The 288,358-nt window shown below is 37.7% G+C and overlaps 9 protein-coding genes, 1 long non-coding RNA gene and 1 pseudogene across 18 annotated transcripts; 4 read left to right on the forward strand and 7 right to left on the reverse strand.

Moving 5' to 3' along the window:
* Positions 1 to 5,254: 5,254 nt before the first annotated feature.
* On the reverse strand, positions 5,255 to 7,144 carry LOC134791495 (malate dehydrogenase, cytoplasmic). Of its 2 annotated transcripts, none has more exons than XM_063762551.1 (2): positions 6,970 to 7,144; positions 5,255 to 6,375 (listed from the first exon to the last, which is right to left on the reverse strand). In XM_063762551.1, the coding sequence occupies exons 1-2, from the start codon at positions 6,970 to 6,972 to the stop codon at positions 5,383 to 5,385; spliced, it is 996 nt and encodes a 331-aa protein (XP_063618621.1). In that variant the 5' UTR covers positions 6,973 to 7,144; the 3' UTR covers positions 5,255 to 5,382. The 2 variants fall into 2 exon arrangements, with proteins under 2 accessions (XP_063618621.1, XP_063618613.1); XM_063762543.1 differs by lacking the exon at positions 6,970 to 7,144 and adding an exon at positions 6,546 to 6,635.
* Positions 7,145 to 7,634: 490 nt separating this feature from the next.
* Positions 7,635 to 15,614, forward strand: LOC134791486 (leucine-rich PPR motif-containing protein, mitochondrial). Its single transcript, XM_063762532.1, has 9 exons — positions 7,635 to 7,894; positions 8,322 to 8,509; positions 9,129 to 9,327; positions 9,464 to 9,782; positions 10,270 to 11,811; positions 12,189 to 12,425; positions 13,671 to 13,817; positions 14,113 to 14,830; positions 15,039 to 15,614. Exons 1-9 carry the CDS (start codon positions 7,761 to 7,763, stop codon positions 15,467 to 15,469), a joined length of 3,915 nt encoding a protein of 1,304 aa, XP_063618602.1. The 5' UTR covers positions 7,635 to 7,760; the 3' UTR covers positions 15,470 to 15,614.
* Positions 15,615 to 17,231: 1,617 nt separating this feature from the next.
* LOC134798192 (titin-like) lies at positions 17,232 to 28,177 on the forward strand. Its single transcript, XM_063770548.1, has 16 exons — positions 17,232 to 17,362; positions 17,489 to 17,616; positions 17,940 to 17,988; positions 18,198 to 18,318; positions 18,758 to 18,838; positions 19,251 to 19,476; positions 20,019 to 20,057; positions 20,520 to 20,574; positions 21,101 to 21,242; positions 21,452 to 21,583; positions 23,097 to 23,255; positions 23,889 to 24,173; positions 24,537 to 24,612; positions 24,689 to 25,010; positions 25,526 to 25,680; positions 28,083 to 28,177. The coding sequence occupies exons 1-16, from the start codon at positions 17,232 to 17,234 to the stop codon at positions 28,175 to 28,177; spliced, it is 2,196 nt and encodes a 731-aa protein (XP_063626618.1).
* A 374-nt stretch (positions 28,178 to 28,551) lies between these two features.
* Positions 28,552 to 113,334, reverse strand: LOC134798196 (uncharacterized). Its single transcript, XM_063770561.1, has 6 exons — positions 112,942 to 113,334; positions 39,994 to 40,122; positions 37,533 to 38,216; positions 34,960 to 35,058; positions 33,116 to 33,613; positions 28,552 to 30,414 (listed from the first exon to the last, which is right to left on the reverse strand). Exons 1-6 carry the CDS (start codon positions 113,005 to 113,007, stop codon positions 29,980 to 29,982), a joined length of 1,911 nt encoding a protein of 636 aa, XP_063626631.1. The 5' UTR covers positions 113,008 to 113,334; the 3' UTR covers positions 28,552 to 29,979.
* Positions 113,335 to 117,594: 4,260 nt separating this feature from the next.
* Positions 117,595 to 140,881, reverse strand: LOC134791513 (WW domain-containing oxidoreductase). The gene is made up of 7 exons (XM_063762562.1): positions 140,732 to 140,881; positions 140,220 to 140,457; positions 139,871 to 140,139; positions 139,541 to 139,720; positions 138,318 to 138,432; positions 118,224 to 118,364; positions 117,595 to 117,970 (listed from the first exon to the last, which is right to left on the reverse strand). Exons 1-7 carry the CDS (start codon positions 140,818 to 140,820, stop codon positions 117,716 to 117,718), a joined length of 1,287 nt encoding a protein of 428 aa, XP_063618632.1. The 5' UTR covers positions 140,821 to 140,881; the 3' UTR covers positions 117,595 to 117,715.
* On the forward strand, positions 124,910 to 125,587 carry LOC134800491 (uncharacterized). The gene is made up of 2 exons (XR_010145546.1): positions 124,910 to 125,399; positions 125,522 to 125,587. It is a non-coding gene; the product is annotated as an uncharacterized LOC134800491 (long non-coding RNA).
* A 3,543-nt stretch (positions 140,882 to 144,424) lies between the features above and the next one.
* LOC134791620 (synaptic vesicle glycoprotein 2A-like) lies at positions 144,425 to 171,485 on the reverse strand. Of its 2 annotated transcripts, XM_063762678.1 has the most exons (12): positions 164,790 to 164,924; positions 163,598 to 163,699; positions 162,900 to 162,955; positions 162,244 to 162,405; positions 157,899 to 158,061; positions 151,475 to 151,596; positions 149,108 to 149,346; positions 148,642 to 148,787; positions 147,824 to 147,929; positions 146,772 to 147,067; positions 144,973 to 145,100; positions 144,425 to 144,617 (listed from the first exon to the last, which is right to left on the reverse strand). In XM_063762678.1, the coding sequence occupies exons 2-12, from the start codon at positions 163,639 to 163,641 to the stop codon at positions 144,559 to 144,561; spliced, it is 1,521 nt and encodes a 506-aa protein (XP_063618748.1). In that variant the 5' UTR covers positions 163,642 to 163,699; positions 164,790 to 164,924; the 3' UTR covers positions 144,425 to 144,558. The 2 variants fall into 2 exon arrangements, with proteins under 2 accessions (XP_063618748.1, XP_063618740.1); XM_063762670.1 differs by lacking the exons at positions 144,425 to 144,617; positions 144,973 to 145,100; positions 146,772 to 147,067; ... (5 more) ...; positions 162,244 to 162,405; positions 162,900 to 162,955 and adding exons at positions 165,585 to 169,634; positions 170,259 to 170,384; positions 170,721 to 170,906; positions 171,135 to 171,485 and having other exon boundaries at positions 163,602 to 163,699; positions 164,790 to 165,025.
* Positions 171,486 to 172,911: 1,426 nt separating this feature from the next.
* On the reverse strand, positions 172,912 to 176,027 carry LOC134791994 (uncharacterized; annotated as a pseudogene).
* Positions 176,028 to 194,112: 18,085 nt separating this feature from the next.
* Positions 194,113 to 212,435, reverse strand: LOC134791522 (alpha-protein kinase 1). 7 transcript variants are annotated; one of them, XM_063762613.1, is made up of 11 exons: positions 212,088 to 212,435; positions 208,604 to 208,765; positions 199,281 to 199,589; positions 198,606 to 198,740; positions 197,768 to 197,979; positions 197,135 to 197,298; positions 196,513 to 196,605; positions 196,281 to 196,418; positions 195,848 to 196,077; positions 195,418 to 195,606; positions 194,113 to 194,785 (listed from the first exon to the last, which is right to left on the reverse strand). In XM_063762613.1, the coding sequence occupies exons 1-11, from the start codon at positions 212,280 to 212,282 to the stop codon at positions 194,429 to 194,431; spliced, it is 2,184 nt and encodes a 727-aa protein (XP_063618683.1). In that variant the 5' UTR covers positions 212,283 to 212,435; the 3' UTR covers positions 194,113 to 194,428. The 7 variants fall into 7 exon arrangements, with proteins under 7 accessions (XP_063618683.1, XP_063618677.1, XP_063618670.1 ...); XM_063762607.1 differs by lacking the exons at positions 208,604 to 208,765; positions 212,088 to 212,435 and adding an exon at positions 207,804 to 207,923 and having other exon boundaries at positions 198,606 to 198,719; XM_063762600.1 differs by lacking the exons at positions 208,604 to 208,765; positions 212,088 to 212,435 and adding an exon at positions 207,804 to 207,923 and having other exon boundaries at positions 198,606 to 198,722.
* A 1,953-nt stretch (positions 212,436 to 214,388) lies between these two features.
* Positions 214,389 to 226,047, forward strand: LOC134791571 (nucleoside diphosphate kinase homolog 5-like). The gene is made up of 4 exons (XM_063762624.1): positions 214,389 to 214,673; positions 224,034 to 224,206; positions 224,579 to 224,724; positions 225,128 to 226,047. Exons 1-4 carry the CDS (start codon positions 214,533 to 214,535, stop codon positions 225,361 to 225,363), a joined length of 696 nt encoding a protein of 231 aa, XP_063618694.1. The 5' UTR covers positions 214,389 to 214,532; the 3' UTR covers positions 225,364 to 226,047.
* LOC134791582 (uncharacterized) lies at positions 225,682 to 257,842 on the reverse strand. The gene is made up of 22 exons (XM_063762633.1): positions 257,622 to 257,842; positions 254,779 to 254,848; positions 253,274 to 253,418; positions 252,686 to 252,874; positions 251,948 to 251,975; positions 251,029 to 251,089; positions 249,328 to 249,475; positions 242,951 to 243,148; positions 240,788 to 240,901; positions 240,118 to 240,311; positions 238,904 to 239,001; positions 238,366 to 238,624; positions 238,096 to 238,111; positions 235,216 to 235,386; positions 232,098 to 232,232; positions 231,466 to 231,603; positions 230,693 to 230,984; positions 229,758 to 229,888; positions 229,103 to 229,292; positions 227,598 to 227,737; positions 226,824 to 226,966; positions 225,682 to 226,200 (listed from the first exon to the last, which is right to left on the reverse strand). Exons 1-21 carry the CDS (start codon positions 257,671 to 257,673, stop codon positions 226,826 to 226,828), a joined length of 2,910 nt encoding a protein of 969 aa, XP_063618703.1. The 5' UTR covers positions 257,674 to 257,842; the 3' UTR covers positions 225,682 to 226,200; positions 226,824 to 226,825.
* Positions 257,843 to 288,358: the final 30,516 nt, after the last annotated feature.

Here is a 288,358-nt window from a genome sequence, read left to right on the forward strand (position 1 = left end):
GTTCGGGCACGAACACACTCTCGCCATCGATTCCGGTCCATCGCTTTCCTCACCACGTCATAGAATTTCTGAGATGGTTCCTCGCCTTTGAGTTGGTCAGTCCATCGTGCTGGTGAACGGCCCCGTGACCTTTTGCCATCAGTATTACCAACAACGATTAACCTATCCAAACTTTCGTCTCCCCTTCTCATTATATGGCCAAAGTAACTTAGGAAGCGTTGTTCACAGATTGTGGACAATCGCACTTTCACGTCGAGTTCCAACAGTATGGAGTGATTCGTGCGCTTAGCTGTCCATGGTATTCTCAGCATACGCCTCCAACACCACATCTCAAAGGCATCGATCCGTTGTTTCTCTCTGCTTTTGATTGTCCACGTTTCGGCTCCATACATAAATATTGGAAATACAAGGGCTCGTACAAGTCTTATTTTAGTGTTTCTGGATATTCCCCGTTTACGCCATATTTACGTCCTGATAGAGACCCCAAATACACGTCAGTGAAACGTCAACTTTGTGACTAAAATGGTACGTCCTGATAGTGACCGCAAATAGACGTCAGTAAAACGTCGTAATCGTGACCAAAAAGGCAGGTCCTGATAGTGACCCAAAATTAACGTTAGTGAGACGTCATGTTTGTAACCAAAAAGGTACGTCCTGATAGTGACCCCAAATAGACGTCAGTGGAACGTCATGTTTGTGACCAAAACGGTACGTCCTGATAGTGACCCCAAATAGACGTCAGTGAAACGTCACCTTTGTGACTAAAATAGTACGTGCTGATAGTGACCCTAAATAGACGTCAGTAAAACGTCCACTCTCGGCGAATAAATGACCGACCTTATTATGACCTATAAATGACGTCGCCTGTGCGTCGCTGAGGTACGTCCAGATAGTGACCCCAAATAGACGTTAGTGAAACGTCATGTTTGTGACCTAAAAGGTACGTCCTGATAGTGACCCCAAATAGACGTCAGTGAAACGTCAACTTTGTGACTTAAATAGTACGTCCTGATAGTGACTCTAAATAGACGTCATTAAAACGTCATTTTTGTGACTAAAAGGTACGTCCTGATAGTGACCCAAAATAGACGTCAGTGAAACGTCAACTTTGTGACTAAAATAGTACGTCCTGATAGTGACCCTAAATAGACGTCATTAAAACGTCAAATTTGTAACTAAAGGGTACGTCCTGATAGTGACCCCAAATAGACGTCAGTGAAACGTCAACTTTGTGACTAAAATAGTACGTCCTGAACGTGAGCCTAAATAGACGTCATTAAAACGTCAATTTTGTCACTAAAAGGTACGTCCTGATAGTGACCCCAAATAGACGTCAGTGAAACGTCAACTTTGTGACTAAAATAGTACGTCCTGGTAGTGACCCTAAATAGACGTCATTAAAACGTCAATTTTGTGACTAAAAGGTACGTCCTGATATTGACCCCAAATAGACGTCAGTTAAACGTCTACTCTGGACGAATAAATGACCGACCTTATTATGACCTATAAATGACGTCGCCTGTGCGTCGCTGACGTCAGTTTGCTACCTGGGTACCTATTTAATATTATCTACATACCTAACAACAAGAAGGTACTAAAAAACCTAAGTCGTATCCTGTAACGTGAAACGAATGCAGATTTTGAAAATGACTCGGTATAAGTACATTTACTATATATATTATGTTACTTACATGAATTTTAGGTTAGTAATTTTCGGATATTCGCATCCAATTATGGTACTTAAACCATTTGTGACGTAGGTAAGACTGAAGCACCTGAAGTGCCGTGTGAAATTGTGTGATATTCATGTACCTACCTACCTACTTAAGTAAGGAGATAGAAAAACACCAAAAAAACAGTAAGTTTTTTTGGTGCCGGCTCTAAAGGTGGGATCAGACGGTTCATTTTTTGTTCATTTTCTAGTTTCATTATTGATCTTTCACTCAAAGTGACACGTCTGAACACAAAATGAACCAAAATGAAAAATGAATTCATTAGTGAAAGAATCCAACAATGTTGGATATTTTCATTCGGCATATTTCACTCGCACTCCGAATGAACAAAAAATGAACAGTGTGAACACAGAAATGAACGTTCATTCGGATTATGCATATTTTTCTCGAATCCTGTGGGTATACTATACCTACTATCTAGCTAGACAAAGATAACGTAAAAGCAATAAAATGGTGTGCAAGTGGAACGAACAAAGTAGGATATATGGTATTTCTAGGTACTCTGTATAAATATCCCAGAGTTCCAAAACAATCACCAGTAGCAAGGTATCGCAGTACAATTTGGAGTTTTATTCGGCTAGGTATACTGTATCTCATTAAAGTGTTTTCTTTCGCTATTAACGGACCTATTAGTAATAATAGAAGTTCTACAAAATTACTTGAAGTCATCCGCAAATGATTGTAATACGATTTCGGATCTTCATCGGCTAGTTCTCTCAGCAATGTATTCGAGGCTCCAAATAAATTTCTTCTTGCGATCCAAGGTCGCAGCCACTACCGACGACGCTTTCTTTGCATCTTGTTTATTAAAATCTTTATTAAATGATCACAAATTAAACTTATACCTACCAAGGCGCACAACTTCATTCGACGCCATAGTGAAAGAAAAGAAAAAATTAAAATCTTTCCAGCAGCCGTGTGAACGTGAAATGAAAGGAAAATGAAACATTCACTCGAGTGAACATTCATTCGAGTGAACCGTCTGATCCCACCTTAAAGCGACTTAACTAGGAGTCTCCAAACTACGGTTAGATGCGTGTACGTAAAGGAAGCAGGAAAGCCGAAATCAAAAGCCTGGCCTTGGCTCTCGGGCCAAAAAAGTTTGGATACCCGTGCTCTAAGACATACCTTCATACCTTGGTAAATCAATGGTGAAAAGTTTTGGCATTTAGCGAACCTATTGTATATTTTTAGGTTACAAATGTTACAATACATAAGGGTGGTACTTATTCCACCTATCCAATTTCTTTGTCCAATGTGTATGTATTGCGTCTCACGTTTTGCTTTAATGAGAGAGTGTGACGCACTGACATTGGACAAAAAAATTGGACAGGTGGATACCATCCTAAGCTATTGTCGATAATTTAAGTGGTGATATACTTACAGAAAAATATACCCAACTGATGATGTGTGTGTTTATAATAAACTACGTATCTACCTCAATACTGCCTTTTAATTTAAAAATAGGTACCTTGAATACAATGTGTAAACCCGAAGTTTTTATATGAGGTAGGTAGATCCTGTACTCCTAATATTTTAGTAATTTCATATTTTTGCCCACGGTCCAAGAAAGGGGGTGGGACTGGGACTGGACTTTTGGAGCGACGATTTCATTTTAGCAAAAAAATGGTACCTAGGTTTTCAAGACCACAACGGCGACAACATAGGATTGAAACGAAAAAAATCCCCAATGTACTTACCTACGGACGATGTTACCCTAAAAAAATCCTAGTTCTATAAAATAATTACGGTACCCAAATGTAATAGTAGCTTACTAATGATCAGGATCACTGAGCTGACCCGAACACGGACAGAGACGGACATGAAGAAACTACATATGAAGTTTCCTACTTGACTAATGACTACAGAACCCTAAAAAAACCGGCCAGATGGGAGTCGGACTCGCCCACCGAGGGTTCCGTATCAAACAAATTTTACTATTTTTTTATTTTATTTTACAGTACAGTATATGATGCTACGTTACCGCACTAGTGCGATAACAAGCACATTACCTTATTATGTCGAAAATTTAAATGGCCATATGTGACGTTCCACGGCAAAAGGTACCTTATGGCGGCTGGCGCTTACGTCGCATAGCGCCTCAATAATATTGGAGCGAGGTTAACAATAGCGTAAGTGCCAACCGCCGTAAGGTACCTTTACCCGTGGGAGGTCATAAATATGTACTGTCTTCTCTCGCGCATGAGAGGAGGCCTGTGCCCAGCAGTGGGACGTATATAGGCTGAGTTATTTATATGTACTGTAAAACGTTGTACGATAGGTACATGTACGAATAGGTAATTCGCAACTCGTGTCAATTTAATTAATTGTACAATTTAATAATCCACTCGTTCGAATTTTGACTTGTATCGTAATGTAGGTACTTATCTACTAATACGGCCGTAAGTATTTTTTTTTTTACGTTAACTTAGAAATTTGATTTTTTCACAGCTTCAAGGGACCATAGATAGATATGGTTTAAATTTCAGCTTGATACCTCCACGCGATCCCGAGATAAAAGGGTCTTGACAGACGGACGGACATCAAAGTGATTCTATAAGGGTTCCCTTTTTTCCTTTTGAGGTACGGAACCCTAAAAACGAACTACTCATAACAAAACAATGACGTACCTAGTTTCATTATTACACGCTAGACGTTACGTAAGTACTGCCCATAACATTAATTGCTAATTACACTGGAAAAGTATTATCTGCTGAGGAATGTAGATAACACAGGTAGATAGGCACATACTCATGGACAAATTTAGAAGAACGCAAAAAAAAGGTTTAGTTACTGGATTACAGCACCTAAAATAATTTCAAAATTAGTAATTAAACTTTTTTTTGCGTTCCTCTAAATTTGTCCATCCATTTTTTTTCTGTATCATACGTATTTTTGTATTTTTTCTGTATTTTTAATAGATAAAACTCAACGCTTTCAATCATTCTATGTACTTACTTCATATGCTAGAATCATTAACACAGATCGAGTAATATTTTTCTAACAGGTGTTCCAAATAACCTCGTGGTTGGGACTTTATGGAAATCTCAAATCAGAATTTTGAAGCTTGTGTTGATTAAAACTTGACTAGTAAAGTAGGCTAGTATGTAATATTTAACACGCCTTAAAAACGACCGCCTAAGGAATTAAGAAACAGTTTTTTTTAATTAATCACTTAAGTGAAAAATAACACTAAGTTACGTATTGAGAATCTTAAGCTTCCTTAAGCTTCGAATGTACCTACATGCTCCAAGTAATAAATCATTAAATTTTACTTTCATTGCATTAGTTTTTTACTTTTCAGAAAACAATCTATTTTCTCTTATTGTACCTAGTGACATTAAAATCTGCCAAGTGTAAGAATATAATTATACTGTTTATTGCAGTTCTGACTCACATGCAGACATCTATATCTATAAAGTCGAGATAACAGTAGTTAATATTACGGACGTAAAGAGAAGTCTTGACCTGCTAGTTAGTAAGTACATTACATAACATAGATATTTGAAGGACACAAAACATTTTAGTTTATATCAACAACTTTATTATTGCCAATAACATTTTCTAATAAAAGCATTAGGTGTATACCCTATACAAATATGTGTAATGCTATTAAATACATCGATTTTCAATCTTAAACTTTACTCAGTCAATCTTTGCACACATCCAGCGCATCCTGTTTCTCCTCAGCCAGCTCTTTGCCTGTGTTGTCCAACATTTTGCGTGCAAAGTCAGAGATTGTGAGACCTTCAACAATCTTCCATTTACCATTGTTAACGGTGACGGGGAATGAGAAGACAACATCCTTGGGTGTGCCATAAGATCCATCAGACACAACACCCATACTCACCCATCGGTCACCTGTGCCAAGGAACCAATCCCTCATATGATCAGAAGCAGCCTTAGCTGCAGACAAGGCAGACGACATTTTCCTTGCAGCAATGACAGCAGCGCCTCGTTTTTGTACAGTGGACACGAAGGTGTTTGTTAGGTATTCATTATCATTTATGACAGCTGGGACTGGTTTCTGGGCACCTCCGACAGTCACCACAGCATTAGAGGCATCAGGGAACTGAGTGGAAGAGTGGTTACCCCAGATGACAACATTCTTTACATCCTTCACTGGTACTCCAAGTTTAGCTGCCAATTGTGACTGGGCACGGTTTTGATCCAGACGAGTCATTGCTGTGAAGTTTTCCTTGGGAATAGAAGGAGCATATTTAGAGCAGATGAAGGCATTAGTATTGGCAGGGTTGCCAACAACAAGAACTTTGATGTCTTTGCGAGCAACTTTATCAATCGCCTGTCCCTGCTCTTTGAAAATGCGAACATTGGCAGAGAGAAGATCTTTTCTTTCCATGCCTTCTTTCCTGGGCATAGCACCAACAAGGAAGGCGGCAGCAACATCCTTAAATGCCTCCTCGGGGCTAGCTGTGGGTAGGACACCAACAAGAAGAGGTAGTGCACAGTCAGCCAGTTCCATTACCACACCTTCCAAGACGCCCATCATAGGGGCGATATCTAGAAGGTGGAGGTAGACAGGCTGCTCAGGGCCAAACACTGCCCCAGACGCGATTTGGTACAGCAAGGAGTAGGCGATTTGACCCGCCGCTCCGGTAACGACCACCTTAATTGGTGCAGCCTGAAAAAAACAGAACAAAATAGGTTTATACAATAATCATTCTAAAATTCTAATAAGATTCTTGTTACAATGACAATATGCAACATCAGCATTTGTGCACAACTTTTTTTACGAAATTACAGTAAGAATAAGAATACATAATTTTATTCTATGAGATCCCAATTAATTACCATGGCAACTAGTTTAGGTTCTATGATAGTGGTTTCTAAAGAATCTTCAGTTTTGGATCCCCAACAGCACGCCATGTCTCAACCCGATCAAATAAATAGCATAAAATTAAAAACTAAAACTTTTTTTCTACCTATTAATGATTAGATTAATTTACTTATCATAATCATGATAAGGATAGTGCAAAGTACCTAGAACACCAGCAACCGGTTACTTGACTGGGCGGTAAAAAACATAGTGCAGTCATTCATATTAGCTAAATTGCTAATTAAGGATACAGAATTTAAACAACCTTTAAAGGTAAACTACGAGTAAGAAGTAACCTACAAATTTTAAAGTTATTCAAGATAAAAAAAAAATCAAACTACAATAAAGGTCAAACTAAAGTCAATGGAATAATACTAGTAAACAAATTCCATGTCTTACCATGTCTTCGGTCTCAATGGATTATTTCACAAAAATAACCAAAAAGACGTCGCGTTTATCAAACAATAAAAGCGTGAAGGTCGAGATATCGCCAACCGCCAACTGCACACGACACGACCTCTATCTTTTTTATTAGCTTGAATCTTGAGTTGAGTGCAAATTAAAACTATATTTTTATCACTCCCAACTAAGTGAATGGCACAGACTGTGAATGGATTTCCTGATAACACTGATTTCCGTCTCATCGATCGACCATTCATTCGCTCTTCCTGAGGGGCTACCGCGAAAACCGAAATTCGCAAATTGCGGGGATCTTACTCTTTTACTCCAATGAAGGCGTAATTAGAGTGACAGAGAAAAATGCCCGCAATTGACGATTTTCGGTATTGGCGGTAGCCCTACTGTTCTACCCAATAACCATAGACCAAAGACAAAGAGTATTCAGAGGGGCTACCGCGAAAACCGAAATTCGCAAATTGCGGCGATCTTTCTCTTTTACTCCAATAAAGGCGTAATTAGAGTGACAGAGAAAGATGCCCGCAATTTGCGAACTTCGATTTTCGCGGTTATAGCTCAGGTTGGAGTTGTACTAGAAATATCGGCAGCTTTTCGGTTTACTCAAACAGCCGCGATTTAAAGTGACAGATGACATAACAAAATAACCTCAATTTCTTTTAATGTGGAAGATTTTCTTATAGACGATACTAACGCATAAAATTTCTAATAAAACGCCTCATTTTAGGTATTCTTTACTAAAATATTGATTTTCAAGGGAAAAGCACGACATCAAAATGTCGTCGCTTTTACGTTCCACTAAATTTGTGCGATACTTCACGGGTGCGGCAAGAACGCTGATATTGAACTCCGCTAAGACTGCAGAATCTAATTTATTGGTCAATCCTATTGCACTGTGTTCCGCTAACAAGTAAGTATGATTTATATTTAAGTAAGTAAGAATTATGAAAAAATGTTTCTTAATAATATACATAACTACTTAATTTATTATTTATGAATTACTCAATTAAACCGTATTAGGCTGTATGTATCTATTACATTAGTTATTTAGTGATTCTATGTGACTACATAGGTTTATTGTGTGCCAAGCAGACAGCACAAACAATCTATGGATGCTAGTTTATAGAAGTGTCACATGCATGTTGCTGGCCCTGTTAATATAAAACAGGAGAAACTATGTGTTGACTGCTTAAAGTATAAATGCACACTTGCACAGCTATTGCCATCAAGGCATTGTGTGTTTAATTTATAACAATTATTATAAGACAATCTTATACAAATCAACCTGGTTCTACAGTATTGTATAACAGAATGATATATAATTATAATTTTTTCAGTGTACTTTTGCGCGATTATGCCACTTCCAAAAAAGCAGAAAGTCTTGAACCTTTGCTACAAAAATTGGATTCAGAAGCAAGAAGATTTGGCCGCATTACCAAGAAAGACATTGATGAGGTTTTTGATGAGATAAGATCAAAGAATGACATCACTAGTTCCCAGTCGTTGCTTGTAATACGGTGTTGTGGTAAGAAAGTCAATAACTCTTGAAAATATTTGAAGTATGTATTAGTAAATGAGCCCACATAATACATATCGTCGTTGCGCTTACCAAATCTGATATGTGCGAGATTTTAATCAAATGAAATAATACCTTGTGTATTTTGTTGCTAGGTGACTATTTGTCAATCAAAAATCGAGCACATATCAGCTTTGGAAAGCGCAACGACGATATTATAAATGTACTTATTGTAAAAAAATTAACAAATAAAATAAAAGTCTCGTTGTCCCAGCCTTATGCAGCCTTTCAATGAATGTTATGCATTAAAAGTAAACTTGCATATCAGGCGGTCTAGCATAAGTTGCGTTCTCGCGCGCGAGTTCATACTTGAAGTCGTGCTAGATGTATGGAGGCGCGCGCGAGAACACAACTCATGTTAGACTGACTGAATGATATTCCAATAATGTCATGTAGTTATTGTGCATTTCGCTTGTACTTGTCCATACATGTATTGATGTCGGTGTATGTTCAAATTGGCCTGATAGTGTAAATATATAATATGGGCAGACATAACAAACCACTTGCTATGACTAGGCTACATGACATAAAATTATTACAACAACATTCATTCTCATGTATTTTATAGGTGAACTTGTACCAGAAGAATTACCAGAACAAAGGACACTCTTAGTCCAAAAGATATGGAGTGTACTTACAGAACGGGGTATCCCTATGGACATTTCTCACTACAATGCTCTACTGAGGGTCTACATAGAAAATGAGCACCCGTTTTCACCAGCCCAGTTCCTTGAAGAACTGGAGAAGAAAGGACTGCAGCCTAACAGGTTTGGCAACAACATTTTATGAAACTGCTAAGCTGTGCATTGCTTAGAAGTTATCCACCCCCAGCATTACCATAAAAATAGATATCTTTTAAGAACTTTTACAAACAAAACACCATAAATATTATCAACATTGCAGGGTGACTTACCAAAGGCTTATGTGGCGTTATTGTCAAGAAGGAGATGTTGAGGGTGCAACAAAAGTTTTAGAAAAAATGAGAGAGCTTAGCATGCCAGTGTCAGAACCAGTTCTAAATGCCCTGGTCATGGGCCATGCATTCCACGGAGACACAGATGGTGCCAAGGCAGTGCTTGAGACAATGGCTGGAGCAGGCCTGCAGCCGACTAACCGTACCTATACTCTTCTTGCCTGTGGGTATGCTAAGCAAGGAGATATTGCAGGTGTTGAAAGTGTCATCAAAACTGCAACTGACAAGGATGCTTACTTGACTGATAAGGTATGTTCTAATCAGGTTGTTTTTATTAATTTATGATTGTCTCTGGTCTCACTTATAGTGTGTAGCTTTCAAATAGAACTCGACGCTAATCCTATTGTCTATTGTTAAGTAAAACCGCACGTGCTACTTACCTGCAAAAAAGGGTCTTAATTATTCTATTTGGCACCCGAGTCCAATGCTCAAAAAACCAGTGTAGGTGCGCTCTCCGATAACGCGCCTTTGTTACGCATCTCGATGACACAATTTAGACTGGTTCTGTAGCGTTCGACTCGCCGGCACTCAGTAACCGAAGTACGTATTTTTATGCAGGTGGTTGTAGCACGTGGCACGAGCGGTTTTACTTAACAATAGACAATAGGATTAGCCGTCGAGCTCTATTTGAAAGCTACACACTATACTTAAGTATATTTATATGCGGACTAGCAAAAACAAGAATAAATACATACTCTAAAACTAAGTTATATTTGATTTAAACACTTTCTTCCAGGATATTTTGGATATCATTGAACATCTAGCAACTGGAGGTTACAGTGACAAAATGGAAAGTCTCTTCCAACATCTTCAGAAGGGCATGGGCTACAATCAAGACGTTTGCAATGTTATCCTACGGTTGCTCAACAAAGGGCAACTGGATGCGGCCAAAAAGATCATGAAGACCATGCCAAAGACTACCAACAATGATGACACGCCGTTCAAAGGGGCATTCTTTATTAAACAGCTTTTAAGAGTTAAAAAGTCGCCTGAGGACATAATCAAGGCTTGCTGGGAACTTAAAGAAGAAGGACTAGTTCCTAATTCCATCTATATAGCTACTGAGTCAGCATTACAGCAGGGACACGTTGAACTGTCTCAAAGTTTGTTCAAAGAGCTCCAAAAGGAAGGACACGAAATTCGCCAGCACTATTACTGGCCACTGCTCGCACAGAAAGGTCGGGAGGGTGATGAGGAAGGCCTTTTGCAACTCATCCGTGACATGGTGAAAGGAGGTAACATTCCCAGCGGAGAGGCTTTGAGGGACTATGTCATACCACACCTGATCAAAAAAGACACCCCTCTGAACATAATACTAAAACTCCAAATTGCGAATGTGCCAGTTGCACATGCGGCAAGAAACCTCATGATCGAGCTCTTACAAGCCGGCAAACTTAAACAAGCGGCCGAGGTTGCTTTAAAATATAGACCTAGAGGCCAATACTCTTTGATCACGAGACCGCTAATTATTGCACTGAGCAAAACTAAAGATATTAATGCATTTTCGACTATTTTGCACGTTATTTGCAGCTCACAAGGCCAAGTAACACAAACTGACGATGATACCCATGATGACGGTCAACAAGAGATTGAGGTTGGTCGAATTGTTCTATCGGCTTTGAAAAACCTAGGCAATGTTGACGCAGCTAAACAACTACTGCAAGCTATTCATGCAAAAGGTTTAAGAATTAGCTCTGAATCTGCAGATGCCATTCAACAGTATCTAGGAAAGAACTTGACAACCGAACTTTCGGAATTACTGTCTCAGCTTACGTCACCTGATCTTGAAATTGCGCCATTAGAAGTACAGAGAGGTTATAACAACGAACCGCGAAGCTCAGCTCATTTAGAGAAACTGCTGGCTCAAGGCAAGCCTGACAGTGAAAAGCGCTTACAGAGACAACTCATTTCAGCTTACATTAAAGAGAACAATGTTGAAAAGCTTAATAAACTTTTGGCCGACTTGAAAGCTTCAAATTTTGAACTATCTAACTTGGTTCTTTCTCAGTTGTTCGAATTTTATTGTGTGAATGATGATTTAGAGAAAGCTAAGCAAATCCATTCCGAAATACTACAAAAGGATCCTGAATTTGTGTTGAATAAGTTTAAGCTTGTTCAGATGTCATATGCTTTAGTGAGAGCAGGTAAAGTGGAAGAAGCCATCCAGTTTTTGAAGGACAATAGACACGAGCCAGAGTCGGATAAAGGAAGTTTCATGCTCAACTCCAAATGCTGGCAAATGCTGAATAGCTTAGCTGAAAAAAAAGAAGATGCTAAAGTAAGTATTATTATTCAGAGCCCACTGTGTCCCAATGCTGGGCAAAGGCCTCCCCCCTCTTTTTCCACTCGTCTCTATTTAGTGCTGTATCTGGCCAGCCTCTCAAAAAGGAGTCCAATGTGTATTGTTCTCAGGCAGGAGTCCGTCTTAACATTTTTTTATGTTTTACCGAAACAGTCAATATTAGAAATTGCCTTCATTAACAGCTCATAAATTGGTAGTAATGATGGATGCCATAAAAATTTGCTGTTTATTATGATTTCTTGCTCATTTATATCCCTAGACCTAGACAATCACATAAAATTCAACATGTATCAAAAACCCAACATTTATCCAATTGTAACTATTACTAAAGCGTTATCCGCAACCTTCAACAGGTAATAGAAATGACAACGGTACTCCTAGACAACAACTACATTGAGCCATCCAACGTGATCTTCGGGCCCGGCATCAAAGTGTTCTTACTGAAAGGCGACGTGGAAGCCGCGCTGAAGCAGTTCGAGGACTGCTGCAAGCAGTACAGGTGCACGCCGTGGAAGGGAGAGCTGATGAAGGTGCTCATCGCCAAGGAAGACGCCAGTAGGCTGCAGTGGTTGGCGGATCTCAGCACCCAGGTTTGCTTTTAGTTTGATAATATATGTACTTATTTAGGTTCATTGGGGCGGTTGCTTTTTAATGAAGGATAAGTTGTAGGGTAACTTGCATATTATCTACAATGAGATTCATAAGTATACAGTCGACGTCAAAGATATGTTTACATTTTTCGCCTTAGTATAAGGGCAAGGTGCAAGAGTGTAAACATATCTTTGACGACTGTACCTATGTTGATAAAGGTTGACTTTGATCAAATGTCATATTGTGTTCCAAAAATTCAACCTGGAAAACTTCATATTTGTGCCGCTTTTTAAAGTTATATTCGTCGCCACCTACATATATGTATATAATGACCAATGGGTGCGTTTCGCTGTATATAACAACTATGGATATATTATTGGTCGATATAACGATAACATACACATACGAATCACATATTTTTATCAGATATATCTCTTTCTACTTTATAATAAAGGGTTCGATATAACATTAATTGGCTATTATGTATTATAGACATATTTTTTATATTGGATTATCGTATCAAGTATGGTATAGGTTAAACAAATAGACAGGTATCCCCATGTCTAAAGAGGAAGGCGGCTCGGGGGGCTCGCATAACAAATAAGAGCATGTACAAGTTGTACAGTACAACCGCAATTTCAGGTTGGGTTAGGTTAGGTTCGTTAGTTACCTTTTATCCCTCAGAGCCGAAAATAGAAGCCCCGCTTTGCGGGGCTTCGTCGATTTGTCACCAAGTCGTACGTTAAAACCTATATTAGTATGACAATTTTTCATAGATGTTATGATTTCTAAATGTAAGCCTAGCTCTCTCCGCATTAATTTCATTTTATGGATTGATCCTAATATAATTTCACACACGATAAACTAATATAATAAAGGTACATTTTTCAGTCATTTACAAATGTTGGGTGATTCAATTTTAGGGACGAAATATTTAATGTATATTATTTTACAAGTACAGCTAGAAATTATGTCATTTATACCTTATATTGGGTACTCGTTATATTAAATTTATTTTATATCTACCCTTAACTATACTATATAAAAATATTCCTCTTGTTGGTATACACACGGTTGATTATATTACCTTAGTGATATCTTTCAAAATTATACCATATGTATAGCGAATGAAAATATATCATTTATTATTATAGCGATAATTACACACCCAATCACTAATATAGGGCTGGACCCTTCTATAATATAGAGTCAGACTGCTGAAAGACCCTATCACACGTCCCCAGATCCACGGCGAAGTGAACGTGCTCCACGACCTGGTGCTCGCGTTCGTGGAGTGCGGCCGCCTGCGCCAGGCGCGCCGCATCCTCGAGACGCCGGGGCTGCAGGCGCGCCACCAGCGGCTCAACGACGCCTGCGAGAGATACGTCGAGGTAATAGAGTACACACTAAAGTTTCATTCTATAGAACTTGCTAACTATGTAAACAAAAGTCACTAGTAAATTGACATTTAGAGACAATTTTAATATGGCGGTTTGTTTACATAGTTAGCAAGTTCCATAGAATGACACTTTACACACAAACCTGCATCACGTCGCAGATATCCGGTAATCTAATCTACGGCACATGCTCTTGTGTAATTCAAGTATTATTACCTACTGGATTAGATCCCGACGACGTGCGGTAACTTGCAGATTTTTAAACATCATTCTTATTTTGTGATTACAGGAAGGCAAATCCGAATATCTCGAGGGCCTGCTCGAGGCTACTAAACAACTGTCGCACATCGATCGCTCCAACATTTTCTACCACCTCCTCGTCACCTACTGCAAAGCCGACGAGACTGACAAAGCTCTCGGCCTCTGGACTATCCTGCAGGAAGACGGCGAAATCCCGAGCGATCAATTCCTCGCTTACCTTGGCAAACACCTGAAAGCAAAGAAAAGGCCAGTACCATTCATCATTCCTGAAGAACAGGGCACAAACAAGCAAGTGAAAAGAGAACAGCAGACTAAAAAAGTACAGACGAAACCTAATCAACCAAAACTTTTGAAGCAAGATGTAACAGCTAAGATTGAGAATTTGATTCACGACGGAAAAATTACCGAAGCACTGGACTACGCCGTTAAGACATTAGACGAAGGGACGATAGCAAAGCCTAACATACTAAAGTATCTGCTGAAGAAACTCGCTGAGCAAGGAGAGGTCGAAAAGATACAAGAGCTAGGCAAGCGCCTGACGGAGCCCATGAAACGTAATGTCACCTACGACGATAAACTAACCCTGGCCATTTTCACGACGGGCGCGGGCCCGCAGCACATCGACAGTCTTTACGACGGCGTCAATAACGCCAAGTCCGACGAAGAGTTAGCAAAAGCCCTGGTAAAGTTCCCGCGAAGCAATGCTCTTGCTTCGGTCATACAGGATGATGTTTTCGTTGAGAAGTGTGAGTTGTTATGTTATAATCCTAGTTATAAGGAATCTAGGGTCTATGCAAAATACAAACGAACTACTTATACTTTTACTGGCAATGAAATTTCATATTTTCAGATGTAAAATGATTTCAAGTGGCGTTTAAAAATATTAAGAATTGTTCGGGAGGTTTAATTTGTTAAGATAACAATGGTAAATAATGACCATTTAATATATTTCAGGTCGCAAAGTAGCCGAACTAGCAGCTTCCAGAGGACAACACATGCCAGCAAATCTCCTCTGGATGGAGTATGTACTAGCAGGAAAAGACCAGCAAGCTGACTCTCTCTGGGACAAATGCTTGAACAGTGTCCAGAGCGTAGTCTTCAGACGACTACTGCAGGAGAGCCACATCAGGAAACAACCAGAGTTAATAGAAAAACTTATAGCGGCGATGCAGAAAAACAAAAACATAACGCCAGGGTCGCATGCCAATGCATACTCTAGATTAATCAATTTGCATTTACTTGAAAATAAAGTTGATGAAGCGCAAGCTGTTTTAGAAAAAGCAGTGAAACTCGGCGTGCCCATCGACCAATTTAACAAGAATTCTCTAAGTAAGTTGAAAGAAGCCGTAGAAGCTACAGGACAAGGTTTCAAATATGCTGTTTAGATCTAGTTCATTGTGATTTGTTTCAGTAGTGTGATCATGGGCCTTGTAAATAATATTGTGAAATTAATACAAGTACTGAGTATTCATTATTATAATGTACCTTATTAATATTATATTAGATGTCATTAAATTGTCAGTTAATAAACTCTTTGGTTTAAAAAATTCTTACACCTATGGTTCCCAGTTCTACTCTACAGACTCTTCAAGTAAGAAATAAACCGCCCACAATATTGATATTTTGTGAAACTAGAAATTCACTCTAATCAAGCAATCTACTACGACGAGGCGAGTTGGCTATATGTTTCATAGTCCAGTGACTCCTCGCCTCAGCTCTGACACTGCTGTTGCCCTTGAGCCATCCTATATGTCGCTTTTTGTGGGGCCCATCTTGCGGCGAGTCTAATGTAGCATGGTCAATACATATCATTTACTTCAAATTATTACCACTAAGAACCACAAGCTTACTTCTGCGAATTTCTTTCTAATGCTAAAAAAAACGGACATAGTATTTAGTCCATCGCTTTCACCCAATATCCTAGTTCAATTCTCAATAGTCCTACCCTGGAATAGAGGTACAAACAGCAATACTCTCAACTGTCTCAACATCGATGGACCTTATTACAAAAGGCATCTGGTCCACCGGTGGATAGTGTTGCTGTTTGTACCTCTATTAGGCGCTTTATTTTCGCGGCTCGGGGCCCGGCTTGAGGCTCGCCTCGAGTGCGTAAGCTCGTCGAGCTAATCGATTTTAAACACTAACGGGACGGTATAAGATGAGATTTGTAACCGAATAATAAGCCGAACGCGAGTGTAAATGCAAGCGCGCGTCCCACGCGAGCCCCTTACCTTTGACTCGTGCCCAAAAGACCGCTAATCCGCGAGCCACGAGCCCCGCGCTTACACTCGCGCCTCGTGGCTCGCACGAGAATGTAAACTTCCTATATTATATGCCAGGGTAGGACTATTTAGCCCCCATTAGCACGAGAGGTTTTTCAATGCGCGTTAAAAAAGCGCTTGAATCTGTCCGCACTCTAAATTCGATTTAACGACCAAGGCTTAAAGTCGAAAATCCAACAACGCTTGATAAAGAGCGCCACCGTTGTCGTGTGAATACACATGCACACATGACTACCCATTATAATGGATACCCATTTGTGTCATTCAAACGCTTTTTTAACGCGCGTTGTAAAAGCGCCCGTGGGAATGGGGGCTTAGAGTTGATGTAATTGAAATGATGATCGAACGAGATGCACTTATGGAACTTTCAGTAGGAGTAGCAGAGAAAATGCTATTATTGTTTGGCCTTGTCACAGTCTCACATTTTCAGGAATGTTAAACTTGTTTTTAATTTTGTCGCATTGAGTTATATTCTGTCCCTCACGGGCGCACGCGTTTTCTAGCACATATATATAGATGGTCAAGCAAATGTTGTCAGTAGAAAAAAGCGCGAAATTTAAATTTTCCATGAGACGATATCCCTTCGCGCCTACATTTTTCAAATTTGCCGCCTTTTTCTACTGACAAGATCTGCTTGACCAACTATAATTATCCTACCATTTATGGTGAATTTATTCTCCGTGTTTGTCTATAGATTTAAAAAAAACCTGTAATCGAAATGACTAAAATGAGTGAACGGTGAACGAACGAAACGCAAATTGGCGGGAATGGGAAAAATCGAACGTCTTGTTTTTGCGTGCATGACATGTAAGAAATTAAAGTTTGTAATTTGCATGTAAATTAACTAAAATTTGAAATTATAAAAATGTTTTATCCGGAGAATTCACTGAAAAAAGGGGGCAGATTTCATTTATGTTGGGTGGCGGATTCCTGGCCTGCCTGTTTTGCTTCGATAACCCAACGCCAACTATGGTCTCAAGATATTAGAAAAATTTGGTAAGTTGCGATGACTCGATGAGCATATTCTGTTCGTCCTTTACTTACTCCTCCTTTTAAAATTACCAATGTAAAGATTCTTGATTAAAATATTTGACTTACGTATAAAAGTTAGTTTAATTTCAGCGATGACTTATTACAAGTTATGACCAATGAGTCTGGTCGCCCGTCACACCGATTTTCGCTCCGTCTCAGCTCTCAACTCATGCGGGGACTAGTCCGGCTGTATCAGAAGAAAGTCAACAGCATGATATGTAAGGAAAAGTACTCAATTTAAAGTGTCTTAAAAAATTATAGATGTTTCCATAGGCGGCAGTGCCAGGATGGGAGTTTACTTACATAACCTCCCTACATTGCATAAATATGTATACAGAAATTAAATTATAAAGTTTATAGTAAGTATTATCCTAACTAGCATGTCAATAATACTCCACCAAAGTTGTTCTACATATTATTGGCCAATACTAACTACCACATACATACTACATACTAGTACTCACTAAGATTATTAACATTTTATTAAATACCTAATATGTTTATACCAATATGATCTATGTCACTTTTATTTCTTTTTCAGCTGAGTTATGCATGCTTAATGCAAGAATTATGAAGAACTCAAATAAAAAGTAAGTTATTATTTTTTTGTGTGCATATAATATGTTATGTAGAATGTAGACCAGGTATGTAGGTAGGTATAGGTACTTTAAAATAGTTCTGCTAACCAAGCAGTCATGTACATGTGAAGATTAGTTGTATGTACAAGATAAAAAATAGTATAAAAAAAACATCTTGAATAAAAACAGCATAGGTAACAACATCAACATATGTTAATCAGATACCACATGCAAGATGAAGCAGAAGAGGTACAGAGACATATGGTGCCGATGTTGGAACTGCCAGCTCCGGTGAGGGAACCTGTCCCGGAGCCAGAGGAAAGAGTCGAGGAAATGATACGGGTAAGTAAAAACTAATTACTGTTTTAGTCAAGAATCCAGTTCTTATCACATGAACTTTTATTCCACCAACAATGTGATGTTAGCTCTCTACTATAAGTACACTATTTTATAAGATTCTATCTACTATTTGGAAGGCTTTGTTTTAGTACAGTCAGTAAAACCCCTGTGTGTATGCAGGAGTGCTAAGCTAATAGTTTTGATGACTGTACATTATATACACAAGTACACGTTTTCTTTATATAAGGTAAGGTGGGATAAGACTATCACCGGGGTACGACTATCACTTACTGTATGGAATTCTCATACTGTTGGTCCTGCCCAAGCAACTTACCTTATATATAAGGTACATACATATATAGTAAGTTTGTACAGTACTATGAATAATATTGGATAGGAATTCTGTATGATTTTTTTTGTTTATAAATCTTATTATTTTTAGCAAAGTGGTAATGTTGTGCCCAACATTGAAGTCATCACACTGAAAGAAGCCGCCATTCCCGACTTCCAACTTCCACCAAATGTAAGTACATCTGATGCTGGCATACTAGACTTGTAAGTATTATTGTAACACATAATTTCATAAAGTTTGACGTTTAAAATAGCACTTGCACAGTTTGTGCTATCAAAATCGCTGCAGAGTTAGCTTAGTCTGACTCTATCTCACTGGCGCCGCAACCGGCACTACAGTGTGCAAGCGAGACGTAGCTAGCGACGTGAATAGCGTGGTCTTGCTCGCACACCGTAATACCGTTGTCATATCCAGTAACCGCAGCAGCGCCCATCTGTATTAACGCGGATTTTTCCGGAACGTCTTCGATTTGTCAAAATACAAACCGCTGGTCGCTAGGGACTCGTATATTATGCTGTTCTCATAGATAAAGTTTAATTATTGAAGGCAGTTGGTCAAGGTTGGTCAACCATTATCTGCCCAGGACGGCTTCGGCGAGGAGAACCCCGACCAGGCCCTGCAGCTCCTGCTCCAGGACCGCACGCTGGAGCAGATGCTGGGCGCGTCGCGCGCGCACGCGCACAGCGCGCTCGACGCCGCCGCCCCCGCCCACGCCGACCGCACCGGCCCCGGCGCCAACCACTCCAGGCGAGAGCTGGACAAGACTATGGAACGCATGTCCGACCACGAGACCACTTTATTCAGAAAATGTACGAGATTATCTCAATTACTTACCATTTAATTTCCTTTCGTTCCGATGGACGCTTCAGACCCGAACGGCGCCCTGAATACCGGCGCCGAGCCCGCCGCCGCCGACCGTAGCATCAACGAGTCTAGGGCCCGAACTGGACAAGACCATGGAGCGCATGTTCGACCATGGGACGTACGAGAGTACGTGATTATCTCAGTTACAATTTGACCCGAGAAACTACTAAAGCCTAAAATCTAGAGAAAAAGTCTAGTCGTGAGTCGCATTATTAATGTTTATAACAACACTATACAGCGGCGACGACCGGTTGCCACATTCCTATAATGTAGTATTGTATTAGTCCAGCTAAAAGACCAAAGGCCTATTGTTATTCCCCACTAAAATAGTTATTTCTATATTATTCCTCACGGGATGAAAGGGTTATTTAACTAGTCTGTTCGGTACCACCAAATTGCTACCACTGGTCACTCACAGGGTCACAGCTAAGAAAGTTTCGGTAATATAATGTTATTATGTTACGTCACTCTCTTTTTCTGTTCACAGCTACAGCGCAGGATCTATTGCCTGAGGAATTTGATAAAGGTATGCTATTCAAAGTGGAGCTAATGTACCTATACCTACTTGCGAATCAATTCCTTTACCTACACCTTACCAGTTCCCAGCACATCCTGAAATTTTATGATTTAGTGTTAGGGACAAGTTCATAAAAAATATCATTTTTTGTCGCTAACTTTGGTTAATTATTTTAAGCATAATCCAACATTTTACTTACATTTGTATTACATATTTCAACCGTTTCAATCACCTCACTTCAGTAGACACATTTGTGACTAAAATGCTTTAAATTGTTATATACCTAGAATACCTACTTAGTAGGGTATCCAAGTGTCGTAAAAAAAACTACCGGCCTTCTGCCAATTCTACGAAAATGTTGCACTAAAGTTATTTGGAAAAAGTGTACTAGGTACCTCTTGTATAATATCCCTTAATTCCATTATTTATGAAATTTTTATTTCCTTTTTTTAATGTTTCGTATCCACACAGAGATCCCAATTCCTGAAATCCCGCCTCCGGACCTGCCCGTTCCCACTGAAAAAAAGTTAGTTTCATTTGTTTTTTTTATTTAGCGAAATTAATACATGGTAGATATTGTGACTACCTACAACTACAACGAGAAGAAGCCTGCTAAAGTAGGTTGTCGCTAAGTAAGTCGCTTAAGGCTTTCGTTGGCCGACCGTACCTTAGCATAGAGTGCTCACTCCATACATTTCGTAGTCGCGGCATCTCGCGTCAAGTAGCGGTAGGTACTGATAAATCCGCTACTTGACGCTAGATGTCGACTATGAAAATAACCCGCGTTTTGGTAAGATAACTGATATGTATGGAGTAAACACTGTCAGTAGACAACTTCTTCGGTATTTTACAAAAACGAGGTCGTGGAATTTCATAGTTTTTCATCCTTTTTTTCGCTTCAGCTAGGTACCTATACACCAACATTTAGGTGGGTACTTACAGCAGTATACTTAAAGTAATTACGTATTAGGCACTACTTGTTTTTTTTTCAGGTGGAACATTTTGTTGTTGTTGTTGTTGCATTTGTATTTAATCCTGTCACATACCACTAGGTCTCCGACGCCGGAGCCGGAGCCGGCGGTGGCGCCTGCGCCGGCCGCACCGACCGCGCCGGCCGCGGAGCTCCCCGCGGCCGCGGAGCTCCCCGCGGCCGCGCAGCCCGCGCCGCAAGAGCCGGAGATCGTCACATTAGAGGTTTTTTTTTATTTTATTTCAAATCGTTTCAAATTATACATATTGTATTGTAGTGTATTGACCTGTTTCGATCCGCGACTGCGTAAGTGGATTTTTACAAAATGCTATATAAATTTCATAGTGGACTTCAATCTTTCTTCGTATCTTGTTTTAGATTTCTCCTCATTTAAATCGTTCAGCCTGTATTTAGATTTCGTTTTTAAATGTAGACGCTGGAAGAGGGCGAGCCGCATGCCAAGCGCCGCAGGAAACACAAACTGATCATAGACAAGAACCATCAGCTCTCCAAGAAGTTCCTTCGCGCGAGAATCGAGAACATTCATGTCGACTTGCGCTGTGAGGTGGGTAGTCTTCGAGCAACACCGGCTTCCGACACATCGGAAGGGAGGGGCCCAAGCGATATCTTACCGTACAAATCTTTCTGCCATTTTTCGCGGGGGGAAAGGTGCACACAGTCGCACTTACATACAAAATCCAATCTGTAATGACGACACAAATACATAGAAAATGACACACGTCAAAGACAAATCTTGCAAACCTCGATCTCTTTTTGTGTACGGACGAGTCACAAGTGTCACAACACGCACACTAACACATTTTCGGTGAAGAATTTTATTGTATTCTGAGAGATGAGAAGTCGGATTTATCGCTCGACCAATCCGCAATTTGTACTGGGCGAGCAAAATCGATAAATCCAACAATTGCATGAGACTAAAATATAATAATTGTGTTTAAATGTAATTAAACGTATGATAGGTATGTAAAAAAAATATTACATGTGAAATGTAACACCTTCCTTTTGTAAATTTGATGTCCCCGACCTCTTTTTACAATAAAAAACCGAGCAATTAGGCATTTTTTCTGCTGCTGTGTTCACTCGGTCTAGTGAAAAATCCGAGCGCAACTAGTTTTATTACCCGCGCTAGATCAGTTGATCTTGTACCTAGGCAGAGGGGAAATAGTGCGAATGCCGCATCCCTTCGGTGTTGCTCATTCATATTAATTAAATATGTAAAACAAATATAATGACAATGTTTTGTACTATATTATACGTCTCACAGCTGAACACAGAATTCATCTCATCCCATACACCTTTAAATATCTTCGCGAATGTATGCAGGTTTCCTTCATCGAAAAGCGACTGGTAAAATATCAAACGATAGTGAAATGATATTTGTTACATAAGTTCCCAGTATCGGCAGTACCGGACCCTCCATATTTAAGTTCCAAGAAACGAACCGCCGGAGTTCGAACCCGTGACCTCCGGAATAACACTCGTAATGCATACCATAAATATTATAATTTTTAACACCGATAGGTATCAATAAATAAATGTATGTACAAATCAATTAATGTCCCTAAAGGTCGCGAGCTTAAACTTTATCCGAGGAGGTGAAATTCAATGTTATTTTCAACTACTAATCGCGTCGATATGTTTAAAAGTGGACAGAAAGATCAATGTAGTGAGCGAGCGGTATCTAGCTTACAAAAAACGGTGAAACTACCCTCTTAAGTTTTCGGATGGGCCTAACTCAGATTATAGGTACTAATATTATACGCTCGCTGTTGTCACTTTCTCATTTAAGTTCCATTTTCGTGTCAACCCAGAGCTTTTCTTTGATTCCGGGCCTCCGTATACCGTCGGTCCGTATACCTACGCTTACCCCGCAGCATCGGGTAGGTCGGTCAAGTTAAATGTTGAACTACCGTATAAATTATAATAATAGACGCAGTCAACCCGTTTGAGATATTTCCCTCGGCTTTTAGGTACATTTATTGTCAATACGAGGTAAATTAGTTGACTGTATAATAGCTAACATTAACTGGGCGTATTGGGTTGTTGGGTTGGGTTAGGAGTTTTCTGAAGACATCGTGGACCTGCGCGTGCCGGCGGAGCTGCTGCTGCACCGACCCGCGCGCGCCGGCGCCCGCGTGGCGCGCGCGCTGCTGCGCCTCTTCTCCAGGAACCTGGGCCTGGCTGCTGCCGCACACAAAGACCAGAGAGAAATGGAGGTACGAGACGTTTTTTTTCAAGTTTGAATTCTAGGCTCCTAAGCGAACTTCTATTGTATTTGTTACAAATAACAAATAAAACTCGAAGCACCTACCTATCCAGCCGTAGCAGATGACGCTTGTGTAACTTTTTTTGCGTGCTTACAATATTTATTTTAGATAGGTTTTCTAACCTAATCACCATGCACAATAATATGTAAATTGTTGAGAAAATGAAGACCATGGTATAATAATATACTCCGCCTGGTACTCCATTCCCGTCTTTTCTAGGTCACCTAACTGACACGGGCCTACGTCATCATGCGACAGCGCTATATGATAATATGCGATAGCGCTATATATAGCGGCCATGTTGTTGTGACGTAGGCCCGTGTCACTCTGGGAATGGAAGACCATGTTTTATTAGACTATGATGAAGACTAAGATGCCAGTGACAGATAATTCACATTAGAATAACGAAATCAAACAAACCAAATCGTTGTCTGGAAGAGAACGATAAGACCACCTCATTGGTGGTTGAAAATACCTATTGTTTTATTTTCTGTTTCACCGACTGCGGTCGCCGGTTCTAAAGCTTTGATCTAACGTAGGTATAAAAGCTCAAGTCCATATAATGAAATTAATGAATTGCAGCTCGCTCTTGCTTCACGCGCTCGACGCGCCTCCGTCCCAGTCCTCGAGCCCATCCCCGAAGAACCACCGCAAGTGCAAGAACCGCAGGTGCAGGAGCAAGTGCTTGAACCACAAATATCGGAGCCCCAACTGCCGGTAGAGGAGCAGACCGTTCTGAACCAGTCCACTGCGGTGCCGGACCTTAGCGCTGTCGACGTGGAAAAGGACATTGCCGACTTGCCGACGCAGAAGCTGGCGGCTGCGACTCAGAAGAGGGCCTCGCGGGAGGATCTAAATACGAGTCGAGTAAGTAGTATTCGCAAGCTTTAGTTTCTACTGTTCCTGACTGTCGGTAACAGATACATTCATGTATGTGTGAGATGTTATACATTCCGTAAAATGAAACTTAATTTTACCAAACCGGGACTTTAATATCTCCGATGTTTCCAGTTCGACATTTGCTTTTTTGGTCCTGCAGAAAGGCTATTTAGATTATTCAAGTGAGTTGCGTGATTAAGTCCAATTTAGTAAATTATATAACTGTAGAACTTGTCACACTTGTTATAACAAAGAATAAGTAAAATGTTAATGTGAAGGACTCCATAACCAAATTATTGATCACTGAGACAAGGTATACCTATGTGTTTGACGCCGGCTATTCCTTCACAGACAAAAAAGTCGAAATGCGGATACACATCCTTCAAAGAGAGTCAATCTCAAAACCTTCGGGTCGAGCCAGCAATCGGTAAGCATTTATGGCTACTTTGGAATGATCAAACATACATGACTAGAATATACCTACATTAGCATTCTTCTTTCAGTTGAAAAAGAGAACATCCCGGAAAACTGGCAGACAATACCGCCACATCATGAAGAACAGCTGATCATACCAAACATAGAGATACAACGACCGTCCGATCCGGAACGAGTCCTGACTTCGCTGTTACAAGAGGCGGGTCTGGCCGACGTGCCGCAGCCCTCGCAGGAGCAGCCGCAGGAGGCGAGCAGGGCGGATGAGGAGCCGCCTCGCAAGAGCCGCCGCCGCGGCAGCGATAGCTCGGAGACCATGCTGGGCAGTCTCGACCGCACCAAGGTGTCGCTAGGCGACTCCGACCAGACTACTGACTCTAAGAGATTTATTCGGTACGTACCTAAAGCAAGGACGGCATGAAGTATTTCGTACATTTACCCGGCTGTTCCTATGCCACGCGCGCGTAATTATATTGTTGTCCCGCCCATGATGCCGGCCAATGACACTATGCGAGCGGGTCCGATAGAGATGAGAACAGGCGGGTCAATGTACAAAATTCTTCGTGCTTAGCGTCCTTACTTTATTTGTTGATCAGAACAGGTGGATGAAGTTAGCCGCGTAAACGTCTAATTATTCTAATTAAATCTGATGTAAGGGGTAACATATTCATTGTATTTTTCTATGCAGCATTGTTTAATTATTATCAACACGATAATGTTATTGGCTAACATTGTAAGAAATAAAAAAATGCTAACTTTAAAAAAAAAAAACGAAAAACGCCGGTTCCTTTCGGGTCTCGGCCACAAGAGGGCTTGATCATTTTTTCTTTATGTAATATGACATCTAGGTATTTCAGTTTATTTCACAGATTAAAATGTAGGTATACCATTTTAATGATATTCCGCAGTGATCAATGGGGCACGGAGGGCACGATGGTGAAGATTTTGAAGATGGTTAAAGCGGAGATCCAGCCTCTAAACATGAACTCGCTCATGGCACTCGGGCCTATGGTTCCAGGCTACAAGTGTATTATCGCAGCTCGATGTTTCACTTCAATACTAAGTAAGTACATTTCCATAACATACGTACACTTTATTATAAAAAAAGTATTTAGTAGTACTCGTACAATCATTCGTGCGTCTGTCTGTCCGTCTGTCACGTCCTATTTGCTCTGAAACTACTGGACCAATTAAGTTGAAATTTGGTACTGATGAATATGTAAGTCTGTGACCCAATAACGGACATGTAACGTAAATAAACATAAGGACCCCACTATTGGGGCTAAATGAAAAAAAAAAGGAAAGGTTGCAAAGTAAGCCGTGTTTTAAATCAAATGAAATAGGGCTCATTGTTAGAATTGTTGTTGTTGTAATTTTAAGATACACACTTTAGAAGTTATTCGAGAAAAAAGGCAAATAATTACATATCGGATGACAGTGGGGATACTGGGAATGTTAGTTGTACGATAGAATGCAAACATAATAAATAGCGCCATTTTACAACAGTGATGACGAGCTTATGATGCCCGCGGCAGCGGCACTGTATGATGTATATTTATTTTATTCCTTGCAAAATGTAACAAATAAAACAAACAATAGTTTTTTTTTAAGCCTGACCAGTTATGATCATTGTCAAAAGGGCGCTGTTATGCTCATTTAAATAGTGACAGGTCAGTAAAGTACCTATGAAAAACTTTGTTCTAATGAAATTCCGCAACATGGCGCGTGATCATAAGTGACACGTCACAGTGACACTGGAGGTAGACCAAGCCAAGAGGACCCAAACCAACTTAACATGACCCCAGTAAAAGTAGCACGGTTTTCGAGTTATTGCCAAATTAAGGTTTTTCATGAATTTTGACAGTTTTTAGGGTTCCGTACCCAAAGGGTAAAAACGGGACCCTATTACTAAGACTCCGCTGTCCGTCCGTCCGTCCGTCTGTCACCAGGCTGTATCTCATGAATCGTGATAGTTAGGCAGTTGAAATTTTCACAGATGATGTATTTCTGTTGCCGCTATAACAACAAATACTAAAAAGTACGGAACCCTCGGTGGGCGAGACCGACTCGCACTTGTCCGGTTTTAACATTGTTAGTGCCAGTGTGCACTCGGAAAGGTCTCGAAGTTAGTTTTTTTTATGTGTACGGCATCATGAATAGTTAATTGAGATAACAGAATAGGTATTTTATCGATAAACAATGTAAAATGAAAAAAGTACTGCTTTAATCTTGAATTAAATTCACAGCGAAATATTAATTTCGAATTTGACCACTTGTCGTGAAAAAATTTTACTAAAAAAAGTAATGAGCAAATAACGTCAAAATATTGCGCATATTATGCAGATTCAAAAATGGTATAACACATGTACCTTCCTGCAATAAAATATGAATTATTATCATCTTTCGAAAGCCTCATAAAAAATAAGTTAAAACTTGGAAATCTGCAATCCGTTGCTACTTAGTAAAAATAACGATTTATGTTAAGATATCTCATTCTGGATACAGAAATCGATAAAAATCGCCTATTCAGTATTTGGCGAATGCTTAAAAGAAAGAGATGGAAAATGGTTATGTCCCTTTTTAAGGATATCATTGAGTTGATAAAGGTTCAAAGAAAATAAAATACTGCAGGTTAAAGTTTAATCAATTTTTTAAAGTAATTTTATTTTACACTCGCTCGTTCGCTCGCTCGCACGTGCTCGAATTGTTTTACCCCGGCTCGTATGCACGCACATTATTTATGAGGTTTTCGAAAGATGATAATAATTCCTATTTTATTGCAGGAAGGTACATGTGTTATACCATATTTGAATCTGCATAACATGATCAATATTTTGACGTTATTTTCTCATTACTTTTCTAGTAATTTTCTTTCACGATAGGTGGTCAAAGTCGAAATTAATGTTTCGCTGTGAATTTAATTAAGATTAAAGGAGTACTTTTTTGCATTTTACATTGTTTATCGATAAAATACCTATTCTGTTATCTTAATTAACTATTCATGATGCCGTACACATAAAAAAAACTAACTTCGAGACCTTTCCGAGTGCACACTGGCACTAACAATGTTAAAAACGGTCAAAATTCATGAAAAACCTTAATTTGGCAATAACTCGAAAACCGTGCCACTTTTACTGGGGTCATGTTAAGTTGGTTTGGTTCCTCTTGGCCTGGTCTACCTCCAGTGTCACTGTGACGTGTCACTTATGGGACACCCTGTATATTACAATACGTCTACCATCAGTTTTAACATTGACAACGCCCACGTCTACGTAATTTACTTTCTGAACATCTCGCTTGCACTAATATGCGAGTACGAGCGAGATGCATAGAAAGTAGACGTGAGCGTATATGTCAATGTCAAAACTGATGGTAGACGTAGTCAGGCTTTACCTAACTCGACTTCAAAGTTCGATTTTGTGGAGAAATGGCCAACTGCTAATGGGACTTTATATTTGATTTTAGAACTGAAACAACACGGCTTCATAAAAGTACGTAAGGATCCGGACACTTTGGAGATACTCGACATTTTTTTGGGTCCTAAATTTAATATGTTTTAATCTGTTATGCATTCGTTCATTATATTCAGCTTGACATTAAAATATTTTGTTATTTTTATAGTCTGTTTATTAGGTTAAGACATGACACTTCATGGTATTGTTATTATTGTTGATTTATGTGTCCCTGCTTTGTTTTCTAATTAATGATAATTTATGCCAATTTTTTAACAATTTATGAAAGTTACTTATGCAGCTTGACGTTAGTTTAAGTTGACATGGATTTGTTATTGTTATGATGATCTTTATATTTAGTCTCTGTTAAGTTTATAATGTTGTTTGTCATTTCAATTGTTACATTTGTGTAGATGTGTATACTAATTGATAATTAAACTTTTTCGATTAAGACATGATTTTTATTGAAATAAAAACGACAATTGATATGAACAATTTAATTGAATAATTTGTATATAATGATATGATTTCTGTACAGCTGTACATAAGTCATCAACTAGATTCAAGTCAACTAGATAAATTTATGAGTATCTTAAATTGTAGGTAGGTAGTGGCTTAATAATTTACAAAACCTTAACATCGCCTTTGACATCTGTACAATAAAGAGTTGACTTAAATAATTATCAATAGGTAGTTTATAGGCTACATTTAATCTTATGTTACATAAAATACAGTCATAATATACTACAGAATTGGAATATTTTTTATGTCTAATTCAGTAACACTTATTCACATGTAGGCAATATTTTTACATAGAAACATAAAAGGACAGAGTAAGCATTAATAGGGCTTTATTGAAAGGAAATTCCCTAACTTGGTATACGCTATCACTATTTTTTTAATAATTTATACAAAATCAGTCTCCTACTATTTTGTTACCGAGCGCTGTCGTGTGAAACGTGTCGCACAGTACCCTATAATTGAAACTAACCTCACACTACTGCGCGACGGTAGCCGTGCTATGCGACATTAGGACGTTAACATCTGGACATAATTTTTTTTTAATAACAATAGTACATATAAATAATAAATCGATACTTACACCCAATGCTTACCGTGTGAACCATTTCCGTAACATCTATAATGCTAAGATACCTACCCCCTTACATGAAATGAAACACAACTTCAAGCACACAAATTGTTTCACAGCCTTGCTACAGTCGTTCCAAGCTCTCACTCAATTTATATTTATAGTTACAGTCTGTTCTTATAGCCTTAGGAATGACGTGACATGTAAAATAGCTACCGTTACGGCACAATCGTTTAATTATACAAGGAATTATATCTCAGAGATAAATACAAGCGCTTAATATTTGAATAAGGTATATTAATAGTCACTATGATAGCATTTTAGCAAATAATAGTTGGCAATAATAAATGTGTTTTACTTTTTTTCTCCAGGCATCCCATTACATTATGGAAAGCAAAGCGGAGACAAGGAACCATGTACAATTGCGTAGTATTATTACTTGGAGAGAACTTGTAATATCTAAGAGTTTATATTTAATTTGTTTAATTAAAAATACTTGAATCAAGTCATTGTAAAATGGGTCTCATAATTGTTAGAGGTAACAACAATAAGACTCTCACATTAGTCGAAAAGTTCATTAAAACGCCTGCAAAAACACTACAAAAGTTATCGTCGATGACGGGTTTATAAAACGTGACATATCACAGATCTCTCGAGACGTCTCTAACAGTGCCTTTTACATGGAATGATACATCTGAAAATGGAAATACACTATGGCGTTACAAATGCGAGGCGACCCCAGAGAGTCCGGAGACAGGTTTTACTAACAGAAAGACTCAAAAATTAACTAGGTAGGTACAGTACACTCAGTGTTATATTCTCAAGGTGCTAAAGAATCATTATCGCAATCGGTTTCATTCGTGTTATCATTTTCAGCGTAATTCATGCTCTCGAAATACTGCTGAGGCCTGCCGTTCCAAAGCGAATCCCCAGAACTGACGGACTTGACTGTGGTGTCGATGCGGTCTGCGGATTCGTAGAGGATGGATTTGGTGAGCTCCAGGGCCAGGTTGTGGGGCGAGTCGTAGGCCAGGCGGTAGTCGGGCAGCGCGGCCGGCTGCGGGCGCGAGCGCGGCCGCAGGCGCGAGAACAGCCGCTCGGAGCGCGCCAGGTACTCCGCCACCATGCCCACCCGAGACTCCGCCACCATGCCCACTCGAGACTCCGCCACCATGCCCACCCGAGACTCCGACACGACGAAGTTGAGCGAGTCCGGGTACAACTCCGGCTCGGATTCGCGCGACGCACGCCGAGTCTGTCAACACCCAAAACGGAGTGAATAGTCTGAGCCGACGTCGCCGGAGGAAAGCGATGGGTTTCAGTTTTGTTAAAAACATGCAAAGTCCAAAAATATTCAATTATATTCATACAATAATATTTATTCGTGTTCGTACAGTCACCTGCAATAATATGTTACTCTTCGAAGGTCGCAAAAATATCTGACACGATCATATTTGTAGAGCCATAAGAACGTGTCACATATTTTTGCGGCCTTCGAAGAGTAACATATTATTGCAGGTGACTGTACAAAAATGCTTCGCTTTCTATATGTGATTTTTGCTGTGTTAGGTACTTTAACAAATTAGCGTTTCAAACATTACTTTAATTCCCCTAAATGTGATCGGAAACATCAGTCAGTGCATTAGCCATGTGATAATTAGATCATAATTTATGTAGTGGATTGCCAATAACTGCCATTATGCCACTATGTCTAATGTAATAAAAATAAAAATAACTTAAACCAAAGAACTAAACTGACAAAAAAGTGACCAAACGTGAATCTACTAGTGTATTGTCGAAGGCCGATTTGTGATTATTATGAACTTATTTCACTTACCATTGTGCTTCATAATTATCTAATAATTATCTATAAGTACATCGGTCCAAAGGATTAATAAAATTACAAGCATTGTTTCAACAATTATAATAGATCTATACTACGAATACGTTATAATTTATAATATTTCACTTCACTTGTTTATTCGTAAAATATACAATTTGAACAAACATTAGAGCAACAAGTCGCTAATAAAATGCTAACTTCATGTTTAAAACAAAATAAATATTAACAATGAATCACAATAACTATTAAGAACTATGTGTAATGTCCGATTGAATAGAATCGGTTACAAGTACAACTGTCACAAGGGGTCTACGAAAGGTCCACTACGTGTTTCTATATAATAGCTAGGAATGGTTGGTTGATTCAGGATTTTAGCAGGTTAGCAAAAATCGCTACTCTTGATTTTACAAATGTTACATAATAAAATAGTACAGTAGAGTCCGGTTAGTACGACTTCGCATATAACAACCAACCGCTTATAGCGACGTAATTATAGGCACTTGGTTGGTTTTAGTACAAGCTACTATGAAAGTACAACCGTTTATTACGACTCCGCTTATAACGACCAACAGCTTTTAACGACGGAAATTGACACAAAATCCGTCCGTCAAGTCCGGTTACAACGACGAGCGACGTAGTTTTTACAAATAAATTGTTGGTAAGAAGCTTACTCCGTCCCGCGCACCCAACTCCCTCGCCCCTTTGCCTATACGCAGTAAGATGAAATCGTCATCTGACTTTACGTAATCTTGCAAACTAAATAAAACCCAATTCCCAATATTCAATTGAGCTTAAACCTCACGTACATAATTATGTATGTAAGTTGGATGACAATGCAGTATTTTGGTAACTTCGAGCTGATCTGATGCTGGACACAGGAGGTGGCCATAAGAACTGTGTCTTAAACAGACATCGTACATTTTCCAGCATTTTTGGTGCAGCAGAGTGGTGTTAACGGAATTAGTATAGATCTGAAATGGTAAATTAAGGTTAATATTAACGTAATTAACGCTAATTAATCATTAGGGTTGAAATTATTTATACCAATTCCGTTAACACCACTCCGCTGCACCAAAAATGCTGGAAAATGTACGATCACTGGTCATAAAACAACGCATCCTAATTGAGTTTGGGTTGAAATGTTTGACAAAAAAACTTATTTAATATTTGATTGTCGATGTACGATTGTCATCTTGATTAGATTCCTTTTTATTTTACGGGATTCGAGTAATTTGCGGATGATTGAGTGAGTACGCGTGTGTGTGGCTTCTTCTAAGTCTAACTAAACACACAATTCTATGCATTTAAGACAAAGTGTTGAAATATAAAAGTGTTGTAAATAAATATTTTAATGGAAATGTTTTTTTTTCTTTGATTGTTGCATAAGTATTAATAAATACAAAATTATGTAATTATTTTGATTAAAAAAATATTAATATTGGCAGTTCGTTTAGTACGACGTCCGGTTAGTACGACCTAATATCACCGGTCCCTTGGGCGTCGTTATAACCGGACTCTACTGTAATTACTTCTGTATGGCAACATTAACAATATTAAAAAAATGTATATAAAGTTATATAACACATTAACTCATTAATATTCAGTGACATAAAAATCAATATCATGCATTGTAGAATTAGCGCCACCTACCTATAGGTGCTCGTGCATCAGAACGTTATTGTTACACGTGATTAATATTACATTTAATGCAACATGCTGGGGGTTATCACTTATCAAACCATAACCAATTTCGTTAAAGCATTTAGATATCAAAACCCTGACTCGATTTTAAGCCATCACTTTTACAGAATACGATATCGTTAGTAGCATGCTACTCAGTCTACTCGGGACCGTCACAACTACAACAAAACTAAAATAATAAAACTACAACTTAAAATTTAATGTTAAACCAGGGTCAAACGGAACCGAAGCTAAAGGAAAGAAATGAAAAACAAAAACTTACGATCGACATAATGGCATGTGAGCTACGAAGGGCGAAGCTGCGCCCGCGTCGCCCGGCTCGCCCGCGGCTTGAGAACCAAAACCGAAACATGAGAACGGTCAGGACGCGATATTAGTGAGTCACTGGGTGCACTGTCACACGGTGGGTTTAACACGACACGGTTAGTTTGGGATCGGTAACTTTCGGCCGGAATCTTTGGAATTGGAACATGTATTCCAGGAGGGCGCGCACCTTGTTCTCGCTCGGCGGCTGCGGGCGGCGCTGGGGCGGCGCCGGCTGGGGCGGCAGCGACGGCCGGCCGCGCGAGCCGCCCGAGCGGGCCGACGCGGCCGACGGCGGCCGCGGAGCCGTCCCCTTGTGCGCCGTGTGCAGCGGGATGCGCGACGGCCGCCGCCGCGGCGTGTCCGGCGTGGAGCGCGGCTCCTGCTCCGGCATGGGCAGCGGCTGCATGTCGCGCATGCTGCTGTGCGAGCGCCGCTCCGGGCTGGCGCGCGCGCGGGAGGCGCGGCCGAGGCGGCTGACGGGCGTGGTGGGCGTGGCGGGAGGAGCGGGAGCGGGCGACGGCGGCGTTCTAGAGACCTCCCTCTCCCCCTCTAACTGCCGCACGCGACTTTTTGCACTGTCTAATTCGACGCTCTTTTCTTCTAACTGCAATACAAAAAAACATAAGTAAAATCAATATGTGGCTCATCATTTGATAGGTCTTTAAAAGTAATATTAAGGTTGCTACAAACGTTTTTTGATTAAGTGATATTTTTTGGAAATAATCGCTACGACAGTCAAAAATATCGTGTCCCCTTCTAACTTTTGAACCGTACGTGCAAAAAAATACTGAAAATAATTTTAGAAACTAAAAAAATTAAGCCATTAAAAAGTTTTAACAAAAAAAGATCTTATTGAACTACATAAGTACCGCGAAGATACGTTCTTTTGCTTGTATGTCTTTTTCTTTTGTATGAAGGTACGGAACCCTCCATAATGTACGGCCCGGCACGCACTTGGCTGATTTTTTACACTTAATTTTATGATGAATTACACTTAATTCATCACGCACTTGAAACAAGATGTACACTAACTACTGTCATACTTAGACATCATAAATAATCAATAACGTCTGCAAGTACCTACTCTAATTTAAATAAAAAGCGCTCTTATTTAAGTTTTATCGGGTAGGTGTTTTTACATAGGTTTCAAGGACTTTGTCTATTCAAGCGCATGAATAGAGACGGCAAGGTGAACCTTTGTACGTACTATACCTAAATACTACGAGGCGAGGAGACCTTGAACATATTATACAATCTGAGATTAATCAATTAACTCGCTACAATAATGGAAAAGTAAACAATTACAGTAATATTCAATCCTTATTAATTTTGTTAATTTTAAATGGGCTTCATCTTATTACCTATCTAAACTATCTAAAGTAACTAAACCACATGGAAACTTAAAAAGTTCTAGCAACTCATTAAATATTAACCATCGTTATTGGTCACAATACGTCAGAATCCGAGGCACCCATAACCTAAGTCCGTCTATAACCAGCGCACATCTTTTATTCTGAGCTTGAGGAGGGCAAGCGGAAACAGGGCGGTCAATTCCTCAGGTACACAGATATGCTTAAGCGTCACATAAAAAAATGTGGTGTAGAGCCCTCGCGATGGGAGCAGCAGGCAGCTGTGCGTACGGAATGGCGGGATGCAATAAATACCAAGATATTAAGCGATTTTGAATCTCGGCGGCGCTTAGAGCTTGATGCCAAGCGTGATAGAATAAAAGCCAGATCACCTGCGGCAATACCTTATAACTATGTTAATGGTGTGCTCACATGCCCGCAATGTTCGCGAACTTTTACTAACAAGATCGGCTACATCAGCCACTTGTAGAGAAAGGCCTCAATATTGCAACTCATATTTTTTGGTAACTGTATTATAATCTAAAAAACTGCTGGCTGAACGATTTGCACCATAAGTGAACAAAGATATAAGCTATCTTACCCGAAATTTGAGGTCTTCGTTTAAATCGTGCGCCTGCTCCAGCCGCTCGAGTAATGTCGCGCGCTGCTTCACAGCGCGGCTCATCCATTCACGTAACACCTGGAACATTCATTACAAAATATTTCAAGGGACGTAACATTTTTAATTTATAAATCAATAAATAGCCTGAAGGTTATTGTGAAAAAATTTCGAAGCGCGCGGCATTATAGCCTACAGGCCACACCCGGTATATACCAACCCAGAACCTCACTCAACTCTTTTTAAGACTCAGACTAAACACTAAACAGAGGGCTCATAGTCAACATATGAAAGAGTAGGTAATAGAGGCAGATAACGAAATCTCCATGTTCGCGGTAGGCCCTCTGACGTCGCAATAAGAAGCATTTACGTAGATCTCGGATCTCGAGCTCACCCCACGTAGACGCAATTTTAGCTAAATATTAAGTTCTACAAGTATCCTACACTACTTTGCCTATGATCAACCTTCAGCCTTGTATTATCAATAAGTAACCAAGGAAAGTACATGAATATGGAAAAAACATGCTAGAGGTCAGGCGTGGATAAAATCCCAGCATTTCATTTTAAGATCGTAATATATAAAGTTTACATAAAGATTATTTATTATCTTAGGATAAACGGGGCTTTAAATAGTTTTGTGTAGGTATACTATGGCATTAATGAAATTTAATGCTATATAACGAGGCTATATAGACGAATATTTAAAAAATCAATGAAAGTGTTACGTTAAGTCCGCTAAGAAGAAGCGACTTATTTTATTATTCACCTCAAGGACGAATACGTATAGGTATTGCAAAAAGCCATTACGGTCAACAAAGAGACTAGTTAAATACGAAATTCTTATTCTCTTTTTTCTATACGGTTGGCCTGCCGCCACACTCCATTAGTTCGTTTTTTATTCTTCCGTGTAATTTGCCGAAATCTAATTCTTACGTCATTTGACGGGCCCTCGTTAGCGGCATGACACAAATGCCACAAATTTATGTTGTCCCCACCGCAGCGTTGTCGGTTTACGACTATTTCATCAAGAGTCTATACAAAAATTAGGTGTCCAAAGATCCGTCGCAGTGCGGAAGCTGTGAAATCAGTCAGTACCCTTGACTTCTGTTTCCTGTTCGTGACAGAAGTGCTTAGTCAATGGTAAATTGGCTGGTGTTGGTGCTAGCTACAAACTCATCATAATTCTTTATATTTAGCGTATTTCCGTTTGGGTGCCACAAAAAGAATATTCAAAGATTTTCCGGCTTGGCCTATTACTACAGACATTTAAGTCCTTAAATGGCAATGTTCATATTTTTTGTAAGTAGGGTTTTGAGTTGTTTTGTTTGAAATTGTTTCTTATATTTATTTTTATTTGATTCAAATGTATAGATCATCAAAATATATGAGAATGTATAATCAGCAATAAAAGCGTGTAAAAAATCTGCAACTAGTTAATTTTTCTAACCATTCAACAAACAACTTGAACTGGAAAGGCGATGGTCGCTCAGACGTTCAATCCACAGAGGTGCGGTTTCCAACCCTAGCTCGTACCTACCAGTTAGTACTTATGGGGAACTTATGTACTAATATCATTTTATGACATTTACCACAAGCTTTTCGGTGAAACAACGACCGGTAATGTGCCAGTGGGGTGACACAGAACCTTTCGGGTGCTCTCGGCTCCTTTCGACTGAGCGTTGCAACGACCAATTATTACTTTATTAGGTATGTAATTGTATTACAGTACTAAAGCCACTAAAGGGATAGTGTCTTACCTACATTAGATAGGGACAACATGATTCGTCCCTGAATCGCTGTCAAACTTCGGTTTTGTAGAAATAGGAAGTGTACGCCTACGGTTATTTATTCTGTGCAAGTGGCGCGGAGCAGCGCGACAAACAACACAGTTCGCACGTACTCTGTTACCTCACTACCTAAGTAGTTCTGCAATTAACGAGGTTGGCCGACTTACCGACGAAACCGCCGCTAAATTGACGTTTTTTAACAAAATTACCTATTATGCAAACGCTGAACGTGAAACCTAGAAGCTTGGAGACATTCAGATTTTAGACAGTAAAAAAGATGCCATCATGTGAAACAAGTTACTGTATTTTTGAATGCTTTTATTCTTTTATTGCTGACTGATCATCGAATCCTAAATAAGGTTTTTTACGAAAAAAAAAGACAGGTCAATGTCTATTTTTATACCAAGCGTGTCGTCGTTTTCGAGCTTCTGTTTGGATATTTTATTGAAATTACAGAATACACAATTGCTCTGCATACAGAATTCTCACTCTCATCTACAAAACCGATGTTTCACATCGGAAAGTTACGTATCACGTTGTCCCTCCTAATTAACGCATCTTGTTTCCACGCTCGCAAATCTGCCGTTATTCAATTTATATAGTAGTTTAGGAACATTTTGCGTGTTGCGCGAATACATACTTAATTATGGAGAAGTGAGACTGCGGAAGGAAAATTGAGTTTTCACCAAACGTAAAAGTTATAATATAATACCTACTCATAATCATAAAGCTAAATGCCAAACTACGTAAGAAAGCAGACCTTATTACCTGATTCTGTACAGTGGAGCTAAGGAGTTGTCTTTGAAGTTCCACGGGATTGCTCTCTTGGAGAATCGCCGCGAACTTCTTGGAATCCGGCGTGGGCACACGCGGGGGCCGCGGCGGCGTGTCCAGCGCGCGGTCCAGGCGGCCCAGCGGCGACGAGGCCGCGCGCGGCGGCGTGGCGGCCGCCTCGGCCTCGAGCTGGGCCGCTCTGGAGAGCAACGCATCTCTTTCGCTGCGCAGTCGTCTCACGTCCGAACACTCTCCGCAGCCCGACAGCGCCCTCGCGAACGATTCCTCTGCCGTATCGCCCGAGGGTCTTTCGTCGAGCTCGCCTCGTAGCAACTCCGCTTCGTCCCGTAATCTGACGCCTTTCCTTTGTATGACGTCCAGGAGTGCCCACAGCTCGTCTTCGAGCGGGCGGGATCGGGAGGCGGATGATGATTGAGCGTCTTTCCCGCAGGAGGTCTCGGTGCTGAAGCCGGAATCTTGGACGGAGGGCTGCGGCTTGGTGCGGGTAGCGTCGCCGCCGCCGCCGGCCAGCTTGCGTCGCACGCGCACGCCGGGCTCCCAGTCGCGACGGGTCCCACTGGCGGGAGTCGACGGCGCCATCTTCGACCGAAGATTCGGGAATGTCTCGATGACGAGATCGCGGAACTCGAGCAAAGCTCCGACCTCATTCTGGAGTTCCTGTAACACGAATATTTATTGTACATACACAAATAACTAAATTATCAAAAAATTGCTTCCACTAATTGTTCGAAGTAAGTAAGTAACACTTTATTGTATGGAAGAGAGGAATACAGGTACATCAGATAGAACATAAATATAGTACAAGGGCGAAATTATCCGAAACTCTTCCAGTTAACCTATAGGTTTCATTCATGTTATTAAGTAAATATGAAAGTCCATCCTTCAACATTTGTTTTGGAATTGAGTACAGAGGGAGGGTATGTGATTATATTAAGTAAGTATACTACTCGTATTAGTAGTTGGGATAAGGTTTTTCGAAATTGGTAACATACATTATACCCATTTTTTTTATAAAAAACAACTTTCTCGCCCATACATACGTAGTTTACGAATCCATCATTTCGACGTGTTTAAACAAAAGAAACAATAGCCCTCAATCAGTCTCACGGTCCAAAAATTCTTAGCTATTTAATTTGGATAGCCCTAACGAACAAGAAAGATAAATCATCCGATAATACATCGTCGAATTGTACTTCAAGTGAATAATCATGGGCCATTATATTGTCTATGACCTACTAATTTCCAATATATCTAAATCTCAAACGGAATTTTAGGGCATTTTGAATTTTCCAGGGGGTTCTTGCATATTTAATGCAATCAATTCTAAGTCAAAATTCAAGACGAGCTTAAGGCCAGCGCACACCGGATGCGTGTGCATGGACGTGCACGTCACACAGGCGGTGTGCCGTCTCTCATAAGGATCTGTATATTATAACACATACGTCTACGCACACGCACCCGGTGTGAACCGGCCTTTATATAAATAAAATATAGCTTCCTCGTAAAACGGATTCATAATTTTAATCGTTAATCACTGACTGTGTGCACTGTTGCCAGTGTATTTTTCCTTAGAGAGCTTAAACTACATAATTTCATTTTTGGAACTTCTCACCTCTGCGTGTAGTGAAACCTTTTTCTCATAGCATCTTAATATTCCATATTATAAGTACAAAATGCATCAAATTAATGTGAGTCGTACAAGAGAGTCCATCGAATTCATCGTGAATCAATTGGACTAGGCAGGTGGTCCAAATCGTGCGTCAATTGATAGTTACATTTCAAACGATTCTAGTTTGATTTGCACGAACTGAACTATTGAAATAATCAATTGATAGTGATTGGTCATGGAAATGATCCATAAATACCGCCTTGCAGATGATTATCCCAGGTTCTAATAATGAGACTAACAGCAACGTTGTAGCATTACGTATGTAGGTACCTGATCTTGATTTAACCGAGAGTTTATCCTCTTTCAATGTCCATTGTAAAGCCAAATGTACTCGTATATAATGTATGTATACTATATTAAGTATTGTATGTAAGTATACACTGGGATGACATCAAAAAACGGCTAAGATTTTTGATTGGTAGGCAACTTTGTCAGTAAAAAAGGGCGCAAGATTTTATATGGGAGATCTCTTCGCGTCTATAAATTTTTCAAATTAGGTGCCTTTTTCTACTGACAAAGCTTGCTTGCCCGAGTACAGGAAGGTATCAGTACTAGAGGTAGTAGAGCTTGAATATTATAGAATTTATAGACCCATTTAACATTATATCGCGACCGTAGCGCAAGTGATTGTATAAAATCATGGTAAGAGTACTGTTTAGGTTTCATTTTCGATTCTTCAATTCATCCTACATATACCTATCGGTTCAGTACAAAACTACATAAGAAGCAGATTGTAAACGTGTTATACACCTGAATATAAATTACCTGTAGGGCAACGAGAGACTTAGCCTGCTCCGAGATGAGGTAGTGGAAGGGTTCCGGCTGGGAGCGCAGCTGCATGCACTCCATGCCCGACCCGCCCGAGCCGCCGCTGGCGCTGTCTCCACCGCCCGTCTGGAAACCAAGGAATAATAGTTGAAACAAGTTATCTCAAAACTACGAACCAGGAGCGTTGTATAGATAATTACCAGACTTTAAATAGAATAATAATAAACAAATCGAAAATAGCAGCAGTCTCTCTGGGGGGAATCCCTGTGTTGCTTACCTAATCGTAGAAAACTTAGATTACTACACACACATACGATTGAATGCAAGTTATGCAGGTAGTAGCCATGGAATAATAGTATACTATACTAAATAGTATACTAATATGTATATATACCTAATGCTGAAGAAAGATTATCATGCCGACACCTATATCTCTTCATAGCGTAAACTCGTAAAGCAATCGGTTACAATACGGAAATTGATAATTTCCAAGTAATCAGTCCCCGCTGGTGGTACATGGAGGAAACTCAGCAATGTCGCAGTGTTCCATCCACCATGAAATTGCGTCAAGCCTGAGTGCGCGTGCCCGGACAACCCGCGTTATGTTTTCCTTTACGTTTACGACTATTGTGCTTGTTGTGATTCGATGGTGCAAGCATTGCAAAATCGTAGACGAAACGATATTTGTGTAAAACGTAGATCAGGGTTTTATCATACGTTTACCACGCACGAAGGACGAAGGCTCTTAAAAAGGTCTACATTACATTACATTATTTAATGCGTATGCTTACTAAAACTGGGATAAACAAAGATTATACTTTGATGAAACAGTTTCAAGTGAAATATGACAAGATAAGACTGATAGAGAATCCTCGAAAATATAAATAAGTGGAATAATCCAAAGATAACAATTGTTGTCCGTCTCGAAACATCTTGTTGACATTGTTCAGAAATGTCGAAACGTATTGCAGAAACTATTGTGTTGCGAGTCAATTCTGAAACGCGTAATTCGCTATCTGCGCAAAGAAAAGAACAATACCTTGTTTATATCCCGGGTACACATTTGACACATCACGTTTTTAACTACGCCTTGCAACTTTATTTTATTACACGAAAGTTAACATTTGTGTGATTTGTGAGAGGATGTTATCGAATCGGTCGGCGGCTCATAAATCAGGCACGATTGAGCCATAAAGAGAGACCGGCAATCACCAGCAGTTTCACTTGCAATTTACTAAGTAAATACAGGAGATTAGCGATGTCAATCAAATGCACTTCAAAGATAATAATAACCAGATAAACCTTCGAACACGACTGAAACAACTAAGTTTTCCACAGTGGACTACGTACTTGAATAGAAATTTGCTGTGTATCACTCTTTATCATTATCGATAAAATAATCTTGACGTGACGGAGAAGGTTTAGTTATCAATGAGTTTGATGTCAGGTACAGTCATTGTTCAAATATGTGTCTGCTTTTATCCAGCAGGAGGTAGTTACTAATTAAGACTTCAAAGTACAGTTTGTGTATCAGTACTAACAAAACTATCGGTACTTAAATAATTTTCATTTGCTTGCTACTGCACTGTTTGTTCGGTTATGTGTACTATCACTATACTAACTAACGTATGACGGCGAAAGTTCGTGGAACAAACCGGATGGGCGTGCTTCCTGCATACCAACCATTTGAATTTTCCACAATTGTAATAGAAAATTATAGTTGTCGATAATAGACGGATAATTAGTCAAAAAGTGGTTTGTGCAGCGTGAAAGCAGGTTTCGGTGATTACCGGGTGTTGACAAACTGCGGAACAATCGGATATTTTGTTGTGACGTTTTGGAGGCGATTTCATGGTTTCACTTTCTTCGTTGCGTCAGCAAGGCCGTTGCTAATTGTCGCCGAGCACTAAGTGGTATAAGATCTGCTAATGTAAAGTCACATTAGCTCTCGCGCTATTTCGTCGTAGGCAGGTATTGTTTGTTTTCAAACACGTAACAAAAATATAGGTACCTTTCTTTGTGTACGTGTGGAGTGTGGATGTTACAAAAATGTGCTCGGGGAAACTTAATGATACTTTAATGATTTGTGAGAGCAGTGAGTGACTGTCAAACCCTATGATTTACAAGGAGGGTTATAATAACACAGCTTTAATAATAAAAACAGCTAAGTGCGAGTCCGACTCGCGCACGGAGGGTTCCGTACTGCTAGCATATACCGGGAATTACAGAATCACAAACTGATTATATTCGTATTTTGATATTAACTGTAACTAACTATTTGTATATAGATAATGTAGATATAGCTGAAACATATTCAATGCAAAATAATACGAATAACAATATTTGATAGATGGCCTAGTTGCTCTGTGTTCTGCGCCGGCGCATAAATGACCACCTAACTCCGACATCAAGTTACTCGTACAAGCGTGTACCTACAGTTAGGCACGGAAATAAATCTGTTGTCTGCTGCGCTTAGTTTTGATTCATAATTGTAAAAATATTTGTATAAGTATAAATCCAAATTTTAGCTGAATGCAAAAAAATCGCCGAATCTGGCCGAGGACCGCGAAAACTGCCGCTTACTCCACCGACAAGAGCCATGCTCTAAATATTACCTCAGCATTAATTAAGCATAATAGGCCTGATGACAAATTTTGAAAACCCTTTTAATATCGTCGGTACACTTGTATTAGTTCCGAAAAACACTATATTTCAGTTATAAGATTTAACATAGATAATTGCATTTTATTATAGCTAGTTTAAACTTCGCGCGAAAACGCCTCGCATGCCATTTGTGACGTCATCATTTAGTTGGTGGTAGGGTGGTAGATATTGTTTACATACTTACAGTTACGAATTTCCCTTGAATCCGAATGATATTGTTAATTCAGCACCATATATTACGATTAGGGATAATAAATACATTACAAAAATTTATCACAATAACTCATTTTACACAAAAACTCTCACACGGTTGCAGTTTAAGATGAATTATTTAGATACATGTAAATTTTGAGTGAAAATCACCGAACGCCGGTTTTACTTTTTAATTTTTAATTTTTTTCTAGTTACGACAGCCAACATGGCAATGATAGTTCCATTCAGCCAAATAATTAAAAAAGTTTGTTGTTGAAATATCGTATTATTTAGCATTTTATTTAAATAATAACGAATAGATATCTACTTTATATCGTGTAATAATATTTTTTGGACGTAATAAATGTTTAGTGGCGAAATAACCTTTTTTTTGCACCTTTCGAACTCTTTGGTGCCCACGTATAGATTTCGGTCAATGAGGTTGTCTATGTTGCTCTAAGAAATATGTTATGGATTGATGACGTCACTGTTTGGAACGTTTCTGATTGGCGTTTCAGTAAAAATGGCCGATTGGAGAATTATGCACTTTTATTTTATTGAATATATTAATAATCCTTCAGTTTATACTGATATTGGGCCATTTTTTAGAATCGTATTAACATATATGTTTCGTTGAAACCATTATTTCCATGATTCTTTGTTACTTGCAACAGGCCTATTGTTTTACACGGCGGATAGTGATAATGATAACCTTTAAAAAGGGCATATTAGTCTGTTCGAGAACCTGACAACGGTGAAAAATAGAGATAATACTCCTAAAAATACGTGTGATACCTCATTCGATTCGTCATGATGCCTATAAAAATGTATTCGAAGCGTGTATAATAGCACACAAAATATATCAAAAGTTATAAAAGTTCACGTTGCAAAAGTTAAAACTTTTATAACATGATCTTATTATTCATGTATATGAGAAGGACTCTTAAGAGCGACATAATTTTACGATAGTTATTTATAATTTTTTTTTCGTTATCAATAAAGAAGGAGGTTCGAGAAAATTTTGGTAATTAATAATTGCCTAACTTGTTGAAAAAAATACTTTAAGATAAATTTCTACAAGTAGTACATTTGTTGACATGTTTTAAATACACCATAATTAAAAAAAAATCAATGAATATGTAACACCTTTAAAATTATATTTAATGTTACGTAATCGCTTTTTCAAGCCACACGCGTTTCCCGAAAATGAGGCGCAGAGGGCTGAGCGTCACAGAATAAATAATAGTACTAGGTACAGAAGACTCACTCTCTAACAAAACGCGTCTGTTACGATCAGCACAGATATGGCCGCTAGGTGGCGACAGCGCCACGCGCGGCTTATGGCAAACCCCAAAATTGGGGCCGAACGGATGTACTTTTAGCTACCTGTAGCAAAGTGACGAAATCGCGGAGTGAGCCACGCCTGTCAGCGTTGAATAAAAAGTATAAATAATGGAGATACAGTTCTGCAAGTACCTATGGAATGTTTTATTGGAAATATCCTCCTCTTTTATAATATTAATTTTAGTTTCTTAAATATTAATACTTTTTGAGATATCGGGGAAATAAAAAATAGCTACTTTTCCCCCTTTTTTGTTTATAACTTTTGATATTTTTTGTGTGCTAATACACGCTTCGAATACATTTTTCTAGGCATCATGACGAATCGAATGAGGTATCACACGTATTTTTAGGAGTATTATTATCTCTATTTTTCACCGTTTTCAGGATCTCGAACAGACTATATAAGACATTACAGTCGAAATTCTGACTAATAGTAGGTATACCAACATATCGATATTTACCAGACTTGAAATGTTGATGATACCCACCTACCTATGAAAACACATGATAGAATTAATTAAAAATAGAACTTTAATGACTGCTATATTTTATTGATCTCGCGAGTCTTGATCATTAGTTAAGCGCTGAATGCTAAACTGAAACTTTCTATTTAAATTCAATATTGATTTAAAATAGTTTTACCTTAGTGAATAGCCGCTCTACTGTCTTCAAATAACACTAGATATGCGTCATAACAGTTCTTTAAGCTGCGTGTTAATAAATCGGATGTGTCGGCAACGTGTTCTCCTTTGGTCGTGTAAAAACGTACATACACGCATTATTAAGTAATTACACGGTGTACTTTAGTCCCAATTAGCGTGTGGTACGCAAAGCCACACACGGAGCCGCGTACCTACAGGTATTTATTTTAGTTAAGTGGGATACTAGAAGTCATTGAGTCTGATGAAAATAAGGCTGTTCACACATACGTACTATGACGTGTTTACTTGATATATATACCTACTACACTACAATTAGGTAATGATCCAATTTGTGATTACCAATTTTTTACAACCATTAAGAACTAATTTTAAATGTTGAGCAACCCCAAAAAGACGAATGCACGGACTATAGGACGTATGTGTTTTGAAATAGGCAGGAATTGTACATAATCAACAGCACATTTCACTTGTAGTTTCAATGTCGGGTTTCATTTATGGTAACACCGCAGCTGCACTACTGGTACTGAACGTGTCGGTGTTATTGTCAATTTCCATAGTAAAATGAACGGTAGTGCAGCTGTGGTTGGAAATGGACCTTTAGTTTCTAGCGGCGAGAGAGTCGCACAGCCTTGTATGGGTAAATCTTTCTAATTAGCAGCTTCCACTTGCCATGAATAGCAGTACAAATTGATCGTGTGATGATGGCTTACAATGTCAATATCATTAGTGATTTCGGATTTCACTCACTTATTCTTTGTATAGGAATTATAATGTAAGGTATTGACAGACCACAAAACTGCACCGCATGGAATAATGATTAAGATTACTTAAGAAATGCGTATCAATACGTCTTGGCAGTTATTCGAATCAATTATTTAATTAATAAACAATGATTGAATCACACAGAAAGTTCTTGCTCAGTATATGCTTGGTTTAATTCTGTGGATAGTGCATTTCGCAAGCATTCGCTGTACCTATGTCAAGTTATCATTGCGAAATCGCCCAGACAAATATTACACTTGCGAATTTGATAGTCAGTCTAAACAAACTCTGCACCGACTTTGACAGAACAAACTGTGGAAGTGCATATAAACGTCATTTTTTCATAGAAATTTAACATTTATGATGATGATATTTGCGCACTCTGTCATTCTTGGTCCGACTCTAGTTCGCTGAATCCGACCCATGATTTTAAAGTAATTTATAATGATAATGGTTCAGTTGATCAATCTAGACAATTTTGTGGCTAGGTAAAGTTTGCCTTGCCTTTTAGGCTAGTCTTAATTCTCAATCAATCAATAACAGAATCTAATAGCTTCATTTACAAAAGAGTTCAAACGTTTACAGAACTCGTATGTGTTAACAAAGAGCTCGAGGTTACTAACAACAAACATATGTACAAGACGGTACGTGAGCGTGACGGCTCCAACAACACAGTCTATAAATTGCCGCACAAAAAAAATAGGAAACGTATTATATTCGACCATGCCAATGCAAAAAATCGTGTAATGAAACTTCGAGATTGGGACAAAAAGTGAACTAGTGGAATTACTATACAATTTGAGATATTAACCGGGCGTGGCCGTGGAAAAATCACTTATGATTAGGGGTTAGAGATAAAACTACCCAATCGTTAAAGTGGTTGGCATTTCAAACTTTGGTGTCATAATTTTTCAGATACGATCATGACATGATCAGTCATTATTCCGTCACAGAATGACATCACATAATATATTAAGAAAACAAACGACCGGGCTAAGCATTGAGAAAATAGCAATAGTAAGCAAACCTGATTTGTACGAGCCGACCCTTGTACCAAAGTGAAATTGCAATAAACTTAACCAGGATCCACATAATGGATCCACTCGATGACCTCGCTCTCCCGTTCAATTAAACAAAATAGTATGCTTGACTTCGACTAGGCAAGGTTTAATAATAGTAGATCTACGAGTTTGGAGCTGTAAGGCTGTAATTAAGAAATTTATTCTTCATTCAGTTTCAGGTTTTGTATAAGTATCTGTATAATAATTACCGACGCTGTTCATAAAATTTCAGAATCGGTTGAAAATTGCAACCTGTACCTAGAGTCCTAGAGGAGAACAGCCGGACATAGTTATAAGAGCTTTACTGACTAAGCAAAGACTGAGACGGTTCGAACTCGCTCTGTCAATTACATGTTTTATAAAGAAATCAATGTGTTATGTAAAAACACAAAAAAATACGAGGAACTTGTGTATCGCTGGGAAATCGTTCTATCTCTTTATTCTTAGTACTATGGAATTGTTCGGTCATCTTTTCTTTAGTGAGGTTAGGAGTCTGGATTACTAATTAAAACTAATGAAAATGAAATAATACATACAATGTTTATTTTTGTGAGGGATTAATAATTTTGCAATGTCGTTTGTCTTCATACATTAAAAGTGTCGTCTAATAGTCGATCTGAATGTATAATTTGTTAGTTATTGATAGATATCGGTAATAGTTAACCGAGAAGAAATAAGTAGCGAAACTGTGGTGAAATTGGCGATAATTTGTTGGCAAACAGTTGACACTTGCAAGGCAAAATAAAAGAAGGAGCACCGTGATCCAATCGAGCGTTACGAGCTTTCACTCTCCGTCTTGTCCGCTCGGACAAGGTTCATTTTCAAAACGGATAAAAACAGCAAATAACTAAGTAAGCAGAATATACAGTAATAAGGGAAAGCTTAGATTACAGTTTCGACAAGGCAATGTTGGTATGTCGATCACCAACGACAACCCAATCTACTATGACGACATTAGGTGAACCAATATGTACTTAATACATACATATTACAGTTATTACATATTTCTAAACAGAAATACGAGTAAATAGCTCCCGAGAGTCTTGTGACTACATCTGTTACGCTACCCATAAAAAACAATTTCTTTTTCTACACACGCTCAAGAGCTTTTAAATCGGGCACTTTTTGTATTAAAACTATAATATGGAGGAGTTGGTAAACAACAGCTAACATATAAATAGTTTTATAGACAATAGAAAAGCACGCATTAATCATGCGATGTGTGATAATGAAATATGGATACCGAATACCGTTTGTATACTTCGTTGCAAGTAGCTCACGCATACGGAACAGCGCATACCTGTGAACAGCGGAGCGTGCGCACGCGCTCCACCCAAATAACTATGCATGAAACTAAACCGTATCACAGTACAAATTACACACAGCTGCAAAAGTACATACCCACCTTATGAATGTAATTCATTAATATAGTGGGTATGCACTTTTGCAGCCCGCTGTACATTCAATATAATCTCAACGGTTTGTCGAATATACAATCTTTTCTTATTCTGAATGGTGATTGACTGAGGACTGGCCAAGCAATGTCAATCTAATGTCATTGTTATAACAGAGATGAATTGGTGTCGCAAGTCCATCAGCCATCACCCAATTGTGACTAATCCATGTTATTACAGCCGGTATTCAATTGTCTCAACTTTTCAATGTCGGTTGAGTGCAATGTTTCGACAATCTCTACAACAGCTAGACGTCTAGAATTTCTGAAACGGGCAGAAAGCATTACGAAACTGTATGACAGTATTATAAAGAGGTGTACAAAGTGTAAGTAGGTATTTAAGCAGGTATACTGCGCTTTATTTAGTGCCATAACACTAACCAGCTCCAGCTCAGCGAGCGAGCGAGCTGGAGCGAGGCCAGAAGGGTCGCTGAAGATAGGAAGGAGTGGCGCGAGCTTGTGAAGGCCCTTTGCACCTCTGGGGTGCCATAGGACAAAAACAACAACATAACACTAACAGTTTACGATAAAAGAAAATAATATAGGAATATAAATATTCCTTTACATAAATTATACTCATAAGAAAAAAATGTTACTTTATTATTTAAATCTGTGCAAATCTTTTAAATCGCAATGATGCGCCAACAGACACGTGAAGACTCGTAGTCCATCTTGAACTTCACTTTCCTACTATGTATGTGATATATTACTTTGCAACTTCACATAAATGTATATTACTTTATAGCATAATATACTTTCTTCGGATCAAGTTAGACTATCCATCAACAGTTCCGTTTTAACCCTTTCTGGTGCTTAGCTGAAAGTCACTAGTAACTACTCAGCAGTAACTAGATATAAGATAAGCGGATTGACTCGTAGTCCGTCTCCTAATAAGGCAAGCATTTAGAGGTTCATTGTTTCAACTAAGTGCGTGGGCGACCGATTGTTGCACCCACCATCTGTTCTGTTGATGAATTGCAGCGTGCGAAACGAATTAATCACAATTCTACATGCTTGCTAGCACTATAAACAACAATGGACTAGGATTTGATAATGTGATTAATGTTATGTGTGAGAGATTTTTTTGTTGGGTATTAAATGGCGTTCCGTACCTATCCGTGAAAAAGGATATCTTACACTTTCTCACCAAAATATTCTTCTATCCAATATGCATTAAAGTGGCTAAATATTTCGGAACACATTCTTATTTATATGGTAACCAAGGTGTCGTGTTAGTTACGATACATTTCGCTACTTTGGTCGTCACTATCTGTTTCATGCTGATTGTACAGCTAATTTGTCGTCATCGTGTCATTACAAGCACAAAAACCTATAACATATATAGAATTATTTATCTACATAATATAAGTAAGTATGCAGGCTATTGCATACAATATAGATTTTGAACAGCAAACAATAGTTAAACGGTAATTTTGACGGCGCAAATTGTGAGTCAATTACGCTATAATTCGAGGTCTCGTGCGCATTGGGGCTACGCGACCAACCGGGCATCCGCCTGCCCCGCGCTAGCAGCCTACACAACATAAACAAACATCCTAAGTGAACGACTCAAGGCCCCCTAATACAAAATAAACCAAATCCCATAACCAACCAAACCATACCAACTACGAGTAGAAGAAATCCCTGTGTCTTCAATCGTTTCCAATTTTCAATTTGTCGGTCGGTAGTAGGGTCGGTAGTTGGTACTTACTATGTAGGTACTTAAGTCTCAAGCCTCTCAAGGTACCTCACACAGTATATGCACAGTATAAGAATTCAATATAATTCACTTGTATTTTGTACATACCCTATTATTTTAAAATCAGACGGAAACAATTTAGTTAGTAAAATGTAGACAGCAAGTTTTAAGTTAGTAGACACAACAATGACAGTTAAGAATCTCTGACCGATCCGTCGCGGGTTGGCTTCAGATAAAATATTGACCCAGTGTCAGTCAGTAATGGTCGAGACAGGGCAATTTCGTGGGAGTCGGTCGACCGACGTTCGGTTCCTTATCGGGTTTACCAGATGCTGTTATTTAAATTTATATGTTCCGTGCATGTTTAAATTTAAGTCAATGTTGTTCGGGACGAATAGGGTATTAGGTATACTGTATTCAAAATAAATTATTTTACACCATGCATGAAATAAAGCACCAGATAATTATTAGAAAAACACAGATAGGAGTTATTTTTAACACAAGTTCTATTTAATAAATCGGATAGAAATATAAAAAGTAGGTGAATTGACCGTGACATCACGATGTAATGTTTCATATCAATTCCATATTAGCAAATCGTTTTGACATTTCTAAAAAAGTAACTGATTTGACTAGTAGGAAAATACCCTATTGACCGTGGTGTTTACATTATAGGATATAAACATATAAGGAATATTTCGAAAGATAAAGCAAGAACTTCTTTACATCCTAAAGCAAGATCAAATTTTATTGTTAGCTTGACTACGAAATACGTTCGAGTAATTTATGAGGCGAGGTCGACAAGATTTAGAAATTGTAGTTATTTTTATACAATACTTATATATTATTTATTTATTATTATATTTTTTTATTCAGAGCCCACTGTGTCCCACTGCTGGGCAAAGGCCTCCCCCCTCTTCCTCCACTCGTCTCTATTTAGTGCAATATCTGGCCAGCCTCTCAAGAAGGAGTCCAAGTTATCCCGCCATCGCCGACGAGGCCTGCCGGCTCCCCGGTTAGACTCGTGGGGCTCCCACTCTGTGGTTAACTTGGCCCACAAGTCGTCCGGCATTCGGCAGACATGACCAGCCCAGTCCCATTTTAACCCGGCCGCTTTCCGAGCTACGTCCATTATTCGAGTCTTAGAGCGCAGCGTGGCGTTTCGGACTCGATCCCTTAATTTTACACCTAATATGCTGCGCTCCATAGCTCTCTGGCAAACCCCGAGTTTGGACTTCTGAGCTTCCGTCAATGACCAGGTCTGAGCACCGTAGGTGAGAACTGGAAGTACGCACATGTCCATGAGCCTACGCTTGAGTGATAGAGGTAGGTCTCCCTTCATCAGGTGTTTCATTGACCAATAGCTCTTCCAGGCGTTTTCGGTGCGTCTTTGGACTTCTTTCTCCTGTCGCGCCTGGAAAGAGACTATTTGGCCAAGATAAAGGTATTCTTGGACATATGCGATGTGTGCTCCGTTTATCTCAATCCTACGTTTTGTGCTGTTTGTCATGACCTTGGTCTTTGACATATTCATCTTCAGTCCAATCTCGAGGCTTGCGTTGCTAAGGTCTTCTAGCATATGACGTAACTCGGAGGAAGTTGAGGAAAACAAGACTATATCGTCGGCGAAGCGAAGGTTGGTCAGCCTCCTCTCCCCGACAACCAAGCCCTTCTCTCCCCAACGCGGTGCAAGTTTCTGGAACACGTGCTCTAAAGTGCTGGTGAAGAGCTTCGGCGATAGCGGATCTCCCTGTTTAACTCCTCTTTGTACATCGAAGGACGGGCCAGAAGATTGAAGTTTTATGGCGGCTGTGCTGTTGGAATAAATGGTTTGTAGGAGTTTTATATAGTTCGGTGCTATTTCTTGGTGTTGTAGAGCTTCGAATATGGAATGGTGTGATATACTATCGAATGCCTTCGAGTAATCGACGAAGGCGAGGTAAAGAGGGAGATTGTGCTCTGTGCATTTTTCGATTACTTGATTTAGTGCATGCAGATGGTCAGTGGTAGACAAGCCGGGGCGGAATCCAGCTTGCTCGGGGGGCTGGTGGAGGTCAAGCTGTCCTGAGATGCGGTTCTCTATGATTTTAATGAAAATTTTGTAGAGATGGGATACAAGGCTGATAGGGCGGTAGTTGCCTATATCAGCCTTGTCTCCCTTTTTATGAAGCAGTATTATATTTGAATGGCACATTTGTTTAGGAAATGTGTAGGTTTTTATAATATTATTAAAAAGTGTATGTATATATGGGATGAGTGATTGCTCTCCAACTCTCAAAGCTTCTGTAGTGACGCCATCCTCACCTGCGCTCTTGCTGTACTTCATTTTCTTAAGTGCTAGGTGTACTTCGTGTTCAGTGATGGCTGGGATGGCGTTAAAGCTTTCATCTCTGGTTGGTTGCTCGCGAGTCCGAAAAAGGTCAGAGTATAGAGTTTTGTAGTATTTTGTGGCTATTTGTAAAACTTTTGTTCGACTTCTCTGTTTGATACCTGAGTCATCCCTTAAGCTAGTTATCCAACTTTGCCCTTGTGATGCTCCTTCTTTAGCAGCCTTAAGAGATTTATGGTTTATTAACGCTATCTTTACAAGTCTTGTTTTATAATTCCTGATGTCTGTGCGAATACTTCGTTTGACCTGTTTATCTTTTGCTCTATATTCTTCACTGTTTTTAGCAAGGCTTAATGCCTGCCTTTCTTCTATGAGTTTCAGGGTGTTTTCAGTCAACTTTTTGTGCCTATTTTTAGTTGTTTTTATTCTATTACTGGCTCTTCTGATACTGGTTGTTAAATGGTTGTATTGGGTATCTACATTTTCTTCGTTGTAATTGTCCAAAATATTAAAGTAGTTGCTTATTTCTAAATTGAATTCCTGTTTGTGAACGATGAGGGTATCCTTGTCATGTTTACGTATTTTACTTTTGGAAATTAGCTGTTGGCGATATATTTTATTATTGAATATTAATTTGGCGCGAAGGGGTCTATGGTCGGAGCTAAATTTTATGCTGTTGATTGTTTCTACGTTTCTAATAATATGTTTGTTCGAGGTTATTATGTAATCTATTTCGTTTTTAGTTCGGGTGTTAGGAGATATCCAGGTCCAACGGCGGTGGGGCTTTTTAAAGAAATAAGTGCTTGCGACTTGCATATTCTGCCCAAAGGCAAACTGAATGAGACGTGATCCTCTGTCATTCCGGTTTCCTAGACCATGAGGACCTATAGTTTTGGCTTCATTCATGTTCTGCCTTTTCCCGATCTTGGCATTGAAGTCGCCAAGAACTAGGTTGTACGTGGTACGGTGCTCGTCGCAAGCTTTGTTTAACAAGTCGTAGAAAATTTCAACTTCTTCGTCTGAATGTGTACTTGTTGGTGCATAAATTTGAAACAAACTAAGGTTATGTTTTTCAGTAATCCGGAATTTCAAAACTGCTATCCTGTCTGAGTATGCGATGAATTCAATTATATTATCTTTCCATTTCTTATTCACTAAGAAGCCGACCCCATTTCGACCTCCCGAGTTTCCACAGTAGAATAAAATAGTGTTCTCCCGTTCCACAGCTTCTTCGCCCTCCCTACGTACTTCAGAGAGGCCAACTATATCCCAGTTGATATCTTGAAGGGAATTTTCCAACTCTATTAGTCTCTCTTCTGTACGCAGTGTTCGAGTATTGTATGTTAAAATGTTTAATTTGTTTTCGGAGTCCTTGGGTGCTTTTGCCGAAGTCGTTTGACGGGAATGTGATCGTGATGCCCGGAGATTCTTCGCACCCCGAGTTCTGGACAATTTCCGCCTACCGTCATCGACAGAGTTATCCGAACCGCCGGGCTCTAGGGGCCATTTCTTTATTTGTGTATCCATAATATTAGAGGGGGGGTTTAGACGATTAACCTGCCGCGCTTGTCCAATGCGTGTTGGCAGGTAAGCCGTGAGCCTACTAACTCGGCTCGTGGACGCCGCCGTTGATGGACTAAATCCATTCTTCCGCCGCCGCCCTAAGTCAATATCCTGCTTTAATAGTGACTGCCCAACTAGGCCCTTGCATGCCCTAGTTGGCGTTTCACACCATGTCAAAAAAGGTGCGCGACAGTTTAACGTCGTATCGAGGACGGATGGATGGAGGACGAGGACAATACTTAACTTGTCCGAATTTGCTTCGAAAGTCTAAAAGGTAAGGTTTTAGTTGATCACATCAAACCGATCAAATTCGTGTCAGATAAAAAATCCGATCGATAGAAATACCCGATATCTGTTATCGGGAAGGGAAATTGTATGAGAAATTTGTGTTTTCTTCGATATTGTAGGTAATATACACGCATACAATTAAGACCAAGCTATTTTTATTTAATTATTTGTTATAATTACGACACTGTCTTTCTCTTGCATTCCATGTTTGATTAGTACCGTTAGAATATAAATATAAGCTCTACCCAAATAAAGTATCAGATCCATAAGTAGAAATGTGTGTACCTATATGGAAAGTTCCCTCTCTAATGGCATGTTATGAAAAAGTTGATAATAAAGGATGTTGTCATCGAATCATAAATCATCGCTTCATGCAGTCGCGACGCAATCATTATTGGAAATCTACTGTCTATTGGGACAAAATGCGGCTGAAAAGTTTCGATATAACATCAGGCATCGTACCCAGGAGTATCAGGTACCTAATGTTTCTGTGCGAGTATGATTGTTGTGATGGACTTCATATCAGATGCAGATCATGACGTAGTAAAACGACCAAGACAATTTCTGTCTAAATGACTTATGTTGTTGTAGGAACATTCATTACCACGTCCAAACAGCAACACTCCTAACTGTACATCGGTGGACCTTATTACAGAAGCCATAAGGTCCACCGATGTACAGTTAACAGTGTGGGCGATGGTACGAATGATTCATTCTACGGAAAAAAATACCGAATTTCAAAGATAAAACTATTGCAGAGGGGTTTTCACCTTTGCTACGCTTGGTCTGTATTTTAAAACCTATCTATCCGTACGTCAACACGTCATGGTCAACAGAAGGACATTTAATATCTACCTACCTTAAAATATTTACTACATTTAAATATTCGTATCACTCGTAAAATTTATTTGGCTAACGTGTCTATCACAGAACATGCGATATTTACTCACCCACGGCAAAATACGCAGGTATTTTAGTTTTTCTTCGAAATTTGATATGTTAAATGGTATGTGAGTTTAAATAAGAATAATTTAAGTATTTTTTTTTAATGTTACATTTATAATACATATTAATAAAGAAAAGGTTGTTATGAGGTGAAGTTCGATTTTAACTTTTAATACATCAGTCCCATTATGAAAATCGTGTAAAACTATTCCCTGCCCTCCGGAAATTCTCTTAATATACATAGGTACCTATACCTATATTAGAAAAAGGAAAAAGAGTACTGGTGAATGGGAATAAAAAAAGTCCCGTACATATCATAACATGGGAAGCTCATAAATGACAAAAATGTATATAACCTTTTTGGTAGGAAATGTTGTATGCTTTAGTTTGAACATACACCACTTTCCTATACCAATGACATATTCGGTCGATACTACCCTCAACCGCACTCCGCGCCGACCGAAATTCGAATGTTTATTATCAACGTATAATAGGGTGATTCACTTTTGTATGGAGAAAAAAAAGTTGTAATATTTTTCCTGACTTTGCTCACCAATGGAGTCTCCCCACACTAAAAACTATCTATTTCAATTTTCAAAAGAATCGAATAACGTTTAGAGGTTGCACAAGTTGAAAAGGTAGAGTGAGAACCCCATACATTGCGTGAAAATGAACTATGTTCTAAAATGACAAAATATAATGATCTAATACTAAAATCGAATGAGAAAACTGAATTTTGCGTCTAAAACACGATAAAAGCACTTTTCCTTTGGAAGCAGGTGGAAAAACTGGAAAATCTTAATTAGAACATTTATCGAGTAACCAAAATCCAAGTTTACTACTAATTTTACAATTTATTTATATGTAGAAGGTTCAGTATCACACTACTCTCCGCTTTGATGGTAGCCGCTTAAACCATTTTCTACCCTCTGATGTAGAGTCGTTGGTTATTTGAAAAATCTTTGTTGAAGTTGTGCAACCTCTAAATGTTTACCGATTTTAATTTTTTTTAACGTATAATATTTTCTTATCAGTTAGAACAAGAATTCGAGCAAAGTCAGATGAAAATCGAAAATTCGGAAAAATGAAACACCCTAACGTATAATCGTATATATGTACGACAATTAAATCAAAACTAAAAAAAATATTGTTGTAATGGCTTTTTTTATTAATTAATTTATCAAAATTATATTTAAAAATCATTAATTACCACTGTAGGTGTTTATTAAACCGTTTCATTCTAAATGACACACAATAATAATTATATCTACACTATAACGAATCTACCCGGCCATTTGGGTAGTAGACATGCGTAAATTTCTCGTAATCTCTCTCAATGAAATATCTCGTAATGTCTCTAGCAATGAAAGAACAAATTGAGGGTAATGTTTTTCACGCGGATGTCCGTAATGTGTACGTTACCACCTGCACTTTAACCGATTTGGCACAAACGTGGTGTTGTTGGATTCGCATCAACCTAAAGAGAGATGCAGATATCAGCATCTTAAATTACATCCACGTCAGATAGAAAAAGGACTTGATACTTTTAGGAGCTATTATTTAAAGGAGTTGGTATAAAGTTTAATTAGTTTGGGGTTGGGAGTTAATTTGGAAGCGTTAGAAACTACGCGGCATAGGCACGGTCGCGGTCGGGCGGACGGCATGCGCGCACGCATACGCAATGAGTCTAAGCGGTAATTCGCTGCAATGGCCGCTCTCGCGCGGCAAACGAGGCAACTAAGTTAGCGATATGCCTACGACTCTTTCCTATATTAAATAAATTCAATTTGCGACTTTAACATGGAATTACAAACGCAAGCGAGACCTCACGAATATATGTAAATACTACCTTTACCTTACCTAACGTTAATACCTATTGGTAAAATGTCAGTCTAAAAGCTATTGTAGCTGGGCCCTGTAAAACTACAACGCAATTTAGACAGGTCCAGTGGCAACAATTGAACTCTATCAAGAAATTGAACAGTTCTATAAAGTGATGTTTTCTACTTTTCAATGTTAATGTTTGATGGCCTCCTAGCCTTCTCGTTATAGTGAACCTGCCTATGATGAAGCCTCCCGGGTTCGAATCCTGGTAAGGGCAATTATTTGTGTTTTTATCACGAATATTGTTCCTGGGTTATTGATGTTAGTAATTTGAATATCTCACACCTCTGTCAAACAGAAAGAATATTCTACTTAATTCCCTCTTGTAGCGGCGGTAGGTACATATACATGTACTACTGTATATGTATTTACTTAGTCAGTAATAAATAAATAGTCAACCATAAAAAAAATTAAAAATAAATAAATAATAATGATGTAAAAAGTATAGTAGTATTTTGTATTTGTATTGTATTTATAAACATTATTGAGTGAATCCCCTGCAATCAATTTCCTGCAAAATCAAGTAGGTATCAAGATCAAATTAAAATTATTCAAAATATCCGTCCGTTCCGTCGCCATTTTCAAGGCCCGAATGTCCCGACCGCGATCACAGAGTCGTCCGTCACGCTGCACCGGCCTTGCATTCAGTGCAACCGTCAAACTTCTTGTTTCGAAAACATTATTCACTCACAAACTTATAACCCGCACCCATTAATTATGTTATGCAAAATGTATGCACAATTTGTAAAAATAGCCACAACAACGTAAAGTCAATTACGCCAAGGAAACGGCTACCTAATTTTCCAGAAACACACTTAAACATTATGGACGCAGTTGAGTGTGTAGAGGCAATTATAGATAGTTACATGCTACCTAATTTCATTGTGAAATCCACTCGCAATCATTATTGAACGATGTGGCTACAATGTATTGCTACAGAAAAGTCAGAAACCAAAATATTTCCATGGCAATTTTTTTGTACTTAGTAAGTATTTAACTACGTGATGGCAGGCATGAACTAAATCATCTATATTAGAATAGAAAGTCTAATACAAATCAAGGAAACGATATAAATCTACGTAACATAGTATTACTCAACTAACACAAGTAGATTACGTTGGAAACAGAATGCAGCATCTAGTGTGAAACACGAGTTTATTACACGAACGAATCGCGCCTAGCCGCCGACACGGGCGGAGATAACATCCAATGCAATTGACGTCCAAGACGAAGAGCAGTGCCATCAATGTGAGCGTCAAGCATTAGCTAGTCTGTCCAGTTTACTTAAGATTCTTAACGGCTAAGTTCTCAAGTGGCCATATATAGAAAAGGTGGCGAGTCTACTAGCCTTTAGAAATTAGAATTATGACTCGACATTATTAATTACATTATAATTGTTTTATTTTAATTTTTAATTAGTCTAGTGACATTCATTAAGTTTCGGGTCTTCTCAATTTCCCACATGCTTAAAAAAATACCGTTCAATAGAGCTTATTATTAAATAAAATGAGTCTACTAAGCAACAGCTGATCGTAATAGTCTGAAACAACCATAATCCAGTAACTTTGTCGAATTTTTTAACCTGGCTCTTCTGCGTCAAATCCGGTAGTTCTGATTTTTTGCATACTTATTTATGATGTTGGCCCAATGAATAATACAAGTTTGTGACTTCGAGCGCCCAGGTGCAATCTATGCTATATTTCTTCCTGCTCTTAAGGTGGGATCAGACGGTTCATTTTTTGTTCATTTTCTAGTTTCATTATTCATCTTTCACTCAAAGTGACACGTCTGAACACAAAATGAACCAAAAATGAAAAATGAATTCATTAGTGAAAGAATCCAACAATGTTGGATATTTTCATTCGGCGTCATTCACTCGCACTCCGAATGAACAAAAAATGAACAGTGTCAACACATAAATGAACGTTCATTCGGATTTTGCATATTTTTCTCGAATGCTAGACAAAGAAAACGTAAAAGCAATAAAATGGCGTTCAAGTGGAACGAACAAAATACTCTTTTATTTATGGAGCATTTTAAAAATTACCAATGCCTCTGGAACCACAAAATTGAGGAGTATAGTAGGTATAAAGACAGATCAATTCTATAAAATCTCTAATTAGTGATTTAAACTTAAACTTGTTGGAAAAAGTAGGATATAGTATTTTTAGGTACCTACTGTATAAATATTCCCGAGTTCCAAAACTTACGCCAGTAGCAAGGTATCGCAGTACAATTTGGAGTTTTATTCGGCTAGGTATACTGTCTCATGACTGTCTGTCATTAAAGTGTTTTCTTTGCTTCTTGTTTGTTAAAATTTTTATTATTAAATGATCACAAATTAAACTTACTTATACCAAGACGCACAACTTCATTCGACGCCATAGTGAAAGAAAAGAAAAAATTAATAATCTTTCCAGCAGCCGTGTGAACGTGAAGTGAAAGGAAAATGAAACATTCACTCGACTGAACATTCATCCGAGTGAACCGTCTAATCCCACCTTTAGTAAGTAGGGCAAGTTATATTTCATTTTCATATTATTTAAGGACGAGCACATTATATTCATACTTTTAAAACGCCAAGTTAAGTGTTTTTTTTTTACATTTTTAACCTTTGACTTTGGCCATAATTACATTTCTATGGAAATCGTCAATCAATCCGCTACATATTAAAAAAAAAAATGTATGACTGCCTGCTTTGAACTGATACTTTATAGAATAAGGAATCTCTAAATTATATGAAAATGATATATTACTTGCTCTAGTTGCTAAGAGCGGGAAGAAATAATATATCATATATTGGACCTGGTGATCCGACCCTTGCGCCTCCCTTTTTGGTGGGTAGGCACGGTACGATCTCAAGCTACCTGGCCAAATCAGCTTTGTTTGACCTTAGGAACAATCGTGCCAAGCTGCATCGCCTGAGACAAAAGTGCATACTCACTGCACTTACTTACTTACCCTACGAATACAATTTCAAAAAATTATAAATTTTGAAAGGTTTTATTTCGGAAACTACTAGGTGTACTTACAGAGACAATTCTAGTATTTGTAGTCTCGTGTTGTAGCTAATTTAGTCCACTTTAAAAAAAGGGACTATCAAAAACTAGTCCTTTATGGTAATAATCGCCCAAATCTAAAAGAAAACCGAAATTTTCGCGGGTTTTTCGATATTTGACAAAGTTGCGTTCGGCGCTCGAAGTCACAAACTTGTATTATTATGCATTGGGCCATCATCATAAACACGTCTGCAAAAAATCAGAACTACCGGATTGAAATGTATTACTTACTGTATTACCACTATTACCAGTCCAACAATCCATTTTAAAATTCATCATTACAGCACTAGATACGTGTCAATGTAGCTGGTATGGCACGGTTAACGGAACTAATGAGGCCAACCCTCCATCAAGAGACGTCTCGCACGCCGCTGCCACTAATTTCTGGCGGCATTCCTGTCACTTCAGCCTGGTCCTGTATCTTTCTTTACCATTAGTTATTATCTCTTTGCCTGAGATACAGGATTATATTCCTAGTTCAGGCGCACGTAACAATGTACGTAAAATGTAAAAGTTCACGCATAATGTAACATTAGCAATAAGGTTTTCTTAATAAATTATTCTTATTCTTATTAGGCACCAAGAATCTCTCACCATTGACCTTACTATTACTCAATCAAAAGCGATGAAGAGCTGAAATGTGCTACACAAATACGGTCTAAGGGGCTCTGAGACCACAAAAGATAAACGATATCTCTTTCGGCACTTTCAAGTGGGTCGGGCGGGCGCACACACAGTAAATAACAGAAGTTCGACAACGTTATAGCCTAGAAACTACACTTAAGAGTTTTTAAGTGTAGGCGCGAACAATACAGTGAATCATCGCAGCTGTGAATGAAGCCCGTATCTTTGCCCCGGTGTTCCGAGTCAGAAATAGAATGTGTTGTTGTTCTGCAAAGAGTAAACTGGCTTTGTATCTTTTAACGGTTAGATGCATTATGTACCTATAGGTAACTTGTAGACAATAGTATCCGAACCAAACAAATATAATAACCGTAAATAAATGCATTATTAATAAGGAAGCGCCACCAGAAACAAGCATTTGGGTCAATTATAAACAAGTTTATGGCTCTATACCGTTTTTAGCATAATTCTTGCACCTCCCACAGACGCAGCTAATAACTATTAACTTGGGTTTGTTTAAAGAAAACTATTTATGTTCGTTAACAACGTGCACGTGTGCATTAAACATAACTGTTCCTAAAATGTCAACATGACAGGGCGTACCTATACGTGCACGTGTTAACGATGAAAATAAAGCAGTCCTATTCTAGTTATCCTAGGTACATACTGCGAGTGCTCTTCAGCAACATATCTTTATATGAGACTATAAGAACCGGGTTGCGTTGAAGTGCAAGCTTCTAGGAAGTATGATGGTGAGATATCTATCATACGTCTTGGTGACACTTCAAAGAACGGTAATCGATTGTTCCGTGAGTGGGACACTTTCACTGAAGCCCTCGCTCACGCCTCTTAATTCAACTCCACGAGATCCAGTTCCGTATAGGCACTCGTATTAAAATCTAAGCTGCTCAATAAATTTATTCCGATTCGCATGCACATGTTTCATAAACATAGGCACTTTGATACTTCGACACATCGTTTGCCACCGCTTTCTAATTCTATTTGAAATGATTCAGACTTGAATTACGTTTTGAGCTGGTTTGACTGTTTATGAAAACACAATAACTTTCAATTATGCTTAGTTTACCCAAAAAATCTAATAATGTTATAAGAATCGAAATTACAATTTTTACAATAGTAGGGGTTTATGGTAGAAATTGTAATTACTTACCAGTAACGGCGTGTCAAAAATGTTCACTAGGTAAGCCGAAGTTTATTTGGCTTATTGCTATTTCCTTGGGTTTTCTGATAATCAGATAATAATGTTCTCAGATGTCTTTAAATGGGCAAGCCGGTGGCAATTGAGTTCTATGGACACTCCGCCACTGGTACTTACTAAATCAGTTTATTTCAATACAATACATTAAATAATCACCAAAATTACCAGATTGCATAAAGTTACACAATGGTACGGAAAGCTATTCATACAAATACCTAAATTGAAACGGGACGATAGTAGCATATTACATTACCAGATTGGCACTGCCCTACAGCAAATTATGTATTATAAATGAACATTAATTAATAACGGCTGCTATTTAACTGATCACCAGATTTAGTAAAATTTAATACCAAAAAAATCTATTTTACCACCCTAAAATAATGAATGATCACCAAAATTATAACACCATTTTAATGTGAAATGATTACCAATTTTATTACACTTTACTATCCTTTTAAAGGAAATGACACCAAACTAATCATTATTAACCCAAAAATACTAAATGATTACCAAATTTCAAACCCCATTTTAATGTGAAATGATAACCAAATTTTTATATCTTGTTATCCTATTAAAGAAAATGACACCAAAATAATCATTGTAAACCCAAAAATAGTAAATGACCACCAAAATTAGAACTCCATTTTAATGTAAAATTATAACCAAATTTTTAAATCTTGATATCATATTAAAGCAAATGACTCCAAAATAATCATTGTAAACCCAAAAATAGTAAATGACCACCAAAATTGTAACCACATTTAAATTAAAAATGTGCAAATATTTAATATAATTACCGTTATCCTATTAAATTAATTAATCCACTTCGTCACTTTTTTCTAGTAGCATTTTATTTCTGTAACAGTCGCAGTTCTAACCTAACCTAACCCACTTTTCTAGTAGCATTTCGTTTCTGTAAGGGTCGCAGTTCAAACCTAACCTAACCTAACCCATTTTTCTAGTAGCATTTCTTTTCTGCAAGGGTCGCAGTTCAAACCTAACCTAACCCACTTTTCTAGTAGCATTTCTTTTCTGCAAGGTTTGCAGTTCAAACCTAACCTAACCCACTATTCTAGTAGCATTTCGTTTCTGTATGGGTCGCAGTTCAAACCTAACCTAACCCACTTCTCTAGTAGCAATTTTTTTCTGTAAGGGTCGCAGTTCAAACCTAACCTAACCCACTTTTCTAGTAGCATTCCTTTTTTGTAAGGGTCGCAGTTCAAACCTAACCTAACCCACTTTTCTAGTAGCATTTCTTTTCTGCAAGGGTCGCAGTTCAAACCTAACCTAACCCACTTTTCTAGTAGCATTTCTTTTCTGTAAGGGTCGCAGTTCAAACCTAACCTATCCCACTTTTGTAGTAGCATTTCTTTTCTGTAAGGGTCGCAGTTCAAACCTAACCTAACCTACTTTTCTAGTACCATTTCGTTTCTGTAAGGGTCGCAGTGCTAACCTAACCCACTTAACTGATAGCAGTTTGACTTACTTTTCTAGTAGCATAACGAAATGCTACTAGAAAAGTAGATTAGGTAAGGTAGGTATGCGGTGCGGGGTACGGGGAGTTGAGCGGGAGGGGATAGTAATTTTGGCATCAGTTTACTTTATTTGGTAATATGTATAAATTTTTTGGTAATCATAGTGGTTTATTTAGGTGAAAATATCGCATTAATTTGGTCTTCAAGATTTGGTGATCATTAATGATTTTTGGTGATCATTCAATATATTTGGTATTTGAATACAATTTGAAGTGCAGTCGTAATTAAAATGGTGGTACTTTTGTATTTTTAGGCCTTATTTTTTTGGTGTTCAGTATGTTTTTTTGGTAAGCATGATTTTTTTATTTAGGGTACCAAAGTATTTTTTGGTGGTCATTATATTTGTAGCCATTAATAACTGCAGACAAGGCGAGCAAGCAAGTATTTTCCAACGAACTAATTAAACCACGACGAAACCCGACGCCGCAGTGTCGTGTAGCAAGCAATATGACACACGAAACGACGTCGAACACACCGTGCTCCGGCCAGCTCGCTTCACCAGCTCTGGTTACTTGTGGTTCAATAATGGAGGTTTTGTATTCTATTAGCTTTCTATCTACTTCCTCTTGTCGTATTTCGCATAAAATAATATCTAAAAAAATAGCTAAGCGCTTCCTACCAAAAGATTTTCCGTTTTGGCAAAATGGTTTGGCATCAGCTCAGAAAGTTACGAGTAAACCGAGTAATTTTCTCATTCCAACGATTCCGTGCTTAATGCCGGCTTAGGAATACTTTGCGTACCTGCTCGAGTCCGACGTTAACATACTAAGGCCCACTTGCACGGGGTTATGCGGTTAAACCGTTAACTCAGTGTCAAATTGTACTGGTAACCATGGTAACACCAGGTTTAACCGGTTAACCCCGGGTTAGTGGAATGGTACAAGTAGGCCTAAGACTGTTTCCAGTTAAGACTGCATTCTCAGCATGGCTTAGAATTCTGATTTGGTTTAGTTTTTCTTATTTTGACCTTATTGTCAGGCATTTGTAAATTACGAAATGAAAATTCGATTTAACTGTTGACATAATTTGTGGTAGAAGGCGGATGCGGCGGCGGAAACGACGTCACGGTCCAGGGAGCCCGCAGACCATGGGGTGACGTCACCGAGCACCGCAGACGGATATTCACCATACTGAACCAAACAGGTTCTATTGCACTGCATAGGATTATTAAATGAAATCAGACCGCATCCACGTATTTTTTTTGATATTATAATGCGACTCGTAACATTAAGTAGCAAAAGGTACAATAATTGATTTAACCTGACACATGATTGCACAAACAAGTTTTTGCAAAATGCTGGAAATAACCTACATCGGCTTAAATAGCGAGGATTCTATAGAGTATTTCTTTTAATTAACACATTCACTGCCAAGGACACAGTTGGTGTGTTCATTTTGTATTGGAATTGGAAATGGGGCGCTTGGCATTGAAAGTGATAAGTACTTTATGATCAGTTTCATGACACGCTAAGCTCTGTGTCTTTACTTTATATCCCAGGTATACGTAATTCTCGATATACGTGTACGTGTATGTTAGCATACGCGTACATATATCACATGCAAAGCATGCTGCTGCTGGTGTTAATTAATTATCTATTTGGAGTCGTGCGACTTAATCGCGGCAACCAAGTTGAAAAAAGTAGAAAGTTCGTTGAGAGTGGCATCCGACGCTCGTAGTATCGAATTCAAATCACGAATCCGCCCCGTTAGTGAATGTGTCGCAGCACGCGAACAATGATCTGATCTGTATGATACATCAATTAGAAACACGTAATATATCGTAAAATTTAGAAAATACATTGCACAATATGAAACGTTACTTTCTCAATTAGTTTCCGGACCATTCAACATCAACGCATATACATTGATAATATACCTAGTCATGTAAAAAAAAGTGAGTTTAACTATAGCTATTAGAGCATCTGATTTGATGAATAACCTTGCGTGACCGATAATGTCAATCAATCAGACACTTGAGCAGTTAAATCATGCACTTACGTGTTACCGAGCCTATCGCATACGCATGAGAGAATAGTAAGAGGAATCAGGAAGCAAGCTTTATGTGCCTTGCTTAAACAAAGCAATCGGAACAACAGATCACAGAACGGAAATTGTTGAGCGCTCCAGTTGCTGGAGATTAGAAAATCTTCAATATAGTGTCACACTTCTGAATGGGTCATAAGGCGAATGAATGTAAGTATAATGTGGACATGGAAAGACATTTTCGCCTTCGTGCGTTGTAAGACTTGTCAGGCTAGATACAACGCTGTGACTTACGCCCGCTGTTAACAATAAATATCAGTTACAGTGATAGATAGCTGGTGAATTGAACAACATTGCCCGCTTCCGGCTTGAGTTTGTACTATTTAGAGAACCGACTGTTTTTTTTCGGTATATGTATTTTTAATATGTAGGTATAGGATAAATTTGGCAATTATTTACCTTTCGTGTACCTACTCAAATATTCGAAATCGACAGATAGAAAGAATGCAGCGAATCACAAGATAAAGCCGTTTGTATCGAAATATAACGTTCAATTTATCATGACACTTTAACCTTTTGGACGCCAATGACCGATATATCCGCACCGCAGGTTCAACGCCAAAGACCGATTAATCGGTCACAGACCACAGAGCAACATAGACCTACGTGCATATGCATAAGGTTCAATTTCAGTTTTGACACTTCGGTGACGTGGCGTCCGAGTGACAGCTTTTGTTTGACAAGGCGTCGAAAAGTTTAATTGACCTCTTTATGTTCAAGTTCAAGGCCACCATGAGTGTCCAAGTACAGGGTCAGCAGTCTATACCCATCCAATTGCGCAGAGGAGTGAGACAGGGGGATGTTATATCCCCGAAACTGTTCACAAGCGCGTTGGAAGATATGTTTAAGACGCTGGACTGGAAAGGTAAGGGCATTAACATAAACGGCGACTACATCTCACACCTACGATTCGCAGATGACATAGTCTTAATGGCGGAGTCGCTAGAGGAGCTGAACCGGATGCTGGACGGCCTAGCTGCAGCCTCGCGACGCATCGGTCTTGGCATGAATTTGGATAAAACCAAAGTCATTATCAATGGCCACATTGATCCAATACCGATAGTCGTAAATGGTCACCTTCTTGAAATCGTTTCCGAATACACTTACCTCGGGCAGATTCTGCAGTTAGGTAAAAACAATTTCGAGAAGGAGGCCAAGAGGAGGTCCAGCTGGGCTGGGCAGCGTTTGGGAAACTGCGCCGAGTCTTCTCGTCATCCATACCGCAATGTTTGAAAACAAAAGTTTTCAATCAGTGCGTCCTACCCGTCATGACCTACGGAGCCGAGACATGGACACTCACGGTAGGGTTGGTCCACCAGTTCAAAGTCGCTCAGCGAGCTATGGAGAGAGCTATGCTCGGAGTTTCTCTGAAGGATAGGATTCGTAACGAATACATCCGACAGAGAACCAAAGTTATCGACATAGCTCTAAGAATTAGCAAGCTAAAGTGGCAGTGGGCTGGCCATATCGCACGAAGAACCGACAACCGCTGGGGTAAACGTGTTCTTGAGTGGAGACCGCGACTTGGCAAACGTAGTGTAGGACGCCCTCCGACCAGGTGGGATGACGATCTGCGAAAGACTGCAGGCAGATGCTGGATGCGGCAAGCTGAGGACAGGGCGCTATGGCGCTCTTTAGGGGAGGGCTATGTCCAGCAGTGGACTACTATAGCCTGATGATGATGATGATGATGATGTTCAAGTTAAACGAATAACTCGTGCGTGCATACAAAATATCGTATAGGTATATCTTGGTTACTTCAGGCTGACTGTACATATATTTATGTCGGTAGTTAATCTGAAAATCATGTGGTAAGGTAACATGACGGAGGAAATAAATGTAGTAACCTCATAGATAGAGTAACGTGATAATGACGTACTCGTAGCACATCGTGTAGCGGGGAAGCCGGGCCACTAACCTAACCCGTTTAAGAGCCGTGGGTCGTAATTCAATTACGTACCAGTCTGACGCACGGACAATCCAATCGTAAAACACTTGTGGTGAATATTAGGGGCTCGGCTTTACAAAACAATCAAACTAGGTACCATCGCAATACAATGCCTTACACGTGAATGAGAAGGACACTAGGCACGTGCCCCAACTTAGTTTAAAATTTAAATAGCTCCATCTTCTGTGTATGACGTGACGTTATATAAACGTAACAAGAGTGATATTATTTGTAACTTAAAGAGTAAAAACTTATTGTTCAGTATTTCGAATAACTAAGGAGTTAACTTAATGAAAAATATTGCTATTGCAGGAATTTTGTGCACAAAAACAACTGCCGTATTCGAACTTCAAGATATTTACAAGAGACGACACGTACTAGATCCACTCTAGATACGTTATAGTTTAATAGATATCAACTAGTTCTCTTTTGCAGCGCAATTCGGGCAACCAATGTCACTTTTACGTTAGATAGAGTAAGATATCTATTAGTCGTGAATTGGATCTCTAAGTCATATCCTGTGGAAATCGTTCAAGAGTATCTCCAGAATCGCGCAAATTTTAAATTTGACAGGTTACATAATAATATCGTTATCGTATCTTGGTGATGTCTAAAAGATATCTAATAGATGTCTATTTCAAAATCCGAATCGGGCCCCAAGTCCCTTCAGAAAGACTCAAGAGATTACCAGTTCGCCGGACGATATCAGCCTGTCAGTTGTTCGTAACTGTTAAATTTTTCCCTTTAACTGACATGCTGATATCGTCCGGCGGACTGGCAATCAGTGGGCCCCTTTAAGCTGTTCACAAGTCCAGCTCCAACATTTAATTTGGCAATAAAGACGATTTCTAATTCTAGATTATAGGAAGGCGGCTTATCGACGACAGACAATAATCCCTTTTCTTTCAAACGACCTATTCAAAGATCTGATATGATCTATGTAAGTATATATGTATATTTAAATAATTAGTATTAATGTAGATATGATATACGTATATATTTAAATAATTAGTATTAATGTAGATATGATATATATATATATTTCAATAAATAGTTCCAACCAGTTTCATTCTAATGCATATTTTATTTTCCTCACCAATATTTTTTTTACTACCCATAACTGTGTAGATGCTTACCTGTAAAAGACAAATTACACACATTAGTAATGGAAGTCAGTTGTAACATAATTCGGTATAATAGTAGTAATTTTTGTCATATATAATTTTATTACGTCATGATTTTCTTACTCAATATGTATCACCATTAAGTTAGCTCAAATTAGCACATGTTGAGAACAAGCCATTCCAAAGTAGGTTACGCGGCTTGTCAATGCATTAGTTTTAAGGTAATGTTGAAATTACTGCAGATACTTTATTTTATAATAGATTACTTTTATGTAACTTCAATGCCACCACGCGCAGATCCGGTAGCTGGTAGAGGTTAAAAATTATTTATGTATACCATTATCTCTTTTTTTTAATGCGGCTATAGATATGCATCTGCACCATGCACGAATTAAAGAATTAATTACGTAAAACACTTGCATTGTAAACTATAAAATAAACTCTTAAATCAATATAGCACATCAGATTGGCAATGGTCGCTACTGGCATTACATTTGTACCGAGTATCCGGTCTTTTGGTTGTTAAATATTCGATTCGACGATAGCTGCAAGTGAGTATTCGTTCATGCAGGCGAATATTCGTGTATTTCATAATTATTCAGCGAAAACTATGTTAGACCACTTGAACTAGCTTTTGAGATACTTTTACCTATATAGATACCTTATTAAATTTTTTGTTTTTATTAATTCTGTGGAGGGCTTAAAATTTTTCTGCTTTTGGTAAGTATTAAAACAGATGTATCAACATTAACTTGTTAAAATAATTACCTAATGAGACTTTGCCAAGCAAAGCTATTGTTCGTTCCACCTGAACGGTATCCTCGGTGCATGCAATCAAACGTGACCGCTGCGCGAATGTCCACTCGACCGTCGAGTGGACATTCACGCAGCGGTCGAGTCTCGACGTCCCTTTGCAACGGAAATCGTTTGTTTACATAAAATAATTTGATCTCTACTTTAGTCAAAACTACAGAAATCCGTTGTTACTTGAAGACTACGAAAAGAAGAAAAAAATTTTTATAATAAGTCGACATCTGTTGACTTGGAACCTATCTATAGAACCATCGCAGGTGTATCACACATACTTTACAGAAAACCGCAACTAAATTGGTGGATCCGTTTTCTGGAGATAAATGGGAACATTCATACGTATGAACAAAAAACAGCCTCTTAACCTAAATTAAAAAATGTATCGTCTCCGTCCTGTCGGTTAGTTATAAATAGTTACGGTGAAAGAGGAATAATAAAATACAATATATTAGTAATATCTTTCTAAAATAGCTACCATGTCGCTCTTCTCTTTACAAGTAGGCACTATATAATTTTTAAGTTGCTTTAATTATTAATAGGCAATATACATGAAAATTTTAGAGATTAGTAGAGCGTTCTTTATTTTAGCAAGTATTCAGAGCGCAGATGCACTCATAGACTATTGACGAGGTAAATCGCCTCGTTGTCATGTATTCAGTACACCCCTCGCTGTGAGGCATTTGACACTTTCTATTTCTGTTCAAACGTCAATCAGACGTGACTTGTGCTATACCGAATGACATAATTATACTCGGCGGGTTGAAATTCTCTTCCTATCGATATAATAGCTTCACGATTGTTGTGAAATTTATAGGAAAAGCAGTGTTAATGCGTCGGGTATGCTATTACATACGAGGACGTGACTTATAAAGCATAACAAAATAACGACTAATTTATGTTCAACATTCCTAATGTCCTCGTTTATAGTCACATTAGAGCATTTAGTAACTGGAGATGCCTTCTGTCATTTTCTGTACAAAACAGTCTGCCGATTTTTGCGGGGGAGGAGCACGTCAAATGTATGGCTATTTGTACGTAAAGTACAAATAGCCATGTCAGAGAAACGTCAGTCCATACAAAAGTATGCACATTTGTGCAAGGATTTCGGCAGAGAAGTATTAAGCTCTTAAACCGACTCCGGTTATTAAATGCTGTAAGTCTGCTACCAACGAAACAAATCAGATGTTTTAGAGTCGTTGGCATAAATCTAGGAGGACATCGGGTCGTCGCTCGTTCTCACCGAACGCGCCGTAGATGGCGCACAACCGCAGCCTGCGTGTGCGGTGTCGGTAGCGTTAGTCGGGATGGAAACGGATTCCATGCAACGTGACTACGCGGATTTATAAAAAATATAAGTAATATCGTACTTTAGTTGACAGAGCTATTTAAACTTTTTTATTTTATTTTTAGGTAAATATTCAAGCGCACCCAAGCAAGCACACAAACACGTGCAAGGCAAGCACAAACAACGCGCAAGCGCGTATAAGGGATACATCCCTTTACAGGGTTTAAATAGAACGCAAATCATAAAGTCGCGAAAGTAGAATAACCATTTTTTAAAACGTGTGCCCCTCCCATAGCAATTACGCCCACATAATAAAGTAATCTGCATCAACACAAACATGCCAAAAAGACAACAGGCGGTTTTATCGTCAAAGACTGATCTCGACCAGAAAACTAAAGAAATATGAACCTACTATACACCATAATACAAATATAAATGAGTAGCGCAAAAACAATTGCACATTTAATTTACGTCTTGTTGTAAGTTGTAAGTAAAGCAAAAAGAATTGTATAAGTGTTAAGTGTTGTGTTGTCATTTAATTTACAGTGTCATAATAATATAGTCGAATAACAGTATAGACTATAGACGATGCCAGTCGTGACTGTGAGCTTAACCATAGTCACTTACAATTTCCATTTAACGCAGACAAATCTCTTACAACAATAAATCCTCTATATAACTAAATATTTGATAAGCCGATATTATCAAGAAACATCTAACTTAGTAAGTACTGTAAGTCATTTCATTCGTTTCAAAATAAATATCATTAAGCAAACCAGCCCATCAGTTGCACTTTAGTCTTAACAGTTGAAATTAGTTGTAAAGAGACCAACAAGTCTCTTTACAACTAATTTCAACCGTTTCAGATTTGAACGACCTTTGTGATCGGATTTGCTTTTGCAGCGTTTAATCAGCGGGTCCCTAATCGTGGGCGGAATCGACTACCGACTCCATCGAGCCAAGAGGTGCGGCTGATCTCGAGATAACAGGTAGAAAGCGCCGTTGAAACAACACCAACCGCGTTACGCGCGCTGAGCAAACTCGAAACGGAACGAACAAATATGGCACGGGACGATGAGTGCTTGTGTAACGTTTGACCGTAAAAGCGTACATATAGCTACAGACGCTACAGTTATTACTTTGTATAAGTATACTAGCGTGGATATGATCTACACACACCACCGAGATTCAAAAATCAAATGCTGAAGTTACTAACAATATTTTACTTTACTTTCAATACGTCCGTCATTTTAGGGTTATTCATTACAAAGCTTTTGTTGAACATGTTAATGTAAAATCTACTCGCTTAACTGAGGCTAACTATTATATGCTTATAATAATATTGAGTTAGAGATAATACCTATTATGCCATAGGGACCGATTAGTGGTGCGCTCACGCCAAAAGATCATTGTGGCTGCGCCCGCCGCCGCGCAGAGGTCGTGGAATAAAGCGCGATTCGAAATCGACACGCCCAATGTCAGAGCGCACAAGGTCGCCTCTCACGCTTGCCCGGCTCCACAATAGAGGTAGAAGCATTACAAGCAGTATACGTGGGGTACGATAAAATTTTCAAATTTCATAAAATATATTTATATTCGACATTCTTCTGATCCATTATTATTTATTATCTTCTTCTGAAAATCAAACGTCCCGTTGTTCTTGACTTTTCTTTTTAACAAACTATTCCTGCTCTCCGTGTCCGCCACGGGATTGGGAGGGTTAGATTTGGTTAGCACTTGGAAAAACACCATGTAAAATGTAATAAAACCATCCTGATAGCTATCGATTGTAATAATAGGATCATGATACATAAAATTCTAATAATAAACATTTTCAAATCCCTGATGAAATAATTTGGGTATACAGTCAACTGTAAAAATATGGGTGCACAAATCATCTCAAAAATATGTCCCATAGCTCTTATGTCAGCGAATTAAGAACTATGGGACATATTTTTGAATAAGTTGGCTACACCCATATTTTTACAGTTGACTGTGCCTAACATATTTTAACCAAAAACATTAAATACATTGTTCCTATTAAACAAATGTCAACTGAATGGAACGTAGGTACCTCAAATACTCATAAGATATTTTTAACATTTAGTGCATGATCTCTATAATTGGTCTATTCTGAAAAGCTTAAGTACGTTAGTTTTCTGGCAGTGCAAAACGGTGTTAGTCGATTATCGGTCAAACAAACTTCTGGCGAAGTGTAAATAATCGATCACGTTTAGTGATTTCTTATCGCGATTGGAGCTGCTGGTTTCCACGTGCCAGTCGTGGTTGCTATAGTGGCAGTCTATTGCATAAATTTTACCTAAGGTAAATTACTTAACGCTGTGTAACAACTAGGTATATTGCTTTGAAATACATATATAATAATTTTACGGTTTAGACTCACTTGTTTTTAGTCACTCGCGCAAATTAGCGTAAATTCGAAATACACATACTTGTTATCTCAAAGTGATCGGTGCATGTTCATTAACGTATATATCTATGGACTGGCCTTACGGGCACTAAAAATGGTACTATTAGTTTAACGGTGTGACTCACGAATTCCAGCCAATCGTGCAGTCTAACGCAACTAGTTGCGACCAATAGCGCGCGTGATGCGAACCCATCAACCAATTGCGCGCGTGATGCGAATTCATCAACCAATCGCGTTGTACCGGTGTCACACCGCTGTACTGGCCCCTGTCATGCCTCATTATTATTGTCCGTAAAGCCAGTCCCTAGATATCTATGTAAATGTGCATGTCAGTTAGTCATGTCACTGACGCCCAGGCAAATGCAAAAAAAATCTCTTAGAATTCTTGCTCATACTTTCATGTTGATAATACTTTATGCAAATTATTCTAATAAGACAGTTTGCATTAGATAACAGTAATAGAAAAGTATGCCTAGCGGATAGACTTAGTTACATATTGTAATAAAACACTGATAGAAAAAGCAGATAGACTAGACCCACGACTCGTGATAATCTGTCAAAAACACTTCACTTGAAGACGAAAGATCAAGATGTTTTGACATTTAAAGTGATATACATACATATCAAGCAAGCCAATAAACAATAAAGATATATACGTTTGTATGGAACACCGGATTTCCACTTTCCTCTTATATACTCAAATCGTGATTTAAGAATCAATCATATTTTGACATATCATGTGCCTTTTATTACGCGCAAAAAGTTCTGCTTTCGAAATGACTTTAATATTATGTACGCCTGGTACATTGAAATATTGCTCTTCATGAAATCATCTTTAGACTAATTATGTCAACATTTTGACGTAGCGGGTTTAATCGCGATTTGTGATGTTTCTATTTATTTATAAAGAAATAAAAATTGTCATTCTTACGTCTTACACAAATCGACCTAAATCCCAAACTAAACAAAATTTGTATCTCGGGTACGAGGGGACGATCTACATGTTTTATAGATAAATTAATACGAAGTCGATGGTTTATTTTTGACAAGAAACCACACAAAACATATCATCAAACCAAATAACCGAATAAAGTTAACGAGACATGGTGGAATTTACACTTAAGTACCTAAATTAAACGACAAAACTAGGACAGACGATGATCGTAATAGGTTTAAGGACAAGTTGGTATTTGTAATGAGAATGTTTGGTGGTTAAAGGGTAAGTTCTTATAAGTTCATCGTAGCATAATAAGATAAATAAACACATGTATTACTATTGGCGTCAGGCTAGGCCAAGTACCTAATACAATTTTAAAGTTACAGCTTCGGAACAATGCCTGATTAAAAAAAAATTACTACATTTTATCGTCAAAAGTAGGTACACTGGGTCTACAACCTTGGTTATAATTGGAAATCAAGCTCTACTTTAAATATGAATAAAAAAAAAACACAGAAGTGAAACCTACCCAGCGAGTTATAAATTCGATTTCGGCGTCACGACAGAAGAAATCGCATTAGTCCAGATAGCCGAGTCAACCGAATGCAGACCGAAGCAAATTAAACACCAAAGATCACAAACAAACCACAAGAGGTCAACTTAAATCAATTTGTCGAGAAATGGCGTTGCTAACAAACTAAGAGTGAAAACACAACAAAAAAAATCTGTTATCTCAAGTTTCGTAGGTACGTAAAAACAGATTGATAGTTTACGGTAAACTATTAGAAAACCGGACTCACTTTTAACATCAATATTAATAAATTGGTATATAAAACTGTGTTGATGTAAAGGTCACCAAGTCCTCCTCAGTGACTTACTCCCAATACAAAATACATATTATATGTATTACTCGTATTTTATATAAGTCTTTTTAAACTATGAATGTTATTCTCAGAATCTACCAAGAACGGTGTTCCAACTTTAGGAACGGATTTATTTTAAAACGGACACACCGGAAAATATACATTTCATAGCGTCCACCTGTCACGGAAAGTAAAATAAATGATAAAGGAGTAGCCAGTCGGTTCTGACTGAAATGCCATGATTGCTCATTATACAAATGTAAGTAAGGAAAGGGGTTTTAAACAATATGTTGTTCCTCTTAGTCCATTCATTTGTTGTTAACTCGTTTCTAAACATTTTTTTACTCTCCTGTATCTGCTGTACAATATCTTATCAATCGATATCAGAAATTGAAGATGACAGCTATGCCGATCGGTTTCAATACCTAACTAAAGTTGGAAATGGAACCAAGTAGGTCAAAACGTAGATAAAGTTATATTTAAATTAGCCAAAACTGGGTTGTGTATATCTGGCTTCCTTTTCTTAATTTATTTATTATCTATTCCATACTTTCAAATGTACGAGTATAAAAGGAGTTTAAAACGTTATCTTTTGTCAAGATGATAAGCTTCTTTTCGAGGTACGTACGACGTACGTGACAAGAATGGATTAAAGAGAAATCACTAACGTTTTTAAGTTTAAATTTGTTCCTTTTATCAAAACTGGGTTGGTGTGAAAAAAGAGGCATGATGTTTACCAGATGGCATTGTAGCTGGTAAAGGTGCATCTTCAAATACGACGTATATTAAAAGGTCTTACAACGTACTTGTACAGTGCACCTTGCGCAACCTGAGATAAAAGCAACATCTGGAAAACGAGAATCAATGACACCTGTCGTTGCATTTTACTAAATAATTATTGGAAATCGTTCAAAAAAATACGGCATTGGAATAATGTGAAACCGTTATTCAGAAGACAGGTGCAATTTAAAAATTAAATTGTAATTATGTAGGTACCTATAGATGTTTTTCATAACACCATATTTTAATTGTCTCAGCGTTGTGTCAATTTTGTAAAAAGTGCAATTTCAATTTAGGTAGTGTTTTAGAAGTAAAATGACACTCATGTAAGATTTCGCTAGGTAGAGTTTTTTTCTTGCTGTTTGTGGACTACAGGCACAGAGCCGTATTACTAAAAAAATGGTATGTTTATATTCGAAACTTAGTGATCTTGTATTAAGTAGGCCATCAGAACTAATAACTGTTAAATGACTAGAATGTAACTCGATATGGAATAAGTTTTTGCCAAAAATATCATTGTTGGGATAAGCTTTTATCTCTGACTGCACGTTTTTACCACAGGTTCTAACTACTAATACTCATCGAGACAATTATAAAAACCCCCAAACACAATTAGGTTGCATTGTTTCAACACGGAGTTCCTTACGGCCACCTCCCGTCTTTATCATCAGATCAGTTCGGTACAGTCAGCATCAAATAGATAGTGACGGCCAAAGAGGCCAAATATATCGTAACACACCTTTGTTACCATAGAAATAAGGATGTGTACCGATATATTTGGTCACTTTCGCTGTCACTATCTATTTAATGCTGACTATACCATAATATTGCAGTATGCAAATTTTCAGCACAATCGGAAATCGAGAAGTGGGTCAAATTTAGCTTCCAAGATTTGAATCACACTAACTAACAAACATACAAGTACCTACATACTAACTTGGCAAGTTAAATAAAAGTTTTTTAAAATAGATTTTGGTACGCAATCTGAATAAAATGAGTCATTTAGAATTTTAGATTGTTATTGGCAACCTTATCTTGACATTACGTTTTGCGGTCTAACACTGATAACACGACTTTATTTGCTTATTGTGGAGATAAGATCTTAAGCAACGTTTGCTTACAATTTAGCGTGTGTACGTGACATTGATCAAAATAGAAAATATGTATTATGTTTTGTTCAGTTTAGTTGTACAGAGAACATTGAAGCACTGATGTCATGAAAGTCGAACCACCTCACAATGAATCCTGTCTACGCAAATCAAACGGTTGGCATAGTTACCCAATTAAGGCCAACACCAAAGTTAACATCATGATTACTCTTCACATGAACTCTATTATGCCGATCATAACAAGCAGTAGGTATGTACCTGTTTAGACTGAAATCCAAATCATACTATATATTTACTTTTATATAGCAATTATAGCAGTTTGGCCGGTTTGCAGTATGAATCATTCAATAATTGGTCAGCGTGGTAAATAAGACACTAAGAGCGGTCTCACGAGTAAATGATATGCGATTATTTCCACTGAGTTAACCCTTCACAAGTTGCCTTGAAACCGTGTTTATTAATATGTGACGTTCCACGGGAAAAGGTACCTTATGAGGGTTTCTAGTTTCGGAGATATGAAATGTTTTGTAAAGAGGTGAAAAAATGCTCAATTTTTTTTTATTGTGTGATCTGAAACCTTAATGCGTAACGTTTGTTTACCTGTTTTTATTTTTGTTATAAGTTAGTTATAAGCCTAGTAATGTCGTCTCAAAGTTTAGTAGAAAAGGTACCTTATGGAAAAAAGATTGAAAATTCCCAAAAAAACTAGTCAATACGGGAAAAGAAGTTTGGTAGAGAACTGTATTAGCATTCTGCAAAACTAATTTGATAATTTCAGTTCTGGTTGGGGCGCCTCGCAAATATTATAACCGTACATCGACCGACATTACAAATCCAAGTAGCCTGCTATTATACCAAAGTTACTCTCGTCAAGTCTTTCTTAACTAGAATAATCTTCATTTGGTTTGGTCGCATGCAGTAAATCAGCCATTGGTTGGTGCTGAAAAATGCCAATATCCGACGCATTACCTTATGGAATATCTGAGGTCATTGAACCTCAATGCCGCTTATCTTCAATAGCAACCGAAATATATTATTGATAGGAAATAGACGATTTATACCATCTTAACCCCAAAATATTATTAGTTTATCCTAACTGTTCCATCATCATCATGCCTCATCATGTAACTTAATCACAAGGTACCTTTTCATTACATACAAATTATTGGTCTTTTTTAAGATTATTATGACGAAGAACTAATTAAATTTGGGGCAGTTTAATGTAAATTAATATTTTCTATTCATAAAAGATAAACTGTAATATGATTGATATTTTGTAGTGATGTATTATTAGATTTATTTCCATAAGGTACCTTTTCGTAAATGTATGGAGCAAATACTGTTATTGTTATGTAAGTTTAAAGTGGCATAAGGGGTTTAATATAGTATTTAGTTGCGGTTTTAGGATTTATTTCATTTGAATGACATAATTTCTTTCATATGTGCTCAGAAAAATTGATTGTGTGTCACATTAAAATTAAAAATATTCAATTTTGTGATTTTATATGAAAAAGTCAGAAAATACATTTTCACCTCTAAATCGGTATTGTTTTTTGCTTAAACTGTCTGTCAGTGTCGTTTTCTAATAGATAAAATTTAAATCTTGAGAGCTCATTCCAATCAATCGTGAAAATTAAATAAAACTTTATTTTCAAGAGATTGGTTAGTATACACATAAATCAGTCGATATCAAAAGTTTCTATTTGCATTACAGAACAAGTCGCAATATTTTTTTAATCTCAGATATATAAGGTATTATTATTTGTAGTCAACTATGTAACTTACTTCAGGAACATAGTTTTTTAGGCGGCTAAACTTAAAACTTCTCTATCGTAAAGTTGCTCATTTCACAACATTATTTTCAAAAAATCATATCTCTGTAACTACGCAACCTAGAAGGTTGATCTTTTGTGTTATCGATAGCTTATTTATTGTAGATTACTGGGGTATGCATAACTCCATACCCGCCATAAGGTACCTTTGACCGTGGGACGTCACATATTGTTCAAAGTGTGCATACGTATTGTGTAATTTTCAGGTGTAGATTTTATTTTGTATCGTAAACCTGCTCAACATTGCCTGTATTCACAAAAAAACTATGTAAACCAAAATCTCTACCTAAATACCAAATAAATGTGGTAAAGGTGACCATCACTGGTTTTACAAGCAAAGTAATGATTGAAAGGGTAGTTAGTATACATCATGGTATAATAATATACTCCGCCTGGTACTCTATTCCGAGATTTGCGTATGACCTAACTGACACGGGCCTACGTCATCATGCTGTTTACAGGTTCTCAAACTTTAAAATGTGGGAGAATTTTAACCAACGGTGAAAATTATTTTAACGGCATTAATTTTAAGTTATTCGTGTAGAAACATAGTAAAATAAAACAAATCTAATGTATTAAATTAAACTTTATTTATCTATACAAGACAAACGTTTGAAAAACTAATTCACAGTTACACATTAATTACCAAGCTTACGACGTGAAAAGTTTGGAAAACACTGCGACTGCTGACACTGAGCGAGAAGGAAATAACAATTAACACGCGTTCGACAAGGATGACGGTCAGGGCATGAAGTTATCTAGATCCGAATTGTCAAATGTGACAGCGCTATCCTGTGTTGCCAGTAATGTAAACAGAATTACCCGAACGTCTGAAATTTCTTTCGTGAATCGGAAGATATTGCTAACGAATAATTAAAAATGACGTGTTATTGTAAAATTTAAGATAAAATACATATAAATGAAAATTATAATATTATAAAGAAATATTTTAACTTATTAACCATAGGTATAATGTACCCATGTAACATGTTATGTTGAAATAAAGTGGCAATGTTATTGTGACGTAGGCCCGTGTCACCCTGGGAATAGAAGACCATGTTTTATTAGACCATGGTATACATCGACAAAATTTACGATGATTAGATATTAGTTTCAGTTCTGAAGATTCTAAATTTGTAAGGCGTTTTGTAAGCAATTTTGACTCAATATAATATGATAACTTACAATCTTACACTAACGTATTTCAGACTAGAGCAAAGGATATTGTCATACTTTGAACATACGAAACAAAAGAGTTCCACGTGGTATCAGCGTACTTATATTCTGTATCTTTAGGTACTATTTAAATAAAAGTCAACAATTAATTTGTTAATTTTCGGGTAGTTATAACATTTATTGGTTAACCAACCAAATACAAAACCACCTGGATCAGTCACTGAACGACCTGACTTTAACCTACATTATTTGATCATGTAATGTTTTCATCTACCCTCAACTGGCTTAAGGAGCCATTTGTGGGTAGATTTTGTTTACTTTTATTTAAATACCTAAAGATACAGACTATAGGATAAGATGTATTTAAGGGAAGTTGCGTCGTACGGGCAAGAGCAAGACGGAGGTGCAGTTAACTATAAGCCAAACATAGTACTTACATAATTTGGATATACATACCCCAAATTCGACAGTGATGCCAATACTGCAGAATATTATAGCTGCTACTTATGAAATACAATGACGTGACACTATCTATTATGTTGATGATGTATTATCAACTGATGTATAAACACATTTATTGTCAGTTCTTATAGCAAACTCATTTGTCATGTTTAGACACATGTGTCACTAAAACAAAACACTAAAACAAACTAACGCCACATAACGAGATACATACGTCATTCTAAGGAGTTTCAGCGACAAAACGTCGAAGACCCTTGCTCTCGTATAATACATACGTGTCTTTATGGCGTGCGATTTATTAGTCTTTATGTCCATTTTATATATGTACAGCTTAATTACTTAGGTATATCGAGAAGATTGAGCGCTAATATTTAGCACAGATGCCAACCTCTGGTGCGAGTACCGCCACCGTCTCCGTGGTCGCCGTGTTGCCGGTGTCCGCTGTGGCTAATCCCAACCATGCGGGCCCGCATGTCGCCCGCTCCAGGCACCACACTTGTCCATCAGTCAACGTATCCTCCGGTATTGCAGTATAACACACTTAGGACACTCCAGGCGCGAACCATTAGCCCGTAACACACGCACTCACTCGGAACTACCGCTCCCTAACCGCATAACGATACAGTTATTGCACTGTTTCCTAAGTTGACACTTTGACAACCGTCCAATGTTTTCAAAACAATGGCCACGATAACGATTTGATGTCAACTGTTATCTCTATAAAAAAAACACGTAATGTTTGCTTTCACCACTGTTTCATATCGTCACTGAAACACAAAGTTAGAAAGTTAACATTAAGAATTATTCGTACTAGGACCTGGGACAACATTGACGTGATGAGAACGAAAACAGTGTAACAGTCCGTGTGGTTTGAACGCTTTTACCATACTGGCCAGCGGCAGCTGTGGAAGGCTGAGAAAAAAAGAGAAAGAACTATACTATGACGTAGCGTAGCGGAGGTGTAACCCTTTAACCGGCGATGTAGTCGTAAGTAGACACATACCATAAAATGGTAGCAATAAAGCGCATTTTCCCAGACTTCACTTCACGTGGTACGATACACAGCTGAGTCAGTTTCCTCGAATGTCGAGTGTGGAAATTCAAGTCAAACTGAGCAACAGTCATTGAGTGAGAAAAGGATGGAAGCGGAGCCCGAACGACGGCGACTCCAGCCGATCGTGCACCGAACGCCAAGGCCGGCTCACGTCACGTTTCGCGAAGACTAGACATGCCTGCGTGTGTAACTACGTAAACCACAATATATATATGCATTACTGCAGTTTATTGCACTACTTATATCCTGGATACGCATCTACTTATTATTTTGCGAAATGTTAAAAAAATCGTAGAAATTTAACTACTTATCTATTCTACTTAACATAATTTAAGTTTAATCTACCCTTATGGTAATATGATAAGAATAACACAATATTACCTAAGTACCTAATTACTAACGGCGTAAATAAAAGTCATGCTTAATATGAATAACGAACCGAAAGTAGTACAAATCTGTAGTTACATTTTTCTATATTTATGGGCATAATGTCAGAAACGATTCGTTATCATTGTTATTCTAGGCAGGGTACAGTAATTACAGTACGCGGGATAAGCATAGAGAAACATCGAAAATCTTATTTTCGGAGTAGGTACCTATGTTGATCAGCATGCCAAGTAGGTATTGGCTACAAAAACCGGAGCTAAGTAGTGAGGTTTTCTCCCAGCATCCGTTTAGTGAAGTGTGACGATAGTCGGCTATGTATATGTATACATTGCATAGCGAATGAATGTATTCACACTGCATCAGCAATTACGATTAAATTTTCTCTCGTTCAGTTTTTGTGCTCGTGAATTGACTGGATTCTTATTGTTCTTTACGACGACCACTAGACTTAATATTATAGAATAAGACAATACCTTCTTATAAAACATACTATCCCACTTGAAAAAATTGGATTAATATTAGAGTGGGTAGCTAGCAAGAATATGCCCCATACAAAAAAAAATATCATTAAATTATTTCACCGGAAATGATAAACCTGCTGCTACATAGTCACAACTTAAAATTTTTAAGTGTAAGTAAAATAAAAAAGTAAATGTGATTTTGCATGATCAATAAGGATGCGAAGCGTAGGCGGGCGGGTCAACGCCCGTCCAGGATCGTTTCTTAGGTGTTTTAGGTCCTTTCGCTATGCAGAATAAGGAGCAGACATACAATTCATTTGGGAGCAACCGTCTGGTCGATCGTGAAAACAAGAAATATTATTTGGGGTTTTTAACGCAAAACCGTTATGGTTTAATGTCAAATAGATTTACTATTTCAGGTATTAATTGTCACATATTTTTAACAAAATAGTCAATTTGGCAATAAATACGAATGTGAATCAAAAAGTTCTTGGTAATAGGGTCAAAAACGTAAAAATAAAATGTTTTTATTTTTGTTTTATTCCGTCTGAAATAATGCTTTTTGTTGGGTCTCGAAAAACTGCTCCACAGCCCATGTTATCTTCATTAAATTTAGTTGAACGGATGAGCTCCTTTAATTTTAGTCATCAGTGGAAATTACTCGGAGCTAAGTCTGGGATAGTCGAAAAAGTGTTCAGATCACGCATGATAATTTTGAGGTTTCGCTTTGAAATCTTACCATTTTTACACGATGCCATTGTGATACCTCTCCTGTCGAATGATGGTCCCTATGACATGACAGTTCATATGACAGGTTAATAAAAATTAAACTATCATGAAGAGGTTTTGTAATTATGCTATATCATCTAACAACTTTTTGATGAGCCCTCGTATATTCCCTACAATATGTACTTATACTCGTAGTAATTTTCCTTGATATTTTTCGAGGGTCTCTATTGGTTCCCATAATTTTTTTGCTCCGATTTTTTCAGTTCATAACGTTTTTCATCATAATTTTTATTAGTCATATTGTCAATAGTCATACATTTTAACAATATAAATTGCAGTTCCGATTTTTGCAGGTCATTATTATTGTTAGTCATAAAATCTGTTACTCATAATATTCAAAGTCCAGAAGGTATACCATTACATAATATTGAAGGCAATAAACTTGCTTACAATAATCGTTGTAAGGTTTTTTATCGCAGGTTATAATGATAAATAGGGGCTCTATTGCATTCCCTAAATTTCAAGTTCCGATTTTTTTAGACCATAACGTTTTCCATCATAATTTTTATTAGTCATATTGTCAATAGTTATAAAATTAAACAATACAAATTGCATGCTTACCTGGGGATTATTTTAAATTTGGCTTACTGATTTCCCCTCCATTTCTTATTTTTCATATAGTTTATTAAGCCATTTCGCCCCGCCAACGAGTCGACGGAGCCCCGCGAACGCGGGGCTCCCTTTTTCCGCTCTGAGGGACACGAGGTAACTAACAAACCTACCTGAGGAAACAGATTTATTTTTTCTTTATATGAAGGATGTTATTGATTTGGTTTCTTAGACCTTAGACGTAATTCACTTTAGTCATTTCATTACTCATTAAAAATGGGGGTCCCTTTGTTTGACATAATTATTGAAAGTCATAATGTTTAATATTATAGCTCCTAAATATTAGAATATTAGAGGATATCATTTTCTGACTATCGAAATTCGAAACAGTAAGTTTATGGAAAACAAAGGGTTGACATTGAAACGATATGATTAACGACCATTAGTCCGATAAAATATATGCCTGAAAATATTTCAGAATAATTATTGATATACCTTTGAATGTTATACTCATCAATTTTATAACTTTTGTGATTATAGCGTTTAATATTATAGATGTCTAACATTAGAATTATGAAACGTTATACTTAACAAAAATTATGACTTTTGATGTTTCTGTCCATAAATGATATGGATATCAATTTCTGACTATCGAAATTCGAAACAATAAGTTTATGGGAAACAAAGGGATCCCATTTTTCGAGCATAAATTCGTTCTTTTGTAAAACTTGTAGCAAAACAATCAAAATAAAATGTACATTAAGATGCAGCGTGTATGATGTTGATGTGCCAACAGGTTTCAGGACTCGTATTTGAAAGGTGTCCATAAATAAGTAGTATTAACATACTGTGCACGTTGGTATCTTACTTTCTTTTTTATCCCAAAGGCGACTCGTCCAGTTTGTTAACATAATGTAAATGTCATTGAATGTTGTCCGACCGGTTAAGATGGAAACACTTTTTTTTTCGAATAGGTACTTTCAACATTATGCCCCCTGTTGTTTTTAATAGCTAAATAAATTTTAATTGGTATGCCCAGTTAAAGGATCAGCTTGTGAAGTAGCAAATAAGAGATAATGTACCTAATGAAAAATTTCCCAAGGAATAGTGTGAGCCAAACGAAATTTTCTTAGTTAAACGCTTTTCATGTCACATGAAACTAAGCGAAAGTGAAGGAACGAACAATGCAAGTTCTTTAATGTTCCTTGACACTCTTTCTAAGAACGCGTACTGGCTAATTGCTCATACACATACGCGAGTAACACTGAAAGTTTTTAAAACATTACTCAATTTTCTATCCGATGGACTAACTTTTTATTTTTTATAAAATTCGGTTCGGTTTTGGGTCTCCAGTGATTATTTTACGGATATCATAAAATCATAATGTAAATATACCTACTCACCGAGATAGTTTTCTTACGTAGTCATAAATATTCATGAAGAATTGTGTACTCGTGTTAAATTTACGTTCTTATTTTCTTAGTCTTCATAAATTAACCGCACTTCGATTTAAGTTTGAGACGTCTCTGTAGCAAGGCCACAGAATAAGTAATAGTATTTTCATCACACTCGCTCAGTAAATGTGGAATTGCACGCAGGTTTAGCGGGAGTTATAGAAAAATCGTTCTCCCGAGGGAGTTATGAAGTTTCTAGTGCCATAATTAACAGTTTTTTTGTCTTTATACTTAATTTTTGTATAGTAAGTGTGATGAAAAACATTGTGTGTAACTCGGGGCGTAATAATGTTGCAAACTCGAGTCTATAAATCGCTCCGGCAAGCCGTCGCGATTTAACTTACTCTCGTTTGCAATATTCAACTTACGCCTAGGGTTGCCAACTTTTTTTTGGTGGAATATAGTATTTTCCAGAATAAGGCATCAAAAATATAGAACATTTCAAAAAAATATAGTACTTTTAGATAAAATACTAAACATGAGTGTAATATACGTTTAATCGGAAAATCGGAAATATAGTATTTTAGCGTACTATATATTTTTCCAAAAGTATATAGTACAGAGAGCCAAAATATAGTACAATACTATATAATATAGTACGGTTGGCAACCCTACTTACGCCCCATGTTGCACAATGTACTATATCATGGCAAGGCGTTCTAATTCTCTCCTCTTCCGCTCCTTCAGGATGGAACCAGGAAAGCGTTAACTTTTATTTTAGCAGCAGAAGTGTCATATTTTCAAAAACATTTCTTTTTATTGTACGATCTCTAAGTGGGGTATCTTCTAAAAACTTTTTGTATTACCTATGTAGTTACACAGTTTCTGTTTCTCTATAAGTACATCGAATAACGCAACATACATAAACAATCAGCCATGGACGTACTCACCTATTTACAGTATTTTGCAATTGCACTCTGCAGCCATTTTAGTTTAGAAGCTTAAAACGAATCAGTTCTAACCATCTCAGATTATTTTAGGAAATATGTAATTAATACCGTTTGGCAAAACAGTGATTCGATGATGAAGTTGGTTCTGTGATGCACCCACAGAAGTTATTTTTTTGAATAAAATACAAATACTGTTTTAATTTCAATATATTGCACACAGCAAAAAAAGACGTGCAAAAAAAACAGTTGATTACATAAATACAAAGACAAACAACTACAGGTCTTATCGTTATTTAAAAAGCATCTCACAACGACAACCTTAGTCCATAAAAAAACTATTTATCTCTTGACATTTTTGTTTGTATATGTACACCCCAGGCCAAAAGTATGGAAACATAGTTATTTTTCTTAATTTTTAATATTTCCATTATTATTATTGTGTATTGGTAACGCAAAAATTACTTTAGGCAGTTTTATAAGATTAAAACAGCACCCAAAGTATTAAAACATCCTAATATATGCGAAAAAATATAAATTTGAGAGAACATACAAATCAACCTTCTTAATTGTCTTTCTACGAAAGGTTGAATTTACAGTTTTATTAAACAAAATTATAAGTAATTTACTTTTAAAATGTTCTATTATCATTTTAGTATATTATATATTTTTTTTAATAAATACATTATTTATGTGAAAATTACAGTTTGTTAGTGTCATATAAGTTTGTTTTCATACTTTTGGCCTGGGGTGTACCTTGTATGTAGGTTTAAAAATGATTAAACTACAGTGCTGGCCATGTTTATAGTACATTGTGCAACATGGGGCGTAAGTTGAATATTGCAAACGAGAGTAAGTTAAATCGCGACGGCTTGCCGGAGCGATTTATAGACTCGAGTTTGCAATATTATTACGCCCCGAGTTACACACAATGTTTTTCGTCACACTTGCGATACAAAAATTAAGTATAAAGACAAAAAACTGTTAATTATGGCACTAGAAACTTCATAACTCGCTAGGGAGAACGCTTTTTCTATAACTCCCGCTAAACCTGCGTGCAATTCCACATTTACTGAGCGAGTGTGATGAAAAATACTTTGTTTTTGTCCAGCAACAACTTTTGATAACGATAACGAGTAAATTTTGATATTTGACCACTGAGAGTGAAAGTAAATTTATTTTCGCTGTTGTTTATTAATGTGTGGTATTTATACGAGTATACCACTTCACTCGCCCTCCAACATCTATCGTGGACGCGATATAAATGCCACGAACAGAAAAACAACTCGTGCCATATATTGCTCTATTAAAGCAGTAAAATAAACTTGTTTCAAACGACACGTACATGTACTTATTTTATTGTAACAACGCTCTAGACCGGCGGTCGGCAACCTGCGGCCCGCGGGCCGCATGCGGCTCGTGAAACTGTCACTTGCGGCCTGCGAGCCTCTCTGGCTATGTAATATTGAGAAACGACAATGTCTGATAAAGTCATAAATATTAACAAAGTGCGGCCCGCGTCAACTTACTCATCGTTAGCTACGCTACTAAAACTACGCAAAAAAAAGGTTGCCGACCGCTGCTCTAGACCGCCAAGAGAAAAAGCCAATACTTTTAATTCCTGAATTGCCAATACAGGCGATTGATTCGTTTAAGTCATTCAACTGTTTTCAATTATTTATTTAGCGTAGGTAGTTGCACAGCTGCGGGCGTTCAAATAATTATCCTGGCTTCATGAACGCTTTTGCAAACACCCCACTACATCATTGAAAAAACAAATTATTAAGAATCAGTTTTTTTCACCTTTAGAATAGAATAGAAAATATTTATTTGCTTTGCTTATAGTGTTATTCCACGCAGGCGTAAAGTGCAGCCGTAACTGATATTACTCCCAAGAGAGTAATGGCTCGCTTTAGGTGATAATGCACCCGCGGTTTAAGTTGAAGCTTTGGGGTTAGGCTAGTAATTTAACTAGTGAATTCTGTTACGAGTAGATAAAGAGCTTTGGAAAGTAAAGTGAAAATTATGTGTTGTATTAGAAATCGGTTATAAGTTGCGCAGATTCTACGCACCGCGGGAAACACCGCGACAGGGCGTGAGCTAGCCGCTAATAAATTGTAGAAATTCTGTTTTGTTGTCTAACATAGGGTTCTTTCCTGGCGATTGTACATGGAATTTATCGATAGCTTATCAATAGAATCACAGACGGCTTTGAGAGTTGGACGACGAAGGATGCGGCAAAAGCAATCTACTATAAATAACGCTGCTGGCTATAACCAATATTTAAGCTTATTTCTAACGTAACGTACGTTTTGCATTAGCTTAATTGTGCAGGTTATAAATAAGTACTAAAGAATAAGTATCGGGTGACTTACAAAGGAATTTTCTAAATTAAGTGACCAATTTTGATTGCTTTGGCGGATAAATGTTTGGAAAGAGAATCGGCTGATTTCTGCTTCGTAGACCGATGTCATATTTAAAGTTTACATGCAATCGCTTTGACGTAATTCGTAAACCAATAAAGTCGATAAAGTGCAGTGTTTATTTGATATGAAACGACACTTAATAAATACGATACATCGGTCGCCACTGTCGTCAGTGTTCGGAGCTCGTCGTAAACAGCCAATTGTCTGTTTTCAAAGACCGATGTGCAATATTTATCGCCGGGTACTGTATCACATACACACAATGTTTCATGTGGTATTTTCATTCTTGCCTATTCATTTTAATAAAAACGGTTGATAGATGTTGCTTTCACATATCACATTTCACAATCGCATACCAACACCCAGTTTCCCAGTTAGTTGGTAGGGTCATAACTTCTGAACAGCAGTGGGTCCTCTGTACACCGTGTGACGCGTCCCTGTGCGTGCGTGTTTGCACCAAGCACATACTACATTAAACCCCAGGAACAGACTTAATTGGAATTCAATCGCATCACGAGAGCATGTAACGACGTAACAAACAACTAAAGAGTCGATAAACGACGCAATGAGTTGAATTGACGATGTCCAACACAATTGACAGGCAGCCAGTGACCCGAGGACGGGCAGTCGTTATGCATTAATTTTATGAGCCAAGTTCGAAATATGCAGCCACGCTACTAGGCAAAACTAAGCAGTTAAATGTGTATTTTACTGCTGCTAATGAATTTAAATAATATAAAGAACCCTCTTAATTACATTTCCATGAATTTCACCCGACCTGTACTTGGTTACTCGTTGCATTACGCAATCCATGTAGGTACCTTCTGTGCGACGAGCACGACGTTAATTTGTAATGCAAAACTGCAAACATCCTATAGTTAGACACGGCGACCCATCGTTTGTTAATGGTACCCGAGAGAGTTTGTTAAATATCTATTCGAATATCCGATCCCTGGTCCTCATAGTATACCGAATCGAGCGTGTTTGTTTTATTCGACGTAAGAAAACTGTCATAAGAATCATAAGATGTGAAAATTATGTAAGTCTTAATATTTTTTTTTTGTGTTCCTTGTTATTTAAAACCCTCGCAATACACAAGACTTCGCTTTTTGAACATCAAGTTTGGAACTATCCATTAAACACTTATACATTTCAGGAAGTAACAAAACATATATTTTTACGAATCATTACGTAAATCGTAAATAAAATGGGCGTATCAATGTCCCTATGAGTGAAATCACTAAAACTATATTTTTAGCGTCCATTTCTAAGTTGGAACACAAGCTAAACGTCACTCGGAAATGTCTTTGATGCACAACATTGCTTATTAATAGGCCGTAGTCATAGTCAAGCCCTTTGAGTGCCGGGAAACAGGGCAATAAAACCGACTTTAGTATACTAAATTGGTTTTAGTATGCGCCAATATGTACCAATTGGCTAGGTGCGGATAAGTAAGTGTATAAGAAATGCCACTGGATACAGTTGTAGACTGCAAACAATCGTCAATCAGCATGACACTGAAGCATTTACATTTCCATAGTACCTATTTAGTACAAAAACAAAAACGATGACAAGCAAATTTAATTTCATCACCTGCTAAGTTGAGTGATAGGCGCCTGCACACTCAGGGCGATTCTCAAATTTCTCAATCAACGGTATAAAGTGTAAACGTTGTTCATTTCACGCGTCCAATCAATTAAATCCGTCAAAACTTATTGTGTACCCACTAGTTTCCATTGGCACGTATTTAACCGCTCAACTAATTAATCGAATTTGGGTAGTTTAAAATAATAGAAATGGGTACTAAAATTAATAGTTTGGCAACTAAAACGGAGCCTTAAAATATATCAATATGAGTTGTTGTATTTTAAATATTTTAATGCCGTTACAGCTTTTGTTTATTTTTAATAGGCAGGTACCAAATATTTATTTGGAAACTGAATTATTATATTGGAGACTATTTATGAAGCACATTTTAAAAAACAAGCGCCTGTCTATTAATTTTAAAATGAAGTTCTTTTAAAATATTTTGTTTGGTCACTACACGGTCAACCTAACACGCTCCTCCTCGCTTCGCTCGTCGTCGCACCTATCTTTTGACTCTGGCAGAACACAGTGGTAACTATTGAAATTAGGTGTTTCATAATTAGGAATTTTGACTATAAGTATTGTAAGTATAGTAGGGTAGTATACGTAAAAAAAAATTGTGGTGTTTTGTGGATTAGGAAATTAGTCAATTTAAGGTACTAGGTATCAGTGTTGGCCGAAACGTTAATGCAATTGAAATTCTTGACCATTAACCAGTACAAATTGAACCGTCAACTGTAACCGTCCGTTACCGTTTACGGTTCAATTTGTACTGGTTAATGGTCAATTGCAATTAACGTTCGGCCAACCAGGGCTCGGAACCGGTATTTTTAAAAAACCTTGAAATAGCCCAATATTTAGAATTATTTTATGCCCTGTACGTAGGACTGAATCATGTATTTATGCAACAACTTCGTATTATTAGATTGTTCCATTAAAAATTAAATAATAAACCAAAGAACGAAAACGAACGTAATAATAGCGGTATTTTTGTATGCAGCCAATACCGGTTTCCGACCCCTGCGGCCAACACTGCTAGGTATGCATATGTTTATTTTTTTTTTAAATGGAGTATTTAAAGCTTATGTATATAGGTATCTTAGGTATTCTGTTTATGTACAAAATATATAAACAACCAAATTTTATGATCGCTTTACAATATTAGTTGCCAAATTATTATTTTAGACCTATCCTATCAATTCAAGTTCCCTATAAATTTTTTGGGTGGGATTGATTTTGCTGCCAGTTTTTTAATAATATGATGCTTAAATTTGAGGCTAATATAAATTTATTGGTGCTAAAATATTAATGCACAGCCAAATTATATTATTATATGCCCAGTGAAAGTTCCTGTTTAATATTTTAGTTGCCCGGTTAATAATAAGCCGTTTCCGTTTAGGTTTACCTAAATACAGCAAGGACCGGTATTTTTTAATGTGTACTCTTGTAACTTTTCAGTCAGAGCACATCATGTTTATTTATTGACCGAAGCGAAGCGAAGGTCTACGTTTTGACTCGGGCATTTTGCTTTCGTATGTCCGGATGTTCTCCTCTACAGGTCGCAATTCTTAACCGATTCTCGTGAAATTTTGTGACTGAATTTTATGACTAAATAAAATTTTTTTGTCAATCCGGTTTTTGGAAATTTTTAAAAATGGCGGAGTCGTGATACCTGGCGCCTAAACAAATAGTCGTATCGATATCATAAGACTTTTTTCTTTTTGAGACATGTTTACAGAGTTAATAGCAAAAAATGCAGAAAAAAATTATCGCTGGTTTAGGCGGTATTTAGATATTTAATTTTAACTAATTTTAATTTGAGAAGGAGTAGCTAAATTTCGTCAACCCATCTAAGAACTATTTGGCTCAGTTTGTAAACGTTCGCTTTTTCTGTTTGCACAGAGGGTCTGGGTTCGATCCCCAGTAATTGTATGCTGGGATATTATAACTTTTTGTATTTTTTTACACATAAATTTCGTATTGTTTTTCTTTAATTTACTATACACCGTGTTTTTATTGAATTCCGTTAACTTCAGGGTATAGTTAAGTACGTTTATAAGAACTAAATGGCATAGTTAATTTTCAAAAAAAAAATTTTTTTTGTTTTCTTTTTTGTTTTTTTTTTGTTTAAAAAGTAATTAAATGTAGCATATAGCGTTGTTGTAACACGGGCATTACATTTAACTCAACCAAACAATTGAAATCTGTGACATATCAATGTCATTTCGTACATCAATCGACCGAGATTGTACTTAAGTTTAGTAGCAAATGTATGAACTCATTCTAAACACTAATCAATATGTAAGCCGGCCCTAAGGCAAGTGTACACGCTTGTAGAGGCCTTATAGTAAAAAAATAAATTATGGATTATCTCCGAAATGGACTTAATTAGAACATCGGTGTCTTTGAGAAAGTTACTTGATTTAAGCTCAGGAATGCACCCTTGAAATTAACGGAAATCAAAAAAAACACGGTGTATTTAAAGCTCTTAGCACCATGTTATTTCAAGCTCTGCTCGCGAGGTCTACAGCTCACAGAGCCACTAGTTTATCTATCTATAACATCACGGAGTTTATTGATGGAGCAGACAATCAGCGGTTAAAACGCTGTAACGTATATATTTTTTTAGAATTGCTGCTTACTTACTGTGCGCTGCTGGCTTTGACTGCCACCAACAACGTAACACTTCCAGTCGGCGAGGCGATGAATTGAACGGGATCGTGGGCGGCTCAACAATTAATCAACATTATTTTCATTTTATTTCATGATATCCGAGAACAAACTACAATTACTGAGCCGAGATAAAAGGTTATATCATCAGCAATCATACATTGTGTAATTTGCAGGGAAAGCAATTATGAGCACAACCGCCAAACTACCTACTAAAGTAGCGCACCTTTTGTCGGATTAGAACACCATGTTTCGTAATGCGTATGAGAATTGTACTCATTTACTCCGATCCATCGTTTTTACATGAGAAATGAGAACAGTGCAAAATACGAATAATAACAGCGGTTCGTAATAGACCGATAGTATTTATGCTTTCCAGTCTTTCCATGCACTTGCAGAACATTCCTTCGGCTTACATGCGTCATTAGTTCATTACTGTACATAATAATACGACCATTAATAATAAAACTTAAGCATGTTCCGTTAAAATAAATATAATACGCGTTTTCTCTTGGAAAAACTAACAAGAGTGCATCCCCTTTACCCTCCCATAGAAAATAGACCAGACAAAATGTATGAAACAGCCAAATTTTTTTTCGCGATTTTGTGGTTGGTCCCATAGTAAAAGTTACTCAATATAATTCCAAAACCTCCCTGGCAATGGGAATGCACTTATTTTATAGCCATCCTGTATAATGCTGAAACTCAACAAACAACCTAACGTTATATTATTATGATGGTATTTTTATTATGTATATGTAGTCAACAAATCATTTAAAAAAAGTGCTGCTTGACAATCCTCATTCATTTTAATGATTTACCATATCATGCATGACCAGATTTTTTCGTGTCCATACTGCAATATATTTATAGTTACCTATTGCGGCATCTTTTTTCAAATCTGATCTGCATCGGCGATGGGGCAATTTGCTGATGAGATTTTAACATGGCATGTCGGCATAAAATGCATAACACGAGAGTGAATTAAACAAATCGTAGAGTTTATCCATCAACAGACATTTGCACAGAAGTTATGCTCTAGTTTCGAGTAATTGCATTGCACTTGTTACGCGAAACGCGGCAATAGTTAGCCTCGTCAACCATTTGGTATTAGCCAACGCGTAACACACAATTATGCGTAAATAATTGTATACCTCTGTCCATGCATCGCTGTTAGTACAGAATGCAATAAAATTAGATACGATAATATTTTATGGGTTGCGTAGTACCATTGAGGGTGTCGGCAGGTAGTACAAAACGGTGCCTATAATAAAGACACAGTGCACTCCATCGTCTCCATCGAATTGCTACACTATTTATTACATTCACACAATTACAATAACAGTACGGTATAACGTTTCTAATGGAATGATGGACGTTTCGGCACCTTTGCCCATGGATACGCAACATTAAATGTATTGCTACACAGCTTACTGTAGTTATATTTCTGAGCGATTTGCTTAAACTTGCCGCAAAGTAATCAATATTTTGAAGACAGCAGTCACCAGTGAACCTTATCAGATGGCATTGGGAACTGCGGCGCATCGGTGCCTGCCCCCGACATCACCGCCTACGGATTGAATGTAATATTTTGTGAGTAAATGCCTGTTTAGAAATGATAATTTAACGAACAATTTGCAAAGCATTATGTATTGTATTGGCTGACGTTCTTTGCAATTCGACTTCATATACGCAATGGTTTTTGTGATATACATTTAGTGTTGGTTGCGGTACTTGCGGTGTTTTGAATTTAAAATGTTCTTTTCCAAGTGCATTTATTTACTTGACTGTATGTCAGTTTTGCATATACATAACGGAAGTAGATTTAAATTGAGCAATCAATCAAATCATTCTTCTTCTAATGGCATTGGCTTGAGGCAACTTTAGATAAAAGTGATGCGCGTAGGTATGACCCAACTAAGCAGCTATGCATGAGTCAGAACTTGTTACCAAGTAATTGATAGGTATATATTTTACTTTTGAGGTCAAACAACTTAGGTTAAAATAACTTCCTTGTCTTGTCTATGTCGGAATTTGAATAGTGATATTGGATTTTTTAGGTGCACGTGCAAACTACATTAGCCTCGGACGCGAGGGCGGAGTCACCGACCGACCGCGAAGGTCCAATTACTGCCCTTCAACGGAGTAACAAATCTTCAGCAAACAAGTTACAAAGGCATCAATTGTTAGTATTTGCAAATAAACAGTAACTAGCTATGTGCATAATAAATATGCACAACGCCAGACGACGTGATAATGCGGAACTAAGAACTTTTGGTTCCGCGTGTTTTCGGCTTGTCATATCGCGCCCACCCCGTATCAAGGCAGGTCAACGAGGTTCTTTTGAAAAAGTTTCACTTTCTTTTGGCTTGAGCGTGGGATGGGCGTGACGCGAGCCCGCAGGCCTGTGTCTGAGACTGCGCCCGCACGTCGATTGCACACTTTCCCTGTTTTTATGGGAATCGCATGGGGCGCCAATGATATAACAATATTGTGAAAGCTAGTGAAAATACCTAGCTAACCGACTATGTGCATTTGGCTGCCACTTTCTGTGCCCATATTCATATTTATAGTGTCACATGTAATCTCGTTTGTGTATAGTTTCCTCCTGCCATTTTATGTGGTCCCCCGATGGGTCTGATGCTTATTGTTTACATTCGACTGTCTTCCGAAACTTTAGAACCGACATTCACATTAGATACTTTAATTGCTTTGATGTGGGAACAGATACCATGAATTGCTTCACATTCAATTATAGCAGCGGTCGGCAACAAGCGGCCCGCGAACCTCTCACTTGCGGCCCGCGAGCCTCCCTGGCTATTTTGTATGTAATATTGACAAACGACAATGTCTGATATAGTCATAAATATTAACAAAGTGCGGCCCGCGTCAACTTCGGTAACTACCTACTATTTGGCCCTTGGCTGCTAAAAGGTTGCCGACCGCTGATTTATAGCAATGTACAATGTTTATTTATGGGTCCCAGTTAGTGATCCAAAAGACTCGAGCCTTTGGAGCTCTTTTTTTAGGCCTCGCCTCATCTCTTGAAGCCTAAAAGGCTAAAACTCTTCGGGCTAATAACCTTATTAAGCCCCTAAAAAAAAGCCTATTTAGCTCATTAGCCCCCGAGCCTAGTTCTATTTAAGATCCTAAACTCTTGGGGCTAATAACCTTATTAAGCCCCAAGACTCCCAAGAGTCTAGGCTCTTAAATAGAATTAGGCTCGGGGGCTAAAGAGCTAAATAGCCTTTTAGCCTTTTAGGCGTCAAGAGATGAGGCGAGCCCTAAAAAAAGAGCTAAAAGGCTCGAGTCCTTTGGATCACTAGTCCCATTAGGTAACTATTTGATAGTTGTATTTGATATTTGGGCGAAATTCTAACTAGTTTATCTTTTTATATGTATGCCAGTGACATACATGTATGCCATGCGATAATTAATAATATTTGTGTATAGTACTATTTGTAAACATTACTTTAAACCTCTTAACTTTTACCGTTATTTTTATTACTTTTAACTTTTAGTTAGTATACCATGAGGATTTACACATGACTTTCAGCAATTTATCACACTTTGAAGGTTAGAAATCAATCTTCAGACAGCTTTCAATTATTTGTTTAAGATACCTCCAACCGACCTTCTGCAGTGGGTGGTTTGTATTAGCATTGACATACATGGCCCGCAATTGCAAATGACATTCTCGCCAATTCGGCTGAGAACAATTACAATAATAGCTGGATGTGGAAACTAAACATTTGTCTTGTGCGATCGAGGCGTGCGACTACCCACTCCATACAATGTAGCCACATGTGCAATTTTATTATAGCCAAATGTTTTTCTATTGATTCAGATGTCATTTTCACAGGCAATGAGTACCTACTTTGTTATTCACCATTCTAATGAGACAGATACTGTTTTTTTTAAATAATACAGTTTGGTAGTCTGGTTATATTCACGTTGGCAAGTTGATAATTTTATGTCACAAAGCGCAATTATCATGAAAATTTTAATAGCTTTATCTCTTGAAGAGATTCTCTTCGTCAGATTACCTATATGTGCACGTCACACGGATGTTTTAGAATCATGAACTACAATTAAATGTTTACTGTTTAAATGTTTTTAGTATGTCTAAACTGTCCAAGTAATTTACGAGTAAGTAGCACTATATGTCACAGTGTTACGGTACGGCACACACCCGAAGCCAGTTACGGCGCTGGTGAAGTCTGCACGCAATCCTATTACAACAAGGCCGACTGATGCTACGGAGATACGTGTCCGTTCTGACACCTGATAGTATAATGAGGGTATGAAAGAATGAAATCAATGAAACGCTATCCGCTATGAAACCGCGCGGTGATGGAAGATCGGAAAATGAGTAATCACGTCAATTTAGATGATAGACGCTAATTACGACCAGTTATTCAAATAAAATATTTGCTAATAGTAAATAAGTAAATATGTGCCCTGACACTGCGGGATTGCGAACTGCATCGCAACCATAACGTGATTTTCTAGTGTTTAGTTGTAAAATATATGCTAATTTTTAAGGTATTTATGTATGGGCCACTAGTTGCCTGAAATAAAGATTTTCATTCATTTATAACTCTGCGGGAAGTTGCAAGTGTTAGATAATTAATTCGTGGCAAAACCAACGTGAAATAAAAACAGGATAGATGACTGTTTGTAGAAATTCAAACGTTAAGTTAACCGCCATAAAGTTCCGCCATGTTGTAGTGCGATGCCTACTTTTTGCCTAATGAAGATTAATAAAATCGGTTACCTAATTGGTTTTTCATTAATTTCATTATTGTTGACACAATCAATGCGTTGAAATTACAAATGACCTCCGAACACTAATAAACAGTTTAATGACCGGTATTTTCGACCGTATCCATGATAGTTTGTTTTATAAGTAGTTTACAATTATGATGTAGACCTGGTCTACAGTTACTAATTAATTAAAACCAGTCCTAACCATTATGTAAATGGACATGCGGAAAAAATGGAATGGAAATGCATACTAATCTGCCTATCAAATTCATATATATATATTTTTAAGTTTGATTCAAATACGAATATTTTTATGGCCTCACACACATTATGTATTCTGATTTTGCAACAATACGCAAGTGATTAGCGTGCACTGTCGCACGATAACAACAATAGCAAGCGAAACACACTAATTTATCCATTGTATCAAGAGACAGGCACGTGTATAAAGAGAAATTTCGGCAATGCACTCGCAAAGAAAGTTTACTTTGTGAACTCGTCATTTCGCGATTCAACAAACGAGTTTTTACACTCCAAGGTGATTAAAATCTACTGGTGCAGTCCCAAAATAATAATGTTTTATGTGTTGTGACGCGATAAGTAAATTCTGGTTATACAGACTTACGTTGATTTAATCAAATGCGTATACGTGAGATATATAATGGAGTAGCTATCGGTGGACGAAGAAAGTGACATGCTGACCCGCTTATTACTGCCTTCGAAGAAGCGAGAGTAACTGGATGACGTCCAGCAAATGACGCGCTTGTAGTCGACCTTAGACACCAATTAGAAAATAAAGAAACGATAAAACGCTTCAAATTGAATTATTAATTTGATATCATACCAACACATACAGGCCGTAGATGATCCAATTGACAAAATAAGTAGTAGGCGTAGTCGAAAATAGTCATTAGTCAAATGAATGGCCGGTGGTCACGAAACACTTTTATTTACCAGCCTCTGGCGGTGAAATTTTGCAGTTTTGTCGCTATTCGGCTGTTAAGGGAATTAAGTAAAATAATATATAATTATGTCGGTAGTTAGTTTAATGTGAGGCAAACGCACCTGTCAAATTGAGTGTTATCGTATCATATCTACATGACATGACAATTGTTAATTTAACAGTGATCTAATTTCGCCATGGGGATCTGGACTGACAATGTCCGATTGTGCAAATACCGGTAATGGTAGAGATCACTGCGATACTGAGCAGAGTGATAACGTGCTCGTTTGTCAGCGTGCATAGCCCGTTGACAACTATTGACTAACAGTGTTAAAATAGTATTAATTACTTTCAATACGAAATGACCTATTACTTATTAGTTATAATACAGAACAGATCAGCCAGGTCAGGCTATTACAGCGGCTTTGCTCTTATTATTCCGGTTATTTGACAAAGAGAGTGCAATGATATGATGAATTGCTATGTACTGTACCTAAATTAAGCATATTTTTATGTTGTTAAGTATTTTATTTATTCTGTAGTGAGTGTCTAATGAGTCTAATGACGCAGTGCGACCAACTCGACACGCAACACAAGTACTTTCGCCGATTAAAATCCACTGTCATGTATCAGATATTTTGCTTACGACAATTACACGTAACAAGTATAGATTTAAAGTATTAGTAGAATCATCAGAATTTAGCTTATAACAATACGAAATAACACTTTATAATGAGCCACACTAAAGACGTCGATTTCTCAAATAGTCATATTATAATAGAATATATTAGTTTATTTGGGACGAAATGCATAAATCAGATTACTGTAATATTGAAGATTTTTTTTATACAAGCAAAACAGTTATATCTGTAGAGTGTGATAACGACCATCACCAAGGCTTGTGACAATTGCATTGTATTAGGGCACGTTTTCAGTTTCTGAAATGTATGGTACTACGAAATATGTATTGTTAATAAACAAAAATATTTATATCGAATACGTGGCTTTAATTTTTTTTGTTGCCAATTTTAATACAACAACTTATTACGTATAAGTAATAAGTACAAAATTACAAACAGTCCATAGTCTCCGGACGTTGTCACTGAGGTGGTTCATTGCAAACACAGCCACGCCTAAATCCACGGTAGTCACGATAAGGACTTGCATTAAGCGGTCGTGCCCAGAAGCACCTGGGTCTGACTGACAATCACTACCTACCTCGTTTAACAACCCGCCACGCCCATCAATAAATCTGCCTGCAATAGTGCGCTTTGTGTGCGTTCCATTAGAAAATTAATCGGGAATTTGATTAACCCGTGGAGCGCCCTATTGTCACACGTGTGATACTAACTCCATCCATACTGGGGCTTAAATAATGGTTAGTCAGCTGACAATAGGTATACTTTACAAATTCTCGGTCTTGGCTGAGACATAAAAAAAACTCGGACGGACATTAGTCAGCAAGTGACAAATACATAGTAAGTACATCTCGTTGTATGTACACTAACCGGACTAATGCTGATGGATGAATTCGCACTGGTGAACTATGACTGTGAGTGCGATAATCTACCGATAACCCGACTTTCTCCCGGTTGCCGAAAGAAAAAAAAACGATCGTACATAAACAGCAATTCATTGCCGCGGAAGCGTATGGGTAATGGGTAATTCGACGTAACAAGAGTTGGAACAGATTATTAACTCAGGAGAAACTGAACCGGAAGATTGAGAAGAAATCGATAGCCATTTCGTTAATTTTCCCAGCCAATCTTTTCACGTACTTAATGGAGAAATATGTATTTTATTTATTGAGGATGAATATGAAAGATAAGTATTTAACAAACATAATTATAAATTGTACCGCTGCAGTTCAGTTTATGATTACTGATATACCTACCACTTTAGAGTTACTACGTATTTTTACCGCATTACTCATGTAACTATTTATATACTATAGATACTAGGTTATATGCTTGACCACTATCTTTTATCGCATCTCTTTGCCAAGGGAATGGTCAGTCGATTTCAACATTTATTGACAGAACCGGAGTATCAATTATAAGACACGAGACAATAGCATTAAGCAACACAATCGTTATAATCTAAGAATGATAGCATCGGATAAATTGGTATAATGTTACCGGAGAAGTCGTGAATGCTAATGCACGGTCGTGTGCACATTATTAAAGCTTAAAATTATGTTATATAACGACTGTAGCATCGCTATATCGTCCCCATCGATGTGATCGCGGTACTTATATTTATTTTTACTCAACTACGTGAAGGGTTGTGCATCAGCCTATCCCCCTATCCTAACTCTACGGGCCTGCCGGTGTATGCACGTGATAAAATAACTGTCACTTTTTAACACCGCGGGATAGAAAGTGACGGACACCGTTTTATCACGCTGTAGACAGATCGACCATCATATCCGTATTGATTTAGTTAAATTATGTTTTATCCCTGTCTTACAAATACACAAGTCAAAAGATTCATAGCTAATCCAGGCTTGCAACGTGTTTATGAATAATACCTAGGAGGAGGTTGCTTATTCTGGTTAAAAAATTTCGAACGTAATTCTGAATACCTAGGTAGTTTGGATTACTCACGGTACCTACTCTAGCTCCTCTAGCTATAGATGATGCGATTAGTTGATAACACTATAAGAGCAATTAGAATAAATAAATTTAATAATTATATTCAACATTTTCAATGGATTCTATGAGACGGTTTTACTTGGTACAAATTAATTTTCTGCGTAGGTATTACTTTCCATTTCCATCAATTACCTTCGCTTGGTTGAAAGGCGAAGGCCTTCTAATTTGCTACTGGTGTTACGGTTACTAGGTTTAAAGTCTGCTACCTGCACCCATTCGCGTGCTAGATAAGGGATTGTCTATGCTTTGGGGATTAGAGAAACTTTGGGGCGCGGCGGCCCCGAAACAACTAGTTATACCGCTATTTATTGCCATTTAAATAGGTTAATGTCAACCATTGTAGCACGTACTAAATAGTTAAGTAATTGGTTCATTTCTAAATAATACACGCGTATTATTTACCTGATAAATAATGAGTTTTCTTTGAGATTTGTAATAATTGCATGTACTTCGAGTCACGTCATTAAAGAACACCATTCGATGGAACGTATACAAAGTGTATCAAGTGACAGATTGTAGCGACAATAGTATAGGTATTTGAGCGCAATCGAAGTGGCAAAATGAAATCCCGACCGGACGCGTCGCGTCGCCGATATCGCTCTAGAAATCGCTAGGAGACACCGCCTCTCGGTCACCACACTACAGCAGGATCATAACTTCATAATAAACTCGGTATAAACTATACATTTAAAAAAAGGACACGCATCAGTAACTTATGAATCCGACCTGTAGGGACGATCCTGGATTCTGAGAATAATTAATAAAAGGTCTTCGAATGCAAACGTCAGTTAAAAAACCCACAAATAAACATATTCGTTAGGTTCAATACATATGTATACATTTTATAATAACACTGCATATTTAAAATAGTTAACACATGACATGTTTGATTGTGGAGCATGCTGTAGATGACTTAACTGTTTAGTCACAAGTCAAGATCAACTTAAAGAGTAACGCGTCCAAGATAATTTGTTGTCGACAAACGAGTTCGACCAAAATAGATCGGTTTCCAGATCAAAGTGCATTTCTAGTGGACAAGCATTAGCCGATAACCGTTATCAGAACACGTTTAATGCATTAAGCGTTTGATAACATGCCTAATGGATGCAGTGGTGTTTAGTTTGAATGATATTCCCAAAAATGCGAGGTAAAGTTCTATTCGGTTTATTAGGCTTATATTATTTAAATTTTTGGTACATTCTGTTCAAAAGTTAGAGGAAGCGGGACACATTTTTTTGGACTTTAGAAGCGTTTTTTTAAGTATTCACTTAATCTTATACCTTTAAACGAGCAATTCTTGGATGTATATTTGTTTATTTATATGTATGTATATATATATATATATTTCGGAGATCTCTGAAACGGCTCTAACGATTTCGATGAAATTTGCTATATGGGGGTTTTCGGGGGCGAAAAATTGATCTAGCTAGGTCTTATCTCTGGGAAAACGCGCATTTTTGAGTTTTCACATGTTTTCCGAGCAGAGCTCGGTCTCCCAGATATTCATTTTTTAAACATTAAAATTAACACCTATAATTCGCATATCGAACAGTAATAATCACTGTTTTTTTCCTTTAAGTCACATGTATAGATTGCTCCCCTAAACATACTTTTATTTTTACTTACTACTTTAATTTTTAACTTCTATACTAAGTAGCGGGCTCACAAAATACACATATGTTCCAAATATCATTAAGATATACTTAGCTAAGTTTTTGAGTAAAATGGCTGGGACAGACGGACAGACGGACGGACATCCTAAAAAGTATCTTACTAGTGGTAAGCGTAATTGCAGAAATATGCAGGAAAATAAAATGATAGTAATGCTTATAAGCCTATAATGATTTTGTTATTGTATTGCAATACGGAAATTAAAACAATAATGCATTAATGTATCTTACATCATAACAGAGATAAAATATAAACTAGTAGGTACCAGCCTCCGATATTTCGACATTTGACCTGACATTTAGACGGGTGCTTCGTAAATGAAGCATTACGTTTTAATAAAAAAGTAAACAGAACTTATAGAAAGCCAACATAATATAAGAGTCGTGAGAATCAGAATCAATTAAACCATCCATCGAAAGCCTGAGAAGATGATCTAAGTAGCCAGAGCGATTATACCCGTAGTTGTTGATAACATCGATACAGTAATGCTGATCAAGATTACGACTCGGTAACAGAATAACGTAACACTGTTATTAAATCTATTGTTGGTATATTAGCACCGGTTTGGCTGCTCATTATGACCCGACAACATTATATCAATAGATCTATCTAACCTAACCTAACCTTACGAAATATGTAGAACGTGTTCGAATCATACACGTTTCAAAATAATACCATGTTGGTCCTATTAAGTTGGTCCATAAAAGCATGGGTGTCCGACAAATACTTACCAATGAATTTAAGGGGTTTTAATCTCATTTAAGATCACATTTCATTTCATATCGTATACATCATATGAGTTAAGGGAAATTGAATAAACAAGGCCATGACAATGCTAATGTAGGTTTAGTTTTCTATATTATGCGCAACTAGTTATGATTTTTTACAATGCCTAATAGTGTACATTATACTTTATTAAGCATAATTTTGTGTCCAATACAGCTCAGATTAAATCAATTTTTTGCAGATTTTTAGCGACGGCACCAAAGTCGCCCTTGTACTACATGATTCAATGCCTAATTTTAAGCGTAGGATGACGCATAGAGACATTAGGGACCTAGCTGAAACCTACTCAAAGTTTTATATTCTCTAATACGAGGTCGACCAAACTCACAATTCTCTTATGCTGTAGCAACTTTCACGGTCAGACACCACGCTATACTAAAAAAAACGTTATCTTGTTTTTTTTTTCTTTCTTTACTCACAACTGCCACGAGATGTAAGCTTAAATTTGACCTATATACAAGGCCAATTAAATAATCATCATATAGTGAACGAAAATTTCAAGACTGATATTTACCAGCAATAATAGCAATATTTTACACAATATTGTTTCGTTTGTGTCGTTTATGGAAACGTCCTCAATAGAATCATATGCAGTGACAACAGCAATAGCGTGACGACAAGAAAATGCGGGTTACCGTTTAGAAATCGTTCATTCTTAACGTACCACCGTACTTACACCCGTAATTCACCTGGCATGTCAATTACATGTTCCACACTACTATCTCACTAATTAGAATAAAACAAGAACTATCGTATTTTGTGTAAAATAAAAATTACATTACAAGTAAAATGACTTACAGGATTTGGAAAATTTACAGTTTGTTTCTGCAAATTAACTAAATGTGCTACAATTTTTCCTAAGGCATGATGTATATAGCGGAATTCATAAAATACAGTAAGTACACATAGAAACTTTCATTTTCGAGCAAGTGTATGATTCTTTTTGTCCAGCACTGTATAAAGAGTGAACTCTATAATAAATATAAAAGTTACAATGGTGAAAATTAAAGTTCCAAGTTCATAAGCAAAACAGTAAGGTATTACGTAGTGTACCTACTTATCAAAATCTTGTTAAATGTAATTAAATTAACAACTATATATGTCACGTTCTAATAGCACGTTCCAATCTAAAGGAACTTTGTAGGGCATAGGGTTTCTGCAGCGCTACCAAGCCGGACAATAATCGACTATTACGTAAATGTAGTATAAATTAATCAGTAAATCAGTATTATACTAGTATTCCCATTTTGCAATGTTTTTAGGGTTCCGTACCCAAAGGGTAAAAACGGGACCCTATTACTAAGACTCCACTGTCCGTCCGTCCGTCAGTCCGTCCGTCCGTCTGTCACCAGGCTGTATCTCATGAATCGTGATAGCTAGACAGTTCAAATTTTCACAGATGATGTATTTCAATTGCCGCTATAACAACAAATACTAAAAAGTACGGAACCCTCGGTGAGCGAGTCCGACTCGCACTTGTTATTTATTGCATGCAAAATATTTTTATATTCGCCAAACATTTGATGACTAACCAATTTTAACGACAGCAGACCGTTCAAGAAACTTTAAAGAAAAATACAGGAAACAAAATTAACATATACCTACAGGAAAAAGCCGGCCAAACGTGTGTCGGGCCACGCATAACGGAGGGTTCCGTACCTTCGCGGCACTTATCTAATCTAGCCATTGTTGTAAATGTAGGTACCCAACATCTATCCAACGTAAATTTAATTTAAAAGACATTGAACTGATTGAACAATAACATAAACTTCAGATCGTTGTAAATTAAAAATGTTATTGCTGAATGGTTCTAATCTTCCTAGAGAAAGTAACTAATTGGAGTTTACAGCGAATAAACAAAATATGGATCACGTGTGGCTGAGCTTTCGTTTGCAAATAATGTAAGGCAGATAGTATCATATTTTTGCGATAGGTTGGAATATATACCTTATATTTAGAAGCAGTAAGGTTACCATTTGATTGTTATAGTTGATCGATAAAGGATGTCGCAGAAGTTACGCCCCGATATGATTCGCCGCGGAGCCGTAGGTAATGAGGATATACGGAGCCGTTACAATCTCGATATAAAATGTAACATTCAGACAAGCAGACAAATTGCGGTTAGAAACCGATAAATGCACATTATAGAAACTTAGAAAGCCGATATAGAATTGGTAAAGTTGCGATTTTCGTTTTCACCTATTATAGCAATGGCGGCGGTTTATTCGGGGTCTCGGCTTTCGATTCAAACGATTACATGGATGGCATATAGCTGAATTTCATTTATCAACGATCAGGAAGCAATTGTGCGTGATGTAATACCAAAAATTACTAGAAATACTAATATATAATACCTAGTAGAATACCACGTTTATATTATATTTGGCAGTTTAAGAAATACCTTTTGAACCTACATTGATGTGTACTGAAACAAAGCCGTCTTCACCAGTCAAAAATCCATTAGGTGTTGCGTAAAAAGAACATTACGATTTAATGGAAATTCCACGGTTCTTACAGTTAACGTCCGCGGCTATGGCTTTGAATGCTGTTGGATGTTGCAGAAGCTATCGATGTAATACGAAATTAGCTGATGCAATCGAAATAAGTCATTAGCACATAACAACCCATGCTCTCCAGAACGCATGCAATTTATTTGCTAATGAAATAAATAAATCAACACCATTTAGGTGCAAAAGGCTGAAGAAGTCCTATTCTCTCTCGTATTTCAATGAATTCTTATGATTATTAAAGTTACATTTTGCTTAATGAGAGAGTGAGACGCAATGCAATTGGACAGGTGGAATACCATCCTAATAGGTATGTAAAATACGATTTTGAAGATATACAGTCGAATATATTTAGGCTGTGGCTTGAATCAGGCTGCTGGCATGGTTTGTGTATTGCGAATAAAATTTGTATTGGCTTTTTATGATATTTATATTTGTTCCAACAGTGGATAAATGTGATGTGTGCGTAAGAGTTTCATACTCGTAAGTGCAGAATCTATATCTACGTTATGATTGTGATGCACGCACCAGTTTCCGTACTTTCCTTTTACAAAACGAAACTGTTTTCATTATGGCAACGTTTTTAAGGCACAAGTTTTCAAATCCATATTAGTCCGGCATAAGCGGGTACCATGTAGGTATCTTATCTAAGCATTCTCCTTAAAAAGAGGAAGCTGGTCCCGCAGGGTATATTCACTTTGCAAGCGGTATTTTTATCATTACAAGGCTTAGAATACAATTTTTTGTTTTCCACCCGAGGCTGACCACAACGCAGCAGAAGTTTCGCAAGTCAAATCCGAACTGGCTGATAATACCAAACTGAGCAAGAGCATTGCCAACTAGGTAGCTATAGGTTTTGCCAACACGCGACTGGTACTGGTACGTAACTATAAAGTTTATATCGAGTATGCACGAAACTTTACGGGGCACTGAATCATACTGAGTCAGCGTGATGCTGAAATAGTGAAAGTAACATGTCGAGACACCTTTTGTTTTAATAATAATTTGTAATTTAGATTTGTTATTCATTATTCGTGGCTTAATCATTTAATATTACAGCTTATGTACACCACTAAGTTTTGTTGGTCTTAACGAGGAGTTACAATATAATTATTGGAATGTAAATTCAGTAAGTATAATTTTATGGAACTATCTAAGTATTTTAAGAAATAATAGAAATAATTTACATTCTGTTATCTTGCCTAATAAACAAAATAAATACGAACGAAAAGGCGAACGACGATAAATACGATTCAAATATTTCAAATCAGTACAGATTTGTGCAGATACATTAGGTAAAACTATGACGCAGTGAACGTTTTCATAGTTCGGCTGTGGGGGGTTAGCTCACGCTAGCACCAGTCCGCCCCTGGCACCCGGACTTGGCATGCGATGCGACCTCGGGACCATAAAAATTGTATTATCTTTCTCATAACCGATACACGCACAAGACATCAGTCTGACAAAGTTCAAGGACCTAATTCGTGTAGCACCACAGCTAAATTAATCAAAATTCTTATTTATTAATAATAATTAATAAATAAGACCACGTCGGCGTGCAGTTCCCATACAAATTGCAGTCGGGTGTCAGTTTGCAGTTCGTCTGTATCGGCCCTAAGTAACACGATTATTAAAATCCCTGCATAAGATCACAATTTTATTCTTCGAGCAACACGGAAGGGAGGCGGCATTCGCACTATTTCCCCTCTGCCGAGGTACAAGATTAGCGCGTCAATCTAATCTAGCGCGGGTAATAAAACTAGTTGCACTTGGATTTTTCACTAGACTGAGTCCAGACGCGCGCGTGAACACTGCTGCACAAAAATGCCTGTTTGCTCGGTTTTTTGTTATAAAAAGAGGTCGGGGACATCAAATTTACAAAAAGAAAGTGTTACATTTCACATGTAATATTTTTTTTACATATCATACGTTTAATTACATTCAAACACAATTATTATATTTTAGTCTCATGTAATTGTTGGATTTATCGATTTTGCTCGCTCAGTACAAATTGCGGATCGGTCGAGCGACAAATCCGACTTCTCATCTCTCAGAATACAATTACATACTTCAACGAAAATGTGTTAGTGTGCGTGTTGTGACACTTGTCACTCGTCCGTACACAAAAAGAGATCGAGGTTTGCAAGATTTGTCTTTGACGTGTGTCATTTTCTATGTATTTGTGTCGTCATTACAGATTGGATTTTGTATGTAAGTGTGTGAGAAGTGCGACTGTGTGCACCTTTCCCCCCGCGAAAAATGGCAGAAAGATTTGTACGGTGAGATATCGCTTGGGCCCCTCCCTTCCGATGTGTCGGAAGCCGGTGTTGCTCGAAGATTTTATTAGTTTAGTACATACATACCTAATTAGAATATTGGAATCTGAAATCTGGATCGCTAATAAAAATAAACTATTACATTTCTATTGTAAGTTTTTGTCCGCTTCCCATATAAGCTGTAGCTAGACAAGCTTCATTTGTCTTTTGAATTACAATTGTGAGAATAAAAAGCGGGTAACCTTTGTCACGTTCATAAAATGGTCGTATGTGCACTCGAGGCTCCGCTAATCATATGTCATTTTTAATTAAAACGAAACGCTAATACGGCGTTGTCTCGCTCAAATTAAATTGTGTCAGACGCTTGCCCCACATCGCATTGTCTGTCGTGGGATCGAGTTACCATTATTGTTCATTGGTTTGGTGGCAAAATAGAAAATTATAAAATTAGGTGTTCTAACTTCCCAATCAAGTGATACTTTAATATAAGATTAATGGAAGAATGTCCTTTTCCAACGTGGCACAAAAAAGTCAGATAGCTTAAAGGACACATCGTATGTCATATCTGTCAAGACTGAATTTTAATTACGTCGACCCAGCCGGTTCAGTTAACAAGCCACAATCTGAAATCTTGAGTTTCACTTGGCTTTCTTTGCGTCATGTCATACAAACATAAACACTAACAACGATATAGTTAGCAAACTCTTATTTTACTATTACCTGTTATTTAAGTGTGAACCTTAACCCTCATGTAGCCAGGTTTGAGTTTTCTTATACATTGATATTTAAAATGAGAGAGTTAAACATTTGTTTGTTAATACTTATATGCATAAGGCATATACGCAAAGTTTTTGTCAGCGTTTATTTAGTAAGATTGCCGTTAAGATATTGTTTATTTTAATAACTGCTGGTCGTCATGCTACCAGAATCATAGATATATTGCATCAAAGATATGTTAGAGTTAAATAAAATAGTTTACAGTGTAAGCTTTGTTTAGCTAACGTGTCTAACTAGGTATTATTTGTAACGCTGATATGTAATAATTCAGCCTATATACGTCCCACTGCTGGGCACAGGCCTCCTCTCATGCGTTTGGGCTATAGCTGAAACAAGTACTGCCGATGCCGAGTGAAGAGAGAGATTTTTGAAAATACAATGTAAACAATACGGTTGAAATACTGAGCAACTAGTCTAAATGCGTACAATACATAGTTGCATAGGTATAAATAACACTTAAACCAAGTGCAGTTTCCTTGGTCCACTCGCATTAGTGGTTACGCAAAAACGGATGAACGCATTTAACGCGTTTGTGTTGCCTTAAAGAACGTTTTTGTCGTAATAAAACATGCTATGCAAGTACCTACACAAGTACACATACATATTTTTAAAGTAACCGGTAGAGCTGAATCGTTTTGCCAAGTTTATTAACTTCGGATCTTATTTGCAGTTAACTTTAAAGATTATGGCGCAATACCTCTTTATGTGAGGCAAAGGATATTTTCGTTATAAATCCATTAATCTATGAATATCTGCGTGAAATAATAAGAATTAAAGACAAGGGTGATGAAATCAAATAATCTTACACCTTTTAATTGCGGAGAATTTGGACGGAATTATATTTTCCCACGTTACTTCGCATTCACGAAGCTGACTGTACCTATCGTAAATCATATATTCCCGGGAACACAAAGTCACGGACTTAAAAATTAACATGGTTTTGCATACTTGATGGCTCGATTCGGTGGCGAAACACTCGAAGATCTGGCAATGACATGGTTGCTAGAGTCCGCCGTAAAAGGGCATGATGCACACACCGAGTTTTGCAGTGAGTTGTGTTAAACGAGTTATGCTGTGTTGCGATTTTTAGGTGGATGCAGCTTTTAGGGACAGCAGTTACAGTCGCTATCAGATATATCGGAGTGGCCAAGTTGCTCAAAAATATCTGTACGTGTACTTTAACGCAGGGATCGGATACCGGTATTTTTTGTATGGGAACGAAAACGGTATTTTTTCGTTCTTTGTTAATTATTTCATTTCTAATTGGGCAATCTAATTAACGAAGTCGTTACCTAAAAACACAACCAAGTCCAACATTTCGAGTATAAAATAATCCGAAAAATATGGTTATCTCTTAGTTTTTGCAAAAAACCGGTTCCGATCCCTGCTTTAACGTCTTTAACAGAGGCACCTTAGCCACTGCGATATATCTGACGGCGACTGTAGCTAAATAATTTGGGGAACTTATTCTTATAATTACTGATAACGAAATTGGTTCAACGACATGATATTATTATTTGCGTAAAGTTGATAAAATCGATAAAAATTCTATCTTCATCATCATCTTCCTCGCGTTGTTCCCGGCATTTTGCCACGGCTCATGGGAGCCTGGGGTCCGCTTGGCAACTAATCCCAGGATTTTTTTACGAAAGCGACTGCCATCTGACCTTCCAACCCAGAGGGGAAACTAAGCCTTACTGGGATTAATTAGTCCGGTTTCTTCACGATGTTTTCCCTCACCGAAAAACGACTAGTAAATATCAAAATGATATTTCGTACATAAGTTTCGAAAAACTCATTGGTACAAGCCGGGGTTTGAACTCGCGACCTCCAGATTGCAAGTCACACGGTCTTTCCGCTAGGCCACCAGCGCTTCTAAAAATTTTATCTTATCACAATAATAATGGAAAAAAAAAAAATCATCCTTCATAAGCCATATGCCTCTCCATACGCTTTTTTAAGAAGCATATCGTTTCCTCTCTCTCCCCCTGGCTGTTGATTATCAAAGAAAAGTAGCATCATGAATAGGTAACAGATAAAAAACGACAGAATTGCTTTCACATCCAAATTTTGAGTGCTGTGCCCGCATAAAATACGGTTTGTGTAATTTCTCCTGTCCACCCTCAAGGGATGAATATTGGAAAACAAAGCTTATGTTCATACTCAATACCTACTATGAATAAAATAATGGGTTCTCTAATTTATATATGGAAAAGACGGAACAGACAGACATACAAATGCATACTGTCTCCCATGCCTCTCTGCATACAGACCTAGCTTAGTGCGGAGACCCCTGGAAATACTGTATTTATAAAACCATGCTATGCATATGCACCAACCAATGTTTCACCAATTCTGTATTACAGTAGTGAATTATCTGTTTTATGTGCAATAAACATATTTTTATCTTATCCTATACATAGAGCGAGATTACCTACATTACCTACTTTCACATTCATAATATCTTAATTGATTGATGGATTTTTGCAAACATGTAAATTAGGTTACATCAGTTACATGCAATTTAGTAATAGTAATAGCCTTTATTTCATGCGTTTTTGTTATTTTTACACTTTCATTGTTGTTACATTTATTAATTAAATTTTATTTGTTTTTCAATTTATTTTGTTCATTTGCATGCCGCGTGTGCGGAAAAGGCCTCCCCCAGTTTCTCCCATTCCTTCCTATTCTGTGCTGTTCTCCACCAATATCTGTCGAAATTTCTTAGCTCATCTCTACATGCAATTTATTTATGTTTATATAAAAAAAAAGTCAAGCAACAGAAGTGGCGGTGGACTGGCCACATCATCAGAAAAGGGGGCACAAAAGGAAGAGAGGAAGGCCTACTCTTCGATGGTCAGATGACTATAAAAGGATAGCCGGAGTGGACTGGCCCAGGAAAGCAAGAGACCGCGGTACCTAGAAGGACTTGGAAGAGGCCTATGTCAGAGGACAAGCTGAAGTTGTCGATGGAACCTAGAAAATAGTAAATAGTAATATATATATATATAATAGTGAAAAATAAGGTATAGTTTTAAGTAGATAGAGTATTAATGTTACAAAACTTCAGTAATAAAGGCTATTTTTATTTTATTTTATTTTATTTTATTATTAAATAAATAAGTAAATAAATATTATAGGACAATCTTACGCAAATTGATCTAGTCCTACGGTAAGCTCAAAGATGCCTTTGTTGTGGTACTACACAACAATATACCCGAGGTTCACAAGGAACCCGAAAGATTTCAGAGGCCAAAAGATGAAAAAAATGTAATATGAGTTTAGGTGAAATTCTCCAAATAAAAAAAATTGATTTATTTTTTGAATGTATAAGTTTAATTAAGTCAATGAGGAATAAACAATTCATAATGAACTCTGTTTATAAAAAAATACTGATAATGTACTTTAAAGATAAACAACTGTAACCAAAACAAATACAATATCTATTCCACCCATATGTGCTGAACCACTGATGCAGCTTTGTTATTGGAAAGATGATAGGTACATTGCATTGGAAGCATTTTTTTGTTGTATAAACACATCCTGGGTGGTAAGTTGGCTGGTGTGTGGCTTATAGTTTTACTGCATCTGTTAGTCTGTACATCTGTATGTCACAAACATTTTACTTGAATTGTGAGCTATATAATAATAAAAATATTGAATCAGTATGTTTTATGTGTGTTCATACTTACATTTGACATTATTTATTAATCATATGGGTTTCAAATTTCCTAGTAAAGGCAAATTTAAGTGCATTCAAATACAAATGGATTCGTATTAAAAATAGCATTGAGATCTGCTAAACATGGTTATGGAAGACTCACTAAATATGTATATATTCTTTGTTTAGTGTAAATGTTTGTGAACAATTCACGAGTATAGGGAATTCCCCAAGCCAAATAAGTCAAGAAAAAGTTAATTTCCTTACAAATAAAATGTATGATTAACAAGCAAAATGGTAATTGTTTCATTATGTCCACTCAGTGTCTTATTATCATGGTAACTACCTGATTTAAGCAAAAATGATGGTAAACAAAGCCTTGAAAATATTCTGAGAAACTTGCATAAAGACAACAGTTTCTGTTTGCAAACCCTGATTTAAAGGTAACTTTAGAGTTTTGTTTTTAAGCTCTTTGGAGGGATCCAGGGTTAGTGTCAAGCTGGAAAAAACAAGTACCTTAGACAAGTAAAAGTGTAACAATACAATTACTCACCACATTGTTGTAATTGAAGGTTGCAGTGTCAGGAGGAAAATATTCTCCGTTCATCTTGTCGCCCATCGCGAGACAAACACTAATTATAACACACACAAATTTCACGTCCCTGGCATTTCTCTAAACGACGCGCCAATCGTGGAAGAGTCCTAATTTGGATAAAATGACTGACGACGGTTGGGAACCTCGTAGCTCCTAGAAGTCCGAAGAAGCATTATACTTGATCATACATTTTTGAACCAATTATGGCCGTAGTTCAATGAATACAATAATTCACCGTTTTCGATTTCTAGAATAGTTTAGATCCGTTTTAATGCTTCTAATTACAACTTGTAAAATTATTTTATTTGACAATTTACCTTGACACACATAAATGTCAAAACCGCCATCTTTTACGTGGGGCTGCCAGGCTTAATTTTGAGGTGAGTTGTGAGTTGCCACTCGCAAAACTATTAAGGGCGCTACAGACCTTGCAACAAATGCAATGCCATAAAAGCAAAGCATGCGATTGTCGGTTTCCCCACTCTAATTGCTCTAATAGCCTCTACAAACGTCATCGAAAATCGCGTGAGATTTGCAAACATTGCGGCATTTAATCGATCGATTGACTTTGTTGCTCCCACTTACCGGCAATAGGGTATTATACTGTATTTAAAATAAATTATTTTACACCATGCATGAAATAAAGCACCAGATAATTATTCGAAAAACATAGATAGGAGTTATTTTTAAACACAAGTTCTATTTAATAAATCGGATAGAAATATAATAAGTTGGTGAGTTGACCGTGACGTCACGATGTAATGTTTCATATAAATTCCATATTAGCAAATCGTTTTGACAGTTCTAAAAAAGTAACTGATTTGACTAGTAGGAAAATACCCTATTATTTAAAATCGAATGCCATTTATTGCAAGTTCTCTGCGCTTCACAAGCCGATGATGCCTCCAAAAATATAAAATACCCTATGTTCAAATTTAAATTTATCGGTCAATTATAAAAAATGTTCCTTTTTCCACCCACGCCACCCTTAGGTTACACGTCCGTGGGTTCGGTCACCGAATAAATAATACTACTAGGTACAGAAGACTCACTCTCTAACAAAACGCGTCTGTTACGATCAGCACAGATATGGCCGCTAGGTGGCGACAGCGCCACGCGCGGTATATGGCTTTCCCCAAAATTGAGACGGAACGGATGTTACTTTTAGCTACCTGTAGCAAAGCGACGAAATCGCGGAGTGAGCCGCGCCTGGTTCGGTGCTTCGGTGTATACGTAAAGGTAGAAACAATCAAACACAATCTACAGCAAGTATAATTTTTGTAATTTAGTATTCATTTACTAAACATTATTTTAAATACAATTATATAGCACCCTTTTCCTTTTAAAAATACTGATGTATTAAATGCATAAAAACTTACCCTACTCCTTAGTCTAAAAGCCGTCACAGACTACCGCACGTATCGAGTGTGTAAACCAAAGAATATAATACTCACTAGGAGAAGAACGATAACTCCATACAAAAAAATGTCCCTTTCAAAAGTTCGTTTATACTACTAGCGCTCTGGTGGGATACCATTGTAATTAGAATTGACAACCCGTTTAGCCTAGCGGGTATTGGCAGTAATCCAGTTCAGGAAGCTAATGGTCCTGGGTTCGAATCCCAGAGAGGGAATTTCTTATTGTATTTTTTTATTTTTTGTTGGGGTCAGGTTTTTAAGAGCCCATCAACGTGCACACTAGCGCCACTGCTGAATACAATAAACTAGTTTTTATGTTATTGGATTCGTCAATCTACCCGTCCAAAGTTAAAACGGCCGTTTTTGTTTTGAGCTCATAGATCGACGAATCCAGCAACATAAAATCTAGTTTGATGTATTCAAAAGGTACCTAAATACACAATACAGTCCGTAGCGGCCCCTTTTTTAAATACATGTCGTTAAATTTAAATAATCACGATTATTTAGCAGTGGCGCTAGTGTGCACGTTGTTGGGCTCTTAAATTAGCATTTCACAAATAAGTAAAAAAATACGTTAAAAGATAATGATTAGGTACTATATTCAGAAATTCGTGAAATATAAAAGGTAACAAAAAGTTACGTATTATTAAGATATAAATATTTTCATAATACATATGAATACATACACTGATATGGCAAATGGTTACAAGTTGTTATTACATCTATCCGGTTATCGGACATTTTCTGCTTCACAGCTCCGCGCAGCGTTCTTGGTCACCGGGAAACTAGTTTGGATATGCGGCAGATACGTGCCCTTCTGAGCTTTTTCCAAGAAATCATATGACGGCCCAGGATTATATTATTATCTCACGCTCAAGCCATCTGCTGATTCACTTTCTAAAACAAAATAGTCAAAAAATTAAACAATATAATCTATCTTCCTAATTACTAACGTCGCTAATTCCTAGGGTTACCAGCTTAAACACTGTGGGGTTTTACATCTATGTTGAATTTTGATTATAATTTCGGACGCGTCCGCGGGACTTACGGGGATAGTAAGATTAAATTATTATATTTGAATTTGGTAATTAGCACGCTCATTTTTATTTAAAGATTAATATATATCTTACCTTGAAATTATCGCTGTTTCTGATTTACTACAACGGTTTCCACACACACATTAGGGCTTTCCATAATCCGGATAAGAATTGTTGATAAAGTCGCCATTGCCGGATACATACAGCAAGGAAGGAAGAGAGACAACGGTTTAAATTTAACTAAGTCTGTGCGAAGACGCATTTAGATATGTTGCTCGTACATATGAATAGATTTTATTTTCAAAATTAATAGGTAAATAAATATATTTCAAGTGAATAAATCGTTTTATATGAAAATTTATATTTTTGCATTAAATGACTTAAATGACAGCATTGACATTACAGACTTTTATCTTGTCTATGTTCTTACCGGCCAGACCCAAATCAAGGCCTATCAAAGAGGCCAATTGACAAAGATTTTTTTTTATTTTATCAAGGAGGGTAGAGGCACGTCTACCCTTCGTAGATTTTATGAACATAGACAAAGAAAAACTGAAATATAATAGATAATAATATACATATATCAAAAAATAAATAATAATTTACATATGACTACTTCATAAAATACAAATCAAAATAATTTGATTTGTTCCTAGAAATCGCATCTATAGACAAAGCCAGTTCTAGCAATGTTGCTGTAGTAAAATATTTTGATGTTAATTACTGGCAATCTCGTCTGGGAACGGACAACACATGCACAATTTTGAAGGGTCACATCGTTTCAAGGAAGTCAATAGGCCTTGGTGTAAACCGTGTAAATTAGTCGCAACTATGTTAATGCGAGAAAGAGATATTTTGACCGCACCAAGGTCGCAGTGCGGTAGATCCCATTAGTACGGGAACTTTTTCAACGCGCGTTAAGCCCCCTCCACACTCGTGCGCGAATCGCGGCGCGAAGCCGCGAACGCGAGTGTGGCGTCGATTTTCACAGACAGCGAAATCGACTCCACATTCGCGTTCGCGGCTTCGCCCGCGATTCACGCGCATAGTCTGAAGGGGGCTTTAAAAAAGCGTTTGAATGACACAAATGGATACATGTGTATTTTTTCCATAGAAGGTAGGATCGTATAGAAGTGGTATAGGTTTATAATCGAATGACAAGCCAAACGCGAGTGTGAACGCAAGCGCGCGTCCCGCGCGAGCCCCTTTGGCTCGTGCCCAAAAAACCGCTCCTCCACGCGAGCCGAGCCACGAGCCCACCGCTTACACTCGCGTCTCGTGGCGCGGCTCGCGGCTCGTCTCGTGGCTCGCGCGAGACTCTAAACCGGGTATTATATGCGTGCCTCCGTGAGGGACAAAACATACGCAAATGCGACACTGTGATTGGTCGAATTCATTTGTTGCCCACCATTATCCATACAAAAAAAAGGTGGGGAACAAATAAAATGTGAGACTGTGACAAGGACAAACAATAATAGCTCTTTCGCTGCTACTCCTACTGAAAGATACATAAGACTATCCCGTTCTGTCAGTTACCCCCACCACTCATGCCAGATCCAGGTATATTCTAGATTCATGATTTTTTCACACGACAGCGGTGACGCTTTTTATCAAGCGTTGGGGGTCATCCATTAATTACATCACACGTTTAGGGGAAGGGAGGGTCAAGAAAATGTGACATGTTGTGACAAGGGGGAGGGGGAGTCATAAACTTTGTGACGTCACTTTAACTTCATCAGTAACCGAAAATTTAGAAAAAAACCTAGAAATTCATGTGACGTAATTAATGGATGACCCCTTGTTGGATTTTCGACTTTAAACCTTGGTCGTTAAATCGAATTTAGGTTGCGGACAAATTCAAGCGCTTTTTTAACGCGCGTTGAAAAAGCTCTCGTGAGAATGGGGGCTTACGGCTTTAACTTTAGACTACCCTCTATAGTCTAAAGCAACGGTACTCGATCTTTTTTTATGAGGGCCACAAAGACGGTTTTACTTTGTAGCGCTTGTAGCCCCGCGCCGCAAGACGATTTTGTTTAAAGGTGTCGTTCGAATGGCAAGGTTATGTAATCTATACCAGTACTTATTACCTGGCGGGCCACCTAAAAAGCCTGGCGGACCGCAGGTTGATACCGCTGGGTCTAAAGGGATATTTAAACATATTCACAAAACCAGTTTCGCACCCGAAGAGTAAAGGACTATTACGTCTAACATACCCACTATAAGATAAAATATTAGCATGATGTAAATAAATTATACGATATCGCACATCATGGTTCTTTATACATTTTGTAAACGGGCATTTTGAACACTACTACTAGGTGGGCAATATTTGTGCAAATATTTCTGAAGGCCATCGGAGCCTACGCGTTGTTCTATCATTCTTAGCGACAAAGCGAAGACTTCATTCGCTATATCCTTGTCCCTGCATAAAGCGGACTCTTCACAGTAAAAGCAGTTGTTGAAATACAGGCCCGTGACGCCTTCGAGCTCCGCCGCCGTGGCTACGTACACCGTCGTGGCGGCTGCTTGTTGCTGAAAGAAAACATACTTAATTAGGTATTGATGTAGACAGTTGGCTGACCTCCCCTATTCATTGCTAATCCGAAGGCGTAAGAGAAATGTTTATGGATATCTTATAGAACATAACTAGACACAGGTAAAACCTATTCTGACGTCATCTATAAAAACCTTTGACAGTTGCCAACCCCACTGAAATACGTAAGGTGCAAAATTGTATACATATTTAATACTGACTGTACTTTGAAATAAAATGAGCAACATTTACCCATGACTTGGTGAAAGGTCGGACAAACATGAACGCTAGCCTGTACAGCCACCAAGACTTGCTCAGGTTTGTGTAGACCATGTTGCCCGGGTGAAGTGAGTTCACGCAAATGCCTTTGCTTTTCCATTCCTCGCTCAGAATCTGAAAATATTTGTTTCAATTGTTAGTGTCACCTAATAAGAATGGGTTTGCAGCATACAACTATTAAAACAAATAGTGATTTTTTTACAATCTTGATAATGCTCTGGTCCACTTCATTTGATCAAAGAGATAGATCTATTTTTATCACATCTATTTTTCTGTGTGTGTAAGAGCTTTTTTTGGTACTTACTACAAGAATGTTCTTGTAAATTTTTATGATTTTTTCCAGATGGGATGGGATCATGGGGCTGTCCATAAATTACGTCATCTATTTTTGACCCCCCCCCCCAATATCATCCAAAAATCATGCTTCGAATGACTCCGTTTCCTCCTACTTCATGCTACCATCATCCGATGTCCAGACCCCCCCTAATTTGAAATGACGTAATTTATGAATAGCCCCTATATTAAAAAACATTACCTAAACAAAACTAAATAAGTATAAATTAAACTGAAATGGGGTAGACACTAGGCAAGTAGGCAGTCTTATCTTATTGTTAAAGAGTGATTTCTTTACGTTACTTTTGTTTAATATTCTAAGAGCCAGATGATTGTGTTACGATTTTCGTCGACATCTCTTCTAAATACCTAAAACTGGTATGGATGTGTTCCTCGTGGTCTCTAGAATACGAATTGACCGGTTTTACTTTATGGAGGAGGGGACGTGTCGAAAAAATGGCGGCCGACCAGCATTGATATTTGTTCACATCTTGAGTCCTATGGGACCGATCGGTTCATATGAGGTGTCGTTTGAAAGACTATTAAACGTGCTATTATTGTTTCATAATAACCGTAGTCATAACTATAGTGGTTTACAAAATATTTTAAAATATATGATTTTTTACCGTGCATGAATGGCATAAGTACTGACAAACCATGCGTCTAACTCAATAAATTATAACTTTACCGCAATTAATGTTATTACAAAATATACGACAAATTTCATTAGCTTTCCAAAAACATAAGTTTTATTGGTGTATGATATTATATAACCAAGTAATGATACATTTTGTTCAGCATGGGTCACTATGCACCATCACTTAAATGGCGGGCGACCGACCTCAACTGTTCATTTTTTCTCGGGTTCTATTTTACTGATCAATTGGTGATGGATACCAATAGAAAGAATATTAAACGTACTATAATTGGTTTTTAATAACCGCAGTCATAACTGTAGTCATTTACAAAATAATTGAAAATATATGATTTTTACCGTGCATGGACATAAGTACTGGTAAAACATGCTTCTAACTCAATAGATTATAACATTACCGCAATAAATGTTTACAAAATATACGGGAAATTTTATGAAAATTTTTTGTTCAGCATGGGTACTGTGCACCGTCACGTAAATAGAGCCCGGCCATCGTTGAGTTTTCATTATATTTCCGGTTCTATTTTTCTGATACTTGGTGGATACCATTTGCAAGCAAATTACATTTTCTGTGAATACTCGATTGTTTGAAATCTGAGGCCCAAAATTAACCATTTTAAAAATATTAAAGAAAATGTTTAATTTTTACCTAAGAGGTTTGCTTAGTGACTGAAATAATTTGAGAAAGAGATAATGTAGTACTTAAATATAGCGTGAAATTTTTTAAATAAAATCAACAAACTTTTTATTAACTTTCCAAAAATATTGTTTAGTTACCGTACAACTATAATAGTACATTATTGTCGAGGCTCGGAAGTAGCTACTTGCAGGCTGAGGATTCGTTTTAAACGGACGACCTTGGGAGTCCGTTTAACTGAATCCGAAGCCAGCAAGTAGCCTTCCAGCCGAGTCATATATAGTGCTTTTCTCAAAAATGGTGCAAGAAATATAAATATCATAGAAATATTTTACAAAAGCAACTTTCTTAAGTATATATTTTCACAGAAAAAAGTAGAAACAATTGAAAAAATTAGCTTTGCCGCCTTTTTATTTTTTTAATAAAAAAATAGAAGTGTATTTTTCTGCCGAAAATACGCCAACCTATTTGAGACAGCTAAATAGTCGCGGTACTAATCATCTGTTTGGCTGTTTAATGGGCCTGTGCCTTCATTTGATATGGCCATTTCAACTTTTAAAAAGTTTGGAACTCGACAAATAATGGAATTTGTATGCAACATTGCAGTCCCAAAATCGAGACTGCAATGTTTTTAACTTTTTAATTTTTGACTGACCATAAACTACGCGCTTCGCAACCTATTTTTTAAACGGCAAAGTCGACTTTGCCGTCCATTTTTGAGAAAACATATATGTGACGTTCCACGGGAAAAGGTACCTTATGAGGGTTTCTAGTTTCGGAGATATTAAATGTTTTGTAAAGAGGTGAAAAAATGCTCAATTTTTTTTTATTGTGTGATCTGAAACCTTAATGCGTAACGTTTGTTTACCTGTTTTTATTTTTGTTATAAGTTAGTTATAAGCCTAGTAATGTCGTCTCAGAGTTTAGTAGAAAAGGTACCTTATGGAAAAAAGATTGAAAATTCCCAAAAAAACTAGTCAATACGAGAAAAGAAGTTTGGTAGAGAACTGTATTAGCATTCTGCAAAACTAATTTGATAATTTCAGTTCTGGTTGGGGCGCCTCGCAAATATTATAACCGTACATAGACCGACATCACAAATCCAAGTAGACTGCTATTATACCAAAGTTACTCTCGTCAAGTCTTTCTTAACTAGAATAATCTTCATTTGGTTTGGTCGCATGCAGTAAATCAGCCATTGGTTTGCTGAAAAATGCCAATACCCGACGCATTACCTTATGGAATATCTGAGGTCATTGAACCTCAAATGCCGCTTATCTTCAATAGCAACCGAAATATATTATTGATAAGAAATAGACGATTTATACCATCTTAAACCCAAAATATTATTAGTTTATCCTAACTGTTCCATCATCATCATGCCTCATCATGTAACTTGACCACAAGGTACCTTTTCATTACATACAAATTATTGGTCTTTTTTAAGATTATTATGACGAAGAACTAATTAAATTGGGGGCAGTTTAATGTAAATTAATATTTTCTATTCATAAAAGATAAACTATAATATAATTGATATTTTGTAGTGATGATGTATTATTAGATTTATTTCCATAAGGTACCTTTTCGTAAATGTATGGAGCAAATACTGTTATTGTTATGTAAGTTTAAAGTGGCATAAGGGGTTAAATATAGTATTTAGTTGGGGTTTTAGGATTTATTTCATTTGAATGACAGAATTTCTTTCATATGTGCTCAGAAAAATTGATTGTGTGTCACATTAAAAGTAAAAATATTCAATTTTGTGATTTTATATGAAAAAGTCAGAAAATACATTTTCACCTCTAAATCGGTATTGTTTTTTGCTTAAACTGTCTGTCAGTGTCGTTTTCTAATAGGTAAAATTTAAATCTTGAGAGCTCATTGCAATCAATCGTGAAAATGAAATAAAACTTTATTTTCAAGAGATTGGTTAGTATACACATAAATCAGTCGATATCAAAAGTTTCTATTTGCATTACAGAACAAGTCGCAATATTTTTTTAATCTCAGATATATAAGGCATTATTATTTGTAGTCAACTATGTAACTTACTTCAGGAACATAGTTTTTTAGGCGGCTAAACTTAAAACTTCTCTATCGTAAAGTTGCTCATATCACAACATTATTTTCAAAAAATCATATCTCTGTAACTACGCAACCTAGAAGGTTGATCTTTTGTGTTATCGATAGGTTATTTATTGTAGATTACTGGGGTATGCATAACTCCATACCCGCCATAAGGTACCTTTGACCGTGGGACGTCACATATGTATGCCAGGACCAATTTCGCCAAGCAAGCAAGCAAACACACGGCGCGGGCGCGGCGAGCGCCTGGTAGACCAGCAGCATTCTATTATTGTTTGACAGTACATTTTAATGTAGGTATCCAAAATGTGAGGTTCTGTTATAAAATATATCGATATAAATGATGGTTTGTTTGTTTTGTCTTTTATCATAGGAAACTTAAATATGTTTTGAATAAAAAATGAAAAGCCCAGTTCTAGGTTCATAACACCCTTAAGTTCGTAGTTTTCATGATTGCAAGACTACTGCATATAAAGTACTTAATATCTGTGTTGTTATTTGACTCACGTCTACACGTAAAACGTTTTCAAACCCACTCCGTAGTTAATAATTTAAAATCACCTTGAGATCTGAGGCTTTTGGCGTTTTAAAGGGATGTTTGTCGCCGCACGCTCCAGGATGCAAAATAAGTGACTACTATTTGAGTAGCAGCATAGGCCCACATAGGTAATAGTTTCAGCTTTAGATGGTAAATTAGCATTTATGGTCAACATTTGTAATAGGCACTAAAGAAGGTAATTGCACATTATTTTCCTTTACCACTTTCGTTGCATTTTTGTAAGCCTCGATAACTTGAAGTAAAATCTAATGGCGAGTAAATAATAGCAAGTAATTATTTTAGTGCACTGATGCCGGCGTTATCTGCGGAATTATTTTGGCGAAATTAATTATACAGTCAACAACTAGGTACAGTCAAAAAATTTTAAAGGGCCTCTGGGCCCGTAGCCAAATTACATTCGCTCCTTATCGATTCGATCTCAACGTTCGCGAACGACTGGTCGATAATGTTTATAATAACCTAGCCAAGAGGCAATCTTTTTAGTTTTCGCTCATTCTATGCGCCAAGTCCTCGCCAAGTCGGTAAAAATTAATTTTTGTCTGTGGTTCTCGTTCAAAACCGTCAAGAAACATCATCTGTCAGCTGTCAAGAGTGTCAAGTGAACAGCGAATCTAATTTTGGCATGGACCTATATAATAGGGACAAGACATATTGTTCTATACGTACAATTGCTTATAGAAATAGCACCCATTTTGACGGCACACACATAAATATATATCTGTCTCGTTTTTACTCAGCACTGTAACCCATAGCAAAAAAAGATGACAGTATTTCAGTACGTACATAAAGTGTTCCATGAAAATACGTAAATACCTAATGCGGCCGAAAATCCGCCATGTTTAGTCACGCAAATGTCATTGTCTGTCAGTTCAGCCGGTACTTGTCCTGTCAAAAAGTCGTGGTGAAAATTAAAATTATTAATTATCTTTCAATATTTTGCTTGTGATTGAAAATAATTGAAGCCAAATGTGAATAATTACGTCGCGAATATGCCAGTGTGTAGTGTATTAGGGTGCGGCATAAGAAAACCACCAAATTTGCCATCTTTAACCTTACACAGGTACGCTATCATTTACATGAAAAATATTGGTTATTGTTAATGTTCCTGGGAAATGTAAGGATGTTTCACATTATAAATAGCAAGGTTCTTCTGTGCAGTTATAGATCATGAAGTGATTGGATTTATTTAACTATATTTTTACGCTTAAATAATGTAAACATTTCAGCTAGGGTTGTACTTTATTTATCGACTTTGATATCGATATATTATGATTGCCTATTTATATTTTCTTATTTTATCATGCTACCCCGCTTCAAACCAACTAAATTATCTTAATTTAATAATTAAATCATTTTTTATAGGTTACCAAGAAATGAACATAAAAAGAAAGTGTCTGGAGATGGAGATCCTGACCGACTCTCGGGAGCACTAGGGTAACTCGGGGCCGTGGGGTTGTTACTCCACAAGCTGCCCTGCGGGCTTTTTTATATCATTATTATATTTTTTTTATATAATTCGACATTAAGAGACCATATACTTACATATAGTTGTAATTTATAAAATGGTTAATGTATTGTTATTATTTTTGCTTGTATGTAAATTCAATGTTGACGTATAAAAATGCCCTTGTGGCCTATTTGCTGAATAAATGTTGAAGAAGTTGAAGAGCGGAAGTCATTCCTTATTTTTGTAATAAAAAAAATGTTCTGAAGGTGTTTTGTTTTTTTTTTCACCCGTCGCTTAATAAGCTTGAATTTTGTATCGCTCTCACTTATAGATACGGCGCACCAAGGTCGAGGTGCAGTGCGGTAGTGTGTTACAGACTTTAGGGTTAGCAACACAACAAAATTGATTGTAATGGAGAGGTAAAGTCCAAGAAAAACACGTACACTTATTCTGACATCCAAAACGGATGGCGCTGTACTGCGCCATTTGTTTTGCGGTCACTAAGTTGTCAAACGTCAACTTTTGAAAATCAGAGTTACCGCAAAAATCGCAATATGTATTGAGTAGTACAGCGTCATCTCGTTTACCTGTCAAATTTGAAGCACGAAATTGTCCTAGACTCCACACATCTTACTCAATCAAAGTATCTTTTCACATAACAATATACTAATAAAGAATTTTTATTTATTTACTTACTTCCTATTAAAACATAAACTCCACAAATAATACATACTTAGTATTTTAAATAAAATGAGCCGAGAACGTTAAAAAGTTATCGATGTATCGATAAAACCTAGTAACAGTAAAAATCTTCTGGGCAGCACTAAAACCGCCATGTTTAGTTCTAAGATGACGTCACAGTGGCACGCATTATTCGTTGACGTTTCACTTCCATAGGTTTCATATTTCAGTGAATTTTGGAGAAAATAATTGTTTTATCGGTAAGCAAATTAAATATGTTGGTATTTGTTTAACTTAGTTTATCACAATTTCGTGATAAAATAACTGTATATAGTGTAATATTTGAAGAGTGCGTTGTTAATTGCATATAATTTTGACCTAAAGTTTAACAATTTCAGACAGCCGTCGTCCCCGCAGCCCCAACCAAGGCGGCGACGCAGCCAGAGCGGGCAAGAGCGGCTCCGCGGGCTCTTCTTCCACGCTGAGAAGTCCTCGCCAAGTTGGCACGTACAGTCAGAGCTGCCGCTGCAATGACGCCTTCATGGCAGTTACCAGTGCTAAGGACGTGCACTGCTGGCTTACTTGACCAGAAGAGACAATACTTTAAGCGTTAGTATTGATTCAAACCGTGAAGTGAAATTGTGGACAGGTTTGCCCGAATCAGTGTAACCTCAGTGAATTCATTTACTTCATAGACTTCAAACATTTTCGAAATTAACAAAAGTCAAGCGGACATTGAATACATAGATGTTATGCATTAGATTTATCTATTAAGATCGCCGAGGACAGGAACACTTGGAAAAGCATGGTACATCGCGCAGGAAACTCTTCAAACTAGACACGACCTTCAGCAATGAAGACGCCGACTAAGAAGATGCATTAGATAAGATAAAAGCTGCCTGTGAAACCAAAACTAATAAATCATATTGTTACTTAATATTATTTTTTTATTACCTACCTGTCTTTGATTTTTGTTTACTCAGTAATAGAAATACCTAAGTGAGTGAGGCGTTAAAAATGAATTAAACACATCTTTATTATTTATAGTCAATGGAAATTTGGGAAGGTAATCTCACCCGCTAAGCTACTGGCTGTTCATATTTAACCTTTTGTATGCTCCTGTCAAAAATTTGTAATTTATATATCAATCATAATTGAATAAAATAAAATAAATAAATAAATAAATATTGGGGACATCTTACACAGATCAACCTAGCCCCAAACTAACCAAAGCTTGTACTATGGGTGCTAGGCGACGATACATAGAAATTATATACATAGAAAACACCCATAACTCAGGAACAAATATTAGTGTTCATCACACAAATAAATGCCCTTACTGGGATTCAAACCCAGGACCATCGGCTTAGCAGGCAGGGTCACTACTCACTAGGCCAGATCGGTCGTTTTACAAAGACAACTTTTAAAAATTAATGCATTTTTTAAAGTTGAATATAGGTGAGTACATGGGAGCAGATCTGCTCCTAAGCATACCAAAAGTTAAGGTGGTAACCACCATAAATAAATGACACAATGATTGGGTTAAAAAGTTAATTTATTTTATTGAAAATCTATTAATGAAAGATGCAGCAGGTATTTTTTGCCAGCAGCATGAAATCAGTAGCCAAGCATTCTTTTCTTGTTTGTACATATATTATGTACAGTGTATTAAAATAGTAAAACAACACTCAATATATTTTTGTGGTTGTACATGTGACATAGTTTCTTCCCTTGACCCTGACTTTGGAGCACCATAAAGTATTGGTTCATATGCCAAGGCTGCAATGAATATCCAAGTCACCTGAAACAAAATGAATGCTTAGTTTTTCAACAAACTCTGTAACATTTGGTTATAATACTTATTCTCTACCAGTCATATGACAAAAAAAAACTAAATGTTTTGTGTAAGTACATGTTATGATTATTTTTATATAGTGTGTAGGTACAGTCAGCTGCAGAGAAAAGGTACCACTACTACATAGAAGTTTGTATGCAGGGGTGGGACCTTTTCTCTGCAGCTGACTGTATCTGCGCCTGCCAAAAGAAGTCATATACAATGTTTCATAATATGAAAAAGTTTCATTAATATGGTTGATAATGTATATGTATGACAACAGCCCGTCTGGCCTAGTTGGTAGTGACTAGTGACCCTGCCGGTTAAGCTGATAATCCTGAGTTTGAATCCCCGGTAAGGAAATTTGTTTGTGTAATGAGCACAGATATTTTGTACCTGAGTCATGGGTGTTGTCTATGTATTTAAGTATAGTTTGTCAAAGGACTGTCTCATTTCAAACAAAGACAGAGAGAATCATATTAGCTTTGTCATATACCAGTACTAGCACCCAAAAGATAAGTATGAGTATAGTTTTCCTGGTTCTTACTGACTGACAAATTGGTTTGACCATCTATATATAGTTATCTAAGTACCCTAAGTACCCACAACACAAGTCTTCTTGAGCTTACTGTAGAGTCCGACTAGAAATTGTAGAAATTAAAAAGTAGCAACACTGTAGTCTCATCCCTTTCAAATCAATTTAAGAAAATGGGATGACACTACAATATTGCTAGTTGTTAGTGACCTTGCCTATGAAGGTGATGGTTTTGCTTCCCGGGAAGGGCATTTATTTGTGTGAAGAACTTTTGTTCCCGAGTCTTTATCTAGATTTGTAAAGCCTTTACCTATATACCTTTGCCTATACACATTCAATTCACTTTCCTATTGAAAAACAAGTGCTTGCCATTGCGCATATGGGTACCAAATTTAATCTACACCGTTCATCGGTTTATATTTGATGACGTAACAGGAACACATTAGTTATTTTAGCATTAATAACATATTTTATATACTTATTAGTAGGTATAGTAGGGATAAGTTATTAACTCACTCTTACCTTTGTAGGGACATTGTTTCGTGTTGCATTTGTGGGTGCATAATCCATTTTTCCATGACACTGTCACTATAGATAGGTAGATATTCAGCGCCTCGGTCACATTGGATCCTTTGGGTGAAATGCTGCGTACGGCCCACAATCCTTTGATCGTAGCATACATGATAAGATCACCAGCTAAGGGCAGTCCTTTCCTAAGCAGTTTCAAGTTTCAATAGAGGCGATTTTTGGTTTTGCTTCCCGGGAAGGGCATTTATTTGTGTGAAGAACTTTTGTTCCCGAGTCTTTATCTAGATTTGTAAAGCCTTTACCTATATACCTTTGCCTATACACATTCAATTCACTTTCCTATTGAAAAACAAGTGCTTGCCATTGCGCATATGGGTACCAAATTTAATCTACACCGTTCATCGGTTTATATTTGATGACGTAACAGGAACACATTAGTTATTTTAGCATTAATAACATATTTTATATACTTATTAGTAGGTATAGTAGGGATAAGTTATTAACTCACTCTTACCTTTGTAGGGACATTGTTTCGTGTTGCATTTGTGGGTGCATAATCCATTTTTCCATGACACTGTCACTATAGATAGGTAGATATTCAGCGCCTCGGTCACATTGGATCCTTTGGGTGAAATGCTGGGTAAATCTTTACTTTATGGACCCACGATTTTTGGGGTGGGGAGGGGGGGGAGGGGGGAGGGGGTGGAGAGGGCTACCCCCCAGTCCAACCCCCATGGTGAGGAACCCCATGGTTATGGAGATATTCATGGTTAAAGTTTGTATGGAATTACTAAGAAATAAGGGATTACAGCAAATTTTGAAGGAGGAGGGGGTGAGGGGTGAGGGGGGGCGCGCTTCGCCCGAAGGCCCGCTTCGTCGCCCCTGAGGTCGCGAGCTGACGAGACCATAGCTCGCTTGTGGACGTCGCCGGCTCGCTACGCTCGCCACCTCCCCCCCCTGCGCTTCGCTATTTGGTCTCGGTCGCTCGCTGACCTCGGGGCTACTCCGCGAGCCTTCGACCTCAGCGGTGAAGCTGTTGGATCTGGGTTAGCTCCGGCGCTGCGGAAGAGCAGCCCTTCCGCCCTCGCGTGACAAAGCACGCTCACTACACTCGGCTCCGCAGCTTCGGCTTACTGGTCGCCTTCGGCGACCAGCCTCAGCCGCTCGCCTCGCTCGTTCCCGCGCTCCGTCACGGCGGGCGAGGGCTGCCCTCCCTCCGCGCCTCCGTTTTTGGAATTGCTCTCTAGGGGTAGGACAGACAAGACCACGTGGATAGTGGGGTGCTCTGATTCGGTTTTAAGTGACCTTGACATTTTGGGTACCTTGAGATTCTGGTGACCAAAGATTTTGGTGACCTTGAGATTCTGGTGACCAAAATTTTTGGTGACCTTGAGATTTTGGTCACCATAAAATTTCGTGACCTTGAGATTTTGGTGACCTTGAGGATGGTGGTGTGGTATAAAAGGTAATATAAATTAACAAAAAACGGCACCTATCGACATCTGCTATTACATTTCTCCTTTATTTCATAGTAATTTCATACAAACTTTAACCATGGATATCTCCATAACCATGGGGTTCCGCGCCATGGGGGTTGGACTGGGGGGTAGCCCTTTGCACCCTCTACCCCCCCATACCCAACACACCCTCCAAATCGTGGGTCCATAAAGTAAAGATTAGCCACAAAATTTGGTACTATAAAAGTCCTGAGAACGTTTTGGAGCGTGCTAATTAGTGTTCATGATTAGCACTATAATGGTGTTGTCTTCTTCTTTGTCGTCACATTCTTGTCAGAGTGGTCGTGGTCGTCATGTCAGGGCCGGTGGCAAGCTTCACAATCCGTCGCCATTCCTCCCGTACTGTAGCCCTCTTGTACATTCATGGCCTGGTTCATTGAAAATGGTGTTGTAAACGTTTACAAAACCCCAGATAGGCCCTAGTTTTATCACTGATTTATTCTATAAACATTACATAAAGGTTCTCACGGTGATAAATCAGCTCTATGGTTGAAATGTAAAAGTGACGAGAAACGCTCTTTAGTACTAAAATAGTGCGACAGCAGACATGCAACGTTTATGTCGCAATTTGGAATTATAAAAGTAACCAATGAAACATGTTTATAGTGCTATTTTGCACCGTAAACGATTCCAGTGATCTTTTTTATCATACTTGCGTCGTGGGTGCCTAAAAAAATATATAAGTTCATTCGCCATTGTTTCTTAAACTGACATTTGTATTTAGGTAATAAAAAGGATGTACTAAAAAGCATTTGTGGACCGTTACTATGCCGGTACATTGTACATGCGAAAATAATTGTATCGATAGAATTATTATGCTGATTTCAAATTTGACAATGAGCTCTTTTAATTTTCATGTTTTAATTAAAATAAAATTAATAAAATAAGGACTTGTTCCAACTGTGGCTGCTATAGTACACATAGGCTCCAGCCGTGCCGCTAATGTGCTATTATGGCAGAAAACAGCAGCCATTTTTTAAGTTACGATTTAAGTTATTTAGCAACGTACCAGGTAACTTTTATGGTACTATATAGCACTATAGAAAAACTTTCATGACTTTTAGAGAACTCTTCTAGCCTTATAGCGATGTTAAGAGAGCTTTTAAAAAGCTAAAACGTTACGTAATGGTCGTGCAAAGTCCTTTTATAGTGCAGATTGATGCTCTAATAGTGTTTACGATACTGCTACAATACAAGTACTATAAAAGTTACTTTGACGCATTATTAGTGCAAAATAGGTACATAAAAGCATCAGTAAAGTCGTCTATAGTATTAAATAGTACCATAATCGCTTTTCAAGAGGTCAACAGCCGAATCCAACTCGGTTGGGCAGCGTTCGGGAAACTACGTAATGTCTTTCCGTCCGACATACCTCAGTGCCTCAAGACGAAAGTCTTTAATCAATGTGTGTTACCAGTGATGACTTACGGCTCCGAAACGTGGTCTTTCACTATCGGCCTCATCTCAAAACTCAAAGTCGCTCAACGAGCTATGGAGAGGGCTATGCTCGAAGTTTCTCTACGTGATCGAATCAGAAATGAGGAGATCCGTAGACGAACTAAAGTCACCGACATAGCCCACCGGATTAGCAAGCTGAAGTGGCAATGGGCAGGCCACATTGCACGCAGAGAAGATGGCCGGTGGGGTCGAAAAGTGCTCGAGTGGAGACCACGGACTAGCAAGCGCAGCGTAGGACGTCCACCCACAAGATGGACAGACGATCTTGTTAAGGTCGCCGGAAGACGCTGGATGCGGGTCGCTTCCAACCGGCACGTATGGAGGTCCAAGGGGGAGGCCTATGTTCAGCAGTGGACGTCTTATGGCTGAGATGATGATGATGATGATGATAATCGCTTTTTGCATATCTATTACAGTGCAGCACTTTAAAGATTCTTTTGTATGATCCTATAAGCGTTCTAAGAGCTAAATTATAGTACTTAAAAGGTCTTTAATCTTATAGAAACAAAACGCTTTGTTAAAAACCTTTATAGTACAAGCAGTCGCAATGGTTACCATTATAGGCCTACTATATCACTGTTTGGTGATAAAATGCCTTAGTTATAGAACCTTTTGTTACTTGGGAGTGTACGTATGTATTTTGTTTTTATTGTTTTTTAAAGATTTTGTTATTGGCGTAGCAATGTACGCATTCTGTTTTTTATTTTTAATAAAAACAACTTAATTTGATTGTTTGTTTCACTTTGCCTTTATGCCACATATTCCTTTCTTAAAATCCGGATTGAATCCGAACTTCGGATTTCGGTCAAACTAAAATCCGTAAATCCGGATTTGAAAAATGTTCACGGATTTGCAATCGCTACTCGCGCTACGTATCGACACCTAGGAGGCGATAACGCTTGTCAAAAGTGTCACTTGGCTAGACAATGTATGACAGATGTCGAATCCCAGTAACGAAAGTTTTGCGTTTCGTTACAACATTGCAACTTGGCTAACATTTTTGTATTCGTTAATATTTTTCGACAGACTCATCTACGGTACCTGTCATTCCCATACATTTTTTATCGATTCGTTAGCGATATCTTTTTTCGAAATGCGTTTTGGCTAGGCCCCCTCTGATTCTTTGCAAATTTATCTTAATGCAATATATTTTTATTTGTGGACTACCACATTTTATTTTGGAAACAGTGAACAATAACTATCCGTAAATAGAAGTCCGGTTTTAAGTATAGTAATAGTAACATTAGGTCAAAATTGAGTAAAATATCTATATTTATGTAAGGTCACTGTGGCGAAGTCCGGCATACTTTATTTTTTTTTACTTTGGAGTGATCTAGTTCCGTTAATTATTCACCTATGTTACTGCTTGTAATCGCATACGATGAAGAATTTAATAATTAATAGTTTAGCCTTAGTGACAGATCATTTCAAGCACAAATTAAGCAAAAACAATGACATTTTTTAAAATTCGGCGAGTAGACGGACTTCCCGTGCAGTTTAAGGGAAGTCCGTCTAGTTATGATATCAGCCAATCTATGGGTGTGTATATGTTCGTAGTCAAATTCCTAAAAAGAACGGATCAAGACAATGAAAAGTATATTTTAAACTTGTTAATATACGGTTCAGATTCGAAATAAACACCATTTTTCTAAAACAAAGGCAAGTCGGCATATACTACCAAAATGGGGTGGTAAACCTTTTTTGGAAAATAATTAAACATAATTATTTTTTTGATTTCCGAAATAAAAGATCAATAGTAATTTTAAAATGAATTTTAATCGTTTCTTTTAATTTACTGATATCAAAATTTAATTAAGTAACATCATGCGCAAAGTCAGGAGGATTTTTTGATACCTTATCAAATCGTTATAACATTAAAGTCGCACAAACAGTTGGTAATCTCTGATTTAACGAAAGTCGCCGGACTTTATGACGGACTTGCCTTGAACATAATAGACGGACTTTCCAACTTAGTCAAATTTTAATATGATAAATTGTGGAACGTATAATTACAAAACTAAGCTAATTTCTGATATTTTAAAAATAGAATAAAGACAACTGGTTCTTATGCTACCTACGTAGTTACTTATTGATGCACAATCTTTTCAAAAACTATTTTTAAAAAAAAATTTACGAACGGCTGTCGCACTATGACTTCGAGTTCAAAACACGAAATGACTTGTTGAGGCGGATTGCTCTGAAGTTGGTTGTCACAGCGCCATCTGTTTTACAGTGACGGAACTAGCGCGAAAAACTGGTTAATCGACTGGACTCCAAAGTCGCATACACCTTCAAATTCAAAAGTTATAACGTGTTGACGGACTTGCCTTGTAGACGGACTTACCCACAGTGACCTTACTATTTTATTTTACGGTCCAATTTATAGTTTTTGCTAATACCTATTAATTCATTGGCGTTTGGCATTGTAGTTTTGGCTTATAATCCGGTGGCCGGCTGCATGAAACAAACCTCATCAAAAAATAGAATATACCTACCCTGTAGAGGTACCTGACATTTAGTAGCTTCCAACGCACTTGGTCGGCCTAGGCTTAACCTGGCAGATTTTGTACAAATGGCAAAAACGTTGGACAAAAATTCATCAAAAAAAACCTCATCGAAAAATAGAATGAAACTTGTATGGTAGTATACCTGACCTTGAGGACAGTAAAAAAAAAGTGGTCGGCCTCACCTTAGCCTGGCAGTTTTTGCAGTCCGACCAGATTTATTGGGTCACGTGAGAGCTACAATTTACCTCATCGAAAAATAGAATGAAACAAACGGATTATAATAGCTAAAATAAGCCTGTTGACGTATGTCTTGGTCGGCCTCACCTTAACCTGGCAGTTTTTGCAGTCCGACCAAATTTATAAAAAAATCATCAAAAATTTTTTATCGAAAAATCGTATGAAACTGGTATGGTACGATGGCTGCCTTTGAGGACAGTAAAAAAAAAGTGGTCGGCCAAATCCTTTGTTGGCAGGTTCCTGTGTCCGACCAATTTTGTGGTACCACGTGAGAGCTACAATTTTACCTCATCGAAAAATAGAATGAAACAAACGGATTATAATAGCTAAAATAAGCCTGTTGACGTATGTCTTGGTCGGCCTCACCTTAACCTGGCAGTTTTTGCAGTCCGACCAAATTTCTAAAAAAAAACATCAAAAATTTTTTATCGAAAAATCGTATGAAACTTGTATGGTACGATAGCTGCCTTTGAGGACAGTAAAAAAAAAGTGGTTGGCCAAATCCTGTGTTGGCAGGTTCCTGTGTCCGACCAATTTTGTGGTACCACGTGAGAGCTACAATTTACCTCATCGAAAAATAGAATGAAACAAACGGATTATAATAGCTAAAATAAGCCTGTTGACGTATGTCTTGGTCGGCCTCACCTTAACCTGGCAGTTTTTGCAGTCCGACCAAATTTATACAAAAATCATCAAATTTTTTTTATCGCAAAATCGTATGAAACTTGTATGGTACAATAGCTGCCTTTGAGGACAGTAAAAAAAAGTGGTCGGCCAAATCCTGTGTTGGCAGATTCCTGTGTCCGACCAATTTTGTGGTACCACGTGAGAGCTACAATTTACCTCATCGAAAAATAGAATGAAACAAACGGATTATAATAGCTAAAATAAGCCTGTTGACGTATGTCTTGGTCGGCCTCACCTTAGCCAGGCAGTTTTTGCAGTCCGACCACATTTATAAGGAATAATAATTTATATATTGAAAATATGGTTTCTTCGCAGCTTGAACTTAACTTAATAATGCTAACTGAAAAAAGTCATAAGGAAATGAGTCCATGGAGGTCTTAGAGGGCTTTAAAAAAAAAGAAAACATTCAGTTCAAATTTTATTCATAAATCTATCTAATATCTAAATAACGTTTTCTAACTACTGACGTGGTTTCAGAGTAACACTTACGTTGAGATGATGTCTCACAGATGTCAAAAATAAAAAGGTTTTCATCGATTTTTGACAAGTTTTGAATCGTATATCCTACTTTTCTAACATTTTATCACGCCAGGTGGCGCCTCCATAGTGGAGTTGCTGTCATTGTCAAATCACATACATTGTTTCCAATAAATTGTAAACATTCTCCTTTTTTAACCGACTTCCAAATCCCAAAGGAGGAGGTTATCAATTCGGTTGTATGTTTTTTTTTCTCCACAATACTGCAATAGTGTGCGACAAATTGTGGAAATATACCTATAGGATCTCCCTTTTTTCCCAAGGACCCGATATGCATAAATCGGTGAGAAAAAGCTTTGAGTACCAAAAACTAAGGCAAATGACAAAGACCGTTTGTGTAGGCTGCATTTTAAGGAAGATAAATATTTTGGAAAGAGTAAATACACAGGTAAGCTAAGTTTTAACGAAGTAGTACATAATTTAGGGCATAATGGCTTGGCCACAAATGCTGTATTCCATACGCATCATGACTTTGTGTACCTATCTGATGGGCGGGCGTATATGAAACGCCTTCTTGTACATGCAGGTGATCCAGGTATACACCAAAGCTTAGTTTTCAATCGAACACTTGTAATATAAGAGGAAAAACTGCACGTGAGCCTTCCAAAATTTTAATAAACGGTAAAATACACAAGATAACCTCACATATATTAAGTGATTATCTTTGCATCAAATCAGCCTTTTTTCCATCAACTGTAGCATTTCTCCTTCGAAGCTCGGTTTGTAGAAAAGAAATTCCCACCTTTTACCAGTGGTAACTACTGGGAATAAAAATTCCCAGTAGGTACCACCAAACGGAGTTGGTGGTAACTACTAGGATTTTTTTTTCCCAGTAGTTACCAGTGGTAAAAGATGGGAAAATAATTACCAGTAGTTACCACTGATAAGAACTTGGTGGTAACTAGTGGGAATAACCCTTTTATTGTTAATAATTACTGTTCATCATAATCATCTTCGGAGTCGAAGTCTGACGAACTTTCCCCAGACTCCGACTTATCTATTGTTATTTCTTGGACTCGCAAAGGCGTTATGTGTCCTTCAAACCATTTGATCTTATACATTTCATCTCTTAATGCAAGTGGATTCTGCCGCACACTGCCACATTGAATTTATGAAAGCCGTCCGTAACAAGCCATACGTCAACAGGTTTATTTTAGCTATTATAATCCGTTTTTTCTTTCATCCTATTTTCGATGAGGTAAATTGTAGCTGTCACGTGGTACCACAAATTTGGTCGGACTGCAAAAACTCCCAGGCTACGGTGAGGCCAAACAAGCCATACGTCAACAGATTTATTTTAGGTATTATAATATCCGTTTGTTACATTCTATTTTTCGATGAGGTAAATTGTAGCTATCACGTGGTACCACAAAATTGGTCGGACACAGGAACCTGCCAACACAGGATTTGGCCGACCACTTTTTTTTTTACTGTCCTCAAAGGCAGCTATCGTACCATACAAGTTTCATACGATTTTTCTATAAAACATTTTTGTGATTTTTTTATAAATTTGGTCGGACTGCAAAAACTGCCAGGTTAAGGTGAGGCCGACCAAGACATACGTCAACAGGCTTATTTTAGCTATTATAATCCGTTTGTTTCATTCTATTTTTCGATGAGGTAAATTGTAGCTCTCACGTGGTACCACAAAATTGGTCGGACACAGGAACCTGCCAATACAGGATTTGGCCACCACTTTTTTTTACTGTCCTCAAAGGCAGCTATCGTACCATACAAGTTTCATACGATTTTTCGATAAAAATTTTTTGATGTTTTTTTTATAAATTTGGTCGGACTGCAAAAACTGCCAGGTTAAGGTGAGGCCGACCAAGACATACGTCAACAGGCTTATTTTAGCTATTATAATCCGTTTGTTTCATTATATTTTTCGATGAGGTAAAATTGTAGCTCTCACGTGGTACCACAAAATTGGTCGGACACAGGAACCTGCCAACACAGGATTTGGCCGATCACTTTTTTTTTACTGTCCTCAAAGGCAGCCATCGTACCATACCAGTTTCATACGATTTTTCGATAAAAAATGTTTGATGATTTTTTTATAAATGTGGTCGGACTGCAAAAACTGCCAGGTTAAGGTGAGGCCGACCAAGACATACGTCAACAGGCTTATTTTAGCTATTATAATCCGTTTGTTTCATACTATTTTTCGATGAGGTAAAATTGTAGCTCTCACGTGGTACCACAAAATTGGTCGGACACAGGAACCTGCCAACACAGGATTTGGCCGATCACTTTTTTTTTACTGTCCTCAAAGGCAGCCATCGTACCATACCAGTTTCATACGATTTTTCGATAAAAAATTTTTGCTGATTTTTTTATAAATTTGGTCGGACTGCAAAAACTGCCAGGTTAAGGTGAGGCCGACCAAGACATACGTCAACAGGCTTATTTTAGCTATTATAATCCGTTTGTTTAATTCTATTTTTCGATGAGGTAAATTGTAGCTCTCACGTGACCCAATAAATCTGGTCGGACTGCAAAAACTGCTAGGCTAAGGTGAGGCCGACCAATTTTTTTTTACTGTCCTCAAGGTCAGGTATACTACCATACAAGTTTCATTCTATTTTTCGATGAGGTTTTTTTTGATGAATTTTTGTCCAACGTTTTTGCCATTTGTACAAAATCTGCCAGGTTAAGCGTAGGCCGACCAAGTGCGTTGGAAGCTACTAAATGTCAGGTACCTCTACAGGGTAGGTATATTCTATTTTTTGATGAGGTTTGTTTCATGCAGCCGGCCACCGGACTATTATAAGTATGACTCTATTGACAGTTATGAGATTAGAGAGTACTACGGTATTTAAATAACGCTCGTCCTACATGATCTTAGATCTATAATAGCGACTCATAACTTCTCTGTTCGACTGTAAGTCATACAAGAGAGTTAAGTAACGATTGCGATATAAAAAGCTATAAGTAGAAGACTTTATCACACGTTTAGAACCTTAAGTGCAAATTGCAGATTATTACTCATATAGATGTTAAGGTTGTTCAATTCACTTTGAGCTATAAGCTATAACACTAGCTGCTTAACATGCATGATAGCGCCCAAAACAGCTACTGTAGATCTTAAATCTATAGATGAACCTTTTAAACACTTTTATGTCACCAGAGCCTGTAAACTGTAAACTAAGACTAAATATGTAGCTATTCTAGAGCCAGGGTATGTCTTTAGGTAAGAAAATAGGTGCTAAGTGTCGCCTAATTGTTTGTTGGGATTTATATGACGGTGCGCAGTGACCCATGCTGAACAAAATTCGTTATTACTTGGTTATATAATATCATACACCAATAAAACTTATGTTTTTGGTAAGCTAATGAAATGTCTCGTATATTTTGTAATAAAATAATTGCGGTATAGTTGTAATTTATTAAGTTAGACGCATATTTAATCAGTACTTATGCCATCCATGCACGGTAAAAAATCAAATATTTTAAAATATTTTGTAAACGACTACAGTTATGACTACGGTTATTATGAAACAATAATAGCACGTTTAATACTCTTTCAAACGACACCTCACACGAACCCATCGGTCCCATAGGACTCGAGATGTGAACAAATATCAATGATGGTCGGCGGCCATCTTTGCCCCCCTTTTTTTCGACACGTCCCTCCCTCCATAAATTAAAACCGGTCAATTCGTATTCTAGAGATCACGAGGAACAAATCCATACCAGTTTTAGGTATTTAGAAGAGATGTCGACGACTTTTTTCAAAACAGGCCGGTTTCCTCCAGTCTAAGGATTTGTGAACCCATGTTTAATGTTATAGACTTGTATTTGAATTTTATTACAATAACACTTGCCTTTGCGGTTATAACATTGAAGAGTTTAGAATTGTTGTAAGCCATCATTGCACTGTACTGGTCCTTAGACATTGAAAGACTTTGCTGTGCAAACAGGTTCTTTAGGCTGGCAAATCTGAAAAATGAGATAAACAAATTATTGACTTAGGGAAAGTTTGTGCAACAACACATCAAATAATATTTTTGTAACATATTACACCCAAAGAGAAAATAATTAAAACTTAGTGCCAAAACATTAGAGTTGCCGGCACAGTGCAGTTGCAAGGTGCAGTGTTTGCTTGCCATTGGGTGGACCATACTCTTTATTGCAACCTTTCTGATATCATAAATCAAATCAAAAATATACTTTATTCATGTAGGCCTAGCAACAAGCTCTTATGAATCGTAATTAATCTTAATCTAATTATCAGAGCAATTTATTGATGTTAATATTATTCCATAATAAAATTGGATTATTATACATATCAAATTTATAAACTCCAGGTTATAAACTGCAGGCTAGCATGCACTGGGCCCAGGACAGAGCGGCTTGGAGAGCACTGGTGAAGAGTGCCCACAATCGTCACATGGCTCAGCCTTGAGGTTATAACAAGGACGAGAAACTCCAAGTGTTCTGCCTATCGTTATTAATTACTAAAAATAAAGTTATTTATTACTAAAAATAAAGTTATTTATTACTAAATAATAATTTAGTAATAAATAACTTTAAGCTATTCATTATAATTTTGTAAATATTTCTAATACTATATTCACTGGTTATTTCTTTTATTCAAGGTAACAAGACAGTGACATAATACATAATTTTTGGCTTTGTCATTTCATTAGCATACCATAATAAAGGTAAATAAGTAAAAATAACATTTATTTTTGTTACTAGTCATAATTAACATAAAATTAAATACCTTATTGCACCATAAGAAGTCATAGTCATACATATATCATTTATATCTATGTATCAATATAAATTGTTATTTGCTTTACCATTTTTAATGTGTTTAATTAGACTTGCTGTTAAAAATAACATTTATTTTTGTTACTAGTCATAATTAACATAAAATTAAATACCTTATTGCACCATAAGAAGTCATAGTCATACATATATCATTTATATCTATGTATCAATATAAATTGTTATTTGCTTTACCATTTTTAATGTGTTTAATTAGACTTGCTGTTTTCAAATTATTTGCTATAATTTGATTTGATATTTTCAAATTGCTTACCGATGGGACTCTGAAGAAACAAAAATCACCTTTGAGCCCTTTTTAAGTAGTGGTTCCAACAAAATGGCCAGATACAGATGGCTGAGATGGTTCACTTGGAATGTTGTCTCATAGTTGTCTTCAGTATCTGTGAAAGGGATACCAAATACTCCAGCATTCAGTATCAGCATATCAAGATGACTGAAAAGTAATAGGCTCTAAGTCAGAATTGTAATAAAATAAATAATTGTAAATTTAGACAGAAAATAAGAATTAACATAGAAAAAAACCCTTGGTTTTGGATCTCTAACATAACATTCTAGAAATTATTAATAAAAATTAAAATCTTACTCAGAAAATAATGTCTTCACCATAATTGCACATTTTTTCACACTTTGTAAGGATGACAAATCAAGTTGAATAGCTTTTAAATTTTCTTCAGCAGCATTTGTTTCTTTCACAATGTTTTCTATGGCTGTTTGGGTGGCTTCCATATTGCGATTGGCCAATAAAATCTTGCATCCATGGCGCGCAAGAGACTTTGCCGTCTCATACCCAATGCCTGTGTTGCAGCCAGTTATCATGGCATATTTTCCAGATAAATCTACACCATGCAAAATCTGGAATAGAAAGTATGAACAATAGTAGGTATTATTGGCAAATATTGAAGCTATGACACTTCCGTTTATCATTAACTTACTTGAAATGCGGTTGAAGATGCATCAAACCTCTGCCTAAAATCATGCACATGTTTTTTCTCCTCCTTAGCAAAAGCTAGTCGGGGATCCACATAAGTCTTGTGGCCAGTTTCCTGCTGAACATATAAAGTCTTCCCCTCTTCATCTACAGTTTTCGACCAGCCAAAAGGCAATTCTTTCGGTATAACTTTCTTACGGCCTGTGCGTGGATGAGTCCATTGTGTTTTGGATGTGCATGTGCTACAAAAAAATCTGCATATTAATTCCTAAACTAGACAATCATGGGAAGGAATGAATTAGAAAAAGGAAATAATGTTCAAGTTCCTGATATTTCACATAATACTTCCTGTACTTACCGACAAATCTTTTTGTTACTGTTACATCTAGATGAAGACGTGATTGATTTAAATGAGTACTGGTTGGTTAGGTACTGCACCAGGCCCACTCTATGAATAATTATTGAACTCATCTGCTCAACATTCGATAAAAAATACAATCAAGATAAGAAACTTACTTTACGAAGTAAACACTTCCATCTTCGGTGGATTTTTCCTCCCAACCTGGAGGCAATTCATCTTCACTGTCTGAATCCAAATTATGCATCGTATGTATTATTTGTTTTCTTATTTTTAGCTCTTAACAATTCGTATAATTTACTAAAACTAAAATATGTGACGTCCCACGGTCAAAGGTACCTTATGGCGGGTATGGAGTTATGCATACCCCAGTAATCTACAATAAATAAGCTATCGATAACACAAAAGATCAACCTTCTAGGTTGCGTTGTTACAGAGATATGATTTTTTGAAAATAATGTTGTGAAATGAGCAACTTTACGATAGAGAAGTTTTAAGTTTAGCCGCCTAAAAAACTATGTTCCTGAAGTAAGTTACATAGTTGACTACAAATAATAATGCCTTATATATCTGAGATTAAAAAAATATTGCGACTTGTTCTGTAATGCAAATAGAAACTTTTGATATCGACTGATTTATGTGTATACTAACCAATCTCTTGAAAATAAAGTTTTATTTCATTTTCACGATTGATTGCAATGAGCTCTCAAGATTTAAATTTTATCTATTAGAAAACGACACTGACAGACAGTTTAAGCAAAAAACAATACCGATTTAGAGGTGAAAATGTATTTTCTGACTTTTTCATATAAAATCACAAAATTGAATATTTTTACTTTTAATGTGACACACAATCAATTTTTCTGAGCACATATGAAAGAAATTCTGTCATTCAAATGAAATAAATCCTAAAACCCCAACTAAATACTATATTTAACCCCTTATGCCACTTTAAACTTACATAACAATAACAGTATTTGCTCCATACATTTACGAAAAGGTACCTTATGGAAATAAATCTAATAATACATCACTACAAAATATCAATCATATTATAGTTTATCTTTTATGAATAGAAAATATTAATTTACATTAAACTGCCCCCAATTTAATTAGTTCTTCGTCATAATAATCTTAAAAAAGACCAATAATTTGTATGTAATGAAAAGGTACCTTGTGGTCAAGTTACATGATGAGGCATGATGATGATGGAACAGTTAGGATAAACTAATAATATTTTGGGGTTAAGATGGTATAAATCGTCTATTTCTTATCAATAATATATTTCGGTTGCTATTGAAGATAAGCGGCATTGAGGTTCAATGACCTCAGATATTCCATAAGGTAATGCGTCGGGTATTGGCATTTTTCAGCAAACCAAATGGCTGATTTACTGCATGCGACCAAACCAAATGAAGATTATTCTAGTTAAGAAAGACTTGACGAGAGTAACTTTGGTATAATAGCAGTCTACTTGGATTTGTGATGTCGGTCTATGTACGGTTATAATGTTTGCGAGGCGCCCCAACCAGAACTGAAATTATCAAATTAGTTTTGCAGAATGCTAATACAGTTCTCTACCAAACTTCTTTTCCCGTATTGACTAGTTTTTTTGGGAATTTTCAATCTTTTTTCCATAAGGTACCTTTTCTACTAAACTCTGAGACGACATTACTAGGCTTATAACTAACTTATAACAAAAATAAAAACAGGTAAACAAACGTTACGCATTAAGGTTTCAGATCACACAATAAAAAAAAATTGAGCATTTTTTCACCTCTTTACAAAACATTTAATATCTCCGAAACTAGAAACCCTCATAAGGTACCTTTTCCCGTGGAACGTCACATATAATCTTTGTGACGCGAGCGACTCTCACTAGTTCTGACAGTGACAGTGACAGCGACGTGACACTGCGACTGTGACTGTGAAAGCCGTAATAGACTACCGCACCGCACCGCGACCTTGGTGCACTCAAAATAATCTCTTTCTCACTCTACTAGCTGCGTCCTTAACGCACGTATGGCGACCACTATCGATATGTGCGCGGCACCGCACCAATGTCCTATATATTATACTACTCTTTGGCACCAAGGTCATGGTGCGGTGCGGTAGTCTATTACGGCTTTGAGATTAGAAGGCCAGTCCAGACGGGATGATCAAATCGACCGATCCTATCAGAAAATAAATTTTCGTCAATCTCATCTAGCGTCCAAGCATATACACAATTTAATCACCAATTTTAGATTTATGGCGCAGTGCAGAAGGGCAGAATTAAGGGTAATTTGCCAGTAACTGGCCGCCTTAAACTAAAAATGAATTCTGTTTATAGGTGACTAGAATTGCAAAAGTGGCCAGCGAATTATAGTAGGAGATCCCACATATGGTCGACCTTCACCAATCTGTCTGACGGATGAAACTATGAAAATATTTCCCAGAACATAAATAAATAGGGTTGCCTAAAGAAATATGGTCAAGGCTATTTTTAATCAATTTTTGAAAAAAAAATTAAAATAACTAGGTTGCCTATATTTTTCCGGTCACTATTATGTGGTTCCCGTGTTTAAAGAGGTGATTTTATATCGATAATTGCACTCATCTCGCTTGAATTATACATCAAAATGATGGTAATTTATTGCAAATACAATGGTATAGGGTTGCCTGCGAAAATCCGGGCACAAATAAGGGTTTCCAGGCTTTTAATTAAAATAAGAAGGGAAGACTTTTAGCGATAACTCATAAACAGCTTAACTGATCAAGTTTGTTTTAATTTTATTTCATTAAGTTTTTTAAGCACTATTTTCATGATTTTTTCCATATTTTTTGGACAGATGGTTCAAAAAAGTTAGAAGGAAAAACCTTTTTTTCCCTTCTAAACGATTATTTCCGAAATGACTTACTTTATCAAGAAATGTTGTTTAAAGACCCCTATTTATTTTGAAAGGCCTATCCAATGACACCCCACACTATAAGGTTGAAACGGTAAAAAAATTGTCACACACATTTTGTTTTAATCGATGCGATTATTTCCGAAAATAATCACTTTATCAAAAAAACTAAATTCCTAAAACCCCTATTCATTTTAAAGACCTTTCCAACAACATCCCACACCATAGGGTTGACACGAAAAAAGAAATCCTCACGTACATTTTGTTTCTTTCGAGGCGATTATTTCCTAAAATATTCACTTTATCAAAAAATGTTTTGTAAAAAACCGTATTTATTTCAAAAGACCTATCCAATGACATGTCACACTATAGGGTTGAAGCGAAAAAAATGGTCACATACATTTTTTTTCTTTTTTTCCGTTTGATCCCTATGTTGTAAGATGTCGTTTGATATGAGTTTTAAAATAAATAGGGTTCTTCAAAAAAAAACATTTTTTGATTAAGTGCCACATAATAGTGACCGGAAAACGATAGGCAACCTAGTTGATTTATGTTGTACAAGTTGTATACTTTCCATTGAAACTTATTTCGTTCGTCAGACAAATCGGTGAAATTTGCCGAAAAATTTTTTTTTTTAAATTTATTAAAAATAGCCTTGATCATATTTCTTTAGGCAACCCTATTTATTTATGTTCTGGAACATATTTTCTTTCATATTTTCATAGTTTCATCTGTCAGACAGATTGGTGAAGGTCGACCATATATGTGGGATCTTAGACCATTACCTTAAGCTCTAAAGCCCCCTCCACACTCATGCGCGAATCGCGGCGCGAAGCCGCGAACGCGAGTGTGGCGTCGATTTTCGTAGACAGCGAAATCGACTCCACATTCGCGTTCGCGGCTTCGCCCGCGATTCACGCGCATAGTCTGGAGGGGGCTTAAAATAAAACACTATCAACACAATTCTTTCAACTCTGATTTATTTATTCATCGCATAAGTCTTTAACTTAAAACATAAGATAATACTATCTGTATTTATTAAATTATTTGGTCTAGACTTAATCAACAACCATATCTGATCATTAGAACCATAATTTTTAGAAGCAACATATTTTACTTTGTGCCCTCGGTAACAGGAATGCCATGAAGCCGCAAACTGAAAAGAGATAGATTATCATGAAATGAAAAGTACAAAATGAACCTCGAAGCTTCGGGTAGACCTGAAAGGCGTATTCAGATACCTAGATAATTACTAATTTAATAGATAGTAGGTACGTTTTGCCTACTTTACGTTTAAATGCTCTGCTAGTGGCTATGCCAGTGTTTTTATGGACGTGTAATGTCCATAGGTATACTAGAGTTTGTCTGCAGTGACTTTAAAGTGATTAAGTGTCATCTGATTTTCATATGCCCCCTCCACAAATGTGCGTGAAATTCGTGTGGAGCGGGCTATAGGAATTTCACGTTTAAGCTAGGTGCAGAATTACCTTGGTTCGACTCTACCTACTTACCCAACAACAATCCACCGAAAAAGTAGAAGGTGGATTCGCATGAGGCATTGATGAGCAGCCCCGCGAGGTTTGTACCGAGCACTGACCCGATTCGGCCCAGCATGATCGCGAGGCTCACCGCCATACCCCTGAAACGTTAAAATTGTGGCCCTAGTGAAAAAAGGTACAATTCACGCGCAGCTTAGGTGTAAAAGGGCATAAGTGTTACGTGGAACTTAGGCCCTTTTACAACTGCGCTGCCTGAGACTTGTACCCTTGTTCACTAGGGCCACAGGTTTATTCAACGTTATACGAGATCAAATCGACCGATTTGATCAGAAATGAAATAGGCGTCAATCCAATTTAATCACCAATTTTAGATTTATGGTGATATTAGAAGCCCTCTAAATTGAAAAAATGCCCCAGAACGAAAATACTGGCGTCACAAATTGGTATTCTTGCGTCCGCACCACATTTTATCGGTAATATCGGTCATTATCGGCGGTTGAATTCGGCGAGCCCAATTGGCATTTGCGTTCGCACGTTCTGACTCGATCGGCCAATTTAATCAGATTGGCGAAAAATTTACTTGTCTGGATACGCCTTGACAGCTAACCAAATATTCTACGCTTTTGTATGGCAAGGGAGAACAAGAACCAATGTAAGACCTCGGTAAACCCATAACCATGCAATATAGATATGTGATAGTAAAACAGGCAAAAGAAAATATCGTGTCAAGTTGGTTTACTTTTGTACATGTAGGTATATGACGTAACAACGTTTTACAATATATTATATGCGACGAAATAAAATATACCTAATTATGCAAAAACGACAATATAGAATTTTAGTAAATAACTATTCATCGTCCAACGTTTCGCGGGCTTTTCCACCTCAGCACATGGTCTAATAAAACATGGTCTTCCATTCCCAGAGTGACACGGGCCTACGTCACAATAACATTGCCACTTTATTTCAACATAACATGTTACATGGGTACATTATACCTATGGTTAATAAGTTAAAATATTTCTTTATAATTTTATAATTTTCATTTATATGTATTTTAGCTTAAAATTTACAATAACACGTCATTTTTAATTACTCGTTAGCAATATCTTCCGATTCACGAAAGAAATTTCAGACTTTCGGGTAATTCTGTTTATACTACTGGCAACACAGGATAGCGCTGTGCACATTTGACAATTCGGATCTAGATAACTTCATGCCCTGACCGTCATCCTTGTCGAACGCGTGTTAATTGTTATTTCCTTCTCGCTCAGTGTCAGCAGTCGCAGTGTTTTCCAAACTTTTCACGTCGTAAGCTTGGTAATTAATGTGTAACTGTGAATTAGTTTTTTAAACGTTTGTCTTGTATAGATAAATAAAGTTTAATTTAATACATTAGATTTGTTTTATTTTACTATGTTTCTACATGAATAACTTAAAATTAATGCCGTTAAAATAATTTTCACCGTTGGTTAAAATTCTCCCACATTTCAAAGTTTGAGAACCTGTAAACAGCATGATGACGTAGGCGCGTGTCAGTTAGGTCATACGCGAATCTCGGAATGGAGTACCAGGCGGAGTATATTATTATACCATGCCTCAGCATACTTCTCGTGGTGCCCGCTGTAATAGGTCGAGCTCGAGCTCTCGATATGTTGGTAGTTATTAACTTTCCAAAGAAACAGGGACTTACAGTACCTACAGTCGCCAAGTTTTTATTATTATCTCATTTTTGCCAGGACTTTACATACCTAATTTATGTGCCTAGCTTACAAATTCATTTATCGGATTTTATCTTACTCCTTCCTTACCTCAAATGAGTAGGAAATATTTCCACCGCATAGGCATTGACAGGCCCAACAGCAACAGCTACAATCTGCAGAGCTGACAGCAACACCGCGAACACCATACTCGTTCTAATGAAGTTAACGGACATGCAGAAAGAGCCCATAATGAAGTAGATTAGTACTAGAAGCACTTTCTTGCCAATGATCTTGAGCGTGCAACTGGCAAGTAAAGATATGACGGCACAAGAGAGGCTGGCTATTGAATTCACAAAGAATGTAAGTTGGTCTATGCTGTCGTCACAAACTGCTGCTTCAAGAGCCTGTAAAGGAAAAACATCAGTGTTTGGCATTGAAAATGTTCGAGTCAATATTATATTAGAACAATTAAATTCATTAATCAGAAGTTAAGCTATAATAACACAAGTAATAGTACCTAATAGTAATAATTACTTCAGCAGTCGATTTACTGACCAAGCGTACAGAAGGGTGAATACATGGTGCAAATGAAATAGGGACGTAAGTTATAGATGCTAAAGTCTGGCTTCTGAAGGCCCTATTCAGGTTAGAGCTGACGGTCTTTTCACCGCGATAAAGCCGGCTGGCGATATTATTTATTCACAATAGCATATAAATTAATAGTAATCTATCAAAGTTTTACTATAAAAATACTTGACCTATAAAAATATTTTTTTACGTGTTCATGTGACCAAACGACGATCTTTCCACCGCCATACAATCGGCGGACGATCTTTTAAATTCACAGTAGCATCTAAACTTGTTTGTTTGTATTAATTAATTATACATATATTACTTGAGCCGTAAAAATGCTATAGTGCTATCTAAAACAATGACGAGGCACGCAAGTATAGAGGTTATAGTACGAGTATATACTCATGATTAATTTACTACTTTCTGATAAAACACAACTGTTTGCCAGCTTGGCTCTGTGATTAAGCTCGTGCCATAGATCCAATACAACCCTGGAGGCTCCAGAATGCATGGACCGAAAGTAAGTTTTTGTACGATTTTTTCTCATGTTTTAGCACTATGATTCACTATAACTTTCATTTACTTACATCATTAAGTCTTTGAGCGATAACTTCACAGGCTGTTACTCCGTCGCGACCCTGACTGAGCACCCTGTTCAGGATATCCGGAATCCACATGTAGAGACCGTTTAAACTGAAAATGTATTGTCCAAAAAGTTAAAATTTAGTAACAACAGAGCGTAGACAATATGCCAATCGTTAACGCTCCGTAGCGAACGAAATGAAACTGTCTCTGTTGCACTAATATGGAAGAATGATGAAGAGAGATAACTACGCTCTACCACAGAATAAATAATAGTACTAGGTACAGAAGACTCACTCTCTAACAAAACGCGTCTGTTACGATCAGGACAGATATGGCCGCTAGGTGGCGACAGCGCCACGCGCGGCATAAGCCGCCCCAATTTTGGGGAAAGCCATATAAGGCTTTGCCCAAAATTGGAGCGGAACGGATGTACTTTTAGCTACCTGTAGCAAAGCGACGAAATCGCGGAGTGAGCCACGCCTGGCTCTACGCTACGGAGCGTGAACGATTGGCATCTTGTTTACGCACCCTATTTCGCAATCATATATGTTACCTAATCATGTAATGACAGAGGATCGTGTAGGATATTATTATAATAATTTGTATAAATGTACAAAAGTTGTATATATCTAGTATATGCACTCTACAGTATATATTTACCTAATTAGTTACAAATAAGTATGCAAGGGACTTATATTCGCAGCGCAGCGGTTGAGAACGCGCACGACTCGCGTCATTGAGGTTCAATAACTTATCATATCATATAAATGTAAAGTTTATCACGGTGGGTATAATTATAATGAAAATAATACCTACTTACGTAGAAAACACTCCGAACAGTAGGAATCCATTCAGAGCCATCCATTTTGCGTATGGTGGTCTCATGAGAGGCAAGGACTGAACCTTAAGTGAGGTGAAGAAACCGACATTTTCTTTCTTAGAGTCTTCGACAATAAGCACCTTTATCTGAAATTATTCATTTTATCACATCCTGTATCTAAACTTCTTTCTAGGGTTACGGAACCCTGGGTACGGACCCAAACGGTAAAAACGGGACCCTATTACTAAGACTCCACTGTCCGTCGGTCTGTCACCAGCTTGTATCTCATGAACCGTGAATCCGTGATGATAGCTAGACAGTAGAAATTTTCACAGATGATGTATTTCTGTTGCCAATAATATAAAGTACGGAACCCTCGTGGGCAAGTCCAACTGGCACTTGTCCGGTTTTTTTATTTTTTATAGTTAGTAGCAAAATATCTAACACTCTTGTGCGCTCAACTTACCGGAAATTCCGCCTTCGACTTTCCTTTATTCGCAGCGTACATTGTCTCTAGGACTGCTAGAGCCTCGTCATATCTCCCTTGTGAAACCAAATACTTGGGGCTCTCGGGGCCGAACGACATCAGGAAGCCGGCTACTATGAAGAACGACGAGTACACGATAACCAGAACTCGCCACGAGCGAAATGTGTACACGCCAAAATCAGCTCTGAAGGGCAGCGGAATGATGCCCCAGGCTAGTACTGCAAGTAAAAATATAGAATTTTTAGAGCTCCGCACAAAACTGTTCGCGGAGCTCTTATGGGATTACTACAGTCTTGCAAATCGGTTAAATGCGTTGGTAGAGGGTAGAGTTATACCTACGATTTTTTTTATTCATGTCTGCTTGTGGTCTGCTTAAATGGGTTTAATTTTATGGCGGTCATCACCACGCCATCACATTGGTTGCGGATCCCCGATTCCGCACGCCGCTTCAATGTGCGAGCGAGACATCGCTATATACGTGCATAACGCTATCTCGCTTAAACACCAGAGCGGCGTGCGAATCTGCATCGGTGTGAGTGTGATAGTCGCGTATAGATGCCGTAGAATGATAATATAGGGTCAACCGGGGTAAACGCGTCTCTTGTGATAAATGCGTCTTTTGAAGATATCTTCCAAACGCAATATATTATAGCTATTATAGCCGTCAACACTAAAAGTTCAGTGACCACACTTCGAACAGGGAGGGTTGCAATAGTTCTAAAATGTTACATTTAGAAGAAACGATTAAAAGACGCATTTACCTCAAGTGACGCATTTATCCCGGTTGACCCTACTTGGTTTACTGGTTTGATCCAATGGAATGCAAAAGTGCAACCGGTTTGACGTAAATAAATGATACGTAGGCGCTGAGGATAATATAATGTCGCCGTTGAATAAATAAATGAAATAACATTCTAATGACGAAACCAACAGAATTGGTACATATATCTATAAGTATTACAGCCTTTTGGGCTAAGTAATATAACGATGGTGGGTAAAAACGATAGCCAAGTTATACACAAATTCCAGTAAGTTTAAACAAAATATACAACTAAACCTATTACAAATTAAAACTTATACCTAAACACACTCGATCAATTAATAAATTAACTCTAAATTAAACTAAATTAAAACTAAGCTACATAAAGCCACAACCGAGAACTCAATCAAACAACCCGTCCCGCGCCCTTCCAGATGCAAAGGTGCCCATCACGCTCGCCGCGTTGCCACGCTGGACCGCGATAGACAGCCTCTGCATCAGGAATGACCCGGAACGAGGGTCATGACCTCCCTCCCTCAAACGCTGCCCCAATTCACTCGAAAAAATTTTGGCCTCGGCACACCAACACCCGGACGTCTCCACTGCCAAAGGGACAAAAAGATATTTTGTTAGCAGGGCCGAGTACTTATCGCGCTTCCGAAGCGCCGCTAACTCAGCCGCCGCTCCTGCCGCCCGGACCGTCCGGCCCATGTGCGAGGCGGCAAACGTGCTGACACATGTGGCATCCCAAAGTAGACACTTACCCTTCTCCCATGGAATAAGTGTCAGCCCGTCAGGTCTTTTGCCATCGGACCGGCTCAGGCCTGGAGGTTCCAACATGCACGGCACATTCGCAGACAAAAGAGCCCTCCTCACAATGTCATTTAGGGCATGGTGGCGTGGAAACCTCCCCACAGACCGACAACAACTCAACGCATGATGGCCGCTACTCTCAACCATAGTGCCGCAGATGCATATGTGAGGTTCGCAAACATCGCAGCCCAGGCGAAGAGCAACAGCCACCACATTCTAATCAACACATTCTAATTGTCAATAGTACAGTATATGTAGCTAAATGACATTAGGTACTTTATTTTTGCAAATATGCAGTGAAATATTGTCGTTATGTTCCTTATAATAAGCTTCGTTCGAAGTGGCCCGTTTCGGACGTAGTACGTAGCTCGAGAGGACTGCTGTAATCGGATTTTCATACAAAATTTGAAGGTCTATGATAGCCCTGACTTCTGCTCGATAGAGATAAATCAAAAACAAGGTCTAAAGCGAACCTTAAAAATTTGCACATAAGCTAAAAATATGAAAATTGCTCCTATAAATTGATTAAACTTATCGATTACCTTTTTTTGATAAAACTTACTAAAATAACAATTCAAAAACATGATATCCGCGATCCCGGGCACGCACACGCACAGCCGCCTAGCTCATGCTTACGCTTAGTGAGAGTGACAGAAAAACCTGAACCCACGGGGCCTTAAAGAATTATAATGTACCTAAATGAATGGAGGTTTACTAAACATTATCGCCAAGTATCATAGTAATTACCTTCCTAGCATACCTATTCTACTTACAAGGTACTAAAGCGGATCCAAGAGTCTGCATAGCATTCGTGACGGATAGAGCCAAGTCCCTATGGTTCTGGGGAATAATCTCGCCGATAAAAGTGTACGGTGCTGCTGCCGGACATGCCATGCTGGAATAATTGGAATAATATTAACATCAATAAATTGCTCTGTAGACTGGTTTTATTTTTCATAAAATCGATTTCGACTGGCAAATCATATTACTTTTTGGCAACCGGGTTTTTTAACCTAATTAGACCCCGCTGAATCCGAATTTGCCGGTTGCTTAATCGAAATCTTGACCGGAAGTGAGATATTTGACATTAAAGGTCCCTTTTTTTAGTTTTTCGTAAATAACTCTTAAACGGTGGCGCATAGCAAAAACTGTTCTATTACATAACATAAGTAATCTGCATAAAATTGCCTACAAGAAAGATTCAGTACAATTTTTCGCTAGGATCAATATTCAAAGAGATATTAACGCGGGAAATTTAATTATAATCACTTCTAAGGTCCCTTTTTTTAGTTTTTCGTAAATAACTCATAAACGGTGGCCAATATCAAAAAATGTTGTTAAACGATAATAATCTACACAAAATTTTGAACAAAAAAGATTCAGTACACTTTTCGCAGGGATCAATATTTAAAAAGATAATAAAGAGGGAATGTTCTAGTATAATAAATTCTAAGTTTCCTTGTTTTTATTTATTCGTTAATAATTTGAAAAGTGTGACTCATAGCAAAAAATATCTTATACATAAATAATAAACATAAAATTTCCTACAAGAAACATGTAGAACACTTTTCGCTAGGATCAATATTTAAAAAGACAGAGCAGCGGGTAAGTTATAAATAATCAATTTTAAAGTCCCTTTTTAGTTTTTTGTAAATAACTCGTAAACGGTGTCCCATAGCAAAATAGGTTTTTAAGAATAAATTATCTACATAAAATTTCCTCCAAAAAATATCTGGAATACTTTTCTCTAGGATCAATATTTAAAGCGATATTAAAGGAAGAAAGTTGATTACAATCAGTTCACAGGTCACTTTTTTTTAGTTTTTCGTAAATAACTCGTAAACGGTGGCCCGTTGCAAAACAATATTATACATAAACATTAAACATAAAATTGTCCACAAAAAAGGTTCTGTACACTTTTTCGTTACGATCAATATTTAAAGAGGTATTAAAGGGGGTAAGTTAATTGTAATCAATTTCCAGGTCCCTATTTTTAGGTTTTCGTAAATGACTACATTGTTGACATTGTTAAAAATTGGGTAATGTACAGTCGCCATCAGATATATCGGAGCGGCCAAGGTGTTCATAATATCTGAACACGCGCCCTAACGCCTTGACAATAGAGGCGTGTTCAGATATTTGTGAGCGCCTTGGCCGTTCTGATATATCTGATGGCGACTGTACATTACCCAATTTTTAACAATGTATTTAGTCATTTACGAAAACCTAAAAATAGGGACCTGGAAATTGATTACAATTAACTTACCCCCTTTAATACCTCTTTAAATATTGATCGTAACGAAAAAGTGTACAGAACCTTTTTTGTGGACAATTTTATGTTTAATGTTTATGTATAATATTGTTTTGCAACGGGCCACCGTTTACGAGTTATTTACGAAAAACTAAAAAAAAGTGACCTGTGAACTGATTGTAATCAACTTTCTTCCTTTAATATCGCTTTAAATATTGATCCTAGAGAAAAGTATTCCAGATATTTTTTGGAGGAAATTTTATGTAGATAATTTATTCTTAAAAACCTATTTTGCTATGGGACACCGTTTACGAGTTATTTACAAAAAACTAAAAAGGGACTTTAAAATTGATTATTTATAACTTACCCGCTGCTCTGTCTTTTTAAATATTGATCCTAGCGAAAAGTGTTCTACATGTTTCTTGTAGGAAATTTTATGTTTATTATTTATGTATAAGATATTTTTTGCTATGAGTCACACTTTTCAAATTATTAACGAATAAATAAAAACAAGGAAACTTAGAATTTATTATACTAGAACTTTCCCTCTTTATTATCTTTTTAAATATTGATCCCTGCGAAAAGTGTACTGAATCTTTTTTGTTCAAAATGTTGTGTAGAATATTATCGTTTAACAAATTTTTTTGATATTGGCCACCGTTTATGAGTTATTTACGAAAAACGAAAAAAAGGGACCTTTAATGTCATATATCTCACTTCCGGTCAAGATTTCGATTAAGCAACCGGCAAATTCGGATTCAGCGGGGTCTAATTAGGTTAAAAAACCCGGTTGCCAAAAAGTAATATGATTTGCCAGTCGAATCAAGAAGGAGAGCGATTTTGAATTTTTATGTATAGTCTACTGATAATTAGCTTAAGATAATATAATTATTATTATGTAAAACGTTCATAAGTGCTTGTTACTAGGCCTACATGAATAAAGTACTTATATTTGACTTTGAATTGGGTCTACTTTAAAAACTTAAGATTTATAGGTTTTGCGGGATTTGTGATATGATCGGTTTTTAGGGTTTCGTAGTTACCTAGAAATCCTTATAGTTTCGCCATGTCTGTTTGTCTGTCTGAGGCTTTGCTCCGTGATCGATAGTACTAGAAAGCTGCAATTTGGCATGGATACATAAATCATGCATTGCGATAGAACGGTAAAATAAAAAGTATAAAATATTTTTTTTGTAGGGTACCTCCCATATAAAAAGTTTTTTATTGATTTTTTTTTTTGCTTTGTCCCAATAGTGTGGGGTATCGTTAGATAGATCTTTAAAAACGAATAAGGGTCTTCTAAAACCATTTTTGATATAGTTGATATTTTCGGAAATATGCGCTCCGAAAGAAAAAGAAAATGTGCGCCCCCCCCCCCTAATTTTTGAACCACGGGTCCAAAAATATGAAAAAAATCGTGAAGCAAGAGCTTACTAAATACTTTCAATGAAAACTATAGCCAACACGAAGGGTCTAGTAGTTTTTGAGTTTTTGTAAAAAAAAAAATGCTTTTCTTAGTAAAAAGACGTAAGTACAAAGCGCTGCAAAGGTACGGTCCCTTATGATACTTACTCATAGCCCCCGTTTGGCCTATTTTGACAGAATGGTAACTACGAAACCCTACACTGAGTATGGCCCGACATGCTCTTGGCCGATTATTTAATGTTAAGAAAACCGGATAGTGGGTTAGTGGGTTAAATTAATGTGGCTAAATATTTTTTTCTCCTTTAAATTACCTACATACATATAGGTATCTCATTATAACGTTGCGTTTGTTAACATGACTGTGTATTAATATTAGCACGCAGTATTATGTTATGATTATTGATGATTAGAATGTTTGTAGCAATTAAAAAGGTAGAGGTATATATGGTTAACCGTACTTTGTTAGTCATGTGAAAGTCTTTACATACATGATAATATCCATGTTCACATAAAGAATGATGCAATCGCCCGTAATATGTAGATAAGCAGATGACATAATAATTATTAAGTAATTAATCATACTCCATTAATATCTTAATGCTTGCGTAATTGTGACTGCGCAAAACTTTTTTTAGAGACTACACTTGTGTCGCTTAACTTCAAACTCGGGTAAATCCATTCGACCCTCTCAGCAAATTTTCTTAATAAGTATACAGATGGATTTACCCGAGTTTGAAGTTAAGCGACTCACTTGCAGAACATAAATGTTTATTTACACTATATTTTATCTACACTAGTAGTTCGCCCCGAACTGAAAACTCGCGGTTTGCCAAAAATTATATAGAGCGATTGACTTTGTTGCACCTACTTACTCGTATAGTTGGACATAAAATAGTAGAAAATAATTTTATAGAAAAAAAAACCGACTTCTATGGGGGCCGGTGAAAGATTATTGTACATCGATGGTGCACTATGTAGAAAAGGAAGTAAAACCACCCACTTTTCTAGTAGGTAGCATTTCGTTTCTGTAAGGCTCGCAGTTCTAACCTAACCTAACCCACTTTTTTTCGGTTCTGTGAGGATCGCAGTTCAAACCTAACCTAACCCACTTAACGGCGCGTGCGGTGCGGTGTACGGGGGTTTGAGCGGGAGGGGCTAGTAAGTTTGGCATCATTATACTTTTTACCTACATTTTATGGTAGGTAATCATAGTGGTTTATTTAGCTTAGGTATCAGTGGTTTTCCGGGTCAAGGTCCGAGTCCGGGTCCAAGTCCGGGTCCGGGCCCAGTTCCGGGTCCAGGACCGGGTCCAGGTCGAGGTCCAGGTCTAGGTCTTGGTCCAGGTCCAAGTCCAGGTCCGAGTCCGGGTCCAGGTCCGGGTTCAGGCCCAGATAAGAGCCCGGATCCGGGTCAGGGGATCCGGGTCAGGTGCTCCAGGGCCAGCTCCGTCAAAATCGAAATTCGAAATCGCCAAACGTGTAGTCATTGAAGAGTTCTGTTCTGATCATCATCAGCAGTTCCACTTCATCAAATGCGACAGTTTTTAATGTAAATTCTTGATTTTCTGATGAAAATACACAAATCTCTATACGCATGCCTTTAAGATTTGAGGAGTTCCCTCGATTCCTCGTGGATCCCATCATCAGAACTCGAGCTTGACAAAAATGTGGCTTAAAAACTTAACTTGCTTAACAAACATAACGAAGAGGACAAATCGCCAAACGTGAACTATGCTTCGTTGAAGAGTTCCGTTCTGATCATCATCAGCAGTTCCACTGCATCAAATGTCACTTTTTTGAATGTATATGCTTGATTTGTTGATAAAACACATAAATCACTATATGTATGCCTTTAAGATTTGAGGAGTTCCCTCGATTCCTCATGGATCCCATCATCAGAACTGGGTTTTGACAAAAACATACAATCAAAAAAATAATTTTCAAAATCGGTCCAGTAATGACGGAGATATGGAGTTACAAACATAAAAAAAAAACACAATCGAATCTCCTCCTTTTGAGATTTGGAAGTCGGTTAATAAATGAGGGCGCCACTTTCTACGTAGCTGTCACATTTTTGACGTAAAATGCTTACACATGGCAACAATTTACAGTCTGTCAAGCAAGGGCCCAACGTTTTCTGTTCTCTTTCACGGCGCAGCAACTAGTATCATTTCTCTCTCCTCGCTCTTTTAATAATGCCGTGTGTCAAAAAAGGACAACCATACTGTTGACAAGATGAACTTCAAATCAAGTGTTGCCTTTCTTGATGCGCCCAGGCTGTATATGTGTGCGTAAAAGCGTATATGTGTGCTCTTTTAGGGATGTAAAAAGTCGATTTTAATCATGTTATATATCGATAAACGCTACACAGCGGAACGAAATAGCGATTAATTGAAGCTTCAATATCTTCGTTAAACATAAACATAATTGAAATGCTAATGGATAATGAATATATTATAATATAATAATATAATTCAATTATTGCGGAACACCTATTTTAGGAAGTATTTATGTATTTTAATTAAATATCTGAACTTTCCCTTGGTTCCCTGCTGGGGCGTGACTATAAAATTGTGATCTGATAACCACAATAAAGAATAAAAGCGTTTTTGTTCATTTTAGGTATTGTTAAGCCTTTGAAGTAAAATTAAAATTGCAAGAAATGTCGATAGTTTATCGATATGACTTTATCGACATGGCTACAGCAAGGTGGGCCTCATTGTTAATCGTACACTAAACAAAAGTGGCAACAGTGACAGCTCGCTGAGACACCGTCTCTATATATTATAAGTCTATGCTGTCAAGCCATTTCGATCAGTAGAAAATAGCGGCTAAAAAATGTAGGCGCGAAGGGTTATCGTCCCATAGAAAATTTGAATATCGCGCCTTTTTCTACTGACAAACTTGTTTGACCGACTATAGTATGGAAATTTTAGAGTTCCATTTTATTTAATTTCTACTATTTTATGTCCCACTATAGGCGGCAATGGATCAAAAATCGCGAGGATATATTACAAGGTCTGTGGAGCCCTTAACTGATACTGTATCTGTGGTAAGCCGAAATATTTCCTGTCAAATGTCAAATACCTATATTTTGTTTATTTTTATCTTGCAAATTATTTCAAAATGGTAAATTTAAAAACGATATTATAAAAGTGCAAGCCGAGCACTTTCATTTGATACCAAACTCGACCATACTTTCTTGCAAAAAGATGACCAGAATAGCAAGACCCCTCACAAATAACTTTTTAGCCTTCTAAGCTCTTCTAGCTCAATAACCCCTTGATCGAGCCTGCTCATAATTTAATGACAAAAATATAATGCCCTCAACTACACGTTTACCCAATTTCATTTAAATTAGAACAAATTTACTTAAGTTCTTGAGTATCAAACTATCCTCTGATAGTTCAGCTTAAAAACATCGAAATGCCGGGACGTGCCCCTAGCCAGCCGTGTGTCCCAAGTCGAATGTAAGAACTTCGTTCGCTTCGCTCGCTCGTTCGATAATTCACAAGTACGTACCATATTGAAGCGAGGAACTTGCATATGGTAAAGCTGATGAGCTCCGGCATAAAGGCCGAGAGTATTCCGAAGGCTCCGCATAGAAGGGAGCTGTAGATGACCACTGTCTTACGGCCTCGCGTGTCCACGAGGTAGCCCCAAGGGAACGAAGTCACGACAACCGCTGGAAATCGAAGCTTAATTTGTTAATTCTTTAATTACCGCTACATTGTAAAGGAAACCGATATGGATAAAGACTTAAAAGGTACCTATTGCTTAATCTACTTATTGTTCGATGAAATAGAGCAATCAGTGCCCTTGGCCCTGTGCAAGATATTCTTTTGTCTAGTAATTTTCTCTTGGTCATTAGAACACTGGTCATAAAGGTTAAGTTTCCTTCCTTAAAGGATCTTTTGATTCAGGTAGCGACGGGTTTACCCAGAAAATGTTTGGCACCGACTATAAACACATCAGTTGGCAGGTAAGGTAACGCATATACAGGTTGACTTCAAATTGGTAATACAAAACACTTGATTGGGACTCAGTTAATGCCCAATAGTATACTACAGTAACTCCGTTGTATTTAATTAGCGCTAATTTTCTAATAAAACAAATAATTAAAGTCCCGAAGTGTGGTTACCCCACATACCTAACTGTCATACCTGTCACTCGATGTTATCAATGTAAGTTAATAATTATCGATATCACTATGAGTGACACTCGTGTAACTAAAGGCCAGTCCAGACGGGCGGAGGAATTATGGTGACAACCGCTCTAAATTAAAAATAATACCCCTAAACGCGCATTTATCGGTCATAATCTTACAATCGAATAAAAGGGGAATCGGCGAGCCAAATTGGCGTTTTCATCCACACCAGGATTTCGTCGCTTTGCTACAGGTTGCTTTAGTACATCCGTTCCACACCAATTTTGGTGGCTAGCCATAAGCCGCGCGTGGCGTTGTCGCCACCTAGCGGCCATATCTGTCCTGATCGTAACAGACGCGTTTTGTTAGAGAGTGAGTCTTCTGTACCTAGTACTATTATTTATTCTGTGTCCACACCAGCTGATTTGATCAGAGAATTTAATCAGATTGGCGCAAAACTGTTCCCGTCTGGACTGGCCTTAAGCTGTTTAGTCGTAAGTAGGTACCCTGATACATTTAATGGTAATAATAAGCGAATTAATTCAAATTAAATCATTTATTAATGTACATAATTTACCAAATGTAACACAATCTTAAATACCTACGTTTCAATAAGTAGATAAGTGTGCACCTACTTTAACTAAACGTATTTTAAGATGTGTTCAAACAGACCACCGTTTTCCTGGACACAAGTCTGATTCATATGATTGATCTTGAGATTCTTGAGTCTGCCAAGAATAAATTCATTGGCTTTCACAGAATTGAACGCCTCAATTACCTTTTGGCGAAGTTCATCGAGGGTATTTGATTCCACACACACACACTCTCCTTTTAATTTCGTCCCACAAAGGAAGTCGAGTCGACCATGCGAAGATCGGGACTTCGAGGCGGCTATGCGACTGGGCCGTTGCGTCCAATCCATCTACCAGGGAACTCTTGGTCCAAATGATATCGCACACTTAGAGCTAACTGTGCTGGTGCACCATCTTGCTGGAAATGGAGATTCTCTAAATTTTGCTAAGGCACCTTTTGTAGCAAAATCGGTAACACGTTTCTCAGGAATTATTTTATTTACAATTTTATTGTAAAATCAAAATCTTGCGGAGAATCTAATTTTCGATTGACAAGTGACAATTACTTATCAAAACACGTTTACTTCATAAATACTGTGACAGGTGATTGATAACCAAAAAGGAAAGTGTTCATTTGACATTATTTAACCTTCTTACCCGACTACGGCAACGCCAAAGGAGGGTTATTTGTTAATCATTATGTTAGGATAACCATGTGAAGCCTAAAAAAATGGGATGAATAAAAAAAATATAAAAATATACTTTTGATTATTTTAAAACCATGAGACTTAATTGAGGGGCTTAATTTAGGGAAGATGTATGTAAAACATTGATTTTGTATTACCAATTTGAAGTCACCCAGTCATACTTATATTTATACGAGTAGAATAGTTATTTGTACAACAAGAGAGCAAAGTTTGATATTTCTTCGAGTGCTTATTTTGAGTCCCGTGCAAGCGAAATCATAATATTCATAATACACCCATTACACCAACTTATGAAAGGAATGTTCCACATAGCATCTATGGTGAGGTCTGCGTCATTAAGTACACTCCATCAAATTCGTGATATTCAAGAGAAAATGCTTGCCTTTTAAAACTAAGGAGTCCCCTCAATTCCTCATGGATCTCATCATCAGAACAAAATCAAATTGTATTTTTTGTTCCAACTCAATTCAATAAATAGGTAGGTACTTACTTATGTTATTTAGGTACTATAATAGTACCTAGTTTATTAGTTTTATTACTACTAATCTCATAGGTATTCATATTGTTTTATTGGCTTTATTGCATTATCTGTAGGTACTATGTAGGCATATAAATATGTATATAACACTTTAAACTCTCGCGTTTTGTACACATATTTAATTACTCAAACGGGTCTACCGCGATATAATTCTTCCGTCTTTCCGTGACCACAGCTGGTGCAACTCAGCTGAAACGTCGGAATTTAAGGTAAAAACAATGAAATTATATCGCGGTAGACCCGTTTGTGTATGTGTCTGCTACATAATTAAAGGCATTAAAACTCGAGTGTGGGTTTATGAAACGAACGCCGTGAGTTTCATATTAGTATCACACGAGTGTTTCAATTAAAGATATTTCAATTAAAGTGAGAATAATTTATATGGTGAAAATGATAATTTGTCACTACCATGCATTAACGCCATTCTAAGCACATGAAATGTCATCACCATGACACTTTAAAATTGCGAGGTCCATATCGTAGCAGATAAGTTTCACAGAAAGGGACCAAAACGTTTTTCAACAACGTGCATCCTAAACATTTGATTATGGTCAAACAAATACCTAAAATAAAGATTTTTTCATTTTTTACCGTGGACTTGCCAATTTACACCATATCAAATAATGACCCTATTACAACATTTTTAGAAATTTGCTGTAACAAAACAGTTTATCGTAATGTGGGCCATTATTTACGGATTTTGAAGGCAGCATAGAGGGTTTATGATATATGTGTTAAGTATAAAATATATTATCAAATGTTTGGATTACATCACTACTGCCGTGTTATTATCTTGTTTTGTTCTTGCACCATATAATAAGACTGAGATAATATCTTTACGATGCTATTTCGAATATGCGTACAGATGTAGTGAATATAGAGATGCCTTTAATAAGTATGTTTATTATATTGTTCGATATCCACGTTTATCAGTCTTTTTATCCATTTTACATTATAATCTATTGGTGAGGAAGGTGAGTGGTTAAAATTTGTGTTTACAAAATTAGCGAATGGACAAATCCGTCAATTACGAAACGGAAAAAATCGTCATGTGCCGGAATTTCCCTATTTCATATATTGCCAACCTTTTTTGATTTGACTCACTTAAGTATAACTCATAATCATGAGAGGTGATGCGAGATTCTTACTGAATTGTCAAATTTCTTTTATAAATTCGTGGTAGCTTTCGTAGATCATCCTATATATGTGCTGTATTATTTAAAATTAGATATTATTTTTAAACTTTTATAAAATGTATAATACCCCTGAATTTAAAAATAAGCCGGAATGGCCCCAAAAAAATACATTTGGCAATAAAATCTAAAATAAAGCTTTAAGTTCGTTAAGGTTTAGTTTCGATTAAGAGTATAGTGGTATTTGTTCACTTGACGTACTTATGTTTGTAATACAAACGTCACGATACAAGAAAAATCGTTGGTTGACGGAAATGCCCCAAATCCTAGGGAAAATCCGTCAACTGACATGTCTTTAAAAAAATCATATTTAAATAACCAGCAGTACCTACTAGCAATTTAATATGAGTACCTTTATTACAGTCAGTATTACAGTGATCAGATTTATTAAAAAGTACCTAAATATCATCATAGTTATGACCAGCCAAAGCGAACTTATAAAAAAGTATGATGGAAATGCCCTCATTGACCTTAGTTTGTTTTTGGTAAGTTGTCAACAATGTTAAAACTTGTTTTTAATTTTCTCGCATTGCGTATAATATTTATACCTATGTTTTGTCCCTCACACGGGCGCATAGCTATATGTTTATGTTTATAATAGGTATATATGTTTAAGGGCCACTTTTTTGCTAAATTTGCCTACACCCACGAAAGGCTTAATAATTGTTTTTTTTTTTTGCGGATTTAAGAATCACTACCACTAGGCTTACCAATGTATGGTAGCGAGGCGATTATTCCCCGCTGTGCATCTGACATCTCCAGGTCGCACTTAGCGGCCGGTAGCAAGTACGCGTATCCCATCGTCTCGATTATAGCTGATATTAGGAACAGGGCCAGCACTAAGCAATACTTGATGTTGTACCAGCCCACACCTGTAACAGTTCAAAGGATGCACCTTGCTCGCATTTTAATTTCTTAAAATAATGTGAGCAAACAAAACCTCGAAGTCTTGAAGAGTTATTTGACAATTGAGATAAAATACATGCATGACAGATAAGTAAGTAGGTACCTACATCATTTTAGTATGATTGGTTTTTATCTAAGTATTTGTTTACATTCCCAAAAAAATATACCTAATTTTAAAACAATTATTATGTGCGAGCTATGCTATGCCAGTGAGATGTGATTAGTATGACTGGTATAAATAAAGTGCGCCTTTTGTTACAAACCATTTTAAAAATGTGCGTTTTAAAAAAATCTGAAGTGTTTATTATGAGTATCTATTAGAAGGGCATCAGATTACATATGATCAATAATACATTTTAGCTAATATGTAAAAACAGTATTCGGAGGGATGCTGTAACAATAATAATAATTGTAATTAATGATATTTCAATCAATTCTAATCACTTAATCGTGTATTTACCTGCCACTAAAAGGGCTTGTTCCAAATCTGCTGCATATTTTTCACGGCTATCGACACTATTCGAAACAGTTTTTAGATTAAACTCCATTGTAAAACTATATCACACTTATTTGACTCATTAGGAAAAATTATAAATAATACTATCGTTTAATTATGTTATTATAGTAGCCAACAGCAAACCCTGGGTTCTATTTTGCACCGCTAAAATTTGGAATCATATTGGTAACATACACGTTACTATTGTTGGTGCACTACACCAACAATACTGAAATAATTTTGTTGCTTAGAGAGATACCACAGAATAAACAATTGGCGTGTATTTCGGTCGGGTTTCGCGACACGTTTGAACCAAGCGAGACATTGGAAGGCAGTAATCAGCGCGGGGTTAAAACAACGAGGCGCGTTATCATTATCTAACAGTGACAATAATTAAGAAGCATGAACATGCTGTTAATTTATGTTGTTCGTTCAACGATGTACAGTCACCTGCAATAATATGTTACTCTTCGAAGGCCGCAAAATATGTGACACACTCTTATGCCTCTACAAATAAGATCGTGTCAGATATTTTTGCGGCCTTCGAAGAGTAACATATTATTGCAGGTGACTGTTCCCTAACAAGTCTGATAAAAATAGTATTAAGACTTTAGGGATAAAATCAAAAATATAAAATCAATAGTGGGTAGGTATATACTTACCTATTGGTGATACTGGTATGAAAAGGACAATGTTTTGATCCCATGCATGCCTAAGGGCAACATTGATTAGTTTGTTCAATAAAATTTAGTTGATTATCAAATCTGGAATAAATACTAAATCTCAACGTGTCTTAATAAAAATGTATGTTATGTCGGACCAGTTAAATTTTCATGCCAAGTGCTACGTACAAGTGTCAAGTAGCGCTACTATGAGATATCTTTAAAGGCATCTCATATTACTGTCACTGCCAAGACGGTGCAAACTTTGTGTTCTCGAATTCTAGTTTTCCGTTGAGTTTCGGAAATTCCCCGTGGTCCGGCTTTATTAATTTACATCACTCAGATATAATTAGATAGAAATCATTGACTTATTATTACTTCGCACATACGGGCCCTACACTACGAAGTGGGCCACAGTTCATTGGTTCACAAATGGCGTTTGTGGGCCAGTTCGTTGGTGCACAAGTTCGCTCGGCATTATATCTATGAAAGGGCCTATACCTACTTACTTAAGAAATTTTTGATAGAAATGCGTTAAAAATATGACATTGTATTAATTATACCTTTACACGGTATTAACTGTTCCGTTACGCACGCGCAGTCAGATAATAACAACATACCAGTAGTTCTGACTTTCGATAGGTAAATAAGTACCTTTCGAAACGACAAGGCCAGTGCTGTGACATTTCCAGGCACTATAATATGGCTATTTTATAGGGCCAAATAAAATAAATAACAACACCACTCAAAACAGGTATGTGACGCGTCCTACCGACAAAACGCACGTAAATAGACAGTCTTGTATAGGGCTCAATCGAATCAAAGCGCCAAATATATAAATTTATCATGCCGACAAAATGGTAAAATAAAAAAGTTGCAAAAAAATTTTTAGGGTACCTACTGTGCTTTTATTTTGCCCGACCCGACATTTTTTCATCATCCGGTGTTTTTATTTTATGTTGTTATTTATGCAAGTAATATCAGATCTATATAACAGCAGCGCTATAACATATAATCTGAAATTTATAACTAAATATTACAGTTCATGAGATAGAGCCGATAACCGATATCATCGTAAAAATAGTTACGTTTATAACTAGTAGCTATTTGTATTTTATGGCATTGCAATAACATACAGGTACTTTGAACAAGCTTTTGTACATTAGGTAAACGTAAGTATAAAACATATTACATATCGCTAAATTCTTCTGCATCCACATCTTTTAACAACGGGAATCAGTCTCAAAGACTTTGTCCGTTTAGTATTTCGGATTCTCATTTGAAGTATTTCTTGTTTTGATGCTAGCGTATTTACTTCTTGTGTCAGGTCTTTGATGACAGTGTGCAAAGGAATTAATTCGCTTTCATATATCAAAGCTAAATTTTTGTTGAGACAGTCTTTGTGTTTTTTTGCGCGATCAACAGCGTCTGAAATAGTATGGAATAATTAGGAATGCCTATTGAGCTACGAAAAGTATTTATGTACTTACAAAAAACATCGCAGTGATAAATGAATCATGAAAAACCATTTTGTTTGTAATATTATGATATGGTATTAAACATACAGTAGCAATCAAAAGTATTTTGACAACAGATAAAGTTTTGATATAGATATACATATTACTTAACTTACGACGAGAAATATTAATATAATTTATACATATAGGCACATAAAGGGCTAATAAATTAATAATACTTATAGTAATCTACAGCATGCCTCTTCTACTCGTAAATATACTGTTATGTATTGTTAATTGTAACTATACTTATATAGAGTGTTGCGTTTAGTATGGATCAAACGAAGGCCAATAATAGAGATTAGAGTAGAAAGGTCTTAACCTACAGATTACAGATGTGACCTCCCGACAATGTAGGTAATCACGTAAATCGTTTGACATTAATAAATGCTTCGTTTGATTCGTACTGAAAGTGACATCGTATTTATCTGAAATATGTATTATAGAAAATAAGCAATATACATATTTACATTTTTCACGATGACTTTGATATATTGGCAATCCGATAATACTGTTCCTATTTTCCACTCTTACGTCTTTGTCCAAAATGTTCAAAGAGATATCATTTTCGTTGTCCACAGGTATTCTTATTTCATTTCCATGACGTATTAATGTTTTTACTATAGTGACTGTGCCGTCATTAGGCTTTTGTTTGTCACTAAGTGGGCTTTGTGTTTGAACAACCCTTTGTTTATTGTCGTTGATATAACTATAAAACGACATATCTACATAAAGTGGACTTGTACTTTTTATTGATAAAGATGATTCTGTTGCAACAATATTGGATTCTTGTAGCTCTTTTGATTTGGTTAGATTGGGTTGTTGATAACGCGTGGTCTGCCCATAAGGGCTAATAGGTTTTGCTCTAATATTATCCGTGTTCAACCCGATTAAATCATGCATGGAGGCCGGAATTTGTGACGATTGGTAGTCGCTAGGTTTGTCAATCATATCAGTTGGCTTTAACTGATCTACATCTCTAGTTATATTTAACTGAGCGTTGTCCTTATTAATGGAATTAGACCGACTTATTTTTTGTATAGATTTGAATGTTCCCGAGCTCGTTTCCTTGTGCGTGTTGTAATCAATGTCTTTTAATGTTGATACGGAACTCTTGATTAAGTTATTTATTGGTAAAATATAACTGCCGTCCTTTGCTTTATGAGGATAATTACTGCCAACAGTTATTTCTGACACCATGCTATTCGATTCTGATTCTTTAGAGATATTTGTAAATGGATTGTCGAACGTTTGGTAATCACGATAAGCTTGAGTATCTAGTTTTATAAAATCCTCATGTCTTCCAGTAGTTTCAGTTAAAGATTGATTTCTTACGTTAATACCCTCTTCTCCTTCTCTGTCTTCTGAAATATTGCTTAAAACCTCACTTAATAAGCCTGAATATCCACCAGAGGTTAAGCTACTTCTTGTTACAATTTTTGTATTATCAACTAATCCGTAATTATTGTATCCCGCGAATTCTTGGGTCTCAAAAAGTTCATTTTGAGTAAGATTTGTTTGATTTGGTTGTTCATTATTGTGTGTATTTACCTTTTCTAGCTCTTCATAATCGAAATTCTTCTGCTCTTTTTTATCATTTAAAATTTGAACAAGTTCAGGTTCAGGTTCATTGCCACTCGAGTTGTCATATATGTTAACAACTTCTATCCTATCGCTTGCAGAGTCAACGGAAAAATATTTACCATTCTCAGTATGAAAATCATTTGTTAAAAGTTTTTGAGATGCATCAATATCATCGCTAATAGGTTTCCTCCCATTTTTCAATATGACGTCTTTTATACCTATTCGTTCGAGTTGCTCAATGTTATTAGTAAATGATGCAGAATTATCGTCAAGATTAATTTCTGGATGGCAATCTCTTGCATTTTCTGGTAAATTTTCCGCAGTTGGATCAGCAAAGTATTTGCTGTCGGTCATCATTTTTGAACGCAAATTATCCGTATTATTTTTTGGTACAGATATGTTAGAGTCAGTATTCAATATCTTTTCCGATTCTCTTTTAGCTAAAAATAAATTTGCCGTTTTTTGATTTACAGTTGATTCATCACTAACTGAAACTTTTGGATGCAAATGTTGTATATTATCAGGGATAGTTTTTTGTAATGAATCTTTTATGGACTGGCTGGGTCTTTCCATATCTTTTGCTCCTTTATCTAAAGATTTTGCGTTTTGACTGATTAGACAGTCCTGTTTATTTCCTGGTTTATGTAACAATTCCATCTCCTTGTAATTTGCATCCGGGTTTTCACTTTCTATTTTGAGCGGGCTATGGACAGTTTCAACAATGTTTGTATCTATATCTTTAATATGTGTTGGTAAACGATTACGTAATGGATCAGTATTTATTTCGTTTTCGTTTGATATCGTATTGGGTTTTGTTTGATTAATAGTTTTGTTCATATTAGTAAAATTCTCTGAGCGTATTTGTGATAAACTTCCATCAGCATCAGTATAAAATGCACTTTCCATCTCTTTCGTGCGTGAATCTATCTTTGTTGCTTTAGTATCATCACTGACTTTTGAATGTAAATCCTTTACTTTTCCTGGCTGGCTGATTCTTGGGGTTGAACCTTCTAGTTTTCTGTTATTTATATCTGTAATACTCTTAACTGTGTTATTTTTAGTTAAATTAGGAGAGCTAAATTTAGATACATCAGTAGTTTTAAAATAAAGATCTGTTATGTTTTCTGGTATTTCTTCAATCTCTTCGCGTTTTTGTATTGAGGTATCAGATGCAATAACCGTAAATGTATTACGTTTAAGTGGAGCTGTTTTATTAATATCATCGTACTCCATATCCAAGTCATGTTTCGCCGATAACGCTTTTTTCTGAAGAATTGCGCTAGATCTTCTTTTTTCTGATTCTGGGTCGGACTTAATATAATCATGTTTTGGAATATTTTTGCCAACTATGACATTATTTGTACTTGTAAAGTTCACGTTTTCAGCGAATAACTCTTGTTTTTCTTTGTGAACTGATGTGTTTTCTGTGTTACGAGTTTCCACGTTATTTGAACGTTCTTGCTTAAAATCTATACTGTGTTCGGAAGATACATCAAATTCATTATTTTCACAACTTGAAATACTTTGCGGCGATAAATTCTTTGGTTCATTTTCATGATTCTCAAGTTTTTGTTCAGTAGACTTTTTGAGCAAGTCTTCTGAACACTTACTTATTGAAGCTTTATTTTTGTTAGACACTGAACTATCTAATCCAATGTTTGGTTTGTCATTAGATTGTAATGATTGTTTTTTAGATAAAGCCAATGTTGCTGCTGTAGCTGTAGCTAAAACAGGTATTGTTGCTTCGGCAACTCGGAATATTTTAGAGATATCATCATTATTATTACTACCAAAATTCAATTTGCTATCGTCTTTTATAGGACCATGTGTATTTAAGAATTTAGAATTTTCTGTTTTCAGCGTTGATTGTTTTGTCAAATTTATATCTGGCACATCTTTTTTTGCATCGAGACTGTCTGCGGTTTGTGTACCAGTAATGTAACCAACTTCTGATTGAAGTAATGTATCTTTTAACGGATCTTTACTTCCTATCTCAGCTCTTTCGACTATTGGGTTATCTTGTTTTGTCTTCTCATTTTCTTTACCAATATTTTCTTCAAGGTTTCTAGTTTCTTCATAATATAATTTCTGATTGTCGATTGGCGATACTATTTGTTGTTGTGATATAAGATCGTTTTCATTAATGTTAGGATTACTTTCAGTGGTCCTAAGATATTTTGAAGCACGTTCTTTATCAATAGATTTTTGATAACTGCCAACGTTTTTGGAATTCGTGGCAACATATGATGGAATGTCCACAATACTATTGTTTTCTTGTTGAATTCCCACAATGTCGCTTTGTTTATTATAGTCATTTTTAAAAGTAGCATCATCAGTATAATTTGGTTTCATTTTCTCTTTTTGTATATCTTTTGAAGGTGTCACATATTGAGGAATATAATCATGTTCCATACTTTTTGTTTTATCTACAATATCTATCTTAGCATGGGCTGTACTTTTACTACTTTTGTCAATTGTGAGAGACGAGGGTCTCGTACTATACCTACGTTCTTCCTCTTTACATCTCAAAACATCTTTTGGAGGAACAAAATATGATACTGGATAATCATAACTTTGCTTTTGTGCTTCATCATCATTGCTTTTTATTGATAGTTTTTTAGGTGGAATTTGATCACTTAGCGTTTCATTAGATGACACGTCAGTAGGATATGTTATAATAGAATGTGAATATTTTGCCTCCAGTGAGTTTTGTCTCGGAGCTGTTGCATAAATGTCCATAAGTTTTTTAGAATCATCTTCTTCCTTTATTGTTTTCTTATCAAGTGTTTTATGGCGTTCTTCTGAAGATTTGTTACTGAGTATTTGCTTTTCGTCCTTGGTAGATTGCGGTGTCAATTCAAGTTTCACTAGTTGATGCGTTTTTGAAACAGTGTAGGGGTATTTATCTTCACTAAAAGGTGGGTCGAGGCATCCACCTAGAGAAAAATAAGGGTATTTAGTTTTATTAATTAATTTAACTTACATTTTCCAGCCCTTATCCATGCATAGTACATATATTGACCACATAAACATGTAATTAGTAACTCGGCACTGCTATTTAAGGTTCAACTTAGATTAAACTTTCACAGAAAAATGAGTCGTGTTCAAGTGAATTATAATTAAAAATAACTAGAGTACCGCCCCGGCTTCGCATGGGTTACACAAAACCTTAACAAATTATATGTATACCTAAACCTTCCTCAAGAATCACTCTATTGATAGGTGAAAAGCGCATGAAAACTCGTTTAGTAGTTTTTGAGTTTATCGCGAACATACATACACAAAAACAGACAGACGCGGCGGGGGACTTTGTTTTATAAGGTAATGTAACTATTTTCAATAACAAATTTTGTTTTTTTTTTTATAAAACCAGATGGTGGTACAGTCAAGTGTAAAAATATGGGTGTAGAAAACTTACTCAAAAATATGTCCTATAGTTCTTAATTCGCAGACATGAGAGCTGTATCGTGGGACATATTTTTGAGATGATTTGTGCACCCATATTATTTTTACACTTGACTGCACCACCGAAAAAGGGTTTATAAAAGTGTGCTTGTTACCTGGTTCACAAGCATCTTTATTATCGTCTAGCTTATTACATTCAACTTGTAGGTTTTCATGACGATCTGCATTTGGGAGGCCATAAGCATAATTGGGTTCATCAAAGGGTGGATCAAGGCATCCTCCTGGAATAAAAGGTACAGTCATCAGCAGAAGTTGCTAAGCGGGCGAGGTGTTCAAAATGATCTTGACGCGACTTTATTGTTAAGAGAATTAAGAGCGTGTCAAGGTAAATTTGAACAACCTTAGCAACTTCTGCTGCTGACTGTAGGAGCAATCTTAGACGATTTGTCTCTCTACGACTTTTGGAGCTCTTTAAGGTAAATAATATTGTTAAACTTGTACGTTTTATAAGTAAAAGCCATGCATGTTTAATTAACTAAGTCATTGATTATAATTTATTATTAATTATGTTATTATTTACGTTGATACATAAGCATTTAAAAATATAATTAATTTACCTGGTTTGCATTTACCAAAAAAACTTTTTTGAGTGTGAGTGTTTGTTGAGCTGCGAACTGGGGACACTTTCTTTTTAAGAATGCAGCTGGACGATTTGCTGCAACGGCCACTTTCCACGGCATTTTGTTCGGAAGAACTCGGTAAATACGGTCCTTCATCATCGCTATATGTTCCTAGGCAGTTTCCTAAATAAATATTAATAGAACAGTATATTAACTATTTAATTATTAACACCTGTTTAGTAACTATAACTCGTAAATTAGAAAATCATGGCAACTATTTCTACTTTACTTTACGCCTCATACCTAAGACTAATCAATTCAGGCAATTGTACTGTGTTGTATTGTTGGTTATTTGTATGCTTTAAGCAGCAAATAATTTAAAAAATCAAAAAGTGAGTGATTTTTTCTTACCAATGTTAAACAGTTTTAAACCATTGTGACGTTTTGGTTCTTTTTCTGTTTCACCATCCAAATAAACGTTGAATGACAGAATGGTCTGATCGCTAGACATAAGCCTGAGTTTTTCGGGTGCAGTAATGCCAATTCTTGGAACAGGTATCACACCTTTTCGGATCAGTCTTGGTTCATCTTTGTTTCTCACTCTCACTTTAACATTGAGTGGTGTGCCGTTGGTACTAGTCCATGTTAAGACATTATCTTGGTTTACAGCCTCTATTTCAAACGCCAGACTTTTAACTATTTCGCGTAGAATAAGGTCTTCATCCATTTTTTTGGTCAATGAGTCTGATATTAAATAAATTTCTGCTAAAAATCATTTTTTATAAGCACACTCATTTATTGCTGATACCGACTGTACACTTAATCCATCTACTGGATCCATTTTTTTTTTTTTTTTTTTTTTTTTAAATAATAATAATCTTTATTCACTTAAAACCTAACATAGTACAGAGTTATTATTAGATAGTTTGTCAGATTGATTGATCAGCTCGAATTGTTGTATTGTCATCTACTTATATTAGTTACTTGCAAAGTTTCAGATTGGTACGACTAACAGAAGCTAGTTACAATCGATATTAGAATATATTATTACATTATTCGTTTGTTATTTAGTTACAAGTGAAGTTAGTATACGAGTAGAGTCGGACCAAGCTAAGTTGGCAGCGATTATGATAGGCCAGAGGTGCATTAGTGTTATTTTAAACGTCAAACTTCTATGAAATCATGACGTTTACTTATAAGCACTTTGTAACGACTCGGCCGCAAGTGAAATAGATGGGCTCTATCTATGGACTCTACCTTCGAGTCCTCAAAGTAACTCGTCCATCTATTGGTCACTTTAAAGCCTTTTCAACTATGACGAACATGGCAAACTATCGTTACTTCAACTGAATGAAGGGCTCTACATAACTATTAAATTGATTAATTTCAAAAAACCCCTAGGCTATATGCCATCATTTTGAAAAAGAGCTGACACTCTTTAAACTGCTGGATCGATTTCTATCAAACATAGCTAAGAACCACCGCAAGGAAACTCGTCTTTACGTAAAAAAAAACACATAGAAATCGATCCATCCGTTGGAGAGCTACAATGCTACAGTCAGACGGGCAGACAGACAGACATTGACGTCAAACATATAACACCCCTCTTTTTGCGTCGGGGGTTATAAAGTGACTATTTGTCTCCGAATTTCCAGAACGAAAAGCCACTAATAGCCGTTCTGAGATTATTCGTTTTTGTTTAGAAAACTTATGTTTTTAATAGCTTAGCATAAGAAATAGGTAAACATGTTTAGTGTGAAATTTATGAATGGCATTTCTAGCAGATTAACATAATAACTAATAAGTAAGTACAAAATTTGTAAACTTTAAGATTTATTAGTTTCACTCGGGACAAAAAAAACTAGAATAGAATAGTCATTTTTGAGCCGTAATAAAATTCTAAGATGGTACCTACCTACATAGAATTTTATTTTAGCTAAACCTTTATTGGCCAATCAAAACTATTTATGTATTGTAATATTGTGTGTGTGTAATGTTCAAAGCTGGGAGTGGGGTATATTTAGGTATGGAAAAGGCATAACTGTCAGTGTATCTGAATTGTTTTTGGAAGATGTGTTTCTATGGTTAGACCGTCCATGGACCGTCCGTTTCATCGATTACTCGGCAGCAAGGTTGGTTCATCGTACTTTTAAACCCGTAGCCATAAAATAAAATAAAATAAATTAAATAAGTTCTAAGTCACATTTATTTGACAATCAAATTTAACCATCAAAGACAATTGTATAAAAAACACGATTAGATCTACAGCGATTATGACAACTAAATTTTTCGATTTGATGATTTTTTTTTGTGCGTAATAAAGATTTTTTTAGTCGGTTGTCTACATTTAGTGACGCGTATTTCGAAACTATGTCATTTAGCATATATTTTAGGGGTAACATCTCGTATTCAATTAATTTCTGGAACTCAGCTATTCGCACTTCAGTTGTATTTCTATATGGTTCTATTGGTTTACACTCATTTAAAGGCATGTAAGTGGTGCCCATATTTGGTTTTATTATTGGTGATATATATTTATAAAGAATATCTTTGAAAAATCCCATGTTATTATTATTTTCATTTTGTTCTGCCATAAACATGTCATTTGTGTTAATAGAATAAATAGGCGTGAGACTTAATTTACGCATTTCATTAATGTTACACTTCTTAGAGATCTCATTAATTAAGACATTGATATTTTTACTAAATTTTTTTTCGTTGCCCTTTTCAGGTATATCGTTTACCACGTCCACAATATTTTGAATAGTATCGACTTGAATATCAATGTTACACATTACTGAAAAAAAAAACTCATTAAGTATCAAAAAAATATACCGATAGCTATTTCTTAAAAAAGTAAATAACGGTAACTTGTTAATTACCACAAAACTCTTTATCAGTGTCCGTGCTGTTTGTGGTATAAAATTTATTCAAATTTCTGTTTTCGCTACTAGTGAGAGTAAATTCGCCTCTCTTCTCGTAAGTCTGAGTACTTTCTGTAATTGTTTCGTCTGGAGTGGAGTTAAGTTTTTCATGTTGTGGTATAGCCATGTTCCATCCATGGAAACTTGTTGGTAGTTTATTAAGCAATACAGTTTCGCTTAAAAATCGTTTGATGTCTCCAGTTTCATTAATATAACTGGTAGCAGGTGCGTGTAAAATGTCTACACAAGAATGATAAATCTGGTTAAGTTCATAACCCGCATGCTCTGTATCGCATTTTGTACACTTCTTGAGAATTATTTTATAAGTAATAGGAATAGCGTATTCATATAAGCTGTCTTCTTGTTTCTGTAGCATCTTATCAATGTTTTGTAAACAGGTCACTTCCGGTACAATTTCGAGACAACATTTGGAGTCATTCTCAGGAAGCTTTTTGATCAGTGATGTGAATTTAATTTTTAAGCACGCAGTTTCCATTTTGATAATAAACTCTGAATAATAAAAATAAATATCAGAAAAAATTATGTATGCGACCTTGAGGATAAAATAAGTCTAATTTGACGATAGGTACTGGAAGTAGGACTTGATCTGGGGTTCTTTTAGAATAAACTCTATACTGTTTGATTAGAATTCGTATTGAGTACCTACTATTTGTGACAATAGTGATATGATTTGACGACCGGTCTGGCCTAGTGGGTAATGACCTAATGACCCTGCCTGTGAAGCCAATGGCCCTGGTTCGAATCCCGGTTAGGGCATTTATTTGTCTGATGAACACAAATTATATTTGTTCCTGAGTCACGGGTGTTTCCTATGTATTTTTCTATATATAAGTACATACCTATGTATATCGTCGCCTAGCACCCATAGTACAAGCTTTGCTTAGTTTGGGACTATCTGTGTAAGATGTCCCCTAACATTTATTTATATATGCTCTGTGGCAGGATGGCTTATGCATTATCTGCGGCAATATTGTAATCCTAAACCAAAAAAAAATAGACTTAAACAAGTATATTCATTTACTTATTGCCAATTTGCCATGTTGACAGTGAAAATTTGAGATTAAAAAGAGATTTTGATTTACATACATGATAGCGATCTATTTGTGACTTGTATTAAGACTAACATATGTTTTAATTTAAAGTGTATATCAATAACTTTATTTTTGTGTTTTAAAGATTGACAAGTACAAAATATCACGGCCCGTGTAGCAGTGTTGGCCGAAACGTTAATGCAATTGAATATTCTTGACCATTAACCAGTACAAATTGAACCGTCAACTGTAACCGTCCGTTACCGTTTACGGTTCAATTTGTACTGGTCCATGGTCAATTGCAATTAACGTTCGGCCAACACTGCCGTGTAGTGTGGTGGTATCAAATCATCGCTCGTCTCACTCACTAAAAGTATGCTGAATGGATAGTTTTGATGCACGTTCCTATATAATTATCATTAAATAAGTTTTTGGCAAAAATTTCATTTTTGGTACAAGCTTTTATCGCTGACTGTACTTTTCTTACGACAGACAACTAAATACTCATCGAGACAATTCTAAAAACCCCTAACACAATAAGGTTGCGTTGTTTCATCACAGAGTTCCTATGGCCACATCCTGTCTCCATCATCAGATCAGTTCGACAGTACCATATTATTGTATTGTCATCAGAACTACATACAGTTGCCAATTTTCATGACGCTACGATCCTTGGAAGATGGTTAAATTAGTTACCTTAGATTCCATTACATAGTTACATACAGGTCGAGAGTTCCTATGGCCACCTCCTGTCTCCATCATCAGATCAGTTCGACAGTACCATATTATTGTATTGTCATCAGAACTACATACAGCTGCCAATTTTCATGACGCTACGATCCTTGGAAGATGGTTAAATTAGTTACCTTAGATTCCATTACATAGTTACATACAGGTACGTTACGACCTAATAAAAGCTTGTTAAAAAGTTTCGCTTTTTTTGAAAAAATAAAAAATATTTCTTTTTTGTATGGCAAATTTTGAAAAAAAAAGGAAGGCCTTTAAACCTAGTTTTTCATTGTGTCAATAACATACTAAAAATCATGGAGAATGGAAAATATTTAGAAGTGGAAAAACGTTTTCTCTTTTTGTATGGACGATTACGTGCTATATAGTTCCCTCTTAATGGTTACGGTTACATTTGAGACCGGATAATCCATGACTTTTTATTGATGATACATATTAATGTTCTTGTTTTCTTACCTGCTTCACTATTATAAAGCTGTGATCTATCGCATTGAACTCATAATTTAGATTTTAACTGAAATTTAGAAACTAAACATTAGTAAAACATATTGTTTAGTCAATACATGACCAATGAATGACAGCCAAGACGTAGTTGATAGATATTTTTTTTATGATTACGGTTGATGTTTTTACACTTGTGTCAACCAGTATCAATAAAGTTAAAAGAGGTTTGGTGTGGCCCTCGTGATGTTGTGTTTTTAAAGCCTGACAACAGTTTATTTAACCCTGAGATAGTGTCGCTGCAAACAGCTTACGTATGGCAATAATGTGCGTACGTCATGTATAGTCGGGGTAGTGGACATTGGCTTCATGTTGATACTCGTATAATGTCAAAACATTGCTTACAGAGAATGCGGTTCTTTCAATTTACCAATTCGTCAAAATCTGATTCTAAATATTCAATATTTAAATATTCTTCGTTTTCTAACTCTGACGAAGTCTCATTTTCATCAGATGTTGTGTCGCTTTCAGGACCACCAACCTCGATTATAAAACGTTCAGTCTCCAATTCGATTATAGGATTTTTATCGTCGATCTACATAAACCTTAAATGAAATATTAAAGTTTAAACCAAACAACTAACCAGTTCAATAAAACCGCACTATAAAATGTCAATACCGGTCATGTCAACAACCAACTTTAAAACATTGTTTATTGGAATGCTATGTAATCCTTCGTCCTTTTTAAGCTGTAAGTATTTGATTGCATTCACTATTGCATTTTTTTTTTTTATTATGTTTAAATCTTCGAGCAACACGGAAAGGAGTCGGCATTTGCATTATTTCCCCTCTGCTGAGAGTACAAGATCAACTGTGCATGCACACAACTCTAGCGCGGTGAGTGTTGGGACAAAGAGCATATAATCACTACGTTCTATTACCTATATTAGGTACTCAGTAAAATTCCTCCTCCTTAGAAGGTATCATGAACCGTGATAGCTAGACAGTTGAAATTTTCAAAGATGATGTATTTCTGTTGCCGCTATAACAAGGAATACTAAAAACAAAATAAAATAAATATTTAGTGGGGCTCCCATATAACAAACGTGATTTTTTTGCCGTTTTTTGCATATGGGCACGGAACCCTTCGTGCGCGAGTCCGACTTGCACTTGGCCGGTTTTTTAAATTATAATATTAGGTCTTGGTTCAAAGTTTGTTTGGGGTTAGCTGGATGAAGGGATAACTTCATCTTTATAATTTAAAATGTATCTGTTGCTGTGCTGGACTGTTTTAAACTTACCTACGATAAAATGTTTATTACTTACCTAATTACTTAGTGCCACTTGCACCATACCACTAACCCGGGGTTAACCGGTTAAACCATTAACCTAGTGTCAAATTTTACTGGTAACCATGGTTACTCTAGGTTGAATCAGTTAACCCCGGGTTAGTGAATGGTGCAAGTGGCCCTTAGTGGGCTACAACTAAGGCTAATTACTAATTATGGCTAATAGAAAGTTAACTTGTCTACTTGCAGCATGTTGAGGAAATTCTCATAATAATTGGTATTCCGACAGTGGAGGTGCGGAAAGATTTAACTTTGGATAGGCTCTTTTTAGGGTTTTGTAGTCACCTAGAAACCCTTATAGTTTCGCCATGTCTGTCTGTCCGAGGCTTTGCTCCGTGATCGTTAGTGTTAGAAAGCTGCAATTTGGCATGGGTACATATATCATGCATTGCGGCAGCGATAATACACCGTGTTTTTATTGAATTCCGTTAATTTCGGGGTATGGTTAAGTACGTTTAAGAGAACTAAATGGCATAGTTAATTTAAAAAAAAAAAATTGTTTTGCTTTTTTTTTTTAAATATTTAAGTTTAAAAAGTAATTAAATGTAGCATGTAGCGTTGTTGTAACACGGACATTACATTTAACTCAACCAAACAATTGAAATCTGTGACATATCAATGTCATTTCGAACATTGATCGACCGAGATTGTACTTAAGTTTAGTAGCAAATCTATGAACTCATTCTAAACACTAATCAATATGTAAACCGGCCCTAAGGCAAGTGTACACGCTTGTAGAGGCCTTATAGGAAAAAAATAAATTATTGATTATCTCCGAAATGGAGTTAATTAGAATATCGGTGTCTTTGAGAAAGTTACTTGATTTAAGCTCAGAAATGCACCCTTGAAATTAACGGAAATCAAAAAAAACACGGTGTATAAAAACTATAAAAATTTTTTTTTGTTCCAATAGCGTGGGGTACCGTTGGATAGATCTTTCAAAACGAATAAGGAGACCCTTTTTTGATATAGATAATTTTTCGGAAATAATCGCTCCAAAAGAAAAAAAATATGTGCCCACCCCTCTAACTTTTGAACCATGGGTCCAAAAAGTATGACAAAAATCGTGAAACAAAAGCTTAATAAATAATTTCAATGAAAACTATAGCAAACATGATCGGTCCAGTCGTTTTTGAGTTGTTGCTAAAAATCTCCTTTTTCTTAGTAAAAATACGTACAAAGCGCTGCAAATAGGTACTCCCTGTAATTTATAATGTACCTATTTTGGCCTATTTTGACAGAATCGTAACTACGAAACTCTACACTGAGCAATTGAGCATGCCTCGACATGTAGCTTATTTCCTGTCTTGCCAAAGTCTCTCCGTTCAAAATGATCGCCACAAACGTGACGAATCTCCTGCAACTTTTCTATGGGTAAATGAACGAGATCTTCTTTTCCAGTCTAGCTTGTCTAACCCAAGTTATACACCTGTAAGCAAAGTGGTTTTGGCTTCCTTTTCATTGTGTACTGTAAACATAATATTGAGGGACACAAATGATGCAAATTAAAATAAGTATTGCAAACATAAGAGGAAGATAGTAGTAGTAATTAAGTATGTGCTTTAAAGTGATTGCGACATTTGGGTTCATGCAGGACTACTTTCAGATAACTAAAATATGAAATTGAATAACACGTAAGCTTTTATAGTAATAAAAGGTCATATTTGAAAAAGAAATGGAGATTATAGAGATTCGATGATGATAAACAACGTGGGTTGTGTCGGTCTAATAAGTACCCTGTGCCCTAACTATTAGAAGAGACTTACAGGTAGCAAACATAGCAAATTCAAATAATACACCGCATAAGTAGTAAATAATATTTTTAGGAATGTATAAATTGAAATAGACGTCATCTTTGAATGCCTAGGAAGTATTTGACCAACAACTTTGATAACTAGAGACTGATGACCCCACAGTCAAACTCATTGTTGAGTTTTGCTGGGCTATGACTATTTTTAAGAATACCTCTGTATTTTATTAAATAAATACATAAATAACATTTAGGGCGAGCAATACGTGCTTGTTCCTCCTATTACGGAGTGGCGGAGACCGGATTCGAACCGGCGTCTCGGTCGGTCTTTAGCTTGTTACGCGGCTGATAAATCAAAATGTTTAATAAAATGATTTGATTTGTTCCCTGGTTGTCGCGAATAGGTTTTAGTAAAGTAAAATATAAAGAACGTGTAAATAAATAATTATAATTTCTGTCGTGTATTTTACTGTGTGTTTATGGTCATTATTTTTACCATGTAACTTGTGTCTTATTTTTTACCATTTTATTATGTCACGTGTCTAGTTATAAGTCTTTATTGTTCCCCAATTAAATATTACCTTTTTCCCTAATTTTGTAAAAATTTGTAATGCTCTACTGTGATTGGTTCAATAAATAAAATACTTACTCTGCACGTAACACCCACGCCTTGAGTAGGCGTGGCCTAAAGTACCTATACGGTGGGGATCGCGCCGAGCGCGCCTATATATACGCGCCCACCCTGGGTGCTTGTCACTCACTCATCAATAGCCACAGAGGCACCAGCCTCCCAACACTCTCCAAGTTTTCTTAAACATACATATGTGTTTTTATTAAACTCCAACTACACTCCCGGTAATGGTGGTAGCGGTATCAAGAAGGTAATCTGCAGCAGCCAGCCAGCGCGTTCCAGCCATCGTGTACGAGTTCCTGACTTCGGAATCTGCGAGCCCCACAGTAACTACGCTCGACATTATGGTCCTTCGTTTGCCGAATGAAGAAAGAAACAAGTACGCGCTGAATTTTAAGTAGAACTATACTTAATTCAGGAGAACAAAGAAATAAGAAAAACGAACGCGCTGAGCCCCCGAAGTTCGCTTCGGCTCAGACCTTATCTACCAACCTTTTCCGTAACCCACCATTACCGGCATGCCGGTGGACCGTGCAGTGTTGTAGGTTCGCCTCCACTCACGTGTCCTGGCAACTTTCGTTGCATGTGTGATACCATCACACTGCTTTCGAACGCTCTAGGCCTTGCACTTTAGCCATTGCGGGAGATTCAGTGCACCGAGGGATCCACGCTTAGGGGCACTGACGCTGCGCTCGGTAGCGTCAGAGCATAGGCGTTAGGCAGGTAAATTTGTATATAGTTAGGGACCCCCCGCGTGTGTCAAGTGTTGTGTTGTGTTGTGTGCGTAAAAATCAAGAAAGAAGAAGATGTCGCAAGACGGGCCATCACTACGCTCACGCAAACGGGACCTGCCTGTCCCCACGCCTACGCCCTCGTCCGGCAATACTACGTCCGGCGCGACCAATACGTGGAGCAAAGGCACCAGTGGCGACCAGAAAACTAGTGATGAGAAAGAAAATGAGTCGGTACACTCAGACGAGCGTCATAACGATACAGTGGTAGTTCGCAGTCGGTCGAATACTTTAGTGCCGCCCGTTGTTGCGCCGCCGCCGCGAGCGCCGTCTGTTCGCGAGTCAGTTAGGTCTGTTCGCGAATCGGTAAGTAGGGACCGCGATAGTGAATTAACCGTGCTGTTAGCAGAGCTCGAGGTTCGTAAAGCCGCTCTAGTCGTAGCCAAAGCAGAGTCCGATACTGCCAAGTTAATGCTGCAGATTGCCCAAGTTAAGGCGCAGTCTGACGGCGGCAGTGTCGAGTCCGAGGCCGAGGTACGAACTAGAAGTTGGGTAGAACGACAAGCGACGCTACAGCGCGAGATCGCGCGTAAAAACGTAAAAATCCCGCCGCCGAAAGAGACCGCGCCGCGCGCCGCGCCCGACCGGGCCAGCAAACCGCAACCGCGATATTTAGAGGTACCACACGGTACCTACCCGCCGATGTATCACAAGCCGCCTGAGTTACCCCCGTTCGGCGGAGATATCACCGAATGGATATCGTTTAGAGCGGAGTTCGAGGACACGTCGCCCATGTTTAGTGCCGTCAATAATGTCAGTAGAATCAGACGCGCGCTTAAAGGCGAGGCCCGGACGGCCGTAAAATCGATCATGTACACTGTTCAGGATCCATACGAAATTATGGAAGCGCTAGAACGGCAATTTGGCGACCCCGAGGAAATTGTGCTTACGGAGCTGCATAATATCAAACGCATGCCGCGTTTGTCGGAAGACAATGCTAATATCTCGTCGTTTGCCGCGCATATCGCGAACGCCGTCGCCACCATAAAATCATTGCGTCAAGAAAAATATTTGCACGCGCCTGAACTAGTGAACAAAATAGTGGACAAATTAAATTTGATAGTGCGTTACGAATGGGCCAAATATAGGCAGACTAATTCGGAAACTCCCGGCCTAGCCGCTTTATCTGAGTTTCTCAACGATATTAGTACTGCAGCCAAACGCGTAAACCGCAGATCGGCTAATAGATCGCGAGCTGTAGTAAACACGGTATCTTTTGAGCACGAACCTAGGCGGTCGAGCAACGCTCCCTCTAGGGCCCGCGCCCCCGCGTTCTCCCGCGACTCTAGCACGGATTCGGAGTCAGATTTCCACGAAACTTACTCACGCGATACGAAAAGTAGTTCGCACAGTAACTCTACTATCGCCCAAATGAAGCATCGCGATAGTAATAGTAAAAAAAAACCCGCGTCAACCGGGGCTAGACCCGACTCGCAGGAATCGTCAAACTCTGTCCCGCCGCGCAATACGTGCCCTATTTGCCGAGGGGAACACGAAGTCGACACGTGCGCACAATTTACGGCGGCGTCGATTCCTGAGAGATGGGAGATAGCAAAGGAAGTACAAATCTGTTTTAGTTGTTTAAAATCTGCGCATCGTAGGTCATTTAAATGCAAATACATCGCGTGTGGCGTAGGCCAATGCGAGGCAGGCCACCACAGGTTATTACACGGATTGAGCGCGGCCGCGTCCGCGCCCGCGAACGATAATAACACAGCGATCGCAGTAACCACTATTAGCTTCGCGTCAAACAAGCCCGCGACAACGTCTAGCGTAGGTAGAATAGGCAACACGTCTTTCGCCGGGGGGAGCGAAATCTCTCTAAACCCGCCCAAAGACGTGCCTACCGCGCAGAAATTGCCCGTAACGCGGCCCGCGTCAACGTTTGACCAAAGCAAACCTGCTCAAATTGTAGCAACCTCCCGGTGGGCTGTAGAACCCGAACCAAAGAGCGATCATAAGCCGCGATCGTCAACAATTCGAACGCCCGCGCCCGTCGCCGACAACGCCGCGATACGTCGTACACGACGACGCGTGACAAAGTCCGTACGCTCAAATTCAAAAACTAAAAGTAAATTCGAGTACCTGCCTAAGGTAAACAGTTTTTCCGAATACACGCATTTAGTTAGGGCTACGTCTAGAGTTCTGGTTGCCACCGAGGTAAATAACGCCAAGTTGCCATATGAGAAAACAGATACAGAAATGATCAAGGGGAATTTGATTTTAGCTGAGATATCGCTAATCAAACGGAGCCAATATGAAGCCTATCCAGAAGAGGTAAAGTCCCTGGAAGCTGGGCATGCGCTACCGAAAAGATCTCCGCTACGCAGAATAGCAGTGAAACTTGACGAATACGGAGTCATCGTGACAGACGGCGGAGGCAAGCAATTACCCGTCCTACGCGCTAAAGAAGACTTCGCCAAGCTGCTAATTCATCATTTCCACGCTCTGTACGACGGCAACCACTCGACAGTGATAAGCGAGTTGAAACAAAAATATCACATAGTCGGATTGCGCGGTAGTATTCGTTATCGATCACATAAGCGCCAATGGTGTCGAACCTGTCGCAGGGCCAACCTCAAGGTTCCCGTGGTCGACTTACCATTAGAAAGGCCTCTAACGAATCCACTATCATCTACCGCTGCAGCTACGAATATACCCGACGCTCATCACAACAGACAGAAATTGCACGTAGGCGACAGCGTCACGATAAGCGACTGCTCCGTGCCACAAGGTACATGGTCTAGAGGCGAAATCGCACAACTCTTTCCCGATGTAGACGGTCAAATAAGAGTAGCCATTGTACACACGCGCGCAGGTGACGTTTGCTGCTCAGCTTCCAGGCTTATTCCTACACGCTCCTCTAAATACGGTGTTGACACACGTGGGGGAGAACTGTCGCGAATAGGTTTTAGTAAAGTAAAATATAAAGAACGTGTAAATAAATAATTATAATTTCTGTCGTGTATTTTACTGTGTGTTTATGGTCATTATTTTTACCATGTAACTTGTGTCTTATTTTTTACCATTTTATTATGTCACGTGTCTAGTTATAAGTCTTTATTGTTCCCCAATTAAATATTACCTTTTTCCCTAATTTTGTAAACATTTGTAATGCTCTACTGTGATTGGTTCAATAAATAAAATACTTACTCTGCACGTAACACCCACGCCTTGAGTAGGCGTGGCCTAAAGTACCTACGGTGGGGATCGCGCCGAGCGCGCCTATATATACGCGCCCACCCTGGGTGCTTGTCACTCACTCATCAATAGCCACAGAGGCACCAGCCTCCCAACACTCTCCAAGTTTTCTTAAACATACATATGTGTTTTTATTAAACTCCAACTACACTCCCGGTAATGGTGGTAGCGGTATCAAGAAGGTAATCTGCAGCAGCCAGCCAGCGCGTTCCAGCCATCGTGTACGAGTTCCTGACTTCGGAATCTGCGAGCCCCACAGTAACTACGCTCGACACTGGTAGTTGTATTTCGGGACTTGTAGACTTACCGCTGTTCATCCTTGAGAAATCTGGCAAAGAATCCTCCTCGAGTGATTTCTCAGACACCGCATATTTCACAATATCGGTTTTTGCCGGCCATTGTACTATTTTACAACAGTACGGGTTTTTGTTTCAAATCACCACAAAACCCAGGAGAAGCAAACTCAACTTTAGAAAACTGTTATTGTTTTGCAAAATTTGCACACGAATTGTCAATTTTGTATTTCAAAATGGTTGCCGCTCGTATACGCATAATGTCAAGTTGGCATTTCAACAGTGCTGCCGCCAATGCCACGCCGCTGAACTAATTATGACAAATATCTTTGCTATACGTTTGTTCGTAGTAAGAGAGTTTCTCGCCACTGTGTTGGGACCTTGATTTGGGTCTGGCCGGTAAGAACATAGGCAAGACAAAAGTCTGTAATGTCAATGCTGTCATTAAAGTCATTTAACGCAAAAATATCAGTTTTCATATAAAACGATTTATTCACTTGAAATATATTTATTTACCTATTAATTTTAAAAATAAAAACGATTCATATGTACGAGCAACATATCTAAATGCGTCTTCGCACAGACTTAGTTAAAATTAACCCGTTGTAGTAAACCAGAAACAGCGATAATTTCAAGGTAAGAAATACATAAATATATTAATCTTTAAATAAAAATGAGCGTACTAATTGCCAAATTCAAATATAATAATTTAATCTTACTATCCCCGTAAGTCCCGCGGACGCTATATCGCGTCCGAAATTTTAATCAAAATTTATCATAGATGTAACCTCACATTGTTTCAGCTGGTAAATTTAGACCCGGTAGCAATTAGCGACGTTAGTAATTAGGCAGTTAGATTATATTGTTTAATTTGTGACTGTTTTGTTTTAGAGAGTGAATCAGCAGATGGCTTGAGCGTGAGATAACAATATAATCCTGGGCCGTCATATGATTTCTTGGAAAAAGCTCAAAGGGCACGTATCTGCCGCATATCCAGACTACCGGGATACCGGTGAACAAGAACGCTACGCGGAGCTGTGAAGCATAAAATGTCCGATAACCGGATAGATGTAATAACAACTTGTAACCATTTGCCATATTAATGTATGTATTCATATGTACTGCTCCTAACATATATACAGTAATCCTAATAGGAATGAAAATATTTATATCTTAATATAAAACGCGTCCAAAGTTAAAACGGCCGTTTTTGTTTTGAGCTCATAGATCGACTAATCCAGCAACATAAAAACTAGTTTGGTGTATTCAAAAGGTACTTAAATACACAATACAGTCAGTAGCGGCCCCCTTTTTGAAATACCTGTCGCTAAATTTAAATAATCACGATTATTTAGCAGTGGCGCTAGTGTGCACGTTGATGGGCTCTTAAAAACCTGACCCCAACAAAAAAGAAAAAATACAAAAAGAAATTCCCTCTCCGGGATTCGAACCCAGGACCATTAGCTTCCTGAACAGGATTACTGCCAATACCCGCTAGGCTAAACGGGTTGTCAATTCTAATTACAATGGTATCCTACCAGAGCGCTAGTAGTATAAACGAACTTTTGAAAGGGACATTTTTTTGTATGGAGTTATCGTTCTTCTCCTAGTGAGTATTATATTCTTTGGTTGGGAATCGTCCTTACATAACAAAGAGATCGAGGTGTGTAAGATTTGTCTTTCTCATCATTACAGATTAGATTATTTATAGAGTGAGCGAGAAATGAGACTGTGTGCACGTTTCCCCCGCAAAAAATGGTAGAACGATTTGTACAGTAAGATATCGCTTGGGCTCCTCACTTACGAGTCTTACGACATGTCGGAATCCGGTGTTGCTCGAAGGTTTAAATTAATCTATTTAAATGATGATGGAGATTGACATAATTAAGGAACTGTAAGGCGTTGAGTGCAGTAGTAGGATTAGAGGAATGCATCTGAAAGAAACAAATTCAGTGTCTTTCAAGGAAAAATCAAAACATGTCTTATGTTTTTATTTCCAAACTCTACCTACACAATATTAGTTACATTTCCACAAATTTCAATAGTAAATTAACAGAAACGATATGCGTTATTGCTCCTATTTTATGACTAGCTTTTGTCAATACAGTACTCGTATTTAAAATTCTAGCTATACATCTTTTTTTAAATTACATTTTGCAATAAGTCAATGGTATAAAATGGCGCACTAGACTTGAATCAAACAATCACAGTTGACTTTTAACCTTAACAATGGCTCATAATACAAACGAGTTTAATTCAATTTATGGAGATAAATACATACTACTTAGTTTAAAAAATAACCGTTTAGGGAATTAAATTATAATGCGTACTAAGGAATAACAGTGTTAGAAGACGCTGCGCTTAATGATTATTTCGATGCTTTTAGACAAGTACAGCCAGGAGCAAGATGTGACTATGCCCGTCGGTTTCATTCACAAAATTATTTGCTCAGGGGCAATGTTCTTGTGTACTTTAACCCAAACACTGTCAATAGTGTCAATGGATTAAATTGACGCTACGGTGTAGATACCTAAGAGCTGGCTAGGGTCTTCGTAATGTCATAAATGATTTAATTTGTTTAATTTTAATTACTTAGTAGTCATTTACCGCTCGGAGCCACAATTTTTAGCATTGCTAAATATGTACAGTTACAAACATTACTTTGTACAATGTCTATTTATTAATTATTTTAATATTAGGTAACTTAATCTACTCCCCTATGCAAGTTTACATCAATTCACAGATCCCAACGAATGACTCAATCGTTAGTAGGTATGGGTCTTGCTATTTAGAGAGACGCGGCGGCAGTTTACACACAGATATTAATAAGATGTATGGCCAGACCTATAATAACTTAATTACAACTGATTTGTTCAGGTAGATCTAGTGTATCTATTTAAACGTCTTTAATTGTATTGCCTATTATTTATATTCATTACATTTATCACTTATCTGACTATGCTGGAGTCGATTATATAATAGGAATAAACTAAATCGAGTAAAAAAAAGGATAATTCTCAAGCTTTTGAAAACACAGTTGATACAATTCCAAACATTTCATTGCGATTTTATCACACCGAAATGTTACATCGTTTCATAAATTGTATGCAATCAAATCGGCTTGACTCGAGGGTTTAGGTTGCAGATACGCTGTCATAATTTTGGTTTTTAAACTTCGCGTCAATTATGAAAAAATATAAAATATATACACACAACGTTAGATTCACTTACTGTATAGATACGCATTATACGACTAAAATTTGAGATCATTTTGAAAGCAATTTTCATATAAAATACAAGTACCTACTTACTTACTAATTTTTGGTATTAAGCTGTCGATACTAATTTACAAACTAAGTATAACGAACTGATGAATAGATTGGGGATCTATCTGCACATAATTACGTAAAATAAATTACCTTGTCAAATTCTTGAAATTACAATAAAAAGTTTGCAGCCGGTTAAGAATCCAATATGGGTATTTGCCTACTTTTTTATTTATATATTCGCAATATATCGCTTTTAAATATTACGCTACTGAATTCTTAATCAGCTTAGGTCATCTAAACACTTATTATTAGGCTCTCTTTCTACAATATTAACTATACACGGTGTAACATGAGGAAACCGAATAATTTTAACCACGCATTTCTGAGGTCAAAAGAAGGAAAAAATTTAATATGAGATTAGGTCAATTTCGCCAAAAAAAAATTTTTTTTGTTTCGTTTTTTCAAATTTTTGAATGTATTTGTACATCAAAAATAAATGTTATTGGTAAACTAGTCACTTAAAATTGATTTTTACATGTTTTTTTCGTAAAACCTACTTTTTGCAAAGTGTTACTTGTCACTTTTTGACATCTATCAATAAGGATATTTAGACCACGTCCCATAGCAGCAACATCACCATCAAAAAGGCCTTTTACACTATGTAACAATAAAAACTTGTATTTTTTTTAATTAATAATATCTCTGAAACTAGGCGAATTTTAAAAAAGTTTATAGGACATTTTTGTCTCTAAATATGATCAGGAATACGCTGTTAAAATTATTCGGTTTCCTCATGTTACACCGTGTATGTATTCTAGTAAAGAACACTTCTTTACTGCTAATTAATTAATTAATTCTATTGAACATAATTCGTTTCACGTGGCGGTGCGTTTATTTTATACCTACATAATAGTAACTAGTGCTAACTCTATTGAATGTATTGCATACATGTCCCACCTATCATCGGCTCGCTTTCACGACCCCCTACGCCTATACAAATTTGTAACTTCCATCGTGCTCTGATTTGGCTATACCTACCAAATGCATTCCATATGTGATCCACATACAGCGTTGTAACTTCACTCGTATTGTTTACATTTTTTTTGCATTAATGGGAAGCTGTTTCAAGAGAGTTTGTAACTTGTAAAAAAGGGAGTTGGTATTACAAAAACAAAAAGCTTTCCTGACCCCGACCAGTCACAGCACGGCCAGCATAAAACAGTATAGATAGCAGGGAAACTAGCCAAATAAACGAAACACATCACTATTATCACATTCCCTGCGTTACGGGAAGCATTTGGCCGTATTTGACTTTCCGCCGGTGCGGCAGCTATCTGCGCTTGTCTTACCCCCGGTGCGGCGGTGGTTTTTCTATGTTCTCGTGTGAGTAAGAAAAAGATGACTATACTCCCGATATTCTTACTTCAAGTATATTCTATTTTAAAAGAAAAAATGTACGGGAAGTATTTTTGCGTAACGCACTGAAAGGTATTTTTTTTTCTTTAGCGCGGCACGGGTACTATTTGTCCGTATTCCATCAACCCGTACCGCACCGAAAGGCGGGTAAGCAGCGCTCAGATTGGTTATAGTGCTGTGCATTGTTCACGTTTCCGCGTCGATACGACATTTTATAAATGCAACAATTCAAGACTATGACATATATCTATATTGAAAATTATCTACTCTAAACACAGTAATTTACTCTAAAGACAGTATTTTTTCCACTTTTAAATTTATTCTAAGCTTAATAGCATCGTTCGCAGACGTTTCTGCTTGTTAAAAAATAAAATTACCTACTCTAAAAGTCCGATCCCTTTTTATAATTATATGAGGATGTATAATATTTGTTTCGAACACGTACAGACACGATGACGATAATAAATATTTTGTCGATTATAAAAGTCGTTATCGATTCTTTAGTATCCCATCACTAGTGTTATATACGGCCTGTGCGGCAAGGGAAGTATATTCCCGTAAAATTAAGGGTCTTGAAAAATGCCTATATCTTTTGTAATTTTATACAGATCCGCGGGCGACGGCAGCTGTATATACACAAGGATATAGTCTATTGATTAGAATGACTTTTAGTTCAAATTGATAACATTCCAGGTCCGTAGGGACCTTTAAAGTCAGGACATGGTACGGGAAAATGTAGGTCGTGCCGCAGATTTGGCTTTCTCAATACGGGAAGTATATGACTCGTAAAGCACTGGCAGTAAGTTTGGCTTTTGCGCTGCCGCACCGAATGTGTTATACCAAAGGAGTAGAGATGTGTAACGATATAAGTACATATATGTGACGTTCCACGGGAAAAGGTACCTTATGAGGGTTTCTAGTTTCGGAGATATTAAATGATTTGTAAAGAGGTGAAAAAATGCTCATTTTTTTTTTATTGTGTGATCTGAAACCTTAATGCGTAACGTTTGTTTACCTGTTTTTATTTTTGTTATAAGTTAGTTATAAGCCTAGTAATGTCGTCTCAGAGTTTAGTAGAAAAGGTACCTTATGGAAAAAAGATTGAAAATTCCCAAAAAAACTAGTCAATACGGGAAAAGAAGTTTGGTAGAGAACTGTATTAGCATTCTGCAAAACTAATTTGATAATTTCAGTTCTGGTTGGGGCGCCTCGCAAATATTATAACCGTACATAGACCGACATCACAAATCCAAGTAGACTGCTATTATACCAAAGTTACTCTCGTCAAGTCTTTCTTAACTAGAATAATCTTCATTTGGTTTGGTCGCATGCAGTAAATCAGCCATTGGTTTGCTGAAAAATGCCAATACCCGACGCATTACCTTATGGAATATCTGAGGTCATTGAACCTCAATGCCGCTTATCTTCAATAGCAACCGAAATATATTATTGATAAGAAATAGACGATTTATACCATCTTAACCCCAAAATATTATTAGTTTATCCTAACTGTTCCATCATCATCATGCCTCATCATGTAACTTGACCACAAGGTACCTTTTCATTACATACAAATTATTGGTCTTTTTTAAGATTATTATGACGAAGAACTAATTAAATTGGGGGCAGTTTAATGTAAATTAATATTTTCTATTCATAAAAGATAAACTATAATATGATTGATATTTTGTAGTGATGTATTATTAGATTTATTTCCATAAGGTACCTTTTCGTAAATGTATGGAGCAAATACTGTTATTGTTATGTAAGTTTAAAGTGGCATAAGAGGTTAAATATAGTATTTAGTTGGGGTTTTAGGATTTATTTCATTTGAATGACAGAATTTCTTTCATATGTGCTCAGAAAAATTGATTGTGTGTCACATTAAAAGTAAAAATATTCAATTTTGTGATTTTATATGAAAAAGTCAGAAAATACATTTTCACCTCTAAATCGGTATTGTTTTTTGCTTAAACTGTCTGTCAGTGTCGTTTTCTAATAGATAAAATTTAAATCTTGAGAGCTCATTGCAATCAATCGTGAAAATGAAATAAAACTTTATTTTCAAGAGATTGGTTAGTATACACATAAATCAGTCGATATCAAAAGTTTCTATTTGCATTACAGAACAAGTCGCAATATTTTTTTAATCTCAGATATATAAGGCATTATTATTTGTAGTCAACTATGTAACTTACTTCAGGAACATAGTTTTTTAGGCGGCTAAACTTAAAACTTCTCTATCGTAAAGTTGCTCATTTCACAACATTATTTTCAAAAAATCATATCTCTGTAACTACGCAACCTAGAAGGTTGATCTTTTGTGTTATCGATAGCTTATTTATTGTAGATTACTGGGGTATGCATAACTCCATACCCGCCATAAGGTACCTTTGACCGTGGGACGTCACATATGGTTACCTTAGTTGCTACAATCTGACTGTAACCTTATAAATATAGTCAAAATAGAAAATTTTAGGATAGATAATCAAATTCTACCTTTCTAGGAGTTTGTTACTAGTTTTAATTGATACCTTTATATCATTGTGTTACAAATATGTTACAACTTTTCAATGTTTACATATATTATTTTTTTGTATAAATACTTAAGTATTTAAACCATTGCATTTCTTGTGAAATATACGAGTGAGTTTACATAAACAGTGTGTGAGATCGACATTGGACCATCCTACGACTAAACATCCATTTGTTTTTTCGATGCTACAAATAACAGTTTTATTCAGAAAGTTATGTATATTTTATGGGGTAACTACATATATCGTGGGAGTAGCTGAAGTTTCGCCCCTAAACGAGCACATATGTTTGACACGTAATTGACGTAATGTGTGTATCTTGCGAACATTTCTATCTAAATCTTTGTTTACCTTAATCCGTACGTACGCAGTTAAGTCTGAGAGGTGATACAATTGACATAACTCGGATAACGTTAGGTAAATAAGAACATGTACAAGAACTCCGCGTTCATTCCTTAGGTTTATGGTTTTCCGTATTAGTACTTGTAAATAAATTATTCTTAGTTTTTTAGGGTTCCGTACCTCAAACGGAAACAACGGAACCCTTATAGGATCACTCGTGCATCTGTCTGTCTGTCTGTTCGACCATTCCTCCCCTTTATCTCCGAAACTACTGGGTCTAAAATTAAAAAAAAAAAACACAATTATTCTTTACCTATATACGACAGGAAAACCTATTAGAAATGTGCAGTCAAGCGTGAGTCGGACTTAATAACTTAGTTTTTGATTCGACCACTACGGGTTTTTTAAAGACATTTCATTCACGTTCTACATAAAAAAATACATTGTTAAAAATTGGGTAATGTACGGAACCCTTGGAACGCGAGTCCGACTCGCACTTGACCGGTTTTTTATATATAAATATTGCTGTTTTTAACCGTTCTAGAGAACAGGCGCCGCTACTAAAAATAATAGATTGTTAACCAAGGGATGAAAGGCAAACTAATAAGTTAATAACTGTATTTTATGTAACATCGAAATAACAGATAGTCTTTCCTTACCTACCCTCAAATATTCGCCTCAATTTACCAAGTGGGTTATATAATATTTATACGCATGTTATGCTTTTAAACAATAATTATTAAATAGTTACTATACTGTAACATAATGTTGATCCACGGACCTTATTGAACGGAAGATAGAAGACCCAGCATCTTTTAATCATTTATGGTTGAAATAACATTTAACAAAAATGACATAATGTATTATGTTTTGTCTTGGTTTGAATTTTGTCGCTGACTCTTAAGTTCGAAATCGCATTCGGAGCTGATAACGGAATTAAAATAATCTAAAAAAAGTAGGTACTCGTGGTGTGTGCTGAAAGTTTCTCGAATTACATATAATCATCATTTGTGTGTCATGTGTACTCCGTACATATATCGCTGGGTCTTCACTCGTTGAAGATGATCTAATGGCCAACAAACTACCTATATAATTTCTAGATACAAAAATATATATTCACATTTTCTTATAATCTCTATGGAATGGCAATGACTAGATGCACTCATCCTTCGGTTTGTATTGGACAAACCTTGACTAGACTAGACTAGATAAAAGTTAAGACTAAAACGAATAAATAAAGCGAAACAGTCGGATTCTATCAAACATTTCAATATATTACAAGTAAGTACATATTTACAACATGGTCACGAATTCACTGGGGTAGAATTTAATTAGATACCTAGTTAATTAGTCATATTTATAATACTTCGATACATCCCTGAAACTGACTCACTTGTGGGAATGTAGTCATACCTACTAAAGGTATGTAATGGTCGGTAATAAATATATTAAGATAATTATATCGACCGGACGACCGGTCTGGCCTAGTGGGTCACTACCCACTATAGTGTAAATAACATTATTTGCGGTATTTGACGTCTGTCACTCACAACAGCAATACTACGTAAAATGTTTTGCACATCGAAATCACAAAGGAAAACAACTGGACTGCGAACGTTTACGTTCTACGTCTTTTTTTTTTAATTTTAGGGTTGGCCGGACACCACCGTTATGAATCGGTAGTCGTCTAAGTAAATCGATATGAATTTTTCATTTTTCTTTTAATAAAAATAAGGAAAAGGTGGATAATTAATTGTAAATATGGATATATTTATCGTCACTTAACAGACAACAAATTTGACACAGAAATAACATAAATAAACTTTAAAATAGATCCCCAGTTAGTTTCAATTTTGACAATGGGTGCGACCTACTCGGTCGGTGTATTAAATACACCGACCGACCGGTAGCTTGCGGGAAAACCATATAATTCTAGCTTTATTTAAATCTCAAATAAAAATTCATTATACGTCACAATTCGATACCTCAGTCTACGTGCCATCCAATCGTAATCGCTTGCTGTGACAATCGATTTGCGTTAGTTACATCTCTATATACGTCAGTCATAATGTGTCAAATACCGCAAATAATGTTATTTACACTATACCCACTACCCACGCTGCCTGTGAAGCAGAGATGGTCCTGGGTTTGAATCCCGGTAAGGGCATTTATTTGTGTGATGAACACTGAGCCATCGGGAGTTTTCTATGTAAGTATATAAATATGTATTTATCTATATAAGTATGTATATCGTTGCCTAGCAGCCATAGTACAAGCTTTGCTTAGTTTGGGGCTAGGTTGATTTGTGTAAGATGTCCCCTGATATTTATTTATTATTTATTTATATTATTTTATAAACTTAAACCAACCATTGATTTATTGTTTACTAAGTATATTATTTAAAGAGAGCAAATGAATAAAGTGTTGAACTTTGTTACTGTATTAGGTACTAAGTTACTACTCGTACGTACATCCAGAATATCCAGATCTTCTGACATATCTAGTTATAGTTTTAAAAAGACCTGAATTAATACTTTTAGTTATACAATTTATTATGATTAAACTTATACATGATTTTTCAAGTATAAGTATTAATTAATTTTACTTATGTACAACATTCACCCTAAATATATTTACAATAGATTTGTTGGAACATTGAGCAGATTCAAAGTGTCGTTTTATAAACAAGTGCGTCATAACGTCACTCATGTAGTTAATAACTTAGGGAAGTAGAATTTAAGTTATGTTACAAAAATATCCCTTGTAATCGAGTCTGTACCTTAGCCTATTAGTTCATAAAGTAGTGTTTATGACGGGTTCTGGCCACGCTACCTCATCACGTCACTGGTCACGAAGCACGAGAACTCGTCATCACTTATGTCTCAGAATTTGAGCATAATAGTGTCGTCCTGTATCACGCCCTTGCCACAGCCGTCGGTCGGGAACGCGCTGGGCGCAGGCGTGGCTCAGGTGCACAGTCCCGAGTTGTCCACTAACGACCGCGCGAGCACGTCGGCGGCCGCGATGTCGCTCACCTTGCCTTCAAAGTGTCCTCGAACGTGGAACATGAACTCCGCTTTCCCAGCAAACTCCTGTCTACACATTAAACACAGGTGGTGCGCGTGTGTGTGTTGTCTCTCAGGTGCGTAATGCGTGTGTCCATGTGTGAAGTACGCGCCTCCGTTGGCCGTTTCGTTGACGACAGTGGCAGTGGAGACGGATGCGGTAGCGATGCCGTGTCCGTTCAGTATCTGCTGATTCTGGTTGTGGTGGTGCAACAGTTGCAACTTCTCTTGATTGGAAAGGTGGAGTTTGTCTTGTTGCTGCAAATTATGAAAATACAGATTAATCAAATGATTGAAAACGTTCTAAAACCAAAAAACGTAGTACCTACATCAAAAAATGTATCAGTTCTAAGCAATTTAAATAGCATCATAGGTATATCACGATAACATTTTAAGCAATTAAAAGGCAAACTGGTGAGGTAGTACATGGTACTACAAGGAAGATATTGTAAGGTACCACTGCAGCCCTTATGAAAATTGGATCCTCAAGTTTCATAGCCAAATAATCTGAATTAAGAGTTATTACAGGGAGGCTACAAAATAACTGCATTCCTGTTGCTAGGGAGGTTTTGGAATTATACTGAGCAACTTTTACTATGCAACCAACCCCGAAATCGCGAAAAAAAAATTTAGCCTCCCATAGAAAATGGACCAGCCAAAAAAAATGTATGAAACAGCCAAATTTGTTTTTTCGGGGTTGGTCCCATAGTAAAAGTTGCTCAGTATAATCCCAAAACCTCCCTGGCAACGGGAATGCAGTTATTTTTAGCCACCCTGTATGTACCTACTACGCTTGATGCTCCGAGAAATGTTAAAGTTGATTAGAATGATTAGGGGATTTTCATAATTGTAAGTCTTAAAAGTTAGGAATAACAGAGATGTGAAGTTACCTGATGCGTCGCCTGCTGCATCTTGTCTTGCAAGAGCTTGTTGTCTGGAAGATGCGACTTGGCGTGGGCGCTCCACTCGTCCCTGGTGGCGAACAGGCGCCCGCACAGCTCGCACGACCACGACACCACCATGCCCGCTGTGGCGGCGGCCACCGCCGCCGTCGCGCTTGTGTGTACCAGGTTTGTATTCTAAACAAGGTCATAAAAAATTGCAAGTTTATCACTATCAAATCTCAGGCGCGTTCCATACACGTAGTAGTGAATGATTTACCACTGAGTTGACTAAGTCCTACTTAGCATTCATATTGCTACAATATCATGAGTATGTATGTATTTATGTCGGTTTAAATATGATAATAATGTTAGACGGAAAAACCGCATAATTATTGCAGCTGGCTTTACGCCTTTTTCATTATCATGAAAGATTTACCGTAAATGTGTGTCCGGGTACTTGGCACACTTGTATAGACTGCTGGTGCGTATGTTGTTGTTGCTGTTGCTGCTGTTGTTGCTGCTGCTGTTGCTGTTGTTGCTGCGCCTGTTGTTGCTGCTGCGCCTGTTGTTGTTGCTGTTGTTGAGCCACGGCCGCTATTTCAGCCTGGCTCGGTTTCGTATCTTCCTGTTTGGTCAATTGCGGCTTCACGTCATCTAGTTTTAAAGCTAGGACAAAAAAAATCGTTAGTGTAGATAGCGTCGTCCTAGAATGCGCGCCCCGATGAACGTCTTTCCGTAAAAATTGAACAAGGAAATTTCTGTACAATTGAAGAAATATGAACAATAAATTATTTAACTTTGAACAAAAAGGTTACAAGGTTAAAAGAGACGGTCTTATCGACCACTACTTAAGAAATGGACATTCTTACGTGGTATAGAGATGGTTCTTTTCCCAAGCGGTGCTATATTCGACGGCGTGATGTGTTTTAACTTGTTCATATGCAACACCAACTTGTCTCGTCGAGCGAATGCCTTGTTACACACTTCACACACATATGGCTTCTCACCTGTGAAAAATTCGGAAGGCTATATATAGCGTGGCTTTCAAATTAACTTACTTACATAACATAATATAATATTTGGATCTGAAGTCTAGCTTACCGGTGTGAATTCTCATATGAATTGTGAGCTTGTCTTTACGTGCTAATCCTTTTCCGCAGACGGTACACTCAAACGCCTTACTGCCTGAAACAACTGTTAGAAATTATATTTTAGTGAGTTTTAATACTTTTATTAATAGTATAGGTACTTAAGAGTAACTGTCTGAACACCTTAACATGTCTTGCACTATTTTGACAAGAAATATATTTGCTTGGTGAGTTTATTTGTGACTGTAGTTAAACCATGAATGAATCATGATGAATCTAGTATATAACTGGGTCAGGCACGAGGGGTGCGGACAAATGACCGAACGGGATAGTCTTATGTATCTTTCAGTAGGAGTAGCAGCGTAAGCGCTATTATTGTTCGTGTTTGTCACAGTCTCACATTTATTTTATTCCCCACCGTAAATTTAGTATGGATTATGGTGGGCAACAAATAAATTCGACCAATCATAGTGTCGCATTGCGTATGTCTTGTCCCTCACTGAGGCACGCGTAGGTATAGCACATCTATAGGATCCTACCATCTATGAGTTAAACGATTGTTTTAACTATTTTCAGTCTATTGTTTCAGTAAATTCCTTGAGGTCAATTTTAAATAGATCTGTCAGTCGCCTTACCTTCATTAGTGGAACTGGTTGGTTTAATAGCCGGATGCTTCCTTACGGTTGTACCCTGAAGAGCCTTAAGCCTGGTGCCGGGATGCATGGAACCGCCTTCAGCGTATGGTTCCGTAAACGGAATGAGATTCGGCCTGGGTATGTTGTTCGTGACTTCTGGTGACCTGGTGATACAAGATATTACTTTAAAACTTTTGGTCATCGAAATGCGTCGTAAAACAGGTCGACAAAATAAGCTGAAGGAAAAGCATCCGAGGGCGATGTCTCCGCTTAACGGCTTACGTCCTTATTCATAAAACTTAGCAACCTCTTATCACTTCTGTCTCTTTCATACAAATAGAAATGCCAGAATGACGGATATGGACAAACGATTTTTTAACGGTTTGTTATAAACGTTTATGGCTAACCCCATTAGTCGTCGTCCTTAAATACAAGCCTTAAATATTATAAAACCTTACTGTGGGACTAAATAGGTCGATCTGTGTAAAATTGTCCTATTTATATATGTATTTATTTATTAGTGTCTTAGTAGGAACCTTCGAATGCTATATTTTATTACATTTATCATGGTAAATACTAAATTAGTTATATCCTGGGATAAACTCTTCAATTCGTAGGTTGTAAAATACTCACCAATTCCCGAGACTCTGTAACACTCGAACTCCTCCCTCAAAACCCATTCCGACGTCATCGGGCACTGTGAATGTGCTGTCCGGCCCTCCTGTGCTGGAGCTCACTTGCGGGACTTTAATGGGCGAGTTGATGGTGGCATAGTGGTGTTGTGTGGAGCTGACGGTAGGAGGAGACGGGTGGCCTTGGTGAGCACTGGCATTGTTCTGCGCTTGCTATTAAAACATAATAATTTACAAGTTAATACAAATAAAGTATTGAATTGTTATTATCTAACTCTGCCTCTAAGCGCATATCAATAGATCTAGCCTAGCCTCCTGAGTCCCCCTTGTCATTATTGCAGTTTTGAATTTGGAACCGTCTTGTGTTCCATTTTATTTCAAAATTGTATTTCGATTTAATCCTTTATAAAGGCCGCAGGCACTCAGAAGTCTAGAACTAGCGCTATTAGAATAATTAAATAGAACTAGCCAAAACGAAACTGTAAAATAATACCAAAAAACCAATATCGTAAAAGAGTTCTGTTAAGTAGGTATTTAATGGTGTTCATGTTCAGTTCCATTTCACTCTATTTATAATATTTGAAGACTTTCCCGATTTCACCAGAATTCCATTATTAGATACTGACCAAATGAGAGAATATGGTAAGTAGAGTTAGACCAAGAAAAGTCTGCAGCGATTTTGATAGCCCACGCAGTGCAAGTGTTATTTATACATACGTCATAATTTCATAGAAGTTTGACGTTTAAAATTACACTAGTTTGCACTGTGTGGGCTACCAAAATCACTGCAGACTTTTCTTGTTCTAACTCTACCTAGATGCTGCTTAATTCGAACTTACTTGTAATTCTTGATGGTGGCGGGTAGCATTATTAGTGTTGGTAGTTTGTTGTTGCTGATGTTGCTGCTGTTGTTGCTGCTGCTGTTGCTGCTGCTGCTGCTGTTGTTGTTGTTGCTGCTGCTGCTGCTGCTGTTGCTGTTTAATAACAACAAACTATTTCTCATTATTAGATATTAGTTCTGCGTCGACAAATGATAATAGGGTATTTTCCTACTAGTCAAATCAGTTACTTTTTTAAAACTAACAAAACGATTTGCTAATATGGAATTTATATGAAACATTAAATCGTGACGTCACGGTCAACTCACCTACTTTTTATATTTCTATCCATTTATTAAATAGAACTTGTGTTTAAAAACAACTACTATCTGTAATTTTCTAATAATTATCTGGTGCTTTATTTCATGCATGGTGTAAAATAATCTATTTTAAATACAGTATAATACCCTATTGCCAACAAAATTCAGAAATGCATTGGCTTGGACAAAATATTTAGCTATTACAAATTCTATGAATGAATAATAAAATATTTCGCCATAAATATTAAAAATTGATTTCACCTCTGAGTCCGATTAACCATTATACATTTGGCATTAGAGATAGTTGTTACACATATCTTTGACGCCGGACGGTCGGTGGGATTATAACGAGGGAGCATAATTATTAGACACTTACTTGTTGCTGCTGTTGTTGTTGCTGCTGTTGTTGTTGCTGTTGTTGTTGTTGCTGCTGTTGTTGTTGTTGCTGCTGTTGTTGTTGTTGTTGTTGTTGCTGCTGCTGCTGCTGCTGTTGTTGTTGTTGTTGTTGCTGTTGTTGTTGCTGCTGCTGCTGCTGCTGTTGTTGTTGTTGTTGTTGCTGTTGTTGTTGTTGTTCGCGCCTTGCAGCAGCTGCAGCTTGGGCCATATGTTGTTGAACTGCCACGTGAGCTTCTAAATATGCCGTTTTTTGTGCTTCTGTCATCTTGTCCATGTTCACAGTCCCATCCTGTCAAGGAAATACTTGAAATTAATAAGCTATAGGTATTAAATTATTTAATATGGCGGTAACCCCCTTATTTATAAAACTTTACGGGCCTGATTTAGTTAAATTTATGTTTAGGTAAATTATTATAATTTTATCCCAAGTCAAAATGATAGATAAAGGCAAACCATTCATAGCTAATTCAGGCCAATAATACGCGTTTATGAATAACGATAGGTAAAGTAAATATGTACAAATAACAAAAAAAATACTAATAATGCTTTTGTCGCATAATTTCATTTTACACTGGAGTAAATTGAATATGCCTCTATAAAGAATAAAATTTAGAAATTATTATTTGCATTTTCTTGATTGCTAAACCAATATGAGTAGGAAGGTAATAAATTTTTGTTAATGCGTTTTACGCCACGGAATCGTCATTCCATGGGGTTTAAATAGCTCGTGAGATTTTTTAAATCTCTAAGGAAATACCTCGATACTTATCTATTTTATCTATTTACTAATCAGTGATCACAATATAAAAGTCACTTTCTACTTATTGGAGGCGGGGGAGTCACCCCCAGTGCATTCACCCCGTGGTAGCGACCCCCGCGACTTCATTCCGCAACACCCTCTTAATTGCCCAAATTCGACACTGGGTTCAATGACCTTTGGGATTCTTTTGGACGGCACTGATTGACACATTGTCTTATCATATTGTGTTAGTATATATTATACGGGAGCTACCCGGTTTATAACAAATTAAAATGTGCCTAAAATTGTAACCATGTTAATAATGTTAATAGCTTATTGCCTTAGTCAAATTGCTTGCCTATCCATGGATTTCATTTCATTCAATAAGAGATTGTATGAGCCGGACCAGTATACGAGTATGTACATAAGATCTCCGATTGCGTATATTTTTTCTGGAACTGAGGCCACATAATTGATAGTTTATGCACACACTTAACCGTGCTCGAATAGCGTGTTGAATATTGGCCCTGACCACCTTTCCATGACTGCCGCCGTGTAGCTCCTACGAGCTATGGATCGATTCGAGTTTTAGTTTTTAGATCTGAGTTCGATACGATACTGTTCTGTCAGTATCTAAGGTTTTTCTCGTTTTTTTCAACCAAAAACGTCACTTTCTAAGTATTTGTTTTATTCAACAATTATTTATATGCGAGAACAACGTACTGATATCGAACTAAAATTTGTATGTCTTATGTTTTACTTTTCTAAATACGCCCCCTTATCACTACAGGACTTTCGATAGCTTTTTGCACAGATAAATATCGGAAGACAAAATACTAAACTAAAGTTCCGAATTCGCGATGGCATTGTTTGAATACCGCGTCCCCTAAAGATAAGGGAAGTTCCCTCGACGAGGGCGGAGGGAGCCTTATCTCGCACTGATTAAAAGCAAACTCTAAAGGGCCGAACACTAGGGTACGTGAGATAGGGTACATGTAAAGTGTGCATTATGTCTGGCTACCCGAGTGTGTAGTTATTATCCTCTGAGATGGAGTAAAGTTATTGTATTTTTCTAATGTAAAATAAATTATTATATAGTGATAAAATTATGATGATTTTCGCAATAAAAACTATCTAATGTTTCCCGGGACTCACAGTATCTCCGTACCAATCATCTAAATCGGGTAAGAAATTTACTTTAGCATTTATAATATTAGTGGGAAGGGATTAAACAGCAGGAGAAATAGCAATTAATATTACTTAACATCAGTTAGCTTGTATTATAATAAGTTTTTGGCAAAAATTTCATTTTTGGTACAAGCTTTTATCGCTGACTGTACTTTTAACACGACAGACAACTATACTCATCGAGACATTCTAAAAACCCCTAACACAATTAGGTTGCGTTGTTTCATCACGGAGTTCCTATCGCCACCTCCTGTCTCCATCATCAGATCAGTTCGACAGTACCATATTATTGTGTATTGTCATCAGAACTACATACAGCTGCCAATTTTCATGACGCTACGATCCTTGGATGATGGTTAAATTACTTACCTTAGATTCCATTACATGTTAGTTACATACAGGTCGACCTAGAGATGGGTCGTGGGTATTTACCCAATTTACCCACCCAGGTAAATCCCCATCTACCCGGTATTTACCCGTATCTACCCAAATGGACGGGTAGATTCATTCCTTGTTGCACATGTCGATTTGTGTTAAAGTGGAGATATAAACCGAGTTAATGGTTGTAATTATTGGGTGTCATTTAAAATGAAATGGTTTAGTTGCAGTTGCAGTTGTAACTAAGGAATTTTTAGTACAATTTTGATAAATATTAAAAAAGGCCGTTATAAGAGTATTTTTTTAGACTTGAGTATATTATCGTACTTATACGTTGATAATACACATTCCAACTTCGGTCAGCGGGGGGTGTGGTTGGGGGGCGGGGGCAAAAGTGAACTTATTCATATTTCTTCGAATCTGTCATTAATATCGAAAAGTGTTGTATGTACAAACTAAAGTAGACATAATTTTCTACAAAAAAGGTTATATACATTTTTGTCCTAAAACTAACTGTGTTTGACTTATGAGCTTCACAAGTTGGGATACTGCACAATTTTTTTTATTATCATTCATAAGTATTCTTTATTTTCATCTTTCTAATGTATATTAAAAGCATTTTAAAACATTTACGGAAGCCAGGGAATGATTTTACACGATTTTCATAATTGGACTGATATGTTAAAATCGAACTTCACCTCATAGCAACCTTTTCGTAATTAGTTTGAACATACATTTTATGTAAGATTATAAAAAAAATACTTAAATTAATCTTATTTATACTCATATACCATTAAACACATCAAATTTAGAAGAAAAACGTAAATACCCGCGTATTTACCCGCGGGTAGGTAAATATCGGGTATTTCGGGTATTACCCGAGAGCGGGTATTTACCCGGGTAGTTACCCATCTCTAGGTCGACCTAATAAAAGCTTGTTAAAAATCAAAAGATTACAAAATCGACAAAAAAAAAACCAGTCCATCATTACCAGAATTAGGTACGAAGAAAACATATTTGTTCCTGATGGATGACAACATGGTGCACAAACAAATTGAGATCGATAAGGTCTCTAACCAATTTGGTTTTTACTCACCCCGAAACTCCAAAAATCAATGTAATATGAATCCACCTGCATATTAACGCATAAATTCTAAATATTTTCTGTTAAATTTTTAGCCTAATTTACGCACTATTACACTTTTCAAAATCACTCAATATCCTCATCGTAATTTCTAATTTGATATCAAATTGCAAGCGTTAACCGGTGTTTCCATTTGTTACCACGAGTACAAAGTATGAACAAGAAGGATATAGGAGTCACGACTGTCGTAGTTACGTCACGCATATGGAATGAAAGTACCCGGCGGTGCGAGTGTTGAAGAGGCCTCGAGACGTCTTGACGCGGCCCTCGGCCCTGCACTATGCAGTGCATCGATCGACTTTCCCCTTCGCCACGCACTTTCCGGAAATTACTAGACGCAGCATGCCGGAAAAGTTTTGTTCGTGTCAATTGAATGCCAGGATGTGTGCGGTAACTTTTACATATTTTGTTACGTCGTTACACTCTGGCGAAACTAAATTTTCTGAATGTTGTAGGTACAATTGTCGGTTTAGTAGAAGAAAAAGTTAACTGATTTATTTGATTACCCTGAAATCATTTTAATAACCCATTGGTTCAGTGAGTCGTTAAAGTCGATTTTTAGGCGTTCTTAAAGAACAATATAGTACATTGTAGGAGAGGACGGAAAACCGCTAAAAGATGGACGAGTGAGTCCCTCAAATACGAAATACGAGTCCATCTTAAGCGTTTCCGGCCGAGGCATTACATAGTGCTTTTCACGACTACTGCGAGGAAATAAGAAAACATTTGCAGAACTATAAGTATTAGCCCGCGATTTCTCTGGTAGCAAATGCCTAGCCACTGCCTGTGCTGTCTCTTGAATTTCGGTAGGCGGCAGCGTAAGAATATAATTTTCTTCACTAGAAGAACTCATTTTTATAGCGAGCGTAGATACGTGTTTCTTGTATTTTTTAGTCAAACACAATTTACACTATCCAATTCAGTGAGTATTTTCCGATCCCGCCTTTTTTACTTTTTTTATCACTTTTAAGAGGCGTTTTTCTGTTGTTTGCTTCAAACCGACTCTAAACTTAGAAGCGTTTTTGCTAAAAAACCACAAACAGCTACAAAAGTAAGAAACGCCTTAAGTGTGAATCGAATGAACTGACTGAATGAATGAATGGTTTTGACATTTTTTTTTAAACAAGAAATTGGTCCTATAAATAACCTAATTTTATTTTTGAAGGAAAAAGTTACGCCAAAAAGACCTTTTATTGATTTTTATGTTTTAAATGATACTCATTGCTGTAGCGAACCGTCACCAATGACAGATGATGATAACAATGAAACATTGTAGTAGTGGTGGTTCAGGTGCTACAGCTATTGCCTACTTTCCAGCTTGGTTTTAGACCATCTATTGCCACATTTCCGAACAGTGGCCTGAAAAGTACTTAAACAAACGAACGAAATAATTCCAGTTACATACATATTATGTTCCAGTTAAATACGTTGTATGAAGTCTCTCGAAAAATCAGTTTCGGCGAAAAACAACGATACAAAAAAAGGACGTTTCCTTGGAACTGTTATTTAAAAGATTTTATAAAAGACGAAATTCGTAGACGTAGGAGGTGCATAAAAAAACAAATGTAGGTCCGTCCGTCCGTCCGTCCGTCCGTCCGTCCGTCCGTATGTCACAGCCACTTTTTTCTGAAACTATAAGAACTATACTGTTGAAACTTGGTAAGTAGATGTATTCTGTGAACCGCATTAGGGGGTTCCCCATACTTAGAACTGAAACTCAAAAATTGTTTTTTTCTTCAAACCCATACGTATGGGGTATCTATGGATAGATCTTCAAAAATGATATTGAGGTTTCTAATATTATTTTTTTCTAAACTGAATAGTTTGCGCGAGAGACACTTCCAAATGGTAAAATGTGTGTCCCCCCCTGTAACTTCTAAAATAAGAGAATGATAAAACTAAAAAAAAATATATGATGTACATTACCATGCAAACTTCCACCGAAAATTGGTTTGAAAGAACGAGATCTAGTAAGTAGTTTTTTTTTTATACGCCATAAATCGTAAACCGCAATTTTATTATGTTACTTGCTGCTACGGAACCCTTAATGGGCGAGTCCGACTCGCACTTGGCCGCTTTTTTTAAGCACTCTTATCTAAAGTCCAACTCGACTAAGTTACTACAATTAAGTTAAGGAAACGCTCCTAACAAAATGATAAGTTAACGTGACGTCACGGTCACTGAGAGTGAGATCCCATCTTGAAGTATGGAAAACAAGAAAATTACGATTTTGTCGGTGAAATATTGCAATACAATTTTTTTTATATGAATGTAAGGATTCTTAATTGATGGTACTTTAAAAAAAACGGCCAAGTGCGAGTCGGACTCACGTTCCAAAGGTTCAGTACATCACCTAATTTTTAACAATGTATTTTTTTTGTGAAACGCGAGTGAATTTCCTTTAAAAAACTCGTAGGGGTCAGTACGGCTACCACCAGTTTTGACATTGACATAACGCTCACGTTTACGTAACTTACTTTCTATGCATCTCGCTCGTACTCGCATATGCGAGCAATAGTGCAAGCGAGATGTACAGAAAGTAAATTACGTAGACGTGAGCGTTATGTCAATGTTAAAACTGATGGTAGAGGCTCTGATCAAAAACTAAGTAATTAGTCCAACTCACGCTTGACTGCACATTTCTAATAGGTTTTCCTGTTATCTATAGGCAAAGTACTATTTTCTAAATTTTAGACCCAATAGTTTCGGAGATAAAGGGGCGGGGGGGGGGGGGGGGTCATATTTTTACCTTCAGTATGATCATATTCGATATACCTATTGAATAATCTGTACGTACTGTTTGAATTTAATTTCCCAACATTACGAGTAGGTGCTTGCCTGAAGAGATTGTAACTTTCCAAATTATATTAGGTACAAATGGCTTAACAAACAAAGCGATGGCGGGAAAGTCTACAAAGCTTAATGTGGGGTAACTTTACAAACATTCTTCAAAGCAACACTGACGTAGGAGTGTAGGTGTCAAAATGTAGAATTGTTAACCCAGTAAAATGCAGGTTCCTTAAAAAATCATACTTAATAGTAAAATGTAAAAAAGTAGGTAATAGTAAAATGATGTGCTACATAACAAAAGCTGGTTGAAAGTGAAAGCCACATTCAGATAATCCCAAACATTTGAGCGCATCTATTTTTAGCACCATGTGATGAGTGGGGACTGGAGCCGTAGGCGGGGGGCGTAGTAGGAATATCCTTCACCCGCTAGGTCAGGGTTAACGGGCCCCAGCTCGTGCCACCTTCCACCATCGACCTTGGGCCTGTGCGTTAATGCACCCGTAATGGGGGGCCTTGCACTCGACGTTAGGGGGGTTGAGATTTTTCGTACGAGCTGTGGGATTGTGGGGTGCGAACCCTAAGTGTTAAGGTGGTGTAAACCACCCGTGTTCACGACCCACGTCTCAGGACGATATTTATCTATGTCATGTTATTTATAACTATTTTAATGGGAGTAAAGTGTATTTTTTAATGATATTTCTTCATCATTAACGGTTCAGGAAATCAATACGCCGGTTACAAGATACTGATGCACCGATCCATACTTACACCCATAAAACAAAACGTCTCGGACATGCGTAGCCAACAACCAAATTTACAAGTGCTTAACTGCGCACTGATTGCTGATGACAGCCTTATAACTATCGTATTAAAGGGGATAATGCATTGCCTTCCAAAACGTGCTACACAAATCAGACTACAATTTTCGAACGTAACCCGTGCAGATTGAGTTCGAATTCCAGTACACCCCACATGGCTATGCCGTCTCTATTAATTTGAACTGTATTCGGATGTGCTAAGAGTTGATTTTCGTTTGCATAGTTGTTGTGGGAGGTGGGTCGATAGAGCCCGAGTCCGCGCGGATCAATAGAGGAGACGCCCCACCCCGCTGACGAGACGCGCCGTGTATCGCCCTTCGCATGCCATCGCTCGACGCACTGACCCTTACTTCAAGACCATACAAACAACGACCTGTGCAGTTGCACTTAACCCTAACATGCGTTCCTCAAGATTATTTTTGATAAAATAATTATCAATGTCATATGTTATTTAGAGTTTTACATATGATCTCTTTTTGAGTAGAGAATCAAATACGTAGCAAGCACTTCATCAAACTCGTATATTTATTTTAATCAATAATTATCCTAGTTAGAAAGGAACAAGTACTCTAAGTTGGCTAACTAAGCTCGTGTATTTGAGTGCGGCAAGAATTAAATTCTCACTAATATATGTGTCATGTGTACCTACACGTTGTCCCCCTAAAGCCGACCACTGACTAACAGTCCGCCGGACGATATCGGCCGGTCAGTTGTTCGGAACTGTCAAATTTTTGTTCTAACTGACAGGCCAATATCGTCCGGCGGCCTGTTAGTCAGTGGTCGGCTTAACATTCGGTTTATAAGCACCTTGAATGCAATCCGATTTTTCTACGACCGGCCTTTTTCGTTATTTATAATAATTACTACCTAAGTAAGTATCGTTGCCTGTAATTCAGTCAACCAAATGCTTTTTATCCAAAATGTGTTTGACCTAATAATATATATTAAAGTAAGGACGCTCAGCATGAAGAATTTTGTAATTATATTGCTGTCCCGGCGGTCCATGTGAACGGGATAGCAATATAATTATTTGCGTGCGATAGAAATAGGAAATGGAGGGTCAATGTACAAAATTACTCGTGATTAGCGTCCTAATATATCAATAGACCACACAGAGCGAGCGTACGCGCGAGGCAATTTCCCGCGCACAAAACGGCCAGTGTAGGCTTGCCTCGCGCGTATGCTCGCTCTGTGTGGACCCGGCTAATGATGTTCAAATTGATGGTGGAAGCGTAGCACCCGTACGCTCGCATGTGTACCTTGGCGGAGGACTGCTAGCGACTGACCTGGAAGTTGATGGTGGAGGTGACGATGCGCATGGACTCGGTGTAGTTGCGCAGCACGGAGTCGGTGCTGAGGCAGCTCTGGCGCCACTCGTACAGCTGCTCCAGCCGCGTCACGCAGCGCTCGCATGTGTAACCTGGCGGAGGAGTGTTAGCGACTGACCTGGAAGTTGATAGTGGAGGTGACGATGCGCATGGACTCGGCGTAGTTGCGCAGCACGGAGTCGGTGCTGAGGCAGCTCTGGCGCCACTCGTACAGCTGCTCCAGCCGCGTCACGCAGCGCTCGCATGTGTAACCTGGCGGAGGCGTGTTAGCGACTGACCTGGAAGTTGATGGTGGAGGTGACGATGCGCATGGACTCTGCGTAGTTGCGCAGCACGGAGTCGGTGCTGAGGCAGCTCTGGCGCCACTCGTACAGCTGCTCTAGCCGCGTCACGCAGCGCTCGCATGTCTACCCTGGCGGAGGACTGTTATCGACTGACCTGGAAGTTGATGGTGGAGGTGACGATGCGCATGGACTCTGCGTAGTTGCGCAGCACGGAGTCGGTGCTGAGGCAGCTCTGGCGCCACTCGTACAGCTGCTCTAGCCGCGTCACGCAGCGCTCGCATGTCTACCCTGGCGGAGGACTGTTATCGACTGACCTGGAAGTTGATGGTGGAGGTGACGATGCGCATGGACTCGGCGTAGTTGCGCAGCACGGAGTCGGTGCTGAGGCAGCTCTGGCGCCACTCGTACAGCTGCTCCAGCCGCGTCAAGCAGCGCTCGTATGTGTACCCTGGCGGAGGACTGTTAGTGACTGACCTGGAAGTTGATGGTGGAGGTGACGATGTGCATGGACTCTGCGTAGTTGCGCAGCACGGAGTCGGTGCTGAGGCAGCTCTGGCGCCACTCGTACAGCTGCTCCAGCCGCGTCACGCAGTGCTCGCATGTGTAACCTGGCGGAGGCGTGTTAGCGACTGACCTGGAAGTTGATGGTGGAGGTGACGATGCGCATGGACTCTGCGTAGTTGCGCAGCACGGAGTCGGTGCTGAGGCAGCTCTGGCGCCACTCGTACAGCTGCTCCAGCCGCGTCACGCAGCGCTCGCAGATCTTCTTCGGCAGGAAGTCGTCCTTCGATATCTGCTGGAAGTTTACACCTGTGTTAGGATTTGTTACACCATCTATAATAATATCACATCAGGACAAGACACAATCTAGAATACGTGGGATTTGCCAATTTATGGCAGTATGTCATAGACACCTATAGAATATCAGCGTAAGCTACCTAGGGACTAAAACTGTCAACTCATATCTAATTCGAAAAGTACCTACTATAATAATATTACGTAACAATGACTGTCTTTGATCTAGGTTATCTAATAAATAATAAAGATATACATGTGCCTTTTAGTGCTTACAAACCATTATGAGAAAAATTTTGTAAGCACCAAAAGGCACATGTATTTCCGAATTTAAACTGTTGTGAGACATACTAACATTGAATAAGTATAAGGTTTAGACTCACTTCCGAAACATGTCGCGCGAGTGACAAAACAAGTGAGTCTAAACCGTAAAATTATTCACATGTATTTCTTTATTTTTTATTAATGTGTTGTCATTGTCACAAATGCTTAATTCGTCATTGTGTATTATTTGTTATTTGAGGTCTCAGTTCGCACTAGAACCATTTATAAGAATGAATATGTGCAGGTGGGTGAATCAACATTTCATAGTCACTCGCGTCGTAGGTAATGGGTGGGTCGCGGAACCCTGAACCCACCTCTATTAATATCCGAATCACACATGTTTGTACCTATTCAATAATATGCTAAGCTAAAAAAAATTAATTACCAGCGACAGATTTATTTAAACCAGAATCATGGTATTTCTCCATGCATGATATTAGTATGTAAGTGATGCAATATTTGTGTGTAAAGAGTAACATGTTCTATGGAACTTGCTAAATATGTAAACAAAAGTCACTAGTAAATTCATCATTCTTTAACAATTTCAATATGGCGGTATGTTTACATACCTAGTTAGCAAGTTCCATAGAATGGGTTATCCGCAGATGGTCTAGAACGCAACATGACTAGTGTGTTGTTTTGCCTAAATCGCAATTAGTCTACATCGCAAACGGTCTCGAACGCAAAATGCCCGAATTATTTTTTCCGTTTTATCTTAACTTTATAGCGATGTCGACGGAGCCCCGTTACCGCGGGGCTCCTATTCTTTGCTGTTTGGCCTTCGGCCATTTGAAGATACCTAACGGACCTAACCTACCTATGTAAAATGTGGTTATATAAAAAGTGGGCATTTTGCGTTCTAGACCGTTTGCGATGTAGACTAATTGCGATTTAGGCAAAATAACACATTAGTCATTTTGCGTTCTAGACCATCTGCGGATAACCCCATAGAATGACACTTTAATTATATTATTAATATTAACTTCAACTGTGGATATAAAAATCGATAGTAGTCTCTCTCCACATAAATTAGTAAACAAACCGTAAGAGAGTTGCCCAGATGAAGTTATTTATGCAAGCAGTTAAGAAAGTTTTGACGTTGAGAAGTAGAATAAGTTAGAACTTCGTTTGAAATCAGCTGGTGTTCATAGAACTGAAATGAACAGTTTGTACTTATAGAACAATATTATGTATACCTATGCTATTGCAAAATAGACAAAAATAATATTTTGACCCGACGCTATTGAAGTAAAGTGACACAATAATTTCTGTTTTTAGGGTTCCGTACCCAAAGGGTAAAACGGGACCCTATTACTAAGACTCCACTGTCCGTCCGTCCGTCCGTCCGTCCGTCCGTCTGTCACCAGGCTGTATCTCACGAACCGTGATAGCTAGGCAGTTGAAATTTTCACAGATGAGGTATTTCTGTTGCCGCTATAACAACAAATACTAAAAACAGAATAAAATAAAGATTTAAGTGGGGCTCCCATACAACAAACGTGATTTTTGACCGAAGTTAAGCAACGTCGGGCGGGGTCAGTACTTGGATGGGTGACCGTTTTTTTTTGCCGATTTTTGCATTAAGATCGTCACCATCCATCATCACCATAACAGCTATTTCTCTGCTGGAAATAGGTCTCCCCTAAAGATTTCCACTACGAACGGTCTCACCGAAATTGTTTCCCGCGATTTTGTCAGTTATCGACGGTCTACCTTATTAGGGGTCACCTTTGCTGCATTCTGTTTTTAATAATGAAGTTATTAATCATATGTCATCAGTATTATCCGATAAATGTGTTTACTGCCTCAATAATACCCCCTAAAATAAATATTGGAATCAGATAAGGCGCCGATACCCCACAATAACATAAATTTGTTAACAATTGTCAACGGCCAATTATCCGCATGTGGACAGGCGGGCCACGTAAACAAGTGACAGGGGGATTAGAGTCACGTGTCGGGCGCCACGGGTTCGTGCTGCGAGTACTGCGACCTACTTACGGCGGGTCAGTGACCGCCCGGTGCAACTTGCAATTTTATAAAACCGCACAATATTCCGAGCCGGTCGTTAGCCCCAAATCACTATTTAATTCATTTCTTAAATCTCAAATTTAGCTCGTATACTTGAAGTAATGGAGATTAAAATATTGTTCACTACCAAAATCGAATACTGACTTTCCGTAGGTATATTATTTAAATAGTTAAGTAACAGTTTTAAAATCCGTCTCAACAATTTAAAATTGAAAGGAAATACGATACTTATAAAGAAAATTAATATGTTAAGTTTTATACGTATGACTTATAATATATGCGGTAAATAAGACGAAATAAGTAATTCAAAAGAACTGTACTGCCAGAGGCGTATATATACGTCGTATCATGCCGATTGCAAACAACATCATCATTAACAAAACAACATTATTAGTAACATTACTTATTGTACTCCTATATCCTGTCGTTTACCATACTTGTTAAACCCATAAAGTATAAAAAGAATAAAAATAAGTCAACCCTCTAGCTACAAAATTTTGTAAATCTCCTCTTCAAAGAGTTAAACATCCCCCGAGGGAGAGGGGGCGACCGTGACGTCACAAAAATCTTTAATTACCGATTCTCGAGCTTATTTCAAATCATTTGTGATAATCTCGAACTTTATTAATAATTTATTGATGAAGAAGTATTAAGTAGGTAGGTAAATAAGCCAAAGCTATCTTTATTGAAGGACTTTTAAAAATAAATCTCAAGGTTCAACAGGTATCGTGTCCCGTAATGTTGTTGTCGTAGCCGCGCCGTAGCACGCATGCGTCTAATACGAGCTCTACGGCAAACGGCGTAGCGGAGATGTCGATGCCTCTTTAGGCTTTCATGTTTACACTTTATGAAGGACTTAAGACCTTTTAGTTATGATTATGAATTTCTTAGGTGTTCTTTGATTCGATAAGTCATAATTAGGATAATCAGTGAATACGTACAATGTGAAATGAAGAGTAAGGACTCACCATAGTCGGCAGACACGTTCGTAACTTGAAAAGTATCTGCCTCTGCTCAGACTCCTTGTCGAATATGTGCAGCCGCGGCCCGCTCTTGAGAGAGCAGAGCCGACAGAGGTCCGTGAACGCCGTGAAGTTGAGGTCCTCGGGCTCCGTCATGGCGAAACACCTGATAAGCAGGTCGAGGAGGCAGGAGTTGTCCATGTATACGCCGGTGTGTTTCGGGTGGCGGGAGTATTAGAGCGGCATGGCAGGGAGGCGTCACGCCGCCGTGTGCTCCGGGGGGGCACTGGCTGGCTCCCCTGTCTGCCCCCGGCCCCCCCGACCCCCCCGGGCCTGGCCCCCGTCCCCCCACGCCGTCGCACGCAGCCCCCGCGGGGTGGCGAGGAAAATGCGTGCCAGTTTTCCTGTTGCGAATGCAATCGTCAATTGTAATGGCGGATCGATTGATTTCATTGTAAAGGCTTCATTTTTCTTCAGGTAGGGTTAATATTGAAAACTGTACTTCAGTGATAGTTAATCTGACATAGATTTGAAGTTTTGAAACATAGATTTATATTTTGCCACAAATTTTATGTGATTTTGCAGATAACTTTAACTAGCTGGTCTAACTAAAAAATACCTCAATGATATACTGAAATGCGTACTGATGAAGAGATATCTTTGTTGATTGAATGACTGACTTTTCACTTACTGAGACGTTAAAATGTAAAAGCATTATGCGTACCTACCTACACTCACAAAAAATGTTACTATTAGTAGGTAGCTACGTCTCAGATGTAAAAGCCAACGGTTGGGTGATTGTGACTGTTGCACATTTTCAAACCACTTCTTTTAATAAAATACTCTACACTCTATTATATTATATCTATATAGATTTACCATTCCTATTCCTACCAATAGCTAACACAAGTGTTCTTAGGTAGGTAGGTGGTACTGACCTAGACCTTAGTGCTTACTTCAACGGGGCTGCCTCTGACACCCTACATACTCGACACCCCACGTAGGTAGGTACTACTTACTTAGTATACCTACGCAAACAAAGTAAAATTGATGTAATAGCATTAATTTAATAGTAGGTATGTAAAAAACTTAAAAATTGAGGGATAAAATTTAATAGAATGAAGATTTCGCGCTAACATTATAGTTTTTGACATATTAATGACATTTCCGACACTTGTACATTGCAACGAGAACAAATTAAAAAGGTTCCGGTAAATAGAATGAGTTTGAGGTCACAAGGTCAAGGCTTTACAATAAGGTCCACCGATGGACAATTAACAGTTTGGGCGATGGTAGAGTCTGGCTAGCCAAATTTTGTTGACAGATATTTCCTTGTTGTATCACTAATTGTCTATGATTTAAAAAAAAAGTTAAAAATCTGCTGTCAATTTATGTCATTCATTCAAATTATTCGCAGTTTATAAGGCGTTTATTTTAATTAATATTAATAATCACTATCTATTATATACCGAGTGAGGTCCGCAAACAATTATTTAAGCTCGTAAATAATTACAACAATGTGCGAAGTCGACGTGAAGCGTTGTATAACGAAAAACTGCAATGTTTACAAGTCGTAAACAATTTGGTAGGTTGGTGCTCTATTAATATTTTGATACTTTATGTTCTAGTTCTAACATTTGCCTATTACTATGATTATGTTCGTCAATTTATTAAGCCTGAATCTCATAAACAGGACAAGTGTGTAAAGAAACGGATAAACTAGAAGTTCTGGAAAATATCAATAAAATGTAAACATTGGAACGTAAACATATGTGTTTGTCGTTGACTGTAGTTTAAATAGTGGTAGAAATTATGTGAACTGACTTTGAGTGCACGTAAACGTATATTTAACTTATTTCCTTAGGTACCTTACGTGTGCACAGAAAATCAAAAATGTTTTCTAGTATCAAAACTATAATTCCTACTACACAAAGTGTGACCAGCCCAAGATTTTTTGAATTTCCCGCCAAAAATTTGTGTAATATTTCAGTAGCCAGACTTTTTTTTCTAGTAAGTATGTTGAGATAGAATAAATTATTACTTCAGTAGTGTTCAGAATATGTAAATATTACATACCTACCAATGTCCCTCACTATCGCATTGTGTGCAGTGCTGTGCATCAACTCAACGGAAGGCAGAACGACTTGCTCTTCTTTTTACTTGAATCATTAATTTCCTTTAATTGGCAAAATGTCTTCGCAGCACATGCCATTTCAACGAAAAAAAATCATTCGAATGTCATGTAGTGATTATATGCTCCTACATATATTATTATACTCTTTGATATGCTCTTTGAGTGTCATTGGAGTGTCACAAAAGTCACTAATAAACTCTAAATAAACTAGATTTTTTCCATTCCTACGACAATTTAACTAATAACTCATACAAACGTAGGTATTTAACAAGCAAATTAATCAATCGTTTTTAATAACATCGAAAAGGCTGGAAAGAATGTCAATCTCGTCATCAGACTCTGACTTGGAGTTCCAGTCGTACTCGGAGCGCACGCTGGCCCTCATCAAGCCGGAGGCTCTCGAGGATGCTGAGGCTATAGAGAACCACATACGGAACAACGGCTTCATAATACTCGCTGTTAGTCTACTTCACATTTCTTTGCATATATAACCGATTGACCCCAAAGATTTACGTTTTGTTTTAAATCTAGTCGGGTTCTCTGTTCGTAGACGCTTTTCGCTACATACGGGTTTTCCGATGTTATCGGCTACGCTCGTAGCGCGTAGCTCGCGCTGACACTGACGGCGCGATTAGGGAAATGACAGGCCTATTCGGATTTCGAGATAATCACAAGATCTTGAGACGATTTAGAGATCAACTAGATCTACATTAGATATCGACTAGATGTGACTTGGATATCTAAGTCATAACTTGTCGAAATCGTTCAAGAGGACCTCCAGAATCGCGGAAATGTCAAATTTGACATATCTATCTTACAAATATCTTTAAATTATCAGTATCGTAACGTAACTTGTTGAAGTCTAGTAGAAATCTAATTTATTTTCCGAATCGAGCCGTGAATTAGAGATTCACTAAATATGAAATAGTAAAGATATGTGATGTTCCACGGCAAAAGGTACCATTGCACCGGCTGAATATTGGAGCGGCGTTAATAATAGCGTAAGCGCCAGTCGCCCTAAGGTACCTTTTGCCGTGGAACGTCACATATCTTTACTATTTCATATCTAGTGAATCTCTAATTCATTTCCCAAATCGCGCCGTGAATGTTTTAAGACGTCCGTGCTGTTGATTCACGTTTTCGTAACATGTGACTAGCATTCGCGCGTAACGTGCGTCGTAGAGGGTTATAACTTTATATTTGCATTTATATGAAGCCATACTGAACTGTTGTTACTAAAAAGTTTATTGTTTTCTAAAAATGCTATTAATAAATGAGAAATGACGAGGATAAGAGCCACATAGATTAGGTTCTGCTTTAAAATCTTAATAATATGGAGAGCGGTAAGAAAAACTCAGGCCAGTACACAGCGGTGGTGTGCGATATGAAAAGTAAGGAAGTGGGTGAAAAGAGAGGCATGGAAGATTCGTAGGTATACCTATACATTATAATGCGACCATGCATGAATAGGTACATAACTGAAAATAATAAAGATATAAGAACTTCGATAAAACTTGCGGTACAATCATAACTGACAACGTAGGGGCTATTCTCGGTTGTCAATGCGTAGATAGTGTACCAAATAAAAATAACTATACGAGTAGATGCCACCCGCTTGCTCCTGAGCTCTGTCTGTTATGTGTGAGAGCGAAGCACTGATGTTCGCATTGGATTGCTATCTTTGTTTGTAAATGCGCGGAATGCGCCCCCTGTTTATTGGAATACCTACCTACTTATACACACGAATTTTGCCACACGTGCGGTAACGACGACATTTGGGCTTTATGGCTTAATATACGCGCGGTTACGAATTACCAGCGTCCTCATATCTACTTTTGTTTATGTGACTTTGTTATTACAAGACGACGTTACAAAACCCTAACAATAATTGATTTCACTTCGTGACTAAAAAAAGGAGTCTTGTTTCTATACCTACTTAGCAATTTATTTAGGTACTTATGTCTAAAAGCAGTGTCAAACTCCTATTGCTTCATTAGAATCAGGCATTAAAATGGCACCCCTTTTTACAACCCTTGGGATCGGCGCGGCGGGTCCGATTGTCCGAGAGCTAGGGTCAGCACTAACACCTTTTCTTATTGTCCATTTTATATTCACCGTCAGCAAAGAACTAAGTGAGTCGTTAAAAAATCAGTCGTTTGTGGCCTAAAACTACCTACTTATACGCGAGCATTGGAAATAGTTATTTGTGCATTGTTGCTATTAGTAGAGCATAGTTTTTACTATGAGTGCTAATTTTGAGTCCCGAGAAATCGAAAGATAGTATAATAGAATCATGTGCGTAGCGAGGGACCTTAGCCACGAAGTGTAATAAAACTTTGTCTATAGGTACACCTTTACACTTTATCCATACACCCATTCAAATGTACAGAAATTGGTACCTACTTATCTACTGTGAGAAATGTCGAATTTCTGCTCAGGTGGAATTGAAAGAGTTAATGGATTGCCTAATAATTGAAGTAAGCAATGCGCGAATTGAATGATTGCTATTAGCATTATCCAGGCGCTATACCTACTTTAGCTGCTGTCACTAATTCCACGCAAACGAAGTTGCGGGCAAAAGCTAGTTTTCTATCAAGTTAGAAGATGCGTCGTCCCTACGCGCGCGTCCAGTCGTCATGTCCAGGCGAGGGCGGGCGATATGCAAAGTATCACAGCGAGGGGTGTCGCCATTATTCCGCGTCACAGCCAGCCCTCGTGCAGGGCTGCCACTAATGAGTTATTCTACTGTAGGTACCTACTATCGACTAAGCCGTCATTTATACACCGTGTTTTTATTGAATTCCGTTAACTTCGGGGTATAGTTAAGTACGTTTATAATAGTTAGGGAGGCGAATAGGGGAATTTTCGGCAATACTCGAGCGTGGCAGTTTAAGATATGAGAGATACCTTAGACCTAATAGAACAACCTTGTAAAGTATTTAGCTCTATATGTAGTGACGCGCGCCTAGGATAGACGATCAGATTAGTAAAAAAAAATGGATAGTCTGAAATGCTCGTGCGCCTCAGATTAAGATATTGGGGGTTGATTTTAGTGTTTAAAGACTAAATTTAACTAATCTGACGATAAGTCCTTGACGCCGCCGAGTTATAGGGTCGCGAACTTGTAAAAAAAAACGTTAATCCGGCATTCTCGAGCGCGATTTTTTTATTTTTTATTTTGAAGAATATAATCTAAAACTTACTAAAAATACAAAATCTGCCGGTTTCCGCATGACCGGAAGTGTGGAAGAGCCATTTCGTCTTCCTAAGAACGCGTTGCGGCATATAAGTCGCGAACGATACATTTTACAAAAAAAAAGTTTAAATAAACAAAAAAGGTAATTTTATTGTCATTCTTAAATTCCCCGTTTTATCAAGGAGAAAGAAAGGAAAAAAAAGAAACCAAAAAACCTTTTTCGGTCAGATTAAGAGAACCCACCAACATTTTTGTCAGATTAAAAAAATATGCTTTCAGGATACCGAGATAAACCTCCCCTATGAAAATCTGACGCGCTCGAGTATTTCAAAAAAACTTTTTTTTTTTGCATTTTCAAAAATTCATCGTAACTTATCGTCACGCCGAAATCGTCAGTTTTTTTAAAGGAAGCTTCCTTGGGGCCTACTTAACACCCCTTCCGAAAATCTGACGCGCTCGAGTAAATTTTTTTTTTTTTCATTTTTGACTACTTTATATGCCTACCCCCACCACGCAAACCGGCAGATTAGTATACCGTTGTTATCAGAGGCACTCGGGGCATACGTAGTATGAATATCTGACGCGCTCGAGAATGCCCAAGTAACTGTTTTTTTTAACATTTTTGAAAAACCGTACACGCCAAACCCACCGCTAAAATGGTTTTTGCCATACGAGCTTTTCTTTTCGAAATTATTTTATCTTTCGATTTTGATAGGTCTCGACGGCGCCGTTGAATTACGCCATTTAGCTACCTCGCCTCCCTAACTATAAGAACTAAATGGCATAGTTAATTTAAAAAAAAAAATTTTTTTTGTTTTCTTTTTTTTTTTTTTTTCGTTTAAAAAGTAATTAAATGTAGCATATAGCGTTGTTGTAACACGGGCATTACATTTAACTCAACCAAACAATTGAAATCTGTGACATATCAATGTCATTTCGTACATCAATCGACCGAGATTGTACTTAAGTTTAGTAGCAAATGTATGAACTCATTCTAAACACTAATCAATATGTAAGCCGGCCCTAAGGCAAGTGTACACGCTTGTAGAGGCCTTATAGGAAAAAAATAAATTATGGATTATCTCCGAAATGGACTTAATTAGAACATCGGTGTCTTTGAGAAAGTTACTTGATTTAAGCTCAGGAATGCACCCTTGAAATTAACGGAAATAAAAAAAAACACGGTGTAAGTATATAAAAATAAATATATTTAACTGCACTCTGAGTGAATTCACAAAGATAACAAGCCGGCAATTATGCTATCTGATCTGCCAAATATTTAGTTATAGTCTGTATTTACTGTTATATTTTTAAGTGTGTTGTTTACTGTTCATTATTTGTCTTCCCTTATGTAATAGCCCAAGTAGCATTGCAAGCTGTATATAAGCTGTATTAAAGTTTATTTGTATACTATATGCTGTACAGTTAGGCTGTACAAAGGCTGTATAAGCGCTTATACAGCCCTTATAAGTAAAAAAAGGGCCCAAATTATACAGCCTTTGGCGTTATTAGAGCTGTAGAGTAGCTGTATAAGCAATACATAAGCTGCATAATAGCTGCATTACAGCTATATTTCGGTGTAACAGGAAACCTTAACACTACAGATAATCTCTTATAAGTACGATATAAGAATATAAGTTTTAAATGAGTTATAAGAAAGAATTACAAGAGAATAATAATCATTTAAGAAACTAAAATGTCTTAATCTTGTTCATTCGTAATATAGTAATGGCGACAATAAAGTGTTACAGTGGATGGTAAAAGTAAAAGTAAATATTATACGGGACTTGAATGGAATATTACATTATTGGTAAGTGCGGATTATTATTTATTGTGAACCTGTGTATCTTTTCTGGCAAAATATTTACGCGCCTGCAAAATAACAAAGAGAAACCATAAGGAAAATATCAAAAATCGGTAAAGTTACTGTTTGTTTTTAAGGTTAGGGTATCAAAAATATTTATAAATATTAATTCTAAGGCTAAACAATTTATTTTAGCGGGTAATCATAACACGGCGTTAGTCTGCTAAATATTTGCAAGTATTTCTTTAATTATATTTACAAATACGTTTTTTTTTTATTGTAAAATGGCGACAATTTTTAAACAGCCTACAGGATAGTTGGAGAGCATTATAATCTTAGTAGCTGTGCTGTGTAATAAATGGAGTGTCTTTTACAGCTTTTGTAATTAAAACAGCTTTATAATAGAATATTTGTATTCGTTTGGCTGTATTTCGGTTCTCCGTACATAAGTTATAATTCTCTTTAGAGATCCGTATAACAAATAAAAAACCTGTACTGTAACTGTCATATATTCCTTTAGTTTTATAATACACTTATTTTCAGAAATCATTACACTACTATACTTATACGAGTGTAAAATTACGCCAAAAGATTGTTATAAGCGACTCTATCAGTAATACAGAAAAAAGCTGTACTATAGCTGCCATTTATTCATTTGGTTTTATAATACCCTTACAGACAGAAGTTATACAACTACTATTCTTATAGGAGAGTAAGATTACGCCAGAAGAAATAGCTTTAAAACGGGGTTGACAGATACATTTGTACAGCTACAAGTGCCAAGTGATACTACAATACAGCCTGTATACAGCTTTTACGATAAAATTAGCTTGTAGTGTTTCACAACACTTAATGTTTTAAAACGGAGTTGACAGATACTTTTGTACAGCTAAAAGTGCCAAGTGTTACTACAATACAGCCTGTATACAGCTTTTACGATAGAATTAGCTTGTAGTCTCTCACAACACTTTTAGTTTTATAGTAGATTTTTTATATTCTGATAAAGCACCCCATGCTTCCGCAGAATCCTTTATAATGATTTTATACAGCTTGAGCTGTATAATGTCTGTAAAGTACCTTTTATACAGCTTAAATCTTTTCTGACACTCTTATACGTACCTTAAATCACTCTAAGTTCTTAATTGGCTGCTATATTGATGTTGCCGACACTTCCATGCTACTTGGGAGGTACATATCACGTATTGGATTACTCTGTAAAGTGGTATTGTATAGTTGATTATAAAAAAATATATATTTAAAGAAGGACAGAGGTTTTTTTATGAATATGAGTGATAATTATGATGTAAAATTAACTAAACTCCATAAAACATGTACTTCTGCTGTGAGAATGCTGCGCGTGAATAAGATTTCTGTCCTAAAACTATTGGTTGATGGTATTTGATTTATTTGACTCGTTATTTAAATATCCGGCCGTGAAACGTCACTCCCGAACACCGGAGACTTTTAGTATGTTTCCTCAGAGATATCTCAAAAAATTGCTGTTCATTTACTAGTTCATGAGTTATTTTATCTATTTGACGATTTAAGGCAAGTATTTCATTTTATAAAAGGCTACTTGATTTTGACAACCCTATAATCTCCTGTGACTGTGACTCTGGAGCACCCCAGCTATGTTATCTATGGAAGCCATGAAACTAATTAAATATTCTTGTTGACGTTTGAAGGGCCAGCGTAGGTAACTGACGGATCTAGTTATTCGTATTATTACATACGCTTAGGGATTCCTGAACGCCCTCGCTCCCCGCGATTTATGAAGGGTTCCGTTTTTTAAGTCGAAATGTTTCATTTGTATAACGATAAGTTAGTAAAAAACCGGGCAAGTGCGAGTCGGACTCGCGCACGAAGAGTTCCGTACCATAAAGCAATAAACGGCAAAAAAAGTTTAGAAGTTATTTAAGAAAATAGCCAAAAAATGACCATTCCCCCCTATTATCTCAGAAACTACTGGGTCTAAAATTTTGATAAAAATATACTAAATAGTTCTTTACCTATAGATGACAGGAAAACCTATTAGAAATATGCAGTCAAGCGTGAGCCGGACAAATTACTTAGTTTTTGATCAGACCCCTACGGGTTTTTTAAAGGCAATTCACTCACATTTCACATATAAAAAACCGGGCAAGTGCGAGTCGGACTCGCGCACGAAGGGTTCCGTACCATAATGCAAAAAAAAAACGAAAAAAAAAAGCAAAAATAAAACGGTCACCCATCCAAGTACTGACCACTCCCGACGTTGCTTAACTTTGGTCAAAAATCACGTTTGTTGTATGGGAGCCCCATTTAAATCTTTATTTTATTCTGTTTTTAGTATTTGTTGTTATAGCGGCAACAGAAATACATCATCTGTGAAAATTTCAACTGTCTATCTATCACGGTTCGTGAGATACAGCCTGGTGACAGACAGACGGACGGACGGACGGACGGACAGCGAAGTCTTAGTAATAGGGTCCCGTTTTACCCTTTGGGTACGGAACCCTAAAAACTAACCATCCTCTAGTGTGAAAGAAATAGTCATATCTTCTTCTACATTTATAAGGTAGACATTATATAGTGTTAGAAGACATAGAGAACGTTTTTCAAACATACAGCTTAATTTCATAATGAATTATAGCAAAATAACTAGAAAAGTTTCTGAGAACCGTCATCACCATACACATGAAATCATCACCGGTCGTCATTTTTTCCCGGTGATGATGGGTATGGTGTTGACGATTTGAGAGTTTCTTGTTTTTATTTCTAGAATACGAATAATAGTAGTTAATGTCTATGCTACACAATAAACTTCATGTAGTTTGCCATTCATTTCAATAATTATTTCTAATATATCATTTGTAACTTTTTTAAACCAAAGCATAACGGTGATGATGCTCTTTTGTGACAAACTACGTTTTACAAATTTGTTCGTAATATTTCTCACGATTCAATGATGTGACTTTATAGTGAAATCATTTTTGGCATTCTATATTAAAGTGAAAAATAGGGCAAGGACCTTTAGCGGTATTTCGTTGTTCATACACGGAGATAAGCTCACATTGACATTACCATGACGGTGTTGACGAATATTCGTGACAAAATTTTAAATATTTTTAAATGTACTTTCTCGGTAAAGGACTTATTGCATATTTTTTCATGTGTTAAACAACAACATGGAAAAGATATAAGTAAAAGAAAAATCGCAATCGTACGATAGGTATGCTATAATTTTCACTGCAAACAAAAAGGTTCAGATTTTTCCGGTAGACGGTGATGACTATAGACACATAAAACATTTTATATAAAAAAAGCTATTAAGTTATTGGAGATGGTAATTGAAGGAACATGAAGATAATAGTTCTTAAAAACATATTAAAAAGTTGCAACTCGCACAACCTACTAGTTTTTTTTATAAAGACCGAACCATAAGTTTTCGCAGGATTTTGAAATCCACCCGTTTGTTGAATGGGAGTCCCACTTAAATCTTTATTTTATTCTGTTTTTAGTATTTGTTGCTATAGCGGCAACAGAAATACATCATCTGTGAAAATTTCAACTGTCTAGCTATCACGGTTCGTGAGATACAGCCTGGTGACAGACAGAAGGACGGACGGACGGACGGACGGACGGACGGACGGACGGACGGACGGACGGACGGACAGCTGAGTCTTAGTAATAGGGTCCTGTTTTACCCTTTGGGTACGGAACCCTAAAAACCGACCAAGTGCGAGTCGGACTCGCGTTCCAAGGGTTCCGTACATTACCCAATTTTTAACAATGTATTTTTAGGGTTCCGTACCCAAAAGGTAAAACGGGACCCTATTACTAAGACTTCGCTGTCCGTCCGTCCGTCCGTCCGTCTGTCTGTCACCAGGCTGTATCTCACGAACCGTGATAGCTAGACAGTTGAAATTTTCACAGATGACGTATTTCTGTTGCCGCTATAACAACAAATACTAAAAACAGAATAAAATAAAGATTTAAATGGGGCTCCCATACAACAAACGTGATTTTTGACCAAAGTTAAGCAACGTCGGGCGTGGTCAGTACTTGGACGGGTGACCGTTTTTTTTTTGCATTTTTTTTCCGTTTTTTTTTTTTTTCATTATGGTACGGAACCCTTCGTGCGCGAGTCCGACTCGCACTTGCCCGGTTTTTTATTTGTGAAATGTGAGTGAATTGCCTTTAAAAAACCCGTAGGGGTCTGATCAAAAACTAAGTAATTTGTCCGGCTCACGCGGCATATTTCTAATAGGTTTTCCTGTCATCTATAGGTAAAGAACTATTTAGTATATTTTTATCAAAATTTTAGACCCAGTAGTTTCTGAGATAATAGGGGGGAATGGTAATTTTTTGGCTATTTTCTTAAATAACTTCTAAACTTTTTATTTTAAAATTACAAAAAAAAAATATTTGTGATTCTCAAAATGAGCTCTTTCATTTGATATGTAACACGATATAGTTTAAAAAACATTATTTTTTAATTTTCTCATTTACCCCCCAAAAGTGGCCTTGATGTTAATTCTTCATGCGGGGGTGCGCGGGACGAGGTGAGCAAAGTCCCGTGCCGTGATTGGTCCGTTCAAAGACACGGACGTCACACAAAGATACTTTCGACTCGAACATGGAGTAAAATTACCGTAGGTATGCGTGGCAGAGGGGGTAGCGCGACTATGCTCAGTCTGTAGGATGTTTTGTCTGTGACGTAGGTATACCTCCTATCATGATGAGAAGAGAAACATACTGATTTTGACATTGATGCAAATGTATATGTCATTATTATCATTAAATTCTAAATATACCTCCTGGCAATGTATTCACCAGAAACGACAAGTCCACTTGACTCCAGAGCAAGCGGCAGAGCTGTACAAGGGCCACTATGGGCGCCACCACTTCCCGCACTTGGTCGCGCACATATCCCGAGGGCCGGTCATCGCGCTCGTGCTCGCAGCTCGCAACGCTATACAGAAGTGGAGGACGCTTATGGGGCCCGCCAGGTACTTACATGTCACTGTAAAATTAGCATCAAAAGAAGAACGCTATATGCCAACGAATTCCATTTTATGCCAAAAGAGTCTTACATAATTTTGGAAAAGAGCTGATACTCTTCAAACTGCTTTGATTACCATGAAACATAGCTTAGACCTACCGCAAGAAAACTCGCTTTCACGTAAAAAAACGCATCGAGATCGGCCCATCAGTTGGAGAGCTACGATGCCACAGGCAGACATTGGCGCCCTCTTTTTGCGCTGGTAGTTAATAATAAGACTTACTCGTAGTGTGGCAACTTTCAAACGTGAAAAATATAAACATTAACGCATAATTCAAATAAATAAACAATACGAGTATTCAAATTTCGTGGGTTGCAGGGTGGAAGAGGCTCAAGCGTACTGGCCGGACAGCCTGCGCGCTTGCTACGGGCGCCGCAGCGCGTTCGGCGAGTACTTCAACGGTCTGCACGGCAGCGACAACCTCTCAGAGGCAGTTAGGGAGATACACTTCTTCTTCCCCACTAGTACGGTTTGAAAACTGTTAATAGGATTATTGCAGGGTAGGGTCTACCGTACCCAGCAATAATCCTAATCCCCCTCTAGCAGCTAGGAGGCTGTGACTGTGACGTACTACTTTATGGCCGGTATTTTGTTATACGTGTTACTAGGGCGAGTAAGTATAGGGCGATTAAGTAATTAAATGTAGGTATTTATATGAACAGGCGGTATTATAACAACACATATGGTGCTAATTTACTGCCCTAGTGCGGTAATTCGCACAGTACGTGCATATGTCGAAAATTTAACGGACCATATATGTACTGTAAAACGTTGTACAAGTGTACATACTCGTACCTACTGTACCTAGTCTTTGGTCACCATAATTAACCCAAGTTAGCCCTTCATCGATCAATATCTCATCCACAGTGGTAGTCGGGCCAATCCTCCGCCGCTGGCAAGTGAAGGACTACATCCAGCAGCACCTGACGGAGGTGCTGACGCCTGGGCTGACGGCGCTGGCGCACGAGCGGCCGGCCGAGCCCGTGCTGTGGCTGGCCGAGTACCTGCGCGCCAACAACCCCAACGAGCCGAGCGTGGCGCCGCAGCCGCGCGAGGACGAGCGGTGCCTCACGCCTCAGAGCAGTGTGCTGTCCAAGGAGTAGCTTTCAAGTACTCTAAGCGACTCTTCCACCATCCCACTAACCCGGGGTTAACCTGGAGTTACCATGGTTACCAGTACAATTTGACACTGGGTTAACGGTTTAACCCCGGGTGCAAGTGGCCATACGGATGGCCATTATTACTTTTATGTGAAATCGTTGCGTGCTCGCGGCGATATCGTTGCGCGCTAGCCTCGCTTTTAACTCGCTCGCAAATCGCCAGTGTCAATAATTGCGCTTACGCTAGTCAAAATTGGGTAAAATATATTGTCAAATTAATAATTTATGCCGTATTTACATGTCAGAAATAAAACAACCATAACATTTTCTCAATTTTTATTCGTAGAAACATGTTACAAATCAGTTTATCACAGGCTAAAGTGAACCTATTGAACAATGAATAATAGTTAACATAGGCTGTGAATAAAACAAATTATACTTGATTAAGTCTCGATTATTTTACGTACTTGCACAAATAAACTAAATACCCTCTTAAAATTAATCGTTACACAGAAATTATAAGCAAAAAAGGTTTGAAATTGTTAAAATTTATGATATTTATTGCTGTGAACTGTGTAATATGAGTTATTTGAATTTAAAACTACTGTGACCACTACTCGATCCATCCGTTTCTAATAAGTACACTTCTTTAGAAAAATATATCTATACATTCACTAGTTTCATTAGGATAAAACGCGTAATAATCTCCTACTTTCCTGCCTATGTAATAGTCACAGTAGGTTTAATGAAATTATATCAACTTACAGCTACAAAATTTGGTAAAAAAACATGGCTTATTTTAACTGGAGATTGCTGATAACCGCCACCCCGCTGTGGCATCTGAAAAAAATATCGCCAATTTAAATTGTAGGGCCATTTGTTAAAAAAACACATTCATTCACAAAAGTATGCATGGAATTTTCTGTTCATATACCTATAATAAGTAGACATTTGATGCCAGTTCAACACTTATTCTCGCTAAATGGTTCTACTCTTCAAGTCGAAGGATTTTTTCCTGAATCTTGCTTTTTCCCAATTGGTGAATTTTACCATTGTCAGAGACCGAACCGGGTTTGATAAAGTTGAAATAATGTCGTTGAAAGTTCGACCACCAGATGGTTCTTTGGATCTAACCTTAACTTTTATATTCTAGATCGTGTGTGATAGAAACAATAGTTTAGATTAAATAGACCATTATAAGAATTGTTTGACCATATAGGGTCCGTGCGCGTTGGAGGGACTGCCATCTTGTGGCCTGAATCGGAAATAAATACATTGACACTTCATGCCAAAGCAAATGCGTTCACGTACGTTTTCTTGTGCATTGTAGGTACTGCTATCTTGTGGCCGACATTGGAAGCTTAAACTAGACATTTTTATTTGGCGTCAATAAACAGGGGGTGCCTAGGCTGTCTCCTACAGTTCATGCACGTTCCCTATATTCAACCAAAAAGAATACTAACACTCAGTGGTTGCGCGAGTGCAAGTGCACGAAGGCGGCGTTGGAGTCGGCGCAGAGGCCGATCTTCTGGCACACAGCCTTGGTGCCGTACTGCTCTATCAGGTGGATCACGGAGTCGCCGTAGATCTCCATCAGGGTGTGGCACTACAACAGAAGCAAGTGATCAGCCACTCGTTCATGGTTTTAAATTAGATTTAACTTTGTTAGGTTGCCGGTTTGACAATCATTATTAGCAAGCATCTCTCTTTTTTGTTAAATACAGTGAAGTTATGAAAGTTAAGGTGCTTCGTTCACTTTGCCCTCAAGGTAGACTCACAGCTCACAGTACACCCTTATGGACACAGTAATTAGGTTGAAAATTACCTTAAAATATTTTATGTCCAAATCTGATTTTCAAAATCAAGAGCTCGTATATTTTTCGATTTCGGAGGTATAAGTAAGTATGCTATGCTAATGCTGCTATGCTAGCGTTTCCCCTTAGGGTGGTATTCCATCTATCCAATATCTTGGTCTAATGTCATTGCGTCTCACTCTCTCATTAAGCATAATGTGAGACAAAATACACATTGGACATAGAAATTGGACAGGTGGAATACCACTGCACCCTAAGATAAGTTTGGAGGAATTTCAAAATAGTCAGGAAACCTTTGAGTCATTACGTTTTTTAGGTCAACTAAACTGAACCAGAGCTTGAATTTTACCAATATCAATAGATACAAAGTGAAGTTGAATGAAGCTTTCTGTCAACTGAACCCATCTGAAAATTGATAGTTACCCTCTGCGAGTACTTGGCGGGCAGCAGAGCGCACGACTTCTCGACGATGTGCACGATGTCGTGGTCGACCTTGTCGTTGCTGATCACTTTCTTCACGGCCACCACCACAGTCTCGCACACAGCGCAGTTAAGCACGTCCTCTATACAAACATATGGTATTGTTATATGTATTATAATTATGCATAATAATGTCGCTCTAACCAGGAGAGATGCAGAGAGTAGGTGATTCTTTACTACGTTACAGCATTTGGTTACAAGACAATACAATTTGGTGATGTATGTAAACATGGTACTGATTATTTTTTTCAGGCAGACTTGTTTTCGTTTTCCTCGAGGATTCCTAAGACTGTGTATTTTTAGAATTTGATGTTTTGGTTTATTTAGTCATATTTGAATTGTAACTTGGAAAATTGCATCTGGGTGCCATGGTTACGCGTCCTGGATAACACTGAAGCAGGAATATTGTGGTAATCAGTGTTTGAAAAATTTTTGTTATCCCTGCACTATTGTTACTTGTTACCCCTGGCGCACATGACTGAAACAGCTAAAGTAGTCTAACCAAACTGAGGTGTTACCTCTGATGGTGGAGATGGCGCGGCTGTAGTGGCACAGCTTGAGCTCGCGGCAGATCTCGTCGGGCTCCAGCTCCTGCGCCAGCAGGCTGATGATCAGGTCCGCGTACTTCTCCACGAACTGGTCGCAGTCGGCCGTCACCTACCACGTCCGTTACCTCTGATGGTGGAGATGGCGCGGCTGGAGTCGCACAGCTTGAGCTTGCGGCAGATCTCGTCGGGCTCCAGCTCCTGTACCAGCAGGCTGATGATCAGGTCCGCGTACTTCTCCACGAACTGGTCGCAGTCGGCCGTCACCTACCACGTCCGTTACCTCTGATGGTGGAGATGGCGCGGCTGGAGTCGCACAGCTTGAGCTTGCGGCAGATCTCGTCGGGCTCCAGCTCCTGCGCCAGCAGGCTGATGATCAGGTCCGCGTATTTCTCCACGAACTGGTCGCAGTCGGCCGTCACCTACCACGTCCGTTACCTCTGATGGTGGAGATGGCGCGGCTGGAGTCGCACAGCTTGAGCTTGCGGCAGATCTCGTCGGGCTCCAGCTCCTGCGCCAGCAGGCTGATGATCAGGTCCGCGTACTTCTCCACGAACTGGTCGCAGTCGGCCGTCACCTACCACGTCCGTTACCTCTGATGGTGGAGATGGCGCGGCTGGAGTCGCACAGCTTGAGCTCGCGGCAGATATAGTCGGGCTCCAGCTCCTGCGCCAGCAGGCTGATGATCAGGTCGGCGTACTTCTCCACGAACTGGTCGCAGTCGGCCTTCACCTACCACGTCCGTTACCTCTGATGGTGGAGATGGCGCGGCTGGAGTCGCACAGCTTGAGCTCGCGGCAGATCTCGTCGGGCTCCAGCTCCTGCGCCAGCAGGCTGATGATCAGGTCGGCGTACTTCTCCACGAACTGGTCGCAGTCGGCCTTCACCTACCACGTCCGTTACCTCTGATGGTGGAGATGGCGCGGCTGGAGTCGCACAGCTTGAGCTCGCGGCAGATCTCGTCGGGCTCCAGCTCCTGCGCCAGCAGGCTGATGATCAGATCGGCGTACTTCTCCACGAACTGGTCGCAGTCGGCCTTCACCGACTTGGGCATGCGCTTGCAGATGCCGTGCACTACGTTTTTAATCTCGTCCTGCAAAAGTAAAGCAGGACATAATTATATGAATTATTGAAATAGTATTAAAACTAACATTTAGTCCGGCTCAAAATCTTGTCTTGGTTTGATTTGTTCAAGCCAATAATACGATTTTTGAATGAATAGATACATTAGACTGCAGCAAGTACTTATTGATATTTGCAAGGGGAGGGGGGTACATACTTACACTAAGGGCCAGTTGCACCAACCACAATTAACAGATTGATCAACGTCAAGCATCAGAGAACTATGAAACTTTCCATACAATAAAATTTAGCGAACGTTAAAACCGTGAAAGATGGTTTGGTGCAACCAACCCTAAGTCCGGAGTGCATGACGCATGATGATTGCTATAAGTAATAACGGAAGGTACCGTATAAGGATGGTATTCCATCTGTCCAATATCTTGGTGCAATGTGTATTTGCGTTTCACATTTTGCTTAATGAGAGAGTGAGACATACCTGATTGTGTTTATCCTTGATTTCGTCGTCGATCTCCTTCATGACGAACTCGCACATGACGCACACCGTGTTGGCCTGCGGCTGCTTCACTACGCGCCCGTTCACAGTGTTGTCGGGGATTTCGTTCGTTTCTACAACATAACATCATAACATTACTCAGCGAACCGTTATCCAGTTGCATAGAGTTAGACCAAGACAAGTCTGCAACGATTTCGATAGCACACGCAGTGCAAGTGTTATTTAAGGGCATTTTCATTTAACTTGTACTTTAAAGCGCGACTTAAGTCGTGTTTCAGTAACGTCTAACCGTTAGATTCCTGACCAAATGTATGGGCTTTGACATTGACCGTCAGTTTTGTTACGATTGCTAATCGGCCGTTAAAGGTTACAGGCACAGTTAAGTGAAAATGCCCTTAAACGTCATAATTCCATAGAAGTTTTATGTTTAAAATAACACTGCGTGTGCTATCAGAATTGTTGCAGACTTGTCTTGGTCCGACTCTACAATAAAACAAGAAAAACACTACTCTTTGAAATACTGTACTTTCTAATTTATCTTGTTTAAAATATGTGGTTCTGTTTTCTGTTCTGAATATCTACTTCTAGCTGGCCAGAGTTATTCTAGTTCTTATCCTCAACTAGACTAGAGGCCAAGTGACAAATAACGACCAACAAAGTCTGATATGCTTTAAAGATCGATTTTACCCAATTTCTGATACAGTTCACTGTAAAAATATGGGTGCGAATTAAGAACTATGGGACATATTTTGGAGTAAGTTGTATGCACCCATATTTTTACACTTGACTATACCATTATTCGACGCCAGAGATATAGTGCTAAAGGTATTTACCTTATATGTTGCCTAAATTGGAAATTTAGAACTTGATATGGAATATCTCAAAAAACTAACCCTTATAAAAAGCCATCAACTCACCGATATCAGCATCCTTCTCCTTCATAGAGTCCGGCAGCAGGGAGATTCCCTTCCTGGGCTTGATCCTGGGCTGCGTGAACCACTTGTCGATGCTCTGGCTGGTGATCTTCAGCGGGTCCTCCAGGTTGCTGGTGCAGAGCCTCAGGTACACACAGATCTGCTGCGCGTCGAGGTTCTTGACCAGCATGTCGATGAGGGTCTTGCTGTACGTGTCCACGAAGTCCACGCACTGGATGCGCGACTTGTCGGAGAGGTGATTGCAGAGCCCGTCGAGTGCTGCTTGGATGGCCGCCTGAGGAAGATTAGTAGAATTAATTACATTATAACCTGATTGACAACTTTTCAGCTAAAACACAAGTTGGGATCCACAACGAACGTAACTGCGAAGATTTCGATAAACATGGACGTTAACACCAACTTTGGACGAGATTGACTAACTTGAGTCCGGTGACTTTAAAAAAAAACCTTATGGAACTTTTACGACGGATTTTGTAATACAAGCGGATGACACTTTTTGACAGCTTTTGTTAGAAAGGGACTCTAACTTGTATTACAAGTTACAAGCTTTTGAGAAACGGGCCCCTAATAAGAAGACATCGTAATAGGGAATTTGGAACCTAAATCGGAATTAATAACTCTATGTTGACACATCACGCCCATTATAAAATAAACAAGGAGGTACTGTGCCTATAGTTTAGGCATGTACCTACTCTATAATAAAACTTTCAGTACAACACAAATTATATTGTATTTGGTAATTTCAAATAAAGTACCTCCGTGCGATTAGTCTGGATCATCTGGTTGAGCTGTTCCACGGCGAATAGACAGAGCGCGCAGTTGGACTTCTGCACTGGTTTAGTCACGCGTTTGATCTCCTGGGTTTGTGGGCACACGCCTAGTCCTGGGCATACCTGGAATAAAGGGAAAGTAAAATAACAGATCGCAGTCAGGCAAGCCGATTTGAATCGCTGATTTCGCATGCTAGTTTGTCTAACCTAATTTTGTTAATTAACACTATTTCAATTCGAAAACCACTACAGTTGGCATATGTGTCGTTTGCTAGATCACGTCGTTGTCTCATCGACAGAACGCGGTGCAGTAGATAGTTATTTCCGGCAATAACACTTTATTGAGGCAAGAGCGACTGGTAAAACATGTTGTAGATATATATGCATGAAATGATATGCTGCGAAATTGTGTTATAGTAGGCATGAGCCAGTGTACTGATAGTGATGTGCCGCAGGAAAGTTTCCAAAATTGAGAAATATCTACAACGGAAAATTTCGAAAATTTCTCATGTTTTTGTAAGGAGAGATAAATATTCTTAGAGAGATAAATTGCACATGAGTAGGCCAGTGAGCCCTACACATGCCAGGTATTGTATGAGGTAGAAGTTGGTACTTACGCTAGCGGGGTCGATCTCCTGCACGAGCAGCGCGATGACGGCGGCGCCGTACTCCTCGACGAACTGCTTGCACTCGCCGTTCAGAGACTTGGGCAGCTTGACGCACGCCTTCTCTACCGTCGCCTTGATCTTTGCCTGGTAACAACATTATAAATCGTTACTTTTGTACAATTGTCAATTGTTTTGATCAGACGAAAGAATAGGCCTGATGACAAATTTTGAAAACCCTTTTAATATCGTCGGTACACTTGTATTAGTTCCGAAAAACACTATATTTCAGTTATACTCATAAGATTTAACATAGATAATTGCATTTTATTATAGCTAGTTTAAACTTCGCGCGAAAACGCCTCGCATGCCATTTGTGACGTCATTATTTAGTTGGTGGTAGGGTGTTAGATATTGTTTACATACTTACAGTTACGAATTTCCCTTGAATCCGAATGATATTGTTAATTCAGCACCATATATTACGATTAGGGGTGATAAATACATTACAAAAATTTATCACAATAACTCATTTTACACAAAAACTCTCACACGGTTGCAGTTTAAGATGAATTATTTAGATACATGTACATTTTGAGTGAAAATCACCGAACGCCGGTTTTACTTTTTAATTTTTCATTTTTTCTAGTTACGACAGCCAACATGGCAATGATAGTTCCATTCAGCCAAATAATTAAAAATGTTTGTTGTTGAAATATCGTATTATTTAGCATTTTATTTAAGTAATAACAAATAGATATCTACTTTATATCGTGTAATAATATTTTTTGGACGTAATAAATGTTTAGTGGCGAAATAACATTTTTTTTGCACCTTTCGAACTCTTTGGTGCCCACGTATAGATTTCGGTCAATGAGGTTGTCTATGTTGCTCTAAGAAATATGTTATGGATTGATGACGTCACTGTTTGGAACGTTTCTGATTGGCGTTTCAGTAAAAATGGCCGATTGGAGAATTTTGCACTTTTATTTTATTGAATATATTAATAATCCTTCAGTTTATACTGAGATTGGGCCATTTTTTAGAATCATATTAACATATATGTTTCGTTGAAACCATTATTTCCATGATTCTTTGTTACTTGCAACAGGCCTATTACAACCGCATCGATAATAGGTACCATACTGAAAAAAGCTGCGGTCTGCCTCGCGGGGCCCTATCGCAGTCCCAAGCGCAAGTGCGGTTAAGGGAAGCAAATAGTAGTATAATGCTCAAGTCAAATAGGATATCATGACGTGAAAATAGCTATTCAACTAAAACGCGTAACAAAGGGTTAAATAAATATATAAATAAATAAATAAATATTATAGGGACATTCTTACATAAATTGACTAAGCCCCACGGTAAGCTCAAGAAGGCTTGTGTTGTGGGTACTCAGACAACGATATATATAATATACAAATACTTAAATACATAGAAAACATCCATGACTCAGGAACAAATATCTGTGTCCATCACGAGAGCAGTGATGCAAATAGAGGAAATGAAGCGAGGCAGAGGCCGACCTGCCGCCACCTGTGGCCTATCCCACAAAACTTACAATTACAATTTTACAAGTGTCAAGTTACAAGTTTGTAATAATACAAATGTGCGTACCACAAAATAGACAAGTAACAAATTAGTAGTAGAAAATTCTGACAAATATGTAAATTGTATCAACAAGTCTACAATTTATTGTATCACAAAACTTTACATATGCTACATATATTTTCCGGAAAATGTACAAATTTGTAGCTGACAATTGTTTTGTGCTACATTAAATTGTAGTAATAATTATACATATATGTAGAATTGTACCTACAAGTTAACAATTCTCTAAACGTGTGTCGCACCCTCTTGCTACAGTTGCTACTATACGAATAATAGAATAATTCGACATTAAGAGACCATATACATCTCTAAGTAATTGTATTAACGTTAGTTTGAATTGGTAGTTGCATTGCAGTTAGTTGTATTTTATAAAGTTGTTGATGTATTGTTATTATTTTTGCTTGTATGTAAATTCAATGTGGACGCGTAAAAGTGCCCTTGTTGCTAAATAAATGTAGAATTTTTGAATTTTGAATTAATTGTAAGACGTCCTAGGCCTTATAGAGAACGTATAAATTTATCTTTGACCATAACTGATTTTACATTTAATCAGCGGTTCAGAGTGAGTAAATCTATCGTCGAATATTTACTACAGACTGTTGGTGGAAACCTTAGACATTCGACACGAAGAAATCATGCTCTTGATTCTAAACCACAGTTACTGACTGTTTTAAGATGGTTGGGGTCAGGATCCCAATATCACGTCACTGGCGATGCTCATGGTGTTTCAAGTGGTTTAAAATGGTCAGTTTAGCTTGCAAATCCATTGTAATGTCAGTTGGTATGTAAATGCTCGTAGATAGATCAGTAAAGTGAAACTACCTTCAACATTAAAGAAGCAAAATAAATTGTTACATATTTGAAGTTGCAACATTAGAATTGTATATTTACAAATCAACAATTCTACAATTATGTAGCTGTCGTGACATACCTTTATTCTTTGTGATACGCTTTCACAAAAATGACATATTTGTATACTGCAGACTTGTAACGAATACATATTTGTAATTTTTGTGGTACATTTTATTGTTTACAATTTAACAATTTTGTCGAATTGTACACTTGTAAAGTTTTGTGGGATAGGGCACTGGAAGAGCACAATCGAAAAATATCTTAAAGCTAATAATGTAGACGCAGGGACAACACAAAATAGAGGAGGGCTGACCCCAAGTGATATGGGAACATAGCCAGGAGAAAGAAGAGAAGAAAGAAGAAGATCACACAAATAAATGCCCTTACTGGGATTCGAACCCAGGACCATCGGCTTCACAGGCAGGGTCACTACCCACTAGGCCAGACCGGTCGTCAAATATTATTTCAATAGGTTATTTCAATAGGTAATATTTTATGAAGAGAACATTGCATTTGACTGAAATTTTCTTTGCATATGCATCAACTGTTCATGACAATGATTCTAACGAGACCGAAATGTAATTATGTACCTTTAATTTTTTTCACAGATGCAACGACCAACAGAATATCCTGTAAAAATGGACAATCGTTGAATGTCTTCAGTTACCTCGTTGGTGGAATCGCTGAGCTCGACCTGCAGGTAGTGCATGAAGTACTGGCAGAAGGAGCAGGCGGCCTTGCCCTGCGGCGACGGCACGCGCACGAACATGCGCTCGATGGGCAGGTCGGGCACGGCGGGGGTGTTGGGGTCCGAGCCCAGGATGCGCAGGTTGATTTGCTTGTCGCCGATTTGCACGCGGTGCTAAAACAGGTTAAAAACCCAAAGATATATTTAATTTCTCTCTGGATTTGAAACAACTAAAGACATTTTTTTAACGATTGCAGCGACATTATGCGCATTTGTGTTGTTAAAGTTTACGAACGGTTACTAGTGTTTTCTTTTGGCATTTAAATGATATCAATAACTTTGATTGCTTCATATGTGTGTCAGCTTTATCGGGATTTCAACTTTGGTAAATGAACTTCAAATAAAAAAAATCGTTCCAATGGTAACATGCAATATCACTGTTGAGTTAATTATTTTAATACTACATAGTAGCAATTCTTGATAGTACAATAGAAACTAATTCATACATGTAAAGTAGATATTATGATAAACAACTCTCCTTAAAATTAAGATGTGCGATGACATCCACGATTAACTATTAATACGGTTCGTCGCAGCATGTTGTTCTCTTACGTTTACGTTGGACTATTCACAAAACCGGCCAAGTGCGAGTCGGACTCGCGTTCCAAGGGTTCCGTATATTACACAATTTTTAACAATCAGTGCCGGATTAAGATATGTTGATGCCCTAAGGATTTCTAGGTGCCCCCTCTCCCTCGGGTCATCAAGATTACATTGATTTTTTGGTAAATTGAGAGAAGTTCATTGCCGCGTTACAGCTGAGAATGGAAATCAGTCACATCATTTTATCACGAAAATTGACAGTGCCGCAGCAGTAATGTTGCAACAGAGTACCTAATGCTGTTGCAGTCGCCACCCGAATGTCACCTTTATCATAGCTTAGAAAGTAATAGAAACGCGAGCGAAGCGAGCGCGGAAAATTTTTCGATATAAAAACGCAATATGATAGACAGTTGTAAATTTTTACTTTTAGTATGGAAATCAGTCACATCATTTTATCACGGAAGTTGACAGTACTGCAGCAGTAACGTTGCAACTGAGTAATGTTGCTGCAGTCGCCACCCGAATGTCACCTTTATCATACCTTATAAAGTTATTGAAAACGCGAGCGAAGCGAGCGCGAAAATTTTTCGATATACAAACGCAATTTTACTTTTAGTCCCAACCAGGCGCGAATCCAGGATTTCATACAGAGAAGGGATGGGACAGTTTTCTATCAGCCTAGCTTCGCATAGGGCTCGATATTTCTTAGGCTTCGATATTCGAGGTTGTTTTCATGCATAAAATATGCAAGAAAGCAGAGCTTGGAATTGAATTGGCGAAGTGTGAGAAAGGCAGTAGGCCTAGCTGCGAAAGAGGAAAGCTTGGATTTGGATCCACGCCCAAGTGTAATTAAGGCAGAAGGCCTCGCATAAGACCTAACGCCGAACCGCAAAATAGTGGGTTGAAATCGAATCTATGCATGTAATCACGACTCTTCTACTGCGACCGATTGTTTCCCAAAGAATTACGCGCCATTATTTTTGCAAATTAGCTTTTGGACAGCTAAAAAAAATCGTGTGGTAAAAACGATGTGTCTGTCCCTAATTTTAAAATTTGTTCACCTTTTTCAACCTGGCATTTTGGTGCTTCTCCTGAACGTGGTGCCCTAAGCACGTGCTTGTTTTGCTTATTGGTTACAAAGTCTTTATTAATTCAACCATTAAAGTCGACGAGTACAAAAAACTTTAAGCTAGCTCTCAATTTAACATTATTTTTAATTTGACCTTACAAATTACTCGTAAGTAGGTAAGACCGTTAAATATTTAAAATGATTATCTTATCAGAAAATTATCACCAATTACTCTAAAAAAACTACTACTCTAAGTAATCCGGCACTGTTAACAATGTATTTTTTATGTGAAACGTGAGTGAAATCTCTTTAAAACCTCCGTAGGGGTCGGATTAAAAACTGTAATTAAGTCCGACTCACGCTTGACTGTACATTTCTAATAGGTTTTCCTGTCATCTATAGGTATAGACCTATTTTATGTATTTTTTTTCAAAATTTTAGACCTAGTAGTTTCGGAGATAAGGGGGGGGAATGGTCATTTTTTGCCTATTTTCTTGAATAACTTCTAAACTGTTGATTCGAAAATTATAAAAAAAATTTATTAGAAATCCTTACAATAAGCTCTTTCATTTCATTTCATTTGATATGTAACATGATATAGTTTGAAAAAATTTTTTTTTAATTTTTTCATTTACCCCCCAAAAGTGGCCCCCATGTTTAAAATTCATTTGTTTACGTTACATGTCCGTATTCGGGTCACAAAGTTACATATGTGTACCAAATTTCAACTTGATTGGTCCAGTAGTTCCGGAGAAAATCGGCTGTGACAGACGGACAGACGGACAGACAGACAGACAGACAGACGCACGAGTGTTCCTATAAGGGTTCCGTTTTTTCCTTTTGAGGTACGGAACCCTAAAAACTCAGAAATATTATCAGAAGAACTACAAGCATTGATACACATACCTTCTCAGTACTGTAGCTATTAGCTTCATCAGCGCCAATCAGTTTGGAGGACAAGGGCACAGCTTTAACAGCCAGCTCTCTCGGCACGAGCGGCGCCACCGGGACCTCGACGCTCTTGCCGCAGTTGCCGATCATGGAGCACAGCTCGTAGCCAATCAAAAAACAAATTACAATGACAAACCTACCTTCTCAGTACTGTAGCTATTAGCTTCGTCAGCGCCAATCAGTTTGGAGGACAAGGGCACAGCTTTAACAGCCAGCTCTCTCGGCACGAGCGGCGCCACCGGGACCTCGACGCTCTTGCCGCAGTTGCCGATCATGGAGCACAGCTCGTAGCCATTCAAAAAACAAATTACAATGACAAACCTACCTTCTCAGTACTGTAGCTATTAGCTTCATCAGCGCCAATCAGTTTGGAGGACAAGGGCACAGCTTTAACAGCCAGCTTTCTCGGCACGAGCGGCGCCACCAGGACCTCGACGCTCTTGCCGCAGTTGCCGATGATCATGGGAGCACAGCTCGTAGCCATTCAAAAAACAAATTACAATGACAAACCTACCTTCTTAGTACTGTAGCTATTAGCTTCGTCAGCGCCAATCAGTTTGGAGGACAAGGGCACAGCTTTAACAGCCAGCTCCCTGGGCACGAGCGGCGCCACCGGGACCTCGACGCTCTTGCCGCAGATGCCGATCATGGAGCACAGCTCGTAGCCATTGAGACCGGTCACCAGCGCGCGGTACATCTCGTCAGAGTACTGCTCGACCAGGGACAGGCATTCGCTCTTGAACTCGCCCGTCTGTTTGCAAAGACCTGCGAAAAAAGTCAAAGCAAGATCTAGGTACCAAACTGAATAATTAAAACTAACGCTTTGTACAAGACAAAGCGTTGGTTTTAATGTGTACTATGTAAATTTAATTCTTCTGTCGTAATCTGCCAATACCGTGCAAGGTAAAATCAGTAAAAGGATTTTATGCTAAGTTACCGATTATTATTGTTTTTGGTTTGTTCAAACGGGTTCAAAAATTCATAATTCATTGACTTTTCGCTGTCATTATTCAAGTTGATATTTATCGTATACTAATAACTTACCAACTAAAATCTTATGGAACTCGATTTCTGTGGTGTTGGCGATGAGAACGTCACGTAGGTGGGACACCAATTTTTCGCAGAATTCACAAGGCACATCCCTAAAAAACAACAATTAATTAAAAACTATTTTTTTTTCTGTAAGGCGTACGAACAAAATTAGGCCCGATGGATTTTGTATGTATAGAAACTTGATTAATAGTGATAGTTATTGTATTGTATTCTAGCATGGGCAGGTTTCCGCCACTAGGTGAAAATAGGCATTTTGCGTGAAGATAATAGTTGCCCTGCCCACTAACATGGCTGTGGGGCGTAAGGCCTCCTTTAGGTAGCCGAGATGTTTTCGTAGTACTTACTCGACGTCAGTGAGCTCCTTGGCGACGGGGAAGGTGTAATCGTCGTGAATGTGGAAGCAGTAGTTGCACTGCCCGCTGACGTGGCAGACGCTGTCGGGCGTGAGGTCCTCCTCTAGGTAGCCGAGATGTTCTCGTTGTACTTACTCGACGTCAGTGAGCTCCTTGGCGACGGGGAAGTTGTAATCGTCGTGAATGTGGAAGCAGTAGTTGCACTGCCCGCTGACGTGGCAGACGCTGTCGGGCGTGAGGTCCTCCTCTAGGTAGCCGAGATGTTCTCGTTGTACTTACTCGACGTCAGTGAGCTCCTTGGCGACGGGGAAGGTGTAATCGTCGTGAATGTGGAAGCGGTAGTTGCACTGCCCGATGACGTGGCAGACGCTGTCGGGCGTGAGGTCCTCTAGGTAGCCGAGATGTTCTCGTTGTACTTACTCGACGTCAGTGAGCTCCGTGGCGTCGGAGAAGGTGTAATAGTCGTGAATGTGGAAGCGGTAGTTGCACTGCCCGCTGACGTGGCAGACGCTGTCGGGCGTGAGGTCCTCCTCTAGGTAGCCGAGATGTTCTCGTTGTACTTAGTCGACGTCAGTGAGCTCCTTGGCGACGGGGAAGGTGTAATCGTCGTGAATGTGAAAGCGGTAGTTGCACTGCCCGCTGACGTGGCAGACGCTGTCGGGCGTGAGGTCCTCCTCTAGGTAGCCGAGATGTTCTCGTTGTACTTACTCGACGTCAGTGAGCTCCTTGGCGACGGGGAAGGTGTAATCGTCGTGAATGTGGAAGCGGTAGTTGCACTGCCCGCTGACGTGGCAGACGCTGTCGGGCGTGAGGTCCTCCTCTAGGTAGCCCAGATGTTCTCGTTGTACTTACTCGACGTCAGTGAGCTCCTTGGCGACGGGGAAGGTGTAATCGTCGTGACTGTGGAAGCGGTAGTTGCACTGCCCGCTGACGTGGCAGATGCTGTCGGGCGTGAGGTCCTTCTTTAGCATGGCCAAGATGTTCTCGTAGTATTTGAACACGAGCATCGAGCACGAGTCGGATAAGGAGCCGGCTTTACCGCAGAGCTGTGGAAAGTTGTATAATAATTACCGACGGAAAATGTAAGATTCTGAAAAGCAGTATAGGCGAAGTATTTTTTTTTCTCTAAAAAGTCTGAGAGAAATTCGTGCTTCGAATTTTACAGGTATGCGGTAAGTTTAGTGGTCAAAAGACGACGTTTGAAAATCCAGTGACCACAAAATAGGTATATGGACGCCTGTCACCGCTATACATTGCAGCCACTTTCAGCTATCAAACTAAGGGGCACGACGTTTTCTTAGAATTACTTATCTTCCATTATTTATCATAATAACTCTTTGCTTTAAACACACTCAAAGTTTTCTTTACTACGCAGTCAAACTTGACGGCCCCATAGCAATTTTGGTCGCGTATTTGTAAGGTGCCATTGTTTAAAGTGGTCCACTGTGACCCGTATTCACCAAATATATAAGTAGTTGTCTAGTGTAAACGCAGTGAAATTGTACTGTCACGTAACACTTACCTGCAACAGTCCTACGAGGAAGTCCTCGTAGCTGGTGGCGTCGAACTTGTTCCTGACGACGGTGACGGTTTGCTGGCAGCTCGAGCAACTGCTCCTCAGCGCTAGCTGGGCGCGCTGAAAACACATTATTTGGATAAAGCATTAGGAATAAAACTTTAAGGATAGTGATAATACTGGTAATAACTTATTCACTGTTGGTATTCCATCTTTTCAAATATCTTGGTCCAATGTGTATTTGCGTCTCACATTTTGCTTAATGAGAGAGCGAGACGTAATGCACGTTGAAGAGGTGGAATACCACAATTAGTGGAAAATTATTTTTTCACTTCTCATGCTCAAAAAGTGCACCTTTATGTCGTGCGTAGACGACATAAAATCGCATTTTATGCTCTAGAGTATAAAGTAAAATCATCTATTACGACCCATATTGACTTAGCAATAAAGTCCAAATTCTGCCATACAAACTGCCAGCCCAGCCGGCGCGCCCCCGACCGGCGCTCTCCCGATCGGCGTGCCCCGCGCCTCCGACCGGCCCAAGAACAATTTTCTTTAGTCTTGAATAAATACGTTAAAATAACCTAAAATATTTGATTTTTTGTATATTTTCCTCGCAATCGAAGTGAAAAGCAGAGTGTACAACAAGGGCATAAATGTCCATTTTTACCCTCGTCTACTATTTTGGTCTTCGCTTCGCTCAGACCAAAAAATTGCCTCGGGTGAAAATGGGTCACTTTATGCCCTTGTTGTACAATCTACTATTAATTACGAAACGGAAGACACGGATATGACTATTGGTCGTAAATAGAACACTACATTGTATCTCAACAGTAGAAGTTTCCAACCAATTTAGAATAAAATCTTGGTATGCACGATATACAACAAAAAATTAATTAAAATGAGACGTGTATTCGTGATTAGAGCCAACTAACATTTTAAGGTTTCGGTTGGAAATAGTCTAGCTTCTAGCTCTGCCTCCGCAAATAGTCTAGCTTCCGTGTGTTCTTCACGGCATTAATACTTGAAGCTAACGTAAAACTAATATTTATCTTAAACTTTGTATACTTTTCTTTATTAGCAAAAATTTTCGTAGTCTCTTGCCATCAGTCATGACCCACCACATGAAGATCATCATCATCATCATCATCATCTCAGCCATAAGACGTCCACTGCTGAACATAGGCCTCCCCCTTGGACCTCCATACGTGCCGGTTGGAAGCGACCCGCATCCAGCGTCTTCCGGCGACCTTAACAAGATCGTCTGTCCATCTTGTGGGTGGACGTCCTACGCGCATGAAGATCATACTCCAGAAAAAAAAGACGTAAGTTAATAGCGAGTGACGCATATTGAGTTCATATTTATGTTAGGCTACTTATAGCTATTTAACCTAATTGTAAGGCATAATTTAACATTTTTTCAATAACATGACTAAGCGGGAAGGGAATATTACCAAGAAATGCATTTAGGTACGTAACACATAATACAATAATACCTTTAGTCACCTCCACGAACCTTTAGTCATCAACAGGAAACCGTTTTATGCACTTGTAAAACAGTATTAACTGTACAGGCGCCATCAGATACACCTCAGCCCTGCCTTTATTGTCAAGGCGTTAGGGTGCGTGTTCAGATATTTGCGAGCACCTTGGCCGCTCCGATATATCTGACGGCGACTGTAATTGTAATGTGGTACTGTCAGTACTCACATAGTCCTCCAGCATGAGGTCGATCTTGGCGTTGTTGCACAGCCCCGCGACGGAGCACACGGCCTGCGGGTTCATCTGCGAGGCCAGCGTCTCCACCAGCTCGGGCACGAAGTCGTCCGCCAGCTTGGTGCACTCCTGCAGTAAGACACTCACATAGTCCTCCAGCATGAGGTCGATCTTGGCGTTGTTGCACAGCCCCGCGACGGAGCACACGGCCTGCGGGTTCATCTGCGAGGCTAGCGTCTCCACCAGCTCGGGCACGAAGTCGTCCGCCAGCTTGGTGCACTCCTGCAGTAAGACACTCACATAGTCCTCCAGCATGAGGTCGATCTTGACGTTGTTGCACAGCCCCGCGGCGGAGCACACGGCCTGCGGGTTCATCTGCGAGGCCAGCGTCTCCACCAGCTCGGGCACGAAGTCGTCCGCCAGCTTGGTGCACTCCTGCAGTAAGACACTCACATAGTCCTCCAGCATGAGGTCGATCTTGGCGTTGTTGCACAGCCCCGCGACGGAGCACACGGCCTGCGGGTTCATCTGCGAGGCTAGCGTCTCCACCAGCTCGGGCACGAAGTCGTCCGCCAGCTTGGTGCACTCCTTGCGCACTATCTTGATAGGGATCAGGTTGCAAGAGCCTTCGAACACTTGCTTCAGCTCCTCCTATAAATAACAGATATAATACTTGGTTATATTGACTGAATTCAAGTTTGCTTGGCAGAATATGATTTGGATGTGTTTATCTAAGTAACTTCAGTATTCGGTTTTGTCTTTCTTGTTTCTGATACCAAGGACTAGGGAGCATTCACAATTTGCAGCAGTGTGGGGAGCTGTTGTACAAATACAGGTTGCTTTTAACCCTTAGCCATATCCTGTGAGGTGATTTTGTACACAGGGACGACAGTGGGAACTGTTAATTCTCATTAGGTACTATTAACCAACCCCCAACTGCGCAAATGGCGGTCCGATAGAAAATATGTATACAATACAATACTCTTTATTGCACACCTCACACAGCTTAGAATACATGTACCTACAGAATCAAATAAAGACAATTGGATAGAGGTAACAACATAGTGGATTGTTCTCATAGTGAACGTAGTATAACTTGAGCTCGACAAAAAACGAGATGAGCTCAAGGCTCGGCCGCCAACCTCAATTTCCTACAACTATACATATACTTAGGTGGTGTGCTGACGTGCCTAAAATACGTGAGCCACCTAAGGGCGCACCAGAGAGTGGATCAGCTGCACTCTAATAACACGAGTTAAAAATTGCCTAGTCCAGAGCACACAGTCGCTGTGGCCGAAATCGGTCAGGAGAGCATCATCATCATCATAACCTACAAACCCTTATCTCATAGCCAGATTATGGATTACGCCCTTTTTAATTGCCTCATAACATTTTCAACGGGCAAAGAGAATTTGAGTTACATATTTATTTTCACTTCTCATGCTCAAAAAGTGCACCTTTATGTCGTGCGTAGACGACATAAAATCGCATTTTATGCTCTAGAGCATAAAGTAAAATCGTCTATTACGACCCTTATTGACTTAGCAATAAAGTCCAAATTCTGCCATACAAACTGCCAGCCCTGCCGGCGCGCCCCCGACCAGCGCTCTTCCGATCGGCGTGCCCCGCGCCTCCGACCGGCCCAAGAACAATTTTCTTTAGTCTTGAATAAATACGTTAAAAGAACCTAAAATATTTGATTTTTTGTATATTTTCCTCGCAATCGAAGTGAAAAGCAGAGTGTACAACAAGGGCATAAATGTCACTTTATGCCCTTGTTGTACAATCTACTATTTTAAAATATTTCATTATCATACTCCTTTGTTTTCTAATTGTCAAAGACTAGTATACAAATCAATCGCATGATAATCAGTTTTTCATTGCCATACAAGCTTGTTTCCATATTTTTGGCCTGGGGTGTATAGCACCGCAGTGTTGTTTTATACCTATTCTATTATACGCTAACAAGGGTGATGAAAGTTTATCGCTCGGTATACAATGTATACCTACTACCAATCAGACTGAAGTACGACGTTGATTAATAGGCATCAATTTATTAATAATATATTATGATTCTTATCTCTGTTCTTTTTAATAATGTTTAACTAGAGATTACTATTTCTGACATTAAAAATATTTGGTGAATACTTACCTACATATCAATGTTTCTTATCGAAAATTTTAGTTACTTACAAGCATATTACATTAGATGTATAAAAGAATGGAATTCACAAAAATGGGTTAGATAGAAGTGTATCCGTGGGATAATTAGGCGTTATCGGTCAGCGGCCCAGGGCTAAGGCACGCGGGTTCATCTCAATGTTTGTGTAGAGATAACACTACGCGCGGCAACAATGAGTTGACGCGTTGGTGACTTCGCGGACGGTCAGCGATCAGCATATACCCATTGGCCAATGGCACCCCAGTATACATTTACGTAGTTTATTAATAAAGCATTGTCATTGAATTTAATGTGTATTTGCTATCTAAGGGCGAGACTGTTAATAATAACAAATACGTTTCATTCATTTGTTTTTTTTTTGCACGGCACTATAGTACATTGTAGGAGAGGACGGAAAACCGCTAAAAGATGGACGAGTCGTTTGAGGGCCGACACGTTAGTGGTGGTCCTCAAATAATACGAGTCCATCTTTAGCGTTTCCGGCCGAGGCATTACATAGTGCTTTTCACGACTACTGCGAGGAAATAAGAAAACATTTGCAGAACTATAAGTACTAGCCCGCGATTTCTCTGGTAGCAAATAACTAGCCACTGCCTGTGTCTCTTAAATTTCGGTAGGCGTCAGCGTAAGAATATCATTTTCTTCACTAGAAGAACTCATTTTTATAATAGCGAGCGTAGATACGTGTTCTTGTATTTTTTAGTCAAACACAATTTACACTATCCATTTCCGTAATTATTTTCAGATCCCGCCTTTTTTACTTTTTTTATCACTTTTAAGAGGCGTTTTTGTTATTTGCTTCAAACCGACTCTAAACTTAGAAGCGTTTTTGCTAAAAAAAACCACAAACAGCTACAAATACAAAAGTAAAAAACGCCTTAAGCGTGAACTGAATGGATAATTGTTAAAAAAAGATGAACTGAATGGTTTTGACATTTCTTTTTTTTTTAAACAAGAAATTGGTCCTATATTTACCCTAATTTTATTTTTGAAGGAAAAAGTTGCGCCAAAATAGACCTTTTATTGATTTTTATGTTTTAAATGCCCAAGTAACATTTTAGTCCTATAATTTTAGTTTTTATCGCTAAAAGCTTGTATAGACGTCGTATTAAGGTTTCAGAGGTGACCACCTGTCGTATAAAAGCGCTTGGCAACACCTTTTTGCTCTATAGGCTTATACAGCTAATATATTCTATAAGCAATTTATGTAAAGGTTTATTTCATCATTTTATAGAGCCGTTATAGGCGTGTACAAATATAACCACTATAGAGCAATATTACTGTATAATAGTATTTGGAATCACTTTTATGCAACTAATTTGCGCTATTAAGGTTCCCTGCCAAGCCGCTATAGTTTTGTGTTTTAACAGTGACAAAAACCCAACTATACAACGATTTTAGGATATAGTGGCTTTAGACATCACTGCTATAGTACATAATACTTTAGTAGTTTGCGCTATTAAGGTTCCCTGCTAGCCGCTATAGTTTTGTGTTCTAACAGTGACAAAAACCCAGCTATACAACGATTTCAGGATATAGTGGCTTTAGAGATCACTGCTATAGTACATAATACTTTAGTAGTCATATGAACACTATTATAGAACTGTTTTGCTCTATAGTAGCGTTTTTGGGACATATTTATAGCGTTAAAAAGCGCTTTAGTAGTTTTTAAATCCCTATTATATCTCATCGCTGTAAACGTCACAATGACTCTTTTATATCACAAAACTGTTGTATAGTGGTTTTGTTTTTTCTTTTAAAAGACAACAGCGTTATAGTTGAGTTTTTATGTCTTTTATAAACCGAGTTAGATACATAAAGGTAGAAAACGACTACTTGTAAATGATAAATTTGATCTGTAATGGCTACTTACATCTTGCTTATATAAGTTCAGGCCTAAGCCACATAATGTGGTTCCGTACAAAATATTTTTATATTTTAATGAATTGACAAAAAAGACCCCAGTGATATTGTAGGTGAGATTTATCATCAATGTTTTAATACAAGCATAAAATCGTGACGGTTTAGATATTTATCGACATCCATTATTAGCACATTTTTTTTACCAATGACACTGAAAAAGGAAACAACAGTAATGACTACATCCCAAAAAAAATCCTATATCTTTCTAAAGAGTTTGTAGGTGTGACTGGGTCACAGCAAAATTCTTTTGGAACCCTAATTTTAATCATGATGGCGGTGAATATTTCGTCGTAAGTTCTATAGTTAGCCTATAAAAGCGTCGGATTTACTTTTTGGCTGTATAGTAGTAACTATGGTGAATATCATAATATTTTATTAAATTATTTTATTAAAAACATAAATAAATCGAGGGGGCATTTAAAATTCCTCATTAAACTAATACTATTCTAGCGGTAAAACTTCCGTCCCATATACTTTTTGCACTAAGGACCGAATTATTCGACATCTAAATGGCGCATATTAATATAAAGTCTTTACTTATCACCATTTTACTTAGTACCGTTTTTGTGAAGTAAACACACAACAAAACCACTCACAACAGTTGATGGAAAACTTGATAGCAAATTTCGTAGTAAAGGAACTATGAATTCTACAATAGTATAAAAAAGCACTATAATACAATTTCAAATACCACTATAGTATAAAACAAGCACTATAATGGAATCTCAAATGCCACTATAGTATAAATTAACACTATAATGGCGTTACTGACAACAAATTAGCACAAAAGTGATCATCGCATCACTTTTATAGACCTAAAACGTCACGACTGACACTGCTACAGGTCTACTATATCACTGAATGGCACATAAGATGCGCCATTTCGGCTTTATACAATCTTCTTTGGTCTTTTATAGGACCTTAGGTGGTATTTGGGAAACGTTCTATCGACTACTATAGAACCACAAATTGTTACTTGGGTGATACTCATTGCTGTAGCGAACCGTCACCAATGACAGATGATGATAACAATGAAACATTGTAGTAGTGGTGGTTCAGGTGCTACAGCTATTGCCTACTTTCCAGCTTGGTTTTAGACCATCTATTGCCACATTTCCGAACAGTGGCGTGAAAAATATTTGAAACTTTCTGTTAGTATCGCAAATTTAAATGTGAATATCATTTTCATACTGTATTGTATGTACAGTCAACGGTAAAAATATGGGTGTACAAATCATCTCAAAAATATGTCCCATAACTCTTATGTCAGTGAATTAAGAACTATGGGACATATTTTTGAATAAGTTGTCTACACCCATATTTTTACCGTTGACTGTACTGTACCTATATACAATAAGGCCCCTATATCTAAATAGTTATTGCTATAATAATATGGCACTTTATTAGTACAATTAAATACAATAATAAAATGTTCTATGGGCGTGAAGTATTATAATGCAATGAATCATACCTATACCTAACACATATCTTAAAATTGTGTTGTATGCGGGCCAAAATAACAAGCGATAAGGCAGACGTGACCAATGCATTGTAGACGTTATTAAGTTTAGATTTGGGGTAATCAGTATTTTAGGTATTTTATATAGCCAAGGAAGCAATGGTTTCACTTAAAAATACTTTAACTTCTTGACTGTACTTCCTACTCTATTGGTACAGTCGCCATCAGATATATCGGAGCGGCCGAGGTGCTCAAAAATATCTGAACACGCACTCTAGCGCCTTGACAATACAGGCGTGTCCCGATATTTGTGAGCACCTTGGCCGCTCCGATATATAGTACACAATAGTTCATAATGATCTCGTATCATAAACAGACCGTTCGTATTTCACAAAAAACATATTTACAACATTTGCCAGCGGGATTGAAATCAACTAATCTAAAGACTAGTGGTTATTGGCACCATTTTGAACATTTTCCATAAACAGAATCGTAAAAAAAAGAATTATATAATTATCGAACCTGCTCACGATAAATCAAATGTCACTAGATACGGTTGAGAGATGCCACCTACAGAGGAGAACATCCGGACAGACATACGAAATCATTTTTGCCCAAGCTGAAAAGAAAGACGTTCCCTTCGCTCAGTCAAATAGTGTTGAATATTAATTGTTCTGAAATCAAACTAATGAAAGTAAAGTAAGTTTATTGACCTGGGTCTCGTTGCTCTCAAGCTGGTCCCTGGCCTGCTGGACCATGTCGGTGCAGATCTTGCAGATGTCGTCGGTGTCCTCGGGGAAGGCCAGTTGGCTGCATACTCGCTCGATGCAGTGGTGCGTCGCTTTGCATTCCCGACCAGTGCTGTTGACAGTAACTTGTAGCCAGTAAGTGTACTCACCTGGGTCTCGTTGCTCTCAAGCTGGTCCCCTGTCTGCTTGACCATGTCGGTGCAGATCTTGCAGATGTCGTCGGTGTCCTCGGGGAAGGCCATTTGGCTCCATACTCGCTCAATACAGTGGTGCGTCGTTTTGCATTCCCGATCAGTGATGTTGACAGTAACTTGTAGCCAGTAAGTGTACTCACCTGAGTCTCGTTGCTCTCAAGCTGGTCCCTGGCCTGCGTGACCATGTCGGTGCAGATCTTGCAGATGTCGTCGGTGTCCTCGGGGAAGGCCATTTGGATCCACACTCGCTCGGGAATGGTGCTTCGCTTTGCATTCCCGACTAGTGCTGTTGACAGTAACTTGTAGCCAGTAAGTGTACTCACCTGGGTCTCGTTGCTCTCAAGCTGGTCCCTGGCCTGCTTGACCATGTCGGTGCAGATCTTGCAGATGTCGTCGGTGTCCTCGGGGAAGGCCATTTGGCTCCATACTCGCTCGATGCAGTGGTGCGTTGCTTTGCATTCCCGACCAGTGCTGTTGGCAGAACATTAGTTTTAGGAGCGGTTGCACGTCGATAATCGTAATAGCGATTGCTAATTCTTTATTGTATGGAAAATTCCAGAATTCTCCACGGATTGGCCGTTGCGTTAACAAGTCAGTCTTAGTAATTGTAATACGTTAGATTTGAATTGTTAGTTTTATTTTATAAAATTGTTGATGTTATTATTTTTGCTTGTGTGTAAATTCAATGATGACGTGTAAAAGTGCCCTTGTGGCCTATTTGCTGAATAAATGTTGATGTTGATGTTGATGTCAACCTAATCTGACACAGTACGCAACATGGCCTGCCCTATAATCCAAAACTCTAAGGAAGACTTAAAAAAAAACTACTACATATTTGCAACAAACTTATACTTATATGAAAATAAGGCATGTCATCATTGAGGACTCGATGCATCGATTCAATCATGGTGATGATCATTGATAACTCTTGTACCTTTGGTGTTTCTAAAGCCGTATGCCGTATTAGATGATTACTGTTCAAAACTATAATACTGCGACAATGTGGAAAACGACAAAACCTGCCAGTTCTGTCAATTTTGAACCTTTCCACTTTAATCAACAAACTTGTGCTTTTTTTTATTGTGAAAATCAACGACGTAATAAAAAAAAGTTTGTACAATTGTTTTTCTTATAGGTTGGTAGGTATCTAATCCAATACGAACAAAACACACGATAATGAAACATAACGCAACATTACCAATTGCTTACAAGACAATGTCGTTTACATAATAGTCGCTTGCATAAACATCTCGTCAGAAGACCGGGCCTAAGGCCGCGGATCGGGACGGCGTGAGCAGCGCGAACCGCGAGACGTTGTTCGCCGCCTTCGCGGTCGTTAAAATTTTGACCGCCCCGCTTGAGCGAAACAACACACAACAGAGGCGAGAACGAGCAAACATTTTTATGGACGTCCCAAATATAAAAGAAAAAAAAGAAAAGATAAAAAACCGGCCAAGTGCGAGTCGGACTCGCACACGAAGGGTTCCGTACCATTATCTATAAAAACGGTCACCCATCCAAGTACTGACCCCGCCCGACGTTGCTTAACTTCGGTCAAAAATCACGTTTATTGTACCAGCGGCAACAGAAATACATCATCTGTGAATATTTCAGCTAGCTATCACAGATCACGAGATACAGCCTGGTGACAGACGGACGGACGGACGGACAGCGGAGTCTTAGTAATAGGGTCCCGTTTTACCCTTTGGGTACGGAACCCTAAAAAGAAGAGAGAGTTTAGCCTTTGCTAAACTGACTTTCTATCTACGACGAATAAAGATTCGTGCATAGGTATAATTCTGAAGTAGGGACTTAAATGAATCCGTCCGCCATAAAGGCATAATATCAATGGTCTTTTGGCCGTCGTTTTTTCTATTTTTTCATAATTACCGCTGCATAAGTCTACTGTCGGGTAGAATATTGCAACACATTCACAATAATCTTATGTTGGGGTGCCTGTGGGTAACGCTATGAATGGAACGGGATAAAAAAATAAATGAATGAAGTTAAAAATAAAATATTACCTGAAGTTGCTGCACCAATACGAAGGTCCCCAAGTGCATTGTGAACTACCCAACAGGTGCCCTGCGATACAAAAGGAATTTTATAATAACAGCGGTGCAAAATGTAAAATGCACATCAGCAGGATAAAACAAACCCTGTCGTGTAGAGAATAGAGGAGGTTAAGAACGTAAAGTCGATATAATAAGCGTATCGTTATCGCGCATTATGTTGGTTAGTCGAGAGACGTCGGGATTTGGGTGACTACAATACAACCAACTTTGCAACCTGCCATGAATTAAACAACTTGGTTTAATTTGAAACATTATTTTTGATACGTAGATGAAAGGAATAAATTATATTAGATTATGTAGTACTCAAGCTCATGATTGTAAATAGTGTATTGCTATGGAAGCAATTTCTTTCCAATCACGGGACAATGGTGTTCCGGACCTTTAGGAGGCGTGCGCGGAGCCGAAGCCAACACGTAGAGTCCTTTTTGACACTTTAATGAAATGTAAGGGGTACACCGAGCGGATGCTGCCTTTGCCCGTGTCATGGGTCGCACGCAGAGGCAGCACCCGCCATGGTGTAAGGACTATTGAGAGTTGATGGGATCTAAAATGAACTAGGTTATTGGGTGAAAGCGATGGACTAAGTACTGAGCTATAGGATAATAAAACCAGACGCCTACCTAATAAAACGGTATGCAGTGGGAACTGCAGTGGGAACTGTCTGAAATTACTTTGATATTACTGATCGTAATCCACAACAATCATGTTTCAGTTACTTAACAAGCTACCAATCTAATTTCACGCTTAAAACAAGGCGACACGGTACATTTTGGCGCAATCATTGCAATCGTAAATATTATTAAACGGATGGCGTGAATCGCTTTATAACGTCTTCGCCAATTGATAAAACAATGATTCTCTTTCTTACCTTTGTTTGGTTTCGGCTCGGCCTTCTTCTGTGAAAACAATGAAAAATAATATTATAACGAGTATTTTACTAATGGTTCATCCACAAATTACGTCACAGCAACAGGGGGAGGAGGGGGTCATGCCAAGTGTGACAGTACGTATCAAGACCTATCTTTTTCCTATGAAAAAATGTAACGAAATTTTGTGTGATGTAATTAATGGCCGACCCCTAATAAATGACACTACGGTTATTAGAAATTATACCTACTTACTAATTAAAAAAAGTCACATGACTGGTGGCTGTATAGGTCCCTGTATAGGTACGTTTATCAAATTACAATTTAATAGCAATAATTATAATTAATGGTGCATATAAATATATAATTAACGAATTATAGTTTGCTGATAATACTCGTATTCAACTATTAACTCGTCGCATGACATCGCCATCTGTACAAATATAAAGTTTTAATAAATACATTCCTACATACTCATCGATAGGTAAACAGCATTGTTTATGACAGTAAAAACTGCATATCTACGACAATAGGCATTAAAAATATCTGCACACTTTTAGGTAAGTATGAAATAGATAGCAGTAAGTAGCAGTTCTGCGATAAGAATTGCATGTACAAACAGCAACATTACACTCCTAACTGTACGTCGGTGGACCTTATTTGACCTTATTACAAAAGGCATAAGGTTTACAGTTAACAATTTGGACGATGGTACATATTTGACCAATCAGATAACTCACTTGAAGGATTTTGTCGAGCTTCTCGTTGTTGCACATGCCGACAACGCGACAGACGGTGTCCGGCGAGGTCTTGGAGGCCAGCACATGGCTGAGGTACGTGTCGAAGCCGGCCGTGTTCTGCTTGCAGAGCCGGGCCGCGGCCGGCGGCAGGCTGCGGCAGGCCGCCTTCACGCGGAGACCTAGGTACTCCTAAAGAAGGACCTTGATTTAAAGAACGGGACATCATCCGAGCAAACGAATCCTTTAACAATAACGTAGTTGAAACCTATTTATCATTAAACTGGCACTTAAAAGATGGAGGCTCCTATTTAGATACTTTTATAATATCTCTATAAACTTAAATTAAACTAAATTAATTATTATTGACATTATGTGAATATGATTCATGCAAAACGGATGATGTTAGATTTATTTATCACTCAGAACAAAGGAAATAGTGATTAATAACACGCTTATGTACTGCGGCAATTGATGTACTCGTAGTTAAGAAGCATGTTTTAACCGTAAGGTCTTTCGGCCCAGCGCCACAGTGAGCGACAGCTGAAATTTCAATAAAATCAGGTTTCTTCAAAAGTAGCAGTAACGTACTTCATTAATAAGTTCACTGATGTCCTTGAGCTCCTTGAAGAGCGCGACGAACTTGACGGCGACGTCGTTCTTCCTGATCGGCTGCTGCTCGTGCGCCCACACGCTGGAGACGCAGTGCCCCACGGCGCCGCAGTCCGCTGCCTGCCTGGTCACCACACAGTTCAATAAATAACTTGATAGAGTCAGACCGAGATAAATCTGCAACCATTTTGATAGCACACGCAGCGCAAGAGTTATTTTAAACGCCAAACTTCTATGAAATGATAACGTATAAATAACACTTGCACTGCGTGCGCTATCAAAATCGTTGCAGACTTACCTCGGTCTAACTCTAGGATGATAGGTCATATACCTATAGCCTGGCAAACACAGATTGTCAGTAGGTAACAGTAATCAAAAATCTATATCTATCCGTTTTTTGGGGTGAAGATACTAGCGTAAAAAAGAGAATATGATTTTATCAGTCTATGTCCAGTGACAAGCGATCTTGCCAAAATATAAATACATATTTCTAATCTTGCACAAACCGACCTTGCCCCACAGTAAGGTCAATAAGAATGATTTGTCGTCAAGTAAGACGACGATATACATAATAAATACTTAAATACGTAGAAAACACCCATAACTCATAAACAAGTATATTACTCCAGAAAATTCGTTCATCCATTCCTATCCTTATTTAAAAACTACTAGGGTCGATTTTTAAATGGGGCACTGAGGGCAGCTACTTGATTCCGTCTCCTAAGATCATTTTGGTGTAGCAGGAGCTGCCCTTAGTGCCCCATTTAAATAAATCCAACCTGTATAATAATAATCAACTAAGGTGTTGTCGTCGGTAACCAAGGGGACTTACATACAGGAAGTGGACTGTGTGATGAACAACGTTTATTCTGACTCATGCTGAATCACAGCTTGTTTATTGATTAAACTCAATAACATCGCAAAACAAATATGGTCTTCATTTATTATAATAAACATTCCTAATAATTAATGTTGAAGGCATAATGGGGAGCATATTTTTATTTATAGTTTAGTTTTAATTTTAATGATTATTGATTAGTGGATTTATTACATTTTTAATGTACCAATGTTGTTATTGTATGTTGTTCCCAAATAAACCTACTTATTTCTATATGTTATAAATGTGAAACTAGCATTAGGTATAACTACAGTAGAGCCCGCGATTTCACGCGTAGGACAGTTTTTAACAATCTGTTTTTATTTAATTTTTCACGGTTAATACGCTTTCCCGCTTAAGATGCGTTTTTGACGTGGTATCTTTTACTGCCAGTTTTGCTATACCATTCAAGAAAGTTGAGGATTCCTCGAGCAATGTGGTGGATTTCACTCTATACAAAGTTAGTACAAAGTTACCTTCAGAATACTGAATGCACTAGATTTTGGTAGGTAAATACACAAATTACAAATTAGCGTTTCGTCACACAAGCAAGTAGCAAGCAATTTGGTGAATAGCTCCTTCATATGTAGTTGGTTCTGTTACTTACTTCAAGCTTTGACACCATACTTCGGGACCTCTAGAGCATTCTTTAGGTATCTGTCGTGCTGACGACAAATCTGTGGACAAAATAACTTACTTTTAAATTGCTAATAATAAAAGGAGAACCTTTCATTACTGTAGGTTAGGGTGATTCACTTTTGTATGGAGAAAAAAAAGTTGTAATATTTTTCCTGACTTTGCTCACCAATGGAGTCTCCCCACACTAAAAACTATCTATTTCAATTTTCAAAAGAATCGAATAACGTTTAGAGGTTGCACAAGTTGAAAAGGTAGAGTGAGAACCCCATACATTGCGTGAAAATGAACTATGTTCTAAAATGACAAAATATAATGATCTAATACTAAAATCGAATGAGAAAACTGAATTTTGCGTCTAAAACACGATAAAAGCACTTTTCCTTTGGAAACAGGTGGAAAAACTGGAAAATCTTAATTAGAACATTTATCGAGTAACCAAAATCCAAGTTTACTACTAATTTTAAAATTTATTTATATGTGGAAGTTCAGTATCACACTACTCTCCGCTTTGATGGTAGCCGCTTAAACCATTTTCTACCCTCCGATGTAGAGTCGTTGGTTATTTGAAAAATCTTTGTTGAAGTTGTGCAACCTCTAAATGTTTACCGATTTTAATTTTTTTTTAACGTATAATATTTTCTTATCAGTTAGAACAAGAATTCGAGCAAAGTCAGATGAAAATCGAAAATTCGGAAAAATGAAACACCCTACTGTAGGTTTACCAGAAGATTTACCTTCTTACGGGTAGGTATGTGTAATTATTAGTGAATTCTGTTTCTCAGGTATCAAGAGATACTTTAAGATTTAAACTTTTATTCCCTTGAATCTTTAGAATTACAGGATGGATTTCAATGGCCAAGTCTATCAATTCGCCACACATAGATTGTAGAAGCCAGCCAATAGCTTAGTCTTTGTACCATACTGTACAACAAGGGTCACCAATTAGTTTCTTCAGGGGTCCGGTACTTAAAATAAAATGACCAGTATGGTCCGTTTCTCTTTGAGTTTATTAAATAGGCAAAAAAATAAAATATAGTAGGCCGGCAGTCCGGATGCGGACTGCGGTCCACCATTTGGTGACCCTTGACAATATGCTAGCCAAAGAACCAAAGCCAGCCAATTATACAGGTGGTCCCGTCAAAATTCATGAAAAACCTTAATTTGGCAATAACTCGAAAACCGTGCCACTTTTACTGGGGTCATGTTAAGTTGGTTTGGTTCCTCTTGGCCTGGTCTACCTCCAGTGTCACTGTGACGTGTCACTTATGGGACACCCTGTATCATTAGGCTTGATAATGAATGAAGCTGGATTATATTTACCTTACAAAAGATATAATGACCTAATGTGACAATGAAGGTAACACATGAGTAACACAATACTTTACATCAGTAATGAATGATTCACTTATTTCTGCTACTGCTTTGTGAATAATATGAAAATGGATCATATAAGGTTCAAATTTCATATTATGACTTTATTGTTGACACAGTTGTGGTAGTTAAGTTGTGAGGACAGTTAGGTCACTCTGGATATCATGTTTATGCTTGCTGTTATTTATAAAATGTGATACGAGTTTATATATTTTTTATAAAACTTATATGAAATTATGACATATAAATAACACTTGCACTGTGTGGGCTATCAAAATCGCTGCAGACTTTTCTTGGTCTAACTCTAGATATTCTGGCTTGCCTACTACTGTTTTTGACATGCCACCACTAGAAGGCATACCTACTTAGCCATTTATTGAACTGGTTTCAGTATCATGTACTTAAGGGCGGGGACAGGTTAAGGGGATGCTATTCTAATATGTATGTGGTCTAATTTAGACACAACAGACAGGTTAGCTTTACATCACAACAATGTAATATGGGGACAATATAGAAAGTTTTTGGAAATGTTAATATCTGAGGGAATAAAATTAAATATGCCGTAATATAAGTGGTTGTTATATCAAGAGTAGGTATTTTACAGTTTGTGTTCATAGGACTAACTGAACACTGCAAATAATTAATATGGCACAAGATAGTACCTTTATCTCTTGTTTATAATGAGTTCAGATAACCCCTTGGTTCATATTTCAGATTTTAAAAACAACCACTTTAAAATTAGAGATTTGTCTTTATACTTGACTAACATTCATCAATGTTTGTCTAGAGAATTCTGGAACCATTCACAAGGTGCTAAAATTAATCTAAAAGGGCACCAGTTATGAGGTTTGAACTCTGGTCACAGTAGCTGAGTCTTTTGGGGAAAAAATTGATAATACCATTATTGCATCCAAGATTTGCAAAAGCAACTTCATTACGGAATTATCAATTTGATTTATAAAACAGTTCAGTACAACAATAACTAAGAAATAATGTATTAAGGCCACTGGGCCTAAAAACATATGAAACATTCATGATTGTGGGTACTGACCTTAACACAATCATGAATGTTTCATATGTTTTTAGGTACCCACAACATAAATACTTTTTAAAAATCATCTATTACTTCTTCTTTTATTTTAGAGGCGGTCTGGCCAAACAAGTTGGCACAAATTTGCCAATGTCAAGTGAATTATCTATTATAACTGTTTATTTGGTAGAAAAGGTAGCCATCATAGTATCTTTTTTTTTTGTTTGTTCAAGGGACACATGTTATGTTCCAAATGATGTGGCTAGTTGTTGCAGCCTACCCACAATTTTCGCAACGAAACCGCGAACTCAATTTCGTTGCATTGCACGCTTCATTAGTAAAACGATTATGAACTAGAATTAATTAAATTACAAGGGCAAATAAACATTAGGAACTAATATTCAACTTACTTGAACAACAAAAGAGTGTAACGATTAGACAAAGCGCTAGCGCGTTTGTCATTTTTGCTTCTCGTAATTTATCTCACTTTGTCCGCAATCTTCCTCTGCGACAAAAAGACTAACAGACACCCAACAATTTCACTAAGTTTTTGAAGTTATTGCGTATCAGTATTGATTGATAAACAACTGTCACTGCGAAGCAAGTCACTGCTCACTGTCGTGCTCATTTTCGTTTTGATTTGACGCAAGAAAATTGACGTCCGGTCTGCAGTGCAGCTGCGCACTATGATTACAGTGAAACGGAACGTCCTCTAGTGTTACCGCGTAAAAATGTTTGTACCCGAATCCCCCTCACACTCGTGCGCGAATCGCGGCGCGAAGCCGCGAACTCGAGTGTGGAGTCGTGGAGTCGATTTCGCAGATACGCGGGCTCGAGGGTAGAGCCGCGAAAATCGAAGTTCGCAAATTGCGGGCATCTTTCTCTGTCACTCTAATTACGAGTTCATTGGAGTAAAAGAGAAAGATACCCGCAATTGGCGAACTTCGGTTTTCGCGGTAAGCCAGCTGGTTTAAACCAAAGGGAATTAAATCACTACGTTTTTTTTTACGTTTTTTAATTAAACTAGATGTGATGAGAAATTTATAACATTCAGAATCTAAATTGTTTGTTTGTTGTTGTTTGTATGTCTTGTGTAATAATATGTTTTGTTGTATTATTAAACCTAATTCGTATAGGCGTTGTGTTGCTGATTTAGTTCTTGTGGTAGGTGGCAAAGTTAGAAATTATAGTTTTGCTGTGTAGAAATTGCAATTACTTAATTCTGGTACCTACCATACAATGTAAGTAAGTAATGGTGGCATTAAACAGTTCAGAACCAAATAGTCAAAACAAAATCTTCAAATTGATGCAATTAGATTAAACATGGTCACATTTATTTGTAAAACGTTCCGATTAGCGTTCAACTATATTATTTTTTCACGATAATTTCAATTAAGATTGCCATCATAATGCTCGAGCCGCCAGCTTTTATTTATATTTAAACAACGATGCAAAACGAATAAAACAGTTTCCTAAAATTAATAAAATAGCACTATAGCTTAGTAGTTTAAGCGCCATCTTTATTAAACGTACACAATTAATAACAGTTGTTGCGAAACGCACGTTTAACGTAGCAATACATGCCAAAAGATGGCGATGTTTATTTAGTTTTGCTACTCACCACGAGGTGGCTCTGTAAATGTAGTTTCCAAACAAAACATCCTTATCCGGATAGTACCTAGTTTCCTTCCTGTCTTACAGTTATTAGCACTTATTACAATTAAAGATGTTTTTTGTTACGCCACTTTTGCTTTTATTGTAGTCATTATGATATTTTATCAACAAATTCGTGTGCTCATAACATACGAAGAAATCCTTGTAAGCTTGGGTTGACAATGCGCGTTGCAAGCGCCTATCGGCTGCAGTGGCTGCTTATGGATGGTATTCCACCTGTCCAATTTCTTTGTCCAATGTCAGTGCGTCTCACTCTCTCATGGATAGGTGGAATACCACCCTAACATCAGGCGGGCCACACGCTTGTTTTCCACTGCCGTGTAATAGTAGGAGTAGTAGAAATGTTCATTTATTTTATTAAATTTTCAATAAATTTTAATTTCAAACTTTATTACAATTACATTAGTATCATAAGAAGTCCAAATTATAATTACTTAGGTCCTAGTATAGGTAGGCAACCCACATATTGTTACCGGTCTACAAAAGCCAAATAGGTATTGGGTAGGTACTCATCAAATTAAAAATTGTTATTAGGTCAGAACAAGAAATTACCCAAAGACTGATCCGAATTATTTTAAAAGTCAGTTTTCCTTATTGTAACGTAGACGAAACACCGTTACGAGACAAATTGATATCTCCACGTTTCCCAAGACACAATTAGGTTCACCTCGGGCGTAATAAAATTAAGGAGAGTCGAGCGCGGCGTAAGTCGATGTCTTCGAAGTCTTCGGACTTCGCTCCGTAAAACAAATCCTGGGAAACGTGAGCGGTAAGAGCAGGCCAAGTTCGGTCGTTGCTTTGTTAAAATATACAATTATAGTCTGACAAACCAATTTTGTCAGTAACAGTGGAATATAAAAAAAAACATACTCAAACCTCGTTTTAGGGTTATACCTAATACTGAAATACAGTACCTGTACGATTCTCTCTGGCTATTTCTTTAAGACTGTTAGAGTCAGACCAAATTAAGTTGGCAGCGATTTTGATAGCCAGACTGTGCAAGTGTTATTTCACACGTCTAACTTCTATGAAATTATGATGTTTAATAACACTTGCGCAGTCTGGGCTATCAAAATCGCTGCCAACTTAGCTTGGTCTAACTCTACGTAGGTATCCCTACTTTAATAACTACTAAAATTTTGAAGCAGTCTGCTTTTTTATTGTACGAGTCTACGAGTATCAGTGAAATATAAAAAAAAAAACAAATTTTCTCCCAAGCATTGCAAAAAAATGTAGATATATATGACCTGTAACTAGCCACACATGCGTATTTGGATTTTAATAATTAAATTTGGATCAGTTATGGATCTGATCCAGATCTAATAATTAAATTCCCTAATACGCATGTTTAAAGTGAAAAAAATGAATTGTTTATATTTAAGTTACATACATGAAAGTGTGTAAGCGTATAGTATGTGTTAAAAACAATTTACATAATTCATATTCTTAACTCCACTGTGTTAAGACTAATTAAGTAATTACGGTGTCCTTAACTACGCTTTACGTACATGTTTTTTTGCAATTCACCCTTAAATGGTTTTAAATGTATCAAATGTATGTTATGTTAGGTACTACTTGGTACTACTATAGACAATTGCGTTATCAAAAAGGCTGTGCTTCCTTGGGCGACGCTCTTCTGTGCACCTCCGCGCGAGACCCGGCCGTCTGCGTCTGCCCTCCACTCTCTAAATCTATTTTATTTGAGCTAGCTATTGGGTGCGGGTTATTTCGGGTTAAGGTGTACGGGTACAACTTCAGCTATTTATATAAGTATAGGTACTAGCTCTCCCGCAACTTCGTCTGCGTTGAGTCATGATGATGATGATTAATGAAAACTATCATATGTCCTTTCCCGGGCCTCAAACTCAAACTGGAGATATCCAGGCCAAATTTCATAAAAATCGATTCAGCGGTTTGAGCGTGAAGAGGTAACAGACGGACAGACAGAGAGATACAGACAGAGTTACTTTCGCATTAATATTAAGTAGATATTATATACGTAGGTACATTGGAAAATTAACATTACCTATTTCACTGCCAGTGACCCGCTAGGCGGGCTCTCTGTTCGTAGTCGCTTTTCACTACATGCGGTTTTTTCCAGATGTTATTCTGATGTTAGCTTATGTTCGAATTGGCCTGTACGTATCGTATTTGACTTGTGAGCATTCTCCACTAAGCTACCGTCGTAGCCAATAAGACGGGTTTCCCGGTATACCTATAACGATAATGGGCCCGATTCGGATTTTGAAATAGACATCTATTAGATATATATTAGACATCACCAAGATACGATAACGATATGTTTAAGATCTAACCTGTCAAATTTGACATTTGCGCGACTCTGGAGATACTCTTGAACGATTTCCACAGGATATGACTTACTGCCGTATTCGAACTTCAAGATATTCACAAGAGACGACACATACTAGATCCATTCTAGATACGTTATAGTTTAGATATCAACTAGTTCTCTTTTGCAGCGCAATTCGGGCAACCAATGTCACTTTTACGTTAGATAGAGTAAGATATCTATTAGATCAGAAATGGATCTCTAACATGCCTATTCGGATTTCGAGATAATCACAAGATCTTGAGACGATTTAGAGATCAACTAGATCTACATTAGATATCGACTAGATGTGACTTGGATATCTAAGTCATAACTTGTCGAAATCGTTCAAGAGGACCTCCAGAATCGCGGAAACGTCAAATTTGACATATCTATCTTACAAATATCTTTAAACTAGATGAAAACCCGGCTTCGCTCGGGTAAAATAAATAATAGTAATAGGTAATACTCATTTTGAATTAAGTAATTATTTACTTTTAGACTTCATACCTTCATCAAGGCGGTTACAAACCTATCTATCTCATCTCAGAAAACTTTAAATCCGTAACATACAATCATAACTCGAAAAATTTACTATTCCGATAATTATATCTAAAAACAAATATGTAATTAAAAAAACCTAATCCGCTTTTCTGGTAGCAGTTCGGTTCTGTAAGGATCACAGTTCTAACCTGACCCACTTTTCTGGTCGCAGATCGGTTCTGTGAAGGCCGCATTTATAACCTAGCCCACTTTCCAATCTCAAAAGAGGGAACCCTTTTGTACCTACCCTTCATGGCACTAAAGTATAAGTATGGAAATTATCACTACTATTTCATTCTTTAATATTAATGCCTATCCGTTAATATTAAATTCGTTTACAAAAAAAAACTGAATAAGTGCGAGTCGGACTCACCCATCAAGAACGGAACACTTTTTAATATTTGTTGTTATAGCGGCAACAGAAATACATCATGTGTGAAAATTTCAACTGTCTAGCTATCACGGTTCATGAGATACAGCCTGGTGACAGAGGGACAGTGGAGTAAACTGAAATAAAGGTTCCGTCACACCGGCGCGATTTCAGAGCCGGGCCTGAGCGTTTTATATGAAAAAGCGGCGCGCCCCGCTCACGCGCCGCACGCGAAACGCGCCTGTGTGACGGAGCCTGAAATGTCAAACCGGGCAAGTGCTCGCGCACGAAGGGTTCCATACTTTTTAGTATTTGTTGTTATAGCGGTAACAGAAATACATCATCTGTGAAAATTTCAACTGCCTAGGCCTATCACGGTTCATGAGATACAGCCTGGTGACAGACAGACAGACAGACAGACAGACGGACAATGAAGTAAAACTGAAATAAATGTCATATACCTACTAAGAAAAACCGGCCAAGTGCGAGTCGGAATCGCTAATAGGTTCCCGTTTTTTAGTTACCCTTCAGGTACGGAACCCTAGTATGAGTGTAATAGATTTGTAACCGGTCAGCAATGTGAGTCCCTTGGAGAAGCAGAGGTCTAGTCTAAACCCCCACTTACCATCGGCATTAACAGCCTTGTATTCTTGTTTGCCACCAACATGTCATATTAAAACATATTAATAAAAATTTACTCGGTCAACAATGTGAGTCCCTTGGAGAAGCAGAGGTCTAATCTAAACTCCCACTTACCATCGGCATTAACAGCCTTGTATTCTTGTTTGCCACCAACATGTCATATTAAAACATATTAATAAAAATTTACTCGGTCAACAATGTGAGTCCCTTGGAGAATCAGAGGTCTAGTCTAAACTCCCACTTACCATCGGCATTAACAGCCTTGTATGAGTTGTATGCTTGTTTGCCACCAACATGCCATGTTAAAACATATTAATAAAAATTTACTCGGTCAGCAATGTGAGTCCCTTGGAGAAGCAGAGCTCTAGTCTAAACTCCCACTTACCATCGGCATTAACAGCCTTGTATGCTTGTTTGCCACCAACATGTCATATTAAAACATATTAATAAAAATTTACTCGGTCAGCAATGTGAGTCCCTTGGAGAAGCAGAGGTCTAGTCTAAACTCCCACTTACCATTGGCATTAACAGCCTTGTATGCTTGTTTGCCACCAACATGTCATATTAAAACATATTAATAAAAATTTACTCGGTCAGCAATGTGAGTCCCTTGGAGAAGCAGAGGTCTAGTCTAAACTCCCACTTACCATCGGCATTAACAGCCTTGTATGCTTGTTTGCCACCAACATGTCATATTAAAACATATTAATAAAAATTTACTCATTTCATCAGTCATATCCAGCCTAGCATTGCATTGGCCCCGCTTAAATATTTCTTTAATTTGTTTTTAGTATTTGTTGTTATAGCGGCAACAGAAATACATCATTTGTGAAAATTGAAACTGTCTAGTTAATCTAGTTATCACGGTTCATGAGATCTTGAGATACAGCCTGGTGACAGACAGACGGACAGCAGAGTCTTAATATTTTATAGGGTCCCGTTTTTACCCTCCAGTGCCCTAGGCTGGAATCAAAGCAGCGTCCTCTGCTATTGCAGCAGGTGCCTGTGCCATTCTGCCACCGGGCCACCCACGGCGGCATAGGTCGAATTTTTCCAAGGATACTTATGCACTACTTACTGAAGGTTTATGGAGCCTCGCCATCCCTAAGCCTAAATTAAATATTTTCTGAAAATAATTTGTTTTGATCTAATAACATATTGGAGTCCTCGTAATAGGGGTCCCGTTTTTACCCTTTGGCTACAGAACCCTAAAAATCAACCTTGTTTTAGTACTATGTACTATGCTTCACTATGACTCTGAAATTTTAGCAGGAATTAATATTTTTTTTGTTGTCACCTGTCAAATTAGAATAGAATAGAATAGAATAGCCTTTATTGACCAAAAAATTAAATTTCAGCACATATTACATTTAAATAAATTCACATTTCATTTATATCAATTAGTTTCAATATTTTTTCCTTAGTAACTTTATTAAATAATTTTTATGTCATTGCTTTTTAATAATTATTTCAGTCTGCCTTCTTGGCATAGGCCTCCCCCAGCTCTCTCCACAGCTCTCTATCCCTTGCCGTCCCTATCCAATTAGGTCCCGCATGCTTCTTTATGTCATCCGACCACCTCATTATTGGTCTCCCTTCTCTCCTTTTTCCATCTCTAGGATACCATTCCGCTTCCTCTCTATCCCACTTATCTTACTTACCTTCCCTTGCCATATGTCCAGCCCAACCTGTTGCAGTCAAAAGTGTGAACTGGCCAAAGAACTTTTAACCGACAAAAACAGGCAAAACTGCTTTGACTGAGCATGTTGGTCAAAAGTAGTTTTACCTGAAAATCATACCTATTTCTGGCAGCAGTTTCGTTTTTAGGGTGTAGCAAAAAAAAAATAACCCTAACCTACCTATCTCTGGGAACAGTTTAGTTTTTTGGGCGTAGCAAAAAAATAACCCTAACCTACCTATCTCTGCGAGTACTTTTGACTGATAGTAACAGTCACAACACAATTACTATTAACCAATGATTTTCAGGTATAACTACTTTTGACCAACATGCTCAGTCAAAAGCAGTTTTGCCTGTTTTTGTCGGTTAAAAGTTCTTTTGACCAGTTCACACTTTTGACTGCGACATATATACTATCTATATATCTTATTATATTTAATCTTATATTCAACTTACATTGACTCCGGAGATAACTTATTAGCTTTATGCAGTTGACTTTCCAATTCACCGATACACCTCAAATTTGATTCATAGTCTAAAGCACAGTTATTAAATATGTCCACAATACACTGTAGCTTTTTGCACTGTTTCACACTGGCAATGTACTTAATTAGAGTGTGTTACAGTCAGCTGGCACTTAACTCAAAGTTTCTTTGAACAACGTCATTTTCATCTCGCTCACTTATTAGTTTATCACAGCTGCTTCAAGGTTGCTTTCACTTGCATTTCCAGGTAGCTAGTAGTGCCTTGACATGTAAGAATATTTGGAATCATTCTGAAATATTAAAATACAACTGAGAGACCGATGTTTATACTAAACACAATACACCGATGGAACGCTTTGAAGTTCAAATCTCGTTACGTTACGATGGCGTTTGCACTTTGCACTATGTTCGGTGACTATTTTTTATTGTTAACACACACAATACACTATTTAACAGGTTTTTATCACGTCTGGAGTACCGGATAAAGTATTTTCGAATAACAGCCGTCGTTGACGTCTAGGCAGTGTTGCTATCGTCTTAAAAGCCGTAACAGACTATCGCACGTTCTGGCTTAAAAACAAATTTATGTAATAATTATACCGGTATACATATCCATATGAAACGAAACTTAATGCAAATAATAACCATTATACATACCGGAAACTCATCAAATAAACAGTAATATTCGTCTTGCTTTTTATTAAAAAAAATACGACCAACCTAACTTGTAAGCATGTTTGCAGTTTCTAAACGCAACGCATAGCTGTCAAATGTCAACCAACAAATTGAGCCTTTAGTATTGTTTGTCGAAATTTTTTCACTTTTATATGCAAAATACGCGACAATACGAATTTTGCGGATATATGTTGTCGATTCAAAAGTGTTATTTTTTTACGCTCTTTTGTTTGAGCATAATTTAATTTGTTTCTACCGTCAAAGCCGCTCGCGTTTATATATAAAGATTATCCGTATCGTAACTTTTTGAAGTCTAGTAGAAATCTAATTCATTTTCCGAATCGAGCCGTAAGTCATATCCTGTGGAAATCGTTCAACAGTATCTCCAGAATCGTGCAAATGTCAAATTTGACAGGTTAGATCTTAAACATATCGTTATCGTATCTTGGTGATGTCTAATAGATGTCTATTTCAAAATCCGAATCGGGCCCTTAGAAATCCAATTCACATCTAGTAGATATCTTACTCTATCTAACGTAAAAGTGACATTGGTTGCCCGAATTGCGCTGCAAAAGAGAACTAGGTAGTTGATATCTAAACTATAACGTATCTAGAATGGATCTAGTACGTGTCGTCTCTTGTGAATATTTTAAAGTTCGAATACGGCAGAATGCCTTGTAAAGGCAAAACGACAATCGAGCCAATTGAGTTTAGGTTATGCGATCTGATTCCGATCGTACTCTGTCGGTTTCAAAAGTGCGGTTTTGGTTGGAGAAAAGAAGAAGAAAGAAATTAACCACTGACATATCAGTCGTATCGGAATCAGATCGCACAACTAAAACTAGTTGTGATTAGCGCTGAACGGGTTAAGGCACCTAAGGTATCATTATCAATTATTATTACTTATTAGAAAGGTTTTTACTTTTTATCAAACAAAAGTTTAAACTTTATATCACTGCATTTGGTAAAAAAATTTAAGGTCTACAAACTATACCACAACTAAGTGATATAGGTAGGTACAGTCACCTGCAATAATATGTTACTCTTCGAAGGCCGCAAAATATGTGACACGCTCTTATGGCTCTACAAATAAGATCGTGGCAGATATTTTTGCGGCCTTCTTTGTGTAACATATTATTGCAGGTGACTGTACTGACTTAATAGTATTGGAGCCATAGAATACGGATCCTATTTAATCTTCACTTAATTATCATAGCATAATAATAAATTCTCATCTACACGCCTCATTATTCATGTCGCTACAGGCTTTGGAGATCAGTGTCGAAGAGCAATAAAAGAAAGAAGGTGGCAAGTATTGAGGCAATCTGAAGCAAGTAGTACATTAACATTAGGTAATTACACGTATCCATTCACAGTATTTTCTTTCTAAATTTTTGGTCAATTCGGAATACGTGCGAATTGTGTTGGCACCGCTCATAACGCACTGGCATGGCCTCTCTTGTGAACTCGTTGCACGCGTGCCACGACTGCGGACGGTCTCAAATTGCCCCTATTTGTATGATGCCAACATATTATGTAAGAAGAAAATATGTGCGGAACATACCTACGCATGAGTGGATGATTTTAATGGTAACATTCCATTTCTGACCGCAGCTGCACTATATATAGTACGAACGCGTCGGTGTTATTGTCAATTTCCATAGTAAAATGAATGGTAGTGCTGCTGTCGTTGGAAATGGACTGTCACCTTAACTGTATGTGGTCAATTACAGTAGGAGACTGCATGCATCTGTCTCATTTTCATTTTACCTTGCGAAAAATGCTATTCTTACAACGAGACCTTATTCAGACACTAAATCAATACAAGTTTGTTCAGGTAACACTGGAATGAAATCGAAATGCATGATTGGCTTAGCATGAAAATAATAGATAGCTCAAAAAATAACTAGTGTTGTATAAGGTTAAAATTCAATTAAATAGATTAAACATACAAAGTACCGTAAAGTATTACAAATTGTACCTAAAACATAAATATGTAAATAAAGTGATTTTAAGAGTTTATTAAAACTGGCACCAGAAATGTTATTGTAAATTATAATGTCATGGGTTGGCTATCAGTCAAACTGTATTTAGTAATAAGAGTCGAAAAATAATTTACATTATACATATGTGACGTCCCACGGTCAAAGGTACCTTATGGCGGGTATGGAGTTATGCATACCCCAGTAATCTACAATAAATAAGCTATCGATAACACAAAAGATCAACCTTCTAGGTTGCGTAGTTACAGAGATATGATTTTTTGAAAATAATGTTGTGAAATTAGCAACTTTACGATAGAGAAGTTTTAAGTTTAGCCGCCTAAAAAACTATGTTCCTGAAGTAAGTTACATAGTTGACTACAAATAATAATACCTTATATATCTGAGATTAAAAAAATATTGCGACTTGTTCTGTAATGCAAATAGAAACTTTTGATATCGACTGATTTATGTGTATACTAACCAATCTCTTGAAAATAAAGTTTTATTTCATTTTCACGATTGATTGCAATGAGCTCTCAAGATTTAAATTTTATCTATTAGAAAACGACACTGACAGACAGTTTAAGCAAAAAACAATACCGATTTAGAGGTGAAAATGTATTTTTTGACTTTTTCATATAAAATCACAAAATTCAATATTTTTACTTTTAATGTGACACACAATCAATTTTTCTGAGCACATATGAAAGAAATTCTGTCATTCAAATGAAATAAATCCTAAAACCCCAACTAAATACTATATTTGTGACGTTCCACGGGAAAAGGTACCTTATGAGGGTTTCTAGTTTCGGAGATATTAAATGTTTTGTAAAGAGGTGAAAAAATGCTCATTTTTTTTTTATTGTGTGATCTGAAACCTTAATGCGTAACGTTTGTTTACCTGTTTTTATTTTTGTTATAAGTTAGTTATAAGCCTAGTAATGTCGTCTCAGAGTTTAGTAGAAAAGGTACCTTATGGAAAAAAGATTGAAAATTCCCAAAAAAACTAGTCAATACGGGAAAAGAAGTTTGGTAGAGAACTGTATTAGCATTCTGCAAAACTAATTTGATAATTTCAGTTCTGGTTGGAGCGCCTCGCAAATATTATAACCGTACATAGACCGACATCACAAATCCAAGTAGACTGTTATTATACCAAAGTTACTCTCGTCAAGTCTTTCTTAACTAGAATAATCTTCATTTGGTTTGGTCGCATGCAGTAAATCAGCCATTGGTTTGCTGAAAAATGCCAATACCCGACGCATTACCTTATGGAATATCTGAGGTCATTGAACCTCAATGCCGCTTATCTTCAATAGCAACCGAAATATATTATTGATAAGAAATAGACGATTTATACCATCTTAACCCCAAAATATTATTAGTTTATCCTAACTGTTCCATCATAATCATGCCTCATCATGTAACTTGACCACAAGGTACCTTTTCATTACATACAAATGATTGGTCTTTTTTAAGATTGTTATGACGAAGAACTAATTAAATTGGGGGCAGTTTAATGTAAATTAATATTTTCTATTCATAAAAGATAAACTATAATATGATTGATATTTTGTAGTGATGTATTATTAGATTTATTTCCATAAGGTACCTTTTCGTAAATGTATGGAGCAAATACTGTTATTGTTATGTAAGTTTAAAGTGGCATAAGGGGTTAAATATAGTATTTAGTTGGGGTTTTAGGATTTATTTCATTTGAATGACAGAATTTCTTTCATATGTGCTCAGAAAAATTGATTGTGTGTCACATTAAAAGTAAAAATATTCAATTTTGTGATTTTATATGAAAAAGTCAGAAAATACATTTTCACCTCTAAATCGGTATTGTTTTTTGCTTAAACTGTCTGTCAGTGTCGTTTTCTAATAGATAAAATTTAAATCTTGAGAGCTCATTGCAATCAATCGTGAAAATGAAATAAAACTTTATTTTCAAGAGATTGGTTAGTATACACATAAATCAGTCGATATCAAAAGTTTCTATTTGCATTACAGAACAAGTCGCAATATTTTTTTAATCTCAGATATATAAGGCATTATTATTTGTAGTCAACTATGTAACTTACTTCAGGAACATAGTTTTTTAGGCGGCTAAACTTAAAACTTCTCTATCGTAAAGTTGCTCATTTCACAACATTATTTTCAAAAAATCATATCTCTGTAACTACGCAACCTAGAAGGTTGATCTTTTGTGTTATCGATAGCTTATTTATTGTAGATTACTGGGGTATGCATAACTCCATACCCGCCATAAGGTACCTTTGACCGTGGGACGTCACATTTAACCCCTTATGCCACTTTAAACTTACATAACAATAACAGTATTTGCTCCATACATTTACGAAAAGGTACCTTATGGAAATAAATCTAATAATACATCACTACAAAATATCAATCATATTACAGTTTATCTTTTATGAATAGAAAATATTAATTTACATTAAACTGCCCCAAATTTAATTAGTTCTTCGTCATAATAATCTTAAAAAAGACCAATAATTTGTATGTAATGAAAAGGTACCTTGTGATTAAGTTACATGATGAGGCATGATGATGATGGAACAGTTAGGATAAACTAATAATATTTTGGGGTTAAGATGGTATAAATCGTCTATTTCTTATCAATAATATATTTCGGTTGCTATTGAAGATAAGCGGCATTGAGGTTCAATGACCTCAGATATTCCATAAGGTAATGCGTCGGGTATTGGCATTTTTCAGCAAACCAATGGCTGATTTACTGCATGCGACCAAACCAAATGAAGATTATTCTAGTTAAGAAAGACTTGACGAGAGTAACTTTGGTATAATAGCAGGCTACTTGGATTTGTGATGTCGGTCGATGTACGGTTATAATATTTGCGAGGCGCCTCAACCAGAACTGAAATTATCAAATTAGTTTTGCAGAATGCTAATACAGTTCTCTACCAAACTTCTTTTCCCGTATTGACTAGTTTTTTTGGGAATTTTCAATCTTTTTTCCATAAGGTACCTTTTCTACTAAACACTGAGACGACATTACTAGGCTTATAACTAACTTATAACAAAAATAAAAACAGGTAAACAAACGTTACGCATTAAGGTTTCAGATCACACAATAAAAAAAAATTGAGCATTTTTTCACCTCTTTACAAAACATTTCATATCTCCGAAACTAGAAACCCTCATAAGGTACCTTTTCCCGTGGAACGTCACATATAGCCCAAGCCAACAAAAGAGCACTAACATGAAATCGCAGCAACCGACCGACCGCGTCTAGTTCCTCGATCGGTTAGGTCAGTAATCCACTGGCCTGCAGCGTGGCAATAAAAAAGAGTTATAGTTGAGAAGAAAAGGAAAGTCTTGCCGTTAGTTAAGGATCAAGGGCTCAGTGCTTGGTGGGCGATAATCATAATTTTTACTTACAAGCGGAGTGCGGCATTAGCCGGCCGCTCTCGCGACAAATCTTCGCTAACTGCGACCAACTTTGCGACTCCAGCCGATGGTGCCGTATATTTTGCGGACAGCTTTCCTCGGACACTAACCGAGCTAAAAGATACATGTGTGTATGATATTGGGAGGCGCGTATGTCGTTTTGGGTTAGACAGTGGAGATAATATTATAGTAAGAAATTTTTAAACGTACGGAAGCACGGAATTGTGTTCGTTTTGCTTACTGCTGCGATATTGTATGGGATATTGCTTAGAAGTAGTAGGTACAAGTATTATCTACTCATTCTTTCTCATTTATTTGGTTGCCAAATAAAACAATACCTACGTCGTATGTCATATCATACCAGTGGATCTTCTCTTCTTCTTCCTCGCGTTATCCCGGCATTTTGCCACGGCTCACGGGAGCCTGGGGTCCGCTTGACAACTAATCCCATGATTTGACGTAGGCACTAGTTTTTACGAAAGCGACTGCCATCTGACCTTCCAACCCAGAGGGGAAACTAGGCGTTATTGGGAATTAGTCCGGTTTCCTCACGATGTTTTCCTTCACCGAAAAGCGATATCAAATGATATTTCGTACATAAGTTCCGAAAAAACTCATTGGTACGAGCCGGGGTTTGAACCCGCGACCTCCGGATTGAAAGTCGCACGCTCTTACCGCTAGGCCACCAGCGCACCCTCTTACCGCTAGGCCACCAGCGCACCAGTGGATCTTCTAAACACTTATATTTACCTACTTTATTGCATTACCTACCTATTAGGTAAGTCATAATATACCTCTACTTGGTTACAAACTCTGACTCTAAATTGCATGGTATAGTTGAATCATCGAGAGCGTGGAATTGCATATGTAGTAGTATTGTTTGTTTACAGGCATTCTATATTTGAATTTTCTATTTTCTTGTACTATCAGCATACAAGCACTACAAATGCAATTCCATCTTCTCGATAATTCAACTATAATAATTATACTTTTTAGGTATAGGTACATAGGTATTATGCAGGTGGCAGGATTGCTTTATTGCATAAACATATTTATAATATAAGTTGACTAATGCCACTCCAGTGAGGTAATTATACTTAAAGTTTTACTTTATCGCTTAGACCACTCCACCAAATGCATCAACTATGTCAGTGCACATAAAGTTTCATAGAGAAAACCAACAACAGTTTCTATGTATTAAACATGAGCATAATAAAACACAAAAGTCGTTTCACAAGTGCAATACAGTAGATACATAAGCTTTTCGGTCCAACGCAGCCTCCCCGGTCGATTAAGGAAGCGAGTGCAGCGTTGCCTTGGCTACGCCGCCATCTTGACCCCTTCTCCCCGCGGGGGCCCCCCACAGCCCCCACTGTAAACAACCCACTGTATCGTTGCACTGAAACACTCGATATACTTATTTAAAAGGCCCGTCTCAGACGGAATTGACGATTTATTGCTATCCAGTCGAGATTTAAGATTTCGAAATCTGTGGCTTAAAACAATTCTTATTTATTCGTCGTCACTATTTGAGCCAAACCTACTCGTATATGCTTTCAAACGCTGTCTAGCAGCTTAAATAATAGATACCTACTTACGTAATGCATGTACATGACGTTTTAACTTTATTTTATTTTGGCATGGGCATTCCACAGTTTGGTTTTAGCATAAGTACTACCGCTAATTTGTGTAAGTACTTAGTTACGTTTTACTCAATGTAATAAACTATAGTTAGTGACAAAAACCCTATATTTCTAAAGTAAGTAAGTATCTAAGTTTCCTTATACGACTCGGCAAAAAGATATAAAATAAGAACGGAGTCCAGCTACATTATCTATTAATGGAGCTGGAGGCTCCAGTTAACTTGGCTGAGGTTTATTAGTCTTTTGATTGCAGTGCACCAGTTGCCTTGCGCTGGCTAACATCTGATCGTTTTACTGAGCGGTCTTTTGGAACTGGAAAGAGTTGCAGAGTTTATTTGTTTTATCCTCACTATTTTCAACCTGAATAGTCAATTAGTTATACATATTTGGTTATATGTACACATACATATGCCTTATGGAAAAGGGTCGTAGTGATAGTTCAATGAATTTGTTTTTTTTAATCTAAAGCAATTGCTCTGTCGAATACTTCTTTTTTAACGCATAATCTTCACATTTTTGTTCAGATTAAAAAAAATTACCTACGAGTATCAAGATGTTGCTTGACAAATTTTCTTTAATATTGTAGATGCGTACATTGCTTTCACATCCGACTTTTGGTTTGATTGTATATGAGTCAAACGGATGTTTTTTTGCATAATTTTGTTTTCTTTGTAAATAGCTCTCAAACTGTGGTATATTTTGAACATCGTGTATAATATGCTTGGAACCGCACTTATCACTTCTGAAAAGGCAATAGACTTGTTTATGTGTCAGGTAATTTATATGCTATTTTTTTCTCCCAGGCACCTGCATAATAAAGCATCTTCGAAATAAGTTAAATAAGGATCGTTAAGGTAATAGTTAGTGAAGTGTACGACAACCAAGACTCAGCGACTGCACGTGCCGCAAGACGGATGTCGACATTACTCAGGATTATGCACCTCAGCCCTGACGAATTAACCATTACCACAGCAATACAATGCAAATAGGTACCTACTTTTTGTATTTAATAAACTTGTATTCGAATGTTGTAGGTATAAACCACGTAAAATATCGTCAAATGCATTTTAAATTTGGAATATTATTGCGAGCGGTACAGTAAAGCGGTATTTATAAAATAAATATTACATTACATATTTGCCTTCCGAATAATACTTTTATTCTGGATCAATCACTTATATTTGGTTGACTCGAGACGTATGAAGTCTATTGGAAAGTTGACGTGCGCTACAAAGGCTCAAATAAACGTAATAAGGCGTAAAAGTAACACTCCCTTACATGCTAATACCCATTAAGTTCACAATGCGAGTAGAAAGCAATCTGTTCGTTGTTTTAATGTATTATGTAGAATTATAAAGGCACGGAACCCTGCTTACTTCTTATGATTTATTCATGAAGCAGCTACGTTAAATTTGAACATGCCTACTGCGCTGTTATTAAACGCCAAGTGATTCCATTGGTTAATTTGCGCTTAGGTACAGTTTCTAAATTAAGGCTTTTAAGATGGAAGAATATTATGAGTTTATTTGGCTTTCAACGGTAGTATGAAAATACGAGCACACATCGTAAAAAGTCATACATTACATGAAGATGTAAAACCGATAATTTTAAATCAGTTGGATGTATTTGTAGTAGGTAGTAGGTATGTAGTAAAAGTATGTAATAGAATAAAGCCTCATCAAATAGGCAAGCAAACATAATTATAATTTATAACATTTATTTAAATGTTACTATTTATACTAATGACGGAAAATTTAACAAAGGTAAACGAAAATATTTGAAGTAATTTGTTGTACATAACGAAAATATTATAAATAGAAGTAATCGAGTTGGAACTGTGTCATCTAAACACTCGATGCCCCAACGATTTCATATGTACACATATTTCGGGAAGAAAACTTCTTTGAAGTCAGGAACAAAGCCAATCCACCGCGGTTATCCCCGATATTTTCAACCAAACTCGTACCTTATTCGCACACATCGAATCCCGTATACAATACAGTGCGAAACGAAATTCGAAGGATAGATAATTTCGGAGAAGAAATAAGGCGAAAGGGAAAAAATATAAATTGAATAGGCGAATACACGCATCCCAGCATTACCATAAAGGCAACAGGGATCAAGGAGGATTCCTCTACGAACTTTTTTATTTTCCTTCCACCTCTAAATCTCCCAGGGAAAGCTTCGCGAATCTGCAAATGTTGATTTGATGATGTCGCGTCGTATCGTGTCGGAGTCGCGGCGCGTGTTGCGTCGCGGCGCGCGCGGGTCGCACCGGGTCGTGCCGTGACCCGCGCCAGTTTGATTACTCCGTTTTATTGCCGTCCCTACGACCGACAAACGAATCATGCTCCTGTGAAATCTCTATGACTAGAAATTGCGCATCTAAATGTCTACGAAGGTTTCTTATAGACGTGCAATACGGAATGATTACATTTTTCTGCCGTATGAGTCCTTACAGAATTTAGGTATGTTATGCTATGTTATGTTGGTTTTTCATCGACAATGTTTTACACGACTACGTGTAATGTGTTTAGGGTAAAGTTAATGTTCCGTGGCTGTGGGCTCGGGGCTAAAATAAATAAGGTTCAAAAAATAACTAGAATTTACCATGTGAACCTGTGTTGGCCGAACGTTAATTGCAATTGACCACTAACCATTACAAATTGAACCCTAAACGGTAACGGACGGTTACAGTTTACGGTTCAATTTGTAATGGTTAATGGACAAAAATTCTCAATTGCATTAACGGTTCGGCCAGCACTAATATGAACCCTCTCCAATCCTACCCAAGAAGCTGGATCCGCTCTTGTACACATTAAAACTTTTAGAACATACTTGTAATTGTGATATTGTAGGTATCCCTAGGCCCTAGAATATAAAACGTAAGGCGCTCTTATCTCATCACATCACTTCTCTTTAGTTACATACATGTGAAGCAATTGAGTTGTTCTACATAACATATTCGAGAACCGAGTACATTATTTTCCGAGACTAAAGCACATAGAGAAAGCTCGGCAACCACTGCGAGCTTTAATGAGGTGACGATTGAAAGATATGAAGTTCGCTTCAAGCTACCTTACGTGGTGTGGTAGTTTTACGATGACTGTACGATACGTTATTTGTAACTAAGTCATCATATCAGCCAGAGGACGTCCACTGCTGGACATAGGCCTCCCCCAAAGAGTGCCACAATGACCGGTCTTGAACCACCCGCATCCAGCAGACTCCTGCGACCTTAACCAGGTCGTCAGTCCACCTTGTGGGGGGTCTACCTACGCTGCGCCAACGGCCATCGGTTCTACGGGCAATGTGCCCCGCCCACTGCCACTTAAGTTTAGCGATTCGGAGGGCTACATCGGTTACTTTGGTTCTGCTGCGGATGGCCTCATTTCTGATGCGATCACGCAGAGAGACTCCAAGCATAGCCCTCTCCATTTGTAACTAAGTAGACGAGTAATAACTAAAAATATTAATATACTTACCTACTTCCGTGACAGTAACTTCAGTAAGTAAGTAAACAGTGGAATATTATAAGGGTCGTAAAGAATACTTATACATACATCGACTAATGACAAGCGAAGATTCTATTGTTGTGTTAAATTGGTTATTTGAGGGTATTACTTAAACGATAGCATAGTATATTATGTCAAAAAAATTTTTTTTTTAGTTACGTTAATTATTACAAAATACGGGGTAATGGGTAACACTTAATGGGTAAATATTTAAACAGTTTAGTGAACTTGAATAAGACAGTCAAATTGCATCTATGAGCTCTACCCCAAGTGTTTTCGAGCTCTCGAGGACTATGTAGGTATTATTTGTACAAGAGATTGAAGAAATTTTACAAGCTGTGTATTCTGATACAGTGGTACAGTTTTGTACAGTGTACATATCAAATAATACATAATGAGCCACTTCACTCGTAGTACGAGTATATTACTAGTTTCAAAGCTACTTATAGCTAGCAGTGGACGTTAGCTTAAAAGGTTGTAGCAGCGGCTCGGGCGCGTTTGGAGGGCGGATTAGGGCGCTCATCCATTGCGGTCATTAAGACACATTACCCGCCCCCCCTCCCCCTGCCCGCCCCCGCAGACCCGCTTTTTAATTCAACTTTCCTCCTCCAATTTGCATGATTACTTTCCTTTTTATTATGCCCCGACGGTGACTTGTTTTAACTATATTAGGAAAGTAATGGCAGATTCAAATAGGAGGAGTAGGAGTCAACGCCTCTAAGTTCAATATGCAATATGTATAAGTATTTAGTAAACGAAAGTCTTTAAATAAGTATCTACCTACTTCATAAATTCACTTGTGCAATATAATAGATTCAAAAGTATAAAGTTAAATAACAACTAAATCGATTATTTCCTTAATTTCTATATGTAACATGGAAAATATACATGTATACTATAATATACTACAACCTACAAAGATTCAAAGAATTGTTTTGCATAGAACACAGTTATGAGAAGAAAGTTACAAAATAAAAGATTTCTGTGCATAGACCTACCTATACCTATACCTACCTACCTAGCTATATTTGTTGGCAAGGACGCAGTGTTTAGCTCAGTCCACATTTTTTGCAATAAGTAGGTAAGGTACCTACTTTTGTACATAAATCATTCATACTTTATTCTTCCTTTATTGGGTTGGATTAGGTGGTGTTCTTTAGCTTCAGATGTCATGTTGTTATTGTCTTCAGCAACTTGCATATTTACTGACGCAGCCTGGTATAAACACATATCATTCATTATTATGTAGATATAATACAGTAGGTAATGAAAAAGCCTAATTCGCAAATCGCTTCTGTACCTACCTACGCGTCTCCACAATCTGGGCAACAATTTGGAAACAATTACCTTTAGCCAGATATCACAAGATTAAGAAAGTCCACGCTCGGAATTAGGATTCGGGGCGGATGGCCCTCGCCGTGCCTTAACGGGCCCGACTCCACAAATTGCGAACCTTAACGAGGGCATAAAACTCGATCCACACTCCGGAGACGCCACAGAATGCTCAGACTTACTTAAGGATTAATGGTGTAGAAAACAGATTATCATTGGTAGGATTTCCATTAGTGCAGACCCCTACCAGCGGAGCGCGAAAGCCCTGTGATAGGAGCCACTCTCTGTTATTATTTTCCACATAACAGCACAGGCTCCCAATTTAATTCTATTACGTACTGTCGCGTTTGAACGACGGCGCAATAAACTCGCAGTGCCGTCGATCCTCCTTATTAAAATGGAGGTTTCTCTCTAGTAACACAACATGCTAGGCAATATAGTTTTTTTTATCTAGCAGAACTCTGGTTGGCATTTGCAATTTTATTTATATATGAATGATGAGTATGAAAAGAAATATGTATTAGCAAATAGCTACTTATTAAAGTTTAATTAGTTGAATGCAACCATCCCTTGGTTTTGTTTTAAAATATTAAAATATTGTATATCGGCAAGGGCTTCAAATGCTTGAAAGTAAATTAGAGTCGGTCCATAAAAAGACTGCAGCGGATTTGATAGCCCACCCAATGCAAGTGTCATTTATACGCCATAATTTCATAGAAGAAGACTTGCACTGCGAGGTTTATCAAATCCGCTGCCGACTATTCTTGGTCTGACTCTATATTTTTGGTAGTATATAAGACAAGACTGAGGATGGACAAAAAATATTTCATTTTTTGGACCATAATTTAACATTAAAATTTTTTACACAGAGTACAAAACAGCTTATTTTACAACAAAAACCTAATATAAGTATAATATAGACTGAAATTTTTCACAGCGATATTGATATCCTCTATCTATCTATTGATAGCCTCTTTGAAGAGGCTGGTGGCTGTGACTGGGGACCGTAGGGCTGGCAGCTTCCTCGCACAGCGCATAAGCATTGCAATTCAACGTGGTAATGCTGCCAGCGTCTACGGGACCTTGCCGAGGGGTGATTTTTTATTGTAGTTTAGGTTTAGGGATGTTTTATTTTTATTAATTTAGAATAGTTAGATACTTTTAGTTTATAAGTTTTTATACAATATTTATATTTATTTGTTTAATGGTTCAATAAATACATATAGACTTCGATGTGGATAGTTAAACATTTGGATGAAAATTTTACTTCAATAACGTAGTCACGCCTTTTATATATTTTTGGTTTTTGTTCATATTTTCAGCCTGAAATTATTAAAACAACTCAGCCATTCCGTATACGCAGCATTTTCGTTGATCATGCGCCTAACCGGCCCTGACGTTTCGACACTGCCATCCCATTTAAAACACGTTCGTTAGCTGTTTTAATGAATACAAATTACATTTGCAAATGTGGTTAATCCATAAATTAGTGGCACCCCAAAGGTATCGTGTCGGTGTACGCTGTGTAGGTACATGTACGTTACGGGGAGTTCGCGATAAATCTTCTCCGCCTCCCGCCTACAATATATAGTGGAAGATGATGTAGGTATTATTGAGAACTATTGCATATGGAACAATGTACATGTCTTAAAGCATAATATGTTTTATAAAATTAGTATCAAATAACGAACGGGCCTTATTTCTTAAGCTCGCCTACTTTCAAAATTTCATTCTTTTATAAGTGTGAATTAGTCCAAATTTTGCGTCCATGTCCGCTAGTACCATGAACAAAACTGCAAGTTCATATTAAACATAAGAAAAATAAAAATGACGCTGGTACTTCTTTGGTGCAGGAATAACAATAGCAAATTTATACTACTAAGGTATTAGTAGTATAAATTTGCTATTGTTATTCTGATATTAGGTATTTTATAAAAATACGACTAGCGGCATTAGCGGAATTATATTTTTTTATCGTCTGTAACGTACTGTATTTTATGATTACCGTAAAATGTTGCAACGTTGCTTGCATATTCGATAACAGTTCTCTTTATAAGCAATGCAATATTTTGAACAATGCAATATTTTGAAACATCAAACTAATTACGTAGGTATATTGACTGAAAGACTTTACTTTTTGTTAAAGCTTTAAGCAACGAAAGCTAATAAAATGTAATTATGTATTGTACGCATCTTAAGTCTTCCCCCACCGTATAAAATAAAACGGGAGCAGCTAACCGCCAATAAACTCAAAATTTCGCGTAATTTTCTCCACTATAACGCAGTAAAGGCGAAATTACGCAAATATACGTTTCCACGGGCGTATACTGAAATACTGAATAGGTATAATAACCCGAATTGGGCTTCTTTACGCCTCATCTAGCGGTCGTTACGGGGCAGATCATAAATCTTCATTCCCCCGTCTCTTGATTTCCTTCGAGAACCTTCGGATATCACCGATCATAATATTTTGCTAATATTCTGATAAGTTGTTTGGGGTAAACATTATTTATATATGATATTTATTGTCTTTGGGTGGTGACAAATGGTAATTAGCTTACTACCAAAAATATCAGTTTCGAAGGTGGTCGTAGCATCTAAAGAAGGTTTTGCTAAAGAAAAAAATAAAAGTGAAATCACCAATGCTGGTTTTATTCCAATTATTTATGACTTACAAGCAGAATTCAGTTACGGAAGAAGGAAAAATGAATCCTTTGCTAAAACATGTCCTTGTCGGTTCCAACGTCTTGTTTTTTCAAACAGTCGTATTTGCATGAGTTGAGAGTATTTGCAATAAATCGCTGTCTTCCTGTATTTATGTACTGCACCCCCGCTCACCGCTACCTTCACGGACGCGTACAAAGTGGCTTAAATCTTTGTAGGTAAAAGGACCATCTTAAGTTGTACGACAGTATATAATTATAATTATTCAGCTAAATTACATTGTTTGGGACACAGGTATTTTTGAATATTGAAGAAATTACTTAAAACGTGACTGTAGCATTATGACAATTCAATTCTGTAGTGATTACATGATGATTTTCAATGTGATAAATTATATACGAGTATAGATGAACATTTTAATTCGACTACTAACTACAGCCTCGGTTATCCAAGCTATTTTGTTGTAAGATGAGGACAATCAAATACTATCAGACAAACCCTGTAGGTGTACCTACATGTATCGAGTACGATATTATTTTGTAGTCGCTCTCGGGGCACGGAACACAATTAACTCGTAAGATTGTCTGCGGAGGTTGCACTCGCTTCCCTCGCCCTCCTTCCATCTGCCCACCCTCAAAACAAAACATCAATAAACTCCACTGATAACCCAAAACAAACCTTAATATTATTACCGTGGGCATGAATTCCTTTAGCTGCAAATAAGTTTTATGTGGCGCATTTATCTCGCGTAGGTATACCAGTCCAGTTTACCCTTGATTGGTTGTCGTTCCTCTAATCCCGATTTGATCCTTTCCACCCAAAACCTAGCCCTTTTTGGCGCTCCTCGGTTAACTATTGACATGTTGCGCTCGTACCTGTCTGTCTGTTAGCGTCGTGTGGGTTTATATGCGATAGGGACAGTGGTGTCACTCTTAATTTATGTAGCCTTTTGTTACATTTTGTTATAATATAAGTACGATGTTTGGTTGTATATATTCATAAATAAAATACAAGCATTGTTTCTGTAATAAATAGAAGGCAAATCAAAGTCGAAGTCAGTCAGTGTTTATTTTGTTTTATATTTTTATAGTCTGTAACGTCTATCGCTGTATTTTTTTTATTACCGTAAAATGTTGTGTCGTTGCTTACTTATTGTAAACATTATTAGTAAGATACAGAGACATAATACATAATTACATGCAGGTCTTGCTTTTATAAAGTGCTTATTTCTGATACCGTATAACCCTGTTTATAGTGAAAACGCCTTTTTCCTTAGTTAAAACTAGTTTTCCAAAACTGCTTGATGAAAACGCGTTTTAACTAGTTAAAACAACTTCTCCGTAACCCCTCGGTGAATATTAGTTTTAATTAGGAGATCCCACATATGGTCGACCTTCACCAATCTGTCTGACGGATGAAACTATGAAAATATGAGTTATCGCTAAAAGTCTTCCCTTCTTATTTTAATTAAAAGCCTGGCAACCCTTATTTGTGACCGGATTTTCGCAGGCAACCCTATCAGTGTTGCCAGGGCTCTGAAGTCATAAGTTACGTTTCGTTTCCCTAAAAGTCACGTTTTTGATGCTCAAGTCACATTTTTATATTATTGTATTGTATGGGTAGGTAAATCGATTTTGTTAGAAGAAATTAAGAAATTAATATATTTCACAAAAAATCTACTAACCTTATATGATTTTTCCTCAAAAGGAAAAACTCAACCGTATAGGATCACTCGTGCGTCTGTCTGTCTGTCCGTCTGTCACAGCCTATTTCCATGGAAACTACTGGACCAATTAAGTTGAAATTTGGTACACATATGTAAATTAGTGACTAAATGAATTTTAAGCATGGGGGCTACTTTTGGGGGGTCAATGAGAAAGTTAAAAAATTAAGATTTTCAATAATCCAAGCAAATTAGAAAAATCCTCGGAAATAATCCGTGTAGTTTTGAAAATTGGTACAGGTATACCTTGTGGTGTCCAGATAAACATACTAAAAGTCCCCGAGGGTAGGGGGTATGCTGAGGGTGCAGGGAGGGTTGAAGGTACCTTTTTTATATTTTTGCTCATATATTATCTCGAATATATGTACAAATAGCATTATAATTACTTCGGACAAAAGTTTTATCATAAAATTTCCTACAAATTTGGTTATGTTTATTTTTACTCTACGATCAATACTTTAGGAGCTTCAGGCTGTTAAAATTAAATTAGGGATAAAAAATAGACGATTTAAGAAAACGTCGTTTTATCGTAATTGTTCATCATAAATAAAAATTTAAGTTTGGAGTAAGCAAGCTAAGTGACCTGCTGATAAAATATAAAAAAAAAACCGGCCAAGAGTATGTCGGGCCATACTCAGTGTAGGGTTCCGTAGTTACCCGTCTGTCAAAATAGACTATTCATAAAAACTCAAAAACAGCTATACCGATTAGGTTCGCTATATTTTTCCTTGAAAATCTTTACTAAGCTATGTTGTTATGACTTTTTTCATATTTTTTGGACCCATGGTTCAAAAGTTAGGGGAACTTAAGGGGAAAACCCAACTTTTTTTCTTTCAGATCGATTATTTCTGAAAATATTAAGTTGATCAAAAATGGTCCTTGACTTGATGACCCTTATTCATTTTAAAAGACCTATCCAAGACACCCTACACTATAGGGTTAAAGCGAAAAAAAAATTCATCCCCACTTAATGTAGGGGAGTCACCCTAAAAAAATATTCTTTCTAGTTTATATTTTACGACTTTGTAAGTGTAAAACATTTATATATTCATGCCAAATTTAATAATAGAAACTAGAAAAAAATATTTTTTTATGGTGGCTGCCCTACATTAAAGTGGGGATGATTTTTTTTTGCTTCCACCCTATAGTGTGGGATGTCGTTAGATAGGTCTTTTAAAACGAATACGGGTCTTCATGATCCATTTTTTGATCATGAAGACCCGTGTATTCGTTTTGTTATTAAATTTGTTACACTGACAAAGTCGTAAAATATAAACTAGAAAAAATATTTTTAATGGGGTGCCCTACATTAGAATAGAAGAATAGAATAGAATAGAATAGAATAATTTTTATTTATAATAAAATACACATGCACAAAGGTGTCCGGTAAGCCCCAAACTAGGCTGAGCCTGTATCTTGGGGCTTACAAAAGAGTAGGTAACAGTAACTAAACCTAGTTAAAATGATGTGTGAGAGAGGGTGATAAGGCTTATGCTTTTAGGGTGTGTATATGTGTGTGTGTGTGTGCGTGCGTGTGAGTGTGTGTGTATGTGTGTGTGTGTGGGTGTGTGTGAGTGAAAGGTGTAGGAGAGCGAGTAAGTCAGGACTAGAAGATGACAGACCTAAACATAAGAACATATTATATTTTCCGTATCATTGTAGGATAGGGTCACAAACCATTTTTAGGGTTCCGTACCCAAAGGGTAAAACGGGACCCTATTACTAAGACTTCGCTGTCCGTCCGTCCGTCCGTCCGTCCGTCCGTCCGTCCGTCCGTCCGTCCGTCCGTCTGTCACCAGGCTGTATCTCACGAACCGTGATAGCTAGACAGTTGAAATTTTCACAGATGATGTATTTCTGTTGCCGCTATAACAACAAATACTAAAAACAGAATAAAATAAAGATTTAAATGGGGCTCCCATACAACAAACGTGATTTTTGACCAAAGTTAAGCAACGTCGGGAGTGGTCAGTACTTGGATGGGTGACCGTTTTTTTTTTTGCTTTTTTTTCGTTTTTTTTTTTTTTTTGCATTATGGTACGGAACCCTTCGTGCGCGAGTCCGACTCGCACTTGCCCCGTTTTTTGAGTTTAGATTTAACATTTGATAAGGTACATGTTTTTAGATCGATAATTTTGCAAACAGAGTTATATATAAATGGGTGCATATGGGAAGCAGACCTCTTGGCGTGAGATGTATGGACAGCAGGTATCGGGACTCTGTATATACGTCTGCTCATTATGAGGTCTCTTATCGGTAAATTTGTAATACTTTTATGAACTCTACATACTGCGCTGAAAATAAATAATTGTCTGACTCTGAGGATGCCCGTTTCATTATACAGCAAGTCGGTAGGAAATCTAAAAGGTTTTCTTAGCATGACTTTGATGACAGCACGCTGCGCACGCTCTAGTTCGAGGAGTGCCGTCTTACCTGCGCTGCCCCAAACTGCAATACAATATTGTATAACAGATTGGCACAGGGCATGGTAGACAACGCGAAGGACACTTAGAGGTGAACAGTCCCGCAGCCGTTTCACTAAATAAATCATTTTTCTAACTTTTTTGGATAGACCAGTCAAGTGTTGTTTAAAGAAAGGTGTTCATCAACGATAAGGCCCAGATACTTGACGGTGCTGCATCTACTTATGGACCCACATGAGCAGATTAAGTTATTTGTATCACAGGAATGTAACTTTAGGTGGTATGTGAGTGGAGCAGAGGAGACTGATGTCTTTGAGAATGGGATGTGATAGCTTTTGTTCATGTTCAGAGTGAGAAGATTGTGATCCAACCATTTCGATACTAATGATAGTCCTGTCTCAGCTGACAAGTATGTTTCCTCCCAAGTATTACCACTAAAAAGAGCTACGGTGTCATCAGCATAGCAGATGAATTCAGAGTTTGGGATAGAGGTTTGAAGAAGGTCATTAATGTATGTAATGAAAAGCGAGGGACCGAGAATACTGCCCTGTGGGACGCCGAAGTAGATGTCAGATCTGCTGCTTGTTGATTCCCCAATCTTAACTGATTGCTGTCTATTTGTTAGGTAGCTGGAAAACCAGTCATGTGCAGAGCCTCGTATTCCGAGAGCTTCTAATTTCTTGAGAAGAATGGGAATTGAGACGGTGTCGAAGGCCTTCGCCAGGTCAAGGAATACCCCTATACAGCATTTACCGGCATCTAGATGACCAGAGATCATGTTTGTGAGAGTAAGAACGGCATCTTCAGTCGACTTGCCGCGTCTGAAACCAAACTGATGTTCTGACAACAGTGAGTGTTTCTCTAAATAGTTCACGAGACGAATATTTACAATTTTTTCTAAAATTTTAGAGAAAATGCATAAGAGAGAGATGGGTCTGTAGTTAGTGGGTAGATCTTTTGGGCCGGATTTGTGAATCGGGGAGACTATAGCTAATTTCCAGCAGTCAGGGAAGTATCCTTTTTCTATATTTAATTACACAAACGGGTCTACCGCGATATAATTTCATTGTTTTTACCTTTAATTCCGACGTTTCAGCTGAGTTGCACCAGCTGTGGTCACGGAAAGACTGACGTCCCAACAAATGTCAACGGAGATATTAATAAAACACCACTAAACTACCCGAAATTAGTTTATAAAAATGTTCGGGGTAGACAAAGAAATTGTAGCTACCCGTTAAAGTTTAATGTTTATTGTCCACGGCACGACACGCAACACTCACAGTATCCGTACACTGGTCCGAAGATATATCCGCTGGTTTCAACATTTGAATCACTGGTCCCCAAGTAGACGATAATTTGTACCCGTCCTCACGATTGAAATTTTTAGGGTGTTTTTTAATTTCAATCGCCTCTCTCACGATCCGCGGATAAATCGCCATGTAAACAAATCCGCAATAGCTGAGCACTTGCTGACAACAGGAACGAATCACTGGATTGAGCTACATAAACCCAAAGTCCTCTCCAACGAGCGACACTATTATCCGCGGATCGTGAGAGAGGCGATTGAAATTAAAAAACACCCTAAAAATTTCAATCGTGAGGACGGGTACAAATTATCGTCTACTTGGGGACCAGTGTTTCAAATGTTGAAACCAGCGGATATATCTTCGGACCAGTGTACGGATACTGTGAGTGTTGCGTGTCGTGCCGTGGACAATAAACATTAAACTTTAACGGGTAGCTACAATCTCTTTGTCTACCCCGAACATTTTTATAAACTAATTTCGGGTAGTTTAGTGGTGTTTTATTAATATCTCCGTTGACATTTGTTGGGACGTCAGTCTTTCCGTGACCACAGCTGGTGCAACTCAGCTGAAACGTCGGAATTAAAGGTAAAAACAATGAAATTATATCGCGGTAGACCCGTTTGTGTAATTAAATATGTGTACAAAACGCGAGAGTTTAAAGTGTTATATCCTTTTTCTAGACTAAGGTTGCAGAGACAGACAAAAGGCTCAAGGATTACCTCTTTTATTTCCTTAATTAGTAAAGGTTTAATGCCATCGTATCCAGGAGCTCTGTCAGACTTAAGTTGCGATGAATGTTTTTTCGCTTTAACCCTATAGTGTGGAGTGTCTTGGATAGGTCTTTTAAAATGAATAAGGGTCTTTAAGGACCATTTTTGATCAACTTAATATTTTCGGAAATAATCGATCTGAAAGAAAAAAAGTTGTGTTTTCCACTTTAGTTCCCCTAGCATTTTAACCATGGGTCCAAAAAATATTAAAAAAATCTTGAAAGTAAAACTTAGTAAAGACTTTCAAGGAAAAATATAGCGAACCTAATCGGTTTAGCAGTTTTTGAGTTTTTGCAAATAGTCTATTTTGTTTGACGGACGGGTAACTACGGAACCCTACACTGAGCATTGCCCGACATGCTCTTGGCCGGTTTTTTTTAATATTATATCAGCAGGTCGCTTAGCTTGCTTATCCTAAACTATTTTTTTATTTATGATGAACAATTACGAAAAAACGACGTTTTCTTATACCGTCTATGTTTTATCTCTTATTTAACTTTAACATCCTGTAGCTCCTAAAGTATTGGTCGCAGAGTAAAAATGAACATAACCAAATTTGTAGAAAATTTTGTGATAAATCTTTTGTCCGCAGTAATTATAATGCTATTCGTACAGATATTCGAGATATGAGGCTAAAAGAAATGAATCATACACTAAAAAAATAACTACTACTATCAAACTAAATGACACCGTCATGTCAAGGTAACAAGTCTCATCTTGCCACGACTATTATAATAAACATGATGGTGGGTGTAACATCAAGGTGTCAGTGCAAGTGTCAACTTGGGTGCGTTCACCGCGTTCCTAAATAATACAAGTTGCAGAACTAAACTTGTCCAAAATTCGAGTAGCTTAAAAAGTCACAAAAATTGCCTCAAGATCGTAAGTCACGCACATGTCACACGAGAAGGCGAAAAGTCACGTAAAATGTGACTTTTGTGACCATCTGGCAACACTGAACCCTATACCATTGTACTTGCAATAAAATTACCATCATTTTGATGTATAATTCAAGCGTCAGACAGATGAGTGCAATTATCGATATAAAATCACCTCTTTAAACACGGCAACCACATAATAGTGACCGGAAAAAGATAGGCAACCTAGTTGATTTATGTTGTACAAGTTGTATACTTTCCATTGAAACTTATTCGTTCGTCAGACAAATCGGTAAAATTTGGCGAAAAAATTTTTTTTTCAAAAATTTCTTAAAAATAGCCTTGACCATATTTCTTTAGGCAACCCTATTTATCTATGTTCTGGAACATATTTTCTTTCATATGTTCATAGTTTCATCCGTCAGACAGATTGGTGAAGTCAACCATATATGTGGGATCTCCTACTATCAGTCAAAAATAGTTTTCGCAAAGTGCCTTGATAAAAATTAGTTTTGACTAATTGTTCAAAAATTAATTACAGTGAAAACTAGTAGTTACACACATACCTACATAGTTAACATTTGTTAAACATTAGCAAATTTAGTAATATAAATGGTAAAACGATCATAGCTACCTAACATTTTCATTTGTGCGCGTGGCATATTTATTTGTAAAAAAGTTCCCTAGCTATGAGCTACTCACAAACCTAACAGTTAGGTTTCGGGTAGGAATGGGTCTCGGAAGAAAAAATGATTTTAAAGGCAAGAAAAGAAAATGGAACCAAACATTACGGAGTGTTTTGATGATAAATGTAAGGTAAGCGTACTGGTGCTCAACGCGATCTCAGTACATGTCATCTTGAAACTTAATTCATTGTCAATAGAGGTGACAGCAAGGTATCATCTATTGGGCATAAGCAGGTCGAGCACTAGTACGTTTACCTTATATTAGGTACATGTTGAAAATGTCTACCACGAGGATAAGATATCTTTGTTGATCTCTAGATCTCTACAAATGGGAATATAAGGAACCCCGTGGGGCTTGAGGATATATCGCACTTGGTCTATTTTTTTAATGAC

This window comes from Cydia splendana, chromosome 1 (genome assembly GCF_910591565.1).
Source record: "Cydia splendana chromosome 1, ilCydSple1.2, whole genome shotgun sequence".
Lineage (NCBI taxonomy): Eukaryota > Metazoa > Arthropoda > Insecta > Lepidoptera > Tortricidae > Cydia > Cydia splendana.

Bases quoted from the DNA above. Each gene is read 5' to 3' on its own strand.
- LOC134791620 (XM_063762670.1), bottom strand. From the start codon at position 171,450: ATGGATGAAGACCTTATTCTACGCGAAATAGTTAAAAGTCTGGCGTTT. The intron at 170,385-170,720 runs GTAAATTAATTA...CTTTTATTCCAG, and splicing joins TTTTGGTAAATGCAAACCAG to GAGGATGCCTTGATCCACCC. The intron at 165,026-165,584 runs GTAAATATGTAT...ATACTATTTCAG, and splicing joins TCAAAGTCATCGTGAAAAAT to ACGCTGTTGATCGCGCAAAA.
- LOC134791495 (XM_063762543.1), bottom strand. From the start codon at position 6,620: ATGGCGTGCTGTTGGGGATCCAAAACTGAAGATTCTTTAGAAACCACT. The intron at 6,376-6,545 runs GTAATTAATTGG...TGTTTTTTTCAG, and splicing joins AACCTAAACTAGTTGCCATG to GCTGCACCAATTAAGGTGGT.
- LOC134791513 (XM_063762562.1), bottom strand. From the start codon at position 140,820: ATGCATAATTTGGATTCAGACAGTGAAGATGAATTGCCTCCAGGTTGG. The intron at 138,433-139,540 runs GTAAGCAATTTG...CTCATTTTTCAG, and splicing joins GTTTCTTCAGAGTCCCATCG to ATTTGCCAGCCTAAAGAACC. The intron at 118,365-138,317 runs GCAAGTGTTATT...AAATATTTTCAG, and splicing joins TCAATGTTATAACCGCAAAG to ATTCTGAGCGAGGAATGGAA.
- LOC134798196 (XM_063770561.1), bottom strand. From the start codon at position 113,007: ATGGGCGACAAGATGAACGGAGAATATTTTCCTCCTGACACTGCAACC. The intron at 40,123-112,941 runs GTGAGTAATTGT...CTTGGTTTCCAG, and splicing joins CCTTCAATTACAACAATGTG to ACGGGCGGTGGAGACAGCGC. The intron at 33,614-34,959 runs GTAAGATAGCTT...TTTGTATTGCAG, and splicing joins ACGAAGACCTCAAATTTCGG to TTAGAAGAAAAGAGCGTCGA.
- LOC134791486 (XM_063762532.1), top strand. From the start codon at position 7,761: ATGTCGTCGCTTTTACGTTCCACTAAATTTGTGCGATACTTCACGGGT. The intron at 8,510-9,128 runs GTAAGAAAGTCA...TGTATTTTATAG, and splicing joins GCTTGTAATACGGTGTTGTG to GTGAACTTGTACCAGAAGAA. The intron at 12,426-13,670 runs GTTTGCTTTTAG...ACACGTCCCCAG, and splicing joins TGGCGGATCTCAGCACCCAG to ATCCACGGCGAAGTGAACGT.
- LOC134798192 (XM_063770548.1), top strand. From the start codon at position 17,232: ATGTTTTATCCGGAGAATTCACTGAAAAAAGGGGGCAGATTTCATTTA. The intron at 21,584-23,096 runs GTGGGTAGTCTT...GGGTTGGGTTAG, and splicing joins ATGTCGACTTGCGCTGTGAG to GAGTTTTCTGAAGACATCGT. The intron at 24,174-24,536 runs GTAAGTAGTATT...ATTCCTTCACAG, and splicing joins AGGATCTAAATACGAGTCGA to ACAAAAAAGTCGAAATGCGG.
- LOC134791582 (XM_063762633.1), bottom strand. From the start codon at position 257,673: ATGACAAACGCGCTAGCGCTTTGTCTAATCGTTACACTCTTTTGTTGT. The intron at 253,419-254,778 runs GTAAGTAACAGA...TGTGGTGACCAG, and splicing joins GTATGGTGTCAAAGCTTGAA to GCAGGCAGCGGACTGCGGCG. The intron at 252,875-253,273 runs GTACGTTACTGC...GTCCTTCTTTAG, and splicing joins TCAGTGAACTTATTAATGAA to GAGTACCTAGGTCTCCGCGT.
- LOC134791522 (XM_063762613.1), bottom strand. From the start codon at position 212,282: ATGGACAACTCCTGCCTCCTCGACCTGCTTATCAGGTGTTTCGCCATG. The intron at 208,766-212,087 runs GTGAGTCCTTAC...GTAAACTTCCAG, and splicing joins GAACGTGTCTGCCGACTATG to CAGATATCGAAGGACGACTT. The intron at 197,299-197,767 runs GTGAGTATTTTA...TTGTATCACCAG, and splicing joins TTACAGAGTCTCGGGAATTG to GTCACCAGAAGTCACGAACA.
- LOC134791571 (XM_063762624.1), top strand. From the start codon at position 214,533: ATGTCAATCTCGTCATCAGACTCTGACTTGGAGTTCCAGTCGTACTCG. The intron at 214,674-224,033 runs GTTAGTCTACTT...TGTATTCACCAG, and splicing joins ACGGCTTCATAATACTCGCT to AAACGACAAGTCCACTTGAC. The intron at 224,725-225,127 runs GTACGGTTTGAA...TCTCATCCACAG, and splicing joins ACACTTCTTCTTCCCCACTA to TGGTAGTCGGGCCAATCCTC.